Consider the following 234,148-nt stretch of genomic DNA (forward strand, 5'->3'; position numbering starts at 1 on the left):
TGCCAATATTAATTAGCATGGGCAGCAAACAGTTTAAGCCAGTCTTGAAGAACTGCTGTAAATCAACCAGAAGTTATTTGTGAGTTATTTGTTTGTTTGATCTACTTTTACTCGGTTTGCATCTCTGGCGTAGAAATCCTAATGCAGACGCTTGGGCCTGTATAAAATGAGTTTCCAACAGATTTGCCACCTTTTTAAATTAATTCATCACAAATTGTGTAGCGCCAGTTGTCCGAATGATGCATGTTACAGCTCAATAAAGTATTGGTTGTTCCTCTACTTTTGGGATGGGAATGCAGGTCCTATTATGTTACCTTGAAAACTTTCTAGCAAGCATGGTAAGTTGGAAGTTTGCAAGTAAAAAAGGCATGAAAACAAGCCGTATCCATAAGAACAGAATCTTCCCTGCAATCGTATGTGAGTTATGCAACCTGACAAGATTACTTGCGGACATACCTAGAGTTATTTTGTTCCAGGATTTATATATTGTTTCAAAAAATCTGCTAGCCCAGAATTCAACTGGGTCAGTTCTAAAGTTTTGATATCATAAAGCAGAATTATCATTTTTATATGAAAACTGTTTGCTAGTAAATCTGTTGATCTGTATGTTGCTCATTCCAGGCCTGTAATGGAATCTGTAATCTGCATACATGCATTTTGATTGTGGCAATTAGGGGAGAGGCCCTGTGCCAAGCCTGGCTCTTTAAGAAGGAGGAGCTACATTCATCATTCAACCCAGATGACAGAAAACATTTGTAAGAACACTGTTCTCATGAGATTATTATTATTATGGCTGGTCCTACCAGTTCTTGCTTGCAGGCGAATGGTATTTCTTGCGGATATTCTAATGTACCATTAGTTGCTATTTTGTCATGTCATTGTTTGTAGTCAGCCTGTGTGATCATCTTGCAGCATCTAACAAGCATCTAACTAAACTAAACTATCACTCATGAAAACTATTGATAGACATTGCTTTTTATCGCTTAGGAGCAAGGCATATGTGATATGCTTACAGGTAATTATGCTACAAACATACCTCAATGATTTTTTTCCCCTCTGATGATCTTGTGCCTTCATCTGATCCCCAGCCCATACTAGAGGCAGTCTTAAGACATCCTTTGCTGTTCTAACATGCCATTGTCTCCCACTTATGCAGTCATGGATACAATTGTACTGCCCCAGCCATTGTGTTGGGGGTCACACGTCAGGATCAGCCCACCTTCCATTAGTTTCATTAGTATGTCCATTCCCCTTGAGTTCCCTGACTCTGTCTTCCAGGGCCATTTTAGTTCAGGCAATAGAAGAACCTAGATTGCAAAAACTGACTTTCCTGCCTGTATCAACCAGGTATCTGGATCTGACCCCTGGCTTGAAGACTCAAGTTTGAAACAGGAATCAGTCCAACTAAGAACTTACTGGCTCAGGAAGTGAGCATGTGTAGTGAAACACACTGTCTCTTACTGTATTGCACAACAATATCAGTACCCATAGTTGCTTTTTGGGCTGCCTTTGGATCTCTCCGTGTGAAAAAGTTGTTCCAAACCTGGACTGAATTTGGACAAAGGCTAACCAATCAACCTCAATCAAATGATCTAAATCAAATGGTATAGGCAGCCATCAAAACTTGTCTCCTCCTCAACCCTAGCCCAGGTTAAGAGGAGGAACCAGTGAATATTTTGCTGATTATTTTTGAAGAGAAGGGAATACAGCCAGGAAAATCAATCCGTTTTTTTTCTTAACATGACCTGCATATGGGAGAAATAAGGCTACTGCCATTAGAGACACTTGTTTGAGCTGAGCGGCTATAGAAATTGAATAAATAAATTAGATGACATTGAGTCTGTAGTAGCAGAATAGGGATCAGTAAAGAGAACAGCATACAGGTTTCCTTAGGTTCAAAATTGGTGAATAGCATTTTCAGTAGAAGAGCATATCTGTAGTTCAGGGTTGAACTCTGGAGTTCTTACAGCTCTCTGAGCTTGCAGATGATTCACTACCCAACTATGTAACATCAATGATATCCAACTAGATAACATCACTGACTTTCACTGATGATGTTATCCAACTGGGTAAATGAAACATCTGCAAACAGATAACCAAGCTCAGAGAGCACCAAGAAATAGAATATCACAGAATAGTATTTTAAATGAGAACAAGGAAGAGCCTGGGCCCTAGGGTAACAGTCCAGACCTTTGGTGCTTAATTGCAACTATCTTATGATTTTGATCACAATGAATGTATACACATTTTTTAAATATATCTTAGCTTGAATTTTAACATTTTCTTCATGCAAACAGAGCCTTAGCACGTGATCCAAATAATAAGGCCTGAATCAGATATCGTACATCAAAGAATTTCTTTCATCATACGAACACTGAAAGCCATGGGTGGCTTCAGGTTGTTAGTGTAACTAGGATCTTGAGGCATTATTATAACAGAAGATCAGTATCAAACAACCCCATCTTATCCTATTGAGAAATGCTGTCATGGTTTGGGAAAAACGCTGATCACGAAGAATAGAACAAATTAAACTGGATGAGCAGAAACATGTCCTATACGAAATATAAGACTTTATAGCACACACATACCTCAACCTCTAGAATAAAACATAACAACATTCCAAATGAATATTGACTAGCTATTCTTGGGTTGACTAAACATGTCTACCCTACCAAGATATGTGGTTCTGATCAATTTATTGGTTTCTTTCCTTCCGGATGCAAAGAAAAATAGTTTGACCAAGATGTGCTAAGTATTTTTTTTTCTCAAGCGTTCTATAGTTCTTCACAGAATTATAGTTCCCAGGATGTCTGCGGAATAAGAGTCCCCTTCAAAAGTCTTCAAATTCTAGGCACCTGCCATATAAAAGTCCAGATACTGTAACCCTTTTGGTCATAGAATACTGGCTTCATAGGATCCTAAAGACATGTCTGCTTGACAGCAATTATGTCAGCTTCAGCGATAGAAAGAATTGTGGAGACCAGCATGAAGAAGTTAATATTCATTCAGTGGAATGCATAAAGGTTTCCTGCCAACATTTGGCTTAGCACATAAGTGACTGCTGGAAGTCAACATCATATGAGCAATATTGGCAAGAAGCAGGATTTTTCTGGACTGTTCATACACCGATTTAAAAATGTTTAAACAAGGCTATAAAATTACAATTTAACCAGAACAGCTATATAAGGCTGACTTTCCCATAGGCCCTAAAATTATAGTTGTGTATGCTCAGGATTAAGGATATGTGGATGAATGGGAGTTCAAACCAAGACAGATATTCTCAAACATTGCCCTTTAATAATTTCTTGGCAAATAATTCTCTACATATCAAATCCACAGTTGTTATAATGATTGTTTTAAGAATATTTTCAAAATGTGTTCGTTTTTCTACACAGGATACTTACCTACCATAGTTTTTATATAACAGAACAGAACAGAACAGAACAGAACAGAACAGAACAGAACAGAATAGAATAGAATAGAATAGAATAGGTTTATTGGTCAAGTGTGATTGGACACACAAGGAATTTGTCTTGGTTCATACACTCACAGTGTACATAAAAGAAAAGATACATTCGTCAAGAATCATAAGGTACAACACTTGATGATAGTCATAGGAAACAACCATATTAGGAAACAGTCAGTGTAAATTGTAAGGATACCAGCAACAAGGTTACAGTCATACAGTCATAAGTGGGAGGAGATGGGTGATAGGAACAATGAAAAGATCCATAGTAATGCAGATTTAATAACTGGTTTGACAGTGTTGAGGGAATTATTTGTTTAGCAGAGTGATGGCGTTCGGGAAAAAACTGTTCTTGTGTTTAGTTGTTCTGGTGTGTAGTGCTCTATAGAGTCGTTTTGAGGGTAGGAGTTGAAACAGTTTATGAAACAATATATGTCTTTGTGCAACATTCTGATTACAATGCAATGCATCCAAAATGCAACATTCTCAAATATATCCTGAGAATAATAGAAAAAAGAAGACTCCATTAATTGTTACTTTCCAACTTACTATGGAGCTCACTTTAGTGAATGCTGGCACTTTGATAGAAGAAAAATCTGTATGGATTTCTTTTATATTCCAGTTCAGGGTTTCATTCATTCTGAACAAAAAAAAAACATGTTTAATTAATGCTTACAAAAATAAAAGCTTTTATTGTAATTTTCACTGCAAGGTCACTCAGTCCATGCACTGCCATATTCTTATCAAAAATAAATAGGCATATGGTTGATGATAAAGCAGGATTGTGGAACGGAACAACAGAAGCAGTGATTAGAGGATAACAGGAACTATAATTCAATAATGTTTAGAGGATTTCAGTTTCTTCACTCACCTGCAATAAGCCAGTTTGTGCTTTCAAAAAGATGTAGACGATGTATATTTTTAAATGGAGCAACTTTGAAATTCAGTTACCATTTGTATATTATTTTTCTATATCTTTCAGTGATGTTGTGGGTATGCAGCATTTTAATTCTATTATTATTATTATTATTATTATTATTATTATTATTATTATTATTATTATTATTATTATTATTATTATTATTATTATTATTCCAGTGTCTTTTCTTTTCATTGAGGTGCACTGACTTTTTTCTATATTCTGGTGAAACACTAAAAAAAATGAAAAAGCAAAACAAATATTAACTGTTCAGAAGGAAATCTGAGCAATCCTAGCCTTGCTTTGCTTTAAATACATTGTTACATGAAGTTACAGGTAGTCCTTGTTTAGTGACTGCAACTTGAACTGGCAACTTGGTCTTCAAGCGAAGCAGTTGCTAAGTGACAAATCATGTGACGATAACTGTTCTTCCAATTTTACTTCAGTTTTCCTTTGCTTTTTATCATCAGAAAGCTGAACCCCAAACAGCCAGATGAGCCCATACGGTGAGAAGATTTTGGAACTTCACTCACAAGGAAATCGAGTAAAAGGGCAAATGTTATAGTCCTTTTCATTCCTTCTCCTGTCCTTTGGAATGGGATAATAGGAAGAAGAGAATTGTTGTTTGCATTTTTATCCACTGAGAAAAAGGGATTACAAGAGAGTAAGCAGGCACATAATGAGCCACACACATACAAAGGAATGTACTCCAGCTGTCTGTTTGTCTAGCCAACCTCTTAGGAGACAAACAAAAGACTTTAATGTGAAACTGATTCAGGTTTTGTCCATTTTAAGAAGCAGCTGCAGGCTGACTAAATTAAGATCACAAAGTTGAGCTTGTTAATTTGTGGCTAGCATTTTTTAGGGACAACCTGGGCTGGGCAGAAAAGCAGCCCAGGAAGAAATAGAGAAGACAAAAAAAGGGTTAAGCACAGGACAACATATAATATTAACTGTAATGGTGAGCATCTATTTGAGAGATGCTACAAAGGTTATAAATGTGGCTATTGGTCACAAAGTTACTTTTCATCAGTTTTGTCATTGCAAAGGGTCACTGTCCCGAGAAGTCGCAAAACAAGGACTGCTGTGCATGAATGAGAGAGAACGAGTGGGAGAGAGAGAGAAAGAGAGAGAAAGAGGGGGAGAGAGAGAAAGAAAGAGGGGGAGAGAAAGAAAGAATGAGAGAGAAAGCGTGAGAGAGAGAAAGAGATATGAGAGAATGGGAGAGAATGAGTGGGAGAGAGAGAGAAAGAGAGAATGAGAGAGAAAGAATGAGAGAAAGAGTGGGAGAGAGAGAAAGAATGAATGGGAGAGGGGGGAAAGAAAGAAAGAGAATGAGAGGGAAAGAGTGGGGAGAGAGAGAAAGAGAGATAAGAGAATGGGAGAGAATGAGTGGGAGAGAGAGAAAGAGAGGGAGAGAGAGAGAGCGAATGAGAGAATGAGAGAGAAAGAGGGGGAGAGAGAGGGGGGAGAAAGACAGAGAAAGAGAGAGGAGGGAGAGTGTCTGAAGGACCCCATCCCGTCACTGGGAATCCAAGCACTTCAGCAAGTAGAGTGCTGGATTCGTATTAATGGTCCGCGGGATTTAAAATTATGAATCTGGTGGTCCCTGAGGTCCAAAAGGTTGGGGACCCCTGCTCTAAATCAGAGGTCTCCAACCTTGGCAACTTTAAGACTTGTGGACTTCAACTCCCAGACCCCACAAGCCTTAAAGTTGCCAAGGTTGGAGACCCCTGCTCTAAATGGATAAGGGGAGAAATACATTTATTTTTCTCACTGTATTTATCAAGGCTTCGCTTGTGCCACCACAATGCAGAAAGCCACCCATAACAATTCATTCAATCCAATATGGGCTCAATTTCCATAATTATTGCTCCAGTTGCATTCGGTATTCTACCCTTCTTAGTTCCGTGATTAAGCAAACTCCCAGCATTCCAAACAGTATTGGGGACACTAAGAGAGAAAACATGATTATAGCCATCAAACAATCAAATCTTGTTGATGAAAAATAAGAATTGCAGAAAGAATTAGAGAAATAAAGAAATATAAAGCAATTCTCTTATTGGGTTTGCGGTTGACCTAATCAGATGAGTTTCTAATCAAGAGATGGCGTATCATTCATTTTAAACATTTTTAAATAGTTGCATTACCACAGCCCTAATTTTGAATTCTACACTTGGCTCACCAATTTTGCAAAGAGTTCCATTAGCCACTAACACTGTATCAGCTATTCATTCATCATCAAACAAAGCAGTTTTAAAAATTTAAGAGCAGTATTTTTAGAGGAACGTTTTTGCTAAAGTATCTGCTCCAATATAATGAACACCCATGCCATAGGTTATAACATCTTATTATATTTATCCTCTTCCTTTCATCATAGAAACTAAGCAAGTAAGTCTAATATGTAATTTATATGAGGTTATTCACTTTAATCAGCCTACTAGCCTGGAATGATAGATTACATATATACAAGTATACACAGAAAGGAAGAGAGTTCTCAGTTTATCAGGAATTCCCTGCCTACAAAAACAATGATCATGATGGTGACTGGAGGCTAAGACATATAAAGAACAGTTGCTGGAATTGGGTATGATTAGTTTAATGAAAAGAAGGACTAGGGGAGACATGATAGCAGTGTTCCAATATCTCAGGGGTTTTATTTATTTATTTGATTTTTATACCGCCCTTCTCCCGAAGGACTCAGGGTGGTGTACAGGCAGAAGTAAAAAAGACAATACCAATGTACAATTTAAAATGCAAATTAAAAAACTTATTATAATTAGCCTGAAAACTTTAAAATATATAAAAATTAAAATCCCATTTAAAATTAATAATAAAAATTTAAGAAATTTAAAAAACCGATAAAATTTTAAGCCAGCCTCGCGCGAGTGAAAAGATGTGTCTTCAGTTCGCGGCGGAAGGTCCGAAGGTCAGGTATTTGGCGTAAACCCGGGGGAAGCTCATTCCAGAGTGTGGGAGCCCCCACAGAGAAGGACCTTCCCCTGGGGGCCACCAGCCGACATTGCTTGGCGGACGGCACCCTGAGAAGTCCCTCTCTGTGAGAACGTACGGGTCGGTGGGAGGCGTGAGGTAACAGCAGGTGGTCCCGTAAATACCCAGGCCCTAAGCCATGGAGCGCTTTAAAGGTCGTAACCAAAACCTTAAAGTGCACTCGAAAGGCCACAGGTAGCCAGTGCAGTCTGCGCAGGAGCGGTGTTACATGGGAGCTACGGGGAGCTCCCTCTATCACCCGCGCAGCTGCATTCTGGACTAACTGAAGCCTCCGAATGCACCTCAAGGGGAGCCCCATGTAGAGAGCATTACAATAATCCAAGCGAGAGGTAACGAGCGCGTGCGTGACTGTGCACAAGGCATCCCGATCAAGGAAGGGGCGCAACTGCCGAACCAGGCGAACCTGGTGGAAGGCCCTCCTGGAGACGGCCGTCAAATGATCTTCAAATGACAGCCGTTCATCCAGGAGGACACCTAAGTTGCGCACCCTATCCTTTGGGGCCAGTAACTCGCCTCCAACAGTCAGCTGCGGCTGCAGCTGACTGAATCGGGATGCCGGCATCCACAGCCACTCCGTCTTGGAGGGATTAAGCTTGAGCCTGTTTCTCCCCATCCAGACCCGTATGGCTTCCAAACACCGGGACAGCACTTCAACAACTTCATTGGGGTGGCCCGGGGTGGAAAAGTACAGCTGAGTATCATCAGCGTACTGCTGGTATCTCACCCCGAAGCCACTGATGATCTCACCCAACGGCTTCATATAGATGTTGAACAGAAGGGGCGAGAGAATCGACCCCTGCGGCACCCCACAAGTGAGGCACCTCGCGGTCGACCTCTGCCCCCCTGTCAACACCGTCTGCGACCGGTCGGAGAGATAGGAGGAGAACCACCGATACACGGTGCCTCTCACTCCCACTCCCCCCAACCGGCGCAGCAAGATACCATGGTCGATGGTATCAAAAGCTGCTGAGAGGTCTAATAGGACCAGGGCAGAGGAATAACCCCTGTCCCTGGCCCTCCAGAGATCATCCACCAATGCGACCAAAGCTGTCTCCGTGCTGTATCCGGGTCGGAAGCCGGACTGGAACGGGTCTAGATAGACGGATTCATCCAGGTATTGGGGTAGCTGTCGCGCCACAGCACTCTCTACAACCTTCGCAACAAAGCGAAGGTTGGAGACTGGACGGTAATTACCCAAAATAGCTGGGTCCAAAGAGGGCTTCTTGAGGAGGGGTCTCACCACCGCCTCTTTCAAGGTGGCAGGGAAAACCCCTTCCAACAAAGAAGCATTGATAATCCTCTGGAGCCAGCCTCGTGTCACCTCCTGAGTGGCCAGTACCAGCCAGGAAGGACACGGGTCCAGTAAACATGTCGTGGCGTGAAGCCTCCCCAACAACCTGTCCACGTCCTCGGGAGCCACAGGGTCAAACTCATCCCAAACAGACTCAACAAGACGTGCCTCCTCTCCCTCGCTTGGATCATCCCAATTTCGGTCCAGACCATCCCGGAGCTGAGCGATTTTATCGTATGAGGTTGCCACAAAGAAAAGGGAGTCAAGCTATTCTCCAAAACACCTGAGGGTAGAACAAGAAGCAATGGGTGGAAACTTATCAAGGAGAGAAGTAACTTAGAACTAAGAAGAAATTTCATGACAGTGAGAAAAATCAATCAGTAAAACAACTTGCCTCCAGAAGTTGTGAATGCTCCAACACTGGAGATTCTTAAGAAGAGATTGGACAACCATTTGTCTGAAGTGGTATAGGATTTCCTGCCTGAGCAGGGGGTTAGACTAGAAGGGGGAAGCTACAGACTAGAAGGTTAGATATGAGGAAGGGGAAGAGGAGAGCAAAGTAGGGTAGTAGATAATTTCTACTAAAGATGGAGCTGAAGAGATAATTTGCTTTCTGATAAAATGATTGAAAAAATATTTATGACTAATCATGATCACCCATTACATCTATTTTGAAGGAATGCATACAACTTTCTTCTAACTTTGCATATGGGCCCACCAGCCAAGAACAATGCAGGTAGCCCTTGACTTACAACAGTTCATTTGGTGGCCATTCAAAATTACAACGGCACTGAAAAAAAGTGACTTATGACCATTTTTCACAATTACAACTATTGCGGCATCCTCAAGGTGACGTGGTTTCAGATGCTTGGCAACTGGCTCCTATTTATGACCGTTGCAGTATCCCAGGGTCATGGGACTGCCTTTTGCGAACTTCCTACAAGCAAAGTCAGTAGGAAAGCCAGATTCACTTAACAACCATGTTACTAACTTTATAACCGCAGTGATCCACTTAACAACAGTGGAAGGAAAGGTTGTAAAATGAGGCAAAACTTAACAACAGAATATTGGGTTCAATTCTGGTTGTAAGTCAAGGACTACCTATAACTACTTCTGATGCAAGGAGACAGGATGAGAAGTTGAGAAGAGAAGGTGATATCCTAGTCCCGTGTTGGTAAACCTATGGCACGCATGCTTGAAACCTATTTGTTCCGTCTCGCTGGACTGGCTTGATTTTTTAAAATTTTAATTTGATTAATTGGGGTTTTAAATTTTCAGTAATTTATAGGGTGTAACTGAGTTTTAGTTTTGGCCAATTGAATGAGTTTTTTAAGGGTTGTTTTTAATATTGTCTGTTTTCCTGTATTTTAACTGGCTGTTCACCGCCCTGAGTCCTTCGGGAGAAGGGCGGTCTATAAATTAAAATATTATTATTATTATTATTATTATTATTATTATTATTATTATTATTATTATTATTATTATTATTATTATTATTATTATTATTATTATTATTATTATGCTACAGATGGCACGTGGAGCCATAACTGTGGGCATGTGAGCATTGCCGGCCAACTAATTTTTGGGCCTTCTGTGCCCACTGGAAGTCAGGAAACGGGCTGTTTCCGGCCTCCAGAAGCCATCCGGAGGGCTTCCTGGGGGGGTGGGGAAGGTCGTTTTCGCCCTCCCCAGGCTCCTAAAAAGCCTCTGGAGCCTGGGGAAGGCAAAAAACGGGCCTACTGGGCCCACCATGCCATCGTGTGCCAAAAGCAGGGGGAATGCAGAGCAGGTCACACGCACATGCACAGGGGGGCAGGGCACATTGAATTATGGGTATGGGCAGGCGCAAACATAACCCCCCCCCCCGTGCCCCCCCAGCTTTTGGCATGCGATGGCAAAAATGTTAGCCACCACTATCCTAGTCTGATACAAAGTAAGAGATTGTGTAACAGTAGTAGGAAATTGATGCCCTTCTCACCAAATGCCACAAAAATGGAAATGTCAACAGTCGACTGGAATAGCAACCCACACACCCACAACTGAAGTAAAAACCCAAGATGTAGTCAGCTCAGAAGGAGGCTATCATGGGAAACCACTGGGATGATTACTGGTTTTATTCTTCTAGCACCAGATGCCTTAAATTATAAGTGGAAGTGGTTTAAATATAAGCCTGCCTTAACAGCCTCTGCTATCAATGTGAGGTGTGTGTGTGTTCAAAAATACATACCTAAAGGAATCACATTACAAAAGCCAGACATAATCCCTGTCTCTATTAGCAATTTTTAATGAAATCTGAACATTTTCCCCTTAATTAATAACCCTATTCTAATAGCCTTTTCTTGAGTAATTAGGAAAAATAATGACATCCAAGGGGAGTGCACACAGTTCTGATGAGACCACTGCAGAAAAGGCTTGTCTTAATTAATTTTTTTCACAGCAGCAAACTGATTTTTCTTTTTCACAATAAGGAATTTCAAACACTAAGTAGCTGTTTCATCAAAGTTGACAGCTAGCAAGGAAGCTGAGAATGCCTGATTAAAAGTAAACAGTTGGGAGGGGATTTGGAAATGCGTCATTAAAGGCCAAAAATGACTTTTAAAACTCTGTAGAGTAACTAAGGTGCTGCCCCCTTTTTTCCCCCCTAAAGCAAACAAATGATAGCAAAACAGCACAGAAATCTTTATGAACATTGAGAAATGTCAAGAATTTTATGCAAGAGTCAAAATAGCAAAAAACATGATTTACCTGCATAACTAATATATACTTTGCCAAAACACACCACTTTAGGGCCGTAACAATTAAATGATGCCACAGATTCTAAAACCTATAGCAATCTACTGAGATTTTGTCCTTGCAGGCAGAAATGTAGACCATGAAGATTAAAGTTATTCAGCACTAGAAGACAGGTAGTTCATTTTAACAATAATGTATAGACAAGCATTTTGCTGCTGTTTTATATTCTCTGGCACCCAACATTTCCTATCTGTGTGTTGACCAAAGCAAGTTAACAAAAAGAGCAAAGGCCAAGGAGAATGTTTCAAGATAACATTCTTATTTGCCTAGGCTATAACTGAACAAGGCTGGCCATTTAATTGCTCTTTTTCCTTTTTATTATGTGCTTTTAGTATCCATTCTTGTTTTGTGCTGTTTGGTTTTTATTCTGTTGCAGTGTTATAGCTTTTGGGTGTGCCATTTTGACTTGGAAAGGCGTATTTTCTGAGTTACCCTTCAGTTACCCTACCTCTGGTGGCTCAGCAGACTAAGTCTGTCTGTTATTAACACAGCTGCTTGTTCAAGTTCAAGTCCCACCAGGCCCAAGGTTGACTCAGCCTTCCATCCTTTATAAGGTAGGTAAAATGAGGACCCAGATTGTTGGGGGCAATAAAAGTTGACTTTGTATATAATATACAAATGGATGAGACTATTGCTTAACACAGTGTAAGCCGCCCTGAGTCTTCGGAGAAGGGCGGGATATAAATTCAAATTTAAAAAAAAATCAAAAAGCAGAAAAACTGCCCCCTTCCTTTAAAAAAAGGTGAAATAAAAAAGCATCAGCGCTTATTTCAGTCTGATCTTCAGGGATCTGAAGGCTGAAAAAAGAAGGGATAGCTTTATAAAAAAGGAGGAAATATAGGATTTGAAAAGTGTATACAAGGCAGTCCTCGACTTACAACAGTTCATTTAGTGACCATTCAAAGTTACAACAACATTGAAAAAAGTGATCTATGATCGTTTTTCAAACTTAGGATTGTTGCAGCATCCCCATGGTCACATGATCAAAATTCAGATGCTTGGCAACTGATTCATATTTATGATGATTGCAGTGTCATGTGATCACCTTTTGTGACTTTCTGACAAGCAAAGTCAATGGGAAAACCAGATTCATTTAACAACATTATAATTGCAGTGATTCACTTACCAACTGTGGCAAGGAAGGTCATGAAATGGGGCAAAATTCACTTAGCAATTTTCTCACTTAGCACTTAGAAATTTTGGGCTCAATTGTGTTTGTAAGCCAAGGATTGTGGTTGTAAACTGCATTAAATTCGTTTCTAGCAACTGTAACTGATGATAGATAAAGTAGATCGGCCAGATAGTGCACAAAGTATAAATTCAAATTCAAAACAAAAAACATAAATGTTGGCGATAAAATGGGCACAGAATATTCAGGAACCAATAATGTTGGAAACATGGGAGAAAATCTGGGTTAGAAATGTTAAGTTTACACAAGCACAGAATTTAAGGGAAAATTTTTATAAGATGTTTTATAGATGGCACTTAGATTCTAAAAAATTATCATGTATGTATCCTGATATCCAAGCGAAATGTTGGAGATGTGACTGTGATGACACTACATATTTTCATATTTGGTGGACTTGTAAGAAAATTAAGGCCTTTTGGATAAGAATATGGTGGATTATTCAAAATGTCCTGAAGAAGAAGATAAAGTTCCTGCCACAATTTTTCCTTTTGGGAATTATAACGGATTGTACAGTGACTGAGACTAAATTGATTTTGAACTTAATAACAGCAGCAAGGCTGTTGATTGGACAATATTGGAAGAAAAAAAGAGTTACCTACAATAGAAGAATGGATATTGAAAGTTACTAACTTGGCTGAGATGGCTAAAATCTCAGCTTTTTTGAAAGATATTTAATTGAATGGAAAAAATGGATTGATTATTTACAAAACAGATATCAGATTAAGAAATATCAGATTGCCTTTGAATAATTAGGAAGTATTATTTTATATAATGGGGGTTAGGAAATGAAAAGATTTGGATGAGGTTAATTGGATTAGAAGGGAAAATTTTACTCTTATGTTTGGTTTATGTATAACAATACCTTGTGATTGACCCAGGAAGCCGGGGGGGGTGGGGGTGAAGAGAGTGGGTTTTTGCTTGTTAAAACTTTTTCAATAAAAAAAACAACCATAAATGTTGGGGATGAATCTGCACAGAACACTCTTGAAGCTGCAAATTGAGTCAAAATAAAAAAGAAAATCAGCTATAATCGTGGTTGTCAGTGTCTCTCCTGATTGTTTCAGATAAAGGACTCCGGACATCACCAGTGTGGTCCGAAGTATGGGATACCAAAGTAGCATAGAAGTCGGCTGTTGGGGAATCCAGATTCAAAGCCACACTCAGTCATGGATGCTAATTAGATGAGTTCTCTCTTTAGCCTTTTTGTTGGGAAGGGAGAGAATTGAAAAATGGGAGTGTGATATGCATTACCCTTTGGGTCCTACAAGAAAGATAAAGTATAAATTTCACAAATTTATCTGTCATTCTCTTCATTTGTGGGATGAGTTTTTTTCCCCACTCCTGGAAACCAGCATGATGGGGAAATGGCAGGAAAAGAGAAGGAGTGATAAATGGAGATCCACGTCACTTGGACCTTACATGCAATTCTGTGAACGTGGCAAGTGAAAAGGTTGGCTTGACTTGGATCACCTAAATTCTTTTCTGGTTATAAACAATATGAAGATGAGAGAAATGTGAAGTTAACAGAGTTCAGAGAAAACAACGAACTTGGAGTCACAGTGTGATGGATCTGATCAAAACCAAACAGTGCATCATGTTTGATTCTATGGTAGAAAACCTGAGCAGTGTTGCAGACTCTGTTCTGAAAAAGTGCTTTAGGGTATACATGGATACAATCATGTACCTTTTTGCAACTAATTTAAAACAACTGCTTGTCTTGGGATCCCATGGCAGCTGTTGAGGGCATCCGTGTAATCTGAGAAGATGCAGCTGCTTTAAAGAGTTGCAGGCAGGTGCAACTCTTGACCCCCACCTCCTTTGCAATACTTTTTCCAAATTATTTCAAAAATGCCATACAGCTCTAATAGCTACTATGTACCATGGGCTTTCAATTGCCCCCTGCAGTAGGAGGCATTGAACTGTAGAAAAATCAGACTTTGCTGTACCATTAAACATATAATCATGTTTCCCAGTTAAAAATGTTTTATCAAATACTGTTTTAATCTTTTGTACATTACAAAAGATGTAATGGTTTCCTTTGGGACAAACCACTGAATATCTATACATATGAAATAAATCATTCGTTCTGTTTTTCTACCTAGAATGCCCAAAGCAAATATCAAGATTCTTAGCATTACGCTATTTTTTTCCCTTACATTTAAAAAAAAAATCAAAAAACAGGAAAATCCATACTAAATGTAATAACAGACACTGGGAGAACTGTTCATTTTCTTTTAAATCATTTCCTTTCCATTTTCCCTCTTTTAATAAACTCATCTATATTCCAGAGCCTGCTCAACACTCCTTTCATAATAGTGATCAGGAGGCATATGGTCTAGCATACATATTTTTTTCTTTGTCATCCAATTCCCTAGTGATTCTCAGTTTATTGTTCATGTGTTTGGGTATTTTGGAAACAGGAGGCAGAAGCAGATAATCCATAAATTTCCAAGCTGTGCACTATTATCTATTGATGCAAAACCATAAGGAATTTACAAGAGAGCCAATCAAAGTATAAGCTGATATCGAAATGATCCTTTTGGCAATGTGTGTGCCAGTGGTGGGTTTCAATTTTTTTTACTACCAGTTCCGTGGGTGTGGTTTGGTGGGCGTGGATGGCTTGGTGGGTGTGGCTTGGTGGGCATGGCAGGGGAAGGATACTGTAAAATCGCATTCCCACCCCACTCCAGAGGAAGGATACTGTAAAATCTTCATTCCGTCCCCAATCTGGGGGAAGGTTACTGCAAAATCCCCATTTCCTCCTAATCAGCTGGGACCTGGGAGGCAGAGAATAGATGGGGGCGGGGCCAGTCAGATTTAATACTGGTTCTCCAAAGTACTCAAAATTTCCACTACCGGTTCTCCAGAACTGGTCAGAACCTGCTGAAAGCCACTTCTAGTGTGTGCCCTGTACAGCTTGTCAACAAAATAAGATTATCTCAGGGGTCATATGACTATCCACTGAGTCAATAGTCCACTAAGAACAGAAGGGTAGTAGTAGGGCCTCTTTGGCTCAGACTGCTAATGCAGTTTGTTATTAACAGCAGCTGCTTGCAATTACTGCAGGTTCTAGTCCCACCAGGCCCAAGGTTGACTCAGCCTTCCATCCTTTATAAGGTAGGTAAAATGAGGACCCAGATTGTTGGGGGCAGTAAGTTGACTTTGTATATAAATATACAAATAGGATGAAGACTATTGCTAACATAGTGTAAGCCGCCCTGAGTCTTCGGAGAAGGGCGGGATATAAATGCAAATAAAATAAATAAAATAAAGTAAAGTAAAGGATGCTAGGTTCTATAGTAAAATCTGGGCCCAGTCATTGCTCATGTCTCTTACATACAGCATGTGAACTAGCATAAATGAGACTGGAGATAAGCTGAGAAGTATACAATCCAGTCCATGACATTGTAAAAACTGAATATTATTCCATATCTATTAATTTATATGCAGGGAGTTGGGGAAAAGACATGAGGAAATAACAGAATTCATGACCACGTCAAATGAGCTGAAATGCCACCTACAATTATTCTTTGTTTATTTAGAAGTTTAAAATTCCAACCAAAGAATCACCAGGATTGTTGCATTGTATACAGCAGTGATGAAATTCAAATATTTTTACTCCCGGTTTGGTGGGTGGGGCTTGGTGGGCGGGACATGGCTTGGTGGGTGTGGCTTGGTGGGCATGGCAGGGGAAGGATAGTGCAAAATCTCCATTCCCACCCCACTTTGGAGCCAGCCAGAGATGGGATTTGCCAGTTCTCTGAACTACTCAAAATTTCCGCTACCGGTTCTCCAGAACCTGTCAGAACCTGCTGGTTTTCACCCCTGGTATTCACCTCATGCCTCCAGATGTATTAAAATACAATCCCCAGTAGTTCCAAAAAACCAAGCAGTAGCTTTGCAAGATGGGAAATGAAGTTCAAAACATCTGGAAGCCACTAAGTTGCTATCACAATCCGTGAGAAACAGAAGAAATGGAGTGGACTTCTTTTGATCTAGAAAAGCTAATCAGGATGGGATTTCATTTACACTTGTCTGACATCCCATAGTTATAAAACTAGAAAGGAAATCCCAGAATTGTAAACTAAACTGTTTTTTAAACACTAGAAGGCAATGGCAATTATGTCATCATGGATAGTCAGAAATAGTCAAACTTGAAAGAGATTTTACCTTTATTACTAGCAACATGGAAAGGCAACACAAATATCATCTGCAATGAAAATAAATTAATGGTGTGCAAAAATTCAGGATACATATATCTACTGAATTCCTGCAAAGATGGTTCACCATCTCTTAAGAAGAAGGGGGAAAAACTCTGATAGAGAGCCTATAATTTTATTCCTTTGGTGGTCAGGCCAATGTCCCAAAGCAGGATATGAAAATAGCCTCCCTTGCTCATAATCTCTACCAATATACTGGGATAGTTTTCTTTAAAACTATCATAATAACAAAGTCGGATATAAATTCAGTTTTCGAAGGCCTTGCTACAGAACACATATTTGTCTCAATTAAATAATTAACAGACTTCATAATATGCATAAAGGCAGAGCTAATCCTGGTAAAGTGTTAATATAAAACACTTTTGCTTCTCATGAGTTGCTTTTTAAAAGTTTTCAGATCCAGTTCATGGTCAGTTCAATGGAACTTACAAAAACACTGTTAAATTGAATCATATTTTTTTAAAAAATACATACGATTTACATTGTCAAAATAGTTTCATGGTGCAATATTTACAGTGAATCAAATGATGGAGATGCAGAGGGAGACAGAAAATATTTTTTTAAAGAAGAAGATGAAGGTGGGAAACAAGCCTAACTCATGTTTTTTGCTTACATAAGAGTGTTACATGCCTGTCATTTTTTAAAAAGCATATTGCAGTTTACAGAGAAAACTAGAACTCTATTAACAAGTCTTTTTTTTTCAGTCTTAAAAGATTTAACAGGGGTTGTTAGTGATAGAAATAGGAAGGGAGTTCCATTTAAAGGAACAGAGCAATGGAAAATGTTCTTCCAGTGGTACAGGATGTAGAATTTCTTGTCCAAGGAAAAAAGAAAAACATTTGTTACTTGCTTAGATAAGATTATCTTAACAAACACCCGGGATAATGTTAAGAGAGCAGTGTAAGGTTTCCAAGTTATTTTTTTCTGGTATTAGGGAGAAGAAAGAAGAAGAAAAAAAAGGAAGAAGCAAAATGCCTTATGACAGTGACCCATTCACTATAGAGAGGCTATTTGGAGCGAGTGTAGGCTTTGTTATGGTTGTCTTTTTCATGTCTTACCGCTCAGTAACCAGTCTCTGTTAAAATTAAGCTACAGGATATGTAAGAGAAAAATGATAATTAGTGGGGATAAGGAAGAGAAAAGACATGGGGCAATAGATCTTCCTCCTCTAGGAATAATGTTTAGGCAAATAAGCCTGGAGCTAATTGATAAAGGAAAAAAGAGGGGAAAGCAGCTTATTTAAAGGATTTAGTGTAGGGGTGGGTTCTACTTACCTTTACTACCGGTTCACAATGGGATCGTGCGCACATGCACAGATCGCCTATGATGACATCCGGGTCAGTGGGCGGAGCCTCCTACCGGTTTTACTACCGGTTCTATAGATTTAGTGCCATTTGCTGGGTTTTGAAAGCAAAATTTTGACTTACCCAAATGGATCTGTGGAGTAATAGATGACAGAATTTTTTTTTTAATTTTTTTTTTATTTATTTTTGTCACAACAGTATACACAAACAAATGTCATAGATAAAACAGCATATCTTGAAGAATATATATATATATATAATTAAAATTATGCATCAACTATATTAATTGGATATAATGAAGGGAACAATAGGACAGGAACGGTAGGCACATTTGTGCTCTTATGCACGCCCCTTATAGTCCTCTCAGGAATGGGGTGAGGTCAATAGTAGACAGCTTTTGGTTGAAGATTTTGGTTGAGTAGAGACTATGGAGTCAGGTAATGAGTTCCAAGCATTAACAACTCTGTTACAGAAGTCATATTTTCTGCAATCAAGTTTGAAGCGATTGACATTTAGCTTGAATCTATTTTTTGCTCTTGTAATATTGCGATTGAAGCTGAAGTAGTCTTTTATAGGAAGGATATTGCAATAGATGATTTTGTGTGTTAAACACAGGTCATGTCGAAGTCGACGGAGTTGTAAGTTTTCTAATCCCAGGATTTCAAGTCTGTTGGTATAAGGTATTTTGTTGTTTTCGGAGGAGTGAAGAACTCTTCTAGTAAAATATTTCTGGACTCGTTCTATTGTGTTTATGTCAGAGATGTGGTATGGGTTCCAGACGGATGAGCTGTATTCAAGAATAGGTCTGGCAAATGTTTTGTATGCTCTAGTTAGTAGTGTAGAGTTTTTTGAAAAGAAGCTGCGTAAAATTAGGTTTACAACTCTTAGGGCCTTTTTTGCTACGTAGTTGCAGTGGGCTTTGGCATTAAGGTCATTAGATATGAGAACTCCAAGATCTTTGACAGGGTGGGGGTCGTCAGTTAGGTAATGTCCATCCAGTTTGTACTTGCTGTTGGGGTTCTTTTTTCCAATATGTAAGACTGAGCATTTGCTGGTTGAGATTGAGAAAGGCATTTATCCAATTGTGAAGAGGTCCCGAAATACCGTAGGATTTTAGTTTAAGGAGTAGTTTATCATGTACTACTGAATCAAAAGCTTTGCAGAAGTCTATGTAGATTGCATCTATTGCTTTTCCTTGATCAAGGTTGGTAGTCCATATATTTTTGCAGTGGCGCAGTTGTAGGTTACAAGACAATTTTTTTCTGAAACCAAATTATTTATTAGATAGAAGGTTGTTTGTTTCAAAATGGAGTGTAATGGATTGGTTAATGATGGATTCCATTACTTTGCATGAGACACAACATAGAGAGATAGGTCTGTAATTTTCAACAAGGCTTGGGTCTCCTTTTTTGAAGATAGGGATGACTGTGGCTAGAGACCAGAGTTTTGGAAGGGAACAAGTTTTGAAGACTTTATTAAAAATTATGCTTAGGGGTTCAGCTATATTAATTGAAAGTTTTTTTTAAAAAGTATGCACATAGTCCATCTGGTCCAATAGATAATTATGGTTTTAGGTTGTGAAGGTTATAAATTGGGGTTAGAATACAGCATTTGAACTACCGTAACTGAGTTTCTAGTTCTACGCTTATGTCATCTTTTGTTGTTGTATGTTTTGTTTGAAGTGTGCCTCCCTTGAGTACCCCTGGGTGTACAAAACATGTTTGGCACTCCCACAGTTAATCTAACTCAGGAGTACATAATCCATACTTACATAACCCATACTACAAACTGAAATTTTGAAAGAGAATGAAGAAAATTATTGTATATAACAACTGGACAATAATTGTATAGCATTGACATTTTATTAAATTGATTTTTGAGCAAATCAACTCAAGATGTGAATTTAATTTAATGAAATTGTTTTTGCCTTGGCATTTTTGAGGTTGGGCAGGCCACTCAGAGACCAAGCATGGGAAAAATGTGCATTCCTGGTCTAAAACAATTTTTGAAAAATCTAGAAATCAGATATTAAGTCATTAGATGGTTTCCTTAGCAAATCAAAGTGTACTGCTCTTCTAAGAGAAATAGATTCTAATACTGTGCATGTGGTTGAGTATGTAACCATGCTAGATTGCTTGGTTTTTAATGGCATTATAGTTTATTTTTAACTGCCCAATCTGATGCAAAGCCTTTGGCAAAGGAACATTATTGTCTTCACCACATTAAAAGCCTGATTGCCATTTCCTGCTATGAAAAGTGCACAAGCAAGCCACTTGGTCCTGTATGTGTATGCATGTGTCCATGTGTGCATTTGTCTGGTGGGTCTCTTTTCTTGGCGTTGGCATTTCTGTTGGCAATTCTCCCAGAAAATAAGATTGCTCCTCATCCGGTAATTAACACAACGCAACATTTTGACCAGGCTGGCATGATGTATTTCCTTTCTTTCTACCACAATAAACCATCATGGGAATTCAAACAGCCTAATACATACCACACAAATATGTAGAAAGACTGGTTATAATCTCTGTAAATGTTCAGAGTCAAATTAATAAGGAACTAACACAAACCTGTAAGTCTGGTGTCCTCCAGATGTTTTAGAGATGACTTCAAGAATTCCCAGCCAGCATAGCCAGGAACATATTGGCTAGAGCAGTGGTTCTCAACCTTTATAGTGCTGCGACTCCTTTAATACAATTCCCCACAATGTGGCGACCCCAACCGTAAAATTATTTTCGTTTTGAATTTATCGCGCCTGAAGCCGTATTGGCTAGCGATCTGAACTGCTTGCGATTGCCTTGAGGACGGAGGCATTAAAGCGGAGACTCCTCCCCTATTAAGTTTATCGCGCCTGAAGCCAGATTAGGCTAGCGATTAGGAGTGATTGTAGCTGGCTTGAGAGGGAGACATCAGAGCAAAGATTTCTCTCTGTTTTAATTCATCGCGCCTGAAGCCGAATTCGGCTAGCGATTTGAAGAGCCTGCAGCTGGCTTGTGAAGTCAACTATTGGAGCGCGATTTTTCGACTCGCAAGTATACTTCCCATATTTCTGATGGTCTTAGGTGAGCCCTGGCACATCGTCATTCGACCCCCAATGGGGTCGCAACCCACAGGTTGAGAACCGCTGGGCTAGAGGCTTCTTGCAGCTGTTGCCTCAATGCAGTTAGAAGGCACCATCTTGAGACAAGCTAATTTAAAATGTCTTGTTGACCAAGGCAGGCATGCAATTTCTGGATCCAAAGGTTCCTACAAGCCTGATGATCCTGTAAGCATTAACCTTGGAGCATAAATGTCTGCAATAAGTTAATGAGCACATTCAGCTGAGCCTCCATGTTTACATGCCCACCCTGCGATCCGAAACCAGGCCTTCCTTACCTTTTAATCGATTTTGATATTTTTGTATCCGCATAGCACGTCGTATCAGATAAAAATAATAATCTCTAGAACTCAAAGGAAAAGCAATATTAAAAAGCTAGAATAACATAAAAGCAGTTCAAAATAGCTAGCCTTACTTTATTTTTACTGGGCCATGCTAAATACAGTGAGAAAGAGCTGGAATGCATGAGGTAATAGCCATCATATCTCTCTGTATCAACATAGCCTAGGATGAAGAATGCCTTGTAATTAAGAAACATCTGAAAAGCCACATGTTGTCCAGCCATGATTTATATTTATTTTCCTCTGGTTCTCATTTTAACTTTTACTCATTGATTTTCATTCTCCAGCCTGAAGTATCTGATAGAGCTCCATCAGTACACATAATAACCATGTCGGCTCTCAGCCTGAAGCAGGCCAACTAAGTGTCCAGAACTGGCCCATAAAAAATTCCTATTGGCCTTAGCTTCTCTCTGCTGAATTCTGGACACAGTAACAGCAGGATAATGTTGGTTAATTGAAGGATGTTTCAGTGCAGGAATCCAACTCTTATTTCAATAAATTATAGCATTTCAAATAAGCTTAGTGGAACACCGGCTGATCCCTCTGTATGTGAAGTTATTGTGCAAGGCTACAGAAAGCATTCATAAGAAAACTGTTCGATGATGATGATGATGGCTGGTCCTACCAGTTCTCGCTTGCAGGCAAATGGTATTATGTGCCATTGTTACTATTTTATTATGCCCTTGTTTATAGTCCATCTAGTGCAGTCTTCTTGCAGCAGCTATCTAGGTCAGGGGTCTCCAACCTTGGTCCCTTTAAGATTTGTGGACTTCAACTCCCAGAGTTCCTCAACCAGCTTTGCTGGCTGAGGGACTCTGGGAGTTGAAGTCCATAAGTCTTAAAGGGACCAAGGTTGGAGACCCCTGATCTAGGTGATCCACTGTTTCTTCAGCTTCTTTGCGTGCAGAGACGGCATTTGAGGTCTGTTGCTGTCTTCTCAATTGTGTTTTTGTATGCATTTGTTTTTAAGGCTTAGTCTTGTGCAGCCAGAATTAGCCCTTTTCTTTTTTTTTTTTTCAAATTTCCTGCTCTTACCCATTACCAAGTCTTGCTTTTATCTGCTTTGCCTATTATTATTTTCTGTATTAGCCATGTAATATTTTTCTTTGCCATGACTGTCTTCTATTCTTCATTTGGTCTTTCTTGTATGTCAGTCTGGTCTCTTTGATATTCAGTAGATCTTCACACTGTAGTCTCTTCGGTACATCTTCTTCACCGTCCTTCAGATATTTCACTTCAGATATTTCTTGAGATACTGGTAGTTCTCATGAGATTATAATTGGGCAACCCATCAGCCAGGTGGTTAGACTAGATTTGGTATTTTGTCCACTTATTGAGTTCTTCCCAAGGACCTGGGATAGGCAGATGTTACTTCAGATAATCTGGAATTGCACTCAAGGCACTTTTATTATTGGTACTATTATGTTTGCTTTCTTTTGCCACAATCATTCTACTTCTATTTTTCAAGTCTTCATATTTTGTGATTTTCTCCAGTTTTCTATTCTGTTTATTTCTACCACTTTAATTCCCACAATGCTTTGAATTAAGCCTAATTTAGGCTTCTGTTCTGCATAGAACAGATATGACCCTCTCCTATATGTTTTGTTTTGTTTTGTTAATTACTTCCAAGGTCCTTAAGGCACTGCAGCAGCTCTCTCCCTCACTTTTATCCCTGTTAGCACTTAATCATTACAACAGCAAATTAATCCAAGAAATGGTAACCTGTACAAAGTTACTATATGAGATTTTGGGTCCAGGTCTTTTCTTTCCTAATCTGAAACCATGGTTACCCAGTGGATCAAGAATAGCAGTGCATATACAACATACTCCCAAAGTCTTAACTACAACTCCCATTAGCCCTTATTAACAAGCATACTTATGTGACTTGAGGAATTTCTACACCAAACCATCTGGAACATGGCAAATGATCTCCCTTTATACTAGAATATTGTCACCAGAATGACCTCCTTTGAGCAAATGTAAACAAGAATATTTTGCCCTGGTGGCTTTCAGCGTTATTTTTAGCAAAGAACCTAGCCATTAAATTGCTTTTGGGAACCTGCTTTCCTGTTGCTAAATTCAAACTGTAACTTCTTTAACAACTTGTGTGGGCAACCTGGCTCCTAAAAGGGATAGATAGGTCTTCCAAGGAGTTGTAGCAAAGCTGTTGAAAACAGATGGATATTTAAAAAAGAGAGAGAAAGAGAGAGAGAATGCAATTTTAGAAAGCAATACCACTCTGGAAAACATAATATCCAGAGAGGTATTTAATCCGAAATAGATTTATACATCGGGTTAAATAAAAGGTTTATACATATGTATACACCGGGTTAAGTGAAATGAAGTTAAATATAATGCATAATGCTAAACCCCACTGACAAGCCTCAGTGGTGTGGCCAAGGAATGTTATTCTTTCTGAGAACATAAGCATGACAGCAATGACATTCGAGAACTATGTATCCTCCCTACCATTGAACAATGATATATTTTAGAAAAATAAATTTCAGAAATGCGAGGCATCTGTAAAATGATATATTTATTTAGTGGTGTCTTACATAAAGATCTAACCTCCAACCCTTGGCAGGAATGCCATTGCATGAAAATTGCCTGACCAACTTCGTAGGAGCCATAGTTCTGGTGTTTCTTCCATCCGATCTTGCTGAAAATACAGAGAAAATGTAGTAGAGTGATAATAAGCCTTCAGAGGAGGCTGTCAGGTGTTTTTTTTTTTAATGAGTCACTATTTTCAGTTTTCTTTATGCCTTCCAAACAGAAACAAGGCAGGGAACTCTTGCCTTCTCTCGCCATGTATTAATCCAGGGAATATAGCATAGTGAAATATGCCTCCAATTTAAAATCCAGATCAGGGTGTGTTCTACCAGTACAGCTATTGCAATTTGGTGAAGCACCATTTTAGAACATGTCAAAAGCTACGGATGAAGCAACAGCAGCTGATGCAGTTCCTCAACTGTACATTTATTTAAGATTGCCTTTTCGGAACAAAATCCTGAGAACAAGAGCCTATCTATATTCGTTTCCAGTTGTTGTGTTCATCATGCAAGGCTCATATGACATTTTTAAATGGAAAAAATAACCATTCAATCTTCACAATCCCCAGTCAGTTCTTAATATAGTTATTTCAATATCCTCCGTGGTAAAGCATCGGCAAACTGCTTACATATCTACCAGTGGTGGGTTTCAAAAAATTTTACTACCGGTTCTGTGGGTGTGGCTTGATGGGTGTGGCATGGCTTGATGGGCATGGCTTGGTGGGCATGGCTTGGTGGGTGTGGCAGGGGAAGGATACTGTAAAATCTCCATTTCCACCCCACTCCAGGGGAAGGTTGCTGCAAAATCCCCATTTCCTCCTGATCAGCTGGGACTCGGGAGGCAGAGAATAGATGGGGCCAGGGCCAGTCAGAATTTTTACTACCGGTTCTCCGAACTACTCAGAATTTCCGCTACCGGTTCTCCAGAACTGGTGAGAACCTGCTGAAACCCACATTTGATACCTACCTTTACAAACTCTGAAATGAAATAAAGAGAGCAAAGAGTCTCCATTAGGCCAGTTGTTATGTCTCCAAGCCTTGTATTGCTACATCTGCATCCATCACATCCAGAACCAATGTTTGCCTACAACCAGTTGTTGCAAAAGTGGGTTAAAATTTAAGATCAGATTGTTTACTTTTAATGGCATCAGTCATCTAAAAAAATAACCATAAAGGAATCTACTTATTAAAGTTCTCATGAAGAAAATAAAAACCTTAATGCAGTAATAAAAAGGTAAAGGTTCCCCTCACACATACGTGCTAGTTGTTGCCGACTCTAGGGGGCGGTGCTCATCTCCGTTTCAAAGCCGAAGAGCCAGCACTGTCCGAAGATGTCTCCGTGATCATGTGGCCGGCATGACTTAACACCAAAGGCGCACGGAACGTTGTTACCTTCCCACCAAAGGTGGTCCTTATTTTTTCTACTTGCATTTTTACGTGCTTTCGAAACTGCTAGGTTGGCAGAAGCTGGGACAAGTAATGGGAACTCACCCCGTTACACGGCAGCACTAGGGATTCGAACCGCTGAGCTGCCAACCTTTCAATCGACAAGCTCAACATCCTAGCCCCTGAGCCACCCCTATAATGCAGTAATACTTATACTTAAAAGCCTCAAGCATGGTATCATTACTGTGCCAAACAATATGCAAGAAGTAGACAAATGGGAACGAAAAGATGATAACAATCTTACTAAATGTTTAAAACTCTAAACTATACATTTATAATTATCAGAGATAAAGCGAAGAATAGAAAAGGCATCAAGCAGGTGAGCCAACAGTGAATTGCTATATAATGAACAATGGAGTCTCATAAAGGGAAAGTTGACACAAATAAATAATCTTCTTGCTAAACTTTTAACAGGTCAGTCCACATTCTTTTGTGGGTGGTTGTTGCAAAAATCGAACCTTTATCTTAGATGTATTCAGAGAAAGTTTAGGGAAGACAAAACAGGAAGATCCAAATGCTTTAAAAAGATTTGAAAGATAAAATGTCAGCTGTTCAGTTGGGCACACTGTTCAATAAGCCACAAGTTTAGGCATCAAGTTACAGAGAAGACAAATGTGGCCTGTTATTGAAAAGTTCTTTGTAAGCTATTACAAAAAGAACTTTAACTTTGGTCATTGCATGATCTTTCTTTGGAGGGGAAAAAAAGTCATTTTGGAGAAATAACATTCTGTTGATTCTCTAAACCTTATTTGGAGGGAAAACAAAAAGCTGCAAATTGTAAATTGATTTCATTTTTGAGTCAACTTTTTGCAATTAAATGTCAAATTTTAAATTTATTCTAGAAAAATACTGGGCTTTGTAGACAGTCATGTTCTTTTGCATTAGAGTATATATCAATGATTTGACAAGCAGTAGGGTGATAAAAATTGGAATTGCATATTTTTATATTAGAAATGATACTATAAGTTTGGAAGGATACAACTATCCCACCAATGGCCTGAAGAATTTCTGTTTTATTACCATTTTTCCCCCAAATAAGCCCGGGTCTTATCTTAATTTTTGCTCCAAAAGATGCATTAGAGCTTATTTTCTGGTTAGGTCTTATTTTGGGGGGAATACGGTACTAAATGCACCCGTCTCACTAACAATCTTAACTGGGACTTATTTTGGGGGGTAGGGCTTATATTACGAGCATCCTGAAAAATCTTGCTAGGACCTATTGTCTGGTTGGGTCTTATTTTTGGGAAAACAGGGTACATACTGTGAGTCCCAACTGGACAACTAGAGATTTTGATATGGATATAGTACTTTATACATTTTTTCTTTATTAATTGCAAACTTGTTTTTTAATGTTAAATAAACTTGGTTAATTAATATATTGTAAACATATATGTACAGTAAGATTAGTTTTGATAAGTATATGCAAGTCAATTGTTATTTATGTTCCATGTAAAAGAATAAATAATGCATTTTTTTCAAAGGATGAGTCACAAAAATAAAATTAAATATTCACACACATCTATATAATCTATGGGGATGCTTTCCAGTATTGCCAGAAGATTTTTTCTTGCAGATGCTTCCCCTGTTAGATGCCAACTTTTTATATATGTAACTCTGCAGAATTGCTCCCTGACAATGTAATGCCTGAATGGATACATTTTGTCCCACTGTAACAGGATTTAGACAATATTTAAAGGCCTATTTCTTTCCCATAAATTCTATTTATTAGATGGCTTTCGCATTTATTTTACCATTATTTAAAATAAGTTCTTTATTTTATATATTTTCTTTATATATATTATATGTTTCTTTATATATGTGTTTCCTTTAATTTTGTTAGCTGCCCGGAATGCTCAGCAGAGCGGTAAACAGGGAATAAATTAAATAAACAAAGTAACATCTATAATGGATTAAAACTGTCCTAGCATAAGAACCAAATTAAGCACAATTGTAGAAGACAGCAGTGTGAGAAAGAGCTTACCTCTGAAGCTGAACACCCAGAAGATTGAAATAATTAAAAAAGATCATATGACATGAAGTTGATCTACTCAGAAATCTGGGAAAGAAATATGCAAGGATGAAATTTGCTCCATATGGTTATAGCTACAATATAACACTCAATTAGGTCATCCTGATTTCCAAAGTACAACATTTTCAGAAGATTCCTTTAAACTAGGATTTGGAAGTTTCGCTTAACAACTATAGCTGACAAGTCAGGTAGACACAGTAATGAGAAAATGTTTCCCTCTTCATTTCTTATAATTAAAAATATTCAAATATAAAATCCATATGCTACATTCACTGGACGCTTTATAGAAGAAAAAGAAGATACTGACCAGTTCCCACACCCATGCATACTTGAGCAATTCATAAGGTAACTTTACCTAATACTGAAGCTATGAAACAATGCCCGATATCATATAACATCCTAAATAATTCACATTCCACTTTTGTCAGAGATTGTAATAAAAGGTTCGCAAAACAACCCCCTGCTTCGCAAGCATTGTGTGTGTATTTTTAGAATGCTTGCCCTTTTAACAAGAAAAGGAAAGAACTTACTCTGTTTCTAAAGCCACTTTTGACTGCCGTAAAGTTCATTCTTGTTTTGAGAGATTAAACATCCAATTCTAACTTTGAAAAAAAAAACACTCTGTGTCAAATGTCCAATTAGCAAACCTAAAACAAGGAAACACTCTCGGGAGAATTGAATTCCCAAAACTAAAATTTTATTGGATACACTCAGTGGTGGGTTTCAAAAATTTTTACTACCGGTTCTGTGGGTGTGGCTTGGTGGGCATGGCATGGCTTGGTAGGAGTGGCTTGGTGGGCATGGCAGGGGAAGGATACTATAAATCTCCATTCCCACCCAATTCCAGGGGAAGATTACTGCAAAATCCCCATTTCCTCCTGATCAGCTGGGACTTGGAAGGCAGAGAATAAATGGGGGAGGGGCCAGTCTGAATTTTACTACCAGTAAAAATTGAGTCCGAACTACTCAAAATTTCCACTACCGGTTCTCCAGAACTGGTCAGAACCTGCTGAAACCCACCTCTGGATACACCATGTTGGTACTGAAGAAACAAAACCGGCTCTGATTTTCCCGTGCAAATGCTTAATACCTTCGGCACTGTATATGGTTCCATATCATAATACATTGCACCTACAATATTTTCTATTTTTTGTTCACTTTTTAAAACCTCCCTTTCAGGCAGAGTTACCCAGTAATTTACAGAAAATGAAAATCTCCTAAGTCATCAATATCACCCTGAAGATCATCGGTTGCTTATTCTTCATATATGCTGTGAAGCTTGTTAATGAAATAATGCTTTTATGGTGGGCTGGCTGGGAATGTAAAGTACCGGAAGGGGCTGGCTTATAGATCTCACAAGTCAGACGAGCGCACCAGTTTTCCAAACTTGAACTTGTAGCACCACAAAACTGGGAATTGTAGGAAATGATCACCCTTGAAAGCTGCCAGGTTCAGGGAGAGGTATTTGGCTGCCACTTATGAACAGTAGCCAAACGGGAAATGGCCTTTCTTACCAGAAGATGGCTATGGTGGCAACAGCCCTAGGGGGTTCTGTTTAGAGGCACACACAAAAAGTGTCCCAATCCACACAAGAATAGTGCCCAATCCACACTGGCCATGCCTGGAGTGCACCATTTGAATAGCAATTAGTGGAATTCTTGTTGCCTTTCACCAATTATGGTAAGTGCTGCCCTGCCTTAGTGTTGTTAGATTGATGCAACCTATCCATGCAGGTTCCTACAACTTATAAACTTGTCTGACCTTGACTATGTACTGTATCTGCCCTGTGGCCACACGTGTTGCTGCTCTGGACTTTGATTTCAGCTTAACCTGCTTTTCCAGTCATGTGCGTGCAAAACGAGACCACTTCTTCTACCTGCTGGAGTTTCCTCTATGACTGAGAATCATTAGCCGGGAGGGAAGGTTGGGTGGGCTAATAGTAGCCATTCTTCCAAATGTCACCAACCTGCTAAGCTTTAAAAGAAATAGTTTATAATAATAATAACAATAACAACAACAACAACGAGTTGGAAAGGATCTTGGAGATCTTCTAGTCCAACCCCCCTGCCCAGGCAGGAAACCCTACAACATTTCAGACAAATTGTTATCCAACATCTTCTTAAAAATTTCCAGTGTTGGGGCATTCACAACTTCTGCAGGCAAGTCGTTCCACTTATTAATTGTTCTGACTGTCAGGAAATTTCTCCTTAGTTCTAAGTTGCTTCTCTCCTTGATTAGTTTCCACCCATTGCTTCTTGTCCTACCCTCAGGTGCTTTGGAGAAGTTTGTCTAATGGCCCTCTGAAAAGACTCAAAATTGGCATACAAGTTTGAGCAAATCACTTTCGTTCTTTTGTATTCTCCTTGGACATTTAAACTTGGTTTCCTGGCAAGGAAAATGGCGCTTTTTTGGGGGGGCTGTTCTTTTTTCATTCTCAGGAACTGCCAACCTTCCGTCGCGAGCTTAAAATACATTTATTCATCTGCGCAGGACTGGATTAGATTTTAAATTTATACTGGTTTTAATGGGTTTCATTATTTATATTGCTTTTTAATAATTCGGCTATGTAGAATAAGTTTTTTAATTGTTATTTTAGTCTGTATTTATATGTACTTTTTTACTTGCCTGTGAACCGCCCTGAGTCCCTAGGGAGATAGGGCGGTATATAAATGTGAAAAATAAATAAATAAATAAATAAATAAATAAAATAAAATGAGATAGCAAGACCAAGCACTTGTGGGGGTATATAAATTTAATTAAATTTAGACAGTCCTTCCTCCTATTTTGAGAAGAACTAACTCTTTCTGGGTATACAGGTAGTCCTCTACTTATGACCACAGTTGAACCCAAACTTCTAAATGAGAAATTTGTTAAGCGAGTTTTTCCCCACTTTACTTACCACAGTTAAGTGAATCACTGCAGTTGTTAAATTAGTAACACGGTTGTTAAGTGAATCTGGTTTCCCCATTGACTTTGCTTGGCGGAAGGGTACAAAAGGTGATCGCATGACCCCGGGACACTGCAATCGTCATAAATGTGAATCAGTTGTCAAGCCTCCGAATGTAAATCACGTGACCACGGGGATGCTGCAAAGTGTGGGAAATGGCCATAAGTCACTTTTTTTCAGTGACGGTTGTAAACGGTCACTAAACAAACTGTTGTAAGTCAAGGACTACCTGTGTGTCCTGAGACCATTATACAATTAAACAAGAGTTCTACTCAAGTCCAACTTTCTCATTGATTTTCAGCATACTTTTTTCTCATTTTGACAACACGGGAACACTTCCACCTTGCAGAGACCCTGCTAGGCATCATTAAGATTAAGGGTTTTATTTTAAAAAAAAATCTTGCTATCTTCTACAGAAATGATTGCTCTTCTTTTTTTCTGACCTCTCAAGGAGCATGAAAGGGATAAGCAGGGGTTAAAAAGGCCCGAAGTTTTCTCTTTTGCCCATTAAAACAAAAACTGAAAAGGAATCCCACAGGCAAATGTGATTGGTGTTCTGATTGTGGGATAGGACGAAAAGAAAATATTTGGGCACTCCAGAGTTAATCTGTGGCATGCAAAGTGTGTGTATTATTACAACAAAGAATTGGCAGCTGCCGCAGAAGGAAAAGGCTTATGTTCTGCCGTTCAAACTTGTCAGTCAACTGATGCCAGGGTTCTGGACGTCTGCCTCTTCAGCACACCCTGTTGCATGTGTCTGTGTGAGCAGTTTTGCGCTCTCTTCGGAGACACTCCAGCTAAGTCAGGCTCCTTCCTTCCTTGGTGGAATTCGAGCTCTGTCTCTCAAAGCATTTAACTGGAAACCTTCTTACACACGGGAGCCCGGTATTCCTTTGTAGCTTTCACAACCTGTGTGTTTGTTTCACTTCCAGAATGGAAGAAGAGGAACTGCTGAAGGAAAGATTTCAGGCCATCACAGTAAGTAAACCCATACGTGTCTAAGAAAATTATACTTTCTCCTTCTCAGTGCAGCTTGTAATGTCGTCTTCTACTCTCAGAAGCCCTTTGCTTTCTATTCTTATTCGATGTGACTGTGTAGCCCAGCAGTTTGAAGATCAGCATAATTCTTTAGCCCAGCTGCCTTCACAGTGGCCATCATCTGACCTGACAAGCTCCACAGCACCGAATGCAACAGATGCTCGAGTCACACTTAGGTTTTACGTCAGGCTTCTGCAATGCTGCCATTAGGTCTGAGTGACTCTTTGAAGAAACATTTGCATTTGAAGGACACCAGGACAGAAAACTAGAACAGAGAAAGCATTCGACAGTTCCATAGCTTGAACGTAAATAACCAGGGAGGGAAGACTTCTGCCTAGCGGAAGGGATACTTGTGGATAATTCTGGAAAACACCAAAGTACTTGAGGTTGTGATTGTTTAAGGAGGTGAAATTCAGGTCAATTCATACTATAGTCAGGAGGTTTTGATTTTGTTCATTAAAAGTCAATTGTGTATGTCATGCAGGTGGGAAAATGTCCTCAACAGTGTTGTGTTAATCAGAAGAAGATACAGAGGTGAAGACTATATAATGTCAAAATGTATTGTCATCCAGTGTCTGTTGACCTAAAATGACCTTCACACTCCTGTGCTTTGACAGGTTGGGTCTACAGACTTTGCCTGCTCTTTAAAGACATCATTGGTTAGGTCTAAGGGAACAATTTTCAAATGGAGCAAATAAGGAAAAATAAGCTTTTACCCTGTGCATATCTTTATCAATTGCTAACCAATCTAACCAGATCAGCCATTCTTTCTTCATCTATGAATACAAGACCTCTCATTGATCAATAGATGTAACTATTACCTGTCTACTAGCCAAGTGCCCCAATACAGACACGTTTTTGTAGTTAGTGTTGAATAAAAATGTTCCAAATAACATTTGGAAAGCTTTAAAAAGAAAAGGAAGACACCTGACTTTTCCCCATCTCCTTCCTAACTACCATGCCTTAAAAGGCTCAGTTAAAAATGAGCAATCAGGCAAATTGTTATGAAGTATGCAGCCTAATAACTTTTACAAACTTTTTTTACAAGCCTGCCATAGCCTCTTTGTAAACAGTGGGCCAAAAGATTTTCCATATCCATGATAATAAAACAGTGTAAAAATTCAGCTTTATCATAAAATACATTTTTCCCCTAGAGGAATTGCATAATTGTATATATTCTAATTGTTATTTGTATGCCACCATCCATGTTCAGTTCAGAGAGTTGCCAAAATAAATTAAATTGGGAGAATATGTGTTTATTTTATATTATGACAAATAGAAAGTCCACAGTTGGGCAAAGTTTTCAAAGGAAAAAGCAAAATGTTCTGAAACGGCATTTCTAAAAAGAAATATCCAAAGCATACAAAGAAATTCTTCAGGCATCCTGGAAATCAATAAAAGGCGTATTATTTGAAAAGCAAAAGTAAAAACAAACCAACCTCACTCAAAAGCGTTAAAGAAAGATCCAAAATTCCCTGTTTGCAAATATAAATGAAACCTCAGTTTAGGGGATATTGATACAAGAGGCTGTGTCTGCACCCAGCAAAGCAAATTTCTTCTGCAGTTTGTCATTTTTACAATGATATCATTGCCCCAAAGGCTTAATTTATATTATTTATGCAAAGGATGCAAAATGCAATATTTCAATAAAGTAACCTAAATTGAAATGAATTATGTAATTTATGTCCCTTGTGTAAGAGCATAAATTATCATAATAATATGATTCTGTATTTAATGGACATTCCCAAATAGCAGACACCTGCTTTCCCCAGTTAGTCTGTTAAACAAGGTCCTCACTATAGTTCGTAGAAACATTCTGCTCAGAAAAGTAAAGGTAATTGGGGAGTTCACTTATAAAGTACCAACTCATTCTGATAACCCATTTAGTTAGGCATTGGATTTTCTCAAGCTGTTTATGTGGCAAAATCAGGAAGAAAGGAAAGTATGTAATTCAAAGACTGGCAAGCAAGATGTTCTTGAAATCTGGATTAACTGTACTATCTCAAACTGCTTAGCAGAGGTGTATATAATAAACAAACTTTAAAAACAGTTTCACACATAGGCTCTCATTCTATTCTACCTCTGCCAGCAAGAAACATTCTTCAGAGATTTATCATTAATTTAGGAATAGAACTCACCCACCTTCCAGCCCTTTGTAATTAAAGATATTCCATCAACTTAATGAATTTTCCCTCTGGCCAGATCCTATCATGAGATAAAGAGAAACAACTAGTTGAAGCAGCAGATACAGGGGCTGCCTTTCTGCATTTCTCTGTCTTGGAGGACACACTTATAATGCCCTCTGAGCAACATCTGCCTCAGGGCTGATGAAGGATGCTATCCTTTCAGAAGCATCCACAAAGAGGGTGTAAAAAAAATAATAATTAAGATGCCAATTGCAACAGAACGATCAACACACTATTCCTGCTCTAAATGTGCCAGTGTTGGCACACATATACACGAGATATTAAATTTATACACCACCCATCTCTTAGAGGTGGCTCATGCTATCATAATCATCATTTTGATTTTATTTTCCCTGCTCTGCCTGGACACCACTATACCCTATCAACAATTTTAGGGTTGTTTAAAGCAATTAAAAGATTAAACGGCTAATCTTCTTGACTTCAGTATATTAAATAGCAAGGGTAGAATCATTTTATCCTGTGGTTTAGGCAGCAAATGTTTTTAAGCGTGATGCCAATATATTTGTAAAAAAACAGAGACTTTAGACTGTGGGAGATTCTTTTTCCTCTGAAATCAGAGTAAATGCATGTTTGACATATTCTGCATGTGGCAAAAAATATAGAGATAAAAAATAAATGCGTGACAGAATCAAACCATTAACAGCAATTTTACTAGGAAAACTTTCATTTATTATAAGTAGGTATTTAATATCTATCAAAAATAAAACTGAAAGACTTATCTTGTAATGGAATTCTGAAGTTTTCAAAAGGAGAATCTTTCCATGGACATACAGTGGCTTCCTCAGCCTATGCAGAGAATCCTGGGAGAGGTAGTTCAGTGGGATGAAAGCAGATGTTATTAAGTCAAAGAACTTTCCAAGGTTCTTTGGAAATCACGAAATGCTACAGCTAGTCCTGGACCTGCGACCACAACTGAGCCCAAAATTTATGTTGCTAAGCGAGACATTAAGTGACTTTTGCCCTATTTTACGATCTTTCTTAAATGAATCTGGTTTCCCCATTGGCTTTGCTTGTCAGAAAGTCACAAAAGGTGATCACATTATCCTGGGACACTGCGACCATCATAAATATGAACCAACTGCCATTTTAATTTTGATCACATGGCCATGGGAATGCTGCAACATTCGTAAGTGTGAAAAATGGTCATAAGTCATTTTTTTTCAGTGCAATTGCAACTTTGAAGGTCACTAAATGAACTATTGTAAATCGAAGACTACTTGTATAAAATGCCTGCTCCTTTACTTCTGTTTAAGACAAAGTTATTTTTTTTCCACCAGAACGTTTTCCCTCCATAGCACAGTTCCAGCAAAAATAATTTTTCTGCGCAATGAATATATTATATATTCTGTAATGCCCCATTTCTTATCATCTATTTTCTGTAAGACATTCATGATATCTCAATAATATAATACTAAAGATTTGGAACTCTTAGGTTTAATGATTTCTTATTTTATTTAATCACATGTTATTTTTCTATCCATATGCTCCTCACAAGCCAACTTACTGTACTATTCAGAACAAAATTAAACAATAAAAATAGACAGTTAGTAAAATATGATATAAAACCAGATAGGAAAATAATAATAAAACTGCGTAAAATATCACTGAAAGAGCCAGCAAACATTAGTGATCGATCATATGCCAGTCAGAAAGGGAAGACTAGATTATGAAAGTATGGTTTCAAATTTCTGTTACAAGCAGGCAGCATGTCAGAAAATCCTTAATGTTGGTGCCACCACTAAGAAGGTCCTCCCTTCTCCTGTATTATCCCTGCACAGAAAACAGGTCAATAAATAGAGTTCCTGGTTCATAACATTAAATGCTATAAGGGTAAAGAAAAGGAAAAGAATACAAGATTAAAAGCAATCAAGAGATAGCAGACAAGATCATTAACAGCGTTAGCAAATGACAACTTAGCTCAATTGAAGAGAAACTGGACAGCATTTTAAAGCATTCAGATTCTCCACCTTAATTAACTAACTCCCTATAACTGAATGTGTCAAGATTTCTTACAGTTTCCAAGATTCTGTATTTACCCCGGGCTAGTTTCAAAGATATCTTATTGAATTCATAGATAGTTCTTGCTGCCTTAATTTTCCCCACCTGAGTGGAGCTTGACACATATTGCGGAGATGTTTCATTAGATGAGCAGGACTCAAGGCATCAAGGAATTATTTATAAATGAAAATTAGTCCTTTGAGTGTGACCTATAAACCAGCGGAGCTGATGCACTCCCTGGTAGACATACCCAACCAAACATTATGGTTTCCTTCAAAAACATCTCCACATAATAACCATTACAGTAATCTGTGCCAGAGAATAACCAGTCCACGGATAACAATAGGCCAGTTCAGTCTTAGCAAAGTTGGTAAATTCAATCAGCATGTTAATAAATTAAGTTCACCCGATTGAAAGCATCTCTTGCCATCACACTTAGATGAACATGCAGACCTGAGCCTGCTCTTCTAGGCCCATAGAAGGTCAAATATCCTTCAATCAAATAGAAGTATCAACAGTTAACAGCTCATATTTATCTGGATTCAGCGTTACTTTCTTTTTATTAAAATCACAAGATGGTCAAAGCACGAGTCTACCATAGCTATTCTAATTTCACAGCTGTAACATCTATCTGGGGAAATGAATATCATGCTCAGGGTGCTTACCAAATGTAGGTGGCGGATCTGATCTTGTTTCCCTCATTTATTGGCTTAAGCACTGCTTTTTTGGAACTTATTTTTAATCACACAGGTACAAATTGTACTTATGGTAACTATTTTGTTTCTTTCTGGGTAACAGGGTCCTATCATCAGTATTTTTCAACTTCGGCAACTTGAAAATGCATGGACTTTAATTTTCAGAATTCCCCAACCAGCTTGCTGGGGAATTCTGTGAGTTGCAATCATTACAGTTTATCAAATTTAAGTTTATCAAATTTATATATCTCACTAGGAGTTGCTAGGATTGAGAAACAAAGCTATAGTTCATTTGCCCAGTTATTTTACATCATAATCTCTGCTGAATGTAGTGTCTTTTAGCAAATGAGTTAGTTTGTGCCATGGGCAAAGAGCAAAGGCCAAACTGCAGCTATAAATAGGTTTTTAAAATGTGGTAGTCCATAGCTGTGATGAGAGAGACATGGCGAAGAACAGTAAAAAGGCTTTTGCCTATTCTGGTTCCAACCTTTTCATGCACTGAATGAAAAGAGACTTTCCATCCAAGTATTTGAGATTTGTAATAAGCGTTCTTCACCTCCTTTTAAAACTCATCTGATATACCTTCCCTCTCTGTTCCAAAGCTGACTTTGCAGTTCATACTGAGCAATCATCTAGTTTAGACTATATGAGCCCCCGCAATTGTGGTTTGCAAACTGATTATATGTGCAAACCAGACCACCATAGCGTCTTCCAAAACAAAAACAAAAACCCCAAAGCTAAACACCATCAATTGCATTCCTTTGGTTTTTTTTCTTCTTCACAGTTACCTCTTTCAACATGCCCTGCTTTGCCCTTCCTTTCCCAGGACATTCTGATTGTCCTCTACAGGGTAATAACAATGCAGCCAACAACAGCTGGAAACTCATTGGAGCAAAAGATTTTAGTTAGTGGTTACTGGTACTTAGGTTACAAGAAAGTCAACAAATAAAAGCCTGAGGACCTTCTAGCTGCCCTGTTCTCCCGTAATAATGAAGCAATAAAGACAGCACTTCCAGGAATTTAAGCAACTGCCTGCAAATCTTTAGCACACTAAATAATTCCTAAAGATGAGTGTAATTACCTTTAATCCCATCTGTTAACGAGCACTGCAGTTGCAGCCTATGAATGCACAAATTCATAGCACCTGCTTAAAAACCTAGCCGGCTAGGAGCCTTAAGAAGACTAGGCCCTGCTATTTTTGATACATCTAAAATGGCTGATTAGGATTTGCTTCAGTGTTGTATTGCTGTCATTAAGCAGACCTAAGGCAGCCACATCAACATAATATATGGACTTTTTTTAAAAAAAAAATAGCATCAGTATGTATACCATCTCCCATTTTTGCCATTTTCAGGACAAGAGGAAACTGCAAGAAGAAATAACTCAGAGACGCCTTAAAGTAGAAGAAGAAAAGCTAAAGCACCAGCATTTAAAGGTAAATGTTCTTTTCTTTTTTTTTTCTTTAGAAATGTATGGTGTCCAAACCAACCAAGATTTTGTGATGGAGGAATAGCAGACAGAATACTGAAACTCTGTCTGTGGCAGCCTGTTCCATAGTGTCACACTCTATATTCAGTCAGGGTCCAATGCATAGTACAACCACTTGCTGTTCTCTTTCATAGATAAATAGGTAGCTAGACTAGGTGTTATCTAGTCATTTTTGACTCCTGGGAGTTACATACAGCCAATTTAATGTTGTGGTTAAGGTAGCGGCCTAGAAACCAGGAAAGTGTTAAGTTTTAGTCCTGTCTTAGTTATGAAAGCAAAATAGTAGCTAATGCCCTTATTTATAAGAATACCTCTAGGCCCCAAACACATTCCCGAAAATTGATGGTTGGCTGTAGACTAGTATGTAGACTGTATACTAGTCTAGGCTGTAGACTAGTATGGATTTTAAACCTGTGTATCTGCCAATCTCACAAGTAGACATTTTCTATAAGTGTCACCAATTTGTTAACATTCTAAATGTGTCCACCAGGCCAAGAAGTTGGGAGATGTTACTAGTTCAGCTTTCCATGTCTAAAGGAAAAGTCTAACCTACTGTATGCTTAGAATTATGCTGTATGAATATGCCTATACATTAGTCTTTTATTCCAGCCTATCATTCCAACACTGTGTGCATGTATTGAACTAACCCAATTTAAATTAATGGTATAATCAATACAGCTCAGGCTATAGATATCTACCAATAATTCATATTTCTTTAATGGTTACAGCTTAAATTCTATTTATGTATTTTGAACTTTAATAGTTAACAAAAAAAAGCCAACTCCATTAAAATAAGCTTAGAGGATTTTAGGAGACACACAAATGATTGGCTTGTGCTGCTTGGTCATGTTATTTCGGATGAGATCATTGTCAGAAATAATTCCTGTATAAAGTATGGCTCTGTCTGTGTGTGTGTGTGTGTTTCCAACAGGGTGTGTTCAGTCTGAAACTGGCACTTTGATATACCATAACACTGAGATCCAAGAAAGCTTCAGATAGTGCTGAAAGCCTCACACAGTAACTGATTTTATCTGGCAAAACTTTAGTCAATTATAATAATGGGTCGAAGTAAAAGATGTTTTAACCCTGCTTCCCACACCTTGGGGAGTCATCTGCAAATTTTACACTGATGTTAAACCTGCCAAGTTGCTTGGAATGGAATCTCAATTATAGATGAATCAAATGACAAACCTGACATAAATGAAAGGGAAGAGGAAAAAATGACGACATGCTCTCAGCTAGGCTTATCAAGGACAGCTTGACATTTCATAGCATATTCAAAACTGAACCAACCTAAACTCCCCACAATGCTTATTTATTAAAAAGCGGTCTCCCAAAAAAAATCATGCCAGAATCATAAATAGAGCCTTTCCCAAGGGACAAGAGAACAAACGAGAGTGTTTGGTTGTCAAACTCGGCTACAAAAATATGAGAATTGTTAAAGTCGCAGAAAGAATCTTTCTCAGCTTTTCCAGTCTACCCACACTGGAAAACTCTACAGCAACAAAGGAATGTTGCTAATGGATTGCTGGGCCTGTCCCATCACACAAGTGTTTTGAGGATCAAATTGCTAATGTTCCAGGGCTCCTTTCAGTTGTTGACTGCCACTAGTCTTCACTACACTAAGAGGCACACATCAAAGCAGCAGTCCCTCCTCCCAATCTATACATATTTACTGAACTAGCTTATGGTAGGGTTCATCTGGTTTTGGCTTGGCTGTATAAATTGTACTATTTTTTTTATTATTATTATGTTCATATTTATCCCACCTAGTAGAACATCTCTAGGCAGCATAGCAGTAATTGTGGGTTGTTCTGTGAACGACAGATAAAGAAACTATGGCATGGCATAATATATATGTACAGGCAGTCCTCATTTAATGACATTAATTGAGAACAGAAACTCCAGTGTTAAGTGATGCACTCATAAGTTTTTTTTAAAAAAACCCATGTGACTCTGCCACTTAGCTGTGAGAGTTTCAGCAGTTGGTCATGGATAGCAAGAGCATTTAGATTTATATACCACTTCACAGTGCTTTACAGCCCTCTCTAAGTGGTTTACAGAGTCAGCATATCGCCCCCAACAATCTGGGTCCTCATTTTACTGACCTCGGAAGGATGGAAGGCTGAGTCAACCTTGAGCCTGGTGAGATTCACACTGCCAAATTGCAGGCAGGCAGCAGGCAGCAGAAGTAGCCTGCCAAACTGCATTCTAACCACTGTGCCACTGCAATTCTTAATGCCATAATTAAGCAAGGACCATATGGTTAAGTGTGGATATCCTGCCAGCTTCCACATTGACTTGTGGGAAGCCAACAGGGTAGGTTACAAATCATTAACAGATTACATGACTTCAGGATGCTGCAAGAGCCATAAGTCTTCTTATAATGACCTCTTATTCAGCACCATCTTAAGTTTGAACAGTAGCTGTGCCGTACCTCCTTATGTCAAGGTTCCAAGTAACACCCACAACCATCCAAAAGAAAGACGAAGTTTCTTCCCCTGCACCCACATGTCTATCACATAGTCCAATCAATCCACTGCCTCAACTGGAGATGCCTCCCAGACATGCCACTTCAGGTGCAAGCTGAATGTCCTTGACTCTCAGAGAAAAGAATGTTGTCATGGCTAAATAACTCTTATCAACTCCATACAACCCCCCTCCCACTTTCCCACAACACTAAGTGTGGCAGCCCTGAAGATTCAAAAGAAAAGATGGCCTCCAGGGCTGACACCTTATTGTTCAATGAATTAGGGAGGCAACATCCATTTCTGAATGTTATCTTACTGTTCTGAGCTTAAAAATGTCCAAACCAGGTCATGAAACACATAGAGACATAGCAGTACATCTAAAAGGGACTTCCATGTCATTTCTTTCTTTCTTTTTAATAAATATATTTATTAAATTTTTCCAACATTTAAAACACAAAACACAAATTTACACTCATTACAGCATTTCCATATCAGTATCAATATTATCCATAGCATTCATATTTATATAAATTATATTTCTATGGTTCACTATCCTATATTATACCATCGTTTAAATTATAATAATATCTACAGTCATATTATCATCAGTATTGTATAGTTCTTATATATTATACCTTATCCATGTAATTTCATTAAGGTCAATTTAAGGTCAACTTAATGAAATTCTAAAAGACAGGGAAGTCTTTTTTTACAGAAAAAGAATGAAAAATTACCTACTCTCTAGGAAATCTTTTTACCCTATTGAAAGCCACCCTCTGGATTTGTTTATGTCTGCTTATATCTTTCAATTTATATCGTTTTTACTTGTTTCCTAGTATGATTTGATAGCTTATTAGTAACCTTGACTATCATTAAGTGTTGTATCTTTTTATTCTTGATGAATGTATTTTAATCTCCTTATGTACACGGAGAGCACATGCACCAAAGACAAATTCCTTGTGTGTCCAATCACACTTGGCCAATAAATAATTCTATTCTATTCTATTCTATTATTTTTGAACTGTAGTACTCAGAACTGAACATAGATCTCCAAATATAGATTCTATCATAAACTGATGTTAGCCTTTTTTAGATGTTTTTAATCCCTCCTTTATTATTTCATAAGTAACTCATGGTGGCAAAAGTAGCCTATACTCCTTTTTCCTCCTATTGTCTCAACAACTGGCCTAAAGTCACCTAGCCATCTTTCATACCTAAGATGGGACTAGAATTCACAGTCTCCTAGTTTCTAGCCTGGTGCATTACCTATTAGCCCAAATTAGCATCATTATCATAGTAATCAAGCTTACATATACCAGAGATTTCCTATATCACTTGTGGTTTACTATTAGGTCTGGATATGTTTCTTTGTTTACTGTACTCATTATAAATATTTCAAATTTCACCATTTCTGCCAGAAACCCTGATTATATTAATTCTAATGTTTAAACAAAGGTTACATCTTGTTCTTACTATCATAATTTAGTAACAGCATGCTCTATATTAAATAGAATTATGGCATTACTTTGAATATAAATCTTAACATTCTATATTATTATCACAGTCATAATTTCCAGTTTTATCCAATCCAACAGGATTTAAAATATTATTGATAATAACAATTATAATTTTATTGTGCAGAGTTTTAGATTCTATTATACTGTTTCAAGAAAATGTAATTAAAGAACAGCCAGACATTTCTTTGTAAAAGACATAATTAAAAAACCGATGAATCACTGAGAGAATTGGAGTTTAATTGAACAGCTGTTCTAATAAAGAAAGGTCAGATCTACTCTTGGTTACAAGCTGAAAAACCCGAAACAGAGTTGCTTTGGCTTTCCTGCCAATATTGCAATTTTACAGCTAGGTTCCTGATTGCTGTTTTGAAGATATGTCTGAAGTACATGAAATTGTTGTCCATTTTTTAGATTAATCTCCCTAGTGCCATAGTGAATGCAGCATCAATTTGGGAGATGCCAGCTGTAGGTCAACTTATATAAAAGCAATTTATTCTGCTTTAATCATGTCTGTTGATGTAGGAGAAGAGCAGGCAGAACTGGGGAATGGACTTAAACACCTCATCAGCTTAGAGTCATTGCAGTCCTACAAACACGCCAAGTCCAATTCCCCCTGAATTCTGGTGCCCTTTTCTGGTGCCAGTTTACTGTTGAACTTTAGTTGACAAGATTCTTGTGTATAGGCTTGAATAAATCGTCTATGCTGCAACCTTACGAATGATCTTGATCAGTGGTGAAATGCAAATTTTTTTACTACTGGTTCTGTGGGCTTGGCTTGGTGGGCATGGCTTGGTGGACGTCAGTGGTGGGTTTCAAATTTTTTTACTACCAGTTCTGTGGGTAAGGCTTGGTGGACATGGCATGGAAAGGATACTGCAAAATCCCCATTTCCTCCCGATCAGCTGGGACTCGGGAGGCAGAGAATAGATGGGGGGCGGGGCCAGTCGGAATTTTTACTACTGGTTCTCCAAACTACTCAAAATTTCCACTACCGGTTCTCCAGAATTGGTCAGAACCTGCTGAAACCCACCTCTGGTGGACGTGGCAAGAGAAGGATACTGCAAAATCTCCATTCCACTCCACTCCTGGGGCAAGGATATGGCAAAATCTCCATTCTACTCTGGGAGCAACCAAAGGTGATATTTGCTGGTTCTCTGAACTACTCAAAATTTCCACTGCTGGTTCTCCAAACTGCTCAAAATTTTCACTACCGGTTCTCCAGAACCTGTCAGAACCTTCTGGATTTCACCCCGATCCTGATTCTTTATATCTGACAGTGATATACTTTGTTAGATATGGGGAACTGGGAAGAATAACAAATCTTGACTTAGCAATTGCATTTAGGTTTCTGTACTTCCCCATAAAGGGACATGGTGGCTTAGTGGCTAAGATGCTGAGCTTGTCAATTGAAAGGTCGGCAGTTCAGCGTTTCGAATCCATAGTGCCAAGTAATGGGGTGAGCTCCCGTTACTTGTCCCAGTTTCTGCCAACCTAGCAGTTTGATAGCACGTAAAAAATGCACGTAGAAAAATAGGGACCATCTTTGGTGGGAAGGTAACAGCGTTCTGTGTGCCTTTGGCATTTAGTCATGCCAGCCACATGACCACAGAGACATCTTCGGACAGCGCTGGCTCTTCAGCTTTGAAACGGAGATGAGCACCGCCCCCTAGAGTTGGGAATGACTAGCACATATGTGTGAGGGGAACCTTTATCTTTACCTTATTTCCCCATACTGCTTTACAGCATTTTCTGGGCGGTTTACAATGTAAGCATTATTTGCATATTGCCCCAGAGGTGGGTTTCAGAAGGTTCTGACCAGTTCTGGAAAACTGGTAGCAAAAATTTTGAGTAGTTCGGAGAACCGGTGGTAAAAATTCTGACTGGCCCGGCCCCCATCTACTCTCTGCCTCCCAAATCCCAGCTGATCGGGAGGAAATGAGGATTTTGCAGTAACCTTCCCCTGGATTGAGGAGGGAATGGAGATTTTACAGTATCCTTCCCATGCCACGTCTACCAAGCCACGCCCACCAAGCCACGCCCAGAGAACTGGTAGTAAAAAAATTTGAAACCCACCACTGTATTGCCCCCAACAATCTGGGTCCTCATTTTACCAACTTCAGAAGGATGAAAGGCGCCTTCGGTCAATCTTGTAACCCTCTCAGAATCAAACTCTGGGCTGTAGGCACAATTTGCCTACAATGCTGCATTCTATTCACTGCACCACTATGGATCCTTAAAATGTTCATTGGGGGGAAAGCAACCGTTTGGGTTACGCTGAAGAAACAAATCAACTTTGTTGGTTTCCCTTATGAGATTATTTTCAAGAGCTATCCAAATTCAGTTCCTCTGAATTGGAGAAGAGTTTATTGATCTAGAGTAGCCAAAATCAAGAGTCTAACACACCATTTAGTCCCAACAAACTACTGAAGGGCATACTGTAAGTTAAAAGTCTTCGCTTCACTTCACTTCAGATGTATAATATAACTAAACTGAACTAGTATTAAAATTGGGTTGAGGGAAAGACATGGTGATTATTCAGAAGCAGGTAACATGTGGAAGTGATTACAAACAATTTATCAATTAACAATTGTAATATGTAATCTTTTCAAAACCCATTGTGTCCAGTGGTGGGTTTCAGAACCTGCTGAAACCCACCTCTGGTGGACGTGGCAGGAGAAGGATACTGCAAAATCTACGTTCCCACTCCACTCCTGGGGGAAGGATATGGCAAAATCTCCATTCCCACCCTACTCTGGGAGCAACCAAAGATGATATTTGCCGGTTCTCTGAACTACTCAAAATTTCCACTGCTGGTTCTCCAAACTGCTCAAAATTTCCACTACCAGTTTTTCAGAACAGGTCAGAACCTGCTGAAAACACCTCTGATTGTGTCTATCAAGACTTTCTAAGATACATTTCGATCTATGCGAATTCCACAGTCTCTTGTTAATTGTGTTGTTAATGTTCCTTTTTTTCCCAAAATAGCTATGGAATGCCCTAGCACCGTGTTGGGAAACCTATGGCACACATGCCAGAGGTGGCATGCAGCGCTCTTTCTGATGGCATGTGAGCCATCGCCCCAGTTAAGCTCTGCTGTGCCTGCATGCGCACCGCCTGCCAGCCATCTGGTCTTTGGGACTCTGCCATAGATGCGCAGGGGGTGGGATGTGTGCAAGGGGGCGCATGCGCAGGGGTTGGGGTGCATGCGTGGAGCTGCACATGCATGCGCGGAGGACAGGGCACATGTAGCAGGCCGCACATGAATGCATGGGGGCAGGGCGCATGTACAGAGGCCACATGTGCATTGCATTTGGGGGGTTCGGGCATGTGTGTGCATTTGCACAAGTGCATGCACACTTTGGGCAGTCAGTCCGAAAAATGTTAGCCATCACTTCCCCTAGCAGGTTAAAATAATTTGCTATTACTTTGTCTTGTTTTGAGTTCTGATGTCAAATTTTGTGAGCATTAATCCTGCTACACAAATTTGCCTTATTTATTTTATGTAAATCCAGAGAAGCATTACTAGCTTACAATGACATATATCACATTAGACACACTTTCACCCACTCTTTCTCTAATCTCATATGAAACTTGTTGAGACCCCTGATGGTGTTGTTAACTTAAAGGGGAATGATATGTAAACGTGAGTTTGTTAAAGGGCCTGATTTCCATGTTGGTATCACTGTCCTGTTAATTCTTGATACTTGTGAGAATCTGCTTCAGTGTGCTTAGTTATGTGCAAATACTCCTGCCACCCAATACCTGAGAAAATACAGTCATTGTCTAATATGGGTGTAGCTTTTAAATTATGCATTTCAGTGATTTGAGCTGTGTGCTGTACAGTAGATGACAACCAGATGTGTTTTGTTTTGTAATCTGTCTTTAACAAGTTCTCTTGAATATCAGCTAGACTATATTGATTTGCCCATTGATCTGATTTGGTGGATTGTTCATAGTCTCCCTAAAGTTTGGGCTAATTCCATTTTGTGGCCATCTCTTCAAATGGGTCAGAACAAATGTAGTTATAATTTAGAGCCTGGCTACAAATAACAGGTTCTGGTGTGTTCTGGATGGAAGCCAGAAGCATGTAAGATTCATATGATCTTTCCTGCATAATGTGGCCTTAAGATGTCCACTGTGAATTGTACCATGACATGAAGGAATGGATTTATTAGAGACTGAGCTTGGTGATAGATTTGATGATTCATTTTCATGGGGTCCACATGAAATGCCAACAATAAATCTCAAGTAAAAGTTTAAGACTTGAAATTCTAGGTCACCCACAAAGATGTTGGCATATTGTGCCACCTATTTACCACTGATCTGAATATATGTTGCAAACAAGAACACCTTGTTCCCCATTGCTTTTATTTTATTTATTATTTATTTATTTATTCGTATTTGTATACCGCCCTATCTCCCGAAGGACTCAGGGCGGTTCACAGGCAAATAAAAGACATTTATATACAAATTAAGATAACCAATTAAAAAACTTATTCTAAAAGCCAAATTATTAAAATAATATAAATATTAAAACCAGTTTAAAACCCCTATAAATTTAAAATCTAGTCCAGTCCTGCACAGATGAATAAATGTGTTTTAAGCTCGCGACAGAAGGTTCGGAGGTCCGGAAGTTGACGAAGTCCTGGGGGGAGTTCGTTCCAGAGGGTGGGAGCCCCCACAGAGAAGGCCCTTCCCCTGGGCGTCGACAGACGGCACTGCCTAGCTGACGGCACCCTGAGGAGTCCCTCTCTGTGAGAGCGCACGGGTCGGTGAGAGGCATTCGGTAGCAGTAGGCGGTCCCGTAAGTAACCCGGCCCTATGCCATGGAGCGCTTTAAAGGTGGTTACCAAAACCTTGAAGCGCACCCGGAAGGCCACAGGTAGCCAGTGCAGCCTGCGCAGGATAGGTGTCATACGGGAGCCACGAGGGGCTCCCTCTATAACCCGCGCAGCCGCATTCTGAACTAACTGCAGTCTCCGGATGCCCTTCAAGGGGAGCCCCATGTAGAGAGCATTGCAGTAATCCAGGCGAGACGTCACGAGGGCGTGAGTGACCGTGCATAGGGCATCCCGGTCTAGAAAGGGGCGCAACTGGCGCACCAGGCGAACCTGGTAAAAAGCTCTCCTGGAGACAGCCGTCAAATGATCTTCAAAAGACAGCCGTTCATCCAGGAGGACGCCCAAGTTGTGCACCCTCTCCATCGGGGCCAATGACTCGCCCCCAACAGTCAGCCGTGGACTCAGCTGACTGTACCGGGATGCCGGCATCCACAGCCACTCTGTCTTGGAGGGATTGAGCTTGAGCCTGTTTCTCCCCATCCAGACCCGTACGGCTTCCAAGCACCGGGACAGCACTTCGATAGCTTCGTTGGGGTGGCCCGGTGTGGAAAAGTACAGCTGGGTGTCATCAGCGTACAGCTGGTACCTCACACCGAAGCCACTGATGATCTCACCCAGCGGTTTCATATAGATGTTGAACAGAAGGGGCGAGAGGATCGACCCCTGCGGCACCCCACAAGTGAGGCGCCTCGGAGCCGACCTCTGCCCCCCCGTTATTAGTTATTAGTGTGATGTCAGAACTATGATGCTAATGTGAGGAGAAAAAAGAAAAGATCATAGGAGATTATGCGAAGAAGGGACCCAGCCAATGAGGCTTGCGTTTTCTGTATGGATGGGAAGGGCAAGAAACAGGGAATGACCCAATTAGTTGTTACAGGAAAGGTGAGCTCCACTAGCTTTCCATAACCTCAGGCCCTTTGGTTAAAAGCAAAACCTTCTAAGCACTAAAGGAAATTTCACAGGACTGAGGAAAAGACACTTGCAAAATAAAAACATATCAATTATGTAACATTTTATTTATAACTACTTAAGTCCATGTTTCATTATAGAAATCCCTGAGCACATACAATAAAACAAAGCAATAAAGAACACTAAATTCAGAAGTTAGAACTGTGCAAAACAATAAAAATTAAAAACCAAGACAATAACAGAAGCATTACTAACTGACATAGCAGCTTAACTTTATCCTAAAGTTTGGTGAAGAAGAAGATACCTTAATTTTGCAAGTTAACCGGATTTAATATCAATCATAAATGACCAGAAATCAAAATCAATATTAAAAAGACCCTCTTTGGATTGCTTCATAGCAAATGTTTCCTAAGCACAAACCTCCAAGGAGATATTGTATACCTCTTTAATTGCTGGGTAGGTTTACAATATAGTCTTTAGTTTTTTAAAAAAATCCCAGGTCACTGATCAAAAGGCAAAATTATAGAAAATTAGTCTTATTTGGGGGATTTTGTTTGTTTATTGGTGCTTAATCTCTCACAGAACCCCATCAAGTTCTCGGGGAACCTTGGAGTTCCATAGAATACGTTTTGAGAAGCCTTAATCCATTAGTTCCACCATACGCATTATGAACCTATAAAAGTATAACGCTCCATTTGTTGCACCCCTTCATCCTATCACTTTTTTCCAACCAAAAATAACATTTTCCCCACCAAAGCTAAAATAGCTGATCAATCATAAAAGAATTCAGCAGGAGTCTCAAAAGAGGCATTCTAAGATATTTTTGCTTTAAACATTTCTTCAAAATATAATACAGAACACCAGAAACACAGCTATTCCCCAGGCAAGATTTATTTCAGTTTATGGAATGATGGGTTGCTGAAGAACTATTACAAGAATTCTTTGCTTCTGGCTAGCTTGAGGGACTGCACTTATCCCATGCATGCATGAAGTCTTAATGGCAGGAGTTCATGCTACTAGCAACAGCAACAGCAGTGAAGTGGAATGTGATCTACACAAGGCAAATGTAGCCTTCTGCCATTCATGTCATTCCGAAAGTCTTAGCTTATCACTTGGTATTAGTATCTTCTCTTTGGTGTAATATGCCGCAAGATGCCATGATGTTTAAGAAGGCACTGCATAGCATACAGAGTTCACACTTACATGTTTCTTATCTGCTTCCATGTATACATGAGAATTCACCTATTCACATTCACATAAATGAAACAATATGTAGATTGATTTTATCTCCAGCCCAAACACAATACATTTCCTGTTGAGCCAGTTCAAGGGGATGATTGATGAAAGGAATGGGACATATATCATACGTGTTTTGTTTTTCTTCAGGCCCTATTCTTTCCCATTGCATTTCTGATTTGTATTTTCCCATCCTCCACTTCTTTCAGATTAATTTTGCTGCTGTTCTCATCACTCAGCTGTTGGCTGAGTGCTTATTTTCAGCTCATGCAGATGTAGTATCCCTGAAGCGCTCATGATTACAAGATAAGGAACATAAAACGGTTTCCCTCCCTTTGCTATTGTCTCCTCTTTGATCCTTACAAATGCACAGGTCAGCATGATGCAAGAGGAGAGAGAACCTGTGATTCCCCATAGTTTGATGACTTGCAGCTCCTAGCATCTCCCAGTATTAGCTGTGCTGGCTGAGTCCTCTGAAATCTGTAGTTCAGCAAGATCTGAAAATCCACAGCTTCCTACTCTGCAGGTTGCTTCATTGTACTTAGTGGAGCTGATTGAGCTATTTATATCAGAATTCATTTTTAAAAAAATATCTGGCATTTTTTGGCCATGCGCCAGTCTCAAACTAAACAAAATAATCTGGGTTTTTTTCCCCAGAAACTTCACATGGCAGTTTGCTTACAACCATCACACCTGTAGGAAATTATAGGTAGTCCTGGACTTACACAATGGAGCCCAAAATTTATGTTGCCAAGAAAGACATTTTTTAAAGTAAGTTTTGCCCCATTTTCTTGCCACAGTTGTGAATCACTGCAGTTGTTAAGTTAGTAACATGGCTTTTAAGTGAATCTGGCTTCTGCATTGACTCTACTTGTCAGAAGATCGCAAAAGGTGATCACATGATCCTGGGAAACTGCAACGGTCATAAGTGTGAAAAACATAAGTCACTTTTTTCAGTGATGTTGTAACTTTGAATGGTCACCAAATAAACTGTTGTAAGTCGAGGATTACCTGTGTACAAATGAAATAAGATTATGCCTGTCCAGCTGTTCCTGCCTCCCATAGAATAAGAAGGGGTAAGACACTGAGCTTGTCAATCAAAAGGTCAGCAGTTCAGTGGTTCGAATCCCTAGTGCCTCATAACGGGGTGAGCTCCCGTTACTTGTCCCAGCTTATGCCAACCTAGCAGTTTGACAGCACGTAAAAAATGCAAGTAGAAAAAATAGGGACTACCTTTGGCGGGAAGGTAACAGTGTTCCATGCACCTTTGGCATTTAGTCATGCCAGCCACATGACCACAAAGACGTATTCAGACAGCGCTGGTTCTTTGGCTTTGAAACGGAGATGAGCACTGCCCCCTAGAGTTGGGAACGACTAGCACATATGTGCGAGGGGAACCTTTACCTTTACCTTTAAGGAAAGAAGGCAACAAATTAGTTCATGGAACCTTAGCAACTTTGTTAGTAATGATAACAAACAATAACATTCATTTGCTAATTCTTCAAGACAGAACTGACATCTAGCTATGAAACAATGTCGGTTGGCGGCCCCCAGGGGGAGAGCCTTCTCTGTGGCGGCTCTGGCCCTTTGGAATGAGCTGCCTCCGGGGTTACGCCAACTACCCGACCTCCGGACCTTCAAACGGAAACTTAAGACTTTATTATTTCATCGTGCGGGACTAGCCTAAGTATAATTTTGATTGTAATTTTAACTGGGTTTTATGTCGGTCTTTGACCGTTTTAGTTTTATTCGGCCTTTTAAATATTTGTTTTTAAATTCTGTTTTAAACTTGTTGGTGGTATTGCGTGTTTTAAATATGGCTGTAAACCGCCCTGAGTCCTTCGGGAGAAGGGCAGTATAGAAATTAAATTATAAATAAATAAATAAATAAAATGGCAGTATGTGCTAGAAGTGTGATAGACAAGATGAAATTCTTAATCAGTATTTTTAAATCTCTCTGTAGAAAAAAGCTTTGCGTGAGAAATGGCTCTGGGATGGATTAAGCACCCTTTCTCCAGAAGAACAGAAAGAAATGCAAAACCAACATCAGGAAGATCAACACCAAATTAAGAAACTGGAACAAAATATTCTCAGGTACAACATACATTTGCTTCCTTATTAATGTAGGAATATAAATCCTTAGGATCAGAACAAAGGTTGTTTTTTCTTAATAGGAGGATTAATATTTATGTATGGGGCCATAGTGTTAATAACAACACTAACGTTATAGTCAAGATATCTAACATGAAACAAAGCCGAGTATAAAGAGTAGTAACATTATTACACTAGGCAATGCAGAAAAAAATAAAGAGTAAATGTTAAGCACTGGTCAATTATTGACAAAGTATTAAAACTTCTGTCATTCCTAATAATTTATTAGTTTCATCATTAATTATTATGTAGTCTATATTGGAGGTGGTGGCCCTTTGATAGCTGTATGCAACAAAATTGCATTTTAATGTATGCCGATTAGTGTACATTCGAAGTGCCAATTAAGTTATTCTAAGTCTGATTTGATAGCTACCATTAAAAAAAAATCTGATAGTAACAAAACAGGAAAAACTTTATAAAATTAGATCTGCTAAGGCTAACTAAGTCCAGATCAAAATGAGCTCCCACATAAAAATTACAAACCAATAGGATATGTTGCCTTGGTAGCCCTCGAGTTATGACCACAATGGAACCCAAAATTTATGTTGCTAAGTGAAACATTTGTTAAGTGAGTTTGTCCCATTGTATGACTTTTCTTGCCACGTTTGTTAAGTGAATCACTGCAGTTGTTAAATTAGTAACATTGTTATTAAATGAATCTGGTTTCCCCGTTGATTTTGCTTGCCAGAAGGTCACAAAAGGTGATCACATGACACCAGGATACTGCAATTGTCGTAAATGTGAATCGATTGTCAAGAATCCAAATGACCATGGGGATACTGCAATGGTCACAAGTGTGAAAAATGGTCATAAGTCAGTTTTTTCAGTGCCATTATAACTTCAAACAGTCTCTAAGTGAGTTGTTGTAAGTCAAGGATTACCTGTATTGCAATGGCCAAATCTTTGTGTGACAAATATACTGTCAGCCTAGGTGACAGTAAGCCATTTGATCTAATTTTACTAAAAGTGATCCAGTATTTATTATACTATAAAGGCCACCTGGAATTAAAACTGGTGTTACATTTCCATAACAATTTCTCTATTGTCTTTTGAATAAAGTTATCCTATAACCTCTGGTATTTAATGTAAAAGGAAGGAGATTTATAACCCCTTTGGGGGGAAAAATAGTCCACTATCAAACCAACATGGGAAGTACTCTTAATCATATAATTCTAAAGCAGGTGAAACTATCATTCAAAAGTTCAAGCACTAACCTGCTTCTACTTTTTAAAACATATTATTTGGAGCCATATTTTACTGCAAGACATTCAGTCTTGAGTTTTAAAGGGGATTTCCAGTCTTGAGGGTAATAATATTTGAAATCACTTAAGACATTTAAGGAACCTGCAGGAATTTTTCCTGGAGATAAGTTTTAGCTTTAAAAGCTGCCTTGATTTAAATTGGAATTGGAATTGCCTAACATTAAAAAAAGGGACGTGGTGGCTTAGTGGGTAAGAAGCTGAGCTTGTTAATTGAAAGGTCGGCATTCCAGCGGTTCGAATCTCTAGTGCCAAGTAATGGGGTGAGCTCCCGTTACTTGTCCCAGCTTCTGCCAACCTAGCAGTTCGAAAGCACGTGAAAAATGCAAGTAATAAAATAGGGACCACTTTTGGTGGGAAGGTAACAGCGTTCTGTGCGCCTTTGGCATTTAGTCATGCCGGCCACATAAATACGGAGACGTCTTCAGACGGTGCTGGCTCTTTGGCTTTGAAACGGAGATAAGCACTGCCCCCTAGAGTCGGGAACGACTAGCACATATATGCAAGGGGAACCTTTACCTTAACTTTTTTAACATTAAAAAACCTGAATTATAGCTGAAACAAAGTTACTACCACCAAGTAGAAAAAGCAAAGCAAAACAGAGCAAATAGGTTCAGCTTTCTGGAGTGCAAAGCTATGGTAGCAAAACCTAATCATGACTGTTAGAACAGTATTCCCAATAATAATAAAATTTCTAATTTGTTCAGCTGGCTGGAATAGATATCCCATCTATAAATAGTTTTTTCGCTCCAAAGCTAGGATCTTGAATTTTCCTTAATTTATTTTTTATTTTTTCCTTTCAGAAGTCAGAAAATGTAGCTGAAAAGCTCCTCAGCCCTAACCTAGTTTGTGGTAATAGCACATTATCTCTGTTTAACAACACACAATTTTTTTTCTGTTACCCAAATTTGATGAGTCCTCTCCTGCTTGGAATAAAAAGTCTTTTACTTTAAATTATAGTTCTTATAATCTACAGCCACTGATCAATCTGGGTTACAGTAATGGAAGTAATGTCAAACAGATCTTTGATATCCCAGATAATCTGTTCCCTGCTTTAAATTCTGGCTAATGCCTTTATAATAATATAAAAATGATATATGCGTCTCTCCTTTTCTCAGGCTAATAGATAGAAAATAGCTCAAGGAAGACCCATTGTTCTTAGGGAACTGATAGCTACCCTGTTTTCCCCAAAATAAGACATCCCCTGATAATAAACCCAATAGGGCTTTTGAGCACATGGCAATAAGGCCAAGTCCTTATTTCCGGGTTAAAAAAAATGTAAGACAGGGTCTTATTTTTGGGGAAACACGGTATGTGTTAGAAGATCAACACATTGCCCTTCTTATGTTTTGGACAGCTCTCATAGTGCATTTCTATGGGCCATTTGCTGGTCCAAAACATCTGGAAACTTTGATTTGCTAACCTCTGATATTTAGCCCATGTTTCCTTTTTGTTTGATACTGACCTTTTACATGCACATCTATTCCAAGCTGATATCTCCTCTGCAATGGTTTTGTTTTGGTTGTTGTGTCTTGTCCGCTCTCACCGCAGCCGGGGTCTGCTTATCTGCTCCCGAACACGGAGGAATGTATGCCTCCCGGCCCCAGTCCTGGCTCCATGCCCAGACAAGCTGAAGAGGAGGGGGCACCTCCCGGTCCCAGCCCTGGCTCCATGCCCAAGCAGGCTGCAGAGGAGGGAGCATCCCCCGGCCCCAGCCCTGGCTCCATGCCCAGGCAAACGGAGCAGCTAGACCCCTCCCCCTCCTCCACAGCATGTGAGCCTGAGGAAAGTTTACTTCCAACAGCTGCTGATTGGAGTGACCCTCGCATCAGAAGACTGGATAGGCAGAGGCAACAGAAGGAAGGGAGGGGCAGGCCTTAATGAGTGCTGGGTCATGGAGCCACACCCCATGGCCTATATAAAGGATCTGCTTTCTGGCAGTCTCTGAGTCAGGCAAAGTCGAACTTATCTTGCTGAAGTCACTTACTGGTCTCCTGCCTGCTCTGAGGACTTTGCTAGGACTTTGGGCAGAGCTGCAGAGGCAAGCCTGATTCGGATTTCCCTGACCCGGCCGTCAGCGGAGGAGTGGGACACGACATTGGTGCATATTTAAAATATGCCTTTTATTGGAATAGATATTAGAATAGAGATTGGAATAGAGATAGATTCTCAGCAAAATGTCACCCGGATTAAATCAGAAAGGTTGCCTGGCATTCATTTCACTCCTAGGTACAGTATATATCATCACAAAGCAAATGAAATGTTTGCCTTGAGAACAGAGTAAAAGACCTGCCACATGATTCAGTATTGATTTGACTGTGTTCCGTGCTCTGTGAGCACACTTTAAATAAGATAATACCAACTAATTCTAATTCTGGTTGAATGTGTCACCGATGTGAATCACTTTTACACTGGCACTCTCCATCCAATAATCCATTGTCAGATAAACGTTGACAACTGAAAACGTGTTCAGGCACATGTCAAATAAAAGCAATCCAGTTCCAAGAGAACAAGCCTCAATGGTGCAAAAAAAGTGTATTTTTTTTATATCAAGTTTTTCTACAGTGCTTAGCATGCTAAAAGGAGACTGTCCAGAATATAAAATGGAAAATATTTCTTTCCATCACCTTGGTCCATTTCAGAAAAAAATTCCTCAGTAATTCAGATCCTTAGAAGGTAATAATGGAACATGGGATGAGATTTTGTTTAGCAGTTTTCTGCATTTTTAAGCTCACATTTTGAGATCATAGCCCTAACATAAGCTCCTTCCACAAATCTTTTTTTTTTTACTATTTTTTTTAATTTAAAACATGTATATAGCCACCCATCTTTCATAGTCTGGGGCAGGGGTGAAATGCTCCCGGTTCGGACCGGATCACCGGATCAGCTGTGGGTGATTCAGAGAACCAGTAGCAAAAATCCCTGCCAAGCCCCCCCAAAACTCCCTGCTGAGCCACGCGATCGTCAGAGCCTTTTTTTTTTAACTTTTAAAGGCATTTTTTAACAACCTCTTCAGCGGAAGAGGTTGTAAAAGAGGTTGTAAAAAAATGCTTTTAAAGGGAAGGAAGGAAGGAGGGAGGGAGGGAGGGAAGGAAGGAAGGAAGGAAGGAAGGAAGGAAGGAAGGAAGGAAGGAAGGAAGGAAGGAAGGAAGGAAGGAGGGAGGGAAAAGGAGAGGAAGAAAGGACTACATACCTGGCACTAGACGCAGCTTCAGAGGATAATCCAGGGCTGAAAGGGACCTGGAGGTCATCTAGTCCAACCCTGCTCCAGCAGGACATTGTCTTTTGATCCGTCACATGATACCATGCCCACCAAGCCACGCCCACCAAGCCACATCCACAGAACCAGTAGGAAAGAAATTTGGATTTCACCACTGGTCTGGGGGCTTCCAATCAAAAATTTAACAAACATATAAAACTATTTTAAAAATTGTAAAGTACAACCAGTTAAAACTTAACAAATTAAAACAAGAAAAACCTGGGGCAGATCCATATTAACATGCCATCATGTAATCCTCTCCTAATGCTTGTGGAGGGGGGGGGAAGGGCAGATCTTTAGAACCTTACCCATGGTTAAAAGAGTGGAGGCCTACTGAACTTCAGTGGGTAGAGTGTCCATAGAGCAGGGGCTACCACAGAAAAGTCATGCACCTAGCTTCCATTATATGACAATATGTGGGGTGTAGGAAGTTAGCACCCATCCCTCTCCTAGAAGAATGAAATCTTTTAGAAAATATTTAAAAAATGGCAGAATATTATATTTCCCTGGATGAGAAATGGAGAAACATGTTTTAAGGACAAAGCAGCTCCCTGCAGCTTCCTGCCTCCGCCCACCTTTGTCAATGGGCCAGAGGCAGAAACTCATTCTCCCAACCTTTGTCAATGGACCATCATCTGCAACACAATAGGACCCATATAGCAACAGAAACCCACCACATGGTACCTGGGAAGATTACATCAGCCAGCAAGGCTAGCTAAGACCCCCCACCCCCTAGGAGTCTGACACCCAATCAGGATACTCTTCCTGTGCCCCAGGAAGTTCAAAACTCAGATAGAGTATAAAACCAAGGCATGCTCAGTATCTCGCCCCTTTTCTGTTCAGGAACTCAAACCATGTGATCCTGTCCACCATTAAACCATCTTTCCAAGCAGTCTCCATGTTTCCAGGGTCTTTTTCTCCACTTGGAACTGAACCCAGATGGACATTTCTTCCAACAGGGGGAAGGGACCAGGAGCGTGTCCCACTCTATCTGATCTGAGGGATGAGTTAGATGTCCTTCAGGAAAGGTGATCCAGTAAATAGCCTGGCCCTGCATTAAAGGGTTAGAGTTAGACCAACACATTGAATTGCATAAAGAAACTGAGAACCTGTGCAACTTGAGCAAGTGTTGCACAGGCAAACCTAGGGGCCTCATTACTGTGCGCACTGCATACATTGCAGTAATCTAGAACCTTTGCCTACTGAATTGCCACCGATATTTTTCACCACGCCCTAGAGTTCTCATTATTGCCCTGATCTTCTGCCCTTTGCTTAAGCCTGTATTATTTTACCTTGTAACTAAAATAACATTTTAAAAAGCTAACAGGTGCCCTGCCCTCTTCTTAGCTCTTGTGCTGACTTTATCCATGTTGGTGGGAGCGGGGAGTGCTATAAAGAAGGACAAAGCCAACCCAGCCTTCTCCAGGGGCTCTGCAAAGCTGCTGCTTTTGTTGCAAGGAGACCTCAGCAAGCCTCCGCCTGCCTTTGCTTCAGAAGGTGACGAGAATCCCAGCTGCCAAGAGTTCCTGAAAGTAGGAAACCGCCTATGTTGCCGCTAATGAGGGATCACAAAGCAGAATCACATTCTCTGTGTTTCCTTTGGGCCAGCGGCTGAACCAATCTTGTTTAAATGGTTCAGCATGCAGCAATAACAGCAACAAAAGAAGCATTATTAGGGTCATAGCCATGGGTTCGGTTCAAAAATTTTAGCAAGGGGTTCTCTGCCCGGTTGATGGGTGGGCGTGGCCATGATGGGTGTGGCCTAATCGGCTTCCTGCACCAAGTGGTGGCGTTTTTGCCCTCTCCAGAAGTTCCAGAAGCTTTCCTTGAGCCTCCGGGAGGGCAAAAACAGCCTCCTCAGGTTCTGAAGGCCCTCTGGAGGCTGGAAACGGGCCTGTTTTTCACCCTCCCCGAGCTTCTGTATGGGCCTGGCACTTACCTGCATCCAAAATGGGCCGTGTGGGGATTGAGGGGAGGGGAGGGGAGGGGAGGGCAGGACCAGCCAGGAGTAGGATTTGGGGTTCTCCGAACTACACAAAATCTTAGCTAGAGGTTCTCCCGAACCCCTGAAAACCCCCAGCAGCCCACCCCTGGTCATAACTATAAACAAAGCAGGGTTTGTCCGGCACAGCTTCTCCATATGGAACGAGTGCTGGATTTGGGCAATCCAAGTAATAAGAGTTTCATCTGTTTCCCCAACTCTTTCTCAGTCAAATGTTTTCTACCATTTGAGGATATGAAAATGGTATTGTTTTTTTTTAAAAAAATGAAGATCACCTGTCAAACTTTCTCCTCAATCAAAGGAAAAAATAGAAGATCTGTGTTTTGATCAAGTATATGACATGGCCTAGGCTATTCTTCCTAAATCCATTGTGGACTTCAGCTCCCCTAGAAATACAGATAATTCTCGACGTACAGCAGTTCATTTAGTGACCATTTGAAGTTACAACAGTAACTGTTGTAATAGTGACTTATGAATATTTTTCACACTTATGACCATTGCAGCATCAACTTCACTGTTGCTCTGTAGGGCAGAGTCCACCTAGCCATTCTGCAGATATTTGCTGCTTCCTGCAGCAAATGTTGGCATATGAGATGGAGGGATAGTGACAGTAGACTACCACTTTTTTTCCACTGCTCTGTGTCCCACTAAGCATGACATGATGATGTCCTGTTAAAATTGGAAGTGCTAGCTCAGCTAGATATAGCAATAGCGCTTAGACTTATATACTGCTTCTTAGTGCTTTACAGCCCTCTCTAATTAGTTTATAGCATATTGCCCCGAACAATCTGGATCCTCATTTTACCCACCTCAGAAAGATAGAAGGCTGAGTTAACCTTGAGAGAGTCAGGATCGAACTGCCCGCAGTTGGCAGAATTAACCTGCAATACTGCATTCTGACCATTTCACCAGCTGGCTCCTCATATCATATATGGATATTGTACATGGATATTATACACGGAAGCAAGCAATGAATTATCTTGGGGCAATCCTAATTCTGGAACAGATTTTTTTCAAACTGGTATCAGGGGTGAAATCTAAAAATTTTCCCTACCGGTTCTGTGGATGTGGCTTAATTGGTGGGTGTGGCTTGGTGGTCAGATTACTGAGTGGGCATGGCCAATAACAATAAATAATAAAAATAACAAAGTATACAAAACAATAAGAGGTACCAAAAACCAACTTTCACACTTTACACACACACAACACAACAGAACTGACTCACACATAATGTAAAAGCAGCTGCATCTCACGCAAAATGGCCCCTGCAACAAGCAGGAACCTCACACAGCCACAAAAAACTCAAAAACTTTCACACTTTACACTCACACACAACACAACACAACTGACTCACACACACACACACAAAATGCCACATACAGCTTTGTGAGATTTTGTGTTTTTGTGTAGTTAGAGTGAAACACTAAAGAAACCCAGAAATCTCAGATATCTCTTTAAAAATAGAAGCACCGGTCTACTAATTGCCTTTTTTTGGGGAGCACACTGGACTACCTTCTTTAAAAATAGAGGCACCGGTCTACTAGCTGCCTACAGCGCTGATCAGCTGTAGTGTGGCCCTTTGTAGTGCCGCAGCAGTCATTTAAGGCCATTTGCAGCTATATCACCACTGAGAGCTTCAGGGACAGAAAAGAGGAATAGGGAGGCATTGGCGGTGGGGGAGGCAGGGATTTTTGCTACCGGTTCTCCGAACTACCCGCCCCCATTGCTACTGGATCGCGCGATCCAGTCCGAACCGGGAGCATTTCACCCCTGACTAGTATCCTCGATTTGAGATGGGAGTGCAGTTCTCAGTTTCCAAACCTTTAAATTCTAGGAGCTGAACTCCAACAAGTGCCAAATTGAGAAAAATGGTTCTCTGTCATGTACTCATTACTGTTAATCTGTGGTCTGTCTAATATCACATCTATGCAGGCTTGAGCAAGAAATTGAGGATCTGGAGAAAAAAGAATTGACAATCTCAGTAAAAGAAAAAGCCATTTTGAAGAAGCTTAAATCTGTTGAAAGGACCACAGAAGATATTATAAAGGTCAGTATCTAATTTTAAAATCCTGTTGCCGTTGATACAGTCAACTGATCTGTCAAAAATAACAAATGGACTTTAAGGTAGGCACGGGGATGAAAGCAAGGAAATATTCAAGGCTACAATCTGATGCACCGCACTAGAAATTAACAATACTGAAAAACTTACAAAAGTGAAGCTCAGGATCAGATACTGTACACAAAGTAAACGTCAGGATCAATCCAGTTATGTTATTACCAAGCCTGGATTTTTAGTACGGACAAATTTGTTCCATGTTATAGAAAATTTTCCCTAAATTTCTATTTTAACCTTGTAACAGCATATAATTCTACTTCGTGCTATGTGCTGAAATATTATTGCAACATGAAATTATTTGATGTTAACTAATAACTGTATCTACCCTGTTTCCCCCAAAATAACACCCAACCAGAAAATAAGTCCTTTCAGGATGCTCAAAATATAAGCCCTACCCCCAAAATAAGACCCAGTTAAGATTGTCAGCCAGATGGATGCATTTAGTACCGTATTTCCCCCAAAATAAGACCTAACCAGTAAATAAGCCCTAATGTGTCTTTTGAAGCAAAAATTAATATAAGACCCAGTCTTATTTTTGGGGATATTACCTAAACACGGTATATTATCTAAATGTCAAGGATATTCCCTAGCCCTCCCCAAACTCCAAAGAAAGAAAAAGAATGATGCATATTTATTCATCCTTCAGAGGAAAAAGTCTGACAAATATAGAAGCTTGCTCTGAAACTCAAATAATTCTGCAGAGACATTTCAATTTTCAATTTCAAATCTTCATTGTCAGTGCACAACATATGTACAATGAGATTGATTGAGCTCCCTCAGTGCACACCCCCCAACACAATACAACTCACAGTGAAGACAGAAAATCCCTAACCCAATAAATCAAATTAAGAACCCCCAGTCCTATTGCACCTGTGTGAACATGTTACACGTTGCGCCGGCCCTGCAAGTCCATCGTACTATGTAGTTATGATGTTATTTCACATTCACTGTACAATTGGTACAGTGAAAAATTCTCAATTTTATAGGAGTACTACAGATACAGGGAGGAAAAATCTTGTGTTATTGGCTGGAAATGAAAAACACATTTACCACTTAACAGGTTTTGTAATCATTTTAATACCCCAGATGTAAAAAATAAATGTTTGCTCCATTTTGGGAAGAGAGAAACCTTGATTTCTAGAGCTGAGCTGCATTTTTAAAATATACAGGTAGTCCTCGATGTTACAATCACGACTGAGCCCAGCATTTCTGTTGCTAATTTGTTAAGTGAGTTTTGCCCCATTGTACAACTTTTCTTGTCACAGTTATTAAGTGAATTGCTGCAGTCGTTAATTTAGCAACACCGTTGTTGAGTGAATCTGGCTTCCCCATTGACTTTGCCTGTCAGAAGGCCACACAATGATAGGGATGCTTGCAGTGGTCATAAATGTGAAAAATGGTCATAAGTCACTTTTTTCAATGCTGTTGTAACTCTGAAGAGTCATTAAACAAACTGCTGTAGGTCGAAAGCTGCCCGTAACAGCACAGCTCTGAGAAAGAAAGTGGGCTTTTTACTTCTTTGCTTCATTGCCAATTTTTCTTCATACTTTATTTTTTCACAATAATAATAATACTATAATAATAATAACAACAACAACAGTGTTGGAAGGGACCTTGGAGGCCTTCTAGTCCAACCCCCTGCCCAGGCAGGAAACCCTACACCACTTCAGTCAAATGGTTATCCATCATCTTCTTAAAAACTTCCAGTGTTGGAGCATTCACAACTTCTGAAGGCAAGTCGTTCCACTGATTCATTGTTCTAACTGTCAGGAAATTTCTCCTTAGTTCTAAGTTGCTTCTCTCCTTGATTAGTTTCCATCCGTTGGTTCTTGTTCTACCCTCAGGTGCTTTGGAGAATAAGTTGACTCCTTCTTCTTTGTGGCAGCCCCTGAGAAATTGGAACACTGCTATCATGTCTCCCCTTGTCCTTTTTTTCATTAAACTAGACATACCCAGTTCCTGCTGATTCCCTTCTCCTTCTCTTTTCCCAACAACACACACAATAATGCAGGATAACACTAAGTTTGCGAACAATTTAAAAAAAAAGCAAGCAGTAAAACGGTCCATATAATTGCTGCAAGGACACAGGAAATTTTCTTCTCCAAAAATATGGTCCTGCTCATTTTTCAGCCTTCCTCCCCATTCCTGTCAAAGCATGACCCTTGGGCACCAAAATATTGCTCCTCCCTGTTTTATAGAAATTAGTTTTCAATCCCAATTACTTTTAAAGTCGAGATCTTATGGACATTTACTGAAAAATGTGCCATGGGATATATTCCTGAGTCACCACATGGAATTGGTTATATTGTCTAACCTAAAAGAAAGTAATAATCAATTGCCTTGTAATTCTTTGAATGATGGGAACCATCACTGAATTCTTTGTTACTTTTGTTTTTAGTCTGTGAAAGTGGAAAAAGTAGAGACTACAGAAGGTATGTTTCTCTCAAGTATAATTTTTCAAATTATTTGATGCAAAAGCAGAAGTGATCTATGTATTAATTAACAATCCCTTTTTATAGAGCCAGCTGACTATATTTATGCCAACATACCAGACCTTCCAAAACCTTTCAAACCTTCTGCACTTAAAAAAACAGGCCATCTACAAACAGATGATGAAGAAGAAAATCGAAAAGGTAATTTAATTAATTAATTAATAGTCGAATTCAAGGAAAACCGTATGTACTAGGTCTTACATTTTGAAAACAACCTCGGTGTCATAAAAATAGCACATATGGTTCAGAAGTGGGTTTCAGCAAGTTCTGACCAGTTCTGGAGAACCAGTAGTGGAAATTTTGAGTAGTTCGGAGAACTGGTAATTACCATCTATGACTGGCCCCGCCCCCATCTTTTCTCTGCCTCCCGAGTCCCAGCTGATTGGGAGGAAATGGGGATTTTGCAGTATCCTTCCCGTGGAGTGGGGAGGGAATGGAGATTTTACAGTATCCTTCCCCTGCCACGCCCACCAAGCCAAGCCACGCCCACCAAGCCACACCCACAGAACCGGTAGTAAAAAAAAATGAAACTCACCACTGATATGGTTGCTGCTGGTTGTTATTTCATAAGTTCATAAGAAATTGCATCTCACCAACGTTTTCTAACTCTGTGCCCTCTAGATGCGTTCCATTCCATGTAATCACATTAACAGAAATTATGACTTGGGAGGGCTTAAATTGTTGAATTTCCACATGTGGATTCTGCTTCACTGTGAAACAAGTTCACATTTCCCAAAAATGTATTTAATGTTGGATAGCTGAGATTTATTCTTAGCTCACATGTGATGAAGCTGGAGATAACTAATTCCACTTTAGCAGCCTAAGCAAAAGAACAGGGATGAAACTAAGACATTTTGCATCAATTTGTCTCCTCTCTTCAGCACAAAGAGCTGCTACGAAAAGCATTAAGCTATGAAATTGTTTTTATTTTTTTTTGTGAGTGAAGGGAGGAAGGGGATTTTTGTTGCTGTAGGAATGGCAGCCCAAGAAGATTCTCTTTTTGTTTTTTAGTTTTCATATTGGAAGAAATCAAAACGATTGCAAGCTGTTTTCCAACCACTTTTGGGGGTTGATATCTGAGTGTGATTCTCTAGTCCTGTATTATCTGCATTTGATTTTGCCCAACCTGGTATCTTCCAGATATAGCACTTAGCAATAGACTTATATATTGCTTCACAGTGCTTTACAGCCCTCTCTAAGCAATTTCCAGAGTCAGCACATTATCCCCAATAATTTGGGTCCTCATTTGTTGGAGTACAACTTCCAGAAGACCAACCAGCATGAATTAAAATTCTGAGAGTTGTAATCCAGCACATCTAGGAGACATTCACTTGAGAAAATCAGGAATATACTAGCTAGTGATAGTTGCAGAAGCTTCAGATTGACTCCAGGCGTTAGCAAGAGATGGGCCACTAAATCACTGGATCTTGTAACAACAACAAAAAGTTTTCTATTTCCTGGCAATTAAATGGATCACAAATTATTTATAGTATTGTGGATAAACAGATTTACTGGTAATTTTTTGGGATGTTAACGTGCATAGATTTCTTTGCAACGCTGACATTCTCATTGAAATTGCTTCCAAACTCACCCCACCCACTCACCCCCATCATTTTAAATTTGGTCATCAATAACACAGAACCACAACAGGGAGGTGAGAGCTACAACTCCTCAGGAGAGGCGACAAAAGCAAATAAGTCATATATGTCATGTCATTATTGGCAACATGATATGTGATTGGTCATTTGTGAAATTGTGTTGTTTGCATGTTTACGTTATAATATGATGTCATCCTGGCTTCTACCAGATGCCTATATGTATAGGCTCAGTTTTATTACAATAAAATTGAGCCTATATAAAATTGTACTGTATTATACAGAGATTTCTGCAGTGCAGCCAAAGACATCTGCACCACCTTATCTTTACTGGTTAGTGGCCAGGTAAGAACAGCAGGGTAGTTGTAGAAGAGATACTTTAAAAATAAGGAGGAAATTGTATTTACTTCCTCAATGTCCTCTTAGTTGAAATCAAATTTTGAATTAAAACTAAATCAGACTTAAATAAAGCAGATTTGTGTGACATAAACTGGAAGAAGCAGGTAGATTGGTTGGAAGTGCTCAATCTTTCCCTACTGTTGACTCTTCTCCACTTCCTAGCAATTTTTCCCCAATATACTGTAATTTACTTCTTGCTTGCTATATGGAGAAAAAGAATTGTAAGTGAAAAGCTAACTGGGATAGGGGAAATTCCCCATGCAAAAAGCTTGAAATTATTCAGCCTACTTGCTGGCACACAGATCTACTGCTGTCTCATAGATTTTTATTATAGATTTTCAAGCTGTTTATTTCTAATGCAATATGCACCTGGGGGAGACTGTTGGCAACAGAGCTTTCCCAGAGAAAAGCCAGGATCAAGACACTGTACAATCCTGAGCTGGATAGGGAATGGGGAAGACGTTCAGTGTAGCCACAGCCTAGAATCTCTCAGTATATGTCTGTACCTTTTATTTGGAAAGTTATAGCTTTAATTTGGCAAGATTCTGTCCATTAGGTGTAACAAATAAAGGATTAAAGTGGATTGGATTTCACTGTGTCATCTCTGGGCTTAGACCTGACAATGTCATTAGCTAATTACCTTTTAAAAGGTTGCTTGCTTCTTTCCCTACAGCATTGTTTGCTATGGAAATCAAAGTAAAAAAAGACATGAAGACTGGGGAGAGTACAGTTTTATCAACAATACCCCTTCCTTCAGAAGAATTTAAAGGAGCAGGAGTCAAAGTGTATGACGACGGCAGAAAGTCTGTCTATGCGGTGTGTGCCAATGGGAGCGTAAAGAATGATAATGTGGATGATCTTGCTCCAGTTGAAGTGGAGGATATGTTACGACAAGCCACTGAGAAACAATCCAAGTCTCCCACTGAATATCATGAGCCAGTATATGCCAACCAGTTTTGCAGACCCAGAACGCCTCAAAAGAATAAATTCATCCAAGAAGCAAATGATGGAAAAGATAACGTCCAGAATAAAATCAGCCACCTTGACAATTTTTCTAATGATAAGGAAAAATGGCATGATATTAAAAAAGACGGTCTAGATACTTCAAAGAGATGCCAGCAGAACTCTCACTGTCCAGTTAGTCAACAATTAGGAAGGCCCTTACAGGTTAGTCCTCAAAATAAGCTAGTATCTTCTGCCCAAAGAGAAGCTACACAAGAAACTGCTCAGCCATATCAAAAGATGAAGGAGTACCAAGATAAGAAGATCAGAAACTCTTCTCCAGCAACACTAGAGAGTGAAGATAATTATAGTGTGGTCCAAGCTATGCCATGTTATGTGGATGATACAGAAGAACCGGTTACAATGATTTTCATGGGATACCAACATGTGGACGATGAAGAACTAAATAAAAAAATCTGTGGATATGATGGGATTATCCATGCAGAACTTGTTGTCATCAGTGATGATAGTGAAGATGAAGGGAAAAAAATTGAGACGCCTCTTTATCATCCAGTAGGTCCTTATAGTCAGGTCTATCAGCCATCCAATCAGACATGTGCCGTTTCACAGACTAAAACTTCTGGAGACAACATAAACAAGCCACTTTACAAAAATTCCATGTCACTGAAAGAACAAGAAGAAAGTTTGAGCTGTTCTACCTTTAATGGTCAACTTGATGGCCACTTAGCAAGTGATGGAACAGAAGAACCTTCCTTAACAGGTAAAAAAATGGGCAAATCACAGCATTGTTGTGCTCTTATGTAGCAGATTCATTATTCACATTACTCTCTTCCCCTCCTTGTTTTTCATTTTATTCTAATTCATCTAACCAATTTCCTCCTGCTTTTCTAAGTACTAATCCACCCTTCCTCACATTCTTCTGATGTATTGAATTCCCAGTTTCCACAATCCCTTGCTGACATTGTCAATAGTTGAGTTGAACATGCTATGTTGATTATACATCATAGAAAATGAAGTCCAATACATCTGGAGGGATGCAGGTTGAGGAAGCTTGTTTGAGTGTTTCATTTAGTTTTTAATAATGTTCAGTCATAGCACTTTGAAGGATCTAAGTGGTCAGAACAGAAAGTTTGTTTAATATTACTAAAATCAGATCAGAATAATAATGCAAATCAGATATTTAACTTTCAAATGTAAGCATGTTTTGAAAATAGTATTAAGAATTCTCATTGCACCTATGCAATATATGGCAAATCAAATCAAATTGCATTTTGGTGATTAAATAATAACCTTCCCATTTTTGGAATTTACTCATATATCTTGCCTTAATCATTATTGGATAGTGCCCATTTCACTTGATAGGACTTAATGCAACTTTTAATATATACTTTTACCCTGTTTTAACAGAGAATGCCTGTTTTAATAGTCAAAAATCACAGAAATCCATTTCTGTCTGTACATTAATCTCAGACTGTATATCTATCTTTAATAAAAGCTTTTCTAATCTTTTGCATGAAATCATCTCACTATTAATCTTTTGCATTCAAAATGTTTTACCGATCTTAATAACCTTAAAATCAAATGGCTTCAGAGTTCATATTTTTATTCTCCGTCCATGCAAACACAACTAATAGTAGCTTTCTTCGGCAAGCACAAAACAGTTAGCACAATCTACATCAAGCCTTTTGTCCATGCAAGCCTATATTTAGTCTAAGATGAAATGTTTGCTTTTCATCTAAGAGGCTCTAAATTGGTCTTTTAATCCTATTTAATGGACAAAGCAAAGAAAGGATGCTATATCTTTCCTTTATTCATTATTGCTTAAGTACTGAACAGGAAGTTATGTCGAGAAATAAGAGCATCAAGAGCATTGCTAGAATGTCTAGGGGACAATATCTTCTAGATCTTCTAGATCTAGAGATCCCAACTACTGATACAGATCTCAGACTTATAATGTGGTTGGAACAGAAAGACAGGCACAAGTGAAAGCAACAGCGGAAGTTTCATCAGGCAGCAAAAAAATTTCACTTGCTAGCAATAAACCATATATGCCCTATTTATTCTTGAACTTTTGGGAAGAATTTTATAGTAGAAAAAGTTACGTTGATGAAGTAGTACAAGTTCTCACCTCATTTAGTGCTTGAAGGTTGCAGCCGTCTCTTTGCAGACAAGAGTCATACACGCAAACCAGTGGTGGGATTCAGCCAGTTCACACCACTTCGGGAGAACCGGTTGTTAAGTGTCTGAGCAGCTTGGCAAACTGGTTGTTGGAAGAAATCATTAGGACAGAGAAACGGTTGTTAAATTACTTGAATCCCACCACTGACGCAAACACACACACTTTGCAAAAATATATTGAGAAATGAAGGCTAAATCTTTCCTGTTTTATAACAATCATATCCTGATTAGTGAGCCCTGGGGTTTAGAATAGATACGAAGAATATAAAGCTTTCCAGAAATCCAATTTATTCTTGTTTCTAGTTTTTAAGTCTCTCAAAGATTGATATTAATCTTAAAAGCCCCTTTACACTCTCTCTCTCTCTCTCTCTCTCTCTCTCTCTCCCTCCCTCCCTCCCTCCCTCTCTCTCTCTCTCTCTCTCTCTCTCTCTCTCTCTCTCTCTCTCTCAGCAGAAGCACTGACTCCTGCCTTGTGAACGTAGACCAATGGCTATAGATCCCTTAAGGCACTCTGTTTCCTGCAGAACAAGTAGTGGAAGTATTGTTGCAACATAGGCATAAGCTTTCACAATGCTGTACTATGATCCAGTTAGCATAGCATTTGGGCCAGGGTATATACCTCAACCTAGACTGGGCCTGAAGGTGCTGCACTGTTGATTATAATTCTTTTACCTGGAAGCTGGCAGAGAAGTTTGGAAGCAGATATTCAGGACCAATTCATAATTCTCATTATCTCCGCGTGAGTTATTCATGGCGGGCAGACCGGTAGAGTTCCCTACACATTGGTCCAATGTGGCATTCCTTCTCAGTTTGCCTGACTCCCAGAGCTTGACAGTAGCCTGCAATTTATAGCTTGATGTCACGTATTAAAATGCCAGTTCAATAGTAGCGAACCGATACTGTATCGGAGAGAGAGCAATGTCTACTTATTAAAGGAACAGCTGGTATATTCTTATATATGCCTCGCATTCTTGAATGATGAGAGATTGCAAGTTAATGGCTGTCCAAGTTTTGTTTCCTTTGAGTAGGGGAAAAAATATTGGAGATTTAAACATTTGAAATGAACATAGTGGTGCCCGAGATCACATTTCTAGCATATTTATCAATCAAATTTATACACCACCCAACTCATCTATGAATGTGATTCTGAGTGGTTTACAAAGAACATTGTAAAATAATATAGCATAGTTAAGGATGAAATTAAAAATGAAGGTAAGATTTACAATTAAAAGTAAAAAAATAGTTAAGAAATTAAAACTAAAAGGGATATAGCTTCAACAGTGTTTTCTATAAGTAAAACCTGACTAAGCTCCTTTAAATAGGGGGGTACTGATTTTTTATTTTATTTTGTCACAACAGTATACACAAACAAACATTTAACTATCTTGATGATGGATCAGAGGGTAAAGTAGATTTATCCTCCTGAAAACCATTGAAAAAGATACTTTATTGCATGATTATCCTGAGTATTCTTGGAATTTCCCTGCAGGGCAATCTAGCAGCAGATTTGGTGATTGCTGAGAGATTTAAGAGATTAAAAAAAGGAAATACCTCTTCACACAGTGTAAAATTTAACTGAAACTGAATTGCCATCCATTTGCCTTTAAAAGAAAGATTAGAAGTGACTCTTATGAGCTTAGTTTCAAGTGATTTCACAGCTAGATTCAGAAGCTCTCCTGGCAATTTTATGGGAATAAGTTGACATTGTCTTCTATTGAGATATTTGATTTCCCTTTCTGACCTAGAAACCTGGGGATTCTTGATAGTGGTCTGACTGTGCTTACCTTTTTTGGGGGTGGGGGGATATCAGGCAGTGGGTGTTAGTCATTATTGCTATATAGTCCAGGATAACATTCAGCATGCCTTGGGACACCAATTGTAGGAAATTGCAGCCAAGCTGAGAAACAAACATTCTTGGACAAACCTGTAATGCATATTCATCTTCAAGCAGATTCAAACCAAAATATTCAGACCTCAAGTCAAATCTTTCTCAGTATTACTTAGGCTGAATATTTCATCTTTCTAAGGTCTGTCTGAGGTAAAACAAATTCAGGATTATTTATTTTATTTATTTTGTCACAACATTATATATAAACACATATAATGAAAGAAAACAATAGGACAGGAACAGTAGGCACTTTTGTGCACTTATGCATGCCCCTTATAGTCCTCTTAGGAATGGGGTGAGGTCAATGGTAGACAGTTTTTGGTTAAAGATTTTGGGAGTTTGAGAAGAGACCACAGAGTCAGGTAGTGTGTTCCAAGTGTTAACAACTCTGTTACAAAAGTCATATTTTCTGCAATCAAGATTGAAGCAGTTAGCATTAAGTTTGAATCTATTGTTTGCTCTTGTATTATTGCGATTGAAGCTGAAGTAGTCTTTAACAGGAAGGACATTGCAATAGATGATTCTGTGTGTTAAACACAGGTCATGTCGGAGTCGGCGGAGTTCTAAGTTTTCTAATCCCAGGATTTCAAGTCTGGAGGTATAAGGTATTTTGTTGTTGACAGAGGAGTGGAGGACTCTTCTTGTAAAATATTTCTGGACTCGTTCAATTGTATTAATGTCAGAGATGTGGTTTGGGTTCCATTTTCATATTTCAGGGCTATTTGTATGCATTTTGTGTATATATTTTTCTACCACTCAAGCATCGTTTTCACAGGTTTCTTTTTGTGCATCCTTCTCTAATAATCTGGTTTGAACAGAGGTTCTAATTCTGGGAAATTTCTGGAACAGATAACTACAGTGTGCACACAAAAATACGAACGATACTTAGATTCCCGTATGTTGTGGGAGCAATCTCAGCTTGCCTGTCTGTTCCTAGGAAAAGGATTGGATAGTGAAACTTTTTGGCATGTGTGCCTAAAAGTTGTAAAATGCTCAATTCTGCTAGTCTCTCTCTCTCTCTCCCTCTCTCTCACACACACAGACACACACCTGAACAAAAGAGAAACCATGATCCCTGTTCTAGGCCACCCTGAACAGTGGCACTTGATGGCAATGGCAAGGCTGGCCCTGAAGTAGAGGTCCAAGCCTTACTTCATCCCTAGCGCTAGAACTGCCACTTGAATTGGGTCCCCTTGCACCATTCCCCAAGGCACACAGACCTTGGGGAATGGTGCAATGGCCCCTGTGGCTCAATGTTCCTCAGGATCTGCCACCTTACCCTCAGGTGATGTTCTTTTTCTGTTAAGCCCCTGCAGCCTACCGGAAGCTGCTCCAGATCACACAAGTCCTTTGTTCTTGAAGCAACTTCAGAGAATGCCCTTCCACAACCTCTGCACTTTCGAAAAAGCTGCAAAACCACACACATGCACGCACACACAGAGAGAGAGTGAGTCTCATGTGATTTTCAGAGGCCGTATGAGAACACAGTCCATTCTCATTCAGCCTCCACACAGCCTTTGAAAATCACCCAATAACAAGACATGCTTTCAAGAATAGTTGTCAAGTGCTGAATGCTGGCATGTCACCCAAAATGTTGTGTGTCCCCTTTAACGCACAAGATCATAGGTTGGCCATCACAGGGCTAGGACTTAAGTCTGTGAGGAATAGTATAAGAACTGATGACAAGAGTACTTGCTCTGGAATCTTTGATTCCATGGTTATGGACTTCCCAAGTATTGAAGGATAGAGTCTATAAAACATCTCTAAGTTGCAGTTGCTAGCTTTTTGTTTTTCCTGCTTGACATATGGAATGTTGTAATGCTGTTAAAACAAGCCAACATACAACGAGTATCCTAATTTTGTCCGTGAGGAGTATACTTTGTATGCTTTGCTAATTGATTTAGTCAGTGCTTTCTCTTTATCCACGATTTCGTTAATGCTACAGAGGCATTGCCCTACCAGTCTGAGCTTGTAGTATGGAACTGAAATAAGCACATAAGCTGTAGACCACATAGCATTTGCTATCTACTATTGAAGCAATTTGATTGCCCTTGCTTTGGTCCCCTCCTGCAGAGCTTTTCCCACACATTGTCCCTCTGCCATAACACATACTGAATAATCAGAGAATGCAGGGAAATGAGTAATTTTCCAAAACAATCTCATAATTATACGGCTTGTTCTAAAAGGAAAACAAAGCCAGGAAGAGTAAGGTAGCAATGCACAAAGGGTTGTTTGTGAAGTAAGTAACGTTCTTTTCTTGGAATATTTTCAGGAAAATTTCTTTGTCTAAAACCACTGAAATTAATGGCAGTCTTTTTATTGGAAAAGATAAAATAGTTTTACATTGTAGAAAGCCAAAGCCTAAAAGGCACTAAGGAATAAAATAAAATGTAGGGCACACTAAAACTCAATATATAAGAAAGGACCTGTATTTTTGGTGTAAGAACAAAAGGACAGCAACTCTAGACTGGAAGAAAGCCACTTCGCTTTATAATTGTTTCCCATCTTGATGAAGTAGAAATGATGGGCTTAAAATCCTCAGCATTCATACTAAGAAGGTTGTCTTAAAAATATAATTCAGATTTCAGACCAGGCATCTAGATGAAATGTGAATCACTAATGGCTTTATGGTAGTATTTTTCAAACTTGGCAACTTTAAAATATGTGAACTTTAACTCCCAGAATTTGTTAGCCAACATACAGGTAGTCCTCAATTTACAAGAGTTCCTTTAGTGAAGTTACAATGGCATTGAAAAAAGTGACATCATTTTTCACCTTTAGACCATTGCAGCATCCCCATGGTCACGTGATCAGAATTCAGGTGCTTGATAATTGGCTTGGTTGCAGTGTTCCAGGGTCATGTGATCATTTTTTGCAACCTTCTAACAAAAGTCAACGGGGAAGCCAGATGCACTTTAACATCCGTGTTACTAACTTAACAACTGCAATGATTTCACTTAACAACTGAGTGGTCAATGCCTGGAATGCATTACCTGACTCTCTGACCCCCAAAACTTAGATTGTCTATTGTTAATCTCACCCCATTCCTAAGAGGTGTGCAAGGGGCGTGCATAAGCGCACCAACGTGCCTACCGTCCCTCTCCTACTGTCCCCATTTATTCGTATCCATTCCATGTATTCATAATCCTGTTTATACTTATATCTGTTATCTTATACATGGTTGACAAAATAAATAAATAAATAAATAATAAATAAATTTGGGGCTCAATTATAGTTATAAGTCGAGGACTACCTGTATTTCCAAACTTACAGTGACATGCTTAAGCCTTGAAAAGTGGACAGATGTTTTAGAAAGGTAAATACCGTAGGAAATTCTATTTTAGATATTTAGGTATTAGTGCATGTGAACAAACTAACCTTTACATCGGTATTTTATATTCATTACAGACAGAAATCTAGACTTGTAATGAAAAGCCAAATTATTTAGGTAAATAGTAGACTGGAATGCAGATTCAGATGTCACTATAACACACTTGACAAAAGTTTGAAAATCATCCATTTTTTATTTCTCATATGGCTATGCTGTAAACTGATAGTATATTTATTAATTTCTGGTCTTCTTTTACACTAACTTAACAGTACTTTCTTGGACTAATCCTGTGAGGTAAGTATGGTACTCTCTAACTAATTAATACAATAATTTTACAATATCATATCAATATATAATATTTTGCTTTTGCTTCTTTTTTTTTTTACAGCTCTGAGAATGAGAATGGCAAAACTGGGGAAAAAAGTGATTTAAACAGCTGCAGTGATATAACACTAATAGTCTGGCAGTTTAACAAAAGCGAAAGAAGAATTTTCTATGTTTTGGACCTGGGTAGCTTTTTACTTTACTCAACTATACATCCAGAATAATGGCACTTTACAGTAAAATGAATGTTTGCCAGTCCTGATATATGGATACTCTGATCCATAAATGAATATTGTTAAACAGTGTGTTCCTCAAGGAATTATTAGTGGCATTTGTTAGGAATTTGTCAGCCTTGTTATAGAAGAGCTGAAGGGTCAGCGTCATGAATACAAATGCATCTAGAGTTTTGTTGAAGGAGTCTTGTCCATCATCTTCTCTGACTATACCTAAACATGACTATAAGATATGAACTGATTTTCCAATTCCTACTGAACTCTATTCCATTTCAGCAGTGTTTTTCAAATTTGGCAAAAGCACTCTCCATGTGTATGTTTGATATTGGAAGCTGATGACCCAAGCATAGACAGCAGAAACTACTGTATGTCATTTACCAGCAATTCCACTTGTTAAGAATAAGAACTTTATTATGGCTGGAGGATAAAGCCATTAAAGTACCCCTAATATTATCAATAGTAATGTATCCTGCAGAGGCAGCCATATCTCATTTTCCTTTGAACATTGGAAAATGCCCCATTGTTTGGGAAATGGGGGCCACTCTATCCTTCATGTCATTTGCTTTCTATATTCCTGTGTTTATTGCTCATCTTTGGAATTTAGCCAGTAAGGAATCCTTGTCCCAACTGTTCTCCTTTTTGTTTCCTCTAGCCCTCTGATAAAAAGTTTGCTTTTGAGCTGGAATGTACATACCTCTCCCAGTTTTTGTACCAAGTCTTGCATTTATCATCACAATATCTCAATACAGAGACAGTTGCCATTATTCAGAAACTGGGTTATAAAATAATCACTCTGGTTATTAGTAGCTACTTGCTTCTAAATGCAGATTGGCCCAGAAACCGGAATGTTCTATTATGGTATATGCAAGGCTTTCTTGCTTGGTTGAGTCTGTATGTTTGGAGACAGTATTTCATATTTGTGTTCCAAAAAATATTCAGTGTAATGCAGATGTTTTGTTCATATTATGTAATGTTTAAAACATATTTCTCTTGGAAAGATTAGACTACTATGGACAACTTCAACATGACTAGCTATGGCTATAAACCTAACCAATAGCACCACACAGTGTCTCAATTGTGGAAATGTTATTTCAGTGTATTTAAGAGTCCAATCTAAAAATCGTTCAGAAGGCACTATGCATGTTCCCTGGAAATGAGAGAGGCCAATAAAAAGGCCAAAATGGAATTAAAATGCACTTATCCTGTGGGAAATATATGAATACTACATTATACATGAGACTACGAAGCTATTTTCTTCCCCAAAAGAAGATTTGGTCAAAGGCTATTTAAAATACACTACTACAAATGATACTTCGAATATTTTCTATGTTACCTATATATTTGTGATGAAAAATATGAGGAAAATAATTTTCTTTTTCCAGAATCTACCTATTTTGACTGCTCAGTGGATTTTATTTCAGATTGATCCTGTTTAGCTTATAGCTAGATCTCTCTTTACCTTTTTGGATTCTGAAGAGGAAGACAGTTTTTAAAAACTGATCACAAACTCTTCTGTTAAGAAGAGTTCAGAAAGACTAAGACAGAAAAAGTAACAATATTACTACCAAATATGCTTGGAAATAACTCAGCCAGTTGAGCTTCATTTTCTACTTTCTCGGCAGTTTCTCAAAAATTCTAGTTGTGTACACAGGAGTGTATTGCAAATCATTCACAAGACTGCTTGTAATTTTCTAATGGAAGCTGTGATCACCTTACTAATAATTTCTAATCTAAAAGCACGGTTGGAACCAGCAGTATTTCAAAATAACTACCAGGGTCTTAGACGGGACTTCACGTCTTTAAAAAAATTAGCAAGGTTTTCTTCCCATTTCTAGACATCACAATTCTCACAGATTCGGTATTATTTTAATGTTATCTCTTTATTAAGTTTTCAGACACTGATTCATAGGTGAGGGGTACAGATGTTGCCTAGAGAAAAATCTCCAGCAAAATTACATTACATAAATATTAAGTCATAGAAATTTGAGAAGATACGACACTCTGTATTTAAAATATCAGGTGAACAAACTCTTTAATGGCAAATAACATTCGCAGCAAATAGTAATATGACTAGCAGCTATATATTTGGTTAAACATTACTTAGAAGTTATAAAGAAATTCCCTTCAAAAACTGGGAAAAGAATTTAATAAAATTAAAAATATTAAATCTTTGGTGTGCAATATCTATAAAACTAGAGTGTTGCTGGTCACGGACATCATTTTTATGGAGCATAAGTAATGGAAACAATCTGACACCAAAGAGACTGAATTGAAAGATATTTTTTTTACTGGAGCCTCTTTAGAATCAGAATCAAATCTAGTGATTTACATTGCGATTGAACAATGTGGATTGGAATTTTACACTAACATTTTTAGCCTATTTCCATATGCAGCTCCATCTAATTCCCGGCTTTTCCAAACCCAGCAGCATCACCTACCTACATACGTTCAACTTCTTCTCTAGAGGTTCCTATAAAACACATACAGGGGTCTGTAGCAAAAAAGGTCACCAATGGATGAATACAATTGGAGATCATCCTAACTTCAGCAACAATATATTAGTCATCATTCATTAAATAGATGCTAAAGAGGACAATCTTTACAGTACCTAGTTACTTTCAAGAGAAAGAGGTAGTCTACAAACATATTCAAGTGTTTAGAAGTGACAAGAAACAACGACGTTCAAACAATTGTCATCACTCTTGGAATAATGTGTGTCACTGCACATCTCAATCCATCTAAAAATCTGTAATAAATACTTCAAAAGAGTATTCTCATACAAATATCTTGAATTCAAAAACAAAATTCAAGAAAAAGGAGTTTCTCATAAAAATGTCTGTACTTGGAGATGGGCTTCAGAATACTGAAATAGTGATTGTGTGTAGGAGGGAGGGAGGGAAGACAAAATGTAGGAAACATGAGGCACATGCAGCAGCATCTTTGGGGTAGATGGAGATGATGAACTATCTTTTGTATATATGCGCTCACATTCAAAAAAGGTGGATCTTTCATCATCATACTCTTATCTTCCAATTTTGACAAGTTGTGCGGGCCACATGGTTGCCAAAGACCACATTTTACCACAAGGAAACAATTATTGTGTGTGAAACATCAGCCGCATCTGACAGGTACATCCTGGAACTTGAGGAACTATCTTCAGATGAGTAAATGAACTAACAATGGTCCATTGGCTCAAAGTAAGATCCTCCCCTAGTTTTCACATAATAGATAACGCTACAGAATATAAATCTACAACATATAAAGCAAGTAGTTAACTCAGGAAGAAGCCCAAGACAGATTCTTATCAAGACCAACGAAGTTTGTTCTTCAATGGCTGTATGGTGAAGAGTTGTCCTCACATCTTGAATTGAAGATACGTTTCGTTGACAGCGGTGAAATCCAATAAGAAGTTATTTTGAACTGTAATGATAAACTCTCTAGAATAGTCAAGGCTTTTATGGAATCATACTTGCACAACTGCTGTTATGAAGGCGACAAGAAATGCTATGTTGCCACAAATGTAGATAAACAGCATTGCTTTTTTAAAGGTATGGCCCTGGGGAAAGAAAAAGGGGAAAAGAAAAATTGTTTACTAATTTATGAAATGATTAAACCACATCAGAAAAGGGCAGAACTATAATTATTCTTGATGGTAGAGGTAGAAATGAAAGAGATAGTATTAGAAAGTTAATCTGTGGAAAAACAGTACTAGCATTTCAAGGATGATATAATTAACAGAATCATCCGTTAATGAAAAATCATCTGAAAAATGCTAGCCTAGTCATGACCCCCAGAGGTGTCCCTTTCCTAAGGAGAAAAAAATATTCATATGCTCTCACCCTATCGTCTTAAAATAGTATAGATCTTAGAAGATGTTTCATGTTTTAAAAAATAGTTTGTCTTTCCATTCTCTACACCACCTGACAAAGGGCTATGCTTACCTGGGCTTCTACAGAAGATATGGATTGCAATAATTGTACCCTGTCATCTTCCAACACCTCAACTGTAAAAGAGAAGTATAATTAAAGTTATTCTGCAGGAAAGCATTCTTCCTTTCACTCACATACATAGGTAAAAGTAAAGGTTCTCCTTGCACATATGTGCTAGTCGTTCCTGACTCTAGAGGGCAGTGCTCATCTCCATTTCAAAGTCAAAGAGCCAGCGCTGTCCGAAGACACCTCCATAGTCATGTGGCTGGCATGACTAAAGGCGCACGGAACGCTGTTACCTTCCCACAAAAGGTGGTCCCTATTTTTCTACTTGTATTTTTTACGTGCTTTGGAACTGCTAGGTTGGCAGAAGCTGGGACAAGTAACAGGAGCTCACCTAGTTATGTAGCACTCAGGATTCAAACCACTGAACTGATGACCTTTCAATCAACAAGCTCAGTGTCTGAACCACTGAGCCACCACATCCTTCACATACATACTATCACCTTAAATCAGTGTTTCTCAATCTTGGGAACTTTAAGATGCATGGAGTTCAACTCTCGGAATTCCCCAGCCAAAATAAAAGAAATATTTTATACAAAAAGATAATATTGTACATACAGACTGTACAACATACTAGGTTCACTGTAATATGACCACCCATCCATTCACAGTACAATAAAGATCTATTTAATAGGATATGTTTGAAATTCATTATGTTTTTGTAGAGGATATTGTTTTTTCCCCCTTGCGTTGCATTTATGTTTCACATTGGATGGCACCCAGGAGGTCAAACATAGGCCTTTAGAGACAAATATAATTACAATTCTGCCTTTTTTTTTCTATATAGCTCTTTTTCTTTGTTCCAATTTGCAATAGCTGCCCCTTCAAAATACACATAAGGCATTTGAAAAAAAAAAATCCTTCCTGCCATTTGTTGCATTACAAAAATAAAATACTCGTCATAATGGCTGTGGATGCCTTCATCTGAAAAATGGCATAGTGCCTCATGTATAAGCATATGTATACACACAGAGATATAATTATAATTATTAAGTGTGGCTATAGGAGAAAGAATACTCATGCGCTTAACTGCAACTTAAAACCTGCCCTTTCTTAGCACATCAATCAAAGGTATTTTTATTGGCAAGCTTTGAATGTCAGCACAGTGCTCTTTTCTGTACAGTAACTAGCTGTCCAAATGACCCAGCTTTATAGTTTTCTAGCAGGACGCGTGAATTGGGATTTCTCTTTCACCTCCTCACCTGAAAATACTATTTGGATTCCAAAATGCTATTTTTCTTTGTTAACAGAAGACAAACAATGAAATTATCTTGATCTATCGGAACAGCAACAGGACAAAGTGCTGGAATTCCCTCCCTTAAGTTTTATATCATTATTATTATGTTTCGCAGCATCGCAGGTTTCCAATTAAGAACAGATTTTTGTTCATATGCACAGAGTTTTGCACAGCAAAACCTCGCCTGGCTAAAATTAACAATTCAGTACTTTAAGAAATAGTATATGTAAGGCTTTGTGCTACAAGGCAACCAAACTCAATGATTAAAATATTGACCTTCCTATTGTTTCTATGACTTGTATAGGAATGTGTCAAAGGGAAAAGTGTATGAAGTAATTATGAATAGCAAAAGCCAAGATCTTCCAGAAAGCCACCCCTGCCCTGCCAACCCCCCCATCCCAAATACCACAAAAAATGTTCTTTTGCAAATTAATTGTTCTCCGTGCAAACCTTTGCGGATGAGGCAGTAGCCATGAAACTCCAGAAGCACATCAATCCCAACATGCCAAGCTACAAATCCAATCATTGCGTAAGTATCCCATAAAGGAAGGTTGAGAGCTGGCAAGTCCATTCCCAGGAATATTGTTACCACTAGTTAAGAACAAGAATGAGACCAAATTTAGACTCCTTTCTGATGCATTCAAAAAGTACTATGGACCAAAACATTTGTTCAAATCTTTTGTGGAGAGGGAATTAGGGAGCATTGGGGCATACTTGTTTCCCTCTCCATTTCAATTGGCTGTGCTGCAGAGCCATTAAACCTGAGAACCCCAACATTTTTTAACCACCTACCCCACATAAAAGCTCAGGAGCTTTTGTGGGCATTCTCACAAACTGGCTCCCACCATCCCATTCAGCCTGCCAGGATCCTCTGCTTCTTTGGCTTCTCTCTTTATTTGAGGCACTTGAGCAGGTTTATTTATTTCGGCTGAACCCTAATTTCTGCTCAGACACTGAGTTCCACTCCTGTGCTGTTTTTATTTTCTAAGAATATCTTTAATGTATATGTGAGACTCAGAAGTATTGCTATAAATCAGGGGTGTCAAACTGGGGCCCTCAGGCCAGCTACGTCACATGGGGGCCACGTCCACCCCAGCTCTGCGAAGGGACAAAACATCACGATACACCATGTGATAGCAACGTGATGCCACAAGTTTGACACCTATGCTATAAATAAAAAGTATGATTGGCAGCTTTATTTTGCAGGCTACTAGCCTCCTATTCTTTAAATACTCTAAATGCACTATTGTACTACACTTTTACAGATGTAGTTGGATTACAATTAGAAGAGCGAAATCCCATATATCCATTTCATGCCACAGTAGCGTTTTGCAAACTGGTGCCTGCTAGGTATGTTGAACGCAACTCCCTGAATTCTGAAATTATGCTGAATGGAGAGCAGTCAGAGAGTGGTCCAACATATCTGGAGAGCAACAGACTGCATTAGAGGAATCTGAAGCAGTCAGCAGAGAGCAGAAAAGTGGCTTTTTCCTCTTAAGTGACACGCAGCTATACGTTGAAGCATTAAAACAGGAAACTCACCAGCTAATATTCTAGCAGTTGTGCCAGCGCTCCAATGTAACCAGCTGAAAATCTGCCTTCTGTCCCCAGAAAGGAAAGAAGAAGTCATTTCTCATTTAAAGAAAAGGAAAAAAGGAAAGAGGAGGGGGAGCAGAGGGGAGGGGAGGGGAGGGGACAGAAGGGAAGGGAAGGAAAGGGAAGGGAAAGGAAAAGGACAAATGTATTATGCATTTTCATTTAAACATTTATAGAAACTGGAAAAATTAGAGTCTGCAAAAGATCTGTAGAAGTTTGCAGGGGCTAATTTCCTAAGAAAAAAGACACAGAATAAGGTACTTCCACATGTGTTAAATAAAGTTCCTATATTTCCCAACCTGCAGATCCAAACTGGCCAACATCAATACTTGGCTGATAATTCTAGAAGCTACAGTTTGGCAACTAAAGGATACTAAGTTAAAAGATGATTTAAAATTTCCTACTAACAATAACCCTACTAAATAACCTACTAACAATTTTGTTAAGAAACATTTGAGCAATTAAAGAGTACAGTACAAAATTAGAATACCTTGGTGCTTGTAGAGGGGGTCTGAACGCCGCCATAAGAGGCTGAAAGAGTGTCAGAGCCATCACAGTGCAGCCAAAATAGGGGTGAAAACCTGCTTGCTATATTAAAAAAAATGTTAGTTATAATATTAGTTAGTTAGACTTTTTATCTATTTTGTTTATTTAAAAAATGTACTGTCTATAGCTGTCCTATATGTTACAAAGCACAACCCTGGAAAGCTTACAAACAACAATAAAATTAAAAAAACATAAAACCAGCCTAAACACCCCATAAAACAACCCTTGGCCTTCAAAGATTTAGGGAGGATCAAGAAGTGAACGCTGGAGAAATATGGAAACTTTTCAAAAGCCTACAGTCCTTGAAACACCACAAGGCTGGTGTTTTGAATCTTCTAGGGTAGATCGTGTATCAGCTTGATTTCACGACACTAATTCAACTTGGGTTATACATAACGGCTTCCCTATACAAAACACAATTGTAAAAGATGTTTTTGTTTTGCCAGAACATGAAAAATTCAGGTACCTATAAAATTCAGGTATTCTTTTTTTTTTTTCATAAAAAGGTTTTATTTTTACAATCATATCAAACAGCTTATCCAATGTACAATTATATACAATTAGTCGGGCTTGCCCAGTCACCACCCCCCTTTTTAACACTCTTCCCTCTTCTACCTTCTTCTACTTTCCAGACCTTCCTCTCCTTCTCTTATCTACATCCTCTCCTCCCTCCACCCTACACCTTCCTTCTCCCTCTTCTACCCCTCTTCCTTCCTCTTCTCCTCTTTCCTACCTCCTACTCTCTCCTCTTTTCTCCCTCCCCACCGTTGTAAAATGGTAACTGGGCAGACCCGAACCTACATTAATTATATTTATACATCTTCAATAATCCCTGTACATTAACCATCACTCCATCCTCTACCCTCAACCCCCCAATTCCCCTCCCCCTTACCCCCCACCCCGACTTCCCAGAACAAAATGCAGGGTATCAAAACTAACAATCATAATCCAAAATAATTCCTTAATTATGATCTCTAGTCACTCCACACATAATCACACTCTCAATTCCCCTCTCCTTCAGAAATAAATCTAATACAAAATATTTCCTAAATTTACTCATATGCTATTCGATATTTTTTTATCTGATACTTATTTTGAATATAATCAATCCACATTTTCCAAAAATTCAGGTATTCTTCTGTTTCATTCTCTAACCTTAACTATATTAGTACTATTCTGAGCTAATTCTCTAAGTACTATCATAACCGCATTCTAGTCATAAATATACCATATTTTCCACAGTATAAGACACTCTTTTTTTCCCCAAAAAAATCTGGATGCGTTTTATACTCCGAATGCAGCCCCGCCCAGCTTCTCAAACCGAGGTTTCAGAGACTGAAAAAAGCATCAGAAATGAAGCCCCCAAACAGAGTTTCAGAAAAGAAGTCCCCAAACAGACCTTCAGGGGCTTTTTTTCTGAAGCTCTGTTTCGGAGGCTTTCAGAAAAAGTTTTTTCTGAAACAGAGTTTCAGAGGCAGAAAAAAACCCAAAAAAAGCAAGGTACAGAGCTCACAACCAAGGAACTTGTTGCTAAAATTCACCTCTGGGAACAGCTGATTAGGGGTATTCCGGGAGGCCAATCCATCTGCCAATCAGCTTTTTTCTTATTTTCCTCCCCAAAAACTAAGGTGCGTCTTATACTTGGGTGCTTCTTACATTCCAAAAAATACAGTATTTTCCTTGCTTTTGTGAAGGTTGATGACCCCCTAAAGTTGCCAGTGAACATAAAAGTCTACAAAGTACTTATATCACCATAGACCTTCATTGTAGCCGACTCCTATGGCCCATGATTTAATTTTGCTCACTCATATATTGGATACACCCAGAAAGAGAAAAAGATGATGTCATTAGAGAATACTATCTTGTATGTAAACAGGAGATAAGGACAGAATACCAAGCCCTTAAAATAAGATTTAAATGATTCTTGCTAGATTTTAAGCAGTTAAATTAATCTCATCACCCGGAAGCTCCAACTGGTCCAGAATGCGGCCGCGCGGGTGATAGAGGGAGCACCTCGTGGCTCCCATGTGACACCTCTCCTGTGCGGACTGCACTGGCTTCCAGTGGTCTTTCGGGTGCAATTCAAGGTGTTGGTTACCACCTTTAAAGCGCTCCATGGCTTAGGACCCGGGCTATTTATGGGACCGCCTACTGCCACCAACAGCCTCCCATCGACCTGTGCGCTCCCACAGGGAGGGCCTCCTCGGGGTACTGTCAGTTAAACAATGTCGACTGGCAGCCCCCAGGGGGAGGGCCTTCTCTGTGGGGGCTCCTGCCCTCTGGAATGAGTTGCCTCCGGGGCTTCGCCAACTCCCCGACCTCCGGACCTTCCGCCATGAGCTGAAGACTCTTTTATTCCATCGAGCAGGGCTAGCCTAAAAATGTAGTTTTAATGGGGTTTTAGTTTTATTATTATTGTTAGTTTTTAGTATTTTTGCCACAAATTATATTAATTTTATTGTGTTTTTAACTTGTATTATATTGTGTTTTTTAAACTGGCTGTTAACCACCCTGAGTCCTTCGGGAGAAGGGCAGTATACAAATTCAATTATAAATAAATAAATAAAATAAAATCACTTACTTTACTCCAGCCTCCTCGATATATAAAAGGAAGAACAAAAGATGTGCTTGTGACCAATATTGTTATCACCATCAACGAACGATGGATCTAGAAAAAGTTATATATAAAAACATAACATTAAGAGGTGCTAAAGAGCAGCCTATTACACATACTCTATTATCAAGAATATTTAGCAGAAAATTCATTGTTTAAAAATAAAACAAACGAGTAAACTCTTGTATAAAGCCTTTTGTAAGGCTTTAAAAACTTGGCTATGGACTCAGGCCTGGGCCTTGGAATGTATTAAGGGCCTCATTTCCTATATTTACAGGTGCTGTAAATATTCAGCAGCTGAATACATTTATTTTTGGATGTTTTTATTGTTTTTAATTGTTTTAACTGTTTTATAGTTTTAGAATTGTAAGTCACCAGAATCATTTGGCTGAGATAGGCAGCTTAAAAACTGCATGGATAAATGAATAAAAATAAATAATAGTAAAACATTGCTGAACATATTTTGTATACAACAAAAAAACACTCCACAATTCATTTTTCCCCACCTGAAACCAAATTTCTTCTCCAAACAGTAGAGTATTAGGCCAGACAAACTTGAAAAACCGGGCAACGATCACTCCTGTGCCAACTGTAGTTATCCATCCAACGAACATTAGTGCACCTGAAAGAAAAAAAACACAAGACACTTGCTAATGACTTGAACTGTAGTGCTAAGAATATAGTGACCAGACGTCCCGCTTTTGGCGGGGCAGTCCCGCTTTTTAATAATTTGTCCCGCGTCCCGCAGCAATTCTAAAAATTTTTTTTTTGTTTCACTCCCATTCTGAAAATGGGAGGCGGCAACGCAAGAGGAGGAGGCGGAGAAGGGGGAGTGGTGGAGAAGGGGGCGCGAGAGGGAGGAGAGACGCTGCTTGACTTCACCCGAGAGGAAGAGAAGAGCCGAGAGGAGAGCCGAGGAGAGCCGAGGCTGCCTGGAAGAGCCGAGAGGAGAGCCAAGGCTGCCTGGAAGAACGGAGAAGCAGCAGCCGCTCCTCCTCCTTCAGGCAGGTGGCAAGACTCAGTGTGCATGCGCAGCCCCCCCCCACTCCATCAATGGTGTCCCGCTTTGCCATCGCTGAAATCTGGTCACTTTAGCTAAGAAGCCCTTGCTCTTAAAAGTAAATTTGCATTTTATTTCAGAGGCAGAGAAGAGCAAAAGACTGTACTCAAGCCATTTTAGCTGCCTTCTTCCCTTATTTATTACAAGCTAATCTTTGCACTATATTTTGTTGGCAGAGTTTGAATATCCACAAGATGTCCAAATGGCCAAAAAGGTATTTCCATAGTATTTTCCCAAGTTTCTCTGCAATGTTTTCTTGAGCAAAACACCTTTCTTTGGAACTGAAGACAAAATAAAATAATCAAATCTTGTGAGCTATCCGACCTGTTAGGCAATGACAATTGGACCTCTTCATACAATCCGACCCCAAGCCATCGCACAACAAGAGCCCCATTTAGTACATATGTATTTTAATAGCGTTTCACAAAATTGTAAAAATCAAACTTGCCATGGATTTTGATCAGGAGTGGAGAGCGGGATCCTCCAATATCTTTTAATGGACCTAGAACGTTGTATTTTCCATTTGTAATCAGGGGCTGCTGCTGGTGTTTGTAGATTTCACCTTCTGTATGGGGGGGGGGTTGGGAGAGAATAATAGATTATGCACTACCAGCAAAGGAAGAGTAAATAGTATTATCTCCATGGGTGAAGCCTTCAGAACAGAGATTATGTTTGCTTAAGAGACTGGTTTCTCTATGCAGTTCCAAATTGCTACCCAAAGTCAAGCCCAAAAATGCTTCTAGGTGAAAATTAGCATTTCAGTGCATTCCATGTGTTGATATTATATTGATCTTTTGCCATGGAAAAATTAACAACAGTATGTAATAATATCATAATCATCAGTATGCTGTTTATCTCTGCTGCGAGCCATTTAGGTGGTGCTATGAATTAGGTGGTCCTGTCTCAATATCTGAAGAGTATGGACCAAGCTAGTAGCGTTGGATTTTGGGAATCCGATTCTGGGGTTTTCCATCTCTTGTTCTGGACAGGGTTGCACAAGCACAAGAAGAACCTGTGCACAATTTGGGGGTTCTTCTGGACCCATGGCTCCTACTGTATTCAAGGGACAAGTGGCAACTGTGGCCAGGAAAAAGCTGTGCATAACTGTGTGTCGCATGCCAGCAGCACCCATTGCTGGCCTGGGAGGCTCTGCTCACAATCCCTCACACAATCACACATCCCATGTAGACAACTCAATGCACTCTACAGGAGCTGCCCTTGAAAAGTATTGGAAACTTCAGCTAGTACAGAATGCAGCTATGTGAGTGGTTACTGTGCACTCCTCATCCAGCACAAGTTACACCTCTACTCTGCAAGTTGCATTGGTTACCGATTTGCTTCTGGATTCAAGTCAAGGTGCTGGTGATGACCCTTTATAGGGCAGGTTACTTGAAGGACCACCTCTCTCCAACTATATCTGTCTACATCTAATAAAGGTACGCTCTATGTTGCACCTACTAGGGATGCCATCTGGTGGGGCCCAAAGATCTTTTCTGTTGTGTCCATCCTTTGGAACATTATCCCCCTAGATTAGCCATGAGCCTACTGGCATTAGAGACTTGGTTTTTCTATCAGTGTGGGGAACTAAGTGTGGATAGTGCCTGTACAGTAGCTATGTTGATTATTGTTGATGGGTTTTGGTGTGACTTGACTATACACTGCGTTATTACATGGTGTTTATATTGTTCTTACCACTTAAGGGTTTTTTTGGTATTGTTTGGGGTTTTTTATATTGCTTTTAATTGCTCTGAGCCATCCAGAGTATTCTATTTGAAATGAATGGCTATATGAATTGAAGTAATACATAATAAATGTAATTGTAATTATCAGGATCTCTCTCCCTTGTGGCTAAGTTTTACTTTCCAAATGTATTAATTCACAACTCTCAGCTTAATTTGCCAGTTTAATAAAAATGCTGTTTGGGAATGATGAGAGTCATAGACCACCTCTGGAAAGCAGCAATCCAGGTTAAACTGCTTGGGCATTTCTTAAAAATGTAGTATGAAGTCTTGTATGAAATTTCCATTGCTATTCATATTGTTAATCTGCAATAGAAAGATCACACATTCAACCTCATGTACCAATAGAAATAAGGGGATAGAATAAAGAGGGGGAAATTTATTTAGTTTCATATTGATGGCAGCTGCAAGCACGGTACAACTCTACAAAGTACAAATCCAATATGTTAAAGACTCAAGGAAGAGAAAGGTTGCCATATCTGTACCTATTATTAAGGTACAGCCCCTTAAGATTAATCATGAATCAAGAATTATTTTTTCCTTCTCCAACCCAAAAATTAGCTGGCAACAGGTAAAGACCAAGTAATGCTTGGAATTCAGCATGAAAAATATGCCTGGTGTGAAACTTAATTTAATATTCAGGCAGATTTTTTTCCTACAGTCATAAATCTTTTACCTGTACTGATTTCACCATCAGCCAGAAATATGTAATAGTTTGCATCCAGATTATATCTTCTTGTAGAAGCTGGAAGGTGAATTCTTCTTCTGAAAGAACACTGGATAAGGCCGTCAGCCAGTCTCCAAGATATATTCTCCAAACCATTCTAAGAAACGGACAATGCAGATTTAACTTTTGTATCTCAAAAGATAAAACTACACATAAATTGTGATTACTTCTGTCAAAAGCTTATCAGGTACTTATCATTATCGAAGAAGGAACATACCAAACCTGAACAGGTTTAATTAGCTGAATTTTACAAAGCAGATAAGAAATATTTAGCTGGACAAGTCATGGCTGCTTCCCATTATAAGTTTAGTGACCTTCTCAAATGTCTTCAGAACCATCCTTCTGGCTTATAAAAACTTCAATGCTTTTGAAAACTAAAAGGCCAACATATAACTAGACAGATTATTTTTCAGCAGCCAATTTGGGGCTTGATAACACTATCGATCACATAATTAAACAAAAACTGGATGCTTCAAATGAACCTCAATATTGAATCATTCAAAGGACACTTGAAAGCTTAAATTACAGTCCTCTTAACTCTGTTATCATGTAGCATCTTTACTAGTTTCTACAATACCAGTAAAAACAGGTATATGCTGAACTTGTCAGGAATGAGGCAATGGTTTCCCTAATATTTATTGTTGCAAAATGAAGCCAGTTGAATGCAAACACCTTGATCCAACTAGGGACCTAAAATGTTGATAGTCTGTGTAATTTTTCCTCTGAGACATACTAATCTTTGCTTAAAATAACAACAACCATATCTACATTCTGTAGAAACAGCTGAAGAAAGGCCATATATACTGCTTTGTTCATCAATATAATAATTACATAGAACAACTGTATGCAGACATATTAAGTTTAGAATTCTCCATTACATAGTACTGTTCAAAATGCATAAAAATAATTCTGCAGAGGAGAGCCAGAGACAGGATAAAGTTTCCTAAAGTGCAACCTCTTTAAACAGTTTATTTTAACTTTTACAGTTGTCTTCCATGACATAAGAAGATTTCATACAGAAGTCCGGATTTTGTATGACAAAATGGGACAAAATCACAGGTCTCACTTATCTTAACATATTTGTTTGTACTGTGCAAGGTATTTTGTAACAAGAGCATTCAGAGTTCAACCCTGTAATAACATGAAATTACAGTACCCTCGAGTCAAATTCTGGATAAGATCGCCCAACCAGCAAAGCTGTCCTGATGTCAGCACAATAAACTTCAGTAATGCAAAGATATGCATCATCACCACCACCCTGGAAATAACAGAGATTATTAAACTCTTTTTCCACTTTACTTTGAAAGTCTACATGGCCCATATTCAAATTTAGAGTAGGTTAATAATCAAATGCAGCCTCCCTAAATGGTATCCTCTAAACATGTTACATTAGGCATGCACTTAACATGGTAGCTGTGGTTTAATCATTTCATAAATTGGTAATTTTCATTTTTTTCATTTTTCTTTCTTTCTAGGGCCATACATTTTTTTAAAGTGCTGCTTATCACTTGTGGCAATATAGCACTTCTTGTGACCTCTATAACTGCATTGTGCAAGTATGATTCTAAAAAAGGCTTGGGTTTTAAGAACCATGAGAATTGTACATTAATCTACAATCTGGAAGGTATCAGGTTGGAGGATGAGCTAGAGATACATCTCATTGAAGTTTTATTTAGTAGACCCAAGCAGGGGTGAAATCCAGCAGGTTCTGACAGGTTCTGGAGAACCAGTAGCGGAAATTTTGAGCAGCTCGGAGAACCAGCAAATAACACCTCTGGCTGGCCCCAGAGTGGGGTAGGAATGGAGATATTGCAGTATCCTTCCCCCAGGAGCAGGGAGGGAATGGGGATTTTGCAGTATCCTTCCCCTGCCACACCCACCAAGCCACGCCCACCAAGCCACACCATGCCCACCAAGCCACACCCACAGAACCAGCAGTAAAAAAAATTGGATTTCACCACTGGACCCAAGAGTATGAGAATCATTACATTCCACCTCAAAGGACAAATACAGGTGGTTGAAAAATCTGGTAAAACATAATCCAAGGTTTCATTAAAATAGTTTAGAGAGAAGTTCATAAGAAATGAACCTTAAATACATACCATTGGCCCAATAAAAAAGATAATATGCCAGAAATTATGCCGCACTTATCCTATTTTCGAGCTTTAAGAGTTTTCTCAGACCTTGGATGTTACTACACAACCTCCCATAATTGCCTGGGAATTCCCTCTCCCCGATATTTTCAAATATCATAATCTCACTGCAAGTTTTCCAATAAGAATGCTAGCATCTGAGATTTCATGATTGCACAAGATTTTGACCACTTCTGATGTGCTTATTTAACTTGGAGCTAGAATGCAGCTAGAATAGATGCTGTGCTAACCTCCCTTTTGCTCATGTACACTATAGACATTACCCAAATTAAAACCTTAATAAATGACCATAGGAGTAGCCTCAAAAGATGCTGCCATTTTTTTTCCAGATGTCAGAGGATTTACTAACCATCCATTGATCATGAGATAATGCAAAGGCAATATAGCCTTCACTGGGACCACTCATTTCAATCCATACAGAGTCATCATCTTGCTTGAAGGAGAGAAAGAAGCAATTGTTGGCTTTAGGGTCACAGTGTGCTGGATTTCTCACACAGAACTTGCGTTCTCCACAGTCTGAAGAATTGAACTAAGGAGACAAAAAGCAAGGTTGTATCACTCCACATACCACTGCCTGAGAAATGGGGCATTTCCAGAGCATCAGTTATAGGGATTTAAGGGAAATACATTTCCCACAACCACAAAGTTCTATTTACAGATTAAAAATTGTGCCCCAAAATACCTTTGTGGCTCTTGGCACAAGAACCATTTTATAGATGATAAATAGCAGGCAAACACAAATGCCTAACTAATCACATGATACTAGAATTTTGTTAAGGAGAATGTAAAATAAAATCAAGAGAAGAACTGATGGCTGAGGGATACAGTTGTCAATGGTCTTCTTCCAACTATTAGAAAGATTTAAAGTAGATAAATACTGTAAGTCTATGGTTTTGTAAGACTGAATTTGAAATAGAATTGTATGAAGATGATGAACATATAACTGCTAAAAGGTATAAAGTTTTGCTGAAATTTGAAATAAGAAATAAGAACAAGTGAAAATGTATGATACAGTGAGCTAAAAATTTGGTTCTACGTTTATTTATATTTCATGTTTCTAGATCAGGGGTCTCCAACCTTGGCCACTTTAAGCCTGGCGGACTTCAACTCCCAGAATCCCCCAGCCAGCAAAGCTGGCTGGGGAATTCTGGGAGTTGAAATCCTCCAGGCTTAAAGTGGCCAAGGTTGGAAACCCCTGTTCTAGATGGCCCATCTTCCTCAAGAAGGGTCACTATACAGTATAATCAATATATAAAACAGCATATACAATTAACAATTAAACATTAAGATTAATTTAGGGTTATAAATTTTAAAAATTGTAAGATTGTAACATTATAAAATTTTCTTTCAAAGAAAGAAAAATAAGAATTCCAAGATGGTCATTTAACATTGGTAATAAGGCGGAGAGAGGGCTCTCATGGCACCACCAGCCTCACAGTTACATGGACCCTTGTGGCCATTCTATCAAGGCCAGAACAGTGTGAGCCCATCTCACCCCTGGAGGAAGGATGTTTCATAATGTGGAGGCAGCAGCAGAGAAGGCTCTCTTCCTAGACCCTGCTAATCAAAATTCTTTGACTGACAGGATCTGCAGCATATGATTGAGTGGGTTGGGCTGATGTGATAGGGCACAGCTGGTGCCACAGGAAGCCTGTAGTGCCATGTAGAGCTTTATAAGTTAAGACCAATACTGGAGCTAGTGCATTTTGTGGACCAAGGCTGTTGTGCATCTAAGACAGGGGTCAGCAACCTGCGGCTCTGGAGCCGCATGTGGCTCTTTCATCCCTCTGCTGTGGCTCCCTGTCACTGGTTGGGCTTTCGGTTAGGGCAGGTAGAGGAAAAAGGATGCTGCATTAGGACAAGTCTCTATGGTGGGGGGACTGGATTTCCGGTCGGTTCCAGAATTGAATGGAGGGCTTCCGTTAGGACCTTCGTGGCTCTATGAGTGTTTAAGGTTGTTGACCTCTGATCTAAGAGGACCCTCAAGTTATGCACCAGGTCTTCAGGGGTAGTGTGACTCCATTCAAGACCAAAAGTGATAAATTCCCAGATACAGGGGGCCCTCTCACAGCCACTCCGCCTTACCATGGTTTAGTTGAAGTCTCTTATTCCCCATCCAGACCCCCACGGCCACCAGACACCATGAAAGTATGTCCACTACATCACACACTTCATCCAGAATAGAGATATATAGCTGGATATCATCAGCATATTCGTGATACCTTGACCCTTGGTGAGGGACGATCTTACCCAGCAGTTTCATGTGCACGTTAAAAAGGAGCGGAGAAACCACAGAGCTCTATAGCACCCCATAAAGGAGGGGCCATTAAAAAAAAAAGCTAGAAAATTTCAAATACACACACAGATTCAGTAGTTTTTAAAAATTAATATACAGTGGAAATCAGAAGTTTTTCTTTTAGGATCGAAGGATAAATCCCAATAAGGATTTTGTTCTTACACATAGGGAATTGCTGCAAGATTATTGTATGTATAAAGTTAGAAAGATTCAGCATTATCCCACAATAGAGGAATAGTTGGTAAAGATGACGGAACTTCTTGAGATGGCTAAATTGGCTCAAATATGAAACAAGAAAAAACTATCTATTTATTGCTGGTTGGAAACCCCTTATGGACTTTTTTGCATAAAACAGAAAAAAGCTTACTGTTTATGGTTTTAATTAATTAAATTATAGAAAGAAGAGAGCTATGTTGAAACCATAGAAATAAATTTGTAATTGTACTGATAACATTTATTATATTTACATATTATAATAAAATATATTAGTACTTATAATTGGAAAGTATTACCTTATATCTTTTTTTCTATTTTTCTTTTACTTTTTACTTTTGTTGCACTTTTAGCTTTGTTTCTTTTTTCCCGTATTTTATATTAATTTGTATTAGGTTTAATCTTTCGTTTCAAAAATGTTAATATAAAATTATATTTTAAAAAATGAGTTTATCTATTTATATGTAATCAGTTTTGTTTTTTGTTGTTTCGGTTCATTTCTTTTCATATTAAAGCATTTTTAAAGAGTTCATTTTTCTGGCAATTATTATGCTCTAAGCCTCAAATCCACAATTCTGTTTAAGCCAGATACTTGACATCACAGCAAAAGAAGTCTATAATTTGGGATGCACACTACAATTATAGTCCTATCCTCGTCAGACACTTAATTGTACAATACAGATATAGATATTCATTCTGTAGAACAATTAAAGGCTTTTTAAATCAGCGCGAAGTGCTCTAGTAATTACTAACTCTATTGCAGGTTAAAAATGCACAGGGCCCCTTTTTTAATAAAGAAGACAGAATTTTGTTCATTCTGCAAAAAGCCTAAAAAATTATTTTTTTCAAAAAAAAAGAATCCCATAACTCCACTTTATTTAGATAGCCATGACAGTCATCTTGCCATATAAATTTAGACAGACAGACAGACAAACAAACAGATTTAATATCTAGGAAGTGTGCTCATGATAACCCACACCTTAATCATTTTTGAACTATGATATTTGAACCACTCTATATGGACATATGCAGGGGTGAAATGCTCTGAAGTCTGCTACCTTTTCACTTTTGTTACTGGTTTGCACACCAAACGCGCACTTTACGTGCATGCGCACCACAGGCACTTCTGCACAGCACTGAAAAAGGAGGATTAAGAAGCCTTTTCTGCAAAGGTAAGTAGAACAGCGGGGGGGGGGGAACACCTGTGCCGCGCAATTTAGATTTGCTAGAAAGCAGGATTTCCTGCTTTCTAGCGAGTTTAAATTGCACAGCACAGCTGATCGTCAGAAATACGGGTTCACCCGAAATGGTAGCATTTATTACTACCAGTTTGGGCAAATCAGTCTGAACTGGTAGCATTTCACCCCTGGAGATATGGTTGAAGACTTCAACTGGTCGAGTATGTAGCAAATTTTAAATTTAGATTTTAATGGATTTTATCATATATATTGTTCTTTTAACTATTTGGCTACATCAAATAAGTTTTTTAATGGATATTTTATTCTGTATCTATATGTATTTTTATTTGCCTGTGAACCGCCCTGAGTCCCTAGGGAGATAGGGCGGTATACAAATTTGAATAAATAAATAAATAAATAAATAAGTGTGTGCATTTCTGAATGCTCTATATTTTGCCAGTGTTACACCACTGCTGTGTGAGAGCTGCATTGGCTTCCAGGTTATTTTGGGGTGCAATATAAGGTGATAGTGTTCACCTTTAAAGCCCTGCATGGTACAGACCATGTTATTTAAGACATTTTCTCTTCTCAATGACATCTAACCATCCCTCCATATTGGGTAAGGATAGTTGTGCCCCAATTCCCCTCTTTTAAATGTTATCATTTGGTGGCACCTAAAAAGCCACCAAAAAGCCACCAATCTTTGTGGCTAGTTTTGGCAAACCCCCCCCCCATGGTGCAGGAGGCACCTCATATATCGGACAGTCTCCCCTTGAGTTATGGAAAGTCCCTACCATCTCTGACTTCCGAAAGGTCGTTAAGATCTGGCTTTTCTCTCTCAGGTGTTGAGCTAGGATGGGAGATGAGCTCAACATTTCTTGAGATGCAGTGTTAGAGTGTCTGATGTTAGCTTAGAATTTTAATTTTGTTTGTTTGTTGTTAGTTGTATACGTGGCTGTTAGTCACCTAGGGTTTGTTTTATACAATGTGAGCAACCATATCAACGTTAAGTAAATAAAGCAACCGAATATAAAGGAAACTCTAGCATTTTTAAATGAATAACTAACAAATGATAAACCTAGAAGTATAAGAGGTAAATAACCGCCCTAATCATTTTATCAATATTACGATGTCACTGCTGGAAAGAACCTATTAAGTGCAATTGTTGATAGTCCACTAAAATGCTACTGGATATGGCCAGGGGTGGGCTTCAAAAATTTTAGCAAGGGATTATCTGCCCGGTTGCTGGGTGGGCGTGGCCATGGTGGGGGGTTTGCCCTCGCCAGGCTCCAGAGGCTTTCCTCAAGCCTCTGGGAAGGCAAAAACAGCCTCCACACGCTCCGGAGGCCCTTGGGAGGCCAGAAAGGGGCCCGTTTCCAGCCTTCCCAAACTTCCGGTAGGCCCAGTTTTCCCCCTGCACTTACCTGCATCCAAAACTAGCCACATGGGGACTCCTGGGAGAGCAGGATGGGAGGAGCCAGCCAGGAGTGGGATTTGGGGATTCTCTACACAGAATCTTAGCTAGAGGTTCTCCTGAACCCCTGCAACCCCCCAGCAGCCCACCCCTGCATATGCCCAACAAGAGGCATCAAATCAAATCTATTTGCAATTCAAAGCAATATGTCATTTGAGCAAAATCTCTCCAATCAAAACCTTAAGATATGTTTAATAAAGGCTGTTTATTTTATTTTTTTAATGCCTTCTACTTGTAGGAGAGATGGAAACAGTCAGACCTCCCTTGGTAGGGAAGTTTATAACTTTGGAGCAGCATCTCAAATTCCTATCATATTGATCTCTTATTACAGCAGGAAAGAGAAAAGATTCTTTCCCAAAGCCATGAACTCCAGTCAGTCCCATCTGGAAACGTGTCACTTTCCAAAGAATTTGTTTACATATGACATGTGCCATTATAGGCTCTAGCCAGCACTTTGAATTTTGTCCAGAAACAGATCAATTGCCACATCAATGAACTTTCCAACTTTCTAAAAGGAGGCGCCCATAGAATGCACTACAGTAATACAGTAATTCAAGCAGGATATAATTAAGGCATGCATTGCTATGGCCAGATCCAATATCTCTAGGAATGCATGCACTTAAACACTAGATTTAGCATGCAAGTATACTTCTAGCTCTCACTGAAACCTGAGCGAATTCAGGCCGAAACAAGGAGTGCTGAAAAATGCAGATCTGAGCCTTTGAGGACTTTGTAACCTTGGCTAGATTGAATATGCTGATCTGCATTTTTCCATTAACTTATTTATTGGGCTTATGTGCTGTTCCAGGTACAGATGAGTGAGTATAGATATAGTACCCAACATTTGTAAATCAAATGAAACATAAAAATTGCAATATCTAATAAAAAAGCAAACTCATCATAATAGAAACATCTAAACATGCCAAAGCTCTAGACAGCCTCTCGTAATTTTATTCATTTACTTATATTTTAAAAATTGTAGGCTGCATTTCAAAAATGTTTGGGCAATATAAAATCGTAATTAAAATACTGAGATAGGATCCCCAAACATCACCCCTCAAAGCCCTTTTTGCAGAAAGGGCATATAATTTACCAAGATACCCTAAATATGGTACGCCTCCTAACCAATCTGAATTGTGACCCAAAAGGTCTCCATTACAAAATATTTGGAGACAAGATAAAAATTATACCTTCCAACCTAAAATCTAAAACTAAGATGTTATGGCATTTCTGGATTCCTGCATAAATGGATAGCTGTGTTCCTGTCAAGCAGGCAACAAGTGGTCAAAATAGGGAGCCGCACTATCAAATCCTGTACCTGTTAACAGCAGTGTCCCCCTAGGCAGTGTTTTAGGACCAATGCTCTTTATACTTTACATAAATGACCTTCGCAATCATATTAAGAGCAACTGTGTTCTCTTTGCTGATGATGTAAAACTATTCAACCACTGATAATGCTGCTATCCTTCAAAAAGACCTTGACTATGTGTCAGATTGATCAAACAAGGGCGACTTCAAATCTCAACCAACAAATGCTCTGTCTTGCACATTGGCAAAAAAAATCAGAACATAAAATACAAGCTAGCTGGACATGACCTTTAGATGACCGTCACTCTGTCAAGGACCTTGAAGTGCTCGTCTCTAAGTGCCAGAGGCCACTGTAACAACATCGCCAAAAAGGCTTTAAGTATTGTTAACCTAATCTTGCATAGCTTCTTCTCTGGTAATATTTTACTACTAATTACAGCATACAAAACATTTGCTAGACCAATTCTCGAATACAGCTCATCTGTCTGGAACCTGCACTGCATATCAGACATTAATACAACTGAGAGAATCCAGAGATATTTCGCGAGAAGAGTCCTCCACTCCTCTACTCACAACAAAATATCTTATGCCACCAGCCTTGAAATTTTGGGCTTAGACAACTTAGAACGATGTCACCTTTGGTCTGACTTAAGCGTAGTACATTAAATTATCTGCTATAATACCCTACCTGTCAATGACTACTTCAGCTTCAAATGCAATAATACACGAGCACACAATAGATACAAACTTAAGGTAAACCGCTCCAAACTTGATTGCAGAAAATAAGACTTCAGCAACAGAGTGGCTAATGCCTGGAATGCACTACCTGACTCTGCAGTTTCTTCCCCAAGCTCCTAAAACGTTAACCTTACTACTGTTGACCTCACGCCATTCCTAAGAGGTCTGTAAGGGGCGTACATAAATGCACCAACGTGCCTACCATCTCTGTCTGGGGTAGGTTCTACTTACCTTTACTACCAGTTAGTAATGGGAGTGTGCGTGCATGCGCAGATTATCAATTATGATGTCTGGATGGGTGGGCAGAGCCTCCCACCAATTTTACTACTGGTTGTAAAGAACCAGACAGAACTGAAGCAACCTACCACTGGTCCCTTTCCTAATGTCCCCTTTTATTCGTATCCATTTCATGTATTCATAATCATGTTTATACTTTTATCTGCAATCTTATATATGCTTGACAAAATAAATAAATAAAATAAAATAAAATAAACCAATAATTATGTTTGTTATTGCTACAAAGAAGTTTGGAAGTCATTTTTTAAGATTTTTTTCCCATGCTTTTTTGTTTTTCATTTTCATTTTTACAAAAAATATAATATTCTATAATTTTTTCATTCCTTCTTCTACGTTTCAATAGCTTTTAAACTTTTTTGTAAAATCATCTTTTAATAAAAAATATTTATTAAGAAAAGATAAATACAACCCATACAAACAAAAGCTCTTTTGGGGCGCTCCATAATTTTTAAAACTGGGAGGTGGGTCCGAGAAAAGCAGTTTAAGAAACACTGATCTAGAGAATGCATATGATAATGGAAATAAGGTTTTGCACAAATATTTATTCATGAAATATACAGACTGCCTCAATACCTTGGCAATACTCTAGTTTTTTCTGCTATGTGTAAGAAAATGCAGCAATAAACAATAACGACAATCAATTAACTCATTACAACTTACTGGTTGGCTTAGGGAAGAGACAGGTAAGGATGTTGGAGTGGTCCAATTAGTAGACATTATTGTTGTCAAAGGAAGTATACTAGGCTGAGAAATCTTAGGACCAGGAATTTTTACCCAGTAGATAATGAATTTCTGTACAACTGTGACTCTGTGAAGAGACAAAGCCTGTTAGTTAACATTTGAAGATACCCTAACACAGATGTAAAATAGCTTTTTAAAAAATGATCCTGCCAAACTTCCATCTAAATTAACCCAGAAAATCCAACATTCATTCCTTTAAGAAGGCTACCAATTCCCAAGTTATTTAAATGTTGATTCCTAATTAAAAAGTGATAGGACAAACCACCATACCCAATGACTACAGAGGCAAAAGTCCCAAGGATTCATATAGATATCAATCATAACAAATGTTAAAGGAAGAGACCATATCCAATCTTTGGGGCATTTATTCTGCTGATCTTTTGAGTTTTTTAATTGTACTGCAGGTGATCAGTCGAGATACAGAGAAGCTAAACTAATGAAAAGAAAATTTTCCCGATGTCTACTTTATACCATTCTTCAGACTAAGCTCTGAGACAGCTCCTAATTACCCAGAACAGTGGTTCTCTATCTGTGGTCTGTGGATTCTGGGGCTGTGATGTCAGAATACAGAATAAAAAAGTGGGAAGGTACCTTGGAGGTCTTCTAGTCCAGGGGTCTCCACCTTGGCAACTTTGAGACTGGTGGACTTCAATTCCAGAATTCCCCAGGCCAGCTTTGCTGACTGGGGAATTCTGGGATTTGAAGTCCTCCAGGGTTAAAGTTGCCAAGGTTGGAGACCCCTGTTCTAGTCCAAACCTCTGCTCAGGCAGGATATTGTATACCATTTCAGACAAATGGTAGTCTAATCTCCTCTTAAAAACTTCCAGTGTTATAGCATTCTCAACTTCTGGAGGCAAGTTGTTCCACTGATTAATTGTTCTAGGTCAGAAAATTTCTCCTTAGTTTTAGGTTGCTTCTCTCCTTACATAGTTTCCATCCATTGCTTCTTATCTTGCCTTCAGGTGCATTGAGAATGAACTGACTCACAAGGGCCGCGGTGTGGCTCAGGCTGTAAGATGGCCTGTTATTAAACACAGCTGCCTGCAATTACTGCAGGCTCAAGTCCCACTAGGCCCAAGGTTGACTCTGCCTTCCATCCTTTATAAGGTAGGTAAAATGAGGACCCAGATTGTTGGGGGAGGGCAATAAGTTGACTTTGTATATAAATATACAAATAGAATGAGACTATTGCCTTACACAATGTAAGCCGCCCTGAGTCTTCGGAGAAGGGCGGGATATAAATGTAATTTTTTTTTTAAAAAAACTGACTCCCTCTTCTTTGTGGCAATCCCTTAGATATTAGAACACTACTATCTTGTCACCCCTAGTCCTTCTTTTCATTAATGATGTAAAACTATTTAACATTATTATTTTACAAATAATGTAAAATAACTATTTTACATAATATAATAATAATGTAAAATAACTATTTTACATTAATGATGTAAAACTATTGAACACCACCGACAATGCTGCTACACTACAAAAAGACCTTGACTTTGTGTTAGAATAGTCAAACAATTGGCAACTTCAAATCTCAACCAACAAATGCTCTGTCTTACATTGGCAAAAGAATCAGAATACAAAATATAAGCTGAATGGACACGACCTTGTAGACAACCCTCATGACGCATAGCGGCTCCTCATCTCTACAGAATCACTGACATATATAATGTAAAATGTAAAATATATAATATATATAATATAATAATGTAAAATAACTATTTTACATTAATGATGTAAAACTATTGAACACCACCGACAATGCTGCTACACTACAAAAAGACCTTGACTTTGTGTTAGAATAGTCAAACAATTGGCAACTTCAAATCTCAACCAACAAATGCTCTGTCTTACACATTGGCAAAAAGAATCAGAATACAAAATATAAGCTGAGTGGACACGACCTTGTAGACAACCCTCACTCTGTCAAGAACCTTGGAATACTCATCTCTAATGATCTAAGTGCCAAAGCCCACTGTAACATCATCACCAAAAAGGCATTAAGAGTTTTAAGCTTAATCTTGCATAGCTTCTTCTCTGTTAATATTACACTACTAACCAGAGCATACAAAACATTTGCTAGACCAATTCTTGAATACAGCTCATCTGTCTGGAACCCGCACTCATATCGGACATTAATACAATTGAGCGTGTCCAGAGATATTTCACAAGAAGAGTCCTCCACTCCTCTGCTCGTAACAGAATACCTTATGCCAACAGGCTTGAAATTTTGGGCTTAGACAACTTAGAACTATGCCACCTTCGATATGACTGAAGCGTAGTCCATAAAATTATCTGCTACAATGTCCTACCTATCAGTGACTACTTCAGCTTCAACCACAATAATACACAAGCACACAATAGATACAAACTTAAGGTAAACCACTCCAAACTCGACTGCAAAAAATACGACTTCAGCAACAGAGTGGTCAATGCCTGGAATGCACTACCTGACTCTGTAGTTTCTTCCCCAAGCCCACAAAACTTTAACTTTGGACTGATAAATAAATAAATAAATACATAAATAAATAAATATTAAACTAGACATACCCCATTCCAGCAACTTTATGTTTTAGCCTCGAGTCCCCTAATCATCTTTGTTGCTCTTCTACTGCACTCTTTCTAGAGTCTCAACAATTTTTTTTACATTGTGGCAACCAAAGGGGGCTGCAGTATTCTAAGTGTGGTCTTACCAAGGCATTATAAAGCAGAATTAACATTTCATGTGCTCTTGATTCTATCCCTCTATTAATGCAGCCTCAAACTGTGTTGGCTTTTTTGGCAGCTGCAGCACGCTGCTGGCTCATATTTAAGTGATGTCATCACAGGGGGTTTGCAAAAGGCTTGAATAAATGTTATGATTTAAATCTTGAGTTAAGTCTTGGGGATCTGTGGCCATGGTCCACGCCCACAAAAGGTATTTTAAGGGGGTCCATGGTGAAGAAACGTTTGAGAACCCCTGACCTAAGAGGGTTCAACCTTGGTTCAAGTTGAGCTGAAGCTCTTGCCTGCTGCTTTGTACAAATAAGACAGGGATTACTTGCAACACTGATATGTGAAGACTGAAGGATCATGTGGGGCTGTGTCAACATGACATTCAATTCAGAGATTTATATATCTTTCATATTCTACAGTCCAAACATATTTTTGAAAGGAATACTTCAGAACATCCAAACAGGAAAATTATTTTAATACACTTACAGAAATTGTATGTTCTTTGGTGCATCTCTAGGAGCAATCCAATACGCATCCATATGGTCTTTCTTAGATTCACTGGTGTGACTAACAGCTGAGTTCTACAAAATACAGAAGCCCCATTTTAGCATTATATAACGGCTGGATTCATACATGGCACTTTATAAAGCCACTGTCTTAACAATGGCTTTTTAAATAAGCCACAACCACTTGAGTGCCAACAATGCATCAAGTCAGAAAGCAAAATATATAATGATTTAGTAAAATGCATGAACCAACTCAATAATTAGATTTATAGGCCATACTAAATTCCAATCAAACAATTCATGATAACTGGTTCACAAATATCAAGCCATACAAAAACTATGATTTGATTTAGCATACCATACTGATAAAGCTCGTATATAAGTGATTTGTTTAGCTTAGTATGTTGTATGAATGCAACTTTACAGTTTAAAAAAAACAAGAGTTTATTGTTTAGTGTTATACATAAACCCAATTGTGACAGGCACATCTTAAAATAAAACAGACAGCTATTAACAGAAATCTAACAAACCACTTTATGACTTAGTGTGATGTAAATCTAATTATTGCGGTGACAAACAACTTTACTGGAACAATTAGGGTTAATGTATGAGCGATCCCATATGAAAGACTGTCTTAGTTCATACATCATAAACCATTTAAGGCAATGAATTTATGCACCAGGAGTTTTATTCTGCCTAAAAATGGATTATGTTCTCAGATGATTTACCTCAGCTTTTAATTTTAAAGATTTCAGTGGCTTACTGGTATTAGATATTTTAATATTTCATTTTAATGGTTCTTTTATTTGAAGGTGCTTTTACTATTTTATTATATTTTATTATAGCCTCTAGCCTACATATTCTCAGGTAAGCCATCCCTACAAAGAGTTGTGTTACTCAGAGAAAGCAGCAAATCATGTTTCATTTTAATATCTGCATTCCACCTGTTTAAAATTTCAGCAACTTGAGGATTTATTTCTGTTATTATCTGAACCGGCAAGAAACTCATCAATATTATCCAATCTGCACATTGCTCTAGAACAATGGTAGTCAATCTGGTCCCTACCGCCCACTAGTGGGCGTTTCAGCTTTCATGGTGAGCGCTAGGGGTTTTGTCCGATACTGAAGCACTTTCCTTTTTTTTAATTTAATTGACTTTTTAAAAAATTTTCATAGCATTATTTAAAAACATTTTCATTAGGTTTGCATAAAATTCCCCGTGACAATTTAAATTTCTGAAAATATACTATTTGTATCGCCTGCGCAGAAGTTTAGTTCACGTTATATAAGTGAAACTAAATGGCGCTATAGTGCGACCACAAACAAGAGAGCCTCATCCCAAAATAGCTCGTGCATCTCCCGCCATACCACCCAGCTGTATCAGACAAGCAGAGCTGGTAGCCGGCGCCCCCCCCGCAACCCAATCCAAGATGCGCGAGAGGAATGCGCAGACGATACACGGCGCATTTCTGTGGAATCAGTGGGCGGTTAGAAAATTTTACTACTAACAGAGATACAAAAGTCGGCGATAGGTATAATAAGGTTGACTACCCCTGCTCTAGAATTTGAATATGTCCATCAGAAAAATATTCTGAAAGGTTAACTGAGATAAAAAGCATACAAGGAAGGATATACCAAACACATGGCAATGTAGTGTGCTAACAGCTACTAATTTATTCTGCATCAGATAACCAGCAGAGGGAACCCTACTATTTAAACATAATCTATAAAGGAAAAATAGTCTGTAAAGGAAAAATTATTACTAAAGCATCCTTAGTGTTGATTAATTCCAATACAAAACTGATGCAAAAATAAAAGTTATTTAAAGCAACAGTGTTAAGAAGTCTTCATACATTATTTATTGCTCAAAAGCTAGTTAAAATTGACTGGCAGAAGCCATTTTCAAGATTTTCTTACCTTTACGTGTCCACATCTAAGGAGCTGGGATCGTCTCCGATCAGCTAATGCAAAAGAACCAATGGCCGGGTCTTCCAAGCGGTCAGCATTGCGAGCTTGTAGCAAAAAGCCTTCAAATGTAGGCCCAGAAAAACTAACTAAAATCAAGAATTTGAGAAAAGGAATGGAAATTAATTTCAGTTTATTCTGTCAACAGGAGTAGGTTTCAAATCCAGCATTTTGTAAAGTTGCCAACTGCCAGATGTATGCGAACTTCTACTCCCAGAATTCTCTACAATGGCTAAACTGGTTATGGGAATTATAATACAACTAGAATACATTTAAAATGCAATGTAAAAACCTGGAACAATGTTACCTTGTCATTTTATGTTTACCACATTATTTGAATGTTACACACTCTCTTTTAAAAACAAAACAAAATCAGACACTATAATCTAAAACAAACTTCAAAACAGAACCTGAGTTAAGACAGACAAGATGGCAGCTGCCTAGAATGGTACATGGTAATTTAGAATTTTCACTCTTGAAAAACATGTTGCTAGGATAATAATAGTGGATAGTTGCCCTAGGCTTCCTCTGGAAACAACCCAACTTTAAGAGTGGAAAAACCAGTAGGGCCTATTATAAATGTTGTTTATAGTTTATACTCTCACATTAGGAATAAAACATTATGAACTCAAACTGGACCCAACAAGCATTCCAACCCACTAGGGAAAGCTAACCTATAACCAGCATTTCAACCACATCTCTGAAGGAAACAGGAGTGGCGAAAAAATTGCCATATTTGAATGGCTGCCCATCCCACCATGAAAGAAATGATCTGTGTGCAACATGCAGCACAATTAAAAAAGTTAATATATAAATGTTCATATTTAAAAATTACATTTAGTCCATTTACGATCAAAATTGAGCCCAACATTTCTGTTGCTAAGTGAGACATTTGTTAACTACATTTTACCCCATTTTACAACTTTTCTTGCAACCGTTGTTAAATGAATCACTGCAACTGTCATGTCAGGAACATGGCTGTTAAGTGAATCCGGCTTCCCTAGTGTCAGAAGGTCACAAAGGGGGATCATATGACCCAGAGATACTGCAACTGTCATAAACATGAGTTGCTTGGCAAGCATCTGAATTTTGATCAAGTGACCATGGGGATGCTGCAATGGTCATAAATGTGAAAAATGGTCATAAGCCACTTTTCAATGCCATTGTAACTTTGAACGGCCACTAAACTAAATGTATGTTGAGGACTACTTATATATAACAAGCACAAAAACATGAGAAGATGGTATTAGAACCATAAGAGAGCCTTGGCAAAAATCAATACCTTTCACACGATCTCCTGGCTTAAATTCTGTCACGTTCACTTTAATGGTGTGCTTGGGAAATTTCTGAGGCGACCCTCCATGAAAAGGCAACATAGAGTCACAGGATTCGGATACTTTTCCATTTGGGTAACCAGCTGATTGATCCGAAAGGCACACGAGCAACCAAGCAATAAAAGTTATTCTGGAAGATTTCATCTACCAAAACAAATTAAGAATGAACATCATAGAACTTCTGTCATTCATTCCTTCACATTTTCCCAAAGCAGCTTTGCAGTAACCTTGGTCTTTTAAAGTTTAACCCCAATCTCTTTCCTTTTTTTTAAATGAATCAGAACAATGATTTTGATTCTTCTCCAGAATTAAAGGGCCGTGGATTGTTTTGAATTTGGACCAAACATGTATGCTTTGTCTGAATACAAACTACTGAAAGCTATTGTGCTTCATACATGAACAGGTTGTACATGTATGCAGCATGTACATGAACAGGTTTTGCAGGCCCCTACTAGTGTACAACCCTGTTAATTCTCTGTAGGCCCAGATAAGATGAGCCAGTATAGTCACCTGCTCAAAGTCAAAGACTAAGAGATGACTTCTAAGATGATAATTTCTGCCAGGAACAGACTTTTACTATAATATACTAACAGATATAGGTAGTCCTTCACTTATGACTCTGATTAAGCCCACAATTTTAGTTCTATGTTGTGATTATCATAAAACAAATCATGTGCTTTGTTGTGACTGCACACAATTTTACGACATTTTTTGAGGTGTACCTCAAAAAAAAGTGCAAATGCAGCAATTGTTAAATGAACATAGTGGTCATTAAGCGAGCCCATTATTTGTCATGGTTTTTTTTTTCCTGGAAACTGAAAGTAAATGCCAGTTTCCGGAAAAAAGTTGTAAATCGCAATCACATGATTGTGGGATGCTGCAAACGGTCATAAATGTGGGCTAGTTACCAAGAGCCCAAAATGCAGTCATGTGACCACAAAGGAACCCTGGACATGGGAACTTCAAATCCAGGTCATAAATAGCTTTTTTAGGGTCCACCATAACTTTGGTCACTAAGCAACCAAGTTATAAATCAAGGACCACCTGTACTCCAAAGGTTACTTTTCTGCTCTTGCTACCTTCTGACCAAGGAAGACTATAGTATTCTGCTTTTCACAAGGAAGAGAGGCATTATGTTAACCAGAATCCCAGTGGATAAATTGGGCCAAGAGACAGTCACTGGACTAAGATTCCCAAGTGACTTTCATGGCCCATTGGATTTCTGTACTAAATTCTTTCCAGTTGGTTCCACAATGGTTCTTTAATGCTGTGTGCCCACTTTCTTCCTTCACTCCACATGTTGCAAGGTATTTATTTATTCATTTCTTTGCTTTCATTTGATTAAGTTTAGACAACCTGGATCCTGATTACTCTGGATGGCTTACACTTTGAAAAAACATAAAATAGAGATAAAGAATCATGCACATGCAGGAAAAAATGCAAAGCACACCAAAGAGACAACTTATAGGGCCTTTAAACACACCTTGCCCTAAAGTTTGGGATTACACCAAGTTTTCAAGGGCTTTCAGAATACATCAGGGTTGAAACAGATGGGTCTCGGGGATGATATTGTAACAAACAAGGCATTCTTCTTTGATCCCCATGGATGACAGTGTTCAATCAAAGGGACTTGGAGACCACACTCTCTGATCTTTCAGGATTAATAGCCCACAAGCCACTACTTATCTCCATTTTAAAATTTTGGACTAGATATATTGTGACTTCTCTTTGGGTCCTCCATAATCATTTCTTTCAATGTTGTAATTATCACCAGTGAGCAATATTAAAATCCTACAGGTATGTTCTTTCAACCTCAGTTTTAAATACTCTACCCCAATCTTATATTCTTAACTATTATCCAAGACAAAATAGGCATACTGTCTGAGGGAGTTAAATGCTAACTGCAGTTTACACAAATACTTCCATTCATGTTTTAATATAAAGACAATCATCATTATTCCAACTAGAGAGAAATGCTGACACAACAGAAACATACATTTAGAACGTAATAATCATTGGTGTTTGGGATTTTTTAAAATGTAGATGCTTTTCAAGAAATAAAGATTTAATGAAGAATGACACCACTTGAGTTTTGACATTAATTTAGTTGACATTCTGCTTTAAAATTGCATAGACTATTTTATTGTGTATTTTACATATTTCATTGCAGATTACATTCCTTAAATGTTTAAATAACTTTTATACCCATTTTTACCATAATTAAACAAATAAATATTATCTAGAGCAGTTAACAACAAGATCTGGTAAGGGCTAAGAGCAAAAAAGTTGAAGAGTCAGAGGAACTAATTCTGGCTGCACAAGACCAAACTGTAAGAACAAATGCATTCAAGGCCACAACTGAGATGACAGCAAGAGACAACAAATGCCGCCTCTACAAAGCAGCTGAACAAATAGTAGATTGTCAGATTAACTGCTGCAAGAACACAGACTGACTACAAACAACAGTGCGACAATGGTGCATTGGAATTGGAATATCTGCAAGAAATACCACTTCCTCCAAGCAATAATTGATGGGACCACAATATAGACAAAATAATAGAAAACGAAGAAGCTAAAGTGTTCTGGGACTTTAGAATTCTGACAGGTAAGGGACCTGCAACAACATATCCCAGGCTTAACAACTGTTGATAAGATTTTTAAAAATCTGGATATTGGATGTGGCAATTCCTGGGGCCAGCAGAAGAGAAAGAACTGGAGAAAATTAGAAAATACAAAGATTTGCAAATAGAAGTAGAATGACTATGGTAAAAGAAAGCAAAGAAGGTACCCATATTAATAGGTGCCTTGGATGCAATCGAGAGACATCTGAAGCATCACTTGAACATCATCTGTATTGACAAAATCACTCATCAGTCAATTGCAAAAGGCAACTTTATTTGGACCAGCGTACATCCTGCAACAATACCTTTAATATCATTAAACAACAACATCTGCCTATCCCAGGTCCTTTCTAAAATTCATTTGCATACCTTCCATTGTGCTTTTGTTGTTATGTCTTAATTTTATGTGATATCCACAAAGCTTTTTTAAAAGGGATACAATTAGTATATAGGCATGTATATATGTATTTATTAGATTTTTATCCCTTTATTACTTTATAAGCAACTCAAGGCTGCCAACATATATAATGATCCTTCTTCCACCTATTGTCATAAGATTATTTATATTTCACATTTCTAGACCATCCATCTCTTTCAAGGAGATGCCGGTAACACTCATACTTTGAATTCAAATGCAAATAATCAAAGTTCATTTCATGTTTGAGCTCTCTACAAATACAAAAATCCTTGAAGAGATGAATGAACTTCAAAAATTTTCCTCAAAAAAAGGACTCAGCACTGTGAGTCACTGATTTGTGATCAAACATCAGTGTGGAAGAACTGAGTTACTTGAAAGAGGTGCTAGGAATTTCCCAATCAAGGCAGTTAGCTGGTTTTGAAGAAAAACTCTTAAGTGTCAACCCTATTCAGTTGGATTAGAGGCATAGTGATGGCGAACCTTTTCAGCAGTGAGTACCCAAACCAGAACACAAGTGCGTGCGCCAGAGCCCCAGAAACTCAAAGACCAGCTGGCTAGTGCGCATGTGTGCCATCTGGTCTTCTGGTTTCTGGCGCGCCTGGTCTTCCCGCGTGCCAGAGCACCAGAAACCCAAAGACCAAAAAGTCCGGCATGCGCGAAGATGAGCTGGCAGTCACGCATGTGCGCGCCGGAAACCCACAGAACAGCTGGTGACAGCGCATGCACCCACAGAGAGGGGGCTCTGTGTGCCATTTCTGTCATGCGTGCCATAGGTTCGCCATCATGGGGCTAGAGTAATAAAAGCTTGTCAGTGTGATTATGTTGTAAAACTCCCACCAGAGAATTAGACAGGTATTTGCCTGAATTACTTCTAAATGTTTCTCCAGACTTAAAAAATATTTCAGCCCTTTTTGCCTAAGTAATAGTTCCTGCATATTTCAAGTCCCCTTCCTTACTCTCACAGATATTATAAATTTAGGTAAGCCTAACAGTTTAGAGAGAGGGGGGAGAACTACAGTAATACTAGGTTTAAATGCAGTGTAAACCGTTTAATATTAAAGAGTGGCTGGTTTGATCTGAGCATAGCATGTCATGTGATCCCAGCCATAAACCATATTTTAAACCTTGGCAGGATATGTAACTCTAGATTAAGACTGGAGATAGAGTTAGACATTTCATTATTTTATTTGAAAACATTTCTATAACTCTTTGACCACATTGCATAACTGGAAAAGAATAAATCCTAAGAAACATATATTAAAAACAAAATCATAGGGACATATATGTTATTTATCAGTTGCTGCCGGTTATACCTAGTTACATATGAGCTATTTGAGGAAACGTGTAGCAAAACATAAGCTTAACTACCACTTTGAGTTAAAGAGAACTTATCAGTTATAAGCTTCATTTGATCTATTAAAATTTTCTGAGGTATAGCAAGTTCAAATTTATAGTCTAGGAAAGGTTCCATGACATCTATTCATACGTCATCAAGAGAAGGAATGTCAATAAGCAACTTGAAGGCAAGGACTGTATCATTTTTCAATATTTCTTTTGACAGACTGCCAAATAAAATCCTGTCTTCTGTAAAAGACAATATATAACCACTCTAAGAAAACTACTATGTCCTATCGTATTAATGGAACTTGCAAAGGAAGCCATTTTCCCTCCATTTCTTGAATCATTCATCAATACTATATTAACTCTACCTGAAATAATGACTACCATTTCATCATCATACGCCAATCAGGATGTTAATGAAATGAAGGTCAAACAAAGAAGCAAAATATATATTTGGGGAGAAAGAGAACTTGAAGAGCAGGAATCAAGGAGGTAATTTTCTAAATTCCCTCCATAGAAAAAGCAAGTGCACTTCTTGGACTCAAAATATCCATCTCTAATATTAAAGGAACTCCAACGGTTTTGTAACTTGAAGAAATGGACTACTTTTCATAATCAAGCACAGATTATAGCACAGACAGATCTGTTGTCCAAATGTCAATTTCCGCATATTAGAATCCCTTAACTTGGCTATTTTATTTTCTACACACAGCAGAAAATAAAACAGAGAATGAGGGTTTTGTGAGAGAATAACATTATAATCTCTTGATTTAGCTTCTTAAGAAGGAATATGGAAGAAATTGTCATGAAAGAGCAGTTGAATTAGGTTTCAGTAATGTTAAAGATTAGGCATGGAGGACCAAGGAACTTCATCATCTCTCTGCCAAACTCATCTCACAGAAATGTTGTGGATAAAAATGGAATGCTAGAATTACAGAAGAATAGGTAGGATATAAATTTAATGAATAAATACATTTTAAATGTAATTACTAAGAAATAAAATTCATAAAGTATAGTAGCTAGTGAAAAAATAATCAGAATTTCATACGCAGGATCAATTTTTACTTAAAAAAATAAAATATACTTATGCTATTGTCCACATTAGACATTTTAATATTACAGAGTGGTTGGTTTGATCTGAGCATAGCATGTCATGTGATCCCAGCCATAAACCATATTTTAAACCTTGGCAGGATATGTAACTCTAGACTAAGACTGGAGATAGAGTTAGACATTTCATTATTTTATTTGAAAACATTTCTATAACTCTTTGACCACATTGCATAACTGGAAAAGACTAAATCCTAAGAAACATATATTAAAAACAAAATCATAGGGACATATATGCTATTTATCAGTTGCTGCCGGTTATACCTAGTTACATATGAGCTATTTGAGGAAACATGTAGCAAAACATAAGCTTAACTACCACTTTGAGTTACAGAGAACTTATCAGTTATAAGCTTCATTTGATCTATTAAAATTTTCTGAGGTATAGCAAGTTCAAATTTATAGTCTAGGAAAGGTTCCATGACACCCATTCATACGTCATCAAGAGAAGGAATGTCAATAAGCAACTTGAAGGCAAGGACTGTATCATTTTTCAATATTTCTTTTGACAGACTGCCAAATAAAATCCTGTCTTCTGTAAAAGACAATATATAGCCACTCTAAGAAAGCTACTATGTCCTATCGTATTGATGGAACTTGCAAAGGAAGCCATTTTTCCTCCATTTCTTGAATCATTCATCAATACTATATTAACTCTACCTGAAATAATGACTACCATTACATCATCGTACACCAATCAGGATGTTAATGAAATGAAGGTCAAACAAAGAAGCAAAATATATATTTGGGGAGAAAGAGAACTTGAAGAGCAGGAATCAAGGAGGTAATTTTCTAAATTCCCTCCATAGAAAAAGCAAGTAAACTTCTTGAACTCAAAATATCCATCTCTAATATTAAAGGAGCTCCAACAGTTTTGTAACTTGAAGAAATGGACTACTTTTCATAATCCAATTATAGCACAGACAGATCTGTTGTCCAAATGTCAATTTCCGCATATTAGAATCCCTTAACTTGGCTATTTTATTTTCTACACACAGCAGAAAATAAAACAGAGAATGAGGGTTTTGTGAGAGAATAACATTATAATCTCTTGATTTAGCTTCTTAAGAAGGAATATGGAAGAACTTGTCATGAAAGAGCAGTTGAATTAGGTTTCAGTAATGTTAAAGATTAGGCATGGAGGACCAAGGAACTTCATCATCTCTCTGCCAAACTCATCTCACAGAAATGTTGTGGATAAAAATGGAATGCTAGAATTACAGAAGAATAGGTAGGATATAAATTTAATGAATAAATTTTAAATGTAATTACTAAGAAATAAAATTCATAAAGTATAGTAGCTAGTGAAAAAATAATCAGAATTTCGTATGCAGGATCAATTTTTACTTAAAAAAATAAAATATACTTATGCTATTGTCCACATTAGACATTTTAATATTATTTGCAGAATAAGGTCAGAGAAAGAACAAGATTCAGGAATAGTTCAACTTTCCGATGAACCCTTGATCATAAAGAAGACTGTGAATTTTTATTTTTTTTTTAAAAAAAGAAAGGTAACATTAAGAATGATAAATGTTGTCACTCATTGGCCATTGATAAAATTAGACTACTAGGTTATTGCTATATCAACATGACCCATTTGGACTTTGCAAACAGAGCTCCATATACAAGGCTGAGTCAGAAGGGTCTGATAACTGATAACATTTGAGAGAGACAGATTAAATCCAGCTGAGCTTCTAAAGAAGAAAAGCCAATCTACACTGGGCAAAAAAGTATTTGTTCTGAAGTACACCCAAGGGTATCCATTCAGCGGAACAGTTCAGCCAGTTTGTGTTCAAATGAAATCTTCCAAAATATGATATATTAAATGTCCTTTAGGTCCAACATCAATGAAAGACAAGATTATCAAGGAATGTCTACTCTGCTGATCTCTCCATCCCCTTAATTTATCTACTTTCCTCTAAGGAATTCTATGGCAGTATAGCCCATTTCCATCACTTTTTTATCCATAAATAATCTACAGTACAAAAAAAAATAGTCCAAAAGATACTAGGTTTCAAAAATGCTTATTAAGTTTCTTAGGCATGGATTTGGCCATTAAGCATGAGGGAGAAATAAATCAATGAAGTTCAGTTATATTTTGTAATCAAATTTGGGAAGCAGATTATTTTAATTGCTGCTTCTTTGTGATTCATATTTCTATGATGTGCTAAAAGAGTTTATATTTAGGAAACTTCCTATATTTCAGCTTCTTTTATAGGAGATTTGGAAATTGCCACTGTATGGTTGACTACACACCAGTCTGAAATCCAAAAAAAGTAAACATATATATTTAGAGAAATATAAATATTTAACAGATTTATTTTAGCATTCTAAGGTTAGTTACAGTAGTGTCCAAAATTGTGGAAACCTTTTGGGAAAAATCTATTTTTGAGGTTTGATGGCTAATAACACCACTTTTTTTTTTTTTTTGGAATTTCAAGATAATCATATTCCACTGCTGGAATGGCCTGGGAATAGCCCAGACCTTAACCCAATTGAAAATCTATGGAGCCAACTAAAGAAACTTGGTAGTCAGAAGTGACCCAGCAATAAAACCCAGTTAATAGAAGCAATCATTCAATCTTGGTTTCACATTATAACAGCTGCAGAACTAAAAGACTTGATTCACTCCATGGGAAGATGCTGTAAAGCCATAATTCATGCTAAAGGGTAACTATTAACCTTTATTAACTTTTACTATTTATTAATCTTTACTATTAACTACAAACTATTAACTGATGTGATAATTTTTGTATATCTCATTTTCTACATTTCACTTTTTATACTGTAACTGCTATTCTAATAGCAAATTCTTCATACAAGTTATTGCATGACTTTCTTGATTAAATTATCTTTCCATTGATATATGGAAAGGTACTACTCCAAAAAAAAGTGGTGTTATTAGCTAGTTTTAGAAAATATACTTTTCCCCAAAGGTTTCCACAATTTTGGCCACTATTGTATGCAGTTTGGACTGGCAGAGATTAACCATCAAATGGCATTCTTTCAAAGATGCTTTCAATATCAGTTAAATCAGGATGAATAGTAATGGATTGAAACCTTCCCAAATCTATTCCCCAAGCATAATTAAAATAGTTTGCACAGGTTACAACACAAATACTACTGTACATGATATCTCATATCCAGGAGCATCTCTCATGTCACTAAAATTTATATTTATCTAGAATATAACATAGCAGGACTGTCTAGGAATTATTTGAAAGCTTAAGAATGTATTTTTTTGTATTTCTAGTAGCAGTAAGTAGTGCTATCATGAACCATCTTGTTAAACATCTCATACATGAAGAGCCCAATTCAAAAACAAAAGTTATATGAAATTTACTTCAGAAGTGATAAATTTAAAATTTATCAGAGTGGGTTTTCCACAATATTAGCCTTCTGCACCACTTTTTCTTTTTGCACACTCCATTAATATTACAGAATATATTTTTCTCTCTAAAAGAAAATATTTGATGTGGCTCAGGCTCTAAGAAGCCTGTTATTAAAACACAGCTGCCTGCAATTACTGCAGGTTCTAGTCCCACCAGGTCCAAGCTTGACTCAGCCTTCCATCCTTTATAAGGTAGGTAAAATGAGGACCCAGATTGTTGGGGGGGGCAATAAGTTGACTTTGTAAATATGCAAATAGAATGAGACTATTGCCTTACACACTGTAAGCCGCCCTGAGTCTTCTGAGAAGGGCGGGATATAAATGTAAACAAAAAAAATAAAATAAAAAAAATAAAAGAAGTTTCTCTGAAGGCACATTCGCCATTGCCAACCTACATAAAATGAAGAGGAAAGTGATGCAAGGCTTACTCTGTTTACAAAATAACAGTGTGCTTCCAAAAGGCCTAGCCATGGTTTAACAAAAAAAAACCCAAACATTTCTTCATTTATACTTCACTTTAAGTGGGGCTTTTTTAAAAACCAGCAACACCACTTTAAACTATTCCTAGTAACTTACTTGGGTAGCTTTATTACATACCAGAAAGCAAAGGCAATGAACTGTTGGATACCGTCTAATGAAAGCTTCCCAACATGTTCCAGAGAAGCTGTTTTAATAAACCAATTCAGCCCTCCTACTTTCTGTAGCAGCAAGTCCTCTTCGTAGGAAGGCCAGCTTCCCATAAACTTGCTCGCAACCCGTTGTCTTACATTAACTGGAAGCTTGTAATGTGGTAGTACAGACTGTATCTCAGTCTAAACCACCCTTTGCTTAGCCTCTCTCAATGCCCAGATGCCCAAAACACCCGCTTCTTACCTTGTCAAACACTGCATAAACTTAACCACCCAAATTTTTGCCCGACAACAGCAGCAGCAAGGAATGAAGACTTCTTCCTACACACAGCCTCTACACGTTAACGCTATCAAGCACGCAGGCAAACATGCTTATCTATAGGCTCTTATAGCCGAGACTCTTCCTGTATCGCATCCCAGAAGGGGCGGAGCCGAGAACACGAGCGAAAAAGCCCAAACGCACCTTTGCGAGACGGTGAAGAAAGAAACTTTCACGCCCCTGGGGAAAAAAAAACAGGAGAATGACTTTCTCGTCCAACCTCTTAAATATCGCCTATTTGATGGCGAGTCCTCTGGAGCTCAGCTTTTCTAAAAGAAGGTAGAATGCCTATGGAAACAGCGGCTAAAGTTCCGCAAGACATAAAGTAGTTGCAGGATTATGTCTTAGCGTGGCACCGCTAAGGGAAACAAGGCACAGCTACGCGTAATTAAGACCTACACCCGGCTGGCTGAACGAGAAAGCGCGTCTGATTTAGAGTAGTAAAACACCAATCTCCGCTTACTCAAGAGAAAACGCTGAACTCCCTGGATCTTGCTTCTAATTGGATTTTAGACACTGCCTCTCTTTTGCTGAAAAGTCTAATGGGACCGTGTTGAAAACAAAAAGGAACATGTCAGAGCAGATACATACTTAACCTTGGATTATGTTGAGAGGGAATGATATGGAGATGGTTAAACAGATGGGCCGTTGCTCAACAAATAGAGTTGGGAATATGTCGCTGACTTCAAAGTGATTGCTATAGAAAATTGATGGCAATACTTTGGCTCTTAAGAAGAACAAATCATTCTGTACTAAATGAAGTAAAATCAGGATGCTCAACAGAAATATTAATTGATGCATGGTGGGAAAGTATCCATTTTTCTTCATTCAGCCTTTCTGATGATTAAGCTACAATATGGTACAAACCAAGCTGTAAGCCAACATTTACAAATCAGATTGGTTAGAGTGAGACAATCACATTTGAACTTTTACCAGTTCTATTAACTGGTCGGAGTCTGATTTCTTTGCTTTGGGGCAGTCAGTCACTCACTCTTTCCCAATCCACGTCCTAGGGTTTTTGTGGGGAAAATATAAAAGGGAAAGAGCATTATGTTTATCTGCCACCTTGAGTTACTTATAAAGTAATAAAAATGAAATAAAAATCTAACAAATATTTTTTACATCAGTCAGAATGTTCAATCAGCCAATTGATTACATAAAGCCAATATAGGTGAGGTTCACACAATCCACCTAGCTAAATCTAAGTAAAAAAAAAATCATCTATGTAGCATCAGATGCAGGAAGCAGAAATGAATTTGTGGTGACAATCCAGCAATGCCAGTTTTACAGTGCCATTTTTTAAGTCAGTTGTATTTTGAGACAACACAAACAGGATAAAGAATAGCTTAGTATCTCTCCACTATCTTTTTGTGCCCATTTAACAACCACCTCGCATACCCATATAGAGCAAGAAAAAGTGCAACTAGAACAGCCCCATTTATGGATTCTCTAAGCTCCATTCTCTAATAACTGGCAAGGAATCTTTCATAGTTCTTATGTGTGTTCAGTTGAGTTCAACCTTTGTCTTTCACCAGCAATACTCTAGGTATCTCTTGAGTCATTCCATCTCTCTCAGTTCCTCTGATAACCCTAGGAAAAAGCAAGATCCAGGGTTGAGAGAGGGGGCACAATCCTATCCAGTTATTCTCTTACTCCAGGTGGGGACTAGGTTCTTGGCAGGACTACGCAGCAGATCCTCAATTATAGCCCCCAGCCCTCTGAAACCCATCAGGGTCCATCAGTTGCCAGGGGATGAACTGATCTAATAAGTTCCATATCCCTGCAGAGGAATACAGCCTTAGAGAAATTCATAGTTACCAGACTGTAAACTGACCATGACAGCAGGACCAAAGATAGACCCACCAATTCCACATCACAAAGGCACAGTTCCAACAAGAACCACCAAACTGAGTATGTGACCAATATTCCTAGTTAGGTCCTGGATATCTTGGAACGGGCCCATGGATGTCATTCCATGAACTCCTGAGCTATCTCTGACCCCAACTCCCACGGAAGATATAAGACTTGAAGGTTGAAGTCCCCCAGAATCATAAGACTGGGAAGCTCCACCACCACCCTTGCAGCTTGGTTCAGGAGCTTGGCCAGGGAAACTGCTAGGTAGCAGTGAGACTGATACAATAGCAGCAATCCATAGAGACCACTCTAAGGAAAAAAGTCTCACAATGGGCATTTGTGAAGCTGTGCCCCTGATAACAGTTAGAGACTTTTGGATAGCCACAGTCACATTACCTCCCCTGCCCTGCACTCTAGGCTGGTACACACACCTGATACCTGACCAGGCATATTTCTGGGAGAGGAAATCATCCCTCTGGCCCCAGCCAGGCCTCTGTGATGCATGCCAACTTAGTCTTCTTCATGGTGATCCAATCAATAATGAGAGGTACCTTATTGCAGACCAAACTGGGTTTAAAAGCAACAACCTAAGATCTGAGCCACTAGGCATAATGAGCATAATGAGACATCTGGGCATAATGAGACAACTTGGTATATAAGGAACTGTAATTATTCTTTGTAGTGATTTATGTCATTATTATACAAAGGGAGGGGGGGGAACTATTCCAGAATTCCTACATCAAATAATCTTTTGAAGAGCAATCAACCTTTGCCGAGCTGATGAATTGAACATTCTGGGATCTGAAACCCCAACTTGATCAAGCTTTCAGTTTTTGAGTTTATATTACAGATTTTTCATAGTCAAGTGAGTTTGATCATGTTTGGAACAGATTCTTGCTCCAATAATGATCATTTGACATGGAGTCGCAATCTCCCAAACATCTCTTTAAGGACATAGTTATATTATCAACTGTTATCAATTATCAATTATTATCGGTTGTTGTAAAGTAGCTTAATTCATGTTAAATGGAATCTGCAGGGAGAAAAAATGGCTACAGTCTAGCTTAATTCAATAAATGGACAGGAAAAACGCGTTTTTAAAAGACAATACGCAGGAAAGATATTTAATTGAATGGGAAAAATGGATTGATTATCTACAAAACAGATATCAGATTAAGAAATATCAGATTGCCTTTGAATAATTAGAAAGTTATTTTATGTAATGGGGAGGGGGTTGGGAGATGAAAAGCTTTGGATGTGGTTATTTGGATTGGAAGGGAAAATTTTATTCTATGTTTGGTTTATGTATAACAATACCTTGTGATTGACCCGGGAAGGGGGGGGGGAGGGAGGGGGGAAGGGTTTTTTTTTTTTTGGGAGGGAGGGGGAAAAAAGGGGGAAAATGTTTTTGTTTTTTAAAACTCTTTCAATAAAAAAAATAAATGGACAGGAAATACATTACAGGTAGTCCTTGACTTACAACAGTTCGTTTAGTGACCGTTCAAAGTTACAACAGCACTGAAAAAAGATACTTATTACCGTTTTTCACATATGACCATTGCAACATTATGACCATTGCAGCATGGTCACATGACTTACATTCGGATTCTTGACAACTGGTTCATATTTATGATGGTTGCAGTGTCCCAGGGTCATGTAATCATTTTTTGCGACCTTCTAACAAGCAAACTCAATGGGGAAGGCAGATTCACTTAACAACCGTGTTACTAATTTAGCACCCGCAGCAGGGGTGGGTTGTTACTGGTTCACCCCGGATCGGGCAAACCAGTAGCAGCTCCACCCACCCGCCTGGACGTCTATGCGCATGCGCAGAAGCATCACGCACGCAAGCACACATGCATCCACGAGCAAACCAGTAGTGGCCGAAATTGAAACACACTACTGATCTGCAGTGATTCACTTAACAAATGTGGCAAGAAAAGTCGTAAAATGGGACAAAACTCACTTAACAAATTTCCCACTTAGCAAAAAGGTTAAAAAGGTTTTAAAAAAATAAAGAAACATTGGAAAAGTGTTTGAGAGCTTCATGAAAAAAAAAATCAGTGAAAGTTTAAGGGCTGCTTCCGGGCCAATGATTCTCTTTTTTTAATTCCTTTCTCATTTCTGTATGAGCTTACTGTCACTTTCAGTTGTTTAAAGGTTTGCTTTTAAGTTTTTCTATGGAAAGACCACAAGATGGCACTGTATGTAAGAATTCTCTCTTTCTCTCTTTCTCTCTCTCTCTCTCTCTCTCACACACACACACACACACACACAAAATTGTGGCTTTTTGCAAAAGCAAAAATTAAGAACATTTTTATTCATTATACCTTTATCTAACCATTCTTCTGAGGGAGTCAGGTAGTGTTAGCTTGTCCCACTGCCAACCTAAAACATTCTATTTACTTAGTTCTTTTTAACTTCTATCCCACTTTTTTTTCAGAAACTCCGGCTAGTCCTCCCTCCTCCTATTTTTCCCTATAGCAGCAACCTTGTAAAATAGATTCTGCAGTGAGTGGCCCAAAGCCACTCAATGAATTTCTAAAGGTGGATTTCAGAAGCCTCAAGAATAGTCAAGTTATTTTAGCAACAGAGGTTAAGTACACACACACACACACAAGTTCTTTATTGCCAGTCTGAATACAACTATAAATTACATTGAACAATAATTGTCTGCTTCACAATACTGAGAAACATGTGGCTAAAACTGACAGCTTTTCAAAGTTGTTTGTATTTAACACTAGCATAACAGACTGCATAGGCACACATATTGTCTTACCTTGGTGAGATCTTTTCCACTGAAATTGTTATCATTTATATGCAAATATGTTGCCTCCCTCTCTTGGCATAGTTCTTACTTGTGGCAGAAGTGACTTTTGAAGACAATTCATATCTATCCCATTGTTAGCTGATCATCTTTTTTAAGCCAACTGCTTAGTTGCTTGCAACACACTAAACCAGGAATTAAACATGCAGAGTGAGTTTGCATAATTGTTGCACTGAACAACAATTAACCACCCTTTCATTAGCAAGTTATGATGCAATCCCAGTGGGTTTTGAAGCAGCTCAGTCTTCCAGAGAGATATGCAAACACTGGACCAACAATCTGACCAATTGCATTTTCTTCTGCAAAATTATAAAAAGCATCCAGCTGTAAATAGAAATGGCATTTTATTGCACAATGTCAAGAGGATGTAGAAAAATAACTGACACGCTATTTAGATGCATGCATTATTATTAAAATACTAAAACCGTACCCTGAGTTATTTGGATGTTTGGAATGTGATCATTCTGAAGAATTTATGTCACTCTTTTCTGCTTATTACCCAGTTTTCTTGCAAGTCCTACTGTTAGAGGAGTTAAGGGAGGGAATGATACAGTGATATAGATTTTACACGCCATGAATTCTACTTCAAAATTATAGTTCTATCAGGGTCATTCCATGTTCAGTGGTCTGGGAGATGAAAAGCTTTGGATGTGGTTATTTGGATTGGAAGGGAAAATTTTATTCTATGTTTGGTTTATGTATAACAATACCTTGTGATTGACCCGGGAAGCCGGGGGGGGGGGGAGGAGGGAGGGGGGAAGGGGGTTTTTTTTTTTGGGAGGGAGGGGGAAAAAAGGGGGAAAATGTTTTTGTTTTTTAAAACTCTTTCAATAAAAAAAATAAATGGACAGGAAATACATTACAGGTAGTCCTTGACTTACAACAGTTCGTTTAGTGACCGTTCAAAGTTACAACAGCACTGAAAAAAGAGACTTATTACCGTTTTTCACATATGACCATTGCAACATTATGACCATTGCAGCATGGTCACATGACTTACATTCGGATTCTTGACAACTGGTTCATATTTATGATGGTTGCAGTGTCCCAAGGTCATGTAATCACTTTTTGCGACCTTCTAACAAGCAAACTCAATGGGGAAGGCAGATTCACTTAACAATCGTGTTACTAATTTAGCATCCGCAGCAGGGGTGGGTTGTTACTGGTTCACCCCGGATCGGGCAAACCAGTAGCAGCTCCACCCACCCGCCTGCACGCAAGCACACATGCATCCACAAGCAAACCAGTAGTGGCCGAAATTGAAACACACTACTGATCTGCAGTGATTCACTTAACAAATGTGGCAAGAAAAGTCGTAAAATGGGACAAAACCTTAGCAAAAAGGTTAAAAAGGTTTAAAAAAATAAACAAACATTGCAAAAGTGTTTGAGATCTTCATGAAAAAAAAATCAGTGAAAGTTTAAGGGCTGCTTCCGGGCCAATGATTCTCTTTTTTTAATTCCTTTCTCATTTCTGTATGAGCTTACTGTCACTTCCAGTTGTTTAAAGGTTTGCTTTTAAGTTTTTCTATGGAAAGACCACAAGATGGCACTGTATGTAAGAATTTCCTCTCTCTCTCTCTCTCTCTCTCTCTCACACACACACACACACACACACACACACACACAATTTTGGCTTTTTGCAAAAGCAAAAATTAACATTTTTATTCATTATACCTTTATCTAACCATTCTTCTGAGGGAGTCAGGTAGCGTTAGCTTGTCCCTTCTTTTTTCTTAGTTCTTTTTAACTTCTATCCCACTTTTTTTCCAGGAACTCCGGCTAGTCCTCCCTCCTCCTATTTTTCCCTATAACAGCAACCTTGTAAAATAGATTAGGCAGTGAGTGGCCCAAAGCCACTCAATGAATTTCTAAAGGTGGACTTCAGAAGCCTCAAGCATAGTCAAGTTATTTTAGCAACAGAGGTTAAGTACACACACACACAAGTTCTTTATTGCCAGTCTGAATACAACTATAAATTACATTGAACAATAATTGTCTGCTTCACAATACTGAGAAACATGTGGCTAAAACTGACAGCTTTTCAAAGTTGTTTGTATTTAACACTAGCATAACAGACTGCATAGGCACACATATTGTCTTACCTTGGTGAGATCTTTTCCACCGAAATTGTTATCATTTATATGCAAATATGTTGCCTCCCTCTCTTGGCATAGTTCTTACTTGTGGCAGAAGTGACTTTTGAAGACAATTCATATCTATCCCATTGTTAGCTGATCATCTTTTTTAAGCCAACTGCTTAGTTGCTTGCAACACACTAAACCAGGAATTAAACATGCAGAGTGAGTTTGCATAATTGTTGCACTGAACAACAATTAACCACCCTTTCATTAGCAAGTTATGATGCAATCCCAGTGGGTTTTGAAGCAGCTCAGTCTTCCAGAGAGATATGCAAACACTGGACCAACAATCTGACCAATTGCATTTTCTTCTGCAAAATTATAAAAAGCATCCAGCTGTAAATAGAAATGGCGTTTTATTGCACAATGTCAAGAGGATATAGAAAAATAACGGACACGCTATTTAGATGCATGCATTATTATTAAAATACTAAAACAGTACCCGGAGTTATTTGGATGTTTGCAATGTGATCATTCTGAAGAATTTATGTCACTCTTTTCTGCTTATTACCCAGTTTTCTTGCAAGTCCTACTGTTAGAGGAGTTAAGGGAGGGAATGATACAGTGATATAGATTTTACACGCCATGAATTCTACTTTAAAATTATAGTTCTATCAGGGTCATTCCATGTTCAGTGGTCTGGGATTCCCAGGTCGACCATCATGGATTTTGATGAAATTTGGTGTGAACATGCACACTTGTCCCCAATGAACATTGGTAAAGTGTTATGTTTGCAACCCCATTGCCATAGGGGGCACACCTGATAGCCATTCAAAACCAGCCAGGGCTGGGTTTCTTAGTTCAGGATTCCAAGCCTGTAAATGGCAAATCACATGACTCAGGCACATTGCAATTGTGTTTCCCCTTAAGAGCATCAGCAGAGTTAGTTTTCATGTGGCTACAAACTGACATGTTTCAAAACCATTTGGTTGTTGGCAAAGGTAGGGATGAGACCACCCAGGCATATTTATTTATTTATTTTTTTATTTATTTATTTATTTGTCACAACATCATACAAAAAGATTATATAGTATATACACATATAAACATATATAGGAAGAAGAAAAGAAAAACAATAGGACAGGAACGGTAGGCACGTTTGTGCGCTTATGCACGCCCCTTATGGTCCTCTTAGGAATGGGGTGAGGTCAATAGTAGAAAGTTTTTGGTTAAAGCTGTTAGGATTATGGGAAGAGACCACAGAGTCAGGTAAAGTATTCCAAGCACTGATGATTCTGTTGCAGAAGTCATATTTTCTGCAATCTAGATTAAAGCGGTTTACATTAAGTTTAAATCTATTGGTTGCCCTTGTATTATTGCAATTAAAGCTGAAGTAGTCTTTGACAGGAAGGACATTACAATAGATGATTCTGTGAGTTAAACTTAGGTCTTGTCAAGGCGACGGAGTTCCAAGTTTTCTAAGCCTAGGATTTCAAGTCTGGTGGGATAAGGTATTTTGTTGTTTTCAGGGGAATGGAGAACTCTTCTTGTAAAATATTTCGGGACACGCTCAATTGTATTGATGTCAGAGATGTGGTGAGGGTTCCAAACAGGTGAGCTGTATTCTAGAATTGGTCTAGCAAATGTTTTATATGCTCTGGTTAGTAGTGTGGTGTTTTGGAAAAGAAGCTACATAAAATTAGGTTTACAACTCTTAGAGCTTTTTGCTATGTAGTTGCAGTGGGCTTTGGCACTTAGATCATTTGACATGAAAACTCCAAGGTCTTTAACGGGATGGGGTCGTCTGTAAGGTAATGTCCATCTAGTATGTACTTAGTTTTAGAGTTCTTTTTCCTATATGTAAGACTGAGCATTTGCTGGTTGAAATTTGAGCTGCCAATTTTAGACCAAGCGGTTAGATGGTCAAGGTCGTTTTGAATGATAGAAGTGTTGTCTGTGGTGTTAAATAGTTTGACATCGTCAGCAAAGAGAACACAATTACTTGAGATATGGTCACAAAGATCATTAATGTATAGAATAAAGAGTGTTGGTCCAAGGACGCTGCCTTGAGGAACGCCACTCTTGACAGGAACAGGATTTGATAAAGCATTGCCAATTTTGACCACTTGTTGTCTGTTAGACAGAAAAGCAGATATCCATTTGTGGAGGGGTCCTGAGATGCCATAGGATGTTAGTTTAAGGAGAAGTTTATCGTGTACTACTGAGTCAAAAGCTTTGCAGAAGTCTATGTAGATTGCATCTATTGATTTGCCTTGATCTAGATTTGAAGTCCATATGTTTTTGCAGTGGAGAAGTTGTAAGTTACATGATAACTTTTTCCTGAAACCAAATTGTTTGTTGGAGAGTAGGTTGTTAGTTTCTAAGTGTGAGGTAATGGATTGATTGATGATAGATTCCATGACTTTGCAGGTGACGCAGCAAAGGGAGATCGGTCTGTAGTTTTCGACTAAGCTGGGGTCTCCTTTTTTGAAGATGGGGATGACTGTGGCTAGTGACCAAAGTTTGGGAAGAGAACTGGTAGTGAAAGCTTTATCAAAGATAATACTTAGGGGTTCAGCTATATTAATGGGAAGTTTTTTTAAGAAATATGCACATAGACCATCAGGTCCAATAGAAAGCGATGGTTTTAAGTTGTGAAGAGCTTTACCAACGTTGTCTTCTGTGAAATCTATATGAGTTAAATCATCATAGTCATTGCTGGTTCGTTTGTGGAATGTTGGATATGTGTTATCGGAGTTAACAAAAACTGAGCCAAAGAAAATGTTGAAGAGGTTTGCTTTGACTGTTTCGTCATTGCATTCTTTGTTGTTAGAATCTTTTAGTGGTGGGATGGATCTTGAATCTTTAAGTTTACTGTTGACAAAATTATAAAAGGCACGATTGGAATTTGTGCGTAAAAGGTTTTCTTCTTGCTTGGTGTGGTAATTTGTGCATTCAGTTTTAATTTGGTTGCATATGTTTCTGTAACGGTTTCTGAAGTTTGTAACATAGCCTTTTTTGTTTCTTTTCCAGAGGGATTTTTTTTTTGATTGAAGCTTTTTTATTGATATGGGTAGTTTGTTTTTCTTGGACATGGTAGTCATTCGTGGTACATATAATTTAATGACTCTATTGATTTCAAGTAGGAAGATTCTATAGAGGTCATCAGCGGTTATGCAGGTTGCAAACAGATTTTGCCAGTTCAGAAGTGAAAGATCGTTGTTTATAAGGTCGTAATTGGCTTTCTTGAAGTTGTAGTTGGGAGTTCTGGTGTTATGACGAATTAAGTCATATAAATATTGTACCTTCTAAGGCTGCCTTCACTGATACTCACTGCCTCTTCACTGTTCTTCAGGCCCAATCTGCTTTGGGCAATAGAAGAAACTGACTCATTAGTTGTTGGGATCCATCCAGTGGTGGGTTTCAATTTTTTTTACTACCGGTTCTGTGGGTGTGGCTTGGTGGGCGTGGCAGGGGAAGGATACTGTAAAATCTCCATTCCCCTCCCACTCCAGGGGAAGGTTACTGCAAAATCCCCATTTTCTCCCGATCAGCTGGGATTTGCGAGGCAGAGAATAGATGGGGGTGGGGCCAGTCAGAATTTTTACTACCGGTTCTCCGAACTACTCAAAATTTCTGCTACCGGTTCTCCAGAACTGGTCGGAATCTTCTGAAACCCACCTCTGGAACCATCCCATCCCCAAAGTGCTCAACTGAAAAATGACAAGACTTAACGGTAAATCTATAATTTATTTATTCATTCATTCGTTCGTTCAATTTCTATAGCTGGCCAACTCAACCAAGTGATGCTGAGCAGCTTACAATTCTAAAATTATAAGACAGTTAAAACAATTAAAAAGAATAGACAATAAAAACATCCAGAAAATAAATACAAACAGCAGCCAAGATAATTAATCAACTAACCATAAAGTTAAGAAATAGGGCCCTTAACATATTCTGAGCCCTAGGCTGAGGTACATAGCAAAGTTTTTAAAGCCTTATCTTTCAAAATATACCCCCAGCTCCCAGACCATGCTCCGCATCAATTACATACGTCTAACTCCTTTCAAAATGCACAAACTCCTAATCTAACTTTATAGCTGATAAATGTGGCTGGTAGTTGACTAGCTGGTTCTGAAAGATGGCTAGACGTGCCTGTGTTTATTCCGTTCTGCTTTCTATAAGCAAAGGCTGGTTTAAATAGCCAAACCCCAATTCCTTGCCTGCACAAAGACAACGATCAACTACAGGAATTACTCAACTTATGACCATAATTGGATGAGAATTTCTGTTCTTAAGCAAGGAGGTTTTAAAGTTAATTTTAGGATTTTTTGCTACATCTGTTAAGCAAATCACTGCAGCTGCTAAGTCAATCATGCAGTGATTAAGGCAATCTGACTTCCCCCATTAACTGCTTGTAAGAAGCCTGTTGGAAAATTGCAAATGGTGGTCACATGACCTTGAGGCGCTGCAACCATTGTAAATACATGCCAATGGTCAAGCATCTGATTTTTGATCACATGATTGTGGGGATGCTGCAATATTCCTAAGTGTGAGAACTGACTACAGGTAGTCCTCGACTTATGACCACAACTGAGCCCAAAGTTCCTGTTGTTAAGTGAAACATTTATTAAGTGACTTTTACCCCATATTACAACCTTTCTTGCCACAGTTATTAAGTGAATCACTGCAGTTGTGAAGTTAGTAACACTATTGTTAAGTGAATCTGGCTTCCCCTGTGACTTTGCTTGTCAGAAGGTCACAAAAAATAATCACATGACCTGAGGATACTGCCACTGTCAAAAATATGAGTATGTTGCCAGTTAAAAAAAGAATGAAAGAGAATAAATATTAATAAAAATGGAGAAATTAGAACTTGAGGGCGAAAGAAGATGTGACTTAGGGAAATGAGCAAGGAAATTAGCAACTTAGAATTAAGGAGAAATTTCCTGACAGTTAGAACAATCAGTAAGTGGAACGACTTGCCTGCAGAAGTTGTGAATGCTCCAACTGGAAATTTTTAAGAAGATGTTGGATAACCATTTGTCTGAAATGGTGCAGGATTTCCTGCCTGGACAGAGGGTTGGACTAGAAGACCTTCAAGGTCCCTTCCAACTCTGATATTATATTATATTATATTATATTATATTATATTATATTATATTATATTATATTATATTATATTATATTATATTATATTATATTTATTAAGATATGGATAAAAATAATGAAAAAAGAATATTCTGGCAAAAATTGTAACAAAGTAAAATATATTTGAATATGTTAAATTGTATAAGATATGATATGACCAATACTCTGTTCATAAACTATGTATGTGTATAGGGGGAAAATTAAAAAATCAATAAAAACTTGTTTAAAAAAATATGAGTATGTTGCCAAGTGTCTGAATTTTGATCACATGACCACCAGGATGCGGCAATGGTCATAAATATGAAAAACAATCATGAGTCACTTTTTTTCAGTGCCATTGTAACTTCAAACGTTCACTAAATGAATTGTAAGTTGAGCAACACCTGTATAAGTCACTTTTTTCAGTGCCACTGTAACTTTGAACAGTGACTAAACAAATGGTTATAAGCTGAGGACTACCTGCAATAAAAAGGCTTGCACAGGTGCATAACATCGGAAGAGTACTAAATCTGTGTTTCAAAAATGCAGTTGCTCCATAAGGCCGGCACATCTGAAGTTACCACTATTCATCAGCAAATCAGAGGCAGAATATAGCTTAGAAGCAATAACAGCACATTTTAGGCTAGTATATATTTGCGCAGGTTTAGGGACAGATGGAAAGCAATTTAACCATGGAAAAAAGCTCTTAAGACTGTATTTGACAAGTATGTTGAATCCTTGCCAAGGTTGAAGTCTCTTGAAGAGCCACGTTACAGTTGTCCTTGCAGCTGCTGTCCCATGGCTCAGAAGGCAAGAGCTGGCAAGCAGCTGGACATTTGACTGTCACTTATCTGTTATTTCTTTGTGGTCAATGCTAGGGACTGAGTCCATAGAAAAGACAAGTTCAAGAGGGACTCACAAAGGAGATCCTGCCAAGGATTTCTCAGCACCTGGAATGAGAACTGAACTAGTGAATTATGAAATACACAAAGACACTGTAAGAACAGATATGTATTAATAGGTTAATGAGACATAGTCAAAGTTTTATTTTCTTTATATATATTTTTTTAATTCTTAAATCTAAACAAAGATTTAGCCTTCAACAACTGTACTTCGCAGACACTTCTGCAATTGGTGTCTTCCAGGTTAGGCCTAGCTTCCAGCATTTTTTCAGCCAGCATGAACCTTGATGTGTGTATTATAGAGATTGTGACTCAGCAAGCCTGGAAAGTTGAGGTTTAGGGTTATACAAACCATTTTGAATCTGAGGCATCTTTGCCATAGGGCAAAATGAGATTTTAAAATCATTTAGGAAATATTTCAAGCTTGAGACAGAAAATTTCCCATGCCAAATCAGGGATTAATATTTCAAAACCATGCATATTCAAAACGTTTTGCACAGCATTATAAACTATGATAGTTTCACAGATAGTTCATAGTTCACAGTTTCTTTGCTGCAAAGACTCATTGTAGCAATGATCAGTCTCTGAATTATATTCAGAGAAAGAATGAGCTAAATACTATTTTTTCTTGGCCCACCCTCATTTTCTAACCATCCTGTTCTTTTAGTTAAAATTCAATAATTTTAATCAACTGGAAAAAATTAGTACTCTAATAGACATTCTTTATTATAATTCTTATAATTGTGCAGAAGTAAAATTGCACCATGGTAGGACTAAAATTCCTGGTTCTCTGAGCATTTCAGTTTAATTCAGTTCAAACCTTTATTGACAAGAGTACAGCATGTGTACAATAAGATTGGCTGAGCCTCCCTTCGTGCACTCCTCCAACCCAATACAACTCACAGTGAAAGATAGTAAAAGAAAAAAAAACCCTAACCCAGTGAATCCTACTAACAAACACACTATGCTACTGCACTATGTCAATGTATTGCATATCACACCGGCCCTGCAAGTCAATTGTACTATGTTGTTGTAAAGTTATTTTCCTTTCAGAAGCCTGACAGCCTAAATCTGAAAACTCTTTGAGAAATTTAATATGCCACATTTTCTTTAGGAGTAAATTGGTCTTGTCTTATAAAGATACTCACTTTGCATTAGAGGAATTTTGTTTGATGTCAGTAAACATGCAGGGCCAATTAAAATGCTATCTTACTTTCAGTGTTCTGGATTCACTGTCATCTTCATGCCACCATATGACATTCCTGAAAATCCAGCTCATTCCTGTAATCTGAGAATCTGTGTGAGTGTGTTTTTTACAGTTGTGACCATTGAAAATAGCCTGACCTTCAATTGCTGCTGGCCTGACCTTTTCTGAGGCCCATAGTTAAATATATTTCTCTAAGCTGCTGGCCTGTTACAGTGGTGGTGAAAGTATTAGGAACCAAGGATGCAATACTCAGAAATTAAGCAAAGTGCAAGGCCCAGGTCCTGAGACAGTAACTACTGCAGCAACTGTAAATTAACATGGTAAAAATAAGGGGTTTTTAGGTGTCCCCCAGTCCATTCATTTCAGTTAAGTAAAATTCTAATTCTCAGAAATGCTTTAAATTTGCTAGCTGACTATTCTGAATAAATACCTTCAATTCTGTCTTAAATTGTTTTCATTTTTACAGAAATCCTGTTGGTTAGGCAGATATTGAGGAAAAAACAGATAAATCAAAATGGATGTATGTGGTTATGGCTAGAAAGCAGGGGACTGAATTCTAGTCCTGCCTTAGGCATAAAAGCTGTCGGTGTGACTTTGAGCCAGGCAAACTCACCCGATGGGGTTGTTGTTATGTGGAAAATAGGAGAAAGAAAGAGTATTACGTATGTTTTTGAGTTATTTGTAAAAATAAGAAAGAGGGATATAAATAAATAAAATAAACCCAGCTGTTAAATATTTTAAATAGCACTCTGTGCTGTACCTGCACTATGAAGTAAACCAATATTGTAGTTCAGAATCTGTATGCCAGCCAGGTTCTCTTTCATGATATCCCATTGTTTCTCTCCTGCCTCCCCCTCTCCCCCCTCTAATATTCTCTGGGCACATTTGATACACACAGCTCTTTAGGCTGTTATGGTTCCCCCTGAATTTTTAAAAAATTAGTGTCCTCAATCAATCCCTTCATTTGGCCAAAAGTTTTCAAACCTTTCCAGGCCATGAAACCAGCTGGTTTAAAACAACAACAACAACCAATCAAAAGGCAAATCTCTAGTGATAAGAAAATTGGCTCTGTTCCAGTTAACATTTTCTTTTGCATTCTGTCTTTAATGGCGTTCCCAAGATTTTTAGAATGGGTGTTTATAAATTACCAGTAACACAGCACTTCTGTTTTTCACATTAAAAATAATTTGATTGTGTATTTGTATTTAGGCAAGATTCCCCTTTGGGAAGATTGTCCCAAAATGGTTATTTCCACCCCCAATGTGTTAGGACTATAAAATGTGATGGATGGGAATCTTGGGAGCTGTAATGTTCAGTACATACCTGTATTAGAAATGCCTATGTGTGTATTTAGATGAGATTTCCTTTATATATTTTTTTATTTGAATTTATATCCCGCCCTTCTCCGAAGACTCAGGGCGGCTTACATTGTGTAAGGCAATAGTCTCATCCATTTGCATATTATATACAACGTCAACTTATTGCCCCCACAACATTCTGGGTCCTCATTTTACCTACCTTATAAAGGATGGAAGGCTGAGTCAACCTTGGGCCTGGTGGGACTCGAGCCTGCAGTAATTACAAGCAGCTGTGTTTAATAACAGGCTGTCTTAGCACAGGGGGCCCCCCAAGGCTGTGTGCTCTCCCCACTTCTCTTCTCTCTGTATACCAATGACTGCATCTCCAATGATCCATTTGTTAAGCTACTGAAGTTCGCAGATGACACAACAGTGATTGGTCTCATTCGAGACAATGACGAATCCGCATATAGACGAGAGGTCGAACGACTAGCCTTGTGGTGCAACCAAAACAATCTGGAACTGAACACACTCAAAACCGTAGAAATGGTGGTAGACTTTAGGAAAAACCCTTCTGTTAAGTTCGGGAAGTAACGAGGCTGGAGACCAGGGTAGTGACAACAGCTCTTTAATATATGGTGAACCCAGCAACCAAGCTGGGGAAAAACAACCCTTTATATACTGTTTAACCGGCGGCTTCAACCAATCAGCAACGTGCTTGTTTCCCGCCAAAATATTTAAAGATACATAACACTCCTCCCCTCCCAGAAAACACTTTACCACTATTTACATATTATTTACATGTTATTTTTCGACGTAGTCACGCAAATAACCTGGGCGTCTCCTAATTCTTTCGGACCTGCGCGGTTCAGTCCTGGGTGGTGTTTTGAGCTGGTCGGAGGGGCTGTTTTCTCCTCCCAGCTCTTCCTCTAGGCCATCGGGCCCTGGATTACTTGCAGACTCTTTTTCTTGGCCATCCGGCCCTGGATTACTTTTGAATTTTCCCTGCTGTTTCCATCGGGAACCTGATGGCGTCGCTGGACCTCCGGGACCTCAGCTAAGTCTTGCGCCTCCCCCGGGTTATGGTCAGCTGTGGGATCAAATAATGAGTGGTCATGATCTGTCTCATTTAGCTCGGGTTGTTCAGCTATTCGTTTCCTTATCTGATCTATGTGGCGCCTCCATACTCGGTTGTCTGTTAACTCAACCAAGTATGATTTTGGACCGGTTGCTTTTATGATTTGCCCTGCTAGCCAACTTGGGCCGTCCCCATAGTTGCGGGCCCACACTGGTCGCCTATGCCCATTTCTCTCGTTTTTCCTAGTTTCCCTTTGTAACCCTCTGGTGTGTAATGGGGATTCAAACGGTCAAGTGGGCACCGGAGTTTCCGTCCCATCAATAATTCGGCTGGGCTTCTGCCTGTAGCCGTGCTTGGGGTTCTATGCTGAACGGCCAGAAAGAAATCTATCTTTGTTTGCCAGTCACCTGGCTTGAGCCTGGACAATGCCTCCTTAGCGCTCCGGACGGAACGCTCTGCAAGGCCATTCGACGCAGGGTGGAAAGGCGCAGAGAGGGCATGTCGGATGCCCTCCTCTGCCAAGTATTCCTCAAACTGGGCTGCCGTGAATTGCGGGCCGTTGTCGGATACCAGCGTGTCAGGCAACCCGTGGGTTGCGAATAGGTGGCGCAGGGCTGCGATTACTGCCTCGGCTGTCGTGGATTTCATGAGTATGATCTCCAACCATTTAGAGAAAGCGTCGACAACCACTAGGAAGGTTTGGCCGTGGAAAGGGCCAGCAAAATCAATGTGGATTCTTGACCAGGGCCCTTGGGGTTTTTCCCATTCCCTGACTGGGGCCGTTGGGGGTAGAGGTCTGGACTCTTGGCAAGCCTGGCATTTTCCTACCCTCTCAGCAATCTCTGAGTCCATGAGTGGCCACCACACATAGCTTCTTGCTAGCCCCTTCATCCTTACGATCCCTGGGTGACCCTCGTGGAGGAGGTCCAATACCCTTCCCCTCAATTTCTCCGGGATTACCACTCGATCACCCCATAGCAGGCACCCCCCTTGAGCCGAGAGCTCCTCATGTTTTTTTACAAATTCCTTAAACCGTTCGCCCGGCGCAGCGGGCCACCCTCTTTGTACCCAACCGAGTACAGTCCTTAACATAATGTCCCGGTATGATGCCCGAGCCACTTCCTTAGATGTGACTGGGCCAGAGTCCAAAGAGTCAATCAGCAGGATGGGCGTCCCCGGAGTGGGGTCTTCGATCGCCCCTGGCAGTGGGCATCTGCTTAACGCGTCCGCATGCCCCACTTCTTTTCCCGGTCGATGCTGCAGCTTGTAGGAATAAGCGGCTAAGAAAATAGTCCATCGGGTCAATCGTGGCGAAAGTGCCACAGGCGTTGGGCGGTCGCCAGCCAGTATTCCTAACAGCGGTCTGTGGTCAGTCACAATTTCAAAGTCTCGCCCAAAAACATATTCGTGAAATTTTTTTACCCCTGACACAATTGCTAGCGCTTCCTTATCTAACTGGCTATAGTTCCTCTCTGTGGAGGACATCGTTCTGGAGTAGAAGGCTATAGGGGCTTCTGTGCCGTTTGGAAGTCTGTGGCTGAGCACAGCCCCACCCCGTAAGGGGAGGCATCGCAAACCAGCACTAAGGGCAATGAGCTATGATATTGGATGAGCAGGCTACCGCCCGAGAGCAGGTTTTTTACTGCTTCGAAAGCCCTACTTTCCGACTTTCCCCAAGACCAAACAGTATTTTTCCCTAGAAGCTTATGCAGCGGTTCAGCAACGGTCGCTTTGTTTTTAAAAACCACAGAAAATTCACTAGCCCCAGGAATGCCTGTAGCTCTGTTTTGTTTTTGGGCGCTGGAGCCTTTCTGATTGCCTTGACCTTGCTCTCAGTGGGTGAATTCCTTTCTTGTCTATTCGGTAGCCCAAGAATTCGACGGATTCTACCCCTATCTGGCATTTGTTCACTTTAACCTTTAGTCCGCTGACCGAAAATGCCCAGAACCTTTCTCAAACGCTCCCCAATTCCTCTACGTTTTCGCTGATATCAATACATCATCAAGTAGGGAACTACCCTGGGAGCCCTTGCAGAAGTCGTTCCATTAAGTTTTGGAACAGCCCTGGTGCCACACTCACCCCAAATTGTAATCGGGTACACTTGAATGCACCCTGTGAGTTACAATCGTTTGGGCTTCGCTGTGTTGGCGCTCACGGGCAGTTGTTGGTAGGCTTGGGCCAAGTCTAACTTTGCAAAGACTTGCCCTTGCCCCAAAGAGTGCAGCAAGTGTTGCACCACGGAACCGGTAAGCGCTTTTCTGTAAGGCTTTGTTTAGCGCCGCCTTGTAGTCAGCGCAGATTCTAATTGACCCATCTGGTTTTACTGGGTGACGATTGGCGTCTCCCACTTTGCGTGATCGACTGGCACCAAAATCCCCTGATTTATGAGCTTATCTAGCTCCTTGTCAATTTTAGGTTTGAGGGCAAAAGGGACTCTCCTTGCCTTTAACCTAATGGGAGCTACCTGCGGGTCTAAGTTGGAGGAAATAGGGGTCCCTTGTACTTGCCCAGGCAGTCCTTGAAGACATCTTGAACTCATTCATGAGTATGTCTTTCAGGTTACAGTCACTTCTGTAGATGCCAGTCACGCCCATGCCCAGTGCACGAAACCAGTCTAGTCCCAACAAACTAGGCAGGGTCCCTTCGACGATCGTGATGGGCAGGGTCTTCTTGTGTGGTCCGTACTCGACTCGGACAGAGGTGGTCCCTCGAACAGGGATTCGATTCCCTTGGTAGTCGTGGACTCGTAGCCGTTGTGTTTGCAGGTGGCGCTTCGCGACTGATGGCAGTGACTTCGCCAAAGTGTCCCAGGACATGATGGTGATCGCTGACCCGGTGTCCACTTCGAGTCGGCACCGTACTCCTTCTATTTTGGGTTTGGTGAAGATCTTCTTCTCCACTCGGGTTGAGGCGCGGCCTATGACCACAGTCGTTTGGTTCGAATCCGCGCCTTTTTTGTTTGAGCCAATCGCGGGTCGCCTTGCCGATCCCGCGCTCTGATTGGCCGATTTGAATTTTCGGCGGGAAGGTTGGGGAGCTCGACAGACTTGAGCTAGGTGCCCTTTCTTCTCGCACCGCCGACATGTTGCGTCCTTAAACTTGCAGCGTTGGCGCTGGTGTTGACCTCCGCAACTTCCGTGATTCGCCCCGGTCCTCTTTGCGCGTTTCGGTTCGGCAGACCCCTTCCTCATCCTCACCGTCGGATTCGGTCTGGATCTCTTCTTGGTGCACCGGGGTTGACTTTGTGCTCGCCTTTGGTGTGAGAGGGTTTTGCAGTGTCTCCGCCGCTTGGGTGGACATTTCATGCGCCTGGCTTCGCCCAGGCGTTCGCCAGCGCCAGATTGCTTTTCGATAGCAGCCGCCCGCAAACGCATGTCTCTGACCCCCCTGATGAGTTGCTCCAGCAGCACCTCGTCCAGGTCTCGGTACCCACAGTCTTTGGAGGCTCTCCGCAGGGCGGCCATGTAGTCGCCGATGGATTCGCCTCTAGCTGTCGGCGCTCTCCAAATTCAAAACGCCGCACGTATTTGGACGGCGTTGGCGAAATGGTTTTTAGCAGGGTTTGCAGAGTTTGCCACGATACCGATTGTACGGCGTTGGCTCTGCCAGGGCTTCCGCGATGTCGATGACCTCGGACCGCAGTGGCTCAAGAAATATGCCCTTTGCGGTTGTCTGGAACTCCTTGCAGTTCGTTGGCTTCTAGAAAGCTTTCGAAACGGGTCATGTACGTTCCCCATTTCTCTCTAGCTGGGTCAAACGGTGCGGGCGGAGTGTAACTGGCCATCTCCGCTTTTCTGCCCTGTGTTTGCTGGGTTCGGTTCTTCCGTGCTTCAGCTCGGTTCTGGTGCTCCTTAGCCTCGAGATCCCACCCTCGTCGCCAGTGTTAAGTTCGGGAAGTAACGAGGCTGGAGACCAGGGTAGTGACAACAGCTCTTTAATATATGGTGAACCCAGCAACCAAGCTGGGGAAAAACAACCCTTTATATACTGTTTAACCGGCGGCTTCAACCAATCAGCAACGTGCTTGTTTCCCGCCAAAATATTTAAAGATACATAACACCTTCCATACTTCCACCTCTCACAATACTTGACAACACAGTATCAACAGTAGAAACCTTCAAATTTCTGGGTTCTATCATATCGCAAGACCTCAAATGGACAGCTAACATCAAAAACATCATTAAAAAAGGACAACAAAGAATGTTCTTTCTGCGCCAACTCAGTAAGCTCAAACTGCCCAAGGAGCTGCTGATCCAATTCTACAGAGGAATTATTGAGTCTGTCATTTGCACCTCTATAACTGTCTGGTTCGGTTCTGCAACCCAACAAGAAAAACACAGACTTCAGAGGATAATTAGAACTGCAGAAAAAATAATTGCTACCAACTTGCCTTCCATTGAGGACCTGTATACTGCACGAATCAAGAAGAGGGCCGTGAAAATATTTGCAGATCCCTCGCATCCTGGACATAAACTGTTTCAACTCCTACCCTCAAAACGACGCTATAGAGCACTGCACACCAGAACAACTAGACACAAGAACAGTTTTTTCCAGAACGCCATCACTCTGCTAAACAAATAATTCCCTCAACACTGTCAGACTATTTACTGAATCTGCACTACTATTAATCGTTTCATAGTTCCCATCACCAATCTCTTTCCACTTATGACTGTATGACTATAACTTGTTGCTGGCAATCCTTATGATTTATATTGATATATTGATCATCAATTGTGTTGTAAGTGTTGTACCTTGATGAACGTATCTTTTCTTTTATGTACACTGAGAGCATATGCACCAAAACAAATTCCTTGTGTGTCCAATCACACTTGGCCAATAAATTCTGTTCTGTTCTATTCTATTCTATTCTATTCTATTCTATTCTATTCTATTCTATTCTATTCTATTCTATTCTATTCTATTCTATTCTATTCTATTCTATTCTATTCTTACAGCCTGAGCCACCCACGGCCCATATTCTCCTATGTACTAGCTGGGGAATTCTGGGAATTGAAGTCCACACATCTTCAAGTTTCCATACAGTAGAACCTCTGGTCACGTCTATAATTCGTTCCATAACTTTGGAAGCAAACCAATTTGGTCATGACTTGAATCGAGTTTTGAAAATTTGGCGCTTACCAAAAAAATGGCACGGAAGGGGAAATCGGCTGCAAAAAAAAATTGTGCATTTTTTGGTCAGAACCTAATTTGGTTATGGTCAGAAGCATTCATGACCAGAGATTCTACTGTATTTGAAAAAACATAGTTTTACATCATGCCTGAAGCTCAGAGCTTGATTTCTCTCCTGATGGGCAGATGAGAGACTGGCCCCCACTAGAAACTGTGTGATTCTTATTGCAATTATTCTAAGGTGCTATACATGATCAATACATAGCCATAAGTCTGGCTTTTGTCGTGCATGTTAATTATGCCTCTATTTCTGAGGTGCATTCTTTGTTAAATTACCTTCATCTAGCGTGTCTTAATTTCTTCTCAACTTTGGAGACTATCATCTAAATAAATAAAACTAGTATTCTTTGGAAGGAGTTCACCCTTACATTGCTGCACACAATTTAAAAATTCCTAATAAATGACTAAATAATCAGAACAGAATACATCCTGCTCACATTGAAGTCATGTGCAACTGAACACCAGTTTTAAAGAAATGTTAACCAAACTTAGCCAAGAAATTACACCCTTTGACAACCATGTACCCTAATTCCTTTTCTCAGCGCACCAGTTTTATAGTACTGTTTGCTGCTGGAAGGACAGGTTTATTGGGAAAACTGGATGCCCTGGTTTTATTAACACCCTACGCTCCAACTGACAGGGCTCATGCAGGGTTAACATTATGACTATCATTAAGTGTTAAATTTGTACCCTATGATTATCATTAAGTGTTGTAAGTGTTGTACCTTGAAGGTATCTTTTCTTTTATGTACACTGAGAGCATATGCACCAAGACAAATTTTTTGTGTGTCCAATCACACTTGGCCAATAAAAAAAATCTATTCTATTCTATTCTATTCTATTCTATTCTATTCTATTCTATTCTATTCTATTCTATTCGTTAACATGATAAACCACAATGGCTATGTTTTATAGGACAAGCTGAGCCCAAAACAACGTGATGGCTTAGCCCGAGCTTTTAAGTCACTATCCTCATTTCAGCTGGGCAACCTGTGGTCCTCTCAATGTTTACGAACTACAACTCCCGGCATTCCTGCCGAGGAGTCACTCTAATCTATCGCCATCGGGGTGGGGGTGGGGGTTGGAAATGACAGCTCAAACTATCTCCTCCGGGTCTCGCGCCTGTGACGCTGGTTGAATTCGAGAGTACACGTGTCTTAAGAGTCCTGGAAGGAGACGTGTTTTTGCTGAGGAGCCGCTTGCAAGCCTTCCAAATGTTGAATTCCGGAGCGAAAGCAAACGACTCCTTTAATTCATTGCGCAACGTCTTCCCAGCAAGACCTCCTTTCGGCTCGCAGTTTCCCTTGCCTGCCTTAACCAAAGCTTGGCGCCCTGCCTCTGTTCTCGCTCCCACCCCTCCACAGCTCTGCAGCGGCAGCAGCTCTCAGTCTACGGCTGCAGCGTCGCGCAGGCTGTGGAAGGAGGAGGAGGAGGAAACCAAAGAGAGGCTTTTACCGGGCCTGCGCCCCACAACCAGGACCGTCCTTGCGCCTCAAGCCGCGTTTCTTCCTGCAAAGCCCTTCAGGCGTCAGGCGGAGCTCTCGGGTTGCCCAATCCAGTTCCTCCCTCCGCAGTTTTGAAGCTCTTCCTTTCTATAGTTCTGTCCTTTCCTTCTCTTTCTCTCTCTGTCTGGAGCCCTCCCGCCCAGGCCCAGCTCCGCTTGTGTGCCAAACAACACCCGAACCGCCGTTGCTGCCCATTGCTGGGTGAGTGAATCAAGGGCGGCCAGGCTTCGCCCTGTATTTATAGACAACAGCGGTCGGGGATAATGGGGCCGAGAGGGGAGGGGGGCTGGGTTGCACCCTGGCGCCAGGACAGGTCGCATTGTTCAGACGGAGAGTGACAGGTGCCAGCCAGCCCCTCCGGTCCCAAAGGGAGAGCGCGCCCTCTCCCAGGGCTCCGGCTGCAGACCCGCCGAGTTCGGGGGTCCTGCCTGCAGCCGCGATAAAGTTTGCCGGGAGGAGAAAGTTTCGGCGCCCCCTAAGCGTGCCCCTCCTCCATCCTTCTTCAGCTCTTGACAAGTTGTTTTATGTGGACTGAGGAAGGACGAAATGTAAGTGTGGGTCTGTCGCGGTGGCTTTCAAGGTGACCCGTGGCTCGAACCCATCTCTCTTCGTTTCTCAGCCTGGAGAGGGGGGGGGGGAACCCAACAACAACCCAGCTCTCTGTGTATTTAACCTTTGGTTTGTGTATCTGGTTCTTTTCCCTGTTAGGGATCACTTCAGCCTTTCTGAAGTTAGTTTCTGCGGCTGCCTACAAGAGTGGAAAAGACTGGGCAGTGAAGATGAGCCATGGTAAGCACACCAGGGTACTTCTTCTCAACGACATGGAGAAGCTGGACAAAACCCTGTTCCGGCTCGAACAAGGTCAGTATCCCTAAGCGGCTGCCTGCATCTTTTCTCTTTGTTGAGCAAGTCTACTGGGGTCCTAGTTGTCCTTTTTTTTTTTTTTTTTGCGATAAGGAAATGGAAATGGTTGCCCTATCTCAGTCGTCAAGCTTTAGAGGGATCCCAGCATGAACACCATAAAAGCCTGCATTTTAATACTCGGAGGGGCTGAGAAAAGAAATGGCATGCATCTAATTGTAAGAGGTATACAGTCTTATGAAGAAAAAGATAAATGCCTTTGAAGGAAGGATTTCAAGAAACAGAACGAGGTGCCCACCACTTGTTGAGACATAACTGGTGGAACTATTTTAAGAGAGGAGACTTTGGCCAGCTGCATAATGCATGGAAGCATGCATACTGGAAAATACGACTAGGTGAATTCAATGGGATATGTTTCCCTTTTCAAACAATTATCATATAATAAACTAAGTACTATTTGCCTTATTGAAAGCAGTAGATATGGTATTGCAAATAAATTCACTGATAGAAAATTTCTGTTCTCTAAAGCTTCCAAATAACTGTGGAGTCATTTTACTGAGCGATTAGACTTCATTAATAAATCTGTCATACATTTGCAGATACTTAAGCTAAAGTAGGAATCAGTATAAGAGCTTCCTTCCAAGTAATGGTTTTAAGATTGATGGGCCATCTTTTACAGCAAGAAGAACATTGTGTTCCTTTATATATTATCTACGAATCATCTGGGGGAAATATTTGGATTATACAGTTTTTAGTATAAAGAGTTAATTTCAAACAGACCTTTCTATATTAAGAAGAACGAATGCCTGGTATTTCAGAGTTCATTAAAGTTCATTGCAGATAAAATTTTATTTAAAAAGGCAAAGAATAAAAGAAAAAAGGCAACTTGGATGCTACAGTGAAAAGCTGTAATATCTATCCTTAAACCCTATTCCTCAGTATGGAGCCCTTTTAAATGTTTTCCTAACTCTACTTGAGCCAAGTTGGCAGCTCTCCAAAAGAGAGATACTGATTTCACAGTGCAGCCCTTGAAGCTAAACTTCACTCATAGTTGGATTGCTTTAAATGTTATTCTAAGTACATAGGAGCTATTTGCAGGAAATGGCTCCTGTGCATCTATAGTATCTTATCAGCTCTGTCACATCTGAAATAAAACATCCATATTTCTTTTATTTGTGGATAAGAAAGTTGCTAAAATTATATGTCGGTATTACTGTCTGAAAAAACAAGTTTTTAAACTATTTATGCTTTTATTTGCAACATTTTAAATGAAGCTAGTGTGTGTACTTTCTATAACTGTTAGAGCAATGATTCTAAGGTAACGTCTAGTGATGTAAACCTAAGAAATTATAAAACTATCTGTGAATCTTTTCCTGAAATCAGAAAGATCTGAATACTCAAAATGAATGCATTTTGTTTAAAAAATTAGGAATCTGTATTCTGTGATCCTGAATGATTAGACATTCTTGTTGTCACATGCATAAAATTATTGCTTCCTAGTAGAAGGAAGTTGTGAAGAATATGTAGCTGATTTGAATAATACAGTTTTTAAGTCGACACACTTTCTGGGAAATAAGTTATTATGCAAGTATCTTTGTAGTCCAGTCTATGTTTAGCAGATGTGATAAATACAGACCAGTCAAACTTTAGTAAAGCATATTTTGATATTTAAGTGTATTTATTTTAATAGTTGGCCTTAAATGTCCTCAGCACAATTTTCTGGGGTTGGGAAAAATGAGGAAGGGTATCTAACTGCCTAATGGATGAAAAATAGGTCCTCTTATTCATAGCCTGCCTCTTAAGTTCACTTTCCCTGGATGGCAAGCAAGGGGAAGGGGAGATACTGTTTGTAAAGAGAATGGTAGAAGCCCCTCAGATTGCTACACAAGAATGGGATCATGCCTCCTTGGCTGGTGGGGTGGGTGGACAATGGAAGGAAATCCGAGGCACCACAAGTGTTTATTTGGAATAGGTGCTGAGCTAAAAGTTCTATTTCAAATTACAGAGCCCCTGGCAATTTGCACAGCATTGTGGGGACACAAATATGGCACTGAATCCAGATTGGCCCAGCCTTGTGATAGAGATTCAAGACAAGGCTTTTTCTAATAAATGTCTGCCTTGCTTCCTTCAGGTTATGAGTTGCAATTCCGTTTGGGCCCTACTTTGCAAGGCAAGCATGTTACAGTGTCTACAAACTACCCAGCTCCTGGAGAATTGTTTGATCGCCACAAGTTCAGATGCTTAACTTGGCACAACCCAACAGGAAAAGAAGATGATTCTGACAAATATTGTAAATTAGAACTCCAGATTTCTGGATCATACCAATATTACTTCACTCATGAGTAAGCAAAAGCTAAAAACTTGTGGAAGAGATATCATAAGCAGTTGTCTTCACTGTGGGGGCAGGGTCATTAAACTTTTCTTGATATGTTTTTTGGGTAATTGTGGAACAGGCCATATACTGTACTAAGGCATCTTCCTGTGTCTGAGAATCTTCAGCTATGTCTGGTTCACCTAAGGACCTATGAAGAGAGGTCCATGAAAATCCAGTCTATACCTTGGACTGATTTACACAGTTCCCCACTCTTAGAAATTGACATTTTCATTCCAGTGAGATTACTACATGTATTTGCTTTGGTGTACAGGTATTGCTTCACATATTAGGTATTGATGAACATGTGTACTCGTTTCTGTTCATGAGAGTGAATCATAGTATGTGAGAATGTCCTTGAGAGATGGAAGAACAAGAGCAGCAGCACACTAAGCAGTGGTCAGTCAACTGATAGCGTATCCTGTGGAAACAATAAAGGCATGGCATATGTCTCAGATGGGGCTGTCCCAGATTTCTGGGACTGTAAAGGTCCAAGATAGATGCTTGTTCAGACTCAGCAAATTCTGTTACTGTAATCTTGCAATAAATGTAGTGTTAATGCTGCACTCATGGTTGGCACTTCTTATCTAGACCAACTTTGGTAACTTTAAGCCTGGCAGACTACAAGTTGGAGACCCCTGATCTAGATTACCTCTAATGGCCGACACATAATTCAATATTGCCTGCCATAAATAAGGGTTAATATCAACCCATCATTTGTCTACTTGAAATCAATTCACAATGGGGCTTCCTCCCAGATACATTACTATATGTTTGCGATCCTAGAAGTACATAAAGCAGGTGGAGAGGGTTCAAAGTGCTACACCTGAACCACAAGTCAAGAAGTTAAAGATCCTTACAGTATCAGAAAAGCCAAAAATAAATCTGCCTTAAAGTAAATCCTTATATGCTTTTGTTGCAAAAAAAAATGCTCCTATTATCTACTTGCATTTCTCACAGCTTAATATTGACTTCAGTTTTCTAGCAGAGCAATTCTGCATATCAGAGGAGTGAAGTCTTAAGTCCCAGGACTTCAGAGACTTTCAAAAGTCATCCGGGTATAGCTTTCAGTGTGAAAAATATCAACTAATTTAAAAGTATGTAATATTTTTGTTCTAGCCTCTTCTATTACTTGAGAACTTTGGCTCCTAACACACTACTCAAGAGACAAAGTGCGGCTCTTAGCCCTTACAATATTGCAGGTTTTTTTTACATTCATAGCAGTTTCTACTCTGATGCATAAGATTACACCTTTCTACTCTGATGCATAAGATTACACCTTTCTTTTAAAGGAAAATCTTCTAGTTTGAAAGGATTAAAAATATTTTATAAAAAGTAGTGACATAATTGGTATTTTACATTTGCTGAAACCACATGATTGAAGTGAAAATATTCTTGAATCTAAGTTGTTTTGTGTCTAATTTTATTTTTGCGTTATTCCAAGTGATTAAGTATGTTTTCTTGAATCATTTATTTTGTGATTTGTAAGCTAGAAAATTTAAAAAATTGAATTGCATTTTCAAATAACAAGGCTAAACAAATTCTGAGTAAGTATTAATTATCTTACTGAGTGAAGATAATATCTATTTTCTTTGTATTGATATAAAATCAATACATGTATCTTTTATTCCAGGAATCAGAAAGGCGGTGGAGGTTATCTAGTTGTTGATCCTATTTTACGTGTTGGTGCTGACAATCATGTCTTGCCCTTGGATTGTGTTACACTCCAGACATTCCTAGCCAAGTGTCTGGGACCATTTGATGGATGGGAAGATCGTCTTAAAGTTGCAAAAGAATCTGGTAATAACCTTATTTACCCCAAGCCAAATTTTGACTTGAGATATAAAGCATTAGATAGTCATTTGTGTATTTCTATCTTTTGTACTGTGTATTTATCATCTTTATTCTAGTAATACACTGTACAGAATGAGGAAGATGATTTTGATGGAGGTAGAGGGAGATCTGTTAACAAAGGATCAGGGAAAAAACGTATCTTAAGTCCCAAGCAAGCAGAAAGTATGTAGGAGCTACTCTGAGAGACATTTCAATAATTCAGATAAGAATGGGAGGAGATACAGCATAATCAGACTTGCAAGGTTTTATTTTTACAGTCATTCTGAATAAAACTAGTGCTAACCTTTCTGTGGAAATCACAGATCTGGTCTCCCTAAATGGGGCTGACATAAACTAAAAATTCCAAGTAATCTTTGATTTTAGAATGGAGTATCCATAGGCCTACCTGGTTTAACCACTTTTTTTTTTTTGCATTATAGCTTCAGATCATAAATATTACCTAGTTTGTAATGTCTGTCCTCTTATCTACTTGAAAGTGGAAAGCAACTGTTTATACATTTCATTATTATTATTTTACAGGTTATAACATGATTCACCTAACCCCAGTGCAGAAGCTTGGTCTGTCTAGATCATGTTACTCATTGGCTGATCAGCTGGAAGTTAATCCTGACTTTTCATCTTCCAGCAAAAAATGTTCTTGGAATGAAATAGGAAAACTAGTAGAAAAAATGAAAAATGAATGGAATATGCTTTGCATTACAGATGTAGTCTACAATCACACTGGTATACTTATTTTCATTATATTTATTATCCTTGTTGCTTGCTGACTTGCAAAGGGGCTGCCATCATGTAATCATTTTCATGTGTCCGAGTCTTGTTCCTTTTGCTACTAATTGTACTTCCTTATTTGAAGAACAAGGACACTATTAATAAAAAATTATGTAATTTTACATACATTTCAATTTTCTCTTTTAAACTAGCCCCAGGCTGATATTGAATATCTGATCCATATTTGACTATAGACATTTGAAAATAGTTTTAACTTGTAGTTAAATCATGATTTCTGTAGATTCTTTTTGACTTGCAACCATTTGTTTAGAAACTGACGATATGATGACACTGAAAAAAGTGACTTAAAAACATTCCTTGTACTTATGACCATCACAGAATTCCCACAATCATGTGATCAAAGTTTGGGTGCTTGGCAACTGGCATGCACTGATGGTTGCAACATCGTAGGTTCATCTGTGACCTTCCCAGCCAGTTTCCAACAAGCAGAGTCAGTGAGGAAAGCCAGATTTGCTTAGCAACCATATAATTCACTTAACTACTATGGCAAAAAAGGACATAAAATTGGGCACAACTCACTTAATGACCGTCTTCCTTAGCAGTGGAAATTCTGGTTCCAACTGCGATCATAAGTTGAGGACAACTTGTAGTTAATTTAACATCTATAGAACAGCCCTTTATTTCAGAAAGCTAAATAAATGTATTTATGTCTTTATTTTGGCCATTTAACTTTTACCATGCAAAAGGTACAACTTAAATATACAGCCTTTCACATTCATGTAAAAAAATATGGAGATTGAACGGCCTTTTAAAAATAAATTTACATATACTTTTGATTTTAGAAATTTTTATTAGAAATTGGTTGTTGTAAAGTTTTTCTTGGTTTTGCTCTTGAATTTTCCTTTGTAAAGCAAAGTTATAGACATAAAAATGATTTTTTTATCCTTATGAACTTCTTTCAGATTTGCCCCTTATTCAGCTTTGGCCTTTAATTTTTTTTTTTCTAAGAAAATATGGTCACCTTGGTGAAGTGCCTAAAACCTTCCAGCAAGGTGTGCTACTACTTGTGTGTTTCTTGTTTTTCTAAGCTGCAAACAGTGAATGGGTGACTCAGCATCCCGAGTGTGGATACAACCTTATAAACTCCCCTCACTTGAAACCAGCCTGGCTTTTGGACCGAGCTCTTTGGCATTTCACCTGCAAAGTGGCTGGGGGCAAATACAGTGACAAAGGACTGCCACCACTTATTGAAAATGACCAACATTTGAATGTAAGAAAATATAAAAATTATTGATACTGCTTGTCATCACTGAATGAAAGCAATTATTATGCCTACTTTATTGTAGCCCTGTTCTGGAATTACTAATTTTGCTTCCAGCCTTGTCTCCTTTTTCATCTTTCAAATTGTTTCTTCCAGGATATTTTTAATGTATTAGTTATGTGTTAGTTTCTGTTATGCTTTTAAATAGTTCTCCTGTGCTTTTAAAATTACATTTCCAGCATGTTTTCTGAAAACAAATATTTTGTTTCATTACAATCTGTTTGCCATGAATTATTTATTGTTGCTTTGTAGATGGTAACACAAGGCATCGTATGGTAACACATCCACTATAGTTCTGTTGACATAATTTGCTTTAAAAATAATCAAAAATACTTTTTAGTTCTTTGTTTTCTTCTGAAAGGTTACAGAGTCATATCAGAAAGGAATGATATTTCAAAGTAATTTTGAAACAAATATATTTATATTGAATAGTATTTGAAATGCTAATTTGTTTTATTTACTGACTTGATATGGTTCTTATTTTTTCAGTGTATCCGTAAAATCATTTGGGAGGATATTTTTCCCAAGATAAAAGTATGGGAATTCTTCCAAGTTGATGTTAACAAAGCAGTGCAGCAATTTAAAACTCTTTTAACTAAAGGTAAACAAAATAACTCAGATTCTTTATAGTGTAAACATCAAAGAAACAATGGTTGAGATGAAAAAATACTTTTGCAGTCAAGGGAAATGCTTGATCATTTTTCTGGGTAAATGGAGAAAAATAAAATTATTTTGATTTCAGAAATCACTTATCCCACATCAAAGGTTGTTATTGTAGTTAACAATCAAAATGTTAAAAGAAATATTTGAAAATGCATGGAACTTTCATTCTGATTATCTATTGAAAAACTGTAAAATCCATATAATTTTTGTTTGGTTAATGTGAGGAATTGCAAGAACACAAATGTTGCTGTATTATGAATGGAAAATCCCCCACCTGTGGTTTTTTGTGATTTTATACAGAAAAAAATAAGTTTTTCTTCTCTCCTAAGCTTAAATGCAAAATAAATGATGAATTACATAATGAATTAGAGCCAGATATCACTTTTACCTTTTTATCTCATGCTACAGAAATCCTATAATAAATTTATTTGAAGCTTTACATTTAAGTTTTTCAATTTCTGTTGGGTTTGGAGGAATCCTGAACTTAGGAGAAAGGCTTTATCAGTGTTACCAATCTTTATTAATCGTTAATCAGCAGAAAGCAAATAGCGAAGCAAATATAATTACAAACCTTTAAACCAGACAGGTCAAATTAAATAAAAGGGGTACACACAAAGAATTTTAACTAAAAAGAATATTAGGAATAGAAAATATTAAGACAAGTGAGCCAGAATAAGGTAGAAATGAAATTTTAAGGATTCAGTAAAATAATTTTTAAAAGTTTTAAGAACTGTAGACTTTACTTGCAAGTTAGCTCTGACAACCTAGCTTTTTCGGTGAATCAAGAGAGTTCATTATTACCCAGTGCTTGAGCTATGCAAAACTTATAAGTGGCCCCAAATGTTATCTTTCTATGTTCCTACCAAAAAAGACAAAGTACAGCACAAGTGTATCCCTAAGATTGTGAGTTGATTTAAAAATGTTTTCTTGAGATCTTAAAAAGAGATGGATGTGGACGTTTTTTACTCTGTTTCTATTAAACTCAAGGTTCAAGAGGCAACTCAATTTAAATAGACACCAGATTACATCTGTGTTCAGCTGGTACAGGAGGGCCCATCTTTTGGCTTGATTGGCAGACTTTGCTATACTCCAAAGGCAAATGAACTTGTGGATTATTTTGGACATTTTAAAAGATTAAATAGGTCTCATAGGCATCTAGAAGGCATATGTCACACATTTTGTCCCTCAGCCCCTCTATCCTTGCGGGCAGGGGAATTAAATCACATGTTTTTGTCTTGTCAATTGTGGGAGGGATTGATGGTAGCGATCCCATTTGAGTCCCAATTGGTACAGCCTGATCTAGCCAATATTCTGAAAAAGTGTCCAGTTGTGCACATTTTAACAGACTTAGAAACTAGTCAATGCACCTGTGCAACAGTACTTAAACTTCTGGGTTGTATCTATATCCGATTGCATTTGAGCTTTCAGAAAACTAAGAATTACCGCCATAAATAACAATACATGCCTTGAAACTGATCACACATTCCCTGCAACAGGTAGCTCAAAGGTTAAAACTGATCCCAACCAACATCTTGCAATCATTCAAGATCCTGAATTTAGGAGGCTTGGCTGCACTGTAGATATGAATGTAGCACTGAATACCTTCATACCACACAGGTATGTATTTTCTAAAGACAAAATTAAATTCGTCATTTGATGATCAAATCATTGTCAATATATCAGATGAGGAGGAACCTCAGAAATGTATCATTTCAATTATAATTTGCTTGCTACAGTTCATGGCCAGAGATGAAATCAGTTGCTTTCTTCTTAAACTGTTGTGTCTCGTCCGATCTCACCACCACAGCCGGGGTCTGCTTATCTGCTTCCGAACGCTGAAGAATGTCCTAGCATGCCTCCCAGCCCCAGCCCTGGCTCCATGCCCAGACAGGCTGAGGAGGGGGCATCTCCCGGCCCCAGCCCTGGCTCCATGCCCAGACAGGCTGAGGAGGGGGCATCTCCCGGCCCCAGCCCTGGCTCCATGCCCAGACAGGCTGAAGAAGAGCAAGTATCTCCAGCCCCAGCTCTAGCTCCATGCCCAGGCAAACGGAGCAACTAGACCCCTCCCCCTCCTCCACAGCATGTGAGCCTGAGGAAGGTCAATTACCAACAGCTGCCAATTGGAGTGACCCTCGCTTCAGAAGAATTGATAGGCGGCGGCGTCAGAAGGAAGGGAGGGGCAGGCCTGGATAAGTGCTGAGTCATGGAGCCACATCCCATGGCCTATATAAAGGATCTGCTTTCTGGCAGTCTCTGAGTCAGGCAAAGTCTAAACATATCTTGCTGAAGTCACTTTCTGGTCTCCTGCCTGCCTTGAGGACTTTGCTAGGACTTTGGCAGAGCTGCAGAGGCACACCTGATTCGGATTTCCCTGACCCGGCCGTCAGCGGAGGAGTGGGACACGACATAAACTTCAGTTTCTTATTCAGAAACTTTTTAGTGCTGTTCGGTATTCACAGGTCTTCTGACCTGTCCTTGGTTTACTATATTTAATGGGAAAATAGGTTTTTTAAAAAAAATATAATATATTGGAAACACTTTTAAGACTATAGTTTACATTAAGAAGCATGCTTAATATAAAAGTTAAAATTTGTGTCAAATCAGAATATATCAGTTTCTTTCCTGATTATATATACATTAAACTCACATTTTTACTTGTTCTAAAAATAGTCGCTTTCGTTCGTGTGTTTTTTTAGCAATGGACCAGCTGCGATAGAAGAGTGTTGCAACTGGTTCCGCAAAAGAGTTGAAGAGCTAAATGATGAAAAGTTCCGACAAACAAATTACCATCAGGAGCAGGTTGTAACAATCATGGGTCATGTGACCATTGTAGCTTGCATACTCTTTATTCCATACTTCTGCTGAACACTTAAATCTTGACTGTATTAACCTTTTAATGGCTTCCAGGCTATCAACTGTATTTTGGCAACAGTGAGCTACGAACGACTGGCTGATCATGGTCCTAAGCTTGGTGCTATAACCAGAAAATATCCATTGGTTACAGGGTATTGTACCTTTTCTATTTTAAATAACATTTACAATATTTTTAAATGCATGTTTTCCTGTATGAAGATATATAAGAATTGTTCATGCTCTCTTAAAAGGAAAGCTTGATAATAAAATTATAATATAAACATAAAAAGATTGGGGTTCTGAATAGAATAGAATAGAATAGAATAGAATTTTTATTGGCCAAGTGTGATTGGACACACAAGGAATTTGTCTTGGTGCATATGCTCTCAGTGTACATAAAAGAAAAGATACGTTCATCAAGGTACAACATTTACAACACAATTGATGATCAATATATCAATATAAATCATAAGGATTGCCAGCAACAAGTTATAGTCATACAGTCATAAGTGGAAAGAGATTGGTGATGGGAACTATGAAACGATTAATAGTAGTGCAGATTCAGTAAATAGTCTGACAGTGTTGAGGGAATTATTTGTTTAGCAGAGTGATGGCCTTCGGGAAAAACTGTTCTTGTGTCTAGTTGTTCTGGTGTGCAGTGCTCTATAGCGTCGTTACAATCTTTGAATTGTAAAGATGTATGCAATTCATTTATGAATTTAACCCATCTATAAAATTGCTCAATCAATAAAAGCAATTCTAGGTTACATGTACCAACGCAATGAATAGAGATATAAAAGGGGGGGAAAATCAAGCAATTATACTACACATTACAAGTAGTCCTTGAGTTATGTCCACAGTTGAGCCCAAAATTTCTGTTGCTAAGCAAGTCAGTTGTTAATTGAGTTGTGCCCCATTTTATAACCTTGCTTGCTACAGTTGTTAAGTGAATCACTGCAGTTGAATCTGGCTTCCCCCTCAACTTTGCTTATCAGAAGGATGCAAAAGGTGATCACATGATCCTAGGACACTGCAGCCATTTGCCAAGCATCTGAATTTTGATCACATGGCGATGGGGATGCTGCAATGGTCATAAGTGTGAAAAATTGTCATAAATCACTTTTTTCAGAGCTGTTGTAACTTCAAACAGTCACTAAATGAATGGTTGTAAATCGAGGATTACTGTACAAATCCATATCATAATCATTCTGCTCCAGAGTCTTGTAAAAAACCCACAGATTTCATACAATCTGTTCCAGTGGGTAGGGGCAGCCACAGAGAAGATCTGTTCCTCCTTAACTAGTAATTAAGCCTCTATTTCTCTAATTAACTATACTTTCTTCTAAGCAAGGATTATCAGATTTAAAACAAGCCATAATCTTAATTTAGGTTTAAACCTTGGTTTTATATTCTAGTTCATTTTCATTAACTAAAGTTTCCAATGTCTAATAATAGGGTTGCTAAAACATAACCAGTGAATTTAGAGTTTAGTTTTGAAGTTGTCAGTGATAAAGTTGTGATTCACATTTTGTAAATATTGAAGATGTACTGTACCTGTAAAAGTAGACATGTATCTCAACTGGATTGATAGTATCCAATAGTGTATTTTTAGATATTTGAAGTTAAATAATATATTATTTCTGAAATTGCTAATTGATATTATTTTCATATGACTTTCAACATTCCTTGTAATGATGGCCTGCTTGAAGGGCATTTAGTAATGATTTCAGATTCTTTCAGTAAAAGAAAAATGTACTAATACAAGGGGTAATTAAACTCTTCAACAGAATTGGCTGACCTATACAATTAATTAACAAAAACATGTTAATACTGTGCTTCTAGTTTTGAAAATTAAAGTAGACTAACAGACTAGCCATTTAGATCTATTGTATGTGAGATTATATCTATCAGGATATAGATAACTATATCCACAATTCAGCTGTAGAAAAATAACTATAAGCTGGAGTAAAAAAAAGAATCAGCATTACTAAGTTGGTTAGGGAAAAATACAATATTTCTGTATTCTTGCAATATTATGAATGTAATTATTCCTCTTGAAGAAATGTATTAGTCATTAGTCAGTATCCACTTCATTATTGCTTATGCAGGTACTTTACTTACCCATTTAAAGAACTAACCCTGGATGAGGAGGAAGTTATGATGCACCAGCCTGACAAAGCAAGTTATTTTATGGCCTTTAATGGTTGGGTGATGGGAGATGATCCTCTGAAAAATTTTGCTGAACCAGGTTTGTGACCTTTCTTCGTTAATTGAACAACTTGTAGTACTTGAATAAAGCATAGTTTTTCAAATAGCCTTCATCCGTGGTTTATTTTAGATGATATATGATAAACATTGATTAATTTCAGTTCTTCACATTGCCTGTTGTAAATTTGGGTTGGTTTTTCTGAGACTTTTTGGTGGCAGTGCGTTGAAGGTAAATTAATACAAATACCGTATATATTAGGGTGTCAAACTCAAGGCCTGTGGGCCAGATCCAGCCCGTGGGATGCTTAGATCTGGCCCACAGAGCCAAACCGGAAACAGTGAAGGACTGGCCCATCTTGCCTCTGCTAGCGAAAACGGAGCTTGGGATGGACGCGCACTGCCTTCCCGAGCTCTGTTTTCTCTGGCAGAGGGTTGCAGGAAGCCATCGCAGCCAAAAATAGAGCTCAGAAGTCCGATTTTGCTGGCAGAGCGCCCGGGCTTCCATAAGTGCCCCTGACAGTGACATCGAGCTGGCTACGCCCACCCTGGCCACGCCCATCCCATCCCCCCAAGGTCAAACACAACCCTGATGCGATCTTCAATGAAATCAAGTTTGACACCCTTGGTATATATTGTACTGTATATCATGATGTCAAAATTTAAGAAACTCCACAGGGAATAGCACGTTGCCAGATTTTCGTAAATAAAATACACATATTAACTTTGGATATTCTAATTACATATTTAGTGCTATTGCAAAATCCAAAAGAGGCATTTAAAAATATCTTTATTTCGAATACGGAAATATAGAGTCAAAGAGTAGGAAAAAAAGGTTTGTAGGCATGTGGTCCAACTTCTTGCTTAGTAGAGAAAATCCACTTAAAGCACAAGTTAGTCTCAGTAGCATAGCAACAGAGTACACTTACAAATAATTCTTGGGTTGAGTTGGTCTTTTCTTGAAAATATTTCTATTAATATTTCTAATAGCAGTAAAAGTCATTATTTTTTTAATTTTGAAATAGATTTATAGGACAGCTGTAAATCCACCTAACATTGAAGAAACAGAATTACACTCAAATGGCTCAAAGTTCAAATGCTTTTAGGTTAAAACATTTAGGAATGATATCATTTTAACCAAGATGAATGGTGAATTCTTAATAAAATAAATTGAGGATTTCTTTTGTGGGCAAGGAAAATGAGAAGTAAAATGCATGCATTTAGGTTATCTTTCTTACTAAAAAGATGTTCCTGTAAAAATAAAATGTCCAGATCTAATGTAAAATTATTTTCCAAATCATCATAACTAGTTTCTAACAAATGTAAGAAAATTGTAACTTTGGGATAGCAGTTGAATTTTAATGAAGTAATATTTCATCTTGGGGCATCAATTTGATGTTGGGACATAAAAAACCCATGAGTGCATAAAAAGCCTAAGTGAGTAGGGTTGTTTTGTGCGTAACAATTTTTCAAGCATAATTTACCAAAAAATATATAGAGATTTTAGTATTTCAGAGACTTTTCAATGACAATGCATTACAATTAATTCTATATCTTTTGTAATTTATGTATCAGTTGAATTGATTTTGAAAGACAACGTGCCTCCAATTTTTTTCTGCCTGCCCAATATCAATGTCTATAATTAAAAGGGCTTAACCCTTTGGGTGACTTGCATAATTTTTCCTATATTGGATTTACAAAACAGGCTTGTTAAAATTTTTAAGAATTTTGTGAGCAAAACAAGGGGAAAAAATTAAGTTCTAAAATATTATTTGAAGGGACTGTTAATTTTTATTATTGCAATTGTAATTTTTAATAAAATTACTCTAAAAATAAATTCAAATAATAATCTAAAATGAGTAAGAATATTAAAACCACAATTACTGTATTGTACCCTAATTTTCCTTTCTATAGGCTCAAATGTCTACCTTAGAAGAGAACTTATTTGCTGGGGTGATAGTGTCAAGCTGCGCTATGGGAATAAACCAGAAGACTGCCCATATCTATGGGCTCACATGAAAAAATATACTGAAATTACTGCCAAATATTTCCATGGAGTGCGTCTTGATAATTGCCACTCTACTCCTCTTCATGTGGCTGAGGTATAGAAAAATGCATTTATACATAGTTATTTATGATATTAGAAAAATATATTCATACTGGATGGAGATGATAATTTTGATATCTGTCTTAGTCATTTTTACAGTAATCGTGCAAGGTAAGCTTTGGTTATTAAACTTGCATTGCAGACAATAGTTTAATCTAAGATATCATAGTGATTCTGCAATAATAGTAAAATGCCACTTCAGTTACATTGGTATCATTCTAAATATCCTCATATTTTTGGGTGAAAGAATCTGAATCTAGTGTAATATTAGGCCAGGAGAAAATAACCTGTTTGGATATACTTAAAATCTTGGATTTAAGCTTAGCTTAAAAAGTAACCCTGATTAAATGCTATTGAAAGTAGTTTACTGTAAAAATAAAATGTCCAGATCTAATGTAAAATTATTTTCCAAATCATCATAACTAGTTTCTAACAAATGTAAGAAAATTGTAACTTTGGGATAGCAGTTGAATTTTAATGAAGTAATATTTCATCTTGGGGCATCAATTTGATGTTGGGATATAAAAAACCCATGAGTGCATAAAAAGCCTAAGTGAGTAGGGTTGTTTTGTGCGTAACAATTTTTCAAGCATAATTTACTAAAAAATATATAGAGATTTTAGTATTTCAGAGACTTTTCAACGACATTGCATTACAATTAATTCTATATCTTTTGTAATTTATGTATCAGTTGAATTGATTTTGAAAGACAACGTGCCTCCAATTTTTTTCTGCCTGCCCAGTATGGATGTCTATAATTAAAAGGGCTTAACCCTTTTGGTGACTTGCATAATTTTTCCTATATTGGATTTACAAAACAGGCTTGTTAAAATTTTTAAGAATTTTGTGAGCAAAACAAGGGAAAAAAAATTAAGTTCTAAGATATTATTTGAAGGGACTGTTAATTTTTATTATTGCAATTGTAATTTTTAATAAAATTACTCTAAAAATAAATTCAAATAATAATCTAAAATGAGTAAGAATATTGAAACCACAATTACTGTATTGTACCCTAATTTTCCTTTCTATAGGCTCAAATGTCTACCTTAGAAGAGAACTTATTTGCTGGGGTGATAGTGTCAAGCTGCGCTATGGGAATAAACCAGAAGACTGCCCATATCTATGGGCTCACATGAAAAAATATACTGAAATTACTGCCAAATATTTCCATGGAGTGCGTCTTGATAATTGCCACTCTACTCCTCTTCATGTGGCTGAGGTATAGAAAAATGCATTTATACATAGTTATTTATGATATTAGAAAAATATATTCATACTGGATGGAGATGATAATTTTGATATCTGTCTTAGTCATTTTTACAGTAATCGTGCAAGGTAAGCTTTGGTTATTAAACTTGCATTGCAGACAATAGTTTAATCTAAGATATCATAGTGATTCTGCAATAATAGTAAAATGCCACTTCAGTTACATTGGTATCATTCTAAATATCCTCATATTTTTGGGTGAAAGAATCTGAATCTAGTGTAATATTAGGCCAGGAGAAAATAACCTGTTTGGATATACTTAAAATCTTGGATTTAAGCTTAGCTTAAAAAGTAACCCTGATTAAATGCTATTGAAAGTAGTTTACTGTAAAATAAGTAGAACTAATCTGACTTCAACAGCTTCACTTTCTCATGTGCAAACTGTATCGTAGACGGAACTGCTTCTTTTTTTCTCATATGATCTTCACATGATTTGCTTTTAACTATGATTTAATGTTTTTTTCAAATGAAGCAAAGTTAGAACAGTGGAAGATAGCCTAATGTCCTCAACTTCATTAGCCTTCAGCCAAAGCCAGCATGGTGTGTAGCAATACATTAAAATTCAAAACATTTGAAGAACTCTGCTTTCAGTATTAGAATATGGAAACCCAGGTACTCTTTTCACTGAATAGAAATAGCAATCACACTTAGACTTGTATACCATTTCATTGTGCTTTACACCCCTCTCTAAGCAGTTTACAGAGTCAGCATATTGTCCCCAACAAACTGGGTCCTCATTTTACTGACCCCAGAAGGATGGAAGGCTGAGTCAACCTTGAGCCAATGGGGATCGAACCACTGGCAGTGGGCAGAGTTAGCCTGCAATACTGCATTCTAACTTCTGTGCCATCACAGCTTAGAGCAGGGCTGTCAAACTCCCAGCCCATGGGCCTGATGCGTCACACACTGGCCACAACCACACCTGGTTTAGTGAAGGGGAGAAAAGTCCTGATACGTCATGTCATGCCACCGTGACAATGTGAGTTTGACACCCCTGGCTTAGAGGATGATGCTCAATAGATGATGTTGGGTTATCACTCTCAGTTTATTGAATTATTGTTGAAATAAATAGGGATGCTGCTGCTGAGATTTTTTTTATGAAGATTGCAAGCTATTTAATGAAAATATTCATTTCAATACTAACTAGGATTAAGGTTAAGAAGAATTTGACCTTGGCATGCAAATTATGATTCTAAAAGGCCTGGTTAACTTTAAACATAACTAGAATACTATATTATGCCATACAGGTAGTCCTCACTTAATGACATTAAATGGTACTAGAGTTTCTGTCGCTAAGCAAAAAAACAATATTGCATGATTGCATCACTTAGCAATGGCAGATTTGGAAGTGCCCAGTTACCATCAATAAGTGAATCACTGCTGGTCATTAAGCAAGGACCTCATGTGATCACTCTTTTCAGCTTTCCCATTGAGGGAAGTTGGCAGGGAACATCGCCAGTTGTAATCATGTGACTGACGGACATTGGAATAGTTGAAACTTTGAAGATTGGTCGTCAGTGCATCACTTTTTTGTACAGTGCTGTCACAATTTTTAAGTCGCTGGATCAGTGTTGTTAAATGAGGACTACCTGTACTGCATTGTTTGAATAAAAAAATTACATACAGAATGGTGTGCCTATCATTCTTCACATTTTAATTTATGTTTTTTATGATGTTTATGTATTGTTACGGAACCATAGTAATTAGAGAATAATGGAATGGAAGTCCTATATTTGTCAGAAAAGCTCATGCTGTAAGAAGGCACTTTTTTAAAAAATGTGTTACAATCTATAGGAAATGCTGGCAGCAGCCAGGTCAGTCAGACCTAATCTTTATGTGATAGCTGAACTCTTCACTGGCAGCGAGGTCATTGACAATGTCTTTGTCAACCGCCTAGGAATTACCAGTTTGATTAGAGGTACCATTAAAAAAAATGCTTGAAAGGTTTGTTGCAGGATTGCTGTGTTTATAATAAAGTCAAATTCTCTACGTGGAACTAATTTTGTCTTTTCATTTGTATTTATTCTTGTACCTTTGGCCAATTTCAAACATTTTTCCTTCTTCTCCTGTTGGTTTTTCTCTTCCATCTCATTCTTCATTCTTTGTCTTGGGTTCATTTTCTTGAATCTTCATAACTGAACCCTTTTGGTTCTTTAAACCTTTGGCTTCCTAATTTGGTTTTGCCGCATGGTGTTTTTCCCTGATCTCCAAATCCATGCCTAGCTTTGCATTCTTTTTTTTCTTGCTGTTCTGCATTTTCCTATCTGTGGCTTCTTTGGCTATGCTTCTTGCAGTATATGATGGACACAGCTAGAAAATTACGGCCCAACTTGTATATAGTGGCTGAACTGTTCACTGGAAGTGAAGAGCTGGACAATATCTTTGTGAATAAATTGGGCATTAGTTCTTTGATAAGAGGTAGGCTTGCTTTAAATTGCTGTTTTATTTATCTATGCATGATATGCTGTGAGTGAAGGACATGAACATGTAAATTTTTGTTTGCATTCCTTTTTTATAAACATGTGATAGTATTGTTTCATCATAATTATAGATGAAAATTAAAAGATGGAAGTAGTGATGACCACTTTTCATAGCTCAACAAAATAATGAATAGGGAGATAACTGTATAAATGTTGTATAACTGTATAACTGTATAAATGTTACATCTCATATGAACAACATATATTGTATATCTTGGTGCAGATGTGATGTGCTTTATCTCCCTAATAATGGCTAAAAGATAAGGATTAAGGTACTTGGTCAGGTCAGATACTTATCTATATTCACAGATTATAATAAGGCATTACTTTAACATGGTTTATAAAACAAGTTATAGTAGTTAGGATATATTGGAACTGTGCCACATTCACTTTTAACAAAGGCTTGAAAAAGGCAAAGCCTGCTTAAGTATGTCTTTCATTCATTCATCCATCCATTCATTCATCTGATTTTTATCCTGCCTTTATTATTTTTAAAAATAACTCAAGGGATATGGAATTAACATGGAATTTAAACTTCGTGTTGACATTCCTAAATGCTTGATAGGATAGGAAATGGGAGGGAAGTGGCACATTATCAATCATTTGATTAAGATGACAAAGAGACTGTCTATGTTGCTTTTGAGATATATTAAACTACATGATAGTTGTGTTTGATAAATACAATCATGTTAGGCTACAAGGCTTTGGGCTTACTCAAATGCCTCTTTTATCATTCCAATATCCATAGATTTTAACTTCAAGATAATGTGCGTGGAGTCTTGCATCACTACCAGTTATGCCCAAAGTGAAAATTCCATCGAAAATATATTTTATTGTTCTTTAAATCCTTTAGTCAAGAAAAGCATAAACATAGCATATACTGACTTGAATAGGTGTTGGATTGTGCATGTTTTGGGACTCAAGGAAAGCAGAGCTTCCATATGACCTGTGGAATACATGTTTCTGTTGGCTGTGTTTACAGGTTTGGATTTATGGCCTGAGTGATTATTAACATGACTTAATAAGTTCTGAAAATTTCACGTTCCAATGAATGAATTTAACAATCAGTGCTCATTTAAAGGGGGTTGGTTTTGTTGTTATGCAGAAGCAATGAGTGCCTACAATAGCCATGAGGAGGGCAGGTTAGTCTACCGCTTTGGTGGAGAACCTGTTGGATCTTTCGTCCAGCCACGTTTGAGGCCTTTAACACCTGCTATCGCACATGCGCTCTTCATGGACATAACACATGATAACGAATGTCCAATTCAGGTAAGCATTGGCACTATAAAGCTCTCTAGTTGATCAAGGTATAACTTTAAAGATTTCATAAATATTATGCATTGAGTAGTATAATCCATGTTTTGACTCCTTCATAATAACTGCATAATCCTATTTTAATATGAATGGATTTTTAATTTTATACCAGTACTAAAAAATATGATTTAATGTGCATGCAAATTAAACTCGCAAGACACAAATACAAATACACACAAATAGTCCTGAGGTTATCAAGACTCGTTCAGCAATCTTTCAAAGTTAGAATAGCGCTAAGCGAGTGGTACCCATGACCAATCCTCAAAGATCTGGCCTTCAGAGCATCCTGATGATCACGTGGTTACAATTGGGGTTCTTGACAACCAGCTCAAACTTAAAGGTTAAATATTGTGCAGTGTAATGGAAGGCTTAGATGCAATCACATGTTCTCCATTTGTGACCTTCCCTGCCAGCTTCCCATAAACAAATTCAATGTGGGATTTTCATTTGCACCACTTTTTCCCCCCAAGGATCCTCACTATGGACTATGAGATTCAAAGGATCTCATGTCCGTAGCACTTGTCCACATTCTGTAATGCATGTCTACCTCAGGGGTGGGTTCTACTTATCTTTACTACCGGTTCAAATCATACCCGCACACAAGCGCTTGCTCCGCTCATGCGCATGCTCTTCTGCACATGCGCAGAAGCTTCTGTGCAAGTGCAGATGACTTGATGATGTTCGGGTCAGTGGGCGGAGCCTCCTGCCGGTTTTACTACCAGTTCTATAGAACCAGTCCGAACCACCGCTGGTCTACCCTGAGTGCCCAGACAGTCATGTTTTGTAGCATGTGCCCAATAGCCTGCACACACTCCCAGCACTTGCCCATAGCATCTCTCTCTCTAGCAGTGTAATGTGCTCTTTTTCCAGGGCTCTTGCCTCTTCCTGCTTAATAAGCTGTATGGTACTGGAGTTATCACATGTCCAAATAGTTTGCTCTTATTACAGGAGCAACAAATGAAAGTTTTATATAGAAATCTAGGTAAGAAGTTTTACTTTAGCCTTCTTTCTGATTCCTAATTCTTTTTTTAAAATAGCCTGTGAGCTTTTTCCATAGGAAGGAATTCCTGCTTATAGCAAATAAACAATGCAGACAGCTGTTTTGCTGATATATTTTTTTCAAACAGAGGCTGGACAGTCCTCTGTGAAAATGGTCTTGCTGTGTATTTCTTAAATGATCTGTAGCCCGGAATAGATTGCCTTGTTGATTCTAAATTTCAAACATACACAATTTTCTATGAACCAGGGCTTACGAGTTTATCTTCCTTATTTTGCATATAAATAGGATCTATCATGTGAACTGAAGCAGAAAATAGTGTGTCTTAAGTCTCATCTGAATGAGATATATGAAAGCCAAAGACTATTACCGATACCTTACTCCTGCATTCCACTGGGTACTTTCCCTGTGTGCCAAATTTATAAATCTGCATTAGTAAAACTAAAAGTAAATAATCTGGGCATCAGCTCCCATCACCTAGCAAGCATGCTACCGAAGGCAAAGGATTGAGGTAACTTTGGGACATCAAGTTGGGTTATTTTCTGTGCTGTGCTGATTGGCATGTAGTCATGAACATAAATTACCTCACCTCACTTCTTTTATATATTATATATGGCAGCCATTTGTAACCCACATTCTTAAATGCATTGGATTAAATCCTGCTATTCATGATCAGCATGAGTTGACTTTATTGTTATGGGATTCTTTCTACTCCCAAGTGTTGTGAAAATCTTAAGGAAATGTCCCGGGATGGAGGACAGGGCCTAGAGCAGAAAGAGGGATTTGCTTAAATTCAAAACTGCTTTGACCATTGTATCCCTATTTCTTATTGCTAGCATCGATCTGCTTATGATGCCCTTCCCAGCTCAACAATTGTTTCCATGGCCTGCTGTGCTACAGGAAGCACTAGAGGGTACGATGAACTAGTACCACATCAGGTGTGTTTTTAAACAGTGCACTCCTTGTACATGTTGGGATGATCAAGCAATCTTGATGCAGGTTCCAGTAATATCCTGTTTATATTATTGTAGTGTGATATGCATAGAATTACTTCTGACATTTCTCTAAAGTTTTAGTACAGCAAGTAGGGATCATTCTTTTGATTGATTTTGCTCACTCAGATTGTTTCACTCATAACCAATTCATAGACAAGTCAAAATGTTGGTCCTGTGCCTCAGTTATAGGTACATGAAAAATAAAACATTTAATAATGTTACGTGGTTTGGTAATAGCAGTAGCACTTAGACTTATATACTGCTTCACAGTGATTTACAGCCCTCTGTAAGCAGTTTACAGAATCAGCATATTCCCCTCAACAGTCTGGGTCCTCATTTCACCGACCTTGGAAAGATGGAAAGCTGAGTCATTCTTGAGCCGGTGAGGATCGAACCGCTGGCAGTCGGTAGAATTAGCCTGCAGTACTGCATTCTAACCACTGCGCCACCATGGCTGTAATGAAAACAACATTAGACATTGGACTACATTCTCCAAGAAAACAACCAAGCTCAGAGACCACCAAGAACTCCACAGAGTGTTTATTCTTATGTGTCAGCACTTCATAATTTGATCAATCTAAAGTCATGGGCAGACAGCCATTCTTCAGAGTGAAATAACTAGCATTCAAGTTCTCGATGTCAAGCAAAAGTAATTTTTATTGATCCAAGTGCTTAGAAATGTTTTTTCACGTATGTCAAAGCTCCTGACTTTCAACTGAATTTTTTTTAAAAAAATTTAATTGTCTTTTAAATTATAAGAAGCAGTATAAAAAAGCTTTAAATATTGAAATGTGTACAATATGGTCTCTAGAAGTTGAGCATGGAAAAAATGATGAATTGCTATTTTTCCATTTATTGGCAGATATCCGTGGTCTCTGAAGAAAGATTTTATGCCAAGTGGAATCCAGCAACAACACAGTTAAAACCCGGTGAAGTTAATTTCAAGACTGGAATTATAGCAGGAAGGCTAGCTATGAACAGATTACACCAAGAACTGGGAGCTAAAGGTTTTAATCAGGCAAGAACTGGGTCAGCTTGTATTGTGGTTAGGAGAGATGGCATACTGGAAAAAGTTGAGCCAGGCACTGTGGCTTGATGCCTTGTTGGTATATAGTGGACTGAATCATAAAGTAATTGTCAGCTTAATGAGATGGACATATTTATGTTAAGAATATACCATAATTCATTATGAGCAGCAAAATAATTTAAATCCACAATTACTTGTCTACTGATTGACTTATTACGATCATGACTGGAAACCAGAATCCTGATTTATTTGGTTTTTTGCTTGCCAATTTTTTTTCCAGCTACAAGGAAAGAAAATCAAGAAATAGATTATTAATGTTTAATTAATTATGAATATTTTATTTATTTGAAAGCCTGTAACTGGCTTTTTCATGACTAGGAACAAGTTATATGAAAGAGAATTCTTATGTTCTTGATTAAAGGAATGAGATTCTAAATGTTCGTTTAACATTAAAATCCAAAATGATGTTACTGATTAACCAAATACATGAATATTTCTTCTGGCTGGGTATCTCACTAACTTTCTCTCTTTCAATGCCATCTTGTACATAGATTCTAAAAATTGTGACACCTGCCCTAAGATGCCCTAAATGAGAATTGCAATATGAGTACTGTTAATTTAAAATATACCCATCATCTTATTTTTTTTCTCAAAATACATTTTTAGGTGTTTGTAGACCAAGTTGATGAAGATATTGTGGCTGTGACCAGACATTGCCCTAATACACACCAGTCTGTTGTGGCTGTTTCCCGAACAGCTTTCAGAAACCCTAAGACTTCCTTCTATAGTCAAGACGTTCCCCAAATGTGTATTCCAGGTAACCTTATCAATCCCCAAGCAGGTGTTTTTATCTCGTTCCTGTCCTTCTAGCAAGCCTAGCAGCTGGCACAATATCTTTGGGAAGCATTAATGGTTGGCCCTATTATGTGGTATGAGCCTTCTTCCTAGAGTGCTTGGAATAAATGAGCCACATCTCAGGAACATGTGGTGGTTTAGTACAATTAGCCTTTTACTTACAACCACAATTGGGCCCAGAATTCCATTGCTAAACAAGGCAGTTATTAAGTGAATCGTACTCAATTTTACCTTTTTGGCCATGGTTGTTAAGCAAGTCACACAGTTGTTAATTGAATCATGCAGTGGTTAAGCGAATCTGGCTTTCCCCGTTGATTTATCTTGTCAGAAGCTGGCTGGGAAGTGGCAGCCACATGATCCTGGTATCCTGCAACCATTGTAAATACATGTTGGTTGCCAAGTGCCCAATTTTTGATCATTTGACTGTGGGGATGCTGCAGGGGCAGGTTTCAAAACCCATCACTACCAGTTCGTTTGTGGGAATGCGTGCGATGCTTCTGCACATGCGCAGAAGTGTCCGGGCGGGTGGGTGGAGTCTCCCGCCACCGCCACTACCGGTTCACCCGATCCGGTGCGAATCGGTAGCAACCCACCACTGGGATGCAACTATTGTTGTAAGCACAAGAACTTACGATTGTAAGTCACTTTTTTCAGTTTTTAGTTCCATTGTAACTTTGAACAGAAGCTAAACAAACATTTCTAAGTGAGAAATTTGTTAAGTGAGTTTTGCCCCATTTTATGATTTTTCTTGTCATATTTGTTGAATGAATGAATAATGAATGAATAATTTAATTTCTATACCGCCCTTCTCCTGAAGGACTCAGGGCGGTTTACAGCCAGGTAAAAACACAATAAAAAACATACAATATACAGCTAAAAACCGATTTTAAAAAACCTATTCAATTTGGCCCATTAATTAAAATACACATTAAAACCATAAAAAACCCCATTAAAATTATTAATAGTTTTTAATTTTATGCCAGTCCTGCACGGAAGAATAAGTACGTCTTCAGCTCACGGCGGAAGGTCCGGAGGTCAGGGAGCTGTTGAAGTCCTGGGGGAAGCTCATTCCAGAGGGTAGGTGCCCCCACAGAGAAAGCTCTCCCCCTGGGGGTCGCCAGCCGACATTGTTTGGCTGACGGCACCCTGAGGAGGCCCTCCCTATGGGAGCGCACGGGTCGATGGGAGGCAAACGGTGGCAGCAGGTGGTTCCGTAAATACCCCGGTCCTAAGCCATGGGGCACTTTAAAGGTGGTGACCAACACCTTGAATTGCACCCGGAAGACCACAGGCAGCCAGTGCAGCTTGCGCAGGAGAGATGTTATATGGGAGCCATGAGTAGCTCCCTCTATCACCCGCGCAGCCGCATTCTGGACCAGCTGGAGCCTCCGGGTGCTCTTCAAGGGGAGCCCCATGTAGAGAGCGTTGCAGTAATCCAGGCGAGAAGTGACGAGGACATGAGTGACCGTGCATAAGGAATCCCGGTCTAGAAAGGGGCGCAACTGGCGGATCAGGCGTACCTGATAAAAAGCTCTCCTGGAGACAGTCGTCAGATGTTCTTCAAAGGACAACTGTCCATCCAGGAGAACGCCTAAGTTGCGGACCCTCTCCATTGGGGCCAATAACTCGCCCCCAACAGTCAGCAGCGGCTGCAGCTGACTGTACCGGGATGCCGGCATCCACAGCCACTCAGTCTTGGAGGGGTTGAGTTTAAGCCTTTTCTTCCCCATCCAGACCCGCACAGCCTCCAGACACCGGGACAACACTTTGACAGCTTCGTTGGGGTGGTTAGAGGTGGAAATGTACAGCTGAGTATCATCAGCGTACAGCTGGTACCTCACCCCAAAACCACAGATGATCTCGCCCAGCAGCTTCATATAGATGTTGAACAGGAGAGGCGAGGGAACCGACCCCTGTGGCACCCCACACATGAGGCGCCTTGTGGTCGATCTCTGCCCCCCTGCCAACACCGTCTGCGACCGGCCAGAGAGATAGGAGGAGAACCACCGAAAAACGGTATCAAATGGTATCAAAAGCCGCTGAGAGATCCAAAAGGACCAGGGCAGAGGAATAACCCCTGTCCCGAGCCCTCCAGAGATCATCAACCAACGCGACCAAAGCCATCTCCGTGCTATACCCAGGCCGGAAGCCGGACTGGAACAGGTCTAGATAGACCAGTGATTCCCAAAGTGTGAGCCGCGGCTCCCCAGGGAGCCGCGCTATCGTCATAAGGGCGCCGCGAAATATTCAATTAATATCTGCGCCCGCTGGGTCTAATGCTGATGCGCCATTTCTGAAACGTCTAGTGCGCATGCGCAGTTACAAGTCAGATTTCTATTCGTTTGTTATCACCTTCTCAGTGCTCGCATATGTTTTTGTTTGTTGGGCTAACTTAATAGTGTGGTGGTTAAGTTACTTTTCAAAAGCTATTTTTCTGATCACCCTAAAATGGACAAATTCTTATTAAACTTGAATAATCAAGATAGTGCTAAATCTATAGACGAAGTTCCACAAACTAGTGGCAAGGGTTCCGAGAAGCGGCGTCGTAAATATGACGACAGTTACTTGGATTTTGGCTTTACATCAATAAACGAAAATGATAAAGAGAGACCACAGTGTGTATTGTGCATGAAAGTTTTGGCACCGGAATGTATGCTTCCAAGTAAGTTAAAACGACATTTAGAAACCAACCATTCTAACTTTGTTGGTAAACCTCACAACTTTTTTAAAAGAAAGTTAATGGAATTAAAACAACAAAAAGGCAGCATTTATAAACATATGTCAATACCAAATAATGCTTTGCTAGCATCATACAAAGTTGCATATAGAGTTGCTAAGTGTAAAAGCCCCATACTATTGCTGAGCAACTCATTCTACCGGCTGCTGTAGATTTAGTGAACATTATGATTGGTGAGTCGTGAAACTACTTTCAAATGTCCCTTTGTCTAACAATACAATCAGTCGCAGAATTCAGCACATGGGGGAGGATCTCAATGCACAATTAATTGAAAAATTAAAAGGAAGTGAATATGGACTGCAACTCGATGAGGCCACAGACAATAATAAGGACGCACACTTGATTTGTTACGTACGGTTCTTAGATGGTAATTCAATCGTTGAGGACCTTCTCTTTTGTAAAAGTATTACTGGAAGTACAAAGGCTCAGGATTTGTTCGAGATCCTGAATATATTTATGGTTGAAAATAATTTAGACTGGACAAAGTGCGTTGGCGTCTGTACTGGCGGTGGTCGTTCGATGTCCGGCTCTTATGGAGGATTGCAGGCGCTTATTGAAACAAAGCTCCAGATTCAGTTTGGACCCATTGCATCATTCACAAGAAGCACTTGCATCAAAGTATATAAGTCCTCCACTAAATATAGTTTTAGAACGTGTGGTAAATATAGTAAACTATATAAAAACACGGCCACTAAAAGCAAGATTTTTTAAAAGAATGTGTGAAGATATGGGAGGTGAATACACATCTTTGTTGTACTACTGCCACTCACGATGGCTTTCTCGCGGGGGTGTATTGTCTCGTCGTTCCAATTACGGCAAGAAATATACACTTTCCTTGAAGAAGAAAAACATGAGTATGCCAAACACTTTGTAGAAACAGACTTTTTGATTAAACTCGCATACCTATGTGATATCTTTGAAAAGTTGAATGTGTTGAATCTCTCTTTACAAGGAGGCAATATGCACATTTTAAAGTTAACAGAAAAGATTTCAGCTTTCAGAAAAAAATTACAGCTATGGAAACTAAAATTAATGAAGATGATCTTAATGATTGCTTTCCCTTGTTGCACCAGTTTTTAACCTCCAATGAAATCAGTTTGTCTTGCAATTTAAAATCTCTTTTTGAAGATCATTTATCTCAGCTTATCAAATGGTTCGAAAAATACTTTGAAGCAGATAACATTGAAAAATTTACTTGGATTCAAGACCCATTTAGAGCCAAAGCTCCATCAGAATTTACCTCTACAGAAGAAGAATCTCTTATTGAGTTGTCTTGCGACACAACATTGAAGTTAAAATTTGTTAGCATGGAACTTTCTGATTTTGGATATCAGTAAAGAGGAATACCCACTGCTTAGTTGCAAAGCCCTAAGAATATTAATTCCTTTTGCAACGTCCTATTTGTGCGAAGCTGGGTTTTCGGCAGTCGCGGTAATAAAAAGTAAATATCGCTCAAAAATTAACGTCGAGCAAGAAATGAGAGTCGCTATTTCCAATTTTATTCCAAGATTTGAGAAGTTGTGCAGCGAACAACAAGCCCATCCATCCCATTAATAATTTTAAATCATTAAACGATGTTCAATAAATTGTGAATTTAAAGCTCGTATTTAATTTATTTTTCAATTAACCTAACCTTAACGATCTAAAAAGTAGATTTCCAAATCCTTAAAAAGACAAAAATTTTAAAAAAAATCGGATGTACCTATTAAGGGAGCCGCGGAAAAAATCCGAAGTGTTATGGGAGCCGCAAACCGAAAAAGATTGGGAACCTCTGAGATAGACAGTTTCATCCAGGTACCGGGGTAACTGTCGTGCCACCACGACAGTGAATCACTGCAGTTGTGACATTAGCAACATGGTTATTAAGTGAATCTGGCTTCCCCATTGACTTTGCTTGGCAGGAGGTTTGAAAAGGTTATGACATGACCCCAGGCCACTCCAACTGTATTAAATATGAGCCAGTTGTCAAACATTTGAATGTGAATCACATGACCATAGGGATGCTGCAAAGGTCGTAAGTGTGAAAAATGGCAAAGGTCGTAAGTGTGAAAAATGGTCATCTAAGTCACTTTTTTTTGGTGCCGTTGTAACTTTGGATGGTCACTGAATGAACTGTTGTAAGTGGAGGACTACTTGTACATATTTTGTACATAGAATGAATGTAAAGGAGGATAAGAACAACAATAAAGTGACATTAGAAAAACACATATTGTTTTGTACTTAGAGCCTTGGTGGCACAGTGGTTAGAATGCAGTATTGAAGGCTAACTTGCCCACAGCCTGGAATTCAATCTTGACCGGCTCAAGTTTGACTTAGCGTTCGAGCCTTCCGAGGTCAGTAAAATGAGGACCCAGATTATTGTGGGCAATATGCTGACTTTGTAAACTGTTTAGAGAGGGTTGTAAAACATTGAAGTGATATAAGTCTGTGTGCTATTGCTAGATATAAATGTATGCCAAATAACATACAATAGGATCAAAGGTGAAATATAATTACCTTCCTTACCGGCTAGGGAGTGCACGCACTGCGCACACGCGCATGCTTTGCTCGTGTGCACATATCACAAGCGCGCGCAGACCTTCTGCACATGCACAAAACCTGAAATCACATTACTTCCTGGTTAAAACCAGGAAGTAATGACACCTGGGTGGGTGGGTGGGCGGAGCTTTGTTCCGCCATCGCTACCGGATCACTGAACTACCAGCTGCGATCACTTCCGGATTGAACGATCAGGTCCGATCCAGTAGCATTTCACCCATGAATAGGATTTATATGATCTGTTCTTGACTTGGAGTTCTTGACTTGGAGTTCAGTAATAGCCACATCTCTCAAATCTTGGATAGAGTCTATAATTGCTCCTTGTTGGTATTAAGTAACTTCTTAAAACTAAAATCAGACAATCTTGCATTGTGGCTAATGAATAGTAAAGAACTCATGTATTGCATGCCTAGAAATTACTCAACTGTCCTCTACTAATTGCAATTATGACATTTTTACCCACCGTGGCATAATAGCTGCTTTTTTCTTACTGTTCCTATAGGCAAAATTGAAGAAGTAGTTCTTGAAGCTAGGACTGTTGAGAGAAGTGCAGATCCTTATAAAAAGGATGATCATACAATCAATGGGTTGCTTGAGTATACAGTTGAACTCCGAGAACACATACAGGTTAGTTCTCTCTGTCTCTGTCTGTCTGTCTGTCTCACTCTCTCTCTCTCTCTGTCTCTCTCAAATTTTAGCAGTTACTTGATTTCAGCTGCTTTTCTTCTCTTGTTAGCTCAAGGAAAGTAAAATAATAAAACAAGCTTCAATTGCCACAAAAGGTCCTAATGAATTTGTTCAGGAAATAGAATTTGAAAAGCTTACACCAGGGAGCGTGATCATATTTAGGTAAATAGCAATTGTTTCTACCCATTGTAGAAAATATTTTGATGAATTTTATGGAGTTTATTGGAATGGAAGGCTAACATCTCTTGTTTGGTGGTAATATTATAGAGTTAGCCTTGATCCAAAGGCACAAGATGCTGTAGGAGTACTTCGTAATCATCTAATCCAGTTCAGTCCTCACTTTAAATCTGGAAGTCTGCCCGATGACGGTTCAGAAGCTATACTGAAAACCCCCTTTTCGGTGTAAGTTTGTCTCTATGTTGAAAATTAACAAAAAGAGGTAAAGTTACACAAATGTCTCCCTTGCTTGCTCTGCAGTCCTGTCCTGTGTTCAAAACAGTCATGAGGAATTAGTAAGACAATAGCACATTTGGCAATAAATATGATGTTACTTTTGGCCATTAATACTTTAGACCAGAGGTGGGTTTCAGCAGGTTCTGACCAGTTCTGGAGAACTGGTAGTGGAAATTTTGAGTAGTTCGGAGAACTGGTAGTAAAAATTCTGACTGGCCCCACCCACATCTATTCTCTGCCTCCCAAGTTCCAGCTGATCGGGAGGAAATGTGGATTTTGCAGTAACCTTCCCCTGGATTGGAGAAGGAATGGGGGTTTTGCAGTAACTTTCCCCTGGAGTGGGGTGGAATGGAGATTTTACAATATCCTTCCCCTGCCACGCCCACCAAACCACGCCCACCAAGCCATGCCATGCCCACCAAGCCACACCCACAGAACCAGTAGTAAAAATTTTTGAAACCCACCACTGCTTTAGACCTTAGAGAAAGAGGCAAAGGTTACCAAGACATTCTGTGCACACTTTCCTGAAAGGAAATCTCGTTCAGATGATTCAGACTTTGGCATTAGAGTGCTTAGCAATGACTTTTTGCCAATCTTGTTCAAAGAGTGTTATTGTCTCTAAGACTGAACTACATATTATGGTGAATGTGTCATCACAGTTGTACGTAAGAGATGTGGGTATTTTTCATTAAATGTCACTGGTAGGATGTATTCATCTAACATACAATCACAGCAGGGAGGGAGTGGAAATTTAATCTTCCCTTCTCCCCACAGCCGGCCTTGGGAAATCTGTCTACCCAAATTCAGTCCAAGAGGAATGCTCCTTTTTGCATTTTCTCCCTGAGCAAATAACAGCTAGATATTATATTTTTTGGGAGTTGTAGTGCAAGAGGCAATATTTTTAATATAATTATATGATTGCCACATTATTTTCTCCCTTGTAGAATGATTGAATTGTAATATGTATCCGTGATTTCACTGGGTAAGAAGATCAAAATGTGTAATTTGGGAATGACAAAATAAGATTCACTTTCATGCATCTCGAACAGACAAGCTGTAATCAGCCCTCAATAAGAGCAGAATAAAACTTGGTGAGAGAATTCTTGGAGATCTCAGCAGTATACTTTCATCTTGAATGCATCTCTCACCACATCTTAGGGCTTATTGTGAACCATGGCCCTTGGCCTAGATACTATGTAGTAACTTATAGATCAGTGATGGCGAACATTTTCAGCCCAGACTGGAACGAGCATGCATGTGTGTGCATGGGTGTGCACCGGAAACCCAAAGACCAGCTGGCCGGCGCACACATGCCTGTTTTTTTGGCCAATTTGGGGGCCGTTTTCAGGCCGTTTTCTGGTGCTCCAGCTTTCATGAAGACCAGCCAGCTGGCGCACATGTGTGCACTAGAAACCAGAAGAGCAGCTGGTGACGGCATGCCCGCCCGCAGAGAGGGCTCTATGTGCCACATCTGGCATGTGTACTAGAGGTTCACCATCATGGATATGGATAGTCCTTGACTTAAGACCAGTTGCTTAATAACCCTTCAAAGTTATGAGAGACCCTCCAAAAGTTGCTTATCACCCATTTTTGAAGTTAGGACAGACACATAGATACATACATAGAATCACATGATTGTTCTTTCAGTGCTTGGTGCCCAGTTCACCTTTCGGAATGGGACAACTCGCCATGGCCAATTCAACATAGCTAACTCACCACAGCCAACTCACTGCAGGACAATTCATCAATTCAATTTAATTATTTAAAATAATTTTTAAAATATTTTTATTTTTGTCATTCACATTTCATTTTGTTCTTCCTTTGGCATCCTATCTTTAATTATTCTATTCCACTATTTTTTTGATACTAGTGTAACTCTTGTCCCACGTAGAGTTGTCCTGCGGTGAGTTGGTCAAGGCAAGTTGTTGCAGACCCGTTACCTTTACAGCCAGTTGCAATGTCCACAGTCATAGGACCTCAATATGCAAGTTTTTACCAGTTTTCGTGTTTACTTCCAGTTGCTGGCAAAAACTGCCCATTCGGGAAAATTGTTTTAACAAATAGTTCACTTAATGATCACTGTAAAAAATGTTGAAAATTGAGGTCCAATGATATAATGCCTTGACTTATGACCATGACAACTTAAACTGGGCTCAATTATGATCATAAGCTGAAAACTACCTGTAGGTCTTACATTATACACACACCACCTTTATATGCTTGTAACAGCTAATTTCTGGGTTTTTTTTTCTCAGTATTGCATCAAAATTAACATTGGCAGATCTAAATCAACTACTGTATCGTTGTGATGCAGAAGAACAAGAAGATGGTGGAGGATGTTACGACATACCAAACTGGACACCTCTTAAATATGCAGGCCTTCAAGGTGGAAATCTACATGTTTTTGTCTCAAACTAATTGATAATTAATATATATTTATTCATTTCAAAATTTAACTTTCTGTATGCTTTTATTCTTAGCCAAGATCCACACTTTTTTTGGGTAAGCAGGGCCAGTAACTTTTCTGATTCCCCCCCCCCCCCTTGTGTCTGTAAGAGTGAATTTGGGGTTTTGTTTTCAAAATTGCATTTTAGCCTACACATTTAAAAACATTATTTTTAAAACTGCATCAAGCCTATTTTAAATCCAGTGTTATAGTTCTTGAATGTTTCTGTTGAGGAAACTATCAAAAATCTAGGCCACAGGTTCAGGGGCCAAAAAAAAATATCTTGGGGGAACCTCATGTGACATATTGTGCTATAAGTAGAATAAATCCAATAAAATCCAATGCATACAACCTTGTTTGAGCAATACTTGACAATACTTCCTGGTTTAGTTCTCAGTTTCTAGGATCTCTAGAAGTTAGAAAAACAGAAGAATACTAGGACATTAATTAAAGCTACTGGGCTAAAGCATAGCGGTAGTAAACCCTAGTTATTCTGTTGAGAATGATATGTTACTGATTATTTAAAATTTTCGAACTAACTATAAATTTGTGTAAATTTAAATTGTGAGCTTTCAAAATAACTTCAAACTGTGATTTATATCTGTTTGATAGATTCTCATAAATCACAAGTATAGGTGAATTTCACAAGGTGAAATTCAGACATAAGTCTAAGAACCATGGCCTTTTTTGCTGTCATGTCTGAATATAGGATAATTTTGCAGAATATTTTCAAACCTACACTTTAGAAGAAATTAAGATTTTTATATAGGTTTTTAGGCTGGCTGAAGGTAGCATAATACATTTTAAAAGGGGTGTTTTTTAAGTCTATATAAACTTCCTATTTTATTTTTCTTTTAATTAAAATTAGATCTTTATTGTTTAGAAATACATGTTTCAAAGCTGTTTATTTTTAATTTTTGAAATCTCAATATGGGTTGTTATGATTTAAAGCAGGGGTATCTAATCTTAGCAACTTCATGAGTTATGAACTTCAAAATCCAGAATTGGCTGGCTGGAAAATTCTGGGAGCTGAAATCCACAAATCATAAAGTTACCAAGGTTGGATACCCCTGATTGAAGGCATATAAATAAATAACATGATAATGCATGTCATAGTTTTCATGACCTAGCTGTATATTATAAAACCATATTTCTGTGGATCCTCAGGAATAATGTCAGTGATGGCAGAAATACGACCAAATAATGACTTGGGCCATCCTTTCTGTGGTAATTTGAGAGCTGGAGATTGGATGATTGACTATGTGAGCAATCGCTTAATTTCTCGCGCTGGAACTTGCTCTGATGTAAGTTAAACTTCGCAAAAATAATTCTCTTTGTAAACAGATATTTATTTGTTATATATTAACTTACCTGAAGAATTCTTCTTGTAAACTTGAAAGCTAGTACATTATTTGGGAATCTTTGTACAATTATTTAACTAGGATTAACCTAACTTTCAGCAATTATTATTAATCACTGTTTTAAATTTAGTACTATTGTTTGTTTCCTTCAACTACTATTAGGTTGGGAAGTGGCTGAAAGCAATGTTTATCTACTTGAAGCGCGTGCCTCGTTATCTCATTCCATGTTATTTTGATGCCATATTAGTGGGTGCATATACTACACTTCTTGACTTGGTTTGGAAACAGATGTCCAGGTATGCTTTTACTAGTATAGCTGTAGAAAGTGGAACATGATATTGCTGAGTTGCGTCAAGCACAAAATGTTTCATCTATTTTTCTTTAAAAGCACAGGGTGACTCATTATGACCACTGGGGTAATCTTGACTGCATTCAAAAATTATTTCCTTTATTGTCTATAGTTATTAAAGTAAAATAGAACATCCCATCTCCTTCCACTTATGACTGTATGACTGTAACTTTGTTGCTGGTAATCCTTATGATTTATATTAATACTGATTGTTTCCTGATTGCTTATTTGTAGCCTATGACTATCATTAAGGGTTGTATCATTAAGTGTTAAATTTGTACCCTATGACCATCAATTGTGTTGTAAGTGTTGTACCTTGATGAAGGTATCTTTTCTTTTATGTATACTGAGAGCTTATGTACCAAGACAAATTCCTTGTGTGTCCAATCACACTTGGTCAATAAAAAAATCTATTCCATTCCATTCCATTCCATTCTATTCTATTCTATTCTGTTCTATTCATTTGACATGATTACACAAGAAATGTAAATCACAGCGGAAATAAGGTTCATTGCATCAAGATCCAGAAAATTGAAGTTTCAGTGTAATTGTAGCATCACTGATTTTTTTAATCATATAGATTTTCCTGTTATACTTTTATCTTTTGTACTTTTATTTTATTGCTTTATTGTTGTATTTGTGCTTTTTTGCTAGCTTGGTACCAGAAAATTTATGGACTTGAAATAGTGTTGCTTTAATTACAGCTTTGTTCAGAATGGTTCAACGTTTGTTAAACATCTTTCCTTGGGCTCAGTCCAGATGTGTGGAATAGGAAAATATCCATCTTTGCCACCTCTATCTCCTGCCTTAAAGGATGTTCCTTATAGGCTGAATGAGATTACGGGAGAAAAAGAACAGTGCTGTGTTTCTTTAGCAGCCGGTAAGCATGGTCACTGGTCCATGAAAGAGTCCACCTTTAAAAATACTTTGCATGTTTTGAATCTCTGCTAGCAGAAATGAAGCACTTCTTATTGGACTCATGAACCTTGGAGATCTGGTGTTGGGAAGGCAAGAAGGCAGTGTAGTATAAATCTAATTACTGGTAAATCTGAGTGGGTAGTAACAGTGATATCCCTTCAGTTAGTTCCTGAAACTAAACTCAATATTTTTCTGTCTCCCACTCTAAATTAAGAGATAACATTGGGGTTTGGACAGGGGTGTTAGATCTCTAAAGAAATTCAAAAATTAGGTATTGTGACGTTTCCAGAATACCATCATCATCATCAGTAATTTTGAGTAGGACAGCTTCTGTTAACAAAAATAGATTCCGCAGCCACACTTAGTTGATTCAGAGCCTTCTTTCATTAGCTGGCCTTAATTCCTGTTTTCTAGAATTCCATTATCCTAATGTCTGATCGTCCCAAAGATGCTTTTTCAGAAGGCAACTGGACTTTCATGTTTTTCTTTAAAGATGTGTTGCTTTTCACCCAAGAAGCTTCTTCACCTCTGACTGGACTCCCCACCATTCTAGTCAGAGCTGAAGAAGCTTCTTGAATGAGAAGCAAAACATCTTCAAAGAAAAACAAGAACGTCCAGTTACTTCCTGAAAAAGCACCTTTGGGACAACGATGACTTGGATGACTGAGAATCTCTATAGACATTTAACTAATGTCTGATCTCTAGTTGGTCTCATCTAATAACATTTTGTCCTTTTGCATGTCTTTCATGACCACAAGGTTGAATAAAATAGTTTATGGAAATCAATTTCTACTGACATTCTTTACATTTGTATTTGATAGTCAGACAATTTTATATTGATGCTAAAATTCCATGAATCTGAAAATTACTTGTCAAAAGTATAAATAATAAGAATTAGAGGTAAGCATTCTGGTAAACTTCTGGAACTTCACAAACCTATATATAACTTTCATGCTTCACCATAAGCTATATGTAATTTGTTATTTATTTTTATTGCTTTTAAAATAATAACAAAACCAGAAAAAGAACAAAATACAAAGATACTTGTGTTAGAAATACATTATCAAAGAAAAGGGGGATTTTTAAAAAAAATCCATACAAAGTCTACATCTGTTAGGCAACCCACTCAGGTGCAATCAGATCTTCATTGAATGGAAAGATGCTATAAATTTATGTTTCCAATGCTGCAGGTATCAGTTTTGGGACCATAGTAAGAGTGTAGAACATCCATTTATGTTGTCAGGTTGTCAAATTGCATACACCAGTATGTAATTCAAAAGAATATTATCCTTTGAAAATTTTAGCTTTTGTTGCACAAATACATTTATTTAATTCACTAGTAAGTGTAGGACATTGTATAAATATGTGCTTTAAAGAAGAATTATCCTTATTACACTTCCAACAAACCTATATATAATATAAAAGTTCCAATAATTGGTCTGCACACTCAAGTGTATAGTGTACAGGTTTGAAGTGAGATGGTTATATATTCATGGATTATTATTACACATCTAGTAATTATATGTTCTGTATTCTTCATTGGGTTGGACTAGTCTACAAATACAGAGAGTTATAGTACATATGAGCTGTGCTAAAAGAAAATATAAGTAAATATGTAGGTATTGGAATCGGCGTCATGTCAAATCTAAATGTCAGATTTAGTGCTCTGGTGGCAAGCAAGAACTAAAATAAATTGTAATTTAGATAGAGCTTGACAAAGCAGTGTTGCAGAGCTGATTTTAAAGTTACAGCCAGATACAAGTACAAAAGGTTAAAAAATATATAATATTTTCTTACAGTATTAAGAAAATAACGTGTTCCTATATTCCTATATAAAGGCCTAGTATTTCCTCTGTACATTTTATGACCTTTCTCCCAACAATTCATATCCTTTTTTGTTCCAAGTGAATGTTATCAAGCAGAGAAACAAAAGGTTCATCTATCTTATCCCGTAGATAAGTCGTGGTAGCTAATGAGAGTAAGGAAGGTCCCAACCTTCATTTTTTTAAATATAAATTAGGATGACTTTGTGCAGATGGACGTCATCCAAATTGAGTTACTCAGAGGGAATGGAGCAGTGTGTGGCTCAGCGATAAATATAAAGTAAGCTGTTTTTGAAAGGTAGAGAGCTATTAAGTTCTTAAGTTTTACATCTGCTTTGTCTCTCACTCTTCAGGTTTACCTCATTTCTCATCTGGCATTTTCCGTTGCTGGGGAAGAGACACCTTTATTGCACTGAGAGGGCTGATGTTAGTTACTGGACGCTACTTAGAAGCAAGGTAAAGCAGTTACAGATGTAAATAGTATCTCTCCCTCTTTCTCTCTCTCTCTCTCTCTCTCCCCCTCCCTCCCTCCATTGAACGGTCACTAAATGAACCGTTGTAAGTTGAGGACTACCTGTATTATTTATACGAACAGAAAAATGAAAATAGAAATTTGCGTTAGGATAAATAAGATTTTAGTCATTTAAAGCAATGCTTATATGCGTACATTTTTGGTTAATATTTTCCAAATAGGATGGAATTATTTTGTAACCTTCCCTAATCCTGGCCTGAGTGCTTTTCGGCAAATTCTCTGGAAAGCACTTATTAAACAAAATGATTTAATCCATGCAAGACTAAATACAGGTAGTCCTTGACTTACGACTACAGCTGGGATCAGAAACTTCTTTACTAAGTGATGCAGTCATTAAGTGAGCATCTCATGACCAGGTCCGATTTTACAACCATTTTTACTTCACATACTTTTAGTGAAATGTAATAGAGAACTTGAAAGCCTACCATTTTATATTCACTCCCTTCTCCATCTCTCTGGTTTCAGGAACATAATATTAGCATTTGCCGGCACCCTAAGGCACGGTCTCATTCCCAATCTGCTTGGCCAAGGTACTCATGCCAGGTACAATTGTCGTGATGCTGTGTGGTGGTGGCTTCAGTGTGTACAAGATTATTGTAAAACCGTTCCAAATGGCACAGACATTCTCAACTGTCCGATATCTAGAATGTATCCTACTGATGATTCTCTACCTCAGCCAGAAGGCAAAATGGTAAATTTTAGCTTCTGTCTTTTTCGCTTGGTTCAGTCCCTTACATATTTTCCTTGTGTTAGTTTGGGAGAGGAATCTTCTAGTTTTGCGAGTTGACTCTAGCTCATGTCAGATTATTGCTGAAGTAGATTGATCCTCTATGGCAGGGGTGTCAAATTCAAGGCAGCCTGCAGAGTGCTTAGATTTGACCCACGGGGCCACCTTGGAAACAGCAAAGGACCGACCCGTGATGCCTCTGCCAGTGAAAATGGAGCTCGGGAGGGCCGTGCTCTGAGCTTCGTTTTCAGTGGCAGCGGATTGCAGGAGCCCGTCGCAGCAAAAAATGGAGCCTGGGTGGGCCACGCATGGGCTCCCCGAGCTCTGTTTTCACTGGCAGAGGGCTGCAGGAAGCCATTGTGGCAGAAAATGGAGCCTCAACGAATGACATCAAACCCATCCTGGCCATGCCCACCCACCCTGCCCTCCCCCAAGGTCAAACACAAACCTGACGCAGCCCTCAATGAAATCAAGTTTGACACCCCTGCTCTATAGTGTTGTGTGATGCCTGTTACTGCCGGATGTTATTATGAGTACAGAAAACCCAGCTTGGATTATTATGTTTGGTGGCCTCTGATAACATAAAAAGGTTTTGTCCTTAACAGAGATTGGGAAGGAAATTCTCTAGGAAATTCTTGTTCTGCAGTTTAATATAAAATGTAAACACTTGCCCAAAGAACTTCAATATTACAGTATTACTTTCGTTGACATAGACTTACTGTTGTAATCAAATTCGTTAAAGGACAAATGTTAAAAGGAAGTGGATTTTTTCTAAATAAACCAATTGTATATATTATTGCACTGTAGTGTTGAAGTAATTTTGACCTGCTTCAGAAGGAGAAATACTGACTAGGTCTCTCTTCAGTACCTTAAATTTACACTTGATATACAAGACTTGAAATCCTGGGTTTAGAAAATTTAGAACTACGTCGCCTTCGACATGACCTGAGTTTAACTCATAAAATCATCTATTACAGTGTCCTTCCTGTCGAAGACTACTTTGGCTTCAATTGCAACAATACACAAGCACACAATAGATTTAAGCTTAATGTTAACCGCTCCAATCTTGATTGCAGAAAATATGACTTCAATAACAGAGTTTTTAATGCTTGGAACACACTACCTGACTCTGTGGTCTCTTCCCAAAATCACCAAAGCTTCAACCAAAAACTCTCTACTATTGACCTCACCCCATTTCTAAGAGGTCTGTAAGGGGCGTGCATAAGAGCACAAGCGTGCCTACCGTTCCTGTCCTATTGTTTCCTTTCATTATATCCAATTAATATAGTTATTACATACTTAAACATATATATGCTTATATATTGTATAGTAATTTCATGCTTATGCTTATATATACTGTGTGACAAAATAAATAAATAAAATAGTACAAAGGACCACTTTAAAGTTTGAGAGTCAGTTTTGAGAGTCAGTTTGGTTAAGCTTAAGCATCAGGCTAGAAACCAGGAGACTATGAGTTCTAGTCCTGCCTTAGGGCAAAGCCAGCTAGGTGACCTTGAGCCAGTCACTTCCTCTCAACTCTAGGAAGGAAGCAATAGCAACCTGCTTCTGAAAAACCTTGTCAAGAAAATCGAAGTGTCTGTTAAGATTCAAACACATTTGAATGGGGGGGGAGGGGGGAAATAATAAAGTAAAAAGGTTAAAGTGTTGGAATGAGTAAAGTGAGGATGTTTAGTTTCAAATTTATTTTCAGCAAATCCAATCACCAGGGCCCGCCATTCTTTTATTAGCCCAGCCTAGTTCATAAAATAGTTTTTCAGGGATAAAATATGTTTTATGTAATCATTTTGAAATTCTGGGGGAAACACAGAACATAAATCCAACACACTCTCTTGAGAGTGAGTCCATTGGATTTGCCTCTGAATAGGAGGTTCCTTTACAAACTGAATGTTCCTTGTTATGTGTGTTTTTAATTTAGCGTTTTTTTCCCTTTCCTCCCCTATATTTCCTCTCAGGATCAGCCATTATATGAAGTGATACAGGAAGCAATGCAAAAGCATGCCCAAGGCATAGATTTCCGAGAGAGGAATGCTGGTCCACAAATAGATCGAAATATGAGAGATGAAGGTATACATTCTTTATTTTTTTAAATGGATGTTCATGTTCATTTCTTAGCTTCTTAATGTATCTTGAAATAAAGTGAGATTTTCTTTAAATCCCCTAAAACAGGGGTCTCCAACCTTAGCAACCAGAATTCTCTACTATTGACCTCACCCCATTTCTAAGAGGTCTGTAAGGCGTGCATAAGAGCACAAGCGTGCCTACCGTTCCTGTCCTATTGTTTCCTTTCATTATATCCAATTAATATAGTTATTACATACTTAAACATATATATGCTTATATATTGTATAGTAATTTCATGCTTATGCTTATATATTGTATAGTAATTTCATGCTTATGCTTATATATTGTATAGTAATTTCATGCTTATGCTTATATATTGTATAGTAATTTCATGCTTATGCTTATATATACTGTGTGACAAAATAATAAAATAGGACAATTGGTGGTGTGTTTGTTAGCAGATAATAAAAGTCTGCCTAATTTTCAGGCAGTGTTTGTTAAATTTATTTGCTGCCCATCTTTCTGTGAGCTACTCTGGCTGGCTTACAACAGTAAAAAAAGGAAAAGGTGATAAAATGTAAACACTTGCCCAAAGAACTTCAATATTACAGTATTACTTTCGTTGACATAGACTTACTGTTGTAATCAAATTCGTTAAAAGGACAAATGTTAAAAGGAAGTGGATTTTTTCTAAATAAACCAATTGTATATATTATTGCACTGTAGTGTTGAAGTAATTTTGACCTGCTTCAGAAGGAGAAATACTGACTAGGTCTCTCTTCAGTACCTTAAATTTACACTTGATATTACAAGACTTGAAATCCTGGGTTTAGAAAATTTAGAACTACGCCGCCTTCGACATGACCTGAGTTTAACTCATAAAATCATCTATTACAGTGTCCTTCCTGTCGAAGACTACTTCAGCTTCAATTGCAACAATACACAAGCACACAATAGATTTAAGCTTAATGTTAACACCTCCAATCTTGATTGCAGAAAATATGACTTCAATAACAGAGTTGTTAATGCTTGGAACACACTACCTGACTCTGTGGTCTCTTCCCAAAATCCCCAAAGCTTCAACCAAAACTCTCAACCTTAGCAACCAGAATTCTCCAGCCAGCAAAGCTTGAAGACCACCAGGCTTAAAGTTGCCAAGGTTGGAGACCCCTGCCCTAAAAGATACACTTTTCCACAATTCTGAGCATGGGTGACAAACTTGATTGTATCACGTGACTTCACGTGATGCATCGTGATGTTTTCTGCTTTTGTGAGCCAGGGTGGGTGTGGCCTACGCATGATGTATCCAACCCGCGAGCCACCAGTTTGACACCCCTGAATTTTAGAGGAAAGCATTCATATGACTGTGTTGTCAGTTAATGTAATTTGGGCTGCCATAAAAACCCTAGTTCATTCCGAGTGGATGCACATTGGGCAACATTTTTATGTGTCTTTTCTGGAAAACAAGCTGGTATTTGTGCTTTGTAGGCTTTAATGTAACTGCAGGAGTGGACATGGAAACAGGCTTTGTCTTTGGAGGGAACCGTTTTAATTGTGGTACCTGGATGGATAAAATGGGAGAGAGTGATAAAGCTCGCAACAAAGGAATTCCAGCAACTCCAAGGTACTGCATAAATGCTTATAGCATTGTTGGCACATTAAGGGCCTGAATGTAATTGACTAATTAGAAATCAGTGTGAAAAATATTGCTGTGAACAATGAATGAATGAATGTTTTTATCATAGTCACTGATCAGAATTGCAAACAAAAACATAAAAATAATAAAAAAGAAAGTGAAAACAAAATAAAATAGGACAATTGGTGGTGTGTTTGTTAGCAGATAATAAAAGTCTGCCTAATTTTCAGGCAGTGTTTGTTAAATTTATTTGCTGCCCATCTTTCTGTGAGCTACTCTGGCTGGCTTACAACAGTAAAAAAAAGGAAAAGGTGATAAAAATGTAAATATAATAGTAGTAAAGCAATGACACAATAAAACAATAAAAATAAACAATGAAAGTACAACAATATGAATTAAAAGATGGGTTGGGGGGAGCAGGAAACACAGGTATTGCAAGTGTTACAAATTTTAGCTGTCTTCAAGGAGGCTGAATCATAGTGATCTGATAACAACTGTATATAAAAAAAAAGATCAGAATTTACCAAGCAAGGAGCTATAAGTAAGATCCTTGAGCCCTTATAGAAGGTACAGTATAGCAGGACATGAGCTGTAGTCTCAAGAGGCCCTTGTCTACAGTGGCGAAGTAGCAGGTCATAAGGAACTCTTTTGTATCATCCCTTAAAAATTGCCCTGTGGAGAGCACTGAAGTATGCTAAAGTTAATGCTCTCCAGAATTTAATTATGTGGTATAAGTATCTCACTAGGATTGAATTCTGTAAAAAACATTCTTAAATAAAAAAAACTAGTCCTTTTGGACTTTCACATTTTTGATATGTTGTTTAAATGTGCTTAATGCACGTTCATAACCCATCATGAGAAACTCCTTTCTGGAAAAGTCGAGAAGTTGATGTTTTTGTGAGGTTGTCCTGAACCATATTGACTTATAGTTGTTCACAATGAGGAACTCAGACTGTGGGAAAGAACAGTAACTTCAACCAGCATGGTACGATACAGGTCCATGAGCCTATTTTGACTTTAGATAGCCCTGCTTCCTTCTTCTGTAATGTTACATTTTTGAATGTAAGGGGCTATCTGGAATATAGCCATTAGGAATTCAGGTTGGATCTTTTCAAGAGGAGTAAAGAAAATAGCAATAGCACTTAGACTTATATACCGCTTCACAGTGTTTTACAGCCCTCTCTAAGTGGTTTACACAATCAGCATGTTGCCGCCAACAACCTGCATCCTCAGTTTACCAACCTCAGAAGGATGGAAGGCTGAGTCAGTCTTGAGCCTGGTGAGAATCGAACTACGAACTGCCGGCAGCCGGTAATCAGCAGAAGTAGCCTGTAGTACTGCATTCTAACCATGGCTCTTGTAAAATCCTAGCTGAACACCAAAACATAGTTGTGCACAGTTCTTAGCTAATTATATCTTCAGTGCTGCTGGGATACATTGTGCTTCTCTGATAAAGTGAAAAGAGTCGGCCAGTTTTTTGAGCATTTTTGTATGACATAATTTTGGTGTGCACTGTGTTTGGTGGAGTTATGAAAAACCATGTCCAAATATTTAAAAGATTGTACTTGTTCAACACTCTTGCTATTTATCTTCCAGGTGTGCAGATTAGGCGATTTCCAAGATCAGGACCTCAGTTTTACTGTAGTTGATATCAAGTGCTTCCTTAGAGCAGTGTTTGTCTGGAGCATTCAGAGTCCAATTATTAAGTTCAATTACTGTGAGCTAGGTTTTTTAAATTTTTTTTAAAAAAAACTATTTTCAGCGGAAAATGCTGGTTCAGTGGAAAAATAAACTGGTTAAATTAAACACATGAAAACTCCATTGCCTCAAGGATATTCATGTTCAGTTTAGATAGATGTGTATATTTATTTATTTATTTATTTATTTATTTATTTATTTATTTATTTATTTATTTATTTATTTATTTATTTATTTATTTATTTATTTATTTATTTATTTATTTATTTATTTATTTATTTATTTATTTATTTATTTATTTATTTATTTATTTATTTATTTATTTATTTATTTATTTATTTATTTATTTATTTATTTATTTATTTATTTATTTATTTATTTATTTATTTATTTATTTATTTATTTATTTATTTATTTATTTATTTATTTATTTATTTATTTATTTATTTATTTATTTATTTATTTATTTATTTATTTATTTATTTATTTATTTATTTATTTATTTATTTATTTATTTATTTATTTATTTATTTATTTATTTATTTATTTATTTATTTATTTATTTATTTATTTATTTATTTTATTTCTTCAGTTCCTGCCTTTCTAAGCCTGGTCTTAGGATTCTCTCCTTTTTTCCCAGTTTCTTCCCATCTCTGCCTGATCCTTCCCTGTGGAGAGCACTGAAGTATGCTAAAGTTAATGCTCTCCAGAATTTAATTATGTGGTATAAATATCTCACTAGGATTGAATTCTGTAAAAAACATTCTTAAATAAAAAAAACTAGTCCTTTTGGACTTTCACATTTTTGATATGTTGTTTAAATGTGCTTAATGCACGTTCATAACCCATCATGAGAAACTCCTTTCTGGAAAAGTCGAGAAGTTGATGTTTTTGTGAGGTTGTCCTGAACCATATTGACTTATAGTTGTTCACAATGAGGAACTCAGACTGTGAGAAAGAACAGTAACTTCAACCAGCATGGTACGATACAGGTCCATGAGCCTATTTTGACTTTAGATATCCCTGCTTCCTTCTTCTGTAATGTTACATTTTTGAATGTAAGGGGCTATCTGGAATATAGCCATTAGGAATTCAGGTTGGATCTTTTCAAGAGGAGTAAAGAAAATAGCAATAGCACTTAGACTTATATACCGCTTCACAGTGTTTTACAGCCCTCTCTAAGTGGTTTACACAATCAGCATGTTGCCGCCAACAACCTGCATCCTCAGTTTACCAACCTCAGAAGGATGGAAGGCTGAGTCAGTCTTGAGCCTGGTGAGAATCGAACTACGAACTGCCGGCAGCCGGTAATCAGCAGAAGTAGCCTGTAGTACTGCATTCTAACCATGGCTCTTGTAAAATCCTAGCTGAACACCAAAACATAGTTGTGCACAGTTCTTAGCTAATTATATCTTCAGTGCTGCTGGGATACATTGTGCTTCTCTGATAAAGTGAAAAGAGTCGGCCAGTTTTTTGAGCATTTTGTATGACATAATTTTGGTGTGCACTGTGTTTGGTGGAGTTATGAAAAACCATGTCCAAATATTTAAAAGATTGTACTTGTTCAACACTCTTGCTATTTATCTTCCAGGTGTGCAGATTAGGCGATTTCCAAGATCAGGACCTCAGTTTTACTGTAGTTGATATCAAGTGCTTCCTTAGAGCAGTGTTTGTCTGGAGCATTCAGAGTCCAATTATTAAGTTCAATTACTGTGAGCTAGGTTTTTTAAAAAAATTAAAAAAAAACTATTTTCAGCGGAAAATGCTGGTTCAGTGGAAAAATAAACTGGTTAAATTAAACACATGAAAACTCCATTGCCTCAAGGATATTCATGTTCAGTTTAGATAGATGTGTATATTTATTTATTTATTTATTAATCGTATTTATATACCGCCCTATCTCCCGAAGGACTCACATTTAAAACATATAAATATAAATACAGAATAAAAACAATTAAGAAACTTATTTGAAAGCCCGTTAATTAAAATATACAAATAAAACCCAATTAAAACCCATGAATTTAAAACCTAGCTCAGTCCTGCACAATTAAATAAATATGTTTTAAGCCCGCGGCGGAAGGTCCGAAGGTCCGGAAGCTGGCGGAGTGCGGGGGGAAGTTCGTTCCAAGAGCCCCACAGAAGGCCCTTGCCCTGGGCGTTTTACATATATAAAATGTATGCAAAGATTTATAAACATGCAGGCAGGGATTTTGTTTGAAATCCTCTGGATTTAAAATACAGAAGTATTTTATGAAAAAAATATTTTAAGCCATGCTGTTTGCATTAAACATCTAGCAGCAGCAGCAGCTTTGCATTTTATCTGTTTTGCTGAGTTACCGTAAATGGCAAGATTGGCCTTATGAGATGAGCATCTATGAATTACCCATTTGGAAATTTTTGACATACAAACATTAGATTTACACATGAATTGAATATGCAATCCAGATCTGATTCAAAGGAAGGATTACTGGATTTGCTACAGCCTGATTTCCACATGACCTAATCCTAAACCATGGGTTAGGACAGTAGTGCCAATTCATCCTATTTTTATTTCTTCAGTTCCTGCCTTTCTAAGCCTGGTCTTAGGATTCCTCTCCTTTTTTCCCCAGTTTCTTCCCCATCTCTGCCTGATCCTTCCTACCTTGTCTGCTGATCTATCTGTTCTCTTTCTGCTAATGAAAATAGTTATAGTGTTTACTCTCCTTTTTTCTTTTCTTTTCTTTTCTTTTCTGTTTTTTTTTTTTTTTTTGGATCAGGAAGAAAACATCCTTCTGGTTATTCAAAGAGAAAACCACAATATCGGAGTGCAAACTCACTTCCTTTTTATGCAATCATAGACTAAAATAAAGCCACCATTGCCCATAGGTCCTATTGGTTTGCTTTGCTATAGAGATAAAGGAAAATTTATGTATATATGATGAGAGAAACAAACTATCCTATGGGTGTGTGAAAATAAAAATTAATAAAAGTTATACATGTGTGCATGTAGATATATATTAAATAAAATTGTCCCGCCAACTTTGAGTTCCTTCCCTGTCCAGTTTTGGAGTGTGCAACAGGACTTGAGATGATTGGTTTAATCTAATGTGGTCAAACTCGTACATGTCTGAAAAACGTCTCAGAGAAGCAATGCTTGTGCCTTTAAATTTACATGAATCCACAACTGTTCCATAAATTATTCATGTGTATGCAAAGATTTATAAACATGCAGGCAGGGATTTTGTTTGAAATCCTCTGGATTTAAAATACAGAAGTATTTTATGAAAAAATATTTTAAGCCATGCTGTTTGCATTAAACATCTAGCAGCAGCAGCAGCAGCAGCAGCAGCAGCAGCAGCTTTGCATTTTATCTGTTTTGCTGAGTTACCGTAAATGGCAAGATTGGCCTTATGAGATGAGCATCTACGAATTACCCATTTGGAGATTTTTGACATACAAACATTAGATTTACACATGAATTGAATATGCAATCCAGATCTGATTCAAAGGAAGGATTACTGGATTTGCTACAGCCTAATTTCCACATGACCTAATCCTAAACCATGGGTTAGGACAGTAGTGCCAATTCATCCTATTTTTATTTCTTCAGTTCCTGCCTTTCTAAGCCTGGTCTTAGGATTCCTCTCCTTTTTTTCCAGTTTCTTCCCCATCTCTGCCTGATCCTTCCTACCTTGTCTGCTGATCTATCTGTTCTCTTTCTGCTAATGAAAATAGTTATAGTGTTTACTCTCCTTTTTCTTTTCTGTTTTTTTTTTTGGGGGGGGATCAGGAAGAAAACATCCTTCTGGTTATTCAAAGAGAAAACCACAATATCGGAGTGCAAACTCACTTCCTTTTTATGCAATCATAGACTAAAATAAAGCCACCATTGCCCATAGGTCCTGTTGGTTTGCTTTGCTATAGAGATAAAGGAAAATTTATGTATATATGATGAGAGAAACAAACTATCCTATGGGTGTGTGAAAATAAAATTGTCCCGCCAACTTTGAGTTCCTTCCCTGTCCAGTTTTGGAGTGTGCAACAGGACTTGAGATGATTGGTTTAATCTAATGTGGTCCAACTCGTACATGTCTGAAAAACGTCTCAGAGAAGCAATGCTTGTGCCTTTAAATTTACATGAATCCACAACTGTTCCATAAATTATTCATGTGTATGCAAAGATTTATAAACATGCAGGCAGGGATTTTGTTTGAAATCCTCTGGATTTAAAATACAGAAGTATTTTATGAAAAAATATTTTAAGCCATGCTGTTTGCATTAAACATCTAGCAGCAGCAGCAGCAGCAGCAGCAGCAGCAGCTTTGCATTTTATCTGTTTTGCTGAGTTACCGTAAATGGCAAGATTGGCCTTATGAGATGAGCATCTACGAATTACCCATTTGGAGATTTTTGACATACAAACATTAGATTTACACATGAATTGAATATGCAATCCAGATCTGATTCAAAGGAAGGATTACTGGATTTGCTACAGCCTAATTTCCACATGACCTAATCCTAAACCATGGGTTAGGACAGTAGTGCCAATTCATCCTATTTTTATTTCTTCAGTTCCTGCCTTTCTAAGCCTGGTCTTAGGATTCCTCTCCTTTTTTTCCAGTTTCTTCCCCATCTCTGCCTGATCCTTCCTACCTTGTCTGCTGATCTATCTGTTCTCTTTCTGCTAATGAAAATAGTTATAGTGTTTACTCTCCTTTTTTTCCAGTTTCTTCCCCATCTCTGCCTGATCCTTCCTACCTTGTCTGCTGATCTATCTGTTCTCTTTCTGCTAATGAAAATAGTTATAGTGTTTACTCTCCTTTTTTCTTTTCTTTTCTGTTTTTTTTTTTGGGGGGGGATCAGGAAGAAAACATCCTTCTGGTTATTCAAAGAGAAAACCACAATATCGGAGTGCAAACTCACTTCCTTTTTATGCAATCATAGACTAAAATAAAGCCACCATTGCCCATAGGTCCTGTTGGTTTGCTTTGCTATAGAGATAAAGGAAAATTTATGTATATATGATGAGAGAAACAAACTATCCTATGGGTGTGTGAAAATAAAATTGTCCCGCCAACTTTGAGTTCCTTCCCTGTCCAGTTTTGGAGTGTGCAACAGGACTTGAGATGATTGGTTTAATCTAATGTGGTCAAACTCGTACATGTCTGAAAAACGTCTCAGAGAAGCAATGCTTGTGCCTTTAAATTTACATGAATCCACAACTGTTCCATAAATTATTCATGTGTATGCAAAGGAGTCTAAAATCCTGAGATCTTAATTCTTGGTATCACTAGCCAATTACTGCCTCTTTTGACTGACATTACCTCTCTGAATTGTCTGGTGTATTTCTTATCAGTATCAAAGTAGTTTCAAAAATTATTATATTAGCACAGGGTGTCAAACTCAAGGCCTGGGGGCCGGATCTGGTCCGCGGGGTGCTTAGATCCGGGACTGCCCTGGAAATAGCAAAGGACTAGCCCATGGTGCTTCTGCCAGCGAAAACGGCCTTCTGAGCTCCATTTTTTGCTGCCACGGTCTCCTGCAACCCTCTGCCAGTGAAAATGCAGCTTGGCAGGGCCACATGTGGCCCTCTCGATCTCCGTTTTCATTGGCAGAGGGTTGCAGGGGGCCATGGTAACTGTAAACGGAGCTTAGAAGACCATTTTCGGTGGCAGAGTGCTTGGGTCAGCACAGGCACCCACGACATGAGTGACGTCGAGCTGGCCACGCCCCCATCCCCACCCCCGAGGTCAAACACAACCCTGATGCGGCCCTCAATGAAATCGAGTTGATACCCCTGTCTTAGCACATTCATGCTGCCCTCTTCCAAAAAATACTTGTATACATGTAATCAGAGTTGTGTACTCTTGGCATGGCCACTAAATATAGTAACCAAAAACTTTATTTGGTAATGGAAGTACTGGCTACCTGTGGCTTTTCGGGTGCACTTTAAGGTTTTGGTTATGACCTTTAAAGCGCTCCATGGCTTAGGGCCTGGGTACTTACGGGACCGCCTACTGTTACCATATGCCTCCCACCGACCCGTACGCTCTCACAGAGAGGGACTTCTCAGGGTGCCGTCCGCCAAGCAATGTCGGCTGGCGGCCCCCAGGGGAAGGTCCTTCTCTGTGGGGGCTCCCACACTCTGGAACGAACTTCCCCCGGGTTTACGCCAAATACCTGACCTTCGGACCTTTCGCCGCGAACTGAAGACACATCTTTTTATTCGCGCGGGGCTGGCTTAAATTTTATGGATTTTATAGTTTTTATTATTAATTTTAAACGGGGTTTTAGTTTCTATATATTTTAAATTTTTAGGCAAATTATAATAAGTTTTTTAATCTTGCATTTTATAGAATATTGTCTTGTCTGTTTTTTATTTGCCTGTACACCGCCCTGAGTCCTTCGGGAGAAGGGCGGTATAAAAATCAAATAAATGAATGAATGAAATGAATGAACTTATTTTTCTGCTGTGGCTATCCTTTTATTAGAGATGGCTCTGCTGTGGAAATTGTTGGTCTATGCAAATCAACGGTTCGCTGGTTACAGGAATTGTCGGTGAAGAAGTTATTTCCATATCCTGGAGTTACTGTGAAAAGACATGGTAAGCAAATATGGATCCAGGGTATAATGGAAGTAGAAAAATGACATTACTAATAATAGTAATAAAGTGCCCAAAATGTTTCACACTAGATTTTTTTGAGCAACTCAAAAAGCAACAGAGGGGAGAGAGCTGGATTACAGTTCTTAAATCAAGAAATGGTTGGATGGAAGAGAAATGAATATTTCAAATAGTTAAATGAGATTGTTTTGAAGATTAAATGGGAGCAAGCTATATAATTGGCTCCCTGTTCCATTGTTTTCCCTAAACCTTCATTCATGTTGATTTACAGCGAGAAATAATCTCTTTCACACGCCTATTTCTCCCTGCCTGCATATACAGCAGGAGAAATGCTCTTTCCCTCATTCCCAAATAGCCTGTCAAATTCCGGAGAAGAAAATGAAAATAGTTATAGTGTTTACTCTCCTTTTTCTTTTCTTTTCTGTTTTTTTTTTTGGATCAGGAAGAAAACATCCTTCTGGTTATTCAAAGAAAACCACAATATCAGTGCAAACTCACTTCCTTTTATGCAATCATAGACTAAAATAAAGCCACCATTGCCCATAGGTCCTGTTGGTTTGCTTTGCTATAGAGATAAAGGAAAATTTATGTATATATGATGAGAGAAACAAACTATCCTATGGGTGTGTGAAAATAAAAATTAATAAAAGTTATACATGTGTGCATGTAGATATATATTAAATAAAATTGTCCCGCCAACTTTGAGTTCCTTCCCTGTCCAGTTTTGGAGTGTGCAACAGGACTTGAGATGATTGGTTTAATCTAATGTGGTCAAACTCGTACATGTCTGAAAAACGTCTCAGAGAAGCAATGCTTGTGCCTTTAAATTTACATGAATCCACAAGTCTTAAAGTTGCCAAGGTTGGAGACCCCTGGTTTAGATGCATCTCTTCCATAAGGGAGCAGGTTGATATGTACCCAGTGTCTTCTGTAAGACCACTGAACGTCTGAGAAAAGCTGCCTCCAAACGAAGAAGGCAAAACAGCACCTAATCCATGGGAGGGGGATGGGAAGGCAATGGTTAACCATTATGGACTGGGTGGTTGAAGAGCTTCTCTCCTTATGGGGAAGAAAGCAGGAAATAATGCAGTAGCTTCTTGGTTGAAAGACTGCGTCCTTCCCATGGGGGATATAGTTCTTTATAGCTATAGCACCTCCCACACAGTTCAATTCCTTCTGTGGATTAGGCTCTGCAGCTCTTTGCCCACAGGGGTGAATTTTTAACACGCATCCAACAGTCTTATGTAACATAGAAAAGTATGCCCATTCAACGGCACCTATCAAACACTGAGCAAACATTTCACTTTGGTGGGGAAGGTAAAAAGGCACGCATGCACGGATGTGCGCACACACACACACACACACACACACACACACCCCTACCTCTTACTATTCCTCCTAATCCTTGCAGCCTGGGACCTGATGGCAAGAAAAATGGAAGAATTGACTTTTTTTTTGTACAGTGAAAGACTCTCCAGCTACTGAAAAAACAAATGGGCCTGGAAAATATGTGGCCAGAGATTTGGGGAGAGGGAAGAGATGCACCTGCCCTAGTCTCAATAGAAGCAGGGCAAGTCTCCACTCCTAAGCCTGTCTTGGTAGGATGTTTGCAAAGAAAGAGAAAATGAATTCTATCTCATACAGAGAATCTATAGAGATTCTCAATCCGCTAGGTCATGGTTGTCCCAAAGGTGCTTTTCACAAAGCAACTGGACTTTTTTCCTTGAAGACATTTTTGCTTCCCATCCAAGAAGCTGCTTCATTTCTTCAGGATGAGAAGTGAAACATCTTCAAGGGGAAAAAAACCCAAGAAGTCCAGTTGCCTTTTGAAAAGCATCTTTGGGACCCATATAGAGGGCCTATTATAAATAAAAAATATGGTTTCCTCATCATCTGATTCCATCCACACTAATATATCTGCAGTCCTAAATTCTGTTTCCCATCAGCTATTTTTTTGCCACCTCCATGCTTATGCATATGGAAGCTTGGCAGTATTCTACCCTGCACAATGATAAAGCCAACTCTAGAACCATCTGATTTTTAGTCAGGTAAAATACTTGTGTAGATCAAAACACCAGTGGTCGGTTTCAAAAATTTTTACTACCAGTTGTGTGGGTGTGGTTTGGTGGGTGTGGTATGGCTTGGTGGGCGTGGCTTGGTGGGCATGGCAGGGGAAGGATACTGTAAAATCTCCATTCCCGCCCCACTCCAAGGGAAGGTTACTACAAAATCCCCATTTCCTCCCAATCAGCTGGGACTTGGGAGGCAGAGAATAGATGGGGGCAGGGCCAGAGTTTTTACTACCAGTTCTCTGAAGTACTCAAAATTTCACACCGGTTCTCTAGAACTGGTCAGAACCTGCTGAAACCCACCTCTACAAAACATAATTTGTTGTTATTAATGGGTCCTCCAGATGAAGTGGGCTTCAGCTTTGTCTTGGAAACAGTTGTCCCTGTTCGGAATGGTAGTTAGCAACACTGAATCTGGAGAATTTTAGATAATATATTTATAGTAGCATGTTTCTAATTACAGTGCAGCTATGTCCTACCAGGATGTGTCCTTAATGATTATTTTTATTGTATCAGTAAATTGCACAAAACGGATATTATTTTCCAGGGAGAGACGAGACCTTTACATATGATCAGTGGAACAGAAAAATCCAAGCCCATTTTGAAAAGCTGTTTTTTGTCTCTGAAGACCCAAATGATCCCAATGAGACACATCCAACTCTGGTTCATAAGCGGGGCATATACAAAGACAGCTACGGAGCATCAAGTCCTTGGTGTGATTATCAGCTGAGGCCAAATTTCCCTATAGCAATGGTTGTGGTGCGTATTATGTCTTAAAAATGACACATGGTATTTTTGCATATGTTTTTAGCACTTTTGTTAGCAATTCTGAATACTTTTGAATAGAACAATTGGTTAAAATATTGGAAGATACAAAGATGATAGTTTGCTGGGAGAAGCAGTGGAGTAGATGTGACTACAAACAGAGCAGGGAACACTTACTGATCATGTTCTTCAATAAATAAGTTTCTGAAATAAATGTTACTTATAACATGCAATATAACTTTCGTGACAATCTTGTGAGGACACTGCAAAATGTATCTTTTATATTTAATTTTTCAGTATTCTTCTGTTATTTATATGTGATGTATTTTTCTACTTTTTTAAAAAAAAAATATCAAGGCACCTGAATTGTTCTCTCCTGAGCATGCTTGGAAAGCACTTGAAACATTAGAGAAAAAATTACTTGGTCCACTTGGGATGAAAACTTTAGACCCAGAGTAAGTATTTTATTATTTATTAAAATCCCCCCCCAAAAAAAGAATAAAACAATTATAAAATTAAAACATGAAAACATCAGACATTAAAAGCTAAAACATGAAAATTAATATTAATGCAGATAAAATCCAGTGCCCAGACAGGCTGGACGTGAGATCTCGTACTAGTCTACTAGCCACCTCCAAAACAAGATAGCCACATCGGGACCCCACACTAGTTGGCAAAGCCAGGTTTTCTGGCTCTTTTGGAAGGCCAAAAAAAAGGGAGGCTGATCTCACCTCAAGCGGGATGACAGTCCAAAGCCATTGCAGAAAAAGATCTTACAGACCCCACCAGGTGCAATTCCTTAGCTGATGGGATCCAGAGTACGCATATTCTGCCAGGGTGAGTGGGGTGGGCCAATGCCAAGTATGCCAAGGTTGACTCAGCCTTCCATCCTTCCGAGGTGGGTAAAATGAGGACTCAGATTGTTGGGAGCAATACGTTGACTCTGTAAACAGCTAAGAGAGGGGCTATAAAGCACTGTGAAGCAATATATAAGTTTAAATGCTATTGGGATGATGGAGACATGGTTGCATAAGAAGGCTTACCTAGTGTAAATGAATAAGTTAGTGACTGTAAATAGGAGCTAAGTTTTATAAACAGTTGAGTCTGCTTCAAGTGTACTAATTTTCCTGTCCCGTCATCATAGTTTAAAGAAATTCTATAGTGTGAATGATATTTGTTTGAAGATTGGTTTGACTTAACTAATAATCGGAGGCCTGGGTCCTAATAGTTTTTATTTGATTGTGATGGAATTGATTTTACAAAGGAAACAACTGGGTCATACAGTAGCTGACAACTATTCTTTTTAATGTTTTTTTCCTCTGTATCCTGTTGTCTAGTCTGAGATATTGCAAAAGGGAATCAAACAGCTTTTTATCATTATTGTTTTCTTGATCCTTGTCAAAAGGGTACATTCTGAGATGTGTAAGATCCATTAATTGGACCTGAACATTTTAAATAATAGAAAAGTCATATTAGTACATTAGTGCAACATCACTGTTGCATTAATTAATGCAACTTCACTACAAATAAAGAGATGTTGACATTGTTTACGTTCTGTTGCAGTGAATAATGTCTGAATAAGTAAATGCACTCCATTAAGATTCACTAATATAAAAAAAACAACATCAGATCTAAAATCCTATAAAAATGAATGGCAAAAGCCCTCTTAATGATCTTTGTCCAAAGTATTTTCATAAAACTTGATGTGTCTTTCTCAGAAAAATTAATTGACTCATTTTTTCCCCTAGTGATATGGTTTATTGTGGTGTTTACGATAATGCCTTAGACAATGATAATTATAATGTATCTAAAGGATTCAATTACCATCAAGGACCTGTAAGTGTTATACTTTAGCAGTCTTTATCAATTTTATTTTAGATTTTGAGTTTTCATATTAAAACACTGTATCCTTAATTCTGGTTTGTTTGTTTTTTAAGGAATGGCTTTGGCCAATTGGATATTTCCTTCGTGCCAAGCTATACTTCTCCAAGTTAATTGGTCCAGAGATCTATGCAAAGACTGTCTTTTTGATTAAGAATGTTCTTTCTCGTCATTATGTTCATCTCGAGAGGTAACTTTTATTTATACAATATAAAATATTACTGTTGAACATCCATTTTGATAACAAATAGCTCTCACTGCCTGAATATATATGATACAAAAATAAAAAATAATGAAGGCAGAAGTTGTGCCAACCTTCAAGATATAACTCATACACATAATAAAATAGCTTGAATGATAAAAAAGTTTTATAGGCTATTCCTTTCCTATAAAAAGGAACTGATATAGTTCTTTCAGTGAGAAATAATCAGAAGCATCATATGTCACTGTTTACTTTTGTATTTTTTATATCTCAATTCAAAATAAATTTATATTAGAAACATTAGTAGCAACCTGAAATCGGAATCAAGAAACTATGCATGTCAGTGCTCAGGAATGGGAAATGGAAAAAAAATGGCACCAAACATCATCCAAGAAGCTTCTTCAGCTCCGACCCCCATCTTCCAGTCAAAGCTGAAGAAGCTTCTTGGATGACAAGCAAAACATCTTCAAAGAAAAACAAGAAAGTCTAGTTCCCTTCTGAAAAAAGCACCTTTGGGATAGATCACTCTCATGTCAGGTAGTCCTCGACTTACAACCATTCATTTAGTTACAATGGCACTGAGAAAAATGACTGACAGTCGATCCTCACACTTGCAAACATTGCAACATCCCCACACAGTCATATGATCAAAATTTGGGCACTTGGCAATTGATGTGTACTTAGGACAATTGCAGCATCCCGCAGTCATGTGTTTGCTATTCAGCTTCTGACAAACAAGTCAATAAAGGAAGCCAGATTCACTTAATGAACATGTGATTCACTTAACAACTGCAGTGATTTGTTGAACAGGGCAGAAAAGTTTGTAAAACCAGTGGTGATTCATTTAACAACTATCTTCCTTGGCAATGGAAATTCTGGCCCCAGTTGTGGTCATAAGTCAAGGAGTACATCTATTCTTCATTTCAAATCACATCCCTCTATTCCATTTAGAGCTGAAATGCCACAATTGAATATCCTTCAGAATTCCATATGGATGGATGGATGCTATGTAAAATTTGTGCACACAGAGCCATTCCATTCCCCGCCCCCCGTAATATGGGATTTTCCACTTTCTCCTATAAATAGAAATGAATAAATATAAGCAGCTAATTAGAAATATGGTACAAAAGGTAAATTAATTTGTCTAACTCATATCTGCCCTGACATTATCTTGTATTCCTTTAAGATATATTATTTCAATGTATCATTAAGTGTTGTAAGTGTTGTACCTTGATGAAGGTATCTTTTCTTTTATGTACACTGAGACCATATGCACCAAAACAAATTCCTTGTGTGTCCAATCACACTTGGCCAATAAAAAATTCTATTCTATTCTATTCTATTCTATTCTATTCTATTCTATTCTATTCTATTCTATTCTATTCTATGTAATATATATATACTGTATATGCAGTTATTCCGATGGTAATATATTAACTTGGTTTTTCTGCAGGTCTCCTTGGAAAGGGCTTCCAGAATTGACTAATGAAAACGGTCAATATTGTCCCTTCAGCTGTGAAACTCAGGCTTGGTCAATTGCTGTGGTCCTTGAAGTTCTCTATGATTTGTAACAGTAGTCTATCTTACAAAATTGCTAGCTTTTGTCTGGAATGCAAATAATAATGCTTGTCTTATTGTTAAAAATCTTACTGAAAGAAGTTTTTAATGCCTGTTGTTCCTTGGCAATTGTAGGACCATGGGAGTGTTCACCATTTGAGAATCACACCGTAATTTTTAACATCAATAAGCGTATCTTAAAATTAATATGCTCAATATGTATATGAAGTATTAAAGCATAGAAAATTAGACTTTGATATGTTTCAAACCCCACATATCTTCTCTTTCCACATGTTCTATTTCAGAAATTGATTAGAATGATAGCTCCGATTTAAGGTACTTCTATATAGGTAGCCCTCGACTTACAACCAATTGCTTAGTTCCAATGAACTTACTTGGGGAATCCTGATAACCCAGATTCAAAGTTCTGAAAGTGGGCCCACACAGTCATATGATCAAAATTTGGGCACTTGGCAATTGATGTGTACTTAGGACAATTGCAGCATCCCGCAGTCATGTGTTTGCTATTCAGCTTCTGACAAACAAGTCAATAAAGGAAGCCCGATTCACTTAACAACTGCAGTGATTTGTTTAACAGGGCAGAAAAGTTTGTAAAACCAGTGGTGACTCATTTAACAACTATCTTCCTTGGCAATTGATGTGTACTTAGGACAATTGCAGCATCCCGCAGTCATGTGTTTGCTATTCAGCTTCTGACAAACAAGTCAATAAAGGAAGCCAGATTCACTTAACAACTGCAGTGATTTGTTTAACAGGGCAGAAAAGTTTGTAAAACCAGTGGTGACTCATTTAACAACTATCTTCCTTGGCAATTGTAGGACCATGGGAGTGTTCACCATTTGAGAATCACACCGTAATTTTTAACATCAATAAGCGTATCTTAAAATTAATATGCTCAATATGTATATGAAGTATTAAAGCATAGAAAATTAGACTTTGATATGTTTCAAACCCCACATATCTTCTCTTTCCACATGTTCTATTTCAGAAATTGATTAGAATGATAGCTCCGATTTAAGGTACTTCTATATAGGTAGCCCTCGACTTACAACCAATTGCTTAGTTCCAATGAACTTACTTGGGGAATCCTGATAACCCAGATTCAAAGTTCTGAAAGTGGGCCCCGCCACAGTTATGTGACTGCACTTCAGGCCCTTGGCAAGTGGGCTGCATTTATGGCAGTTTGCAGTGTCCCGCAGTCACGTGACCATGTTTTACTATGATTTTGCCAAAAATTGACATTTACTTTCGCTTTTCAGCAAAACTGCATCCCTAGTAAACCATTGCTTCTTTAACAGCCACGTGTTCCCTTAACAACTACTGCAAAAAAGGCTGTAAAATCAACCTTTTCTTTATTTTGCAACCATCACGAGCTTATGACCATGATGAGCAGTTTCCATCACAGTTGTAATTTGAGTACGACCTGAATTTTACATTTAAGAGCCTTAGAAACATAGTACATCAGACCAGTGGTCCCATATTCTGTTCTCCAGCAGCTAATGCTATAGAAATAATATCCCCCTGCTAAGCAGAACATGAATACAAGAATTCTCTCCCATTCAATGTTACTTGGGAAGGGATCCAGAGAAGCCCATTACTTCCGTCACTAAAAGTGCTGGTTAGAATGGCTAGTCTCTATTAACAGCCTTAATCCTGGATGAATTAGTCAAAGCCCTTCCAAAAGAAACGTGCCAAAACTATACCTTGTGTTAGCAAATTCCCAATGCTGTTTGAATAACTTTATCTACTGTAATGTCCCACCATTTAGCTGACCCTAGATTCTAGTATCTTGAGAGTAAGAGGGAGGAATCTCTCCCCTCTATCCATAAAAATGTTAATATACCTTTAACCTTTGCCCCCTGCCTTTCTTACCTTCTTATAAAAACTTTAAAGACACCTTTCCTTCTACTTTTTTTTACAACAGGGCATAATTAATTTGGAGCTAGACTTTAGTTTTCTGTGGCTTATATGCTCCGTATGGGAGTCCTTGCACTGCTCGTTCAGAATCATTGAAAATCTCCAAGCATACCCAGTGGAGAAGGGTACTTTAATTTAACATACAATGAACGCCTATAAAAACACTCTTTGCTTTGAAGCACGTAATTGTTTGTCCATGCTGTACAATAAAATACTAAGCTTACTCAGGTTATATATAATGTAGGAGTTAAAAGAGTCTCATGTACTAAGTTTGTATTTTGCCAACTTTTGAAAGTTGTAAAGTAATTACTGTATTTAGAATCTAATTTATTGTATATATAGAAAACTGAATCGGGATTGAATGGAAAAATAAATTGCCCATAAGACGAAGAGCTTTCTGCAGAAGTCTTGAAAGAAGCAACAACTTTAGTTTTTTAAAAATGACTTTCAAGTAGTGTTCACGTTGCTCACTACTTGCACAGGCACTCCTACCAAAATTGCTGCATCGCGGCTGTCCACAACTATGGATCTCCTTCAGTGTGGGCCTGCTCTAGTGAATTGGGCTCATCTGCATATAAGGCTTGCCACTCTGAAAATATTTCAAGAAGCTATTTACAGACCTCCCAACTTGACAGTTGTTTGTGCATTAGCCCTCAGTGGAACTTATAGGAAGGCAATTGCTTTTTAGCAGAAGGTTGGAAAAGATTCCAGCCCTCAGTTTTAAGTCAATTTGTTCTAAGTACTTTAAATTAAGGCTTAGTGAAATCATCTGGAACTCAATATCCAGAGCTCATCTGTGCCATAATTTCAGTGCAATTACTCAGCAAAGGCCAGATTAGGCTATGATGTTACTTTCTGTTGCAGGAGGAAATAGCAAGTTTTAGCTTAGTGGGATGACAATGGCAAAAATCACTGCTTTGATAATGCATAGATATAAACACAATTTAATAGTACTCCATTTCAGCACTGTTCCTATGGCTTCAAAAATCCATCTGACTACTAGAGGGCAGCAAAAAGATACAAAAAAATGACTCTCTGCTGTCATCTCACAGTCATCAATATTTTAGCTTTGCTACGGTTGCCCTTAAAATTATAGCTGGAGTTTTCTCTTAAGGGCATGTGGTGGTAAAACAAGCCAATAAACAGGTTAGAGATCCTACTGAGCTGCTGTGTATATTGCCTTTTAAAACTTATATTTGCATTGGTTCTTTCATACTATGAATAATTTCACTGTATGTTTATTAAATGAAGTGGTATATATAAAGGATTTAAATTTTAAAATTAGGCAACTATTTCAAGAATAGTGGTATACAAACAGCTGTGTTTGTAAAAAATTAATATTTGCAAAATATATTGCTATTTTTTAGTTTACTAAATATTAGTACTTGCAAATACTAGTACTTGCAAAAATTATAAAATTGCATTTCACTGTTCCTTCACTATAGCCTAAACCTAATTAGAAAGAAAAAGAAAGTTTCAGATTAAAATTTCCATTCCAGCACTTAAGCAATATACATGTAACTAAAATTTAGTTGGCAAAATAATTGGCAGAGTTCTGTTGTACACTACCGTGTTTCATGAAACTTTTGTTGGCAGATCAAACAAACCGCTGCACGGATTTTTTCCCAGTCTATTCCATGCCGCAAATCCTAGCCATCAGCATTTTGTTCTCTTTCAACCAGGGAGCAAAGCCATCTGGATAGCACATCTGTACATCTTGTTTGCTGCTTCTCAGTTCAAACTAATTTGTAACGTTCACTTCATTAGTGCTTATCAGCCCTGAAAACAATGCAGAAGGGAATAATGGAATGGTGCTCGTTTCATAGGAAGTGTAATTGTTGCACACATGAGTCCTGTGTGTCTTGTCTGCTACAGGTACTTTTGTTACATTGACTACTATGCAGCTATATGTGAGTGGCATTCAATAAAAATCTAACAATGATGTATTGCTTGTTGTGTATTCATTTCTCCATAACTGCCGTACTCCCTGTTATGAATCCCAGTAGTGAAAGGAACATAACTCGGCTTAATTCTACTCATGCCAATATGATAGGAAGGCTACTTTAGGCTTTTAGCTCCTGATAATTTAAGGATCCTAGGGTTCAAGTGTTGGGAAAGTCATTTAGAAGATAAAGTCTAATTAGATATTCTATATACTCAACAATGCAACAGTTAGTGTTCTTTATATGACTCTTATTTTTTTTTAATATACAGGATGTTGCCTGTAGGAGGTTGTCCAAGGGCAAGAGATTTTAGTTTGGGTGATCATTGTATGATTCCCAGAAAATGCAGCAGTAGCTATCCTTGGGAGTAACCCTATATAGGCCACTGTAATGAGGATAGCAAGACTTAACCTTTATTAAACGAGCAGAGTTTAAATAGTTTTGAATAGTTTCAAACATCTGATCTTAAATTTGCTGGGTTTTGGAGAAAAGAAGAAGCTGTGCACGTTCCAAGACTTGATGATTTAACCCTTACGTTACAGATTGATTTTTAGCATATACTGTATATACAAAATATTATTTTATATGTAATCAGTATGACTAGAGTTCTAAGTAATAAGAATACATGTAGCATTAAATGTAAGAAGATTGTTGTGCTATATTGGTGCAATACTTTAACAAGCAGTGGTATATTCAGAATATTCTGAACTCAAAAGGTTTTCCATTGGCTGGGGAATTCTGGGAGTTGAAGTCCACGCATCTGAAAGTTACCAAGGTTGAGAAGCATCTGGGAGTTGCTGAGGTTGAGACATGTGATTTACTCTAAAGCAACTTTTCACAGCTGATAGAAGCATGCCATGGAAAGCAGCTGTTCATTTCTATCTAACAGAAATTCGAATTTAGTATTCTTTGAAAATGATTTTCCTAATATCTTTTTATGAGCTGGAAGGAATAAAGGAGCATGAAAACTTTTCATTCATCCAAATTAGAACACAGCATTAAAAGTAAGTTAATTTCAGGGATACCCTAATTGCATTGCTAACTTCAATTACAGACCTATGCAGTGAAAATTACATTTTGTTTACCTTCATTGTTTACCTGAAGGTTGTCCACGGGTCTAGGGGACGCCCTCCCTACCATCTAGAGGACGTCTATGGACCGTCTATGGGGGCTTTTTGAGTCCTTTGCCCCCCCCCCGGACTTTTGGAGAGAGATGCCTCGTCGGTGGAGCAGCTTGGCCCATTAGGCGCGTGTTTCGGCCTCTTTGTCAACCTGAAGGACGATCACGGGCCATGTGGGCACCTTTTTACCATCTTGGAGGATGCCCATGGGCTGGCTGCAAGGGGATCTTCTGAAGACCTTTGGTCCCCAGCTGGGGGAATTGAGGATGGTCCTGGACAATCCTAGCTTGACTATTGTAGGCCTATATCCTTCTCCACCACCACCCCCGCGCCCATAGACCACCCCTCGGGATTGGAGATGAGGGGTTGGAGCTCTGACTGAATCATGGCGGTTTGTTTATCTACTGCCCAAGATCTATATCCCGTCTGTCTTCCACTCGGAATTACTGGTGTGTCAATTTCCATCTTGACAGGTCCAGGATGGGTCTGTTTGCCGGACTTTTATCATGCGGACATTTACAGCGGCTGACCTTCTTGCCCTCGAGATTCCCTCTCTCGGGTCTGGCCCCCACATTATCGAGGGCCCATCTTGAGGACGGGTTTTGGAACCCGAGAGATGGCATGCCAAAATAGGAGACTCAGGGATTTTTAATTAATTATTTTAATCGGGTTTTAAGGGAATTTTAAGGGAGGCGGGAACTGACGGGTTTGGGTTGGAGGGGAGGTAGTGTCAGGTGGGGGTGGAGGGTTAGGGCGGGTATTAGGGATAGCCCGTCGGGAGGGAAACCAGTCCCTGCGTGTGCTCGTGGCGATTATTTAGTGGGTTCGGAGGTTATGGGGGGGGAATGTGTTCCTTTCCGTGAGGGTGGTTCCATTTGCACGGTAAGTGGGAGGGGCAGATATGGCGGAAGGCGGGGATCGTATCGGTCTAGGGGGTCACGCGTTCGATGTCTGCAAGCGATCGCGTGCCCCGATCCCTCTGACTTTTCCCGTTCCCCGGATGGTCAAGACCCTCAGAGCCTGGGCCTTCGTCTTATGTTATGCAACGCACGGTCCGTGGCCAATAAGGCCCCCCTAATACACGATCTTATCCAGGGGGGCGCCGCGGATCTTATAGGCGTTACGGAGACCTGGTTGGGCACTGAAGGGGGCGTGCCCCTGGTCGAAATGTGCCCACCGGGTTTCCGTGCATTCCATCAGCCGAGGGCCCAGGGTAGGGGTGGGGGGGTGGCGGTTGCTATTAAAGAGAGTCTAGAGCCGAGGGAGACCACTGTACCTCAGATCGCCGGGTGTGAATCCTCTTGTGAGATGGGGTCATAGGTGTCAGATGGGCTTGCTGGTCACGTACCTGGCTCCTTGCTGCGTGACAGCTGCCCTGCCCGAGCTCCTGGAGGTGCTTGCCGGGGTGGCAGGGGAGACCCCCAGACTTTTAGTCATGGGGGACTTTAACTTGCCATCGGCCGGCTCGTCATCGACAGTGGCTCGGGAGTTCATGGCTTCCATGACGGCCTTGGACCTGACTCAAGTAGTGGATGGCCCCACTCACATCGGGGGTGGCACTCTGGATCTTATTTTTATCTCTGGTCAGTGGTTGAAGGATCTGGATTTGAGAGATGTAGTCATAGAACCTTTGTCATGGTCTGATCACTCTCCTTCGCCTGGACTTTCTGACCGCCACTCAACACCGCAGGGAGACGGAGCCACAACGTTGGTTCCGTCCCAGGCGCCTGATGGACCCGGAGAGGTTCCGGACGGAGCTTGGGCCACTTCCTGAGGGTCTGGCTCACGGCACGGCAGAGGAACTAGCCGCAGCCTGGCAACGGGCTGCGGCTGGGGCTTTAGACCGTGTCGTGCCTCTGCGGCCTCTGACCCGGCGCAGATCCCAACCGGCTCCTTGGTTCTCCGAGGAGCTGAGGGGGATGAAACGCCGGAGAAGACGCCTAGAGAGCTCCTGGAGGTCTAGCCGTTTAGAGGCTGATCGGACACTAGTTAGGTCCTATACTAGGACCTACCTGGTGGCACTGAGGGAAGCGAGGCGTTGCTACGCCTCCTCCCTCATTGCGTCGGCAGATAACCGCCCAGCCGCCCTGTTTCGGGTGACCCGTTCCCTCCTTCACCAGGGGGAGCGGGATGACCCGTTGCAGGGACGTGCTGAGGAGTTTAACGGTTATCTATACGATAAAATCGTTCAGCTTCGAGACAGTCTAGACCAAAATTGCGACGATTCAGATGAGGCGTCTGAGGGTGGTCTTGGTGACATTTTCTGGGATGAGTTTGACCCTGTGGCTCCCGAGGACATGGACAGGTTGTTGGGTAGGCTGAATGCCACCACGTGTTTACTGGACCCGTGCCCCTCCTGGCTGGTGCTGGCCACTCAGGAGGTGACACGAGGCTGGCTCCAGGCGATTACAAGTGCCTCCTTGTTGGAGGGAGTCTTTCCGGCCGCCTTGAAAGAGGCGGTGGTGAGGCCCCTCCTCAAGAAGCCCTCCCTGGACCCGGCTGTCTTAGGTAATTATCGTCCGGTCTCCAACCTTCGCTTCGCGGCGAAGGTTGTAGAGAGTATGGTGGCATATCAGTTTCCCCTGCACCTGGATGAAACTGTCTATCTAGACCCGTTCCAGTCCGGTTTCCGGCCCGGCTACAGCACGGAGACGGCTTTGGTCGCGTTGGTGGATGATCTCTGGAGGGCCAGGGATAGGGGTTGTTCCTCTGTCCTGGTCCTATTAGACCTCTCAGCGGCTTTCGATACCATCGACCATGGTATCCTGCTGCGCCGGTTGGAGGGATTGGGAGTGGGAGGCACCGTTTATCGGTGGTCCTCCTCCTATCTCTCCGCCCGGCCGCAGACGGTGTTGACAGGGGGGCAGAGGTCGGCCCCGAGGCGCCTCACTTGTGGGGTGCCGCAGGGGTCGATTCTCTCGCCCCTTCTGTTCAACATCTATATGAAGCCGCTGGGTGAGATCATCAGTGGCTTCGTGTGAGGTACCAGCTGTACGCTGATGACACCCAGCTGTACTTCTCACACGGGCCACCCCAATGAAGCTATCAAGTGCTGTCCCGGTGTTTGGAAGCCGTACGGGTCTGGATGGGGAGAAACAGGCTCAAGCTCAATCCTTCCAAGACAGAGTGGCTGTGGATGCCGGCATCCCGGTACAGTCAGCTGAGTCCTCGGCTGACTGTTGGGGGCGAGTCACTGGCCCCGATGGAGAGGGTGCGCAATCTGGGCGTTCTCCTGGATGAACGGCTGTCTTTTGAAGATCATTTGACGGCCGTCTCCAGGAGAGCTTTCCACCAGGTTCGCCTGGTGCGCCAGTTGCGCCCCTTTCTAGACCGGGATGCCTTATGCACGGTCACTCACGCCCTCGTGACATCTCGCCTGGATTATTGCAATGCTCTCTACATGGGGCTCCCCTTGAGGGGCATCCGGAGGCTTCAGTTAGTCCAGAATGCAGCTGCGCGGGTGATAGAGGGAGCCCCTCGTGGCTCCCGTGTTACACCTATCCTGCGCAGACTGCACTGGCTACCTGTGGCCTTCCGGGTGCGCTTCAAGGTGCTGGTGACAATCTTTAAAGCGCTCCATGGCATAGGGCCGGGCTATTTACGGGACCGCCTACTGCTACCAAATACCTCTCACCGACCCGTGCGCTCTCACAGAGAGGGACTCCTCAGGGTGCCGTCAGCTAGGCAGTGCCGTCTGGCGACACCCAGGGGAAGGGCCTTCTCTGTGGGGGCTCCCACCCTCTGGAACGAACTCCCTCCAGGACTTCGTCAACTTCCGGACCTCCGAACCTTTCGTCGCGAGCTTAAAACACACTTATTTATCTGCGCGGGACTGGATTAGATTTTAAAGTTATGGGTTTTAAGGGGTTTTTATTATTTATACTATTTTAAATTTGGGCAATAGAATAAGTTTTTTAATTGTTGTTTTTTAATCTGTATTTATATGTATTTTAACTGCCTGTGAACCGCCCTGAGTCCTTAGGGAGATAGGGCGGTATATAAATTTGAAAAATAAATAAATAAATAAATAAATAAATTTTCATTTGGTACCTTATTACCTGAAGCAATTCTGGTCTACGGAGGCAGCATCTACAGGCCTTTCCAAATTTTTAAACCATTTGAGGATGAAAAAAAGCAATTAGGATGGACAACAAATGTTAATTTTTAATAAAATTTGTATTAAAATTTTAAATGATAAAAACTAACACAGGTCCTCTACTTACAACCTTAGTTAAGCCCAAAATTTCTGTTGCTCTGTTGGGCTTCCTGCTCTATGGTTCCAGGTCCATGTGGCTGCCCTGGCTCCCGGAAGACTCGGTAGCAGGCGGCTGGCTCAACCAGCCTCTTCTCTGCTTCCGGAGGCTTCCAGCCGGGGTTTGGAAGCCACAGAGAAAGCCAGCCTCAGTGCTGGGATGGCAGCAGCGGAGACTCCTCAAGGACCTAGTGCTTCGCCCACATCATGAGTGGCGGTCTGCCTGGCCAGAGGGGGTGGGGTGTCTGCTGAGTGAGCACCAAGTGGCAAGAGGTGCTGGGCGGGTCCTCTCTTGCAAGCAGGCTCCCAAAGAGCCAGGCACAGGGACGTGAGGATGCCAAGCCCTTATTTCGGGGTTCAAAAGAAAATAAGACCCTGTCTTATTTTTGGGGAAACACGGTAAAAGATAATCAAAAGGAATACTCAAAGGACTTAAGCAGGTGCACAAGTGTGCACACTCCTTTTTCAGAACAACAAGGTGTATCATCTTCTATGTATCATCTTCTTTGAAAACCTATGTGTACCCACCGGGAACTTGCGAATATACAGTAACAACAAACCTTGGTTCACAGCTAAACTTAAGCAGCTACGTCTTTCCAAAGAGGAAGCCTACAGAAAAGGTGATAAAATGCTGTACAATCAGGCCGGAAACGTATTAACAAGGGAGATCAGAGCAGCAAAAAGAGGCTACTCTGAAAAACTAAAGAATCAGTTCTCAATAAATGAATCAGCAAACGTGGAAAACTCTTTAAAATATCACCGGTTACGGCCGAACTCCTTCCCAGGCTGAAGGAAATCAACAACTGGCAGATGACCTGAAGGTGTTTTACTGCAGGTTTGAAAGGAAACTACAGCCACCTATCTCCACAACCCCCATCTCAGACACACCAACAACAGCCAACCTCCTACAACTGACCCCATCCCATTGGGTTCACAACCCCTAGTGATCACAGAAAAGGAAGTGCAGGACCTATTTCACAGACAAAAGCCAGGAAAAGCTCCAGACCCAGACAAGATAACTCCTTCTTGCTTAAAAGTCTGTGCTGACCAATTGGCCCCCATCTTCACCCATATCTTCAATAAATCACTAGAGATGTGCTATGTTCCTTCTTGCTTCAAATGCTCTACTACCATTCTAGCACTGAAGAAGGCCACCATCAAAGAACTGAATGACTACAGACCAGTTGCTCTAACTTCTGTAGTTATGAAAACCTTTGAAAGGCTAGGGCTGTCCCACTTGAAAACCATCTCGGATCCGCTGTTAGATTCCCTGCAATTTGCATACCGAGCAAATAGATCAATAAATAATGCTGTTAATATGGCTCTGTACTACATCCTACAACATCTTGAATCTCCAAAGACCTACGCAGGGGTCCTCTTTGTAGACTTTAGTTCAGCATTCAATACCATCATTCCAGACATTCTTCTAACTAAGTTAAACCAGCTAGGACACACTTGTAAGTGGATCATAAGCTTCCTAACAGACAGGAAGCAGCAGATGAAGCTAAGCAGAATCACATCAGACACCTGTACAATTAGCACAGGGCCCCCACAAGGCTGTGTGCTCTCTCCACTTCTCTTCTCTGTATATATCAATGGTTGCCTCTAAAACAATCCATCTGTTAAACTACTGGAGTTTGCAGATGACACAACAGTGTTAGGTCTCATTCGAAACAATAATGAATCTGCATACAGACAGGGGGTTGAACAACTAGCCTCATGGTGTGATCGGAACAATCTGGAACTGAACACACTCAAAATCATAGAAATGGGAGAAACCCTCCCATACTACCACCTCTTACAATACCAGACAACACAGTATCAAAAGTAGAGACCTTCAAATTTCTAAATGGACACCTAACATCAAAAATGTCATAAAAAAGCACAACAAAGAATGTTCTTTCTGCACCAACTCAGAAAGCTCAAATTGCCCAAGGAGCTGCTGATACAGTTCTACAGAGGAATTACTGAGTCTGCCATCTGCACCTCTATAACTGTCTGGTTTGGTTCTGCAACCCAACAAGACAGACACAGACTTCAGAGAATAATTAGAACTGCAGAAAAAACAATTGCTACCAACCTGCCTTTCATTGAGGACCTGTATACTGCACGAGTCAAAAAGAGGGCTGTGAAAATATTTACAGACCCCCTAGCATTCTGGACATAAACTGTTTCAACTCCTATCCTCAAAATGACACTATAGAGCACTGCACACCAGAACAACTAGACATAATTGTAATAGTAATAGTTTTTCCCCGAATGCCATCACTCTGCTAAACAAATAATTCCCTCAAGATTGTCAAACTAGTTATTAAGTCTGCATTACTATTAATCTTCTCATCGTTCCTACCATCCATCTCCTCCTATTTATGACTGTATGACTGTAACCTTGTTGCTGGTATCCTTACGATTTATATTGACTGTTTCCTAATATGATTTGATTGCTTATTTGTTCCCTATGACTATCATTAAGTGTTGTACCTTATAATTCTTGATGAATGTATCTTTTCTTTTATGTACACTGAGAGCGTATGCACCAAAGACAAATTCCTTGTGTGTCCAATCACACTTGTCCAATAAAGAATTCTATTCTGTTCTGTTCTGTTCTGTTCTTTTCTGTTCTGTTCTGTTCTGTTCTATCTTGATATTTAAATGATACTAATTTCCAATGTTGCATCTACATTTGCAAATCTGAAATCTTTGAGGAGGGAGAATGCATTACATGTGTGTGTGTGTGTGTGTGTGTGTGTGTGTGTGTGTGTGTGTGTGTGTGTGTGTGTGTGTGTGTGTGTGTATTAAGAAAAAATGGTAAACCATCTCTATAAGTACATCCTGATCAAAAGCAAGGGCCATTTTTACATTGCTTTCTCTCCTGCTTCTATGTACCATTCTTATACCATCTACACAGATAACATACATTTCATCGAAATAAGGGTACTACAGCCATTTGCTTTTCTAAATAACAATTTCATGGCAGACTCCCAACTCAGCCAATCCACACCGGCTACCTTCACCTGGATGAAATAGTATTGCTAAAGTTGCAGTGTCCAAGCACTTTTTTAGTCATGCACGGTCTTTGTTGTTTGAAAAGAGTGAAAGATGGTTGGCAACCTCTTTTTGGTCCTTAAATATACAGCTCTTATTTGTGTTTAAATTAACAGGAGAGCCAGTCACTCTAGGTCAGCCTTAGAAAGAAGACAATGGCACTGATTTGAAGGCCTTAAGTTAAATAGCATGCATTCTGTTCTGTCAGGAAACAGTCAATGCCTACCGGAAGTCCGCAAGCAAGGCATGAGTGCAATCACTATGCTTTAGTATTTGTACTGATAAATCTGCCGGGATATGCAAACTGCATGAAAACTGATCCAACATGAGGCAGAAAGACAGAAGTGTTTTCTGGGTAAGTAAAAATATTTTTCAAATAAATTTTCTAGGATCTATAGAACAGGAGGGATTCCTTGGTATAAAACTGTGTGATGTAATGCTTTTTTCAAAGTAATATAGATAGAAAAGCCTCAGAGCAAAGCCAAACAGATGCATATATATATATATATATATATATATATATATATATATATATATATATATATATATATATATATATATATATATATATATATATATATATATATATATATATATATATATATATATATATATATATATATATATATATATATATATATATATATATATATATATATATATATATATATATATATATATATATATATATATATATATATATATATATATATATATATATATATATATATATATATATATATATATATATATATATATATATATATATATATATATATATATATATATATATATATATATATATATATATATATATATATATATATATATATATATATATATATATATATATATATATATATATATATATATATATATATATATATATATATATATATATATATATATATATATATATATATATATATATATATATATATATATATATATATATATATATATATATATATATATATATATATATATATATATATATATATATATATATATATATATATATATATATATATATATATATATATATATATATATATATATATATATATATATATATATATATATATATATATATATATATATATATATATATATATATATATATATATATATATATATATATATATATATATATATATATATATATATATATATATATATATATATATATATATATATATATATATATATATATATATATATATATATATATATATATATATATATATATATATATATATATATATATATATATATATATATATATATATATATATATATATATATATATATATATATATATATATATATATATATATATATATATATATATATATATATATATATATATATATATATATATATATATATATATATATATATATATATATATATATATATATATATATATATATATATATATATATATATATATATATATATATATATATATATATATATATATATATATATATATATATATATATATATATATATATATATATATATATATATATATATATATATATATATATATATATATATATATATATATATATATATATATATATATATATATATATATATATATATATATATATATATATATATATATATATATATATATATATATATATATATATATATATATATATATATATATATATATATATATATATATATATATATATATATATATATATATATATATATATATATATATATATATATATATATATATATATATATATATATATATATATATATATATATATATATATATATATATATATATATATATATATATATATATATATATATATATATATATATATATAAGTAAAAGTATGCAACAGCTATATTAATTTGATATAATGAAAGGGAACAATAGAACAGGAACGGTAGGCATTTTTGTGCTCTTATGCACACCCCTTATAGTCCTCTTAGGAATGGGATGAGGTCAATAGTAGACAGTTTTTGGTTGAAGATTTTGGGATTTTGAGTAGAGACCACAGAGTCAGGTAGTGTGTTCCAAGCGTTAACAACTCTGTTACAAAAGTCATATTTTCTGCAATCAAGTTTGAAGCGGTTGACATTAAGTTTGAATCTATTGTTTGCTCTTGTATTATTACGATTGAAGCTGAAGTAGTCTTTTACAGGAAGGACATTGCAATAGATGATTCTGTGTGTTAAACACAGGTCTTGTCAGAGTCGGCGGAGTTCTAAATTTTCTAATCCCAGGATTTCAAGCCTGGTGGTATAAGGTATTTTGTTGTTTTCGGAGGAGCAAAGAACTCTTCTAGTAAAATACTTCTGGATGCGTTCAATTGTATTAATGTCAGAGATGTGGTATGGGTTCCAGACGGATGAGCTGTATTCAATATTATTAGTTCAGTTTCTATATTAGCACTGAAATTATTTCATTCTTGGCATTTTATGCATAAACATCTACAAGCACTACCCAGCCTCAGGTTCTTTGGGGTTAATTTATCCATAGCATAATTATCTTCCTTAGTTGTGTCTCTCTTTGACCATTCCAATACAGGATTTATTTATTTATTTTTTCATTTATTATCTTTATCCCACCTTTGTTTTTCTTTATAAATAACTCAAGGCAGAAAACATAATAAAATAAAAGTTTATTTTATTTATTTATTTATTTGTCAAGAATGTATTAGGTAATGTATATAAGCATGAACTGAATACATAAAATAGATACAAATAGGGGAAACATTATGACAGGGACGGTAGGCACGCTGGTGCTCTTATGTACACCCCTTACAGACCTCTTAGGAATGGGGTGAGGTGAACTCAAAATAATAGTCTTCTTTCCTCCTATTTTCCCCACAACAACTCTGTGTAACAGAGAGCGAGTGGCCCAAAGTCACCTGGTTGGCTTTTATGCCTAAAATGAGATTAGAATTCACAATCTCCTGGCTTCTAGACCAGCTCCTTAACAACTAGACCAAACTTCAAAGAAACCGTGATCCAAAACTAGTTAATCCACAATACTCTGTGACCTCCTTTTGCAGGTTCCTATTCTTGCTATAAGAAATGCAGTGGCTCAGTGGCTAATACACTGAGCTTTTCGATCGAAAGGTCGGCAGTTCAGCGGTTCGAATCCCTAGTGCCGCATAATGGGGTGAGCTCCCATTACTTGTCCCAGCTTATGCCAATCTAGCAGTTCAAAAGCACATAAAAAATGCAAGTAGAAAAATAGGGACCACTTTTGGAGGGAAGGTAACAGCCTTCCATGTGCCTTTGGTGTTTAGTCATGCCAGCCACATGACCACAGAGACATCTTTGGACAGCGCTGGTTCTTCGGCTTTGAAACGGAGATTAGCACCGCCCCGTAGAGACTGACTAGCACATATCTGTGAGGGGAACCTCTACCTTTATTCTTGCTATCTGAGCAACATAGGAACCTGTGAGAGCACAGATAACTGCTTGCAATGAAAAAGAAAAAGGGGACCAGAAGGCCCAGAACACAAAAGATGGGGATGATATTGCAAGCATAATGTTTGTGAGTAAAAAGGCAATCTTTAATAGAGAACCTTATGCAAATTCATGAATACTATGCATTGATAAAATGTTATTACTAGCAGATCATTTAGTAACTCCCTCTTATTTTTGAATCCTGGGACTTGTGTTTATGTCTTCTTTTATGAATCGAGATAAGTTTGTTTCTTTGAATGAATTTTAAGGGATGAGTGGATCAAAAGCGGGTGGATAGATGGGGAGAATTACATACTCTGCCCAGAGCCCAGGGACTGAATTGGCTATAAAGAGAAATGAAATACAGGAGGATAATGAAGAGGCAGTTTATTAATTACTGATGAATCCAATAGGGGCATTTCATGTCAGTGCCTTGATATCATGTGAACGACATACCATAAATAATGTCATTCAAATCAGCTTGGCTTATTTCTCATAGGATTAACTTTTTGTATGGCTGATGTTGTTAAATGGTATCTCTTTGCCCAAACAATTATTTAGTAAAATGCTAAAAGCCACAGAGACACTAGCAAATTGAGAGCCTGTGGATTCATTCCAAAAGCTTTTACGACCCATTAATGCTTCTTTCTTTTTGATATTGATTCTCCCCTTCTAAATAGTTATTTAGCTTTGTAAAAGAAAACAGATCTATGATTATTTCCCCTGCCTGTTCTCTCTGATATACCTGCTCCAGCTCTCTTGGGTTGTCTTGAGAGTGGATTTTCTGTGAATTAACATGCTGAAGGAAATCCAGTCTCAGATTTCTCTCTTTCACACTACAGTCTCTCTCCCCATATTTCAACTGACATCTTTATTTTTTCCAGTTTTTGTTATTTGTGGTTATTTTCATCATAAATTTCAGGCTATATAACCATACTGTTGAATGACAGAAGGCAAACATACATTTCACTCTTTTTCCATTTTACAGTGTGGTATTATCTAAATCAGATTCTGGATTCCTTGACAGGGAATAATGAAGATATTGTGTAGTCTGTACCCACATCACAGCATTTCCATTTCCCTGTCATATATGAAATACTTTGAAGCTGACCTGTGACGATCTTTGCTTTGGCCAACATCAAAACCTTGACTGAACATCATCAGTGCTCCAATTGACCAAAGGGACTGCAAAGAAAAGGGACTGCCATTTCACCATTCCTTGCTCTTTAAACCCCAAAGGAAAAATAATTAACAAGAAGAAAAACAGGAGACCAGTTGGAAGGTAGGATAATGTCCACACTAATGAAGAAAATGTGACCACCCATTTGTCTCAGAGCCACAGCACTACAAAGGAAATACAGAATAACAGAGTTGAAAGGGACTGCCATTTCACCATTCCTTGCTCTTTAAACCCCAAAGGAAAAATAATTAACAAGAAGAAAAACAGGAGACCAGTTGGAAGGTAGGATAATGTCCACACTAATGAAGAAAATGTGACCACCCATTTGTCTCAGAGCCACAGCACTACAAAGGAAATACAGAATAACAGAGTTGAAAGGGACTGCCATTTCACCATTCCTTGCTCTTTAAACCCCAAAGGAAAAATAATTAACAAGAAGAAAAACAGGAGACCAGTTGGAAGGTAGGATAATGTCCACACTAATGAAGAAAATGTGACCACCCATTTGTCTCAGAGCCACAGCACTACAAAGGAAATACAGAATAACAGAGTTGAAAGGGACTGCCATTTCACCATTCCTTGCTCTTTAAACCCCAAAGGAAAAATAATCAGCAAGAAGAAAAACAGGAGACCAGTTGGAAGGTAGGATAATGTCCACACTAATGAAGAAAATGTGACCACCCATTTGTCCCAGAGCCACAGCACTACAAAGGAAATACAGAATAACAGAGTTGAAAGGGACTGTGGAAGTCTTCTAGTGCAACCCCCAGGAAACTCTATACCTGTGATGGCAAAAAGGTTAGCCATCACTGCTCTATACCTGTTGTGTCTGCGCTCCCCGAGCCAGGCCTCCTGCCAGAAAGTGACTTAGAAAGTGAGGGGGAAGGGCTGTCAGGACTTACCTCAGGAGCATCGGCTTCCCTGGCTCAGCTCCAGGAGCCAGAGGCAGGCCAGGTGGAAGAGCTAACAAGGCCTCCATCCTTGACTCTTTCCACCCCTAGGCCACGCCTTTAGACCCAGCTGATGGCAATTAGGCTTGGTTGGACCCTAGGTTTCATAGGCAGGAGAAGAGGGAACAACAGAAGCAGGGGTGGGGCAGGCCTAGGAAGTGCTGAGTCATGGAGCCACATCCCACAGGATATAAAGGCAGCAAGAACTGCTATGCCTCTTCGTAGCAGGCAAATCAACTGATTAACTAAGGGCTGAAGTTTGTTCCTGGGTGACTCATCAGCATCAAGGAAGATAACAGAGACATTTGGCAGACGCTCGCTATTTTCTTGCCAGAGCTGATAGTGCCGGCTAATAAAGCCATCACTCGGACGGAGGCGAAGGAAGGCAGAACAATATCATTTCAGACAAATGGTTGTCCAATCTCTTCTTAAAAACATCCAGTGTCAGAATACCTACATCTTCTGGAGGCACATCGTTCCACTGATTAATTGTTCTAACTGTCAAGAAATTTCTCCTTAGTACCAGTTAAGGTATTTATTCTGGTCTCAAACAAACCTAGCCCAGTTCTCAAAGCTAGCTCACTGTGTAATCCCTTACATCTAGAATTGATTCTGAATTATTGCAAAGTTTGTACCCAGTGCAATTATAACTAGCAACTAAAGTTGGCACAGTTTATTAAATGCAACAAGCTAGAAAGTGAGAGACTGTGAGGGCCACGTCTACTTCAGGCCCAAAGCCAGTAGGTGATGTTGAACCAACCTTTTCGTCTCGGCCCTGGCAAGAAGACAGTGAAGAAGGCAATAACAAATTACTTCCAAAAATGTTACAGAAAAACCCATAAAGACTTCTGGCAAGGGGTGAAATGCTCCTGATTCAGACCGGATCGACTGATTCAGTAGCGATGGTGGTGGATGGTTCAGAAAACCGGTAGCAAAAATCCCTGGCCCCCGCAACCAAGCCCACCCAATGCCCGGTCGCCCGCTTCCCCACTTGCTGCTTCTTTTAAAAAATGCTTTTAAAAGGTAAAAAAAAAGGCTCTGATGATCACAGCTGAGCCGCGCAATCGTCAGAGCCTTTTTTTTACTTCTAAAAGCATTTTTTTACAACCTATTCAGTTGAAAAGTAAAAAAAAGATCGCACGCCACAGCTGATCACTCCCCCCTGTGTGCTGTTCTACTTACCCCATGCCTCCTTTTGTTGTGCACTGTGCATGCGCGTGTACAGCACTCATGCGCAGCCAGAGAACCAATAGCAAACTGGTTCAGATTTCACCACTGCTTCTGGCAGTCAGTAAAAGTTAAGCCTGATTCAAAAGAACAAATGTATTTATTATTGTCATTTATTTTAAATACTTCCTTAGTTCATGCCTTCTTGGGTTTGCAGAAATATCACACAAGCCACAGTTGTATGTTTCATTTTGAGGATGGCAGTCACAAGTCACGATGGTAGTTATGAGGAATATGGGAAAGTTTTGACTATCACTAGTGTAATGTATCTTTAAAAGTTTTGGCGGGAAAATAGCACGTTGCTGATTGGTTGAAGCCTCCGGCTAAACTGTATATAAAGAGAGGTTTTTCCCAGCACTGGCTGCTGGGTTCACCATATAGTAAAGAGCTGTTGTCACTATCCTGGTCTCCTGCCTCGTTATTGCCCGAATCTAACACTGGCGACGAAGGTGGGATCTCGAGGCTAAGAGCGCCAGGAAAAGAGCTGAACTCACCAGGAAGACGCGAACCCAGCAAACAAGGGCGGAAAGCAGCGATGTCCGGCTACACACCGCCAGCGCCATTCGACCCAGCTAAGGAAAAATGGGGGTCATACATGGCTCGTTTCGAGTGTTTCCTCGAGGCGAACGAACTTCAAGGAGTTTCAGACAACAGGAAACGAGCGTATTTCCTGAGCCACTGCGGTCCAGAAGTTTTCGACACCGCAGAATCCCTGGCGGAGCCAACGCCGGTACAGTCGGTACCGTGGCAAACTCTGCAGACTCTATTGAAAGCCCATTATGCACCAACGCCGTCCAAGTACGTGCAACGGTTCGAATTCGGGGAGCGCAGACAGCAAGAGGGCGAGTCCATCAGCGCATACATGGCCGCCCTGAGGAAAGCCTCAAAACATTGCGAGTACCGAGACTTGGATGAGGCATTGCTGGAGCAACTCATCCGCGGGGTCAGGGACATCCGTTTGCGGAGGCGGCTGCTGTCTAAAAGCAACCTAACGCTGGCAAACGCCTTGGACGAAGCCAGGGCTCACGAGATGTCTACCCAAGCGGCGGAAACCCTACAAAAGCAGGTCGCACCAACGGCTGGTGCGAAATCAACCCCGGTCCACAATGAAGAGGTCCAGGCCGAATCGGACGGTGAGGAGGAGGAAGGAGTCTTCCACACCGGGAGGCCGGAGAAAGACGACCGTGCTGACTGCGCGAGTTGCGGAGGGCAACACCAACGACAACAATGCAGGTTTAAGGATGCCACTTGTCGGCGGTGCGAAAGGAAGGGACACATAGCACAGGCCTGTCGAGCGCCCCAACCTTCCCGCCAAAAATTCAAACCGACCAATCAGAGCGCTGGAACGGCGAAGCGGCCCGTGATTGGTCAATTCAAAAAAGGTGCGAAGTTGAATCAGACTGTCGTGAGAGTGGGTCACGCATCAACACGCCTAGAGAAAAAAATCTTTACAAAGGCAAAGATTGAGGGGGTGCCGTGCCGATTGGAGGTGGACACCGGCTCAGCGATCACGATCATGTCCTGGGACACTCGTGAAAGCCTTACCCGCCATCGCGAAGCGCAAGCTGCAACCACAGAAATTAAAGGTACAAGACTACCAAGGGAATCGCATCCCTGTTCGAGGGGTAACGTCCGTCCACGTCGAGTATGGACAATACAAGAAAACTCTGCCCATCACCATAGTCGATGGGACCCTGCCAAGCTTGTTGGGACTGGACTGGTTCCGAGCATTGGGCATGGGAGTGACTGGAATCTTCAGAAACGAAGTCAACCTCAAAGACGCACTCGTGAAAGCCTTACCCGCCATCGCAAAGCGCAAGCTGCAACCACAGAAATTAAAGGTACAAGACTACCAAGGGAATCGCATCCCTGTTCGAGGGGTAACGTCCGTCCACGTCGAGTATGGACAATACAAGAAAACTCTGCCCATCACCATAGTCGATGGGACCCTGCCAAGCTTGTTGGGACTGGACTGGTTCCGAGCATTGGGCATGGGAGTGACTGGAATCTTCAGAAACGAAGTCAACCTCAAAGACGCACTCGTGAAAGAATTTGGGGACGTTTTCAGAGACTGCCTGGGCAAGTACACGGGGACCCCTATCTCCTTTAACTTAGACCCCCAAGTTGCCCCTATCCGTCTAAAGGCTAGGAGGGTCCCGTTCGCCCTAAAGCCCAGGATTGACCGGGAACTGGACAAGCTAGTAAACCAGGGAATTCTAGTGCCAGTTGACCATGCTAAGTGGGAGACCCCTATAGTCACCCCAGTCAAACCGGACGGGTCGGTCCGGATTTGCGCTGACTACAAGGCAACGCTTAACAAAGCGTTGCAAAAGAGTGCTTACCCCGTTCCGGTGGTACAGCACTTACTGCACTCAATGGGGCAAGGGCAAGTTTTTGCCAAGCTAGACTTGGCCCAAGCCTATCAACAGCTGCCCGTAGATAGCAGCACAGCCGAAGCACAGACAATTGTGACACACAGAGGAGCTTTTAAGTGTACCCGGTTACAGTTTGGGGTTAGTGTGGCTCCAGGGTTATTTCAGAACCTAATGGAGCGGCTATTGCAGGGCCTACTAGGGGTGGTACCATACTTTGACGATGTACTGGTATCCGCTGAGAATCTAGAAGAATTAGGGGCAAGGCTGCGAAAAGTTTTGGGCATTTTCCGGTCTGCCGGTCTCATGGTTAAACTAAACAAATGCCAGATCGGGGTTGAGTCTGTGGAATTCCTGGGCTACCGGATAGACAGGGAAGGGATTCACCCCACTGAGAGCAAGGTACGGGCCATCAGGAAGGCCCCGGTTCCAAAGAACAAAACGGAGTTACAGGCATTCTTAGGTCTGGTCAACTTCTACGCGGTATTCTTAAGGAATAAGGCAACAGTAGCCGAGCCGCTGCATAAATTACTAGCAAAGACGGCTGCATGGTCTTGGGGAAAGGCGGAAGCTAGGGCATTCAAAGGGGTAAAGAATCTCCTATCGAGTGATAGCCTCCTTATCCAATACAATGGCACACTGCCATTAGTGTTAAGCTGCGATCCATCTCCTTATGGGCTGGGGACTGTGCACAGCCACAGGTTACCAAATGGCACAGAAGCCCCTATTGCATATTACTCCCGAACCATGTCATCAACTGAAAGGAATTATAGCCAGCTTGATAAGGAAGCCTTGGCTATAGTCTCCGGAGTAAAGAAATTCCATGAATATGTATTTGGTCGTGATTTTGAAATCATCACGGACCATAGGCCTTGCTAGGTCTGTTGGGAGGCGCCCGCCCCACGCCCGTGGCACTTTCGCCCAGACTGACCCGATGGACTATCTTCCTGGCAGCGTATTCTTACAAATTTCTACACCGGCCAGGAAGGAATTAGGCATGCAGACGCCTGAGCAGATGCCCGTTACCAGAGACTATCAAGACCCCACTCCGGGATACCAGTTCTGCTAATTGACTCTTTGGACTCTGGCCCAGTCACATCCAAAGAGGTGGCTCGGGCTTCGTACAAGGACATTACAATAAGAACTGTAATTGGTTGGGTACAAAGAGGTTGGCCCGCTGCGCCGGGCGAGCGTTTTAAAGAGTTTGTAAAAAAACGTGGGGAACTCTCAGCTCAAGGGGGGTGCCTGCTATGGGGGGATCGAGTGGTGATCCCGGAGAAATTGAGGAAAAAGGTATTGGATCTCCTTCACGAAGGCCACCCAGGGATCGTGAGAATGAAGGGTCTAGCGAGAAGCTATGTGTGGTGGCCCTTAATGGACTCGGAAATTGCTGAAAGGGTAGGGAAATGCCAGGCCTGCCAGGAGTCCAGACCGCTACCCCCAACGGCCCCGATTCGGGAATGGGAGAGACCCCAGGGCCCCTGGTCTAGGATCCATATCGATTTTGCCGGCCCTTTCCACGGCCAAACCTTTCTGGTGGTAGTTGATGCCTACTCCAAATGGCTGGAAATCATTCTCATGAGATCCATGACAGCCGAAGCCGTGATCGCAGTCCTACGGCACCTATTTGTAACCCACGGGTTGCCTGACACTGTAGTTTCCGATAACGGTCCGCAATTCACGGCAACTCAATTTGAGGGGTACTTGGCAGAGGAGAGCATCCGGCATGCCCTCTCGGCGCCTTTCCACCCGGCGACGAATGGCCTTGCAGAACGTTTCGTTCGGAGCGCAAAAGAAGCGTTGTCCAGAATCAGGCCAGGCGATTGGCAAACAAAAATCAACACGTTCTTAGCAGTCCAACACAGAACCCCCTGTGTAACAACTGGCCGCAGCCCGGCAGAGCTATTAATGGGTCGGAAGCTGAGGTGCCCACTAGACCGGTTAAACCCAAACTACACACCAGACGGTTACAAAGGGGCACACGGTAAAACAAGAGGGATGGCAGTAGGCGACCTAGTGTGGGCACACAACTACAGCGAGGGCCCGACCTGGTTAGCAGGAAAAATCCTAGAGATAACAGGACCAAAATCATATCTAGTAGAGATAGAGGATGGCCGGGTATGGAAGCGCCACATAGACCAAATAAGGAAACGCATAACCGGTAAATCAGAATCAGACGAAACAGGCCCTGACTACCCAATGTTGGAATCCACAGCTGACTCAAACCCGGGGCAAACGCGGGACTTATCTGGGTTCCAGGAGGTCCAGCGACGCCAACCGGTTCCTCCTGAAGACAGCAGGGACGACTCTGCAAATAATCCAGGGCCGGATGGCCTAGAGGAGGAGCTGAGAGGAACAAACAGTCCCTCCGGTCAGCTCGACTCACTCCCAGAAAATGAATTGCGCAGGTCCGAAAGAGTCAGGAGACGCCCAGTCTACTTGCGTGATTACGTTGAAAAATAAGATGTTAATTTTATGTAAATAGTGGTAAAGTGTTTTCTGGGAGGGAAGGAGTGTAATGTATCTTTAAAAGTTTTGGCGGGAAAATAGCATGTTGCTGATTGGTTGAAGCCTCCGGCTAAACTGTATATAAAGAGAGGTTTTTCCCAGCACTGGCTGCTGGGTTCACCATATAGTAAAGAGCTGTTGTCACTATCCTGGTCTCCTGCCTCGTTATTGCCCGAATCTAACAACTAGCTAGTTTTAAAAAACAGTTAAGGAAAGATAAGGCTGTGCCCAGGACTGGATTTAGAAAACTTAAGCTATGGAGAATGATCTATTTGGTGAATGGTAACAGAGAATAAGACTGGATAACAACCAGACATGGTAAGAACGTCACCAAGAAGCATAAAAAATCCATAATTCTTTATATTCCTTTTTTTTTATGGAAGGTGTGAATTTATATAGAAGCCTATTTTAACAAAGGTCATGTGACCCATAGAGGGTAGCTTAATTTACAGAGATTTCTTTATATGAAATTACAGTGAGACTGTAATAAATGAATAAAAATTCTGAAATATTCAGAGGCAGCTTCGGATTGCGAAGCCTTAAACTGTAATCTCTTCAGTTTATGCTTAAATCTAATCCTGGTGTGACCTCAGAAGCCAGTTTTCCTGGAGACAACTCAATACCACTGCAGAGCAGTTGGCTTTGGTCATTCAAGCCATCTTAATCGTAGGAAACCCTGAACAAGCATCTCTGGAAGAATGGTGGAAAATCTGTTGAAGTCTGCCCCTAGCATACCAATACAGGTAGTCCTCGACTTATGATCACAATTGAGTTCAATGTGGCAAAGCAAGACAGATGTTAAAATGAGTTTTGCCACAGTTGTTAAGGGTATCACTGCAGCTGTGAAGTTAGTAACACAGCTAAATGAATCTGGCTTGTTTTGCCCATCGGAAGGTCGCAAAAGGTGACACCCCCCCATGACCCCAGATATTACAACCGTCATAATTGCATGCTAGCTAACAAAGCATCCAAAATTTGATCACCTGACCATGGGGATGCTGCAACCTTTGTAAGTGTGAAAAATGATCATAAGTAGTTTTTTTTCAGTGCCATTATAACTGCGGTCACTAAACGAATGGTTGTAGGTCAGCCTATAGTATGGCTACTCCAGTCTGCTTTGATTGCTGCCAATAGGAATGGAAATTGGTTGTAACCTCTGTCTGAAGGTCTCTCTTCACAGCATCATTCCATCCTGTCAGAACAGATCAAGGGCATGGCTCCAGCATAATTTTGTCGCCCCCACCTATGCATCAACACTTGTGGATGGTGTTGGTAATATAATGCTCTAAGTTGTTAATTAGCTTTTAATTTTCTGTAGTGTCTCTCCAGCAAATTTCTAAAACAGAAATGACTATTCATCAAGGTAATGAAATATGCTCCAGGCTACTAATATAATCTGCTTGATGACACTCAGTAACTGATGCTGTAAAAGGTAATTTTAACTCGGTTTGGGAAATACTGGATTTCTTTAACTTCCACAACTGTCGTTCATTTACCCATTACACACTGAAATGTCATACTTTGGCCACCCACGTCTGTAAACAAATCAGTCCATGATCCTCCAATATAATTACAATGTTTGATCCATTGCTGACCTCATTTTTATCCTTCCTTTGCACAGAATCATTAATTCAACCAATTTTTATTACTCTGTTTGAAGCCTTCTTGCATTCAGACAAAGTTAATCACTGTGACTTTGAAAACTACTTTGTTTAAACATTCACATTTAAAATTTAAATCCAACAGAAAACATTGGGAGCTGGGGGGGAGGGGGAGGAAAAAGAAAAGGATCGCATGTATTTGAAATTGTAGGGATGTTTATGAGGTTATCTCCATCAAAACAAATTACCAGATGCTTTTGAGACAAGCTGTTTACTGAAAAAAGAGATGTAAAATTAAATGCATCACAACTGGTTATTTTCAGAGCATAATTATAGCCATATTGCTCCACAGGATGTCCCAACCCCCATTGAAACCAACCTCCAGCTGTGTTAGGCTTCAATCCTAAAATTCCCAACCATGACACACAAATATGCAGAGGAGTACCCCTTGCAAGGGATAGAAAAGTCAGCCTGTTTTCAGTCAAGATCAGTAATATCTAAATATATCAAACCCCTTTGGAAAATATTAGATACTGTCCAATGGTGAAATGTAAAATTTGTTACTACCGGTTCTGTGGGCGTGGCTTGGTGGTGGGGTAATGTGATTGGGCGGGCATGACCAACTTTTTTTTTTTACTTTTAAAAGCATTTTTTCTACAACCCCTTCAGCTGAAGAGGTTGTAAAAAAATGCTTTTAAAAGGCTCTGCCAATCCCAGCTGTGTTGCTTGTTATAGGCTTTTTTTTCTTTTAAAAGCATTTTTTTGTCTTTAAAAGAAAATAAAAGCCTCTGACGATCAGGCAACTCAGCTGGGATTGTCAGAGTCTTTTAAAAGCATTTTTATAACCTCTTCAGCCGAAGAGGTTGTAGGAAAAATACTTTTAAAAGGCTCTGATGATCCTAGCTGAGCTTCATGATCATCAGAGGCTTTTTTTTTTTACTTTTAAAAGCAATTTTTTGGCTGAAGAAAAAATGCTTTTAAAAGTAAAAAAAAAACCTCTGATGATCGCGTGGCTCAGCAGGGCATTTGTGGGGAGGGATTTTTGCTACCGGTTCTCTGAACCACCCACCGCCATCGCTACCGGATCAGGTGATCCGGTCCGAACTGGGAGCATTTCATCCAAAATTTCTGTCAGGCACACAAAAATCAAGACTATGTGCTAAGTTGCAGTTTAAAAGATTTATTACTCAAGCCTATAGACAAGAATCTAGTCAACTAAAGGTCAGCACTAAATAAGAGTAAACAGAATTCGGGGGGGGCTGGACTTGGAGTGTTTGTGGACACATGATTCTAGGCAGAGTCCTCACTTGACTCCATCTTCAGTCTCTGTCTGATCTTCTCCTGTAGTTTCACTTGATTTGGTATCTTTTTTTCCTTCCTTATAATCACCAGACTGTTGGTGGTGAAAGCTTGGGAGATTCTGGTGGCAGCCACCACTCCTGATCGCAAACGAAGAGCCATTAAATCCTGGAATTCTTTCCCAAATACCACAGGATTACATTAAAAAGTTTCCATGATGGAAAAACATTGTCCATTGAAAATACTTGTGGCTGTGCACAGAAACACTGATACCTCCCCACTGAAGGAAGCACTAGTTTGCTTTTTTGCATCCTGAGTCCTTGCCAATTTCCCATCTGTTTTCACTGAGATTATCACATGAATTGTCATAGCATTTTTTTTCCTTATAAACATCCTGTTTTGGACTGATACCAAAGTATTGTTATCATTCGGAGCCATCAGTAGTTTCTTTTAGTTATTTTAGGAGCAAAGTCTCCAAAAAAAGCATGAACTTATTGGCGATTGCCTCCCCTTTTTGCACCAGTGAACTGTTTTGACCATTAGGACAAACAAGGAGAAGTTGATCAGGGGAATGTCCTGGTATCATTGTCTCATCTAGCCTAACACCAGTTCAATGAGCTCCCACAAAACAGGTTCCCCCGCCCCATCTTTGTGCTTTAAGCAGCTGTTTGGTTGAATCTTCCTAAATCAAATGTTTACTCCAAATATAATGAATGTTTGCAAGCATTGATTAATAGTTGAATTAAGCCCATATATCCAATCCACCATCCTCCCTCCCTCTCTTTCTCTCTTTCTCTCTCTCTCTCTCTCTCTCTCTTTCACACACACACACACACACACACACACACACACACACGAACTTTCTGTTACAATTACCATTCTTTTTACATTGCTCATATCCTTAGGAGCACATTGTCTAACAACAATGATGCCTACTGGATTTAAACATCTAATATTGTGGACTATTTTTTTTAGGATGCAGAAGATTCGTGCATAACTGGTTCTTGTTCTAGTGGATAGGTTTTTTTTCTGGGCTTCAATAGAATAATATCTGAAGAGCTGTCTTGCCCCAGTGGGATTAGCCAATCCAACTCACTCCAGCGGAAGGGACCTGCTGCAGACCCTGCCTGTTAAGAAATTTCCACTGGTGGGATCAAGGAGAAGAGTCTTTTCTACTGTGGAACCTCTTCCTGTGATCATCCTATTATTAGAAGTGAGAATACTCCCATTTTTTTGGCCTTTTGGAAGGGTATAAAATCCTGATTTTGTTGGTTGGCTTGGGGCCCCAAGGAGGCTGTCGCTGCAGGAGGAGGTTGACAGTGTAAGAAGATCTCATCCCCATGCTATCCATCTCCTTGGTTCTAGTTTTTAATATAGCTTTTAAAATTTTAATTGTTTTATATTTATCTTTTTACCATTGGTAAGCCCCCCAGAGCAGTGGTGGGTTTCAAATTTTTTTTACTACCGGTTCTGTGGGTGTGGCTTGGTGGGCGTGGTATGGCTTGGTGGGCGTGGCAGGGGAAGGATACTGTGAAATCTCCGTTCCCTCCCCACTCCAGGGGAAGGTTACTGCAAAATCCCCATTTCCTCCCTATCAGCTGGGACTCGGGAGGCAGAGAATAGATGGGGGCGGGGCCAGTCAGAGGTGGTATTTACCGGTTCTCCGAACTACTCAAAATTTCCGCTACCGGTTCTCCAGAACTGGTCAGAACCTGCTGAAAGCCATTTCTGCCCCAGAGTCATCTTATCTATGAGAGGGGCAACATATACATTTAATAAATAAATAAACATACTGATTGTAATCAATCGGTTGATATGAGTTTAAGTCTACATAAACATAGTTCTCAACTTACAAACATTTATTCAGCGACTGTTTCGAAATACAATAACGCTGAATGGAGTTTTTTTATTACCTATACCCAAAATTACAGCCACTGCAACATGGTCACAGGAACAAAATTTGGGCGCTTGGCAATCCATTCACCCTTCCAACTAATTGCAGGGATGCTGCAGTGCCCCTCCCTCATCTACCTCCAACTTAGCTGGATACCCAAGGCCTGCTTCCCATCAGTAGTGGTGGTATTCACTTACCTTCACTACCAGTTCGCAAATGTGAGCGCACAGGCCACCACTGCACATGCGCAGAGTCTTCCGCGCATGCACAGAGGGTAAAAAATGGGACATGATGACGTCCAGGCGGTTGGGCGGAACCTCCCGCAGCTGCCGCTACCAATTCACCTGAAACAGATAGAACCGGCTGAATACTACCACTGGATTCCCATCCCACTGGATCCTACACCTTTCTTCCCCATCATACCTTGCTCCACTTACATTTTCTGAAGATCAGCTTCGGAAACAAAAAAGCAGCCAATCCACCCAACAGCTTTCCTATAGGGAGGCTGTGCAGTGCTTTCCCAGAAGTGGGAGGCATTTTGGAAGCAGCCACAACTGGGACCGTGAAAATTACAGCTCCTCCCAAAATGGTGCCAATGGTGGCATTATGTTGCATCCATATAGAAAGGCTGCACAGCAGATTGGCTGCTTCTCCTTCCTGAAGACAATTTTTCAGAAAGAGTAAGTGGATCAAGGGGTGACCGGAAGGGTGGAGTACCAGAGGTAGGGGACCCACAATGTGGGAAACAAAGCACAGAGTGTCTTGGAGGAGGTTGAGGAGGTTTGGCAAGCCACAGGTGAACTGGGGAGGTGCTGCAATGCCCACCTGAACCCATTTCAGGCCTCCTGAGGCCTCACCCATCCCCTCCCACTTAACAACTGCTTAACAACAACCACAATGGAGAGAACAGGGATTGTGGTTATTAAATGAGGTGATCAGATGGGCACCTCGTTTAATATCCACAGTGACTTATGAGTGTTGTGGGCAGCCTACATTACAGTTATAAGTCGAGGACTACCTGTAGTTACACTGTTTTTTCCAGATTTGTTTTGATCAGGTGCATATATTTGTGAATATATAGGCCCAAATGTTCCCACACACCAAGGAATTTAGAACTTTCTACCAGCATTTCAGTTCCCTTGATTTCAAATTCTAAGAAGCATTAAATAGACATTTTTGCAACATATAATTCCTCAGTAATTTTAATGGTAATACTGATTATAGCAGGTAACATAGTGGCGCTCTGCCTCATAAATGTATAATCAGTCTATTAATGTTTTATATTTATTTCCTCTTCTGTGCCAAATTAACTCAAAGGTCCTTTAAATTATGTGTCTGGGAATTAAATCATTGATGAATAAAAACTGGCAACCTCTTGGGAAGGATGCAACATTTAGTCTGCAGAAGCAAACTGGAGCCACAAATGTATTGTGAATGACTTGCAAGGGATGAACATAAGTGGAAAATGAGCAGTGAAAGGGGGCAGAAGGGGACAGTTTAGCCTTGCTAGCAATAGCATATCACTTCACCCGGCTCCACTCGCTGTAGTTTCTGTATTAGCATAAACTTTGGAGATTGGTGTTCTTTTGAGCATAAACTGTAAAGATTCAGGGCAACTTTCATATTTGACATGGGTTCAATTCTTGCATTAAATCGTACTGTGCTTTGTCAACTCAATCACTGCGGATTGTCCAATAAGTAATTGTCCATTCGTTTTAAAGTCTCAGTTTGTGTATGCATCACCTCTCTTGTGGGAGGTGCATTGGCTGCTTCCAGGTCCAATGTAAGGTGACACCTTTAAAACCCTACATAGCCTGGGGCCAGTGTCAAGGTTCCAGAAAAACCTCTTCTGCATGAAAAAAACTACAGGCCTGACAGCCAGGTTATTTGAAAGATCTTGTCCTAACCTGACCACCAGACCAGTGGTGGGTTTCAAATTTTTTTACTACCGGTTCTGTGGGTGTGGCTTGGTGGACGTGGCTTGGTGGGCGTGGCATGGGAAGGATACTGTAAAATCTCCATTCCCACCCCAATCCAGGGGAAGGTTACTGCAAAATCTCCATTTCCTCCCAATCAGCTGAGGCTCAGGAAGCAGAGAATAGATGGGGACAGGGCCAGTCAGAATTGTTACTACCAGTTCTCCGAACTACTCAAAATTTCCGCTACCGGTTCTCCATAACTGGTCAGAACCTGCTGAAACCCACCTCTGCACCAGACTAGAGAGGTGGGATGTATTATCTGTTAAAGAGGTCCATTGGTGGGACCAAGAAGAAGAAGTTCTCTGTAGCGGCTCCCTCCCTGTAGAGCATCATCTCTGTGGGAATAAGTTTAGTCCTGACTTTGACACTCTTTTGAAAGACCCTGAAGACATGGTTTTGCCAACAGGCCTGGGGAATCCCAGAGTGGGATGGAGCCTATCAAATTATTCCTTTGATAGTTGTTGCCAGAGAGGTGATGGCTTATTGGGGTTTGTATTGGGGTTTTATTACTTTAAGCTGCCTGGAGTCATGTGAGTAGTTGGTTAGTCTTAAAGATTTCTTAATAAATAACGGAATAAAACAAATCATGGATTAACGTGGTATATGAAACTATACAGAGCCTGAGATATACCAGATTCAAATAATAATTTATTGTGACATATCTTTGATGACCTTAAGCAGGCCAATTATTCTCAACTCGTAGCACTTGGATGTCTTATTGTCTGGAAATCCTAGAAAGAATAGAAACAACATTCAAATGTCAGATAAAATCAGGCAATTGTATCTCCCACTGTCTGGTTTCATAGATGAGGTATGAGATAGATGTTAAAAAGCAGCAGGTCTTCCATCTCTAGCTGCGCCCACCATTTTGATGTCACTGACAGCTGCTCCACCTGGAGATGTCCTTGTTTAGTATCTCTTTCCTGGCCGTTGCTATCCAACCATCCGGGATGCACCAGGCTGGGAAAGGCTGACATAGCAGCATAAATCTGATAGGCCACCCACTTCAGTTGATATATGATATCCACGATATCAATAATATGTGATGAATGCCTTTAAGAGACAGTTCCCATCCTTTGTTGTGTAAATAGGGATATTGTGATACCTTTTTAAAAAGCCATGAACAATTAATGGATCACCTCTTCACCTTATTTTGATAAGCTGTTTACTCTGTTCTTCCACTGTCTCATAATATAGTAGGTTTTATGATTAATCAATATTTTCCATTGCTCTTCTTTATAACCTGTACAGGTTTTCCAATACTTTTCCAGGAAAGTCTTCATAAAACATGGGGTTCTAAAGAATAATAACCTCTCAGCATCTTATCAAGTGCTTATGTTAACTGTTTCCAGAGAGGTTCTCCCCCCCTCACCTCTCTCTCTCTCTCTCTCTCTCTCTCTCTCATTATCAACCCTAATCAAGTTTATGCCACAGGATGGAGGCCTCTTCATTACTGACTGGTCTAGTGCTGATCTAGTGCAGGTTGATAAACAGTTTAAACAGGCCTTCCCATTCTAGGCCTACAAGAATAATTGGCCCAAAGGTACACAGCCTACTCCTGTCTTTAGGAATGCAGGCCAAATTATGGCTTCTAGGATAGTCCCTTGGCATGCATATTTTCCAGTGAAACAGACCAAGACAGGAAGATTATTTTATTACAATTTATTCAGAATGTTTTGATTAAAAAGGATTGCTCTCAGGATTCTACAAACAGGGAAGCTCAAGACCCATCTTACATTCCCTTTTACAGTAAGACAGCAAAGAAAATTACAAAAGAAAAATTGATTGGACAGGATAAAAGTAACCCCTCCTTTGCATAGAAAATCAGTTACATGGAATTAAACATATTACATATGACCGCACATACGTCCATTTAAATGACGTCTGATGAAAGAGGCATAAAATTTAAGACGTTAATGAGGAAAAATTCATAAGATTGTTTGGAATTCGTGGAGAGACAAACCAGGTACTAAACAAGCTTTTTCTTATCAGAAGACAAACTCCAGACATCTCATACCACCCTGAACCTGGGGAACAAAAACAGTTTTTATCTTTTCAGTCTGGAATGCTAGAAACTATCAATCAATCCATACAGCAATAGAATAAAGAGTTTTTCTATACTCCAGTCTGCAACGGTTTGATCATTTGAAAGAAAAATAAGACAAATTAAAATATGAAATAACTTTGTTAGTTAGCAAGTACAATACGACAAAGTCCATGTTGTTGGTATTACAAAGTCCATCCTGTGTGGCCCTCAGGAAAGACTAGAAATCAGAGTCTCTTACCTTCTTTAGCAGTGTAGCACTACTACATCAAACTAGCTCCTATGGGTGTGTATCTATGTGTCTGTATATATGTGCCTTTGTATGCATAATGCATGCACACACCTACCTGTACACACTAATACCCAAACCAGCTTCATGCATCTGAGAATTATCTCATTTCTCTGGGCAGAGTAAATGTTAGGTTTTTAAACTGTTTACAGGCACTTCCTTTTTTGTGACAGCTGTTCCCAACTTACTCGAAGTCATCTATTCTAGCACAGAGGAAGCAACAGGCATCCTTAGCTACAAAAGCCCCTTGGATGTTTTTCCTCCTCACTATTTTATAAATGCTTCTGATTTAAAAACCAGAGCACCGGCATGCTGCAAAATGAAATGCTAGCTTCTGCCAATACCTTTGCGTGATGGGGTGCTTCTCAATCCAATCTTTATTACAGTCATAGACTAGCATAAGAGATATCTCTCAATTGTGGAGTTATTTCTTTGTGCGTAAAATATGGCTTGCTGCAGTCACTCTTTCATCTATCCAGTAAAAACTGAAAAATAAACTGGAAGGAGGTAGTAGAGAACGTCTGAATATGGAGCTAAAGGGGAAGGTAGAAAATATGTAACTGTGCGGCGGCAGCCAAAAAAGCCAATGCAATCAATCCTAGGCTGCATTAATAGAGGGATAGTATCAAGATCACATAAAGTTCTAATGCCGCTTTACAAAGCCTTAGTAAGACCACACTTGGAACACTGTATACAGTTCTGATCACCACAATATAAAAAAGAAGTTGAGACTCAGGAAAGAGTGCAGAGAAGAGCAACAAAATGATTAGGGGTCTGGAGGCTAAACACACACAAAGTTATGGGAATTAGGTCTAATTAGTCTAATCAAAAGAAGAACTGGGGGAGATGTTAAGTTCGGGAAGTAACGAGGCTGGAGACCAGGGTAGTGACAACAGCTCTTTAATATATGGTGAACCCAGCAACCAGGCTGGGGAAAAACCTCTTCTTATATACAGTTCTACCGGCGGCTTTAACCAATCAGCAACGTGCTTGTTTCCCGCCAAAACCATTTAAAGATACATTACACTCCTTCCCCCCAGAAAACACTTTACCCATATTTACATGATATTTACATATTATTTTTCAACGTAATCACGCAAATAGACTGGGCGTCTCCTGACTCTTTCGGACCTGCGCAGTACATTCCCTGGGAGTGGGTCGAGCTGACCGGAGGGGCTGTTTGCTCCTCTCAGCTCTTTCTCTAGGCCATCCGGCCCTGGATTATTAGCAGAGTCGTCCCTGCTGTTTTCTACTGGAACCTGTGGGCGTCGCTGGACCTCCGGAATTTCAGCTAAGTCCTGCGAGTTCTCCGGGTTTGAGTCAGCTGTGGAATCAAACATTGTGTAGTCAGGGCCCGTTTCTATTGATTCAGATTGTTCAGCTATGCGTTTTCGTATTTGGTCTATGTGGCGCCTCCATACTCGGCCGTCCCTTAATTCTACTAAGTATGATTTGGGACCTGTTCTGTTTAGGATTTGTCCTGCTATCCAGGTTGGGCCTTCACCATAGTTGTGTGCCCACACTCGGTCGCCTATGTCCATTTCTCTTGTTTTTCCTATTTCCCCCTTGTAACCCTCCGGCGTATAGTTTGGATGTAGACGGTCTAGGGGGCACCTGAGCTTTCGGCCCATTAACAATTCGGCTGGGCTTCTGCCGGTTGTGACACAGGGGGTTCTGTGTTGGACTGCCAGGAAAATATCGATTTTTGTTTGCCAGTCGCCTGGCATAAGTCTGGACAACGCCTCTTTAGCGCTCCGGACGGAACGCTCTGCAAGGCCATTCGTCGCAGGGTGGAAAGGCGCCGAGAGGGCATGTCGGATGCCCTCCTCTGCCAAGTATTCTTCAAATTGGGTTGCCGTGAATTGTGGACCGTTATTGGACACTAGCGTGTCGGGCAACCCATGGGTTACAAATAGGTGCCTTAGGACTGAGATCACGGCCTCGGCTGTCATGGATCTCATGAGAATGATTTCCAGCCATTTGGAGTAGGCGTCTACTACGACCAGGAAGGTTTGGCCGTGGAAGGGGCCGGCAAAATCAATGTGTATTCTAGACCAGGGGCCCTGGGGTTTCTCCCATTCCCGAACCAGGGCCGTTGGGGGTAGCGGTCTGGACTCCTGGCAGGCCTGGCATTTCCCTACCCTTTCAGCAATTTCTGAGTCCATTAAGGGCCACCACACATAGCTTCTCGCTAAACCCTTCATCCTAACGATCCCTGGGTGACCCTCGTGGAGGAGGTCCAACACCCTTTTCCTCAATTTTTCTGGGATCACCACTCTATCCCCCCATAGCAGGCACCCCCCTTGAGCCGACAGTTCCCCACGTTTTTTTACAAATTCTTTAAAACGCTCGCGCAGCGGCCACCCTCTTGTACCCAACCGAGTACAGTTCTCAAAGTAATGTCCCGGTATGATGCCCGAGCCACCTCCTTAGATGTGACTGGGCCAGAGTCCAGAGAGTCAATTAACAGTATGGGTGTCCCCGGAGTGGGGTCTTCGATCGCTCCTGGTAGTGGGCATCTGCTTAATGCGTCCGCATGCCCCAACTCTTTTCCCGGCCGATGCTGCAGTTTGTAGGAATAGGCGGCTAAGAAGATAGTCCATCGGGTTAATCGTGGCGACAGTGCCACAGGCGTTGGGCGGTCGCCAGCCAGTATCCCTAACAGTGGTCTATGGTCTGTCACAATTTCAAAGTCTCTACCAAAAACGTACTTGTGAAACTTTTTTACCCCTGACACAATAGCTAGCGCTTCCTTATCCAACTGGCTATAGTTCCTCTCTGTCGAGGACATCGTTCTGGAGTAGAAGGCTATTGGGGCTTCTGTGCCATTTGGAAACCTGTGGCTGAGCACAGCCCCCACCCCGTAAGGGGAAGCATCGCAGACTAATACCAATGGCAATGAGCTATGATACTGAACCAGTAAGCTATCGCTCGAGAGTAGGTTTTTTACTGCTTCGAAAGCCCTAGCTTCCGACTTTCCCCAAGACCAAGCAATATTCTTTCCCAGTAACTTATGTAGCGGCTCGGCAACGGTTGCCTTATTTTTTAAAAAGACCGCGTAAAAATTCACTAGACCCAGGAATGCCTGTAGCTCTGTTTTGTTTTTGGGCGTTGGAGCCTTTCGTATTGCCCTGACCTTGCTTTCAGTGGGGTGAATTCCCTCCTTGTCTATTCTGTAGCCCAAGAAATCTACGGATTCTACCCCTATCTGGCATTTGTTCACTTTAACCTTTAGCCCAGCTGACCGGAAAATGCCCAGAACTTTTCTCAAACGCTCCCCCAATTCTTCTAAATTTTCGGCTGATATCAATACATCATCGAAATAGGGGACTACCCCCGGGAGCCCTTGTAGAAGTCGTTCCATTAAATTCTGGAATAGACCAGGTGCCACACTCACCCCAAACTGTAACCGGGTACACTTGAAAGCACCTCTGTGAGTCACAATCGTCTGGGCTTCGGCTGTGTTGGCGTCTACAGGTAGTTGTTGATAGGCTTGAGCCAAATCTAACTTGGCAAAGACGTGTCCTTGCCCCAGCGAGTGCAACAAGTGTTGTACCACGGGGACCGGGTAAGCGCTTTTCTGCAAGGCTTTGTTTAACGTCGCCTTGTAGTCAGTGCAGATTCTAACTGACCCATCTGGTTTTACTGGGGTGACGATTGGCGTCTCCCACTTTGCGTGATCGACTGGCACCAGAATCCCCTGACTGATGAGCTTGTCTATCTCCTTGTCAATCTTAGGTTTAAGGGCAAAAGGGACTCTCCTTGCCTTTAACCTAATGGGGGCTACCTGGGGGTCTAAATTGAAGGAAATAGGGGTCCCCTTGTACTTGCCCAGGCAGTCCTTGAAGACATCTTCGAACTCGTTCATGAGTGTGTCTTTTAGGTTAAAGTCACTTCTGTAGATGCCAGTCACTCCCATGCCCAATGCACGGAACCAGTCTAGTCCCAACAGACTTGGCAGGGTCCCTTCGACTATCGTGATGGGCAGGGTCTTCTTGTGTGGTCCGTACTCGACGCGGACGGAGGTGGTCCCTCGAACAGGGATGCGATTCCCTTGGTAGTCGTGCACTCGTAGCCGTTGTGTTTGCAGTTTGCGTTTGGCGATTCTCGGCAAAGCTTTTGCAAAAGTGTCCCAGGACATGATTGTGATCGCTGACCCAGTGTCCACTTCTAGTCGGCACGGCACTCCTTCGATTTTCGGTTTAGTGAAAATTTTCTTCTCGACGCGGGTTGCTGCACGGCCTATGATCACGGTCGTTCGATTTGAGTTCGCGCCCTTTTTGTTTTGACCAATCGCGGGTCGCCTTGCTGATCCCGCGCTCTGATTGGTTGGTTTGAATTTTCGGCGGGAAGGTTGGGGTGCTCGACAGACTTGAGCCAGGTGCCCCTTCTTCTCGCACCGCCGACATGTAGCGTCCTTGAACTTGCATCGTTGACGCTGGTGTTGCCCTCCGCAACTTCCGCATTCATCCCGGTCTTCTTTTCCCCTTCTCTCGGTGAGGCAAACTCCTTTCTCATCCTCGTCGTCTGATTCAGGCTGGATTTCTTCATTATGGACCGGGGTTGATTTCGCGCTTGTGCTCGCCGTTGGCGAGAGTGGCTTTTGCAGGGTTTCCGCCGCTTGGGTGGACATCTCATGAGCTCTGGCTTCGTCCAGAGCGTTTGCCAGCGTTAGATTGCTTTTTGATAGCAGCCGCCTCCGCAAACGCATGTCTCTGACCCCACGGATGAGTTGCTCTAACAGCTCCTCATCCAAGTCTCGGTACCCACAGTCCTTGGAGGCTTTTCGCAGGGCGGCCATGTAATCGCTGATGGATTCGCCCTCTTGCTGTCTGCGCTCCCCAAATTCAAAACGCCGTACGTATTTGGACGGTGTTGGCGCGAAATGGTTCTTCAATAGATTTTGCAGAGTTTGCCACGGTACCAATTGTACCGGCGTTGGCTCTGCCAGGGCTTCCGCAATGTCGATGACCTCAGGACCGCAGTGGCTCAGGAAATATGCCCTTTTGCGGTTGTCTGGAACTCCTTGCAGTTCGTTTGCTTCTAGGAAGCTCAAACGGGTCATGTACGTTCCCCATTTCTCCCTGGCTGGGTCAAACGGTGCGGGCGGAGTGTAGCTGGCCATCTCCGCGTTTCTGCCCTGAGTTTGCTGGGTTCGGTTCTCCGTGCGTTCAGCTCGTTCCTGGTGCTCTTAGCCTCGAAATCCCACCTTCGTCGCCAGTGTTAAGTTCGGGAAGTAACGAGGCTGGAGACCAGGGTAGTGACAACAGCTCTTTAATATATGGTGAACCCAGCAACCAGGCTGGGGAAAAACCTCTCCTTATATACAGTTCTACCGGCGGCTTTAACCAATCAGCAACGTGCTTGTTTCCCGCCAAAACCATTTAAAGATACATTACAGGAGACATGACAGTGTTCCAATATTTGAGGGGCTCCTACAAAGATGAGGGGGGTCAAGCTATTTTCTAAAGCGCCAAAAGGCAAGATGAGAAACAATGGATGGATATTAACCAAGAAGAGAAGCAACCTAGAAAATTCCTAACGGTGAGAGCAATCAACCAATGGAACAGCTTGCCTTCAGAAGTTCTGGGTGCTCCAATCACTGGAGGCTTTCAGAAAAGGACTGGACAACCATTTGTCTGAAATGGGTATAGGAACCCTTGTTCAAGCAGGGGATTGTACTAGAAGACCTCTGTTCTCACCTAGGCTTCCTGAGACAGTAAAAAGCACACAGTTAATCCCAAAAACACTCTTTTTATTTCAACGGCTGTGAATTCTGTTCATTCACAACCCGTGATGAGTCACAAATAGTTTATAAAGGGTCCAACAGAAGTCTGCCACAGTCCTTCCAGATAAGGCTGATAAGCACCCACCTTTATCTCCATTGACACGCTGCCAAAGACTTAATTGGCAATTAAGAGCACAGAGTCAAAACGGAGCTTCAGAATTTAAACCAACCAGCACGAACAAAGTTGCTTCCTGCAAAGGCTCACATGCCTTTGCTCCTCCTTTATGTCTTACGGGAGGGGGCCAATCATCTCCAAGCCTTAATCCTGAGTCGCCTGTTTTGTCTTAACTGTTCTTGCCTTCTGGCAGTTCTGCGCATGCACACACTGGGAACAGGCTCTCCCTGTTCCTCTGCCTCACTGACATCAGACTATGCAGGTTCAGGAGTCAGTGCATAACTTCAAGATGGCCCTGGCCCTATCTCTGCCTCTGATGCAGAGCCCTCGTCCGAGCCTTTCCCAGACTCCAGGACTGGCCCATGTTCCTCCCCAGCCTTCTCACTGTCCAACTCTGCTGCCAGCTCCGCAGGCTGCCGGCGGACCACAACAACCTCCAAGGTCCCTTCCAACTCTGTTATTCTATGTTTGAGGCAACGATAATTTGTGAATGGCCACCCCTCCCCAACTCCCCCCTAGCAGCCATGTTGTTCTCAGGCAACGTTCCCTATGACATAAATTCATAAGATGTGACATGATCTCCAGAGGTTGGTTTCAGCAGGTTCTGACCAGTTCTGGAGAACCAGTAGCGGAAATTTTAAGTAGTTCGGAGAACCAATAATAAAAATTCTTACTGGCCCCGCCCCCATCTATTCTCTGCCTCCCAAGTCCCAGCTGATCAGGAGGAAATGGGGATTTTGCAGTAACGTTCCTCTGGAGTGGGGTGGGAATGGAGATTTTTACAGTATCTTTCCCCTGCCATGCCCAAGCCACGCCCACCAAGCCATACCCATAGAACCAATAGTAAACAATTTTGAAATCCACCACTGATGGTCTCCCAATTGCAAATGTGTCATTTTCCATTTGCAGGTCCTTTACCAAACATACCTTTTCCTTGGCTCTTGCTGTGAATTGTAGAGGGAACCCTACAATCCCTCCTATTTGAAGAAGTTGCACCCAAATGCTATGGGACTGCCTCAGTTTCTTTGAAGCCCTTTTTGCCTTCAAATCCAAAATGTTGCCCGCTCTAGAAGCTAAGCTCTATTACAGAGAATGGAAGGTTGCTTCATTAGAAGATCCATTTGGGGACTCGTGACCCTCAGGTATTGCATGTCCTCAGCCCTGTTTTGTTCTAACAGCATGGTTATCTGAAAGATCACTGGTTCTCATCCCTGAACTGAAAGATGTTGCATTTGATTCTGTTAAGGTGAATGTTGATGAAGCACTTCTGCCTTAGTAAAAGCCACGCTGACCTGAATGTCAGGTCATCTTAAGCCAAAATTCCTGGAATATGAATGAATGGCAAGCAGCCTTTCAATATAAATTAGCTAGAACTGCTTTCCAGGTAATACAGCTTAGAACTGATATATGTTTGCAATAAGACATGTTTCACGTGCCACTTTTCAACTCTGACCCCATCTCAGCAAACGTTGCTAAGGAGCCAAATCCCAATTTGTTTTTCCACTCAGGAAGAGAGGAGTAGAATCAGAAAGAGCTGCCTTCAGATCAAGTTCATGGTTTTTCACCCTACCTGGATGAACTATGATTTGAGGTAGAGAGCAAAACTAAATGCAATTTTTGAAACAGGTGTAATATGGCTGCATAGGCCGTCTTGCCATTCGACAA

General features: G+C 39.4%; 3 protein-coding genes and 1 long non-coding RNA gene across 4 annotated transcripts; 2 read left to right on the forward strand and 2 right to left on the reverse strand.

Annotated features, from left to right (window-relative positions):
- Window positions 1–24,145: 24,145 nt before the first annotated feature.
- Window positions 24,146–28,270, reverse strand: LOC131194457 (uncharacterized). Its single transcript, XR_009154176.1, has 4 exons — window positions 28,184–28,270; window positions 27,606–27,680; window positions 25,146–25,262; window positions 24,146–24,288 (listed from the first exon to the last, which is right to left on the reverse strand). It is a non-coding gene; the product is annotated as an uncharacterized LOC131194457 (long non-coding RNA).
- Window positions 28,271–31,262: 2,992 nt separating this feature from the next.
- PALMD (palmdelphin) lies at window positions 31,263–74,254 on the forward strand. Its single transcript, XM_058175485.1, has 8 exons — window positions 31,263–31,578; window positions 37,893–37,973; window positions 50,964–51,094; window positions 59,604–59,718; window positions 62,186–62,219; window positions 62,307–62,420; window positions 64,947–65,996; window positions 73,022–74,254. Exons 1-8 carry the CDS (start codon window positions 31,534–31,536, stop codon window positions 73,063–73,065), a joined length of 1,614 nt encoding a protein of 537 aa, XP_058031468.1. The 5' UTR covers window positions 31,263–31,533; the 3' UTR covers window positions 73,066–74,254.
- A 797-nt stretch (window positions 74,255–75,051) lies between these two features.
- On the reverse strand, window positions 75,052–113,526 carry LOC131194454 (ferric-chelate reductase 1-like). Its single transcript, XM_058175483.1, has 16 exons — window positions 113,380–113,526; window positions 103,571–103,766; window positions 102,241–102,377; window positions 100,304–100,398; window positions 97,019–97,166; window positions 89,204–89,383; window positions 87,858–87,959; window positions 86,651–86,798; window positions 84,684–84,800; window positions 83,682–83,797; window positions 83,143–83,229; window positions 80,506–80,603; window positions 79,962–80,020; window positions 78,870–79,010; window positions 77,132–77,193; window positions 75,052–76,746 (listed from the first exon to the last, which is right to left on the reverse strand). Exons 2-16 carry the CDS (start codon window positions 103,764–103,766, stop codon window positions 76,654–76,656), a joined length of 1,779 nt encoding a protein of 592 aa, XP_058031466.1. The 5' UTR covers window positions 113,380–113,526; the 3' UTR covers window positions 75,052–76,653.
- Window positions 113,527–136,404: 22,878 nt separating this feature from the next.
- Window positions 136,405–193,920, forward strand: AGL (amylo-alpha-1, 6-glucosidase, 4-alpha-glucanotransferase). The gene is made up of 34 exons (XM_058176355.1): window positions 136,405–136,726; window positions 137,234–137,386; window positions 139,518–139,728; window positions 141,391–141,557; window positions 142,131–142,334; window positions 143,429–143,610; window positions 144,151–144,262; window positions 145,821–145,941; window positions 147,021–147,123; window positions 147,232–147,329; window positions 149,286–149,425; window positions 151,297–151,484; window positions 155,050–155,173; window positions 156,341–156,504; window positions 158,383–158,484; window positions 159,404–159,559; window positions 160,235–160,385; window positions 166,201–166,325; window positions 166,435–166,547; window positions 166,653–166,787; window positions 169,094–169,224; window positions 170,452–170,588; window positions 170,808–170,941; window positions 171,699–171,874; window positions 174,089–174,191; window positions 174,733–174,958; window positions 176,968–177,079; window positions 178,565–178,700; window positions 186,881–186,993; window positions 189,628–189,839; window positions 190,203–190,300; window positions 191,594–191,681; window positions 191,783–191,916; window positions 193,382–193,920. The coding sequence occupies exons 2-34, from the start codon at window positions 137,305–137,307 to the stop codon at window positions 193,497–193,499; spliced, it is 4,596 nt and encodes a 1,531-aa protein (XP_058032338.1). The 5' UTR covers window positions 136,405–136,726; window positions 137,234–137,304; the 3' UTR covers window positions 193,500–193,920.
- The last annotated feature ends 40,228 nt before the right edge of the window (window positions 193,921–234,148 follow it).

Source organism: Ahaetulla prasina, chromosome 3, assembly GCF_028640845.1.
Source record: "Ahaetulla prasina isolate Xishuangbanna chromosome 3, ASM2864084v1, whole genome shotgun sequence".
NCBI classification, from domain to species: Eukaryota; Metazoa; Chordata; class Lepidosauria; order Squamata; family Colubridae; genus Ahaetulla; species Ahaetulla prasina.

Bases quoted from the DNA above. Each gene is read 5' to 3' on its own strand.
- LOC131194454 (XM_058175483.1), bottom strand. From the start codon at position 103,766: ATGAAATCTTCCAGAATAACTTTTATTGCTTGGTTGCTCGTGTGCCTT. The intron at 84,801-86,650 runs GTAAAAGATTTA...CCCCCCATACAG, and splicing joins TGATGGTGAAATCAGTACAG to AAGGTGAAATCTACAAACAC. The intron at 76,747-77,131 runs GTAAGCATAGCC...TTCTTTCCCCAG, and splicing joins TATCTTCTGTAGAAGCCCAG to GGCCATACCTTTAAAAAAGC.
- AGL (XM_058176355.1), top strand. From the start codon at position 137,305: ATGAGCCATGGTAAGCACACCAGGGTACTTCTTCTCAACGACATGGAG. The intron at 174,192-174,732 runs GTAAAGCAGTTA...CTCTGGTTTCAG, and splicing joins GGACGCTACTTAGAAGCAAG to GAACATAATATTAGCATTTG. The intron at 191,682-191,782 runs GTAAGTGTTATA...TTGTTTTTTAAG, and splicing joins TCAATTACCATCAAGGACCT to GAATGGCTTTGGCCAATTGG.
- PALMD (XM_058175485.1), top strand. From the start codon at position 31,534: ATGGAAGAAGAGGAACTGCTGAAGGAAAGATTTCAGGCCATCACA. The intron at 31,579-37,892 runs GTAAGTAAACCC...TGCCATTTTCAG, and splicing joins AAAGATTTCAGGCCATCACA to GACAAGAGGAAACTGCAAGA. The intron at 62,421-64,946 runs GTAATTTAATTA...CTTTCCCTACAG, and splicing joins TGAAGAAGAAAATCGAAAAG to CATTGTTTGCTATGGAAATC.